The sequence below is a fragment of the Meriones unguiculatus genome, chromosome 10, assembly GCF_030254825.1.
Source record: "Meriones unguiculatus strain TT.TT164.6M chromosome 10, Bangor_MerUng_6.1, whole genome shotgun sequence".
In the NCBI taxonomy this organism is placed as follows: Eukaryota; Metazoa; Chordata; class Mammalia; order Rodentia; family Muridae; genus Meriones; species Meriones unguiculatus.
The window spans coordinates 497,072-785,429 of record NC_083358.1 but is presented as its reverse complement, the minus strand read 5'-3'; the positions used below and the strand labels follow the sequence as shown (position 1 = coordinate 785,429).

At 43.0% G+C, this 288,358-nt stretch overlaps 1 protein-coding gene across 3 annotated transcripts; it reads left to right on the top strand.

The window, feature by feature from the left end:
• Positions 1-59,545: 59,545 nt before the first annotated feature.
• Positions 59,546-202,552, top strand: Nrp1 (neuropilin 1). 3 transcript variants are annotated; one of them, XM_021647720.2, is made up of 18 exons: positions 59,548-59,738; positions 61,030-61,572; positions 65,082-65,256; positions 115,348-115,529; positions 121,950-122,177; positions 129,932-130,087; positions 132,169-132,335; positions 155,108-155,263; positions 158,708-158,852; positions 166,473-166,804; positions 174,113-174,257; positions 178,051-178,155; positions 184,579-184,638; positions 189,995-190,132; positions 194,869-195,140; positions 195,582-195,678; positions 197,776-197,826; positions 199,678-202,552. In XM_021647720.2, exons 2-18 carry the CDS (start codon positions 61,500-61,502, stop codon positions 199,965-199,967), a joined length of 2,772 nt encoding a protein of 923 aa, XP_021503395.1. In that variant the 5' UTR covers positions 59,548-59,738; positions 61,030-61,499; the 3' UTR covers positions 199,968-202,552. The 3 variants fall into 3 exon arrangements, with proteins under 3 accessions (XP_021503399.1, XP_021503395.1, XP_021503396.1); XM_021647721.2 differs by lacking the exon at positions 59,548-59,738 and adding an exon at positions 60,300-60,704; XM_021647724.2 differs by lacking the exon at positions 184,579-184,638 and having other exon boundaries at positions 59,546-59,738.
• Positions 202,553-288,358: the final 85,806 nt, after the last annotated feature.

The following is a 288,358-nucleotide window of genomic DNA, read 5'->3' as shown; positions in this document are numbered from 1 at the left end:
AAATAAGGTAGAGATTGGGAAAGACACCCAACATCAACTTCTGATGTACACACGCATTCTCACATACATGCATGCATATGCACACATACACACAAACACACACACTCAGAGGTGAATGGTACCTGGAAAATTCACAGTTAAAATTGACCTCTGACCGTCATATGCGCATGCACACAGGGCCTTCATATACATGTGATCATCCCCAAGAATGAGCCTTTCTTTTCTTTTCTTCTTTCCCCTTTTCATGGCTTCCTCTGGAGTATGAAGGACTTGTGAAGGAATGGGAACACCAGAGACACAGAGGACTCTAGGCCTTCTTGTTGGGCGCCATTGCTATCTCAAATGTGTCTAAAAGGTCCATGTGTTGATGGCTTAGGTCCCAGCTTTCGTGGGGCCTTGAGGAGGTGAAAAACACAGGGAGGAAGTAAAGTTATTGAAAGAGTGCCCTTGAAGCAGATGCCAGCACACTAGCTCCTCCTCTTCCTCGTTCTTATTGACTGCCCATGTTCCCATTATTATGCTCTGCTTTGCTACAGGTCCAAGATAATAGAGCTGAAAAACTGGGTTGAGCCCTCTAAAAGCTCACGTCACTGCAAACCTGCCCTCTTTGTGAATCTGTCTTGGGTATTTTTTTCACAGTAACGGAAACCTAATCAACACCCCTGGCTTTCAGGGAGTCCTGGAGCTGGAATATCAAACCCAGGTCTCCCATCTAAATTTCTGTTCTTGGATTTCATTTATCAAAGAGGATTCATCCAGAGCTGGGGAATGCTTATGTAGCATTCACAAAGTCCAGAAGTTGAGCCCTAACACCACAAAAACTGGGTGAGGTAGCACATGCCTATAATCCCAGAACTTGGGAGGTAGAGGCAGGAAGAACAAAAGGATTAAAGTCATCCTTAGCAACACACAATGGGAATTTGAAGATAAAGAATAGAAAAGGATGTGTCTTGATATAACTAAAAAAAAAAAAAAAAAAAAAAAAAAAAAAACCACAAACAACAACAAAAAAAAAACCTGACCATATCTGGTAAATTATGAGTAAAAACTAAGTAACCAAACTTCAGTTCAACAACATTTAAACTCAGTATCATTAAATGATTTCCTGTTAGAATCCCTGCTCACTCTCCTGATATAGCATCAAAGTAGCACAAAATACACTTACAATCCAGCAGATTAAATCTGAGATTTTAACTTAAGGGAAACAGGGATTAAGGAATAAAATAAAATTATTACACTTCTAAACCTCTAAAAATATCCATGCCTGGTTTGTTGTGTTCAAGAAAAAAAAAATCAAACTTGGTTTTTGTTCATTCAGATCTGTGTAGGCGCTGAAAATAAAATTTTAGAACGTAGACAGAAGGTCTGTGAAGCATAAATTATAGGTGTTTCTCCAACTGGCTTGTATGAAGGACTTTCTAGAGCATAAAAGTTTAATTCACTGAAACTCAGTTATTGTGAGGGAGACTGTCCTGAAGAGCAGTATCCTCTCCCTGTGGGTGGTGAGGCCCTGCTCATCACTGTCTCATCATATCCATGGCCACTAACAGGCATGGAGCCTGGAGAGTTGGCCAACTAAGTAAAGAAAAAGCAAAGGACACAATGATGCCAATGCCTCATCCTCCACGAGACACACTGGAAACTCCAGGGTTTGTGACCATTGATTAAATGTTGAATTGTTTTTCTGTTTTAATTTTAGCTACCTTATTCATAAAGTTAGTTATTGTTCAGTAGGTAAGCACCATTCAAGATAAAGTAGTAGTAAACTACCTACCCACCTCACAATCCTGAGCCTATGCTCATGTTGATAACTAGATAGTGTGCAGGAGTGTCTTACTCGCCCAGAGTCAGGACACACGGCTCCAAACAGAGGATCTGGGAAGGGAGTAATGTTAAAGAAGACTGACAAGTGCCTTGTGAGAGTTACATTAACACAGAAGAAAGCTAGACTTGAAGAAGCCAACTCTGATCTTGATCCAAGAACTTACTATGGAGGCTGATATGATGGCGCAGAAGGAAACATATTTGCCTTGAAAGCACAGGATGGGAGCTGATCCTCAGAACCCATGCTAAAAGCAAATAAAAATCTGGGCATGGTGGCTTGTGCCTATCATCTCAACACAAGGATGATGAACAAGATTTCTGGATCTTTCTGGGCACCCTTCCTAGCCTATCTGGTTAGCTCCATACATATCGCTGAGAGAACTTGTCTTAAGAAACAAAACCAACAAACAAAGGAGTGTGGGTCTGGGGAGATGGCTCAGATAGTAAAGCACTTGCCATGCAAGTGGGGGGGGCGGGGGGTAGAGTCCCTGTAAACCTGGATGTGGGAGCCCTTATCTGCAGTCCTGTCGCTACTACAGCAGGCTGGGAGACAGACAGGAAGAGGCCTGGAAGCTCCCAGCACACACAGCAGCAGTTAACAAACCCTACTTCAAACAAGGTTGATGGTGAGAACAGATACCTGAGAGTGACCTGAGAGTCTCTTCAGACCTATGACCAGGGCATGAACACTCACACATGCAGAAGCATATCACACACATATACAGGCACACACACTGAAACAAAACAAACAAAATAAGATGAGCAGCTCCTGGGGAACAGCATCCAAGACTGCCCTCTGCCCTCCCCCTACACACACACACTCTCCATCGCACACACTCTCCATCACACACACATTCTCCATCGCACACATGCACTTGCATACTATAAACACACCCTCATAAATACAGATGCGAACACTCACACACAAAGAATTGACTTTAAGTAGTGATTGGCACCAAAAGCTTCTGTCAGCCAGGTGTGATGGCCACACACCTGTATAATCCCAGCACTTTGGAAACTGAGGCAGAAGGATTACAAGCCTCCTTTACTTTCTTTCCCAGGACAAAGCTGAGTACTTATCTAGACTGAGTATTTGTACCATTTGGTTAACGAATTGACACCCCTATCTGGATATAAAAAGACCCAGCCCTCCTCAGGAAAAGAGATGGAGAGATGCATGGTTGAAACCCTGAAGTGGTCCTGCAGGACATGTACTCACCACCTCTCCCCCACATCAGGCTCCCTGTTCTGAGTCCCTTTTAGAGGGAGCAGCAAAGCTAGGGCATGGGGAGAACACCTCAGGAACTTCAGCCACCAATTTAGACCCTTGTGACTGTCATCCTGCACCTTTCACTGTGCAGAATATAGATGAGATAACAAGCACATCAGAGGTATGAGGTAAGTGAGAAAGTGACGTCATGAACTTGGACAGGAACACCATCCCTTGGTGCAGCTTTGAAAGTTCAGTATTAGTTTTTCTTCCTGTTCACCGTATAAGGTTAAGATCTAAGTAAACCTTTTAAAGATTTGGATCAAATTTTTGAAAGTAAAATTGGCATAATTGAAAGGCGGTTTAAGACACTTCTCTTCCTAATCCTTTGAACACTGAAAAGGGAATCTCAGGGAAGCACAAAAAAAAAAAAAAAAAAAAAAAAAAATGGAACCTGGGAGAGAATCTGCTAAACAAGACTCGAGACTGATAAATGGATTCCCCTGATCATCCTGTTTGAGTGCCTCAGTACTAGGCAGTCTGTTCTGAGAGCAAAGGGCTACTCTATTTCTCCATTGCCCTTGATAGCACCTTCATGGCTAAAAACTGTAATAGAAGGTACCACAGGACAGAAAAGCTGAGGGCTGGTGAGCTGGCAGAGTGCTTGCCCAGTGTTCCTGCATCCCTGGCTTTGATCCCCAGCTCCACATGAACAGGCTGTGGAGGCACATGCTTGTCACCTTGGCCCTAGGGAAGTGGAGACAAGAGGATCAGAAGTTCAAGCTTATCCTTGGCTTCGTTCCAAATCTGAGGCCAGGATTGGCTCCATGAGACTCTATCTCAAAACAAAAATAATTATTAATAATAATAATTTGAAGTAAAAAAAAACATGAGAGAAAACTTTGACATTCAGAGCAGTGAAAGGAAAAGTAAGAAGATTTCTCTCTCTCTCCTCAAAGCTGGAAATGCAGCCAGACGCAGTGGGACACACCTGTAGTCACAACACTTGGGGAGGCAGAGGCAGGCAGATCTCTGTGAATTTGAAGCCAGCCTGGTCTACAAAGCTAGGCCAGGACAGCCAAAGCTGCACAAAGAAAGCCTGTCTTGGAGGTGTGGGGAAGAAAAGAAAAAAGAAAAGCTGAAAATGCTGGTGAGCCTGCTCAGGTCTCCATTTCTCAAACTCTCCATTGTTTTTCTAACCGTTTTGTGTACTGTTATTCCTCCTTATTTAGATCCCAACTTGGTGCCATATTTTTATGCTTTTAAAAAAATTCTTTATTAATTACACTTTATTCACTTTGTATCCCTCCTGTGGTTCCCTCCCTCCTCCTGTCCCAATCCTTCCCTTCCTACCCCCTCTGCACGCATGCCCTGCCCCAAGTCCACTGATGGGGAGGGGTTCTTTTCCTTCCTTCTGATCCTAGTCTATTAGGTCTCATCAGGAGCGACTGCAGTGTCTTCTTCTGTGGCCTGGTAAGGCTGCTCCCCCCTCAGGGGGAGGTGATTAAAGAGCAGGCCAATCAGTTCATGTCAGAGACAGTCTCTGTTCCTATTACTATGAAACCCACTTGGACACTGAACAGCCATGGGCTACATCTGTGGAAGGGTCCTAGGTTATCTCCATGCATGGTCCTTAGTTGGCATATCAGTCTCAAGAAAGACAGCTGTGCTCAATTTTTTTTTGGTTCTGATGCTCTCCTTGTGGAATTCCTGTCCTCTCCAGATCTTACTGTCTCCCACTTCCTTCATAAGATTACCTGCACTCTGCCCAAAGGTTGGCCATAAGTCTCAGCATCTGCTTTGATAGTCTGCAGGGCAGAGCCTTTCAGAGGTCCTCTCTGGCAATCACCTGACTTGTTCCCTCTTTTCTCCTTCTTCTGATGTCCATCCTCTTTGTCTTTCTGGAAAGGGATTGAGCATTTTTAGCAAGAGTCCTCCCTCTTGATTAGTTTCTTTAGGTGTACAGATTTTAGTATGTTTATCCTATATTATATGTCTATATGAGTGACTATATACCGTGTGTGTCTTTCTGCTTCTGGGATAGCTCACTCAGGATGATCTTTTCCAGTTCTCACCATTTACCTGCAAATTTCATGATATTCTTGTTTTTTATTGCTGAGTAATATTCCATTGTACAGATGTACCATAATTTCTGTAAACATTCGTCCGTTGAAGGACACCTGTGTTGTTTCCAGGTTCTGGCTATTACAAATAAAGCTGCTACAAACATGGTTGAGCTAAATCTCCTTATAGTGTAGTTGAGGGTCTTTTGGGTATATGCCTAGGAGTGGTATAGCTGGATCTTGAGGAAGCACTATTCCTAGTTGTCTGAGGAAGTGCCAGATTGATTTCCAGAGTGGTTGTACAAGGTTACATTCCCACCAGCAGTGGAGGAGGGTTCCCCTTTCTCCACAACTTCTCCAGCATGTGTTATCACTTGAGTTTTTTATCTTAGCCATACTGATGGGTGTACCATGAAATCTCAGGGTCGGTTTGATTTGCTTTTCCCTGATGACTAAGGATGTTGAACATTTCTTTAACTGCTTCTCTGCCATTCGATATTCCTCTATTGAGAATTCTGTTTAGCTCTGTACTCTACTTTTTAATTGGATTACTTGATTTGTTGCTGTTCAACTTCTTTAGTTCTTTATGTATACTGGATATTAGTCCTCTGTTAGGTATAGGGTTGGTGAAGATCCTTTCCCAATCTGTAGGCAGTCATATTGTTCTGACGACAGTGTTTTTTGTTTTGCAGAAGCTTTTCAGTTTCATGAGGTCCTATTTATTGATTGTTGCTTTTAGAGCCTGTGCTGTTGGTATTCTGTTCAGGAAGTTGTCTCCTGTGCCAGTGAGTTCAAGGCTCTTCCCCACTTTTTCTTCTAAGCACTTTAGTGTGTCAGGTTTTCTATTGAGGTCTTTGATCCACTTGGACTTTTGTTTTATGCAGGGTGGTAAGTATGGATCTATTTGTATTTTTCTACATGTAGACATCCAGTTAAACCAGCACCATTTGTTGAAGATGCTGTCTTTTTTCCATTGTATGGTTTTGGCATCTTTGTAAAAAATCAGGTGTCCATAAGTGTGTGGATTTATTTCAGTGTCTTCTATTTGATTCCATTGATACACCATTCTGTTTCTATGCCAGTACCATGCAGTTTTTATAACTGTTGCTTTATAGTACAGCTTGAGATCAGGGATGGAGATACCTCCAGAAGATATTTTACTGTAGAAGATTGTTTTAGCAATTCTGGGTTTCTGGTTCCATATGAAGTTGAGAATTTTTCTTTCAAGGTCTGTAAAGAATTGTGTCTGTAATTTGATGGGAATTGCATTGAATCTGCAGATTGCTTTTGGTAAGATGGCCATTTTTACTATGTTAATCCTGCCAAGCCATGAGCATGGGAGATCTTTCCATCTTCTCATATCTTCTTCTAATTCTTTCTTCAGAGACTGGAAATTTTTTTCATACAAGTCTTTGACTTGCTTGGTTAGGGTTACACCAAGGTACTTTATGTCCTTTGTGGCTATTGTGAAGGGTGTTGTTTCCTTAATTTCTTTCTCAGCCCTTTTGTCTTTTGTATACAGGAGGGCTACTGATTTTTTTGAGTTAATTTTGCATCCAGCCACTTTGCTGAAGGTGTTAATCAGCTGTAGGAGTTCTCTGGTAGAATTTTTGGGGTCACTCACGTATACTATCATATCATCTGTTAATAGTGATACTTTGACTTCTTCCTTTCCAATTTGTATACCCTTGATCTCCTTTAATTGTCTTATTGCTCTAGCAAGGACTTCAAGAACAATGTTGAAGAGATATGGAGAGAGTAGAAAGCCTTGCCTTGTCTCTGATTTCAGTGGAACTGATTTAAGTTTCTCTCCAGTGAGTTTGATATTGGCTGTAGACTTGCTGTATATTGCCTTTACTATGTTCAGGTGTGTGCCTTGTATCCCTGATCTCTCCAAGACTTTACACATGAATGGATGTTGGATTTTGTCAAATGCTTTTTCAGTATCTAAGGAGATGATCATGTGGTCTTTCTCCTTCAGTTTGTTTATGTGGTGGATCATATTGATGGATTTCCATATATTGAACCACCCCTGCATGCCTGGGATGAAGCCTACTTGGTCATAGTGGATGATATCATTGATATGTTCTTGTATTCGGTTTGCAAGTATTTTGCTGGCTATTTTTGCATCGATGTTTCATAAGGGACATTGGCCTGAAATTCTCTTTCTTTGTTGGGTCTTTATGAGGTTTAGGTACCAAGGTGACTGTGGCTTCATAGAATGAGTTCGGTAGTGTTTTTTCTGTTTCTATTTTGTGAAGTAATTTGAAGAGTATTGGTGTTAGCTCTTCTTTGAAGGTCTGGTAGAATTCTGTGCAGAAACCATCTGGCCCTGGGCTTTTCTTACATGGGAGACTTTTGATGACAGCTTCTATTTCCTTAGGAGATATAGGACTATTTAATTGATTTACCTGGTCTTGATTCAGCTTTGGCATGTGGAATCCGTGAAGAAAATTGTCCATTTCATTTAAATTTTCAATTTTTGTGGCATATAGGCTTTTCAAGTAAGACCTAATTAATTTTTTTATTTCTTCAGTGTCTATGGTTATGTCCCCCTTTTCGTTTCTGATTTTGTTGATTTGGATGGTGTCTCTCTGCCTTTTACTTAGTTTGGCTAAGGGTTTGTCTATCTTGTTGATTTTCTCAAAGAACCAGGTCTTAGTTTCATTGATTTTTTGAATTGTTTTATTTATTTCTAATTTATTGATTCAGCCCTGAGTTTGATTATTTCTAGCCGTCTATTCCTCTTTGGTGTGTCTGCTTCTTTTTTTTTTCCTAGGGCTTTTAGGTGAGCCATTAAGTTGCTTGAATGAGATGTTTCAAATTTCTTCTTGAAGGCACTTAGTGCTATGAACTTTCCTCTTAGCACTGCTTTCATTGTGTCCCATAAGTTTGGGTATGTTGTGCCTTCATTTTCATTGAATTCTAGGAAGACTTTAATTTCTTTGTTTATTTCTTCTCTGACCCAGCTGTCATTTAGTAGCAAGTTGTTTAGTTTCCATGAGTGTGTAGACCTTTTGCTATTTTTGTCATTGAGGTCCAACTTTAGTCCATGGTGATCAGATAGGATACAAGGGATTATTTTAATCTTCTTGTATCTGTTGAGTCTTGACTTTTGACCAACTATATGGTCTATTTTGGAGAAGGTTCCCTGCTGAGAAGAAGGTAAATTCTTTTGTGTTTGGGTGAAAGGTTCTGTAGATGTCCGTAAGGTCCATTTGATTCATGACCTCTGTCAGAGTTATTGTTTGTTTAATTTGTTTTGTTGATTTGTCCTTTGTTGAGAGTGGGGTGTTGAAGTCTCCCACTATTAATATGTAGGGATCTATGTGTGGTTTAAGTTTTTTTAATATTTATTTTACAACTGTGGGTGCCCTTGCATTTGGGGTATAGATATTCAGGATTGTTATATCTTCCTGGTAGAATTTTCCCTTGATGAGTATGAAGTGTCCTTCTCTATCTCTTTTGATTAATTTTGGTTGAAAGTCTATTTTATTAGACATTAGAATGGCTACTCCTTCTTGCTTCTTGGGTCCATTTGCTTGGAAAGTCGTCTTCCAACCCTTTACCCTCAGGTAATGTCTATCTTTGTGACTTAGGTGTGTTTCTTGTATGCAACAGATTGTTGGGTCTTGTTTACGCATCCATTCTGTTAGTTTGTGTCTTTTTATTAGAGAATTGAGTCCATTGATGTTGAGAAAGATTAATGACCAGTGGCTGTTAGATCCTTTGATTTTGATGTTGGCTGTGGTAGTGTGTTTTTGTGTTTGGGTACTTTTTGTTTTGCTGTAATAAGGTTATTTATTTCCTGTGTTTTCTTGAAAGTAGTTAGTTTTCGTGGGCTGTATTTTTCCTTCTAGTATCTTCTGTAATGCTGGATTTGTGTGTAGGTATTGTTGAAATTTGTTTTTGTCATTGAATATTTTGTTTTCTCCATCTATGAGGACTGAGAATTTTGCTGGATACAGTAGCCTAGGCTGACATCTGTGTCCTCTTAGGGTCTGCATGATATCCGTCCAGGCCCTTCTGGCTTTCATAGTTTCTTTTGAAAAGTCAGGTGTGATTCTGATGGGTTTGCCATTATATGTTACTTGGCCTTTTTTCCTTGCAGCTTTTAGTATTTTTTCTTTGTTCTGTATACTTACTGTAATGATTACTATGTGGCAGGAGGATTTTCTTTTCTGGTCTAATTTAATAGGTGTTCTGTAGGCTTCTGAACTCCTATAGGCCTCTCTTTTAAGTTGGGGAAAGTTCTTCTATTATTTTGTTAAAAATATTTTCTGGGCCTTGGAAGAGGGAATCTTCTTTTTCTTCTATTTGTTTTATTCTTAGGTTTTGTCTTTTTATGTTGTCTTAGATTTCTTGAATGGTTTGTGTCAGGAATTTTTTAGATTTATTATTTTCTTTGACAGATATATAGATTTCTTCCATTGTATCTTCCACACCTGAGATTCTTTATTCCATCTCTTGTAGTCTGTTGGTTATGCTTACCTCTGTAGTTCCTGTTTTCTTTCCTAGGTTCTCCCTCTCCATGATTTCTTCCATTTGTGTTTTCTTTAATTTTTCCAATTCTATCTTCAAATCTTGAACCGTTTTATTGATTTCCTTCACCTGTCTGATTGTATTTTCCTGTTATTCCTTCAATTCCTCCACCTGTTTCTTTGAACATTCCTCTGTTTCTTTTATTTCTTTCAGTGATTTAATCATTTCCTCTCTGAAAGCCACAAACTGTTTGGCTGCATCTTCCTGTATTTCTTTACGGATGGCCATAATCTGTTTTTATTATATCTTTCCCTAATTCTTTACGCATTTTATTTGCTTCCTCCATTAACCTCTTCATAAGCATAGATGTAAAGTCATCTTCTTGAATTTCACTTATGTTTGGGTGCTAAGGGCTACTTGTCCCTGGATAACTGGGTTCTGGGGATGCCATATTGCTTTGTCTTTGGTTGGTTGTGATTTTTCGATGGTCTCTACCCATCTCTCTGTCTCAGGTGTTGTCTGTTAATTTCTGGTACCTGGTGGGTCCTGGGGTATGGAGAATCACCTTGGCAGGGTTCTGAAGGAGCTCCCCTCAGCTTTTAGGGTGTGGTCAACTGAATGGTGGAGCTTCTCAGGAATTGTCACAGTTCATTTCAGGCATATGGACCTGTGTGGTAACTGTCGTGTTCAGGAAGGCTCTCCTCTCATCAGGAGAGGTCCTGGTGATGGTTACCCTGCTGCTGGGTTTCTTGCTCTGAATTTAATGAGCTTCAGCTGTTGCTCTTAAGGTGTAATTGTTGGGCGCCGTCCTCTTGAAGAACCAGGGAGTTTAGCTAGGGATAACTGGTTGAAACTTGGAGCAGTATCTGAGGGCTGCTGTAATGGCACTCCAGCTTTTGTAGGTCCAAGGATGAAGCTGTGTTTCCCAGTGCCCTAGAGGTACTCAACAATGGCAGGTGAGCAGGGCACTCATGCCTGCAGTAGAAGGCTAGAGACTAGAGCCTGTGTGAATCCAGAAAGTCTTCTGGAGCTGGGTGTCCTGAACATTGGACCTGATGATCCCCCTGCTGTGGGGTTTCCTCCTAACAGGGACACCCAGACTATGCTTTGGGGACCACTGATCTGTCTGGGATGAGTAGAACCCACAGACACAGACGCACGTGGCTCCACCTTCCTGGTGATTGGGCCCCTAGGCATCTGCCGAAACTGGGTAATTTTCCGGAGACCTTTCGGGGTGGTGGAATTGGCTGAGTGGTCTGAGATCAGGCCTGCTTATCCCCTCCTGTGGGCTTGCACCTGACAGAGAAACTCAATCTCTGGTGCCCTGGGGCCCACAGTTCTATCAGGGGCAGCGAGTCAGGTGTGCAGGCAGGACTCTGTGCTGGTGCCTGTGTGCCAGCACCCATCTCAAGAACCCAGGTCTTTTCCAGGGATTGTCTGTATGACCTAAGGTTGGTCCCGATCATTTCCTGCACTGTGCAGTTATCTCTCGACTGGAAATCTCAGTCTCTGGTGTTGTGAGGCCCACAGTTCAGTCTGGGACAGTGATCAGAGCATGTTGGCGTGTGGCTCTGGGCTGATGACCAAGTGCCTGGTAGAACCAGGACCTCTTCCGAGATTTAGCTGGGTAAGTTGAAGCTGATTGAATCCCCTGCCGTGGGCAATCCTCTCACCTGGGAAACACAATTGCTTGTGTTTTAGGGCCAAGAGTTCTGACTGCTGGTCACTGTGCTGATCCTGCTGTGCTGCTGGTCAGAATGAGAGTCGTCCTGGTGATGCCATCTTGGATCTGCATGCTTTTAACAGAAATAAAATTTGAAATACAAAAACAAAACTAAATCCAACATATTATAAATTATAAATTAGAATATGATACAAAAAGAAATTGAGCGACTTCTTAAGATAGCAAATACACACACACACAAAAAAAATCAAGGTCCTAGCTTCTAGAAATATCATAATCAGATACAAATGGGCTCTGGGAACATAATAATGAGATAGTGCTTATTCCACACTGAACTCCAAACACAGTCTTTACTATGTGCCTACTAAAGTTCTAGCTTCAAGGAGCCAAGGTGATAAGTGCAATGGGAGCTAGGTAGACAGGAGCTGAATGAAGACAGCTGCTGACTCTGTACAGGGGATTCGTCTACATTAAATTCATGATCCTGATGTCTCATCCTCATCATAGGCCCCTTACATCCTGACTGTTTGGTCACAGGTCATATGTTTTCTCTACTTCTCCTGACTACTAAACCTAGTATTTATTAGCATAAATATATCAACTAAGCACTGAATAGAGCGGATAGAAAAAACGGCTTTAGCAGACCTCCTAGAATTCAACTTAAATTTTGTCAGATATAAGCCAGGAATGTTTTCAAATCCCACAAAGAAGAGCAAAGGGCTGGAGAGAGAGTCAGCTAGTAAAAACTTTGCCCGTGAATACAAGAATTGTAGTTAGATTCCCCAGACCCCACTCTAAAAGCCAGAAATGATGGAGCTTATAATTCTGGGGGTGGAGGCAGGAGGATCCCTGGGGCTCCCTGTCTAACAGTTCCCAGCCCAGCCCTGTGAGAGGCCTTGTCTCAGCAAATAAAGTGGACATTTAGGCAGTGGTGGTGACAAGACTTTACAGGTATAACTTCTCTGTTATTCCTGGGTGGCACAATCTCACAGCAGTCTCCCCGATCCACTGGCTCTTACAACCTTTCTTTTCTTTCTTTTGCAGTGTTCCCTGAGCCTTGGGTGTGGGAGTGTTTTATGGGTGTATTCACTGAGTATAGGCTCCACAATTCTGCAGTTTGATTGGTTGTGGTTTTCTGCAGTGGCTTTCATCTGTTGCAAAGAGAAGTTTCCTTGATGCTGGGTGAAGACAGCGCTTATATCTAAAGATTTGCAGCTGGGAATCTCAGATGAGAGAAAACATGAGATGTTTGTTTATCTCACCCAACATTATCTGCAAATTTCATGATTATATTTGCTTTCACAGCTGAATAATATTCCATATGTACTACATTTTCATTATGCATTCAGCAGTTGAAGAACATTTAGGTTGTTTCCATGTTCTAGCTATTGGGAATAGACCAGCAGTGAAAAAGGCTAAGTGTCTTCTGGAATAGGATGTCCAGTCATTTGGGCATATGCCAAGGAGTGGTATAGTTGGGTCATATGGTAGATTTCTTTTTAGATTTTTGAGAATTCTCCACACTGATCAGAGTGGCTGCACCAGTTTGTAATCCCACCAATAGCAAACCAGGGTTCCCTCTTCCCCACACCCTTTCCATCATTTGTAGATCTCTGCTAATCTGTCTGAGGAAAGATGAAAACTCAATGATTTTGCTGTTGTTGTTGTTTTGCAGTTCCTTAATTGCTAGGGATGGTAAATAGTTTTTGAGATATTTCTTAGTTATTTACTTTTCTTTTTTTGAGAATTCTCTGTTTAGGCCCTGGGACCATTTATTGAATGGGCCATTTGTGTTTGAATCTTTGTTTTTTGAGCTCTTCACGTATTCTGGATAGTACTTCTCTGTCAGATATATAGCTGGCAAAGATCCTCTCCCATTCTGTGCTCATCCTCTGTATCCAGCTGATTGTTTCTTTAGCTTGTTAGAAGTTTTTAGTTTCATAAAGTCTCACTTGTCAATTGCTGGTCATAATTCTTGGGCAAATGGAGTCCTATTCAGAAAGTACTGAAGGAAAATAGCAATATACATACTAATGCATACACAAGTACACAAGGCCTTAATCCTACACAAAGATCTACAGGCAACTAAGGGATGCTAAGAGCAGAGAAGATAGACTTCTCTAGAGAAGAGCACACCCTGTTATTCAGTACCAAACAGACAGCTCTCAGTACATACATAGAAGTAACATTACACAGACTGAGCCAGTTGCATTTGTATATTTAGGAGTGTGTGTCTGTGTGTGTGTGTGTGTGTGTGTGTGTGTGTATAACAAAAGATAATGAAAAAGGAGCTCATGAATTTGAAAGAGAGCAAGGATGAGTATATGGGAAAATTTGGAAGGAGGAAAAGGAAGGGGAAATTATGTAATTAATTTATAATCTTAATAAACAATAGAATTTTTAAGAATCAAGGTAGGTGGAGTGTAAGAAATTACAGATAAAGTTGTCCTCTGGCCTCTACACACATGCATGCATACCTGCATACACATGAACATATATATACCCACATATGAACACACACATGCATGCACATACACAAAACATAGAACAACCAAGTCTACTGACAACTGGATAGGATAAGCACATAGATCTTTCTCATATTGCAGTAGCGTCTCAGAGTGATGGAATCCATTCAAACACGGAGGCCTTAAACATGCATTTCCACAGTGTTGCCTCCTCCTCCACTGCCTCTGCAGTGCCTCCGTCCTGTTCTTACTTCATTGAGGGTTTATAAACTGCCCTCCTCCAGAGCCTACAACAAAACAATGTCACAACAGAAAGAAATCAAAATAGCTTGCCCCAAAATTTAAACCACCTGACACCAGTTCACTCAACCTCTGAGAAAAGTGAACGTGCTTGAACATGAGCCATCGTAAGGATGTCCACATTCCTTTTGAAATTGCACTTGGACTCTTTGATGATTTCCTTTTCAAGTTACTCTTCTAGAGTAGAGAACAGACACACAGTGCTCCCCCTTCTCCCCAGCTGTGCCTTTGTTTCTCTTATGACTGGTACTGGCATGGAGTCTGTGGCTCCATGGACTCTACTCAGCCTCACTGGTCTCTGTTCCAATATCATCTCTTCAAAGAGGCTGACTTTGTTCTCCTTATCTGAAACAGCAATCCCATTACTGCCTGATCTCCTATCTGATCCCCGCCATCCTTTGTTACTCTTCTTTATTATTGGTCCAAGATGATCACATATTCTCACATGCATCCAACACACAGCTCCAGCCCATACTGCCTCCTCCTGTGACACTGACAGCACGCGGGCACTTGGCAACATGATACACAGAGAAACTAAGCAGACAGTCGCTCTTTGGTGTTTGTTTTCATGGGACCCTGAGACAAAAGACCATGTAGACAGAACTCTCCCAGATAAGCTCAGCCATAAGCTAGTCTTCTGAAGCAGAGCAGGATGTAGAGGGGTATCTTAGTCACTGTTCTATTTCTTTGAAGAAACAATATGACTGTAGCAAATACTTATAAAAGAAAACATTTAACTGGACGCTTCTCTATATGCTAGAGGCCTAGGATCTTGAAGAATGAAGAAGGATCTAAAGATGGTAAACCCCGAAAATCCCTGCTGCTGATGGAGGAGTGCCAACAGATGGAGAGACCAGGAGACATCCTGACCCCATTACAGAAAGGGTGTAGCTCCTCTCCCCAGTTAGACGAAGACCGAGGTGAACAGAAAAGCAAGGCTGCAGGCGCGGTCAGGGGCAGGGCTGGCAGGATGTGCTGTTCATATCTCTTTCCCTTGTTGGCAGCTCAGGAAGCCTATGCCTCCATGAGTGGCATTCCTTGTTCAGGGATCCCAAAGAGATGCTAGGAATGAGTTTCTGAGAACATGTGAACCTTTCTCTGTAAGAAAAGAGCTGAGGAAAACTAGCTAGGAAGGTGGAGATGGGTGGATAACATCAGGAAAGTATTCTGTGACATCATCACCAGATGAGGGAAGAAGGAAAAGGGAAACAAAACAGGTGTTAAGCGAGGACCCGAAGTTTCCAGCTTAGTTACAGAAATGAAAGACAACGCAAATAAGTCATAATCGTTTCAACGACAACCCTGTTTTATTTATCAAAATTTCAAGCCAGGTGTTTCAGTAGCCAGTTATAGTGAACCATGCCTGTGTACAGGTTAGGCTTGCAGTTTGTATTTTGTTGTTTTGTCAATTTGACACAAGTTCAAATTGTGTGAAAGAAAGAACCTCAATTAAGAAAAAGCCTCCATCAGACTGGCCCGAGGACAAGCCATGGGCTGTTTTCTTTATTACTGACTGATGTGGGAGGGCCCAGCCCACTATGGGCTTTGCCATTCATGAGCAGTGATCTTGGGTTGTGCTGAAAAAAGCAAGCTGAGCAGGCCATGGAGCACAAGCCAGAAAGCAGACCCCTCTATGGCTTGTTCTTTGGTTCTTGCCTCCAGTTTCCTGCCCTGCTTGGGTTTCTGCTCTGATTTCCTTCCATGATGCACTGTTACCTCAAGGCATAAGACAAAATAAACCCTTTCCTCCCAAGGTTGTTTTTGGTCATGGTGTTTATTGCCACAGTAGTACACCACTAGGGCAGCCTATAATCGCAGAACGGGAGAGGCGGAGACAGGAGGATCTTTGCAAGCTCAAAGCCAATGCTGTAGTTATTTTTCTGTTGCTGTGAAGAGGCACTATGGCCAATGCACCTTATAAGAAAGCCTTTAATGGGGAGCTTGCTTACAGTTTCAGAGGCTTAGTCCTTAATCATCATGGTGGGGAGCAGGCAGGCAGACGTGGTGCTGGAGAATTAACAAAGAGCTAATTGGAATTTTATAGGCTTTTGAAACCTCAAACCCCATCCAGTGGACACACTTCCTTTAATGTGACATGCATCATGTCAGCTTTCCTTACCAAACAGTTCCAGTTGCAGACCAAGCATTCAAATATATGAGCCTGTGGGGCATCCTCACTCAAACTACCACAGCCAATGTCAGAGAGAGAGAGAGAAAGAGAGAGAAGGAGAAAAAAATTTTTTTTCTCCTTATGGTGGTGCACACCTGAAATTCTAGCACTTGGGAGATGGAGGCAGAAGGATCAAGAGTTCAAGGTCATTCTTGTCCACATAGCCAGTTTGAGGCCCACCTGGGCTACTTGAAACCCTGTCTCAAAAAAAAAAAAAAATCAAGTAATGAATACCTTTCACCCAAGTACTCTACTTTAGCAATTTATTCTACAACAAAAGTGACACAATGCAAATGCAGTTCATTGAAGCAAACAAGGAAAACTGTCTAAATGGCATTAAAAAACTAAAATAAATTATAATATGGACACACAGCATGAAGCCGTTCAAACAGCAAGATGATCTCTATGTATCAACATGGAAAAATATCTAAATTGGACCATCACATCTGAGAAGCTGAATAGTGATATATACAACTACATTTGGGGATAAAAATATATATATGTATATTCATTTAAGAATAACTCAAAAAGAATATACCAAATCCATTAGTGGCTATTTTGAGAATTATATATTATTTAAATTTCTTTTTCGAGAGCGTCTATTTTCACTTGAGTAGTCAAGAAAAGTATATATCTTTAATTTTTTTTTAACCAACTGTTCTAGAAGATAACTCAAGACATGTTCAGGCTTAGAGGGCTCCAAGCACCTTACAATGTATGGCACTGGAGGAGGGAGTGTTGTACAGAGCTTTATTTCTGTTGACTTTGTGAAGCTTTTGAAACAGTAGCAGGTTTCCCACTTAGGGAAATATTAAAGCAATCTTCTACCCAAAGTTTACCCTGCCTACAGGATGTGCAGGGATAAAGATGGAGCAGAGAATGGGGGAATGGCCAACCTGAGACTTACCCCATAGGAAAAAGCCAACCTCTGACACTATTAATGATACCCTGCTATATGCTTCCAGACAGAAGCCTAGAATGACTATTCTCTGAGAGGTTCCATCCAGCAGTGGAACAGATGCTGAGACCCACAGCCAGAGACTGGACAGAGCTAGGAGAGTCTTGTGGAGGAGTCGGGGGTTGGGGAAGGATAGAAGGCCCTGGAAAAGACAAGAACCCCTAAAGTATACCAACACTGTCAACTAGCCTGTGTCCATAGGGGCTTACAGAGACTGAGGCACCAACCAGAGCATGCATGGGCTGGACCTCAGCCCATGACACAGAGGTGACTGATGCTTTGTCCTCATATGGGTCCTCTAGCAACAACAGGAACGTGGGTTGTATCTGACATGGGCTTGATTGCCTGCTTTTGGCTCACTTTCCCATTGCTGGGTGGCCTTCTCAGGCCTCAATAGAAGAGGATGTACTAAGTCCTGATGCAACTCAATGGGCTGGGGTGGGTTTGTAAGAGGGGGGTCCCCTTTCTGAGGAGAAGGGGCAGGGGGAAAGGGGTATGAGGGTGGAACTGGGAGGAGAGAAAAGAGAGGGCTGTGATCAGGATGTAAAATGAATAAATGAATAAATTTGTATTAAAATAAACAAGCAAACAAATAAAAAATCCAGGTAGCTCTCTGAAAATCTTTTCTTGGCTTCATTAAGGTCTGGTAAAGACCTAGTCCAGCCTTGGGCCCTGCAAGAGTCCTGGGCCTTGTGCTTAGGGAGAGGGTACATAGATGGGAGGGCCATGGGCAGAGCTGGGGTGGGAGGTGGGCAAGGCAGGGGTGGTATGTGCAGGATCAAGGGCTGTATCGTAGAAGCAGAAGAATGAACAAAAAGAACCTGGCTGTTTCCACTGAGGACTGTTTGCACTATACCTGTGTGGGCTTTCACGACTCTGGGATTTCTTCTAATTCCCTTTTCCCATTTACTTCCTCCTCCTCTTCCTCCTCCTCCTCCTCTTCCTCCTTCTTCTTATTCTGAGTCCCCCACTCTTTTTCCCTGCTACTGAAAGAAACCTGAGAGGTAGATCATGGAAAGGGTCAATAAATCTTTCTTTTGTTTTCTGCAGTTTGCAAAGGTCCACATAAGATTTTTAGCTGTGTCTCTGTTTCAGTTCTAATCTCAGGCCCCAGGGAGCTGGGCCAATGCATTTGGATTGTTTAGTTTCTGCTGCCTGTGTAAGATCCAACCTCTGGATCACAGGTACAATATGAGAGAAACTAGCCATTGTTGATCTTTTTTTAATTAAATTTTATTTTTTTACATTAATTGCATTTTATTTGTTTTGTATCCCAGCCGTAGCCCCTTCCCTCATTCCCTCCCAATCCCACCCTCCCTCCCTCATCTCATCCCATGCCCCTCTCCAAGTCCACTGATAGGGGAGGACCTCCTTCCCTTCCATCTGACCCAAGTCTATCAGCTCTCATCAGAACTGGCTTCTTTGTCTTCCTCTGTGGCCTGGCAAGGCTGCTCCTCCCTCAAGGGAGGGTGGGGGGTGGGGGTGGTCAAAGAGCCAGCCACTGAGTTCATGTCAGAGACAGTCCCTGTTCCCCTTACTAGGGAACCCACTTGGACACTGAAATCATACTCTGCTATTAACAACTGATTTTAGTCTTTTCTTCCTCATTCTTCTTTCCTTATCAGATATCTTCCTGAAGATGTCTGAAACAAGTAACAAGGGTATATAATCAGTTTTAAATTTGTCTTGCTTTTGATGAATCATAAGAGAATCCATATGTGGTGGTTTGAAAGAAAATAGTCCCATAGGCCCATTGGCAGTGGCGCTATTAGGAGGTAAGGTGTTGGTGGAGTAGGTGTGGCCTTGCTGGAGAATGTCACTATTGAGGTGGGTTTTCTCATGTCCTCAAGCTACACCCACTCCATGTGGCACCCATTCTGCCTGTGGATCAAGATGTAGGATTCTCAGCTCCTTCCTTAGCATGCTCGGCTCCTCCACCACCACATCTGCCTGCACACTGCCAAGCTTCCCATCATGATGATAATGGACCAAACCTCTGAAACTGTAAGCCAGCCCCAGTTAAATGTTTTCCTTTATAAGAGTTGCTGTGATCAAGGTATCTTTTCACAACAATAAAACCCTAACCAAGATGCCACATTAAAGGGTACTTTGTGTTAGGCACTGACTTCATGGAGTAAACCTGAACCACCATCACCCTGTATAAACACACAGAAGCCTGGTTCCAGATGCAAAACATCCATAAGCTGTTTGCAAAGCTGATTTCTTAGCTCCATACCAGTGGGGAGACTTAGTAAATATCACTAGTATTCAGGATTGCTGTGGTTTCACCTTCACTAATTTACTTATAAAATTAAATTTAAATGGTTAGGGATGTGGCTCAGTTGACAGAACCCAGGGTTCTGTCCCCTGTACCTTATAAACCAAGTATAGTAGCTCATACCTATAGTCCAGCACTCTGGTAGAAGACGAGAGAGAACCAGGACTCCAAAAGCATTCTTGGCTACAGAGAGTTCCTAACCATCTTGGGCTACATGAGATACTGCTTCAAAAAAAAAAAAATCAAAGATACATATTTAATGAAAGAGGATGTTGTTGTATTTCACATAAAATTTTGCATCAAATGCAATCATTAGAACACAGGTGGTGATGTTCTGTTTCTAAATAGAGTTAGGAATAAGCCATCAGAAATGGCTTATTACTTTCTCTTGTTAATAAGTGAAAATAATAAGTATCATCATACAGATTTAATTTGCGCAGAGATTGCAGACGCCTCTAAGTTACTGCAGGGTATTCACTAGGAAGGAAGTAGGCACAAAATATTTCTAATTTATAATAAATTCCCATGCCATGTGCTTTTCAAAAAATATTAATGTGTGTGAGGATTTTAAATAATCCTTTCTAGGAATCTTCCTCAGCATTTTCTACTCTCAAAAAAAAAAAAAAATCAAATAAATTAGACTAGACCCAGCACTAATTGGTTGCCAAGATTCATTTTTGTAAAGATCACTTTGGCGTTGTAGATATTCATAAAAAGACTAATTGCAAAGTGCTTTAAATTATGATTATTATGATTTAATTGTTCATAACAATTTCCCCTTAGAATTATTTTTTCCAAGTCATTTATTTCACTTTACCAAATGACCTTTTAAGAAATTCTGTAATCAGCATACTTTGTCAAGCCAAAAGAGGAAATGCGAAGATGTGTAGCTACGTAGGAATAGACATGATGTTTCACCTCCTGCTCCTCCATCTTCTCCTCCTCCCCATCTCCTCCTCTTGCTCCTCCTTTTCCTCCTCTCCACCTACTCCCCTCCTCTACTTCTAGCTCCACCTTTCTCTTTCTTATTTTATTCCCCCATCATTCTTTTCCTCTTCCTTTCCCTTCTCTTCCCCTGTCATTTCCACCCCTCAAAACTCCCTGCCCTTGCCCCAAAGCCCAAAACAATTTACTAAAAACAATTCAAAGAAGAAAGAAAATGTAAATAAAAAATAAAATTAAAATGTAAATGAAAAATAAAAATAATCCATTTTAGTTCCTTCCTCATTTGGGTCTATGCATGGTTAGATTTTTCAACAAACCTACTTTATTTAGGATTTTTAAACTCTTTCACCTCCCTTCTAACCCATTGACCAGAGGTAGGGGAGAAAGAAGGTTATTAGGAAAAGGGAGTTGTTGACCTTTTTAGAAGTAGTTCCTTGGGCTGTGCTCACTCTTCATTGTCTGGGTAACAGCAGTGCAGTGCAAATGCCAACTCCAAACAGATTCAGCATGACTCAGCAGATTGGGACACGTCATCAGAAGCCTCAAGACTCAGTTGGATTGCCCCAAAAAGTTCTCTGGAACATTCCTCTCTGTAAAGGTATCAAAGCAAGAAGACCAATGCAGTCCATTCAAAAAGCATTGTCTCACTGTCCATGGCTTCTATGTATCTCTTCTCCTCAAAGTCCAGCTGTGCAAAGTCATGCCCCTAGCATGGGACAGCTCGCAGCAAAACACCACCTGCCCTCTACAAGACAGCTTCCAGCAAAACGTCACATGATACAACTGAGTCTTCAAAGAAACCAGAAACTTCTACTTGAGGTCTACATGAGAAATGGACATGTTTTAAAACGGTATTGACTTGTGGGCTGGCTCTTTGATTACCTCCACCTGAGGGGGGAGCAGCCTTACCAGGCCACAGAGGAAGACAAAGAAGCCAGTCTTGATGAGACCTGATAGACTAGGGTCAGATGGAAGGTGAGTAGGACCTCTCCCATCAGTGGACTGAGAGAGGGGCATATGAGAAGAAGAGGGAGAAAGGGTGGGATTGAAGGGGATGGGGGAGGGGCTAAAGCTGAGATACAAAGTGAATAAAGTGTGATTAACAAAAATAAAATTAAAATTAAAAATAATTAAAAACATAATTTCAAAAAATGGTGTTGACAGCAGCTGTATTGAGCACAGCGCCAACAGCCTAGTGACTTGCTTTAATTTTTTTAGGGACCCAACTTAGGTAAAGCTGGAGTCTTGACTTGGCTGCAGAAAAAAAGTTTCTGATGAGTGGGGACAAGACAGCCACTTTTAAGTAGGAGAGTTAAAAAAATGAGAGGCACTCAGGAAAAACATGAGAGAGTGGGTATAGCTCTCTCAAAGAAGAGTCACTAAGTATCTTTACAGTAGCCATATACACCGTTTTTGATGGGTTCTGACTATTGTACATGACAGCACGGTTATGAGCCTACGAGAAAAATGGAAGGAGAGTTTTAGTTGAAGGGTGACAAGGGGTTGCTCCTTTGGTTGCTTTTGTCAGGGTGTTTGGCCATAGCAACAAGAAAATAATCAAGACATACATCTTTAAGGCTTTTTAAAAAATGTTTTTTAGTATGTGTGTGTGATGCATGGGAGGGACACATTCATGCCACAGTGCATGTGTGATGGTGAGAGAAGATCTTTGGAGTTTGTTCTTTCTAAACATCTTTACATGGGTTTCAGGCTCGGGGCATCAGGTTTTACGGCAAGCCCTTTTGCCCACTGAGCAATTTTATTGGCCTTTCGCTTTACTTTTCTGTAGCCTGGCTTTGCTACTTGTGGGTTCTTCTTCCTTCCCACCTTTTTCCCCCTCCCCATTTTACCCCCTATCACTAGATAGGAGAAAAAAATAGAGGGGAGAAAAAGCTAGAGATCCTTGAATCTAATTCCTTTCCTCTTTGAGTACACCTGCTAATAAACCGCAGCCAACACTCTTGAATGACCAACAGCAACAAACTTTGCCTTTGGGGACTCTAGCATTTATGTACCCTTTGAAAAGTTCCCAAGATTCCAAATGTCACAGAATCACAGAAACTATCTACAGCTGGCAAAACCATGCTTCTGCTAGAGCAGGAGGCAAATCATAGTCAGCTGCTTCAAAGCAGCCCTACATCCCCACACCTGGGATTAGAACAACAACATAGTCTTATAATATTGCTGTCTGTTTAAAGAAACCAAAATTCCAAAATTCTCACTATACATTTTTTTAAAAAAATCTTTATTTTCTCTTAAGCACAGCATTTTGTCTTTAGGCTCCCTTATTGTCAATCTTCAGAAGTCCTAAAAGTTGTTTCTTTCGGTAAAAGACAATATAATGTCTCCTTTCCATGCACTGCTTGCTACCAAATGTGCCAATCATCAAAACATGGAATCAACATGAAAATGTGGCCTTGTCTGACTTTTCAGTCCTGGTGTTAGAGAGCTAAACCGCGCTTTAGTAGGTGTAGAAGTCGGTGAGCACACACCCTTGCTCCACGATCAGCTTTGGACACTGCCTCCTGTTTCTCTGGTAACACATTAATTACAAGAAAGGGAAAGTTTTACAGCTGCCCCAAACTAGAATTTAAAATACTGCATGAAGGGGAAGAGGTGGGGGAGCCAAGGCTTTGTTGAGGCCCAGTAGGGGAGTGTTACTTCCAGCTCTGATCCTGGGTGAAGACTTGATATTCTAAACTTCCTAAAACATTACGCATTGTGGTCTTCTTGTCTTCTCTCCTAAGGGAGAGGGAGGCCGCTCCTTACAAAATCAATATAGCTGAAGTCATGTTACAGAAGTGGGCAGAATAATCATCCTTTAATAAACATCCATAATGTTTCCTAGAAGCCCCCCTTTCAGACCTCCACTCCTAAGCTTGGCCAACTTTCTAACTTAGTGAAAAGAAACAAACAAACGTACAAAAATATTACTTTTTTTCCTTTTCTCCCTTTCTGTCATTTGGAATACCAACCCAAATCCTAAGCCTGCTTGCCCTCAGGCTGGGTGTTCTCATTCTCTGTCTGAAGTACCCTTCCCCATGATGTTACTTACAGACTGATTGCTAACTCAAAAGATGTGACTTTCCTCTTCTCCATCTCACAAGCCACTGGGATTTACATCTTACTTACTCTGCTGTTTTTCTCTCAAATTCTGATATAAGATGGTCCCAAGCTTTCTTCTAAGTCTGTTTTTAAAATATTATATATATAATATATTATCTATAAATTATATATATTATTTTATATGTAAAATATAATATATATATTATTATATCCCTAAGATCCCACAAAAAGGAATCTTGATGCCTTGATAACACAGGAAGATCCTGAGAAAAGTGTCAAAGGGGAAGAATAGGATTTACCTACAAATGATCAAAGGCAGCATTCTTTAGTGGCCAAAACTGAGTGTATTTAAACATAACTTCATATTGGGTTAGAATTGCCTATGCAACAGGCACCAAGGGAAAAGGTTTATCAGGATTGCTTTTGTTTGTCTGAGACAAGGTCTTGCTATGTAGCCCAGGATGGCTTGGAACTCTTGATCCTCCTGCTTCTGGCTCCCACATATTGAGAATGTAGGCACATGCCACCATGCCTAGCATAGAATTCTCTTTGAAGTCAAGTTTTATCCTGACAGCTGGCATTCATGTGACATAACAAATAGGTGGCTGTGTGGGCTGTGGAGACGGCTCAGTGGTTGAGAGCATTTCCTACTCTTGGCATAGGACTGGAATTCTGTTACCACCGAGGTCGGTTAACTCACGACTGCTGATGACTCCAGCTGCAGGAGATACAGCACCTTCTTTTGACTTCTGTGGTCACCAGTTCTCATACCTGAACTTACGTGGTGTGTGTTCACTTCACTTCCTCTGCTGCTGTAATAAACACCATAGCCAAGACAACTTTGGGAAGAAAGGGTTTGTTGTTTTGTTTTGTTTTTTAAACATACAGGTTACAGGCTATCATTGAGGACAGCCAAGGCTAGAGCTTAAGGCAGTGCTTAAAGCTGTAGCCTCAGGAATGCTACTTATGAGCATGGTCCCTGGATCATGTTCAGCTACCCTTCTTACACACCCCAAGCCCACCTACCTACCCATAGTACTTCCCACAGTGGGGTGGACCCTCCTACGTCAGTTAGTAATCAAGAAACTGCCCTACAGATATGCCCACAAGCCGATCTGTTGGAGGCAATTCCTCAAGTAAGGTTCACTCTTCTTAGGTGTGTCTAGTTGTCAGCTGAGGCTGTGACATTCCTTCCCTTGTCAACTTTGACATGCAAACGTACCCCTTTAAAGCGTAACTTTCTCTTTTTTATTTGTTCCCAACATCTCGTTAGTATCATAATATAAAATGCAGTCTAACTCTTTAAATTCCCCCAGTCTATAAGATGTTTAACACTTTAAAAGTCCAAAGTCTCTTTTGAAATCTAAAGCGTCTTTCTTACTAAAGAATACTTTCTTATTCCAAGATAAGACAGGCAAGAAAGGGCACAGTTACAATAAAATCAAGCCAAAACAAAAACTCAGCAGTGTAAAAAGCTCAGTGTCCAATACGTGAGGTGATATGATATGGATGAAAAAGCTTGGAGATACCCTCAGTTTCTCTCACTCTGTCATCCACAGCACACAGAGCTTGTCTTGTAGCTTAGGCCAACTTCACTATGTAGCTGTCTCTGTACTTGGCAGATGTTCCACAGTCCTTGCATTTCCGATACCCTGTAGTCTCTACCGATGGCCTCTCTTGAGACTCAGACCCTGCCACACAGTGCCAAGTCTTAGCTTCTCGCCATAACCTCTTCAATATCTCAGCTTTTATGCCACCAAACAATACCATGTGAGCTTTTACACATTACCAAGTTCAGCTGCCTGTTTCGGGTGCAGCCTTGCTCTCCTCTGGATCATATCTTCTATGCACTGACCCTAAGGAAATACTTCTCAGAAGATTTTGCCTCAATGATGCTGTCATGTTAGTCACAGCTGACTTTTCAGACACAGATAATAAGCATTCGTTTTCCCAGTGAAGAAAAAACGGTTTCAATTCCACAGATTTTTAATCAAAAAATATCAAACAGCCCCCATGGAGTCTTTCCTTCCCTCTGAAGCTTCACAAGCCAAGCTTCCACTGTCTGCATTTCTTTCAGCATTCTGATCTTCAAAGTTCCCACAGAATAGCCCGATAAGCTGGGAGCACTCAATGGCTTTTCCAGCCCAAAGCTCCAAAATCCTTTCACAATCCTACCGAAAACAACATGGCCACCTATCTAGCTGTGACAGCATGTCACTATTGAAATATAGGCTCCGGAACTGGGAGATGACTCAGCCAGTAAAGTGATTAGCTGAGTCCAATCCCAAGCACTTAGTAAGAGTTGAATGAAATGGTATGTACTTGTAATCCTAGTGGTGAGGAAGTAGAGACAGATTCTCAGGGCTCCCTGGCACCAGTGTAGCTGAAACAGTAAAATCCAGACCAGTGAAAGACCCCGTTTGAAAAAATATAGTGGTGGACTAGCAAAATGGCTCGGCAGATAAAGGCATTTGCTGCCAAGACTGATAACCTAAGTTTGATCCCTGGAACCCACAGAGTGGAAGGAGAGAACCAACTGCTACAAGTTATCTTCTGACGTCCACATCTGTGCCGTGACAAATGCATAACCAAATGCACAAATAAACAAATAAATGAGTAAACAAACAAATGTGAAAATACATTAAAAACTGTTGGAAATGTAAAGTGAGAACAATTAGGGAGGTCTCTTCCCATCAGCCTCTGGCCTCCACATACACACACATGCATGTGCACTCACACTGTCAAGTACATGTGAAAACACATATATATAGATGAAGTATAATCAGGTTGTGTGTATAAAGTGAAACACAAATGAATTTTATATGTATATCTCCATTTCAGTCTCAACTTTTTATCATAAGCATACATAACCAAAAGACAAAACAAAAACAAAACAAAGCAAAACACCTTTTTATCTGTATTATTGTCAGGATCTAAACTGTGTCCTGTGAAAGCTGTGGTCCCTGAGGTAACCATATTTGGAGAAAGGACATTTGGGAAGTCAGCTGAGGGCAATGGAGGTCACCAGAGCATGGCTGTAATCTCTAGCCAAGAAGAAAAAGAAGCACAGGGATCTCTCCTGTGAGGTCTCTGTGGCTCATGTATCCCACCACTGAGCTCATGAAGATATATGAGAGAAGAGCTGAGCAGTTATAGCCATAGAGAAACACCGAGGAGATGGCCATACCAGTTTGCTCTAGACATGTACTGGCATTGTGTCACACTGACCCTATAAATATGAAAAATAATAAAATTATTTTAAAAATTAGAAATGCAAAATGCTGTGACTGAGGAGATAGCTCAGTCGGTGAAGTGCTTCCTGTGCCAGCCAGAGACCCTGTGCCTGATGCCCAGAATCCATGTTAAAAAGCCATGTCCAGTCATGCTTGTAATCTCAGCACTGGGGAGACAGACAAGCAGATCTAGCCAGTCTAGCCCACTGGGAAACCAGTGAGAGACCCTGAGAAGGACAGCAGCTGAGGCCCTCTGAAGTTTCTCTTGGGCCTCCCAACAAACCCGCACACAAGTGTGAGCACCAGACATACACATGTGTGTACAACATGCAAGATATATTTAAAATTAAATCTCCACAGCATGAAGAGCTTAAGACTCACCCTGGTCATCACCTGTAGAGCTGAGTCAAGGTTTGACCTCTGCCTCTCTTCAGCTGCCAGTCCTTTGGACTCTGGGTTCAGGTGCAGCACTCTGGCCTCATGTGACTTACAATGATCTTACAGATAATGTCCCTTAATGGTTTTCATGGTATGAGATAAAATAATTTTATGTTTAAAAGGGTTTTAATTTTTTAGATAAATGCATTCTTACAAAATTCATTTAGTAGAATCATCTAAAATGCCTATTCTATGTATAAAAAGGTTTGGCTTTCCCTCATTTTTTATTGACATATATTGTTTGATTTATTTTAATTATGTAAAGGAAAAGAATGGTTTAGTAATAAATTTCAAAATGATACTGAATGTGATGTAGTAATGATGTATATTAAAGTATAAATTAATATTTAATTGCATGTGATGTCATTGGGTTCTGGCTGCTTGAATAGATAGTGTTTGGAATTCCTGCATTCCAAAGCTTAAGAAAGAAAGAAAGAAAGAAAGAAAGAAAGAAAGAAAGAAAGAAAGAAAGAAAATGAAGTGTTTCATCTTATAATTGTTAAGTTCTTGTGGCTGCTATTTTACAAGATTTTTTCAAATAACACATTTCATTAGATGAAAGCCAAACTAGATGTGATTAACACTGTTTCTCTCTGTCTCTGTTTTCTAGGAGCCATTTCTAGGAGCAACACAAGAACTTTCATATCTGACTTGTAAATTATTTTGGGTCAAAATAATTTATCATTTGATTCTCAATGACTTATATTTCAACATTATATTCTATGTTAAATCAATGACCTCTTGTTCAGTTCTAATACCCAGATAAAATTAAATTTAAAACATTATTAAGATTGGAGCCAGTGATGTTTTACAAAGTCACAACTGAGCTTTTTGAAGTCCACACTGACACATTTGTTCACTTGAGGGGGGCACTTGCTCACAGTCTGCATATTCTTGCTCATAGGAAGGCATGATTGCTCGCAGTGGTGCTGAGCAAAGGATTTGAATGGCTCTGTCTCTATCTCCACTTAAGACCTAGAACACTCTGTGACTTCTGGCATTCAGAGAACACAGTGAAAACTGCCCTTGATCAGAGCTAAAAGCCCTTAAACCATACAGTCCATGTAGCTCAGTGTGGGAGTCATGAAAACATCAGTAGCAGCAGAAGGTTTCTAAACATTTGACAACTTAATTCAAAATCAAATTTGTAATGAATCTGAGGCAGCTCTGGCAGCATTCAACCATATTGCAACACAGGACAGACTCCGCTGCCTCACACAGCTCCTATGCAACTGTGCTTGCTGCCACACTGTACTGTGGCAACAAACGCTACCAGAAGCAGCTCAGGTCAGACCTGAGATGCCTAAATGCTTTTGCTGTAAATAGAAAAGGTTTCTATTCTTCTAGAAACAGCCATTTAATTACAGAAAACAAAGATTTATACTATTTTCCTACAATCATTCCCAGCATGTGTAAGTACCAACCAGTATATTTTTTAATTGCTATGTCAGGATGTTTGATTTAAAAATGCTGCTTGGGGTCAGGAGTCAGCAAGATGCTTCAATGGGTAAAAGACACTTGCCTCAAGCCTGAGGAGTTACATTTAATGCCCAGAACCTGTATGAAAGTGGAAGGAGAGAACTGACTTCACCAAATTGTCCTCTGACATCTAGACACAGAACATGAAACATTCTCTCTCTCTCCCTCCTTACTTACTGCTTCCCCATAAATACACACTTTAGTAAAAATAAAAATAATTTTCAAAAATTGTTGTTTGATTTGCTGACTTGAATTTCACTTTTTAAATAATGCTCAATTAGTTTTGGCTTGGGATTAGGAGAGAATTTCCATCTATTTCTGAATGTTTCTAAACATATGCCTGCTTTTTGTTGTATGACAACTTTTTCGTGGGGAGACATAACACACATACCTACTCACCCCAGATATGAACACACAACAGACCAAAGTATGATTCCCAACAAGGTCTATCCTGGTGAGCCAATGAGTTTTATGGGTGCTACTTACAGGAATATGAGGGGTCACTTACAGGAGAAGAAAGTACTCAGACAGTTGTATTACCAAAGCCCACGCCAGCATGGGTGACAGCTCACAAAAGTTGGGAAACTTGGAGCACACTGCACAACCTGCAGGCAGCTCAGCAGGTTAGAGAGTGTCCTTTCTGTGCCTCAGGAGTTTAAACCTCTGCCAGGCAGCCAGGAAGGGTCTGTTCCGCAGCTCTATTCCTCTAGTGTCACGGGGATTCTCAGCTTTTACTTTTTTACATGGAAGCGGGGTGTGCTAGTGAATCTAGTCAGGTTCGGAAACTTCCTGAAACTATTTTGAGTCGTTTACTTTTCTGTTTAAGTAGCTTCCCTGAAGAACAGAATGTTTCGATTTCCTAGGAAACTGTTACACAACACCATTGTGTACCGCATTCTTCATGTGAAGCAATGTTCTCAGCTGACTACAGAATTAAAGTGGCAATTAACTGCAGATATGAAGATGCTCTTTGACCTTCAGCATCAATAGTCAACCAAAATTTAATTCTTTACCTAAAAGGAAGCAAGCACATCTATCTTATTAGCATGCAAGTATGCTTTCATTTTTTGTTAAATGGTGAAAGCGCATACATGCTAAGGAATGTTTTTAAGTAAATTTCTTTATGACCTATTGGAAATGCTTGATTTATTTATCTTTTTCATACTGTCCTACTTGGGGATCCATACAAATTTCCCAGGTGAAAATCGTGGGAAGTGAGAACAGCTAAAGAACCTGCCAGCAGCACAACTGAGCCCAGGTTGCTCTTGGCTGGAGGGACATTCCAGGAGCTGCCAGCTCTGGAGTGCTACAGAACTCCAGTCTGTGACTCTGGGGAGTTCCCTGCAAGTTGCATCTCTAAGAATTCTCAGTAATAGTGACAGTGACAACAGCCTCACTTGAGAATCAGTGCTCCCATCTGTGCCCATTGAAGTCCCAGCCCCATGCCTTATTATCTCTTTGACCGAAATACTCTACTCCCTGAGTTGTTTTGTGGAAATCCTACCTATCCTTCAAACAAAACTTTGCTGCCACTCTGTCTAGTGGGTCCTCCCTTTTCTCCACAGCATCCATTCTTTAAGCCCCGGGACAAAGAAACCTGAAGTCATAGCGCAAGCCATGGACCAGACTCCAAAGACAAGTCTCAGCACATAGTCTGTAATCGCTACTGCCCTCTCCTTTCAATGAGCTGATAACTTCCATTGTGAAAACTGTGTTTTATTAATCTGTAGATTGAGAGCCTAGAGCAAACATGGGCATTTAATAAGGCTACTCTTGACTTTAATTGATTCATGAAGAATACTATTTACATACTCAACAAATAGTTATTGCATGTGCAAGGATGAATGAGACCGTGTAATCCCAGCCCTCAGTACTGTGACATTCAAGATGCTTTACTGAGTGTTTATCTGCCAAGCACTGTAGTAAGTGCTTTGTGTTTATTAACTCATTTAAACCTCAAAGCAAATCTATATGATGGAGACTATAATTAGCTTAATTTTACATTGAGTAAGTCTAAATGGTCTTCTCAATTTCATGCAGCTAAAGCAGAAAAGGAACCAGTACTTGGATTCAAGGCAATCTAGCCCTATAGCCATTTTACACTAAACTCTAGCTGCAGAGATGAAGGAAGAAAGGCGGACATTGAGGAGCAATGAATCTTCATTGGCTGTGAAGGAAGAACACAGCCTGCTCCAAGATGAGATGGAAAATGGCAACTGCCATATTGGGAGGAAGGGGGACGAGCTGGACAGTTCCTCACGAAAACAATTTCTGGACTAACACCTGGAAGATGAGCTGGAGCTGAAAAATAAAATAAAATAAAAGAGGTGAAGTGGACTTAAAATCAAGGGGATACTGTACTAAGTGCCAAAGGAGTGTGAAATGTTTAAGGAACTAGAATACAAGTGTGTTAAATGGTGTAGCCAAACAGAAAACAAAACAAAACAAAACAAAACAAAAAATTGAGGCCAGGATCACAGCAAGAGTGGCTAAGGACAGTCTTGTCATTTCAAGTGCACAAAGGTGAAGAAAAGAATACTGCAATAGTTAGGCAAGAGGAGGAATCTATGTTGTGACAATGGTAGTGGGAGCAGAGGGAGTTGGATGGACTTAAGTGAGCTTGAGAAGACACACAAAGCCCAGTTAAATCATCAGGGCTGAGGCAGAAGCTTCAATGAGGACTCTGATTTCTGTCTCTCTGGAGGTTGCAACAGAATGAACTGAAGGAGGGTGAGGTTAAGCTGACCTAGGTGTGGTGAAGAGGCTCCGTGTGGCAGAGACCTTGAAAAGGAATCCATCCATTCCAGAGCCCTGCTAGGCCAACAAGCTTGATGAGTGTAAAGAGGCTGTAGCCACTGTGGCTCGTTGATAGTTGGAGATGGAGACCATGGAGGAGGGTAAGAAAGAAGGATGGGGATGCAGAAGCTGAATCTGCAGTCCGGTGGGCCAAGGCCAAGAGCAGAATTGCCTTACATGCATAAGAGCCACCCAGAAATACTAGACCAGAGAGAGAAAAGCAAATCCCTGCGTAAGCATTGCTGTGGTGGCTCATGGACTCAACTGCAGAAGAGCAAGATTACACAGGAAGAAGTAAGTGCTGGGTGCTACTGAACTAGTTCAGGTAAGACATGCTGGCAGATTGATGAGGAGGGTGGAGAGATGGAAAAGGAGTGAGTACATCTTAACAGTGGAACTTGCTGATGGATCATGTTGGCAGTTAAGATAATGAGGGAGGCAACTAGGAAAAGGGCTCTGTTAATAAAGTGTTTGTTGTGTAAACATGAGGACCAGAATCCATTCCCCAGAGCTCACATAAAATCCAGGCATGCACTTGTAATCAGCACTGGAGTGGCAGAAAGCCTCCCAACTTAGCCTAATCAACAAGCCAGTGTTGCCACTGAGAGACCCCTTCTCCAAATACAAGGCAGAAGGCACCTGAGGGGTCATACCCAAGGTTGACCTCTCACTTCCACAAACACATGTACCCACAGATGTGAGTACACACATAGAGAGAGCATAAAGAGAGGGGGTGGGGAGAGGCAATGGGGTAAAGTTAGAGTTCATCTTGAATGACAGGTATCTGGGGGTGCTTCCTGCTTACTGAAATGGAGCATTCCAGGGAGCATAGCTCAGTTAGGTGAGTATCAGTAGCTGTATTTGGTATGTTGAGCCCAAGGTGCCAAAAAGACATTCAAGCAGAGAGTGATACTGGTAGTCACGTGGAGCCATTTCCACGTGTTATGTTAGAGGTGCACTATCACACCATCAGGCAGAAAAGTATTTTAGGTTACTTATAAATTAGGGGTACTCACACACACACATACACACATGCACACACGCACAAATGCATGCACTATTTTTAAGTCCAGAATTTGCTAAGGAAAAACTTAGAAATAGTCGGATGGTAAACACTACACTGAATGAATCAATGTGAATAAAATCATGTATCAGCTGAAACATCCTGTCACCTGCCACCTGCCTCCACAGACACCCCTGCCCAAGCATGCACCTGGCTTTACCTTCATCCTAGTCTGAGCTAATAGGCCTAGGATGGACACATCTGTACTGAATGTGCACAGGCTTTTTCTTGTCGTCTTTCCTTAAAAAGTTCGATCTGGCCAGTATTTGCCCTTTGTAGAGATGATTGAAGAAAACATGTGAGGGTGCATAAATCATACATACATACTACACTGTTCTGTAGAGGAGACTAGAGCATCTAAGAACAGTGGTGCCAATCCTACATCGATACCAAGATTCTAGATCATCATGTCTGTAGATACTATATGTATAACCACAGTTTATCATGATGGTGGTTCTCTCGGTGTTAAGACCTTACCTAAGTTTAGGGGCCCAGATATAACAGTGAAATGAGGTACGTTAGGGCACCCCACCTCATAGAATATGAGCTTTCAACAAAGGATGTGAGAAGATACAACCAAAAGGTATGAAGAAGAAGGAGGAGAAAGAAGACAGAGAGGAGTGTTGTGCGTTAATAATATTTATTGTTGATTTATCTTTTAGTTAAGCAGTGGTTATTCCTAAACCAGCTGTATACCCAAATCAACACACAAAGACTAGAATTAATGTAATTAACCTAGAGCATAATGCTGAGCAATAGTTACTCCACCCTAAACCTCCAAGCCCTCATAGTTTCCTAACATTTAGATTCACCCATTATACTTGCTTTTAGTCATATCTTAGATCTGGTTCATCTCTCCTCATGGTTCCAAGTCCTGTCCTGATGATTTCTCCCTCTTACTCCTCCCACTGCTTCTTTCTCCACCCCTCCAGACCAGAATGTTCTACCCTCTTCTCACCATTGTACAGCACTAGCTGGTTGTTTAATTGACAGTTACAGAGAACAAATGGTGGCAAGTTTACCCAGACTTGAGAATAAGCATCACAATGCAATGTCTGGTTTGAAAGCAGATAGTGAAGTAGAGAAATCAGCATGTGAATGAGCAAGAGTAAATTGTATACATTTCATAAAAATATTATTCTAACACTTCCCCCTTAAGTCCAATAAAATGTTCCTTTTCTTTCAATGTAGTAATAAGTATAAAAGTTCTGAAAACTATTAAGGTAAGATTTACATGCATAATATCCAGTTCACATGCATGTGGCAACTTAGGAGAAAGTATTTGATTGTCCTATTGAGACAAATTTAGAGTTCTATACCTAAATTAACTTTTATCGTTATTGCTATTACCTATATGAAAACATTTTCTTAAATTCTAAACAACTTAAGCTTAATTGTGGAACTGTAACTATTTGGTCTTCAACCCCACCAGAGACTTGAGAAGGAATAAAATTAATTACTGGAGTTAATAGGAAGTGCATCTTGGCAGCTTCAAAAAAAAATTTTTTTTGACAGAGCCAGTTTGCTGCCTGAATAGTCACCCATAACTCTATAACGGAGCATCATCTTCAGCCTTCTGGCTCAGAATATTTGACAAACATATAGGTGAAGCAGGAACTATTTAGGACTTGCTTACCCTGTCTTGACAGAGTTCGGCAGTCGACTTGTCCTGTATTTATGCTTGCCCATTTTTGGCAGAATTTTGTCTGTTGTGAAACGAGGGCATTTTCTTTTTGCCTGGTTGGCTCATTTGCCATATTTGAGGCCATCTCCATATTGAGGTTCTTTGATGCCAATCATCTTCTTTGAAATAGGCAGGGTGCTTCCAGGAGATGACCTGCCTCATTGTCAAGGAATCTTTAAAATAATAAAGACATTTTTAAATGCCGTATTCTGTAGGTCTCTGAAGTTTTTGAAGACTTCCTTTCTTTATGTAATCAACCTGTCTACAAAATCATATCTATCTGTTAAACCTAGGAAGTATACTCCTGTGATAAATTAGACTAGTGTCTGATATGACTATGAGTTAACTAACTAACAATTAACTATTATCTAATACCCTAAACAGTTTATAATAGCTGTTTGAAAATATTGCAAGTAACCCACATTGGGAGCCATTTGTCATGGGTTAATGATATTTATTGTTGATTTATCTTTTAGTTAAGCAGTGGCTATTCCTAAACCAGCTGTATACCCAAATCACCACATGTAGATTAGGATTTATTTAATTAACCTAGAGCACAATGCTGGGCAACAGTTACTCCATCCTAAACTTCCAAGCCCTCATAGTTTCCTGTCACTTAGATTTCACCGGTTTCACTTGCTTTTAGTCATATCTTAGATCCGGTTCATCTCTCCTCACGGTTCCAAGTCCTGTCCTGCTGATTTCTTCCTCCTACTCCTCCCATCTGCTTTTTCTCCTCCCCTCCAGACCAGGAAGTCCCACCTTATTCTCACCATTGCGCCTGCATTGGCTGGCTGTTTAATTACAGAGAACAAATGGTGGCATATTTACACAAACTTGAGACAGGTGATGCTTAGAATAAGCATCACACTGCAATGTCTGGATTAAACCAGATAGTGAGGTAGAGAAATCAGCACTTGAATGAACAAGGGTAAATTGTATATATTCCATAAGAACATTATTCCAAGAGAGGAGGAAGAAAAGGAGATTGTTTAGTCACAGAGGTGAAGACAAGAAAATGGTTCCAGTATGATGGGCAGCTGAAAGGTCAGGATAAGACTGGAGAAGCAGCCATGACCTCTAGCCCCCAGGATGCTATGGGGATCTGGACAGAAGTGATGTCACTAGTGTGGTGGCAGCTAGAGCACAGGGAAATAATGAAGGAGAAAACTGGGGCAGAGGTACTGACAGCTCCCTTGTTGGCTGTACTGAGATGACCAGAAGAGACAGGGCATCAAGGTGATTGGGGCACTGGCAAACAGAGGTGGGAACCATAAGTCCAGCAGAGGGACCTTAAGGGAGACACCAGAGTAAAGTATCTGCTGACTTGGGAAAGAGTATGCATCACTACAATGCCACTAGGTTTGCAGACCTGGGGGAGGAAAGATGAACGAATTATTTCTGGTTTACATTTATATGTTTTTCAATGAAATATCCACATAAGCTAAGTAAGATGCGTAATTAATAAGGGAATTTAAAAACAATAAGATATAGAATTGCCATATAGCACACAAACCCCAGGGAATAAAGCCTTCATTTGTTTGGACAAAGGCAGGGAGTGGGTGGATAATTTATTGAAAGAATGATAGAAGTTCGCCCTGGTAGCACAGGCCTGCCATCCTATTGCTCAGGAAGTTGATGCAGGAGGATTGCGAGTTCAAATCCTGCCTGAGCAACTTAGTAACACCTTGCTTGCCTCAAACTAAAAGTAAAGTTGTATGGGGTATGGGAAGCCGACCAAGTCCTAAGTGAATGGATGTGGTTGATATGGGTAGTGTCAACAAGGACCCCAGTGCCTCAGACCCATAAGAATGTCACACAGTCTTCCCCAGATTAGTCTCAAAGGAATTACAAGGCTGTCTTCCAGTCTGTTTGTAGATACTGACAGAGTGTGTAAAATTTAGCAACCAAGTATCTTCCCCACTTTTTCTCCTGGACGTTTACAGTTTTAGCCTTTTTCCCTTCAGACTAGTCAACCTCTCCTTCTTGTCTGTACATAACAAATGTGTTGAGGTTGTGTAGATGGTGCATTCCATCAAAGCATGCACAACCCGTGTGAGTCCAGGTTTTTCATATGTATGTCTGTTGTTTCTTCTGTGTCTTCTTGTCTCCCCATTCTTGAGTTGTCCCAGTCAGGTTTCCAGGACTGAGCCATGCAAGACACAGCATAAAGGGAAAGGGGTGTGTCTGTGAAGGGGATGTGGAAAGAATAAGAGATGAGATCATCAGACTTGAAATATTCCCAGAATGTAAAACTACAGGTGTGGACTACTGTAGTCAGTGAGTTAGAGAGGTGAGATGTTGTGTTTCAGGAAAATGTGTTTAAAAGCAGAATAATTTCTACCCCAACATGTGGCATGATTGGTCACCCAAACTCTCTTTGGCCAGATGGATTCAGCAATCGGTATTTTCCAAATGTGACGTGTTATAAGATGCACTGGTGAGACTAACACATCAGTATTCGTGCAGCATCATGGTCCTCACACGAAGTGAGATGAAAGAAGGCTATCGACAGACATGCAATGAGTCAGGTCAGGTGTCTTTGTCAAACAAAAAATGACCCACGTGGATTTGGCTTCCAAATGAGTACTCAAAAAAAAAACAAAAAACAAAAAATGAGGTGAAGGAAGCATAATCCAATAACCCTCACTCACATGGTGTGTGTGTGTGTGTGTGTGTGTGTGTGTGTATGTGCATGTATATATGCCTGTGCATGTGAAGACCAGAGTTCAATGCATGTCCTCCTCATTCACTTTCCATCTTATCCTTTGAGAAAGTCTCGCACTGCACAGTTAGGCTGCGTGGGTGGCTGACAAGCCCTAGGGCTTCTCCTATGTCTGTCTTCCCAGTGCTAGGCTGCAAGCCTACAGCCTCATGCCTGGTGTTTTCACATGGGGAGTCTGAAACCAGGCCCTTACGATGGGGAGTCTGAGACCAGGCCCTTAAGATGGGGAGTCTGAAACCAGGCCCTTACGATGGGGAGTCTGAGACCAGGCCCTTAAGATGGGGAGTCTGAAACCAGGCCCTTACAGTTACGATGGGGAGTCTGAAACCAGGCCCTTATGATGGGGAGTCTGAGACCAGGCCCTTACACTTATGATGGGGAGTCTGAAACCAGGCCCTTATGATGGGTAGTCTGAAACCAGGCCCTTACACTTATGATGCAGGGACTTTATCCCTACTCTACTCCCCAACCATGTCGTTTGATTTTTTAAAACAAAATAACCATATCTTTATTTTGTTTTTCCTCCTTTAGGAGACTGTACACACACCCTCACTGGAAGAAATCCATATAGTGTTCAAACAATAGGCATCCTGTTAATGTGCTGTTTCTCTAAACATCACACATGGCTTCTCTGCCCCGCCCCCTTCAACCCTCATCCCTGGCACAAAAGCTGGTGCCTAAGTTTAGTCACAATCCATGAAAAAACTGTTACACTTTGCAAATGTGTGTGAACAAACATGGCGTTACCTCTGTGGGTGGGTAATCTTTTCCCAGTGAGTGCTAGCTCTGAGGTCTGCACCCACCCTCTGGTTTAAAGTTGTAGGAATGACCCACCCAGCAGTTATGCCTCAGTCATGTTTACAGTTGTTCTCTCCCACCCTTGCATAAGTCAGTGAATTTTTTTTTTTTATTAATGAATTCAATTTACATCCTGGTCATAGGCCTCTCCCTTCTCTTCTCCCAGTCCCACCCTCTCTCCTGCATCCCTTCTCCCCTATTCCTCAGAATATGGAAGCCTGTCTACCCAGTTCATCTATTCACAGGAGTGCTGAGTTCTTTTTCCTCCCGTGTGGCCTTGCAGGGAAGTCCCATCAGGGGGAGTGATAAAAAAGCCGGCAACATAGTCTGTTTCAGAGATACCACCCACTCCTTTTAGTAGCGGACCCATATGAAGCCTAAGATGCCCAATGGACTTATTTTCTTAGGGTCAGTGCATTGTAGTATGCCTATTCTGTATTATATGACTAAAATCTGCTTATGAGTATATATCATGTGTGTCTTTCTGGGTCTGTGTTACCACACTCCAGATTATCTTTTCCAGTTCCATACATTTGCCTACAAATTTCATGATTTCCTTGTTTCTAATGGCTGAGTAGTGTTCTGTTGTGTAAAGGTACCACAATTTATGTATCCATTCTTCAGTTGAGGGACATCTAGGTTGTTTCCAGTTTCTGACTTACGAATAAAGCTGCTATGAACATGTTTGAGCAAATGTCCTTGTCGTATGGTGGAACATCTTTCAGGTGTATGCCCAGGAGTGTAGTATAGCTGGATCTTGAGGTACAGCTATTTGCCGGGAGCCAAGGCCAGCTAGTGGAAAGTTACAGACAGATGCAACAAGGTTGTAGGTGAGAGATTTATGTTTCCAGAACCTATGAGACATCTGTTCATCAGGCTAGACATTTTGAGATATCTTAGCTGACATTCTTGTAGTATCTCTTTTAGTAAACATTCTTGCTGTGTTCTGCATCATCATTAATCACCCTGTTATGTTTTGTAAATTATATTGCTGACACATTTTCCCTTCCTGCCTTCTCCCTATAAAGTTGTGTGAAATTTTTCAAATAAATGAGAGTGAGAACAGACTATAGACTTGTTCTCATTCTTTGTGTCTCCTTGTCTCTATTTCACTTTTTGCGCCCCTCCTTAGGAACTCGTTGAACTCCCGCTGGGTGGGACAGCTATTCCCAGTTTTCTGAGAAAGTGCCACATTGATTTCCAGAGTGGTTGTACTAGTTTGCACTCCCACTAGCAATGGAGGAGTGTTCCCCTTTCTCCACATCCTCACCAGCATGTGCTGTCACTAGAGTTATTGATCGTAGCCATTCTGATGGGTAGAAGATGGAATCTCAGAATTGTTTTGATTTGCGTTTCCCTGATGACTAAGGATGTTGAGCATTTAAATGTTTCTCTGCCATTCTAGATTCCTCAGTTGAGAGTTCTCTGTTTAGTTCTGTACACCATTTTTAATTGGATTATTTGGTTTGCTGGAATTTAATTTCTTGAGTTCTTTGTATATTCTGGATATTAGCCCTTAAGTGAATTGTTATCAAATCATGGAACTAAATGTTCTAGGAGCTACACATCATACTCCATTGTGTGGCTATGTAATTGCTGTACTGCATATATTGCCCCAGAGACTGACAGAAAACGGGGGGGGGGGGGTAAAGAAAGTGTGGCCGATGCTGGTCCCTATACAAAAAGCAGAAGAATGAAATAAGACCAAGATTCTTCCAAGACCAGGGCTATAGCTGATCAAACCCTGTAAGCATAGGAGGAAGAGTCAGTAGAGTAACATTTGGTTTAGACGAAAGACAAGCAAGTTTGTTCTTAATGATTCCTTAGGCTGTCAGTCATTGCCAACAAACCAACATAAGTTTTACCAGCACTTCCAGGATCTGATAAAGTCTCCACTTCTTTTTATTCTCCTTAACTTACTAGAGTGAATGTTTCTTATCCAATAATTTTCTAGATCAAGACTTCTGAGTCTCTAAAGACCAGAGTTTACAGTGATGATCCATGAAAAAATTAAAATTTGGGGCCAGAGATGGCTCAGTGGCACAGTTGTTCTGCATATATGGGGCCCTGGGTTCCATTTCCAGCATCAGAAAAGGAGTGTGTGTGTGGGGGGGGGGGGTAAGAACACATTTCAAAAATGTCATTATTCTGAAAGTGTAAGAAAACTACGTATTTACTTACACCAAACTCATAAGCTCATTCTCACTGCAAATGAACCATTGACAAAGCTATTGACCACTGGGAGTGAGCAGAGGCAAAAAGATGCACGCAGAGAGGTCCAGCTCTCTCAGCACTAAAGCAAGAGTGATGGGAGCAAAGAGCAGAAGTGAGCAGTGCTCCTAGATTTGAGGTTCATAAAGCTCTGGCCTGCAGAATCAGATTTAATTAGTTCTGAAAGCAATGGTCTCAGGTAAAGGAGATGACTTAGTCAACACTTGCCTTGCAAGCATGAGGACCTGAGTTTGATCCTCAGAGCCTAAGCAAAAACAACAACAACAAAAGCCAAGCACAGTGGACATGCTTGCCAGCCCAGCATTGGGAAGGTAGAGACAGGAGGCTTCCTGGGGCTGCTAACTAGCTAGCCGAGTCTACTGAATGAGTACCAGGCCAGTGAGAGACACGGTCTCCACAAGTAAGATGGACAGTGCCTACGGAATGACCCTCAATGCTTATCCCTGCATTGAGATCTCACACACACATGACAGAGAGAAAGAGAGGGAGAGAGATCACAAGAATTTTGAATAAGAAAAGAATATTTTACTTCTATAGCTTTTCCATATAGCTCAAGCCACTTTAAGCTGAGTCATTAACTATGTCAATGGCTGGAGGGTAGCGTCAAGTTAATTTGAATCTTTGCCCTAGTTTTCACTGAATTCAAGACCTGAACTCTGCAGAGTGAGCCAGACAGTCAGACTCTGAACTTCATTATGCTCATATGGAATTGGGGTAATAATACTAACCCTATGAAGGCCCTGTGAGGCTCCAATGAGGAAATATAGAAACCACACTGAGCAACGCGGAGCACTGAGTAGATGTTCGTTACGGAGCCATCTTCCTCCCATCCTCCCATCCTTCCAGTGATTAAAGTGATCTGATCAGAAGGAAAAAGTCCCCTGGGTAAACTTTTCCATTATTTCTTTGTACAATTTAACAAACTTTTATACAATCCTTGGTAGGCCCTAGGAGACAAAGATGAAGACGCTAAAGCCTCGATGCTCAAGGCTCATAAAGGAAGTGAAACCACGATAGTCACCAGATCATCACAGGACTAGAACTTCAGAGCAGAGGAGGGCAGATCCTAGACTGTGGCTCTGGGAAGATATTGCAGGGTCACTGAATGGTGAGGATGTGAGCCAGCCTCAACGTACAGGTGTAAATCTCCCAAGAGAAGCGAGAAGCAGTGTAATTCCAGGAGGAATGTGAGTGTCAGATCACTAAGGAATGTCTGTACCCGACAGTGGGTGTGAGGCTCCCCCAGCAAGGAGCAGCCGATGACAGGGTTCAGGTCAAATTGCCATTCTTGACTAGATAATAGGGTGGGTGGGTGGATGGTGGAAGTAGAAGAGAGGGCAGGGCAGGAGAACCAGGAGATCTACAGATGTCTTCATGTTCCTAGCTCTTATCTAATTTTGGGGAAATTAGAATAAAATGAAGAGTTCAATGAAAAAAAAAAAAAAAGCAGAGGCAGTGGGTGTGCAGAGACCCTGGGATTTGAACTGTTATGTGGGCAATTGAAATGAAAATATGGACCTGAAGTTCAGTCAGGTATCACAATACATTTGAAGGACCAGTGTGAATGATGGTAACACCCCAGACAAGGCTGGGCTAAATCAGGAATCTGAGATGTTTAGGAAAGCCACCTCCTGTGACACTATAGGAACAAAGTACAGAGCACAGTGTGGGAAAAGAAAAGTTTTGACGGTATAGATAAGTAGACAGAGGAAGAATATTAATGAAGGCCAGGAAAGACCAGCTGCTTATTTTTTTCAATTTAACTTTATTTTTTATAATTTATTCACTTTATATCCCAATTGTAGCACCCTCCCTTGTTTCCTCTCGGCTCCACTTCCCTCCTTTACCTCCTCCCTCTTCTCCTCTTGTCCCCTCCCCTATTTCTCAAAAAAGGGAGCCCTCCTCCCCTACCATCTGATCCCAGCCTATCAAGTCTCATTACGACTGCTTGCATCTTCTTCCTCTGTGGTCTGGCAATGTCCCACCCCCACCAGAGGAAGTGATCAAAGAGTAGGCAAGAGAGTCCATGTTAGAGACAGCCCCTATTCCTCTTACTAGGGTATCCACATGAAGACTGAGATGGCTATGGGCTACATATGAGCATGGGGTCTAGGTCTTCTTCATGCATAGGTTCTTGGTTGATGGCATCAGTCTCATCAGGAACCCGATTTGTTGGCTCTGTTGGTCTTCTTATGGAGCTTCTGACATCTCTGGATTCTTGATTCTTCTATTCTTCCACTCTTTCCTACGACTCCCTGCACCCTGACCAAAGTTTGGCTGTGAGTCTTAGCATCTGCTCCAGTCCCCTGTCGGATGGAGTCTTTCAGAGGACACTTATGGTGGGCTTCCATCTTGTTTCCTCTCTTCAACCACTTCTGGGATCTATTCTATTTGCCTTTCTGAAGGAGAAGTAAGCATCCTCCCTAGGGTCCTCCTTATTGTTTAGCTTCTTCATGTTTGTGGATTGTAGTATGGTTATCCAGTGTTATATGGCTAATATGTCATGAGTATATTCCACATGTGTGTTTCTGGTTCTGGGTTACCTCACTCAGGATGATCTTTTCTAGTTTCATCCATTTGCGTGCAAATTTCATTATTTCCTTCTTCTTAATAGCTGAGTATTATTCCATTGGGTAAATGTACCACAATTTATGTATCCGTTCTTCAGTTGAGGGAAATCTAGGTTGTTTGCAGATTCCAGCTATTATGTATAAAGCAGCTATGAACATAGTTGAACAAATATTTTTGTTGAATGGTGGAGTATCTTTCGAGTATATGCCCAGGAGTGGTATAGCTGAGTCTTAAGGTCTTAAGTCTTAATTCCCAATTGTCTGAGAAAGCACCAGATTGATTTCCAAAGTGGTTGTACAAGTTTACACTCCCACCAGCAATGGAGGACTGTCCCCTTTCTCCACATCCTCATCAGCATGTGCTGTCACTAAAGTTTTTGATGGTAGCTATTCTGATGGGTGTAAAATGGAATCTGAGAGTCGTTTTGGTTTGCATTTCCCTGATGACTGGTATGTTGAGCATTTCTTTACGTGCTTCTCTGCCATTCAAGATTCCTCTGTTGAGAATTCTCTGTTTAGTTCTGTACCCCATTTTTAATTGGATTATTTAGTTTGTTGGAGTTTAATTTCATATGTTTTGGATATTAGCCCTCTGTTGAACATAGGGTTGGTAAAGATCCTTTCCCAATCTGTAGGCTGTTGTTTTGTTCTGTTGACAGAGTCCTTTGCTTTACAGAAGCTTTTCAGTTTCATGAGGTCTGATTTATATATTGTTGCTTTTATAGCCTGAATTGTTGGTGTTCTGTTCAGGAAGTTGTCTCCTGTGCCAATGAGATCAAGGCTCTTCCTCAATTTTTCTTCTAACAGATTTAGTGTGTCTGGTTTTATGTTGAGGTCTTTGATTCCCTTGGATCTTAGTTTAGTGCAGGGTGATAAATATGGATCTATTTGCATTTTTCTACATGTAGTCATCCAGTTAAACAAGCACCATTTGTTGAAGATGTTGAAGCTGTTTTTTTCCATTGTATGGTTTTGGCTTCTTTGTCAAAAATCAAGTGTCTGTAAGTGTGTGGATTTATTTCTGGGTCTGTTTCTATGCCAGTACCAGGCCGTTTTTATCAATGTTGCTCTATAGTATAGCTTGAGAACAGGGATGGAGATACCTTCTGAAAATCTTTTATCATACAGGACTGTTTTAAGTATTCTGGATTTTTTGTTTTCCCATATGAAGCTGCAAATTGTTATTTAAAGGTATGTAAAGAATTTTGTTGGTATTTTGATGGGAATTGCATTGAATCTGTAGATTGCTTTTGGTAAGATGGCCACTTTTACTATGTCGATTCTACCAATCCATGAGCTTGAGAAATCTTTCCATCTTCTGATATCTTCTTCAATTTCTTTCTTCGGAGACTTGAAAGTTTTTTTTTTTCATACAACTATTTCACTTGCTTGGTTATAGTAACACCAAGATACTTTACAAAAGACAAACGGGCTGAGAAAGACCAGCTGCTTCTTATGCAGACGGGTCAAACATATGTAGGCAAAATAAAAAAATAAATACATAAATAATCATACCCACCATATTTCTTCTATACCACCTAAAAAACAAGATATGATACTTTGAGGACTTCTTGTTGTTGGGTTTTGGTTTTGGTTTTTCTCTATTTCTTGTTCTTTATCTTTTACAGACAGAAAAACTTTCCTGGAAAGAATGCTGCTCCATTATTATGACATGATTTCAAAGGTAGTGTTCAGTCTTGTGCATGTTCTTTTTGTAACACAACCCATTCCACTTAATGGCACAGATAGAATTCCCTGACTCTTTAGAGCAAGCTACCTAGACCTCAAGGAGCCACTGCTTATGGGGTAAAATGAGAAATCCTTTTTTTGTGGTATTTTTGAGCCTTCTTATGTACACAACAGCCTTGTTGTTCATGTACAGGGACATTTTTCATCTATTCATTGTCACCAGTCGGATCTTATACACTTATGCCTCAAGTGGTTTGTTGACACTTGACACAATTCTCTCTACCCTATGTCAGAAGCGAGAATCTGCTATGCCAGTTCTCATTCATCTCATGAAAAGCTCAACTGGAAAGCTAAAGAGGTGGCTCAGTGGTTAAAAGCACTGCTTTTCCTTCCAGAGGACCAACACCCACCTGGCAGCTCAAAACCACCTCTAACTCCAGTTCCAGGGACCCAATGCTTTTTTTCATTTCTATATGCACCATGCACATACATGGTATATACAGACATACAATCAAGTCAAACACTCATACCCATAAAAAATTTAATTTTCAGAGGCTCATCTGGAGACCCTCACCTCCACAGTGCTCTTTGTCATTCTTTGGCCTTTCTAGAGATAGACTGTAGTGTCTATAAGCTTAAAGGCATGTAAGTTTGGGCTTCCAAGTTGCCCTGGGAGTATCTCTGAACTTTAGGTTTCTCATTGTAAATTGAAATAAAATTTCCAGTTCTTATGTGCTGAAATCACTTGATCTTGCTACCACTACATGTGACCAGCTAAAGAGATGACAGTCTTTAAACAGAATAGAACGGTACCACATAAATGTGTGTATGTCCACATGTCCACATCCACATGGAACTCTCCAGCAGGAAAGCTGGGTACATTCTGAAAAGGTGAGTACTTTAAAACCAGGACATCTCTGGTGATCACTAATTTAGCCTTGAGCATCGACATTATGGAGTCATGATTTCCATCGTGGGATAACTCAAGCTTTCACAAAACTGGAAGCTCAAGTTGAGGAAAAAAAAAAAAAAGCTGAGGCTTGAAAAGTACTGTCGGTAAAATAGACTCAGTGCCCCAGTGACCTGAGTTTCATCTCCAGGTCTCCAAGATTCAGCCCCGAGGCCACTGCTGCACACACATCTCTGTCGTGAGGCACAGTGTCTTCTCTAGACTGAATGTAGCAGCTGAAGCTTGTAGGTTTTTTCTTTCTAAATTCTCTTTTTTTCTTGGGGATCAGTTTTTCTTTTTGCTGCTTCCATTTCAACTGAGGGATTTTCTCCAATGTGAGACGATTAGCAATTAGCCCTTCACACTTAGCCAGAGACTAGATGGCTATTTCTCTGTCTGCGCTTCACACTGGGAAGCTTGCCTTTGAGGGTTAGTGTTTTGTTCTTGTCTTTTGGTGAAACACTCTTCCAAGCATGAATTATTTAGAACATGATGAGCCCCCTCCCCCATTTATATCACGTTTGGAGTAAGGATGACAGTAAAACCTAACAGAAAGGACTGAGTGGATTCTAATATCTTATTCCATGATCAATAGGTAAATGATTTTGTCATTAATCACACAATGATGAAGTTACATGAACAAGAGCAAGCAGAAGGAAGCAGATGAAAGGGGACATTAATGTGTCATCAAATGCGTGAATGGCTGTTTGGCAAATAACATTTAATCTAATGTGAGTTCTCCATATATCAGGCACTACTCTGAAAATTCAAACCATAACTCTCCTAGCCCTATGAGGTACATGCTATTATCTTTCCATTTTACAAGTGTGAAACTAAAAAGCAAAAAAAAAAAAAAAAAAAATTTACATTAGTGATTGTTGGAATTTGTATCCAGGCTATTTGTAAAGCAGTCATTTAACCTTTAGAGACATAGTGATCTTACATTCAGTACTTTAAAACTTAGACCTGGGAGGAATGTCTTACAATTAGAATTTCTCAGTAGCAAACAACAGGGTCAAAGAGCAAGGATGTCGAGAGTGCATATTTGCTACAGAGATGGCTTAGTCAGTGAAGTGCCTGCCTCAGAAGCAGGAAGGCCAGAGAACAATTCCCAAAACTCCAAAAAAAAAAAAAAAAAAACATGCAAAATGTGAGGTGTGGCCATATACACTTGTAGTCCCAGCACTAGAGAAATGGAAGCAAGTAGATCTTTGGGGTTCCTTGGCCACTCATCCTAGCCTATTTGGCTATTGAGAGGCCCTGCCCTCAAAAAACCCAAGATTGGTAGCACCTGAGGGATGACATCTAAAGTTGTTCTCTGCTCTTCGTACGCACACGAGCGCACACACACACACACACACACACACACACAGGTGGGGGACATATCTCTGACCGTCTAGACATTCAGCTTTCAAACATGCTCTACATTCACAACTCCCCGATGGATGCTTTGTATACATCTGTATGTCTCTCTCAGTAGCACACAAAGTTCCTGGGGGTGTGGATGATGTAGCTTTCCACGTTCTTTGGAAGCATGCACATAGTAATCACAAATATTTGTTGGCCGGTTTTGAAGTGCTTTCCACTGGCGAGCTTTTTAGAACTCTGTCCACCCGTGTGCTTCTGAAGTTGAGCATGAAGGCAACGGCTTCTGAAGCTCCGTCTAGGCCTCTGATTTGGAAGCAGACAAAAATAGACAGAAGCAAGCACCAGCAGGCATGTGGCCCAGCTGGAGGGTACTAAGCCAGAATTTCTGATTTAACAAAAAAAAAAAAAGGAAAGAAAGAAAGAAAGAAAAGAAAGAAAGAAAGAAAGAAAGAAAGAAAGAAAGAAAGAAAGAAAGAAAGAAAGAAAGAAAGAGAAAACAATGAAGACCTGAGCAATTTCCCAAATGGTTTCTTGATCACATGGCTCAGGTCTTCTAAACTCTGCCCTTGATATATAGGAGATACCAAGTTGGTACTAGGGAAAGGAGCTGGCCTCTCTTCTGGTCTTGAAGAGGGAGCAGCCATCCAGAAATCTAAGTACTTCTAGACTATAACATTCAAAGACAACACAAGAGGAGCAATCAGGAGGGCTTTATAAAAACATTGTCAATAATAGGAAAACATCTGAAAAATACAGCAAGGTTGAGAGTAAGCAATCTTAAATATTTGCTAGATTGTTGGAAATACTTTGAACAGATCATTTTGCCTTCAAACAACGGCCATTTGGTATTATAAATAGCACAATACAATTCTGAAATAAAAAACTATGGGGTCACTCAGTAATTGACTCTGCACTCAAATGCATCATTGTTCTATTTCTTAAGGCTAAAAGCAAGTGGAGAAAATATTTTTGAGTCATGAAGTGAAGAATGTAGTATAATGATAATAATCTTCCAAGACTACTTCTGACAAGTTAAAAATAGCGCATTGTACATTACCCATAGCAGAAATGTAAAAATTCAAAGCAAAGAAAAAGATATGCTCTTGTTTCAAGAGAAAAATGATGAGATGAGACGGTCTGTGAAAACATCGAACAGTCTCATAACAATGAAACACAACTGGTTTTTAAGCCGTTCCTTCACTATCATTGAAGAAGACAGGCCCTAATGTCCAAATGAGCCATGTAAAATTAAAAACCATGCTGTTCCTGGCTGTGCTCCTCTGGTCCCCAAAGCTACTCAGCCTGGCTGAAGATACCAACTTATTCTGCCCGCCTTCACACCCACGTGCACAATGAGGGTTCCTCTGCTGGGAGCTGTGCACACTGTCAACACACTGAGCAAGCTATCAGTCCTGAACCTTGTTCTCAAAGCCAGTCCTTGGCAGTCATATAAGACCAATCCAATTGCCAAAACCTGGGGATTTTTTAGCCTTCTTATGGTACCCCATTGACTTGCCTTCTTTGCTTCTCTTACAAATATCCAGAGTTGGGGCTGGGAATGTAGTACAGTTGGTAGCATGCTTTCCTAGCCGGTGCAAATCCCTATGTGGCGTTCTGTGCTGTTTAAGTTTTGTCAGCCTGTCACCTGGGAGAAGGAAACCTCAATTGAGAAAGTGCCTTTATCATATGGCCAGTGTGCAAGCCTGTGGGCCATTTCCCAGATGAGTGGTTTGATGTGGGAGGTTCAGCCCAGTACAGGCAGTGCCAGCCGTGGGCAGCCAGTCTTGAGTTGTATAGGAAAGCAAGCTGAGCTTCCGTTCTACTTCAGCTCCTGCTTCCAGGTAAGTGCTAAGAGTTCCTGCCCTGACTCCCCTCAGAGATGGTGTCTCCCTGTAAAGTGAAATAAATTGTTTCCTCCGCAAGCTGCTCTTTGGTTATATTGTTTATCACAGCGACAGAGACGCAAACTAGGATATGGTCCTAGCAAAGAACAGGCCTGGTGGGAAAGGTCTGGAATCCCAGCACTGAGGAGGTGGGGTTAGAGAATCAGAAATTCAAGGTTAGTTGCAAACCTTGAATTTCTCACCACATGGTGAGTTGGAACTCACTCTGAGATGTGTAAGGTCCTGTTTTCAAAATGATTTTAAAAAATAACCAGGAGGTGGGTCACAAGCAACCTCTCACCTCAGAGCTGTCAGTCATGAACGCTACACTGTTTCTGTAAAGAACTGCATAGAATTCTAGCCAAACAACCTACACTTGACACCTCAGTGAAGATGTTTCTAGGCTGGTGATCTCATAATATTAACTAGGCAGAAAGAAGGCCAGGCCTGCTGGTACAGGTGTAACATCCCATCTGCTCTGGGGACTAAGAGACAGGTGTTGAAAGTTGTAAGTTCAAGGCCAACCTGGTCTATTTCATGAGACCTCTGTCGCAGAATAAAAAAGTAAAAGTAAGTGTGGAGAAGCTTGCCTAACATACACAGGGCTGTGGGGTCCGTCCCCAGTAACACAAAAAATAAGAATAAATAAATACATATATCAATAAATAAATAACAAGTACAGCAAAGCAAGTAGTGGGAGCTAAAACTGCAGACTTGAAAATATTCAGGGAAAGAAGAGGAATTAAAATGCTGAGAATGTGCATTTAGTAATTATAGCTACAGAAAAAAAAATAACTTGATGACAAAAAAAAAAAAGAAAGAAAGAAAAGAAAAAGAAAAAAGAAGTCTTTCAGGTGAAAACTACCAGCCAATAATGATGTCCTGGAAATTCTATAGCATGGTATGTTATAGTCTAACCAGTCCCTCTGATGGTTCAGAAAATTGAGCAGTTGAGAGCATAGTATCTTTTGTATTTCAAACATTCTTTCTGCTTTAGGTAAAAACTGTGTCAACATCACATGGTCATACTAACCAAAGGAAAAGAAAAAAGAGCCCACAAATAAAAATTACTACAGCTGTCCCTTTTTAAATAAAATCTCTAGAAAAAGAAGAAAAGAGGGCAAAATAAGTAGACAAGGCTTCCACTGAGTGCTGGAAGTGTGTGTTGTGGGGAGGGGTGTACGATTGTGTGCAGAACAGGGCCTGCACATTCAGGGCTGTGGAAGCTGCAAGCTCTGACTTAGCACTGTGGAAGTGTTTGGGCCCCATCGGGGAAGCCCTTGGAAACTTTTCCCTCTCCCTTCAAATATGGGATGCTATCAGGGATGGGAAGGACCTGGTTGTGAAGTCGAGAAGTCTGCGATACATGCCAAACAGCAGGGCATCACTCTAGGAGATTTTCCTATTAGCCAAAGTGCTTGCCTCTTCCTTCACAGATGTGACCTTCAGTTATGGTCTCATCTCCTCGCCACCCGTTTTCAGAAGCTTATTTTCCAAAGGTTCTCCCAGGGATAATGGAATAGAGGTCTGAAGGAATAAAAAATGGATTTAAAAGGTAGAACAGTCATTATGGCCCCAGAAGAACATGGTTAGGTGTTTGGGAGCTTGTACAAAACTTTTTATTTATCTTGTTCTCTGGGGACAGCTTTTACTAATGTATGTGATTGTCAAGAAGGCAGCTGCTTAGGCTCAGAATCCCCCCGGCAAAAGGCCAGCATGTGGCTCAGGAATTTTGTCATGTTAGACATACTTGGTAATACTGAAGATGATGCCATGGCCATAGTTTGCTCACTGTGAGCTGTTCCAGTAGCTCTGTGAAGAATGGAAATTTCCGGAATCTTCTGTCAAAGCCTGCTACTCTCCGCATACAACCTCCAGACCAGATGTTAAGTCAGCAATGAAACTTAAGACAGGCGAGACAACGCCACTCTAGCAGGGAGGCTGGAGGTGGCTTGACAGGAGGACCACCACCTGGCTGTGCTCCCTCCCTGCCCCTCTGAGGAAGTACAGCAGCAGGAACATGATTTGTTGGGACTTCCAGCAGGTATCACCACAGCAGAGAAATGAACTCTGAAGAGGTGGGAGTGAAAACTAGGTACAGCTGGACTTGGTCAGTCAAACTGGATCAAAACTTCCAGAGTCCGATCCTGTGTTTTGTTCTTCTTACACACCTGAACATGGTAAAAACTCTGGGGAAAAGCTCTTTACGTAACAATTCTCAAAATGAAGCTTCAGGGAAAGCTATTTCAAAATTCCCTTGCAAAATACCCTGTTATAGCAAAGTAGCTGAGATCTTTATCATAAGAATGAGTTATGTTGACTGGGAAACAGTGCTCCAGAGCTGGGACCTAGAGATGAAGAATTGGTAAGAAGTGTAAGGATGGATGGATTCTATTGATGGAGGATGAAAAGTACATGGGCCTGCTTCCTAAGGATGAGTTCTAGGCACTGAAAGAAAACCACACGACAGAGTACATGGGCCTAAACAATTCTTAGAATTTTGGGAAATTCAGCTGGTGGCTGGCTCCTAATAGAATAGCAAAGGATCATCAGGTCGTGTGACCATTCTCACTCCCAGCATTCCAGGTAAGTAGGCACCACACTTCCTTCCATTGAAGAAAGCAGGCCTGCATTGCATAACAATTCCGGTTTCTCCAATGCTTACTCTAGGTTGTGCACATGATTGTGACATATCCCCTCCCTATGACAAGGGATTCAGAATGGCAGACACAGCAGCACTTTATCAAGAATCCAAGAGGAATGGTCTTGCCTTTACCCACATTGGTTTTGTAAGTCTTCCCCTGAGTATTTAACTTGGAGTCTGAGGAAGTGACTCAGTTAACAAAGCGCTTGCTGTTCAAACATTAGGAGCTGATTTTAATCCCCAGGAATGGAAGAAAGGAAGGAAGGAAGGAAGGAAGGAAGGAAGGAAGGAAGGAAGGAAGGAAGGAAGGAAGGAAGGGAAGGAAGCTAGGTGTAGTGACATGTGCTTGCACTCCCAACATGCATTTCTAGTGTTAGGGAGACAGAAGCAGGTGATCTATCTCTGGGGCTCACTGGCCAGCCAGCTTAGTCTACTTGGTAATCTCTAGGCCAATGAGAGACATTGTCTCATAAATAAAACAAAACAAAACAACCCCAAGGTATAAGATCCTGAGAAACAGCATGTGAAGTAGTTCTTTGGCTCACAGGCACATGTGTCCACACACACGCACACGCACACGCACGCACGCACAGTAATTCCCAAAGGGCCTTCATGAAGTAAAGGCTTTTGTTCCCCACTGAAGGGGAATACCAACCTCCTCATACCGAAGAGAGTCAGGCAGAAGGGTCTGTGTGTGCTCTGCAAGCTCTTCATTATGTTTTCTTTTGTGGTCTGAGCTGTTCCCAGCTTTACGTTGTTGTAATTTTCTACATTGAACGTTGAAAGCATGTATGTCAGAGGACATGTGTGTATCTCCATGTTTATATCGGAGCTTTGTGGTTAATACTAGGACCACGGATAGATCAGAGCATGCAGGGTAGATTCCAAGATCAGGCATAGAAAGCAACTGGTGTGCCGTTCATGCACAGTTGTGGTAGGGCATCCTTGAACTCCCAGCCTCCAGGCAGGGTGGCTGAAAACCTGCTCTTTTCAACTGCTCACAAAGCAGAAGAGACATTCAGCATGACAATTGCAAAGATTCTGAACCATCTCTCGGTTCTACACCTGAAGTGCAGGATTCAAAGCAATCAGGGAATTCCACAGTTTTAGGCTACAGCAACAGTCTAGAAATAGCTGGGAGACAAAAGCCTGGGCCTTTCTGTGAAGGACAAGTAGATTAGGTTAATTGAGGTAGAAGACCCATCCTAAATGCAGGCTGCAGCATCCCAGAGTTCGGTGCCCTAGACCAAAAAGGTGGGCTGGGGAACGTACATCTCTTTCTTGCAGACAAAATGCAACCAGCTGCCTCAGGCTCCTCCCCTTACATTATCTGCACCTTGACGGATTGTACCTCAGAGTGTGAGCCAAAATAAATCCTTCCTCCCTGTTTTGTCTTTGTCAAATATTTTGTTACAGGGGAAAAAAAAAGAGTTACTGGTTAAGTGCTCTTGACTCTGTTTTGGAGCCCCTTCCTGGTCAGGTCAGTAAGGGTGGATGAAGAAATGCTGTCTACATCCACCTCCAGTGACTGCCTCCCCCATAGGACAGATTCAAACTGCTTGATCACCCTCCCCGTCTCCACCACAGCTGACCCACACAGAGATGCCCGGGAACTCTCAGGCAGTGCATGCTTGCATGCAGCTCTCACCCACCAGCTACAAATACTCCCTGAAAAGGCACTCTGGGAACACCTTGACACCCGACAAAGTGTCTGCTCACAAGTCTGCCTCTCTTGCTTGTGCCTCATCTACTACTGGGCTTGTTGGTCCCAGAGAGCCATGTTCTTTCCAGTTCGTGACACAGGCTGCTCTCTTCTCGTGGTGTCTGTCGGTAACAAATGCTGCTGTTAGTCTGTGTGTACTGCTGAGCTGCCCCATGTCCGATCAAGGCTTCAGTCTTACTCAGGACCCTTCCTCTGCCTGTCTTGGTAGGAATAAGCTGAGTACAGGCTGGGCAAGAAGTAAATTTCCTGTGAAAGTAATACACACCCAGGGATCAGAACAGAGACACTAGGAAATTCACCAGGAGAGATGTACCTATGGGCACCCCTGACATCCTTGACCACCCACTTCCCAGAAGCACCATCAGAACCAAGAGATAAAGACACCTCAAGATCAAGTTAGAGGCAAGTGCAAAAATGTACTCAGGCTCCAGTAAGAGCCACCATGGAGTGACCCTAGCAGGGCTCTTGTGAGGGTTGGGGGGGTTGGGAAGTGCAGGGGGGGGGGGTGAGGGAGGTGTTTTGTCACAAGGTTCCACTCTCTCTGTTACTTTCCCCATCTTTCACTGAAGTTTGAACTGTGAAACTTTCCAAAAGGGTCACATTTCCTTTGTAGGATGGTTGTTAATTTTTAATTTAATTCAATTTAGTGTGTGTGTGCATACACCCACAAGCCATGGTAATATGTGGGGGTTAGAGGACACCTTCCAAGTTGGTTCTTTCCTTCTGCTGAGGACTCCAGAAATTGAACTCAGGTCACCAGGCTTGGCATCAGGTGTCTTTCCTGGCTATGCCAGCTCACCAGCCCAAGGTCACATTTCATAAAGGAACAGGCTGGCAGGTGTGTATGTGTCTGTTCTAAATAGATGGTGAAGCTGTCAAATGCTTCTTTTATTGCAAGACTCTGAACATAGCAAAGAAACACTATCATATGGGATTTTTAAAACAACAGTTCATTCCAAGCCTTTCCTTGTATGACGCTAGCATATGACAGCCTTCCCCTGGAGTTCACCAGTCACGCTCCTGTGAAGACCATCCTGCTAAACTTGCTATTTCACATGTGATTTCTAGGCAGTGTCTACATGGAAATATCCCCATTCTTCATTTATCCATCAAATGCGGTTTACAATTTCTGAGCCCAGTAGAGTATTCTGATGCCAGTATGTATAGCTGTGATCCAGAATTCTTGTGAGATCATCAAGAAGCTTCTTACCTTTAAAACCTTTTCTCCATGTAAAGTGGTTTAAGTGTGCAAGCATGCAGTGATAGATTTCTTTAAAGGCTTTCATGCAAGGGGGGACAGGGAAGAACAGACCTAGAGGCACAGCTACATTAGTTGCTGACTTATTGCTGTGGCCAAATACTTGACAAAAGCTCCATTCACAGGAAGGACTCATTTTGACTCACAGTTCTAGGGTATGGTCCACCATGGAGACGGCTGATCGAATTGCATTGGCGGCCAGGAAACAAGAGATAAATGCTGGTACTCAGCTCACTTTCTCTTCTTGTTCAGTTCAGAACTGCAACCCATGGGTGATAGCACCCAAACACGAGGTGGGCCTGTCCACCTCAGCCAACTGCAAGGTGTGTCTCTTAGGGGATGACAAATCTAGTAAAATTGGTTAACCATCATAACAATGAAAAGGAGAAGGGGTTAAAAATCGACTTCATTTGCTTTCCAGTCTCATTGGCAGCTCAAGGGAGCATGAGCTTCTGATTTTGAAATTAAAGCTATTATCCCCCCCCAACTGGTTATCTATATTATAAAATACTAAAAACAAAGAAAAACAAAACACAACATAGGAACACCAAGCATATTCAAACCAAAATCAGAGCACTTCACATTTTCTCACTTGAAAACAGCTTAAGGGAAGCAAAGAAGAGAGGTGGCTGTGGGAAAGTAATTCATAGGTGCGTAAGCATGACAGACTGAGTTCAGAACCGAAGCACCCATGCAAGAGCCTGGCACAGGGACACAGGCCTGTCTGTAGTCCTGGGGAGTAGAGACAGGATGGTCTCAGAGGAAGGGGGGTGGGTTGGGCAGCCAATCTAGGCAAATCAGTGAGGTCCAGGATCAGTGAGAGACCCTGTGTCAAAAAAGTAAAGAGAGCACAGGCTGGTAAGATGGCTCACTGAGTAAAGGTCCTTGTCATCCAAGTCTTTTGACCCAAGTTTGACTCCTGGAGCCCATGCATGAAAAGAGAGGAAAAATACCACAAAATTACCCCCAGGCCTCTACGTGCATGCTGTGGGCCTAGGAGCTCATACCCTCATCAAGCAAGTACACACACACACACACTCACACTGTTGGCTTGTGGACTTGTTATCTATCCCTCGTCTAACATATTCCCTCTTTCTTCTGATAATGGACTCCAAAGATTATTTTCTCAGTTGCTTCTCTACATCCTGTCTTCCCTGTGTCTGATGCTTACCACCAGGGTGGGCAGCCTGGAATGTTCTTCTTGGACAACTGACTGGCCCAAAATATATTCACAATTCATATATGAATATGAGATTGACTGGGCTGCCTTATAGTCTTCAGCATGTCCATGACACACGTTTTCTTGGTGCCTGCATATTTAGATTGTGTCACTTCCACTTTTGCATGTCTTTTCTTTCTGGTGTCTGCAAATCAAACTGTCTTTGGAAGAATGAAGACAAGAAAGTTCAGGGTCAGCCCTTCCCAGAGAATTTCCTTTGCTCCCTGCATGACCAGTTCTGCTGGAGTGTGTGCTGTCAGAACAGGCCTCCAAAAGCTAACCTGTTCTACTATGAGGCTGGAGTGCTCTGAAAATATGAGCGCTCCAGGAAGCCTGCTCTTTCTGCAGGACAGCCTTGTGTCGTGTGTTTGTTAGTGTGGCATTGCCGTCCTTCAAGACGGTGAGTTTTGTGGCTGGAAACCAACCTTTAGGTATTAATGCATTGCTTCTCGCAAAGGAGACAAGGAGCTGTGACAACCTAATGGCTTAACATAACAAATGGAAGGAAAAAGACTGAGGGAAGAGTGGACACTGATAGCCAGCTGGTTTGACTGAACTGTCATGGCAAGAAATTGCATGACAATTGTTAAAAATCACATGTATCTGTGAAAAATGGCTCAATGCTGCTGCTGAATGGAGATTTTACAAAACTGAAGAGTGTTCTAGCTTTTTTCACAGAGTCACCCACATAAAGCTGTGTGAGCACCTGCAAAGGCTAACATCTTAAATTCTTTAGCCATAATATTTAAGAGTGTGATGAACAAAGAAGAGAATGTGGGTACAGGGATGAGTGACATTATTATCATTGAAGAACTATGTGGCTGTGTGTTGGGGGAATAGTCTCTGGACAACATCAGACACATTTATTTATTTGTGGTAAAATAATGGCAGAAAAATTGTTTTATAGAAAAAGACATTTATTGAGAATCATTCTTGAGTCATGAAAGTTGAAATAATACCACTAATTCTGTATTACTTTCCATCATGAATTAAGCAAATTGTGAGTTTTATGAAAATCAGCCCAGTATTTGAGGAAAATTTTATTACTCAGAATGTGTTCCAAATTTGAACTTACAAAGTTATCAACAGAGCCAGAAAAATAACATCCCCCTTGGCAGCATGGTCTCCATATTGGTATTCCAGGGGCTCACTGACCAGCCAGCTCCATACCAGTGAGACCCCACTCCCACCCCTCAGATATGGTGGGAACAAACAAGTGTCCATTCCCTGACTCCCATGCCCCAAACCAAATGATACAGGTTTTTTAAAATTCTGGCTATGGCATCCTTTTCTATTCCCTACACAATGTCATCCTTCCTGCCACTGCACTGCTACCAACTGCATTTGAGTGACCCATACATTCCTCAAAGCCAAGTAACTACTTTGGATTACAAATTCATCCAACTGCCTCAAAGGACAGAAATTGAAACTAGTCAAAGTCCAACTTTCTTCCAAGACAGGCTTCTTCAGTGCCCAGGCTGGTGTGGCCACTAAGACCCCTATAGTTAGGAGGATTTAGTCCTACTGGGTCATTCCTGACAGCACCTGCTCCTTTGTTGCCATAGCAACCTTCTGTCCAGTCAGCTTCACTCTCTAACTGCACTCCTTGCTTCCCCTTCCTTCCTGCTGTGTTCCACGCAGTGAGTCAAAGCTCATCTTACTTCCACCCTATTCCACAGGCCACCCCTCTCCATGCAACTGTCAGAGTGGTGGAATGTTTACAAGTAAGTTATTCCAGGACAAGTTAAACAAGTCTTAACTGTGTTTAGATGCTTGCTTTCTCCTTCCTTTCTTCTTTCTTTTTCTTTCTTTCTTCCTTCCTTTCTTCCTTTCTTCCTTCCTTCCTTCCTTCCTTCCTTCCTTCCTTCCTTCCTTTCTTTCTTTCTTTCTTTCTTTCTTTCTTTCCTTCCTTCTTTCTTTTTTTTCTGATGTATCTCATTTAGCCCAGGCTGGCTTCAAACTCCCTTAGCTAAGGACAACCTTGAACTCCTGATCCTCTTGCCTCCACATCTGGAGTACCAGGATTGCAGGCAAGTACCATCCTGTCTGGTCTTTGTGTGACACTGGGATTAAGCCCAGTACTTACATGCTAGGAAATCACTCTATCAACTGAGCTACAGTAGCAGCCAGTTCTGAGATCTTAACTGTCTATTTTAATAATGATTATATTGATCTTTCAGCATTCTTTAAGCTTTTTATTATTTTTAAATTTTATTTATTTATTCACTTTACATTCTGATAGTAGCCACCCTTCTTCTCTTCCCCCAGTCCCCACATCCCTTTTCTCCCTCCCCTCACCTGTTCCTCAGAAAAGGGGATTCTCTATGCACATGGAGCCATGGTTAGATTTTAAGTGAATAGCCAAAGCTCTGCTTTGCTTGCTCGAGTTCAATCATAAAGACAATCCTCTTCAAAGATAGCCATTCAGCAAATTTGTTGTCTCTAATGATGTTTTTAATTTGCTTGCTAAGTGTTTCTGTCAGTTGTTTTTATTTTCCTAATTTAGAGAGGATTCAGTCAGGTAATGGGTGCACAACTTATAATCCCAGCCTGTTGGAAATTTACTTAGACACTTTCTTAATCTCAATGCCTGTGCCAAGAAGTAGTTCAGGGAAGGCAGATTAACAGCTGGTTACTGTTTCAGGCTGGCATGACTCAGAGTTTAGCACTGTCTGTCTTGTCAGAGAATACTCAGATCACAAAGACTTTGCTTTGCAACTTTATCCTGCAAGTTTTAGAAAGCACTCATTTCTCCAGCATTTAGAGAAACAAAAATTAGGGCTAGAGAGAGATGGTACCAAGGTTAGATGTATGTGCTCGTTGTTCTTCCAGAGGATCTAGGTTCAGTTCCCAGAATCCACATTGGGAAGCCAATAACCAAGTATAAGTCCAGCTCCAGGGCACCTGACACCTCTGGTCTGTGGGCACCTGTATTCACACGTACACACCCACGTGCAGACACATACCTACACACAGTTAAAAAAGCAGGGTGCTTTCACTCAGTTAGTTCTCACCGGCCCTGCTCAGACAGGCCTTATCCTCAGCAGCCCCTGGCGTGGTACTTGACCATGCACAGCTTCTGTCCAGCCCTGTTAGGGCAGCAGATAGATGAATCACCCCACAGGTGGAAGAAGGGCCTATCTCCTCGGCAGATCTGTGATATCAAGAAGAGGGATGTGTGCTCAAGACCAAAATAAATCAAGCTGGGAATGCTGCCAAATTTTTCCTCTGTTTCACACTTGCTCTCCTATAAAGCCAGTCTGTTTCTGAGTGGAGAATTGCAGATATCTGAAATGGCCCTTCTCTACTTAGTGGAATCCTACGGCACAGGAAAAGACTGTTAGCCAGAAGAGGTAACAGTATACGTACACGCCAGCTGGCAATTATTAATTAGGGCTGTAAGCCCCCACTATAGAAAACAAAGGTTCTAAGAAAGCCTCAGAGAAGCCTAGTCCTGGAAAATCAGAGACAGAGTTTAAATATGTTTTGCCTAAAGTGCATAGGGCATGCCTTACTGGTTAGAGAAAAGCTGTCAACAGTGCTTAAGGGCTGAGCCAGAAAACCAGGAGTCCTTTTCGGGTCCCCCAAGCCTTTTCACCCCTCTTGCCTCTGGGTATGGGGGAACTGTCCCTCCCAGGGTGCACCAGTTGTTGGCCTGGCTCTATCTAGCCTGGGAAAGGCACTCGAGGAGGAGGAGGAGATTACAAGCTGTTTCCCCAAAACATCGGTGGCTCAACTGTGTCCCGCCTGTGCCCCTTAGCTCACCCGACCCAGGGCAGATTGTTTAAATATGGCTTCGCATGGGCGAGCCGGGTATTTGGGGTTTTCCCTTCTCTGTCAACCCGCCAAGTCCTGCGAGGCGCCTGTCTCTTGGACTTCAGGACTAAGGGTCATCCTGAGTCTGAGGTTTGCCCAGCACAGTTGGAACTGGCAGGGATGCACCCAATGCCTGGCGCAGGGAGGCGGGGACACGCGCTCCGGGCGGCAGGGCGCCAGCACTGTCCCTCGCCACTGTAGTTCCCCACCCCTCTACCCCCCCACCCCCGGCTCTGGCCTGGGCGCGGCTGACGCCTAGACCCTGTCTGCCTGCCGAGAGCCCCGCTACTGCCCCTTCCGCTCGACACAGGCATTTGACTCCTGGCGTGTCCAACCCACCGGCGCTTCCAACGGGTCAGAAAAAACGAAGAGGAAGCTCGTGGCCAACAACGGAGGCGCTCCGGGACGGGGCTGGGTCGCTGAGCCCGGGGGTGGAGGTGCAGTGGGGCGGGGAGCACGGAAGGCGAGCCTGCGCCGGAGGCGGGGCCGGGTAACCCGGGCCGGAAAGAAGGCTGAACTCGGAGCCAGTGAGTCCAGCGCGGGAGCCCAGGCGGCAGCTCCGCGCCTGGCTCGGGCCTGAGCCCAGACACGCAGCGCGGAGTCCTAGCGTGGGCCACCAGGGTATGGGGCGTCCTTTCTCCCTGACCGACCCGAGTTTTTCAGCCAAAACCTTTGACTAGAGTCTCCTTGCCAACATTCCTAAACCTTTGCCAGCCCTTGCACCAGGTAGGCGTCGGTCTCTGTGGTGGCTGTGTGTCTGTAAATGCCACTTCCCTGAAGGCTTATGACCTTTTCACCTTCTTCACCTGCCAGTTTAAGTCCCTGGATTGTCCTTGCTATTCATACACCAAACGCCACCTGCTGCAGTTCTCGGAAAGCCCTCGAGGATGGAACCGGACGAGATGGGGGCGGGGAAGCTTTTGGCAGACACCCAGGACCCAACTCCTCTGGGGATGGCGGGGTCGGGCTGGAAGGCCAATAGGCACAATCGCCTGTAATCTAAAGCTGTCTCGAGGAGACCCTTACAAAGATCATCCTGTCACCCCCATGCGGGGTCCTTTCCAGTCTTGTCCTTCCCTCGGGGTGCACGGAAGCGGGCCCTTCGACCCCTGATTCAGATTCCTGGAGCACCTGGGCTTCTACGTGGCTGTCTGGGTCTGTTGGCGGCTGCCCCCTAGCTGAAAGGCGCGCTACCACCCATCCTCCGGATTCGTGTAACCCCAAAAGAGAGGGCATCAAATCTCGGGGAACAATGCAGCCTGCAGCGTCGGGGGCGGGGAGGGTTCTTGTCGGGCACCCCGCTTCGCGCCTTTATGCATGAGGAGGAGGCCTTGCTCTGCTGCAGCCAGGTTCCGTGCTCCAGGAAGGTCTGCCTGCGCTTTACGTGGCAGACACGGCCGCAGCCCTCTGGACTCAGCGGCACACACCAGTCAGGCGGTCTCCTTGTAGTTTACAGTCCTACCGGGGCGCCCTGGAGCGCCCGGCTGCTTCCCGCCCCAGACCTCAAGCTGGCACCCAGGAAGTGGAAGCGGGGTCTGGCTGCGCGAGCCTCGCTACCGGGTGCGCGGGAGCCTGGGGACTGGAGTTCCGTGAAGTAGCCGCTAACCCGGGCTCTCGGAACTGCTTGGCTCTGGGATCCTAGCCCACTGGAGCAGCCTGGCTCAGTCCTACCGGGCAGAGGATCGCGCCAAGGTAGAAGGTGCCCCTGGGGCTGGTACCACTCTCGCTGCCCCAAATGACACACACACGCGTCCTTGAGCTCTGGGTGCAGACGCCCGCTCCCCAGCGCCCTCTTCCCGCGGAGAGCACCGCGGGGTGGGCAGCCGACCGAGCGCGAAAGCACGCCTAGGGAAACTTGTGTCTCTGAGTCTCCAGCCAGGCAATCACTGGCGGAGCTGTGAGGGGAGGGGGTGGGAGGAAGCGAGGAAGGGATCTGGGAGGGAGGGGGAGGCGGTGCTGGTGGAGAAAGTCCTCTCTCTCCCGCTCATCTTTTCATTGCTCTCTCTCCTTCCCGCAGACAACCCGGACCTCCTCTGGGCGCCAGCTCCTCGGCTCCAACCCGTCCAGAATCAAGCGGGATTTTTTTTTCTTTCCCTCTAGAAATTGGCTTTGGTGTGTCGCCCGCCCTCTCCCCTCCTCCTCTCAACTCCTCCCCTCTCTCTCTCTCTCTTTTTTTTTCCTCCTTCTTCTTCCTGAGACATGGCCCGGGCAGTGGCTCCTGGAAGAGGAACAAGTGTGGGAAAAGGGAGAGGAAATCGGAGCTAAATGACAGGATGCAGGCGACTTGAGACACAAAAAGAGACGCGCTTTTCGCGGATTCAGGCATTGCCTAGCCGCTAGCCTTCCCCTCCAAGACGCGCTGAGGATTCTATGGTTCTTAGGCGGACTTAAGAGCGTTTTGGATTGCTAAGATTCCCGTTTGCTGGGTTTTTATCCGCGCGACCGTGTTCTTCCGTGGCTGCCTAGGGACTGGCTCGGCGAAGGAGGATGGAGAGGGGGCTGCCGTTGCTGTGCGCCGCGCTCGCCCTCGCCCTCGCCCTCGCGGGCGCTGTCCGCAGCGGTAAGTGACAGCCGAGCGCTGCCTGCCCGGTCCCCTCCGGTGGGCTTCCCGCCCCAACCACGGGACGCGCACACAGCTGCCCGGCTCAGGAAACTTGCCCTGCGCAAGGAGCAGAGAAGTCAGGGCGTCTGGGGCAGGAGGACCGCAAGCCCCAGGCCTCCTGCTCCGCCTGGTTGGTTGCTGGCTGTGGGCTTCTCCTGCCTCTGTTCCGCGGCAGAGCTGCCTACCTTCCCAGTTCAGCACACCAATTATCTTAATAATGTTTCCTCCCAGAGGCAATTAGATGAGACTCCCTTTCAAAAATCTGATGGCTGCTGAGAGTTAATGAACACTTCACCGGGAGGACTTCCTGGTTCTCCTCGAAACACCCTTGCTCGGTTTCCTCTGGTGGGCGACACCCGAGAGATAGCGGTTAGTCTTGGCGGTCACTGGAACTCTTCTCCGCCTTTGTAAGCCGTCCGCGATCCGCCTGAAGTATGAATGAAAGTCGCACTGTCAATAAAGGCTTCGGATCTATTCAGTGCAAAGCACCAGCATATCTGAGGATTTCTAACCCGGTTGCAGCTTCCACTTGGCCTTTAAAACCACTCACTGTTCAGTAAATGAAAGGCAGCCCTGGGTATAAACAGTGCCCTGGAACTTAGAGTGTGTTTAAAATGGGATCTGGTACAAACGTGTTCCACGTCCCCTGTAAGGGTGCGGAAGGCTAGGCAAGAGCTGATCCGAACAGTAAATCTTCAGCATTATTATTAACTAATGGCCAAATATTTACTTTGGTCTGGCTTAGATTCCAATCAGAGTAATTAGAAGAAAAGTGCGTCTGCTGCTTACTGTGGTATATTGTTTTAATAAGAGGAGCAGAGCAGAAGGCTCTACCAGAAGAATTTAAATCACTCCGTTATGATAGAAGTTAATCTCCTTAATGTGCTCTCCCCAGGTTTTGTGATTTCAGCCATAGATCTCCCCAAACAGGTACCAAGCAGTGTTCTCAACAGATATGCAAAATTTTTGTGAACACGGCTGGAATTCAATTTATTAATGAATCCGAATTGGCGGCATCTTTATCCAGAGAATACTCTGGCAGGGAAGCCAAACACTCAAAGAATCATGAATGTGGAGTTCAGTTTGTTAATGAACCTGAGGTGGTGCTTCCATAAAATCTTTTCTCTAACCAGAAGAATTCAGATGTTTACCCCTCAAAACAGGTACCCTTAATAACTCCTGAGGTTAGAGCAGGGGTTCTCATCCTTCCTGCTGCCGCCACCCTTTAATAGTTTTCATGTTGTAGTGACCCCAACCATAATTTTTTGTTGCTGTGGCGTAACTGTAGTTTGGCTACTGTTATGAATTATAATGTAAACGTTTTTTGGAGATAGAGGGTTTCTAAGGGGGTCGCGACCCACATGTTGAGAACCACTGGGTTAGATCCATGTCGGTCGTGATAGCCAATATAAAGAGCATTAAGATTTGTGTGGTTCTGAATAACACGCGAGTGCGTGCGCACACGCGCGCACACACACACACGCACACACACACACAACCTTTTAATTTCCTTAGCAGAAATGTGGGGAATGCTGAGAATCTGGGCTCCCCTCAGCCTAAACCTGTTTCTATGCTTGAGGTGACCAGGGCCAGCACATGCCTCAGTAGGCCTGTAGTCCTCTTAGAACTATCTCCACCTCCTCCCAGTAAGTGTCTACTAAATTAATTCATTAACCTTATTTAGGACTAATGGTCCAGCGTCACTAGGAATTGCTCTCTCCCTACCAAGTGTTAGAGAGGCTGAACAGAGTGTGGGAGTCCAGCAGTCTACATTATCTTATTACACTGTCACTTTCTCAGAAGTCACAGATTAAAGTGCTCTGGTGTGGTACCAACCCCACCTCACTGTCTTCTGAAGCGACTGTTTTATTTCACTCTCCTAACAGATGCCATGGTGGCTACACAGAGCTGAAGGGACTTAATGAGCTGGGGGCTACTCTTTAAGATTTCTGCACAAATAAAATAATGTCAGGGCCTCTGCAGAACCACACCACTGAGCTGACTGGCATCTTAGCTGAGAGTCTGAGCATTGGTTGTAACGTTGGTTCTTCTTGAGACCTAAACCGTTTAAAAGCCAATGGGAAGAGGATCTGTAAGACCAACCCCCTCCAATCTAAGAAACAACCAGAAACATCTAACAATTTGAGAAAACAATGTAATTTATATTGTCTTCTTTTTAATTTATGGGAAATGACTTCTGTAATGCATGTAGCTTTATGCATTTTTGATGTGCACTTCATCTTTCATTTCCATTTGACCTGGTTTTCCTGTAATAAAATTCCGTAGATTTATAAATTCATGCTGAGAGCAAAGAATGCCATTCTCTTTCCACAGGGAATCTATTAGATGTAATATTAAAATCTATATATACCATTACTGGATGTTTGTGATTGATAGGCTTATATATTTCAATGCTTCTTACCTGTTCTTCTTACATAGTTTATGCACCAAATTTTTATTGCCTAAAATTAAGTATCAATAACTGGTGTGGCATTTGCAAGCTGGAGCTCTCCTGCATGAAACCCATAATAAAAAGTGACAGTCGCAATCTATGCTGAATTGTAAACCAGCCCAGAGTCTGGTTTATTCAGCTGAGAGTCACTTCAGCATTTGAGTTTTTGTTGTGGTGATGGCTTGTTTTTCAGTAAAGGCTGAAAACTAGATAGCGTCTCTTTCCCAGGATGTGAAAATGGAGCTCGCCATCTGTGATACCCAGACCTCAGTGGCTGGGGCTTCCCCTAACATTTAGTAATTAGAATTAATGCCGTGTGGCTATTTATTTTTCTTTCTGCCCCATTGCTTTGATCTGGTCGCCAAGGCTGAGCAACTTGGATAAGTAAAGCGCAGTTCCTTCTGCATCACCAGCTGCACTTTGTTCTCTGTTGATGTGAGTCTCAAAAGCAGAGATAACTCAAAATCACTTAGATTTACAGGCAGATAAAACAACAACAAAAGGAGGTTGGGCTTTAGGTCAATCAAAGTCCTGGAAGGCAGCCCCACTGGTCAGTGACACTGGCCAGGCTTATCATCAAAAGCCACTTGCAAAGAGTGGCACAGCGTCTTTTGGTCACCTTCCACTTAGAGCAGCTCCTTAATGTGACTACACTTCTCGGAGGATAATTAAGTCTAGCAGGAGCTCCCAGGGGACCGTGTTAACATCAATTGAAAGGATTTAATGTTTTTAATGCTAGAGGACCTCTTTCTTTGGAAGGAACTTCGGGTGGAAGGGAGAAGCTTCTCAGACCTGAGCGAGTAGGCTCTCTGAGGAAGTCATCTCCGTGAGAATAAAGAGTGTTTCTTGGTGATGAGGTGTTCTTCGTGTCTAGGGTCGTATAGCAGACCTGTGGGAACACTTTGGAGTTTCCCTTAACTGACAAAATGTTTGCTAATTGTCGATGCATATGTAATGCTGGAAAACTCAACCGGTTTGGGGGGAAAGGTCTGCTAAAACGTTATTTTTGTTACAGATAAATGTGGCAGGACTATAAAAATTGAAAACCCGGGGTACCTTACATCTCCCGGCTACCCCCATTCTTACCACCCAAGTGAGAAGTGTGAATGGCTGATCCAAGCTCCGGAGCCCTACCAGAGAATCATGATCAACTTTAACCCACATTTCGATTTGGAGGACCGAGACTGCAAGTAAGTGAGGGAGTTTGAACAGGGCGCCACAGCACCATCTAGTGGTCATGAGTGTCCGTACGGCGGATGTAAGAACTGGTTGGGTCTCGACCTAGCTGAGCTCAAATGTTAGTGGTGTGGAAATGAAATTACAAGTGGTTGAGTTCTCCTGTATTTGAATGTGTGATAGCCTGTCCTCTTTCTGTTGACACTTTTGGTTTGAGAAAGCTTTTGTTAACAAATGTGTGGTGTGTGGTTCTTTCTGGAAAGGGTTTTGAGAAAAAGCTTGTGTTTTCTTAAATATTGTGGGTCACCAGTATACATCATCTGCAGATGGTGAAGTTGGGTGTTTTTAAAACAAATCTGTGGCTCATTTAATGATTTTAGATTTGTGTTTCTCATGGCTGAGGAACGTGGTTCAGTGGTAGGGGCTATCCTAGCACTCTGATCCAAAAGATTGTATTGAATTTGACATGGAGAAAACAAGTTGTCATAAAGTGTATACAGGGTGAATTACATGAGAGCTGTTGTTTGAGTGTTGGTGTTTGTATTTGTTTATGACTATGTAGCACTAGATGTCCTGGAACACACTATGTAGTTTGGGCTGGCTTTGAACTTAGAGATCCACCTGCCTTGATCTCCCAAGTACAGGCACTTCACATCATTCTGAGTTTAACCAAAAGTTTTAAATCTTAGGTTAATAGTGGAAATATTTATGAAAATGGTTTTTAAAATGCAAAAATGCAGTGAGAACTTAGGTACATATATGGTTCGAATTCATCTGCCTTACCTGTTTATCTCCTTCAACTTGAAGTTACTGAAGGTGGTCTATGTCTGAACATTGGTCTATGTCAAGTTTCATTATCACAATAATACTTTAACATAGACCATCTACATGATGCCCACTCTCTTTACAAGGAAATCCTGGTTGTAGATGTGGAATTTCTGCTTGTGCATTTTATGAGATGGTTCACTGAGGTCTTCATAGCTCATCACTCTCAATACCCAGAAGTACCTCTTGGTATCTGGCCCATATAATCTCATCTAAAGCACTGTAAGGGGTATAGTTTCCAGTTTGAACTTGAATATTAATCTCAATGAAGAAATAAGACAGTGCTTTGAAATTAACCATGTTGCAGATATGTGAAATGGCCAAAGCTATTCTGTTGGCATACTTTATTCTTTTTAGAGAGCATACAGATGTGAAAACATTTTCTCCTATATGAAGGATTCAACAACCTGTTGGTTTTGTGGTGTGGTGACAACCAGCTTTCCATAGTCAAGGGATCAATGTGCCTACTTTACTCAACATGTTAATGTCCATCAAATTAGGAATGCATAGACGGAAGATGCATTTGTGAATACTCAACACACATGACTGCACATTGAAATTATTCTGATTCCAGTTTAACCAAGTCCAGCATTGGACTTACTTTTAATCTTTTATAGAATTAACAGAGCATTCCAGTGCCTCCTAGAAAGTAGGGAATTATTTTAATGTTGTTGTTGTTTGGAAGTTTTGGGGGTCAAACCTAGGGATTCATGCATGCTAGGCAGGCATACTGCATCACTGAGCCACACCGGCTTGGTGATATTCTTTATGGTGATTGTTATAGTGCTAGTGGTGTAGGTAACTTGAACACTGTGCTGTTGTATTTATTTTTACATTTCTTTAAACTGGTATTGGATATATTTTTAAGAAACTCTGGCAACACATGGGTCTTTCCAAAATAAAGAATTCTTAGACGTCAATAAGCTCAATTTACTGGTTTCTGACCAGGAAATTATTACCATGTAAACGTGTAAAAGAATAAAGATATCTGAGTATGCACTAGTCATCAGAGTATTCAGTAGTCATCATGGTAACAAACGTTCAGCAGCCGGTTCTGGGGAGGAAGCAGATTAGGTCCTGGTTTGTGGTTTTGCTCATTTCTTTGTCTTGAATGTTGCACTGGGGATAGTTTCCAACTCCTCATTGCTGCCCCATCTAGACTTGTACAGGGATGAGTATTCAGCATCTAAGAGCTGGTATATGCTGAGTCCAGCACACTCTGCCATAGAAGCTTGGGAGCAAAGCCAATTGATAAACTGTTTTCTATAGACAGTGCTTTTATACACGCACATGTACACACACACACTCACACAAATATGTACACTAATATATGCATGCACCAGCTGCCTCAAGAAATTGATGGTTGAAAATGATATATGGGAAACTTTACAGTGTTATTTGTCATGATACAGGGTAGGATATGACAGGATTGGAGGACTTTTAGTTCATTTGAGAATGTTAAGTTCATTTGAAAAAAAAAAAAAAGCCAATCTGGCTGGCAAGATGGCTCAGTAGGTGAAAGCACTTGCTGCCAAGCCTTCATGATCGTATTCAATCCCTGGGAGCTACATGGCTGGAGAAGGAAACCTATTGCAAAAACTTGTCCCCAGGCCTCACCACATTCACTGTGGAACACAGGCAGGAGCACACACAAATGCACCTGTGCACACTACAGATACACACTATACACACAATTTAAAAAAAAAAAATTGTTTCCATAAGCATTATATGGTGGTGAGATTGAGAGGCTTGTTTATGGGTTTTATTTGTTCGTTTATTTGTTTGCTGCCTAATAAAGTCGAGCCCTAGAAGAAGCTGCCAGCATCTGAAAGCTGATTATTCACTCTGATGAAGGCAGGGAGATTCTGCTCATGAGAAATACCTTTGTGCCACATTCTAAAGTATGGCTCCACGGCCTTTTTTCACAATAAAAAACTTCAAAATGTTACAAGAAAAGCACCTTAAGCATGGCCCCCACTGTCTTTCCAGACCCTATGTGGCTTTTGGTCACTGTTGAAGGTGACAATTAGGGCTATTCACAGATGCAACATCTGCAGGTGCTCAAAATTCCCTGAGAAGGTGAAACACAGAGATTCTTTTAAAAATAGCTTTTATTATTTTGTCTTCCGGTTGTCTGAGGACACTTCTGAAACTCAGTTCAGAACAGCACCTATCACTCCCTGCAAGTACTGTCTGCTCTGTTTGTCCCAGCACCCTGGAGGCAAGAGAGTCAGGGCTCCCGGGTGCCCGTCAGCTCTACAGCAGGCTTGAGACAAGCTTGAGCTGCATGCAACTCTGCCTCAGAAAACAAACAACTAACTAGTGTTCATGTTCCTCGCAACTGACGTAGCTAATGCTCCTCCCTCTGTGGCCATGGTATATGGCTAATGACAGTAAAATGATGTGTCGTGCTGTTGCTGTTAGGTTACTAGTAGAATAAGTGAGTGAGCACATGTGAAATCATTGTGCTCTCAAAGCTTTCCACCAATACGTTTTCATCATGACTGTGAGATCAACAATTTGGTTATTGTTAGAACATTTGGAAATATGAAACTAAACATATGTCAAACTAAATTTATTGATCCTGTAATGGGTTGATTCTCATATAAATCCAACTATCATTTTTTTCTTGAAATTGCCACTATTTGTACAATCAACTCCCACCATGAGAAAGCAAGCAAGAAATCAATTTCTTGTAACATTCGTTGTAAAGAAACGTCTTTGAGACCCAAGAAAGCAATTCTCTTTCCTAGGGTAGAGGACTGGATACATAATTAGACCAGCTAACTAGTTCAGCAGGGGAAAATCTCTATTGAAATTTTCGTTGTTTTGTTTGTAATTATGTAAAAGCCATCATATAACTCTGACATTATAGGATATAATCATGAGATTTTTCGTGTAACTAGTGCAAAAACTGACCTAGTTTATAAGTCAACTGTGGGATTACTTTATAAAATAAGGGTTAGGTTGTCACAGTGGCTAGAATTGGGGTGGGGGTTGGGGAAAATGAATGTGTACAGTGCTTGCTGAGTTGTTTTTTTTAAACATGCAGTAGTCTGTGTTGATGCTGCCATTCAACTGGGTTTATTACACAAAAGCATTGGAACCAGGGTAATATGATCTCTTCCATTCTTTTATTGAACAAGGTGTGGTGTAAATCAATCAATGAACAGAGCAGCAAAGCATCTGTCTTCAGGACTAAGAAGGGGCTAGGGTTTCCAGCTGGATGTTCTTGTGTTGAGACAAGAGACACACTAGAATGTTCGGAGAGAAGAAAGTGTCGAGGAGATGGAAGGGATGGTAATTTACCCTTTTTGCAGTGGCAAAACCCTGCATGTTTGGGAATCATCAAAGTACCATCACAAGTAGGGCAGCTAAAAATCTCGGAAAGAAATGTCCATTGAACCCTGGGAATGTTGAACTGGTCAGAGCTCACTGCTCCAAGGCATCCTTCGGTGGTAAAGGCAGACACCTTGAGTCTCATAAAACTTTATTTCTGTATAATAAACAAGAATGCCATTGATGTAGTAGTTAGGATTTATGAAACTTCTTCAGCTTCCCAGCAATGCAAGCTATCAGCATGATAATTTATAATGGTTTATGACAAATACTGCTGAACTGAGAGGTGTGTGGCTACATTCAGATCAGATGTCTTTATCTGGGGAACAATAAAAATTTCACAGACATTGGGTTAAAAACATTAAGAAAAAGAATGTGAAGCAGCAGAAGAAAAGCCTACAAAGGCAGAGCTAGAGAAAGAGGCCAGCAGTCTTTGTGGATGAGAACACGACCCTTGCTTCATTTCAGTTTCTTAACTCAAAAGGATACATTTCTCTTTCTAGCTTCTTTTGCCATCTTCTCAGCATCTTACAACGCATATGTTTCCAAATTCTATGCAGCAAAAAGAACTTTTCTCTTCTGTAACTCCATATGAATCACAATGAAATTATAATTAAATAGAGATGATAGTCAAATCTGATGGGGGCTTGATACACTAAATCAAACCATGTTTTCTTATTGCTGCTTTTAAATTTTCCTGCATGTTTACAAACTTTGAGACACAGCTGATCCAATTTATTTTCAAAGAATACAAATTCATTTATTCAAACTTAATCTGCCCTTAGTTTCTTCAATCTGCTTATCCCTTCAAATTAAATCTCATTATTTTACAATGACCATTTAGTCATTTATTGGCTAAGTCCAATTTTTGTTTCTCTGAGTTATATTCTTCCTTCCTTCCTTCCTTCCTTCCTTCTTTCTTTCTTTCTTTCCTTCCTTCCTTCCTTCCTTTCTTTCTTTTCTTCCTTCCTTCTTTTCTTCTTTCTTTCAGCATGAATTTTTGCATTAGTTTTTATTTTTGACTGATACTTCAAAAACTATATTTCCTGAGGTATTACACACACACACACACACACACGTACGCACACAATTTATGTGTGTAGGTGTGCACATTTCTGTGTGTGTGTGTGTGTGTGTGAAAGAGAGAGAGAGATAATGTCCAAGACAAACTCCTCAATCTAGTCTTTAACTTTTTATTATCACTTATACAAAAAAAAGTTTTTATTTTATGAAAAACAGTGGGGACATTAATCCAAAACTATTTCATATATTTTTATATGAAATATAGAGGTATATATGCTTTTAATTAGAATATAATATAATTTAAAATGTGTAACTTAAGTGTGCCACTTGATAGAAATGTTGGAAGGTCCCCAAACTAGAAAGAAGTAGTTCTAGTTTCCACTAGTCTGTGGTATCTACCGTCAGACACTGCCACTGCCTTTGTCCTTGAGGGGAGCTTCTGTCCTAAACCCATGTGATTCCATGTTTGCAAGTTTCAGAGTCTAACAGAACTAAAGCACTGTTACAAGTCGTGATGTGTCTGTGCCGAGTAGATACTGTGAAGTTTGGAGTAGAAATAGAAATACACAGACACACACAGAGAGACATGGGCACACATAGAGACATTAGTTTTTATTTTTGACTGATACACTGATAACTGTGTACACACAGAAACACACACAGATGCACACAAACATGGCCCTGCATCCGCACACACACAGATACACATAGACATGCACATACACACAGACACACACAGATGATGGTGCACACACACACATACACACACACAGACATGGGCATGCACACAGACACATTCTTCCTCTTCTGAGGAGTCCTGTCCTGCTGAAAACTCAGCTCACTTTTTTCCAGTGGCTCATGTAGAAAAATCTTATCTTTGCTTAATATAATAACAGATATGTTATAACAAAGATAAAGTCTTTCATCTGACTATGCTTTCTTTTGGGTTTTGTTTGTTTGTTTTTCCAGAAAGGGTTTCTCTGTGTAATAGGCCTGGCTGTCCTAGAACTCTCATTGTAGATGGGAGATGACCTTGACCTCTTAGAGATCTGCCTGCCTCTGCCTCCTGGGTTCCAGGATTAAAGGCATGTGCCACCATGCCCAGCTTTTGACTCTGCTTTTCATGCAAAGGGAATTCATAAAATTCTTCCTTTGTCTTGCGGCTGGGAGAGGGTCATATGAACATGTATGTACATCAGTGTTGAAGCAGGAGGTGAATGTTGGGTGACTTCCTCAGTCACTCTCCACCTGTGTTTGAGAGGCAGGGTCTCTGCCCAGTGAGCTCCAGGGACCCTCCTTTCTCTCCTTCCCCAGCTTTTCGCCTGGGAGCCGGGCATTAAGCTCAGGTCTGGTGGTGTACAGTAAGCCCTGTGCACCTGCGTGATCAGCTCCTCTCCCTGGTTTAATGGAGCATCTTGCCACTTCTGGTTTTGATCTCGGTGACGACTGTTCCGCACTGTATGGGCACTGTTAAGGGGCACCAGCAAGCTTAGTTCAGGGAAACAATCCTGGGGAAAGTAGGAACGAGTCAGCTTGGGCACTGTAGCAGCCCTAGTGCCACTCAGGCAGGTAACTTTCTACTTTTTTCCTTTTAACTTTTTCCCCATTAGCCCTGATTTAATTTGAAAAGGGCCCCAGGTATCTAATAGAAGGATTTTCTGTGTTATTTTAGTATAAGTACCCACACTTGAAAGTGATGTATTTTGAGTGTGACAAGGTAGTTTGTGTTAGAGATGTGTGTGATATGAAAGGAGCAGCTATAGGGTGGAAGGATGGCTCTATGGATGTTTTCTCCACAAGCCTGATGACCCGAATTTAATTTCCAAATCCTAGGTGAAAACATTGAGCACGGAGGCATATTGTTGCAGTCCTAGCACTGGGGGCAGAGATTGGCAGATTCTCGGAGCCTACTAGCCAGCCAACCTAGCCAAACAATGGAGGCCTGTCTCAGGAGAATAAGATACAGAGTACAGAGCAAGCTGTCAGATAACATCTTCTGTTTGTACTCATGGACACACACTTGCATAAAAAACTACCACACACACACACACACACACACACCAAGAAAACAAAAACCAACTTCTAGCAGAAGCTAGAGTAGGCTACTTGATATCGTGTTACTCTGAATCAACAAGTGTGTGGTGCTCCCAGCCAGAATTCTCTTTGGGACACAAAGCCTGAGCAGGTACCAGGGCACACATGTGCCTCCAGCTTCATGTGTGTTTCAGCTCTGTCCTTCCCATCATAATCTTACATAATCACACATGTTGACACACCTCAGCAGCAACATGTAAGAATATGTGTACAAGGGGAGTAAAGGGTCAACTTCACTAATTGTAGTTGCTTGTTCATCAAGGCCAACAATTAAGCCAGAGAGAGAGACAGAGGCAGAGACAGAGAGATAGACAGAGACGGAGACAGAGAGAGAGAGAAGAGATCAGTGTTCGGATCAGGTTCTCTTAGCTGGGAGTTTGTCAGTAGCCCTGAGTGTGACAGGCAGTGCCTTAGCTGTTCCAGCTCCTCACCCGAATGGGCGTCCAGCTGGCCTATGTTCGGATGGCCCGTGTCTGGGATCTAAGTCAGATTATGCTGTTGTATGTACGAAATGATGCAGACAGTTCACGAAGATCCCAGGAAGCAGTCTGTCAGCTCACAGTGACTACCTTCTGCAGACAAATGGGGCGAACAAGCCACCAATCATCTCTTGGCTCCTGTCAACTCAATTGCTTAAAAACATTCACATCCACCATAAAACTGTTGGCCTTATAACAAACTTCTTTCCATCCAGCCTTGGTATGTATTTACTGAATCTTACTTGCTCAACATGGCTTATATCCTCCTCTTCTTTAAATCTGTATGTGTGTTCTTGTGCATATGGGATCCACTTGTTTCTGCCCATCCCCATCAGCCATGCCAGGCTTCTTTACATGGATGCTGGGGATGCAAACTCAGGTCCTCAAGCTTGTACTGTATGTACCTTTCCCTCTGAGTCAACTCCCTACTCCCCGCCTTTAAGTAACCATAGAAACTTGGCTGATTCTGACAGCTGCGCCCTGAGTCTCTATATATATGGTTGGCCATGTGTCTCCACTTCTTCCTCTCACACATTTTAAACAATACAGACCTGATGTTGGAGAAGCATAAATTAAATGTCCAGGTGCTCAGCTGTTACACCAAAAACCTGACCACTGTTGCAGCAGAAGGCCATGCCCTTTGTGGGAAAGACTTCTGAGCTATTGCCAGCCATTTTCTTCCATGAACAATCTCCTGCAAATGTTTAAGTAGAAACTCAATAATTCAGAGCAAAGATTGAGCTTTTCAATTAAGTAAAGCACTTATGGATCCTGCAGAGAGATGATTGGTGATTTCCTACTCAGACCAAAGTGGCTGTCAGTTAGGAATTAAAAAAAAATTGGTGGAGGTATCTAAAGTCTGATGCCTTTGGTTGATAGTTTCTGAACACAAGGCACATTTACTATGGCATTTGACCAAATCTGGCAGCCAGGCCAGGCATGGCCTGCATTTATACTGTTAGTGGTTAAATGGATGTTCCAGGTACCAGCTGCTCATGGACTACGTGTAGACCCAATTCCAGACCCCAAGTAAGACGGCCATGTTCCCTTCTTAACACTATACATTTACTTAATCTCAGGCAAATGTCATGAAAGTTCCTCATAGTTCCCCATTTACCGTTTTTTATGCTTTTATTTTCCAGTGTGGCTCTTGAAGAGTTTAAGCGAGAATGCTTGCCCAGGCATTTGCTTCCTATGACAGACAGAGGAGTGTTTTCTGAGAAAAAACAGACCCTGAAAAGTATTTTGTTGTTATCTGGATAGATACTTTGAGCAAGCAGCCAAATCAGGACAGAGGTGTCTCCTGTGGCTTTGGTGACAGGCTGGCCTGTCATGGGAGGGCTTCTCGTTCCATCCTCATGTGTCATTCTACAAGATCGTAAGGTTCTGTAGACCATGCAGAGATGGCCAAACCCAATGATTCACAGTCAGCACTGCAAGAGCTCCTCTGGTTCTCCCATAAACAGAAGCTGTGAACAGAACAGTTGCTCCAAGTGCAGAGCTTCCACAGAAACATGATGAAAACAAAAAGTTAGTTTTAGAAAAAAATCAATCTATAACTTTTAAAAGTATAAAGTTTCCCACTTTAAATGGAACAGATAACATTCTTGATAAAAGACAAGATAGTCACACAGAGCTCTGCTTTGGGCACTTGTTCTCACATAGTCTTGATATGGGAGGATGAGGCTTGTTCTTAGATAAGCTGGGGAAGTTGACGTTAATTTCATAAGTATGTTTATAGAAAAAGATAGAATGAGTAAAAACTTTAATTTCTAAAGAGGTTCATTCTTTGGAAAAATGGTAGCCCACAAAAATGACAAATACCAAATAACTGAACAGTCTGTGTGCGCTCTCTGGATCACTATTGCTTTGTACTTCTGGTCTGACACTCCTTTATTGAGGTGCCTCTTTCCAATTATTTGGTTAATGTTTGTATTCTCTCAGGTGGCTTTTTCCCAATGCCAACTTCCTTGTCAATGATTCTGGCTGTGCTGAGCAATATGGAGGATATGTTGGTTCAGTCCTCAAGGCATAGCTCTGTTTCCCTGCTTAGCGTTCTCACCTCATGTCTAATGCATATGCGAGTTCATTACTGAGAGCTGGGTATTCCTGATTGCCAGGGGACTGTGTTGGCAGTTCCCTGTGAGGCAAGTCTCTGGTGAGAATTGAGGCCAAGGGTTATAATTGCCCCTCTGCCATTCATTCCCATCTGTGAGACAGGAGATGGTTCATATGGGCTGGGTCCCAATTATATGTGAATGGTGTGATTATGGCATAGTTAGTAATGCTGCTTTGACAGTATAAGCCAGTGTAAGTAGGAAGATGAAACAATGAAACCAGGTTGCTTACTGTGGGGTCTGATTGAAGACACTACATGCACATGAATTTCTTCATCTTTAAATTGTGTGTTGCATGTATTTGTGGGTATGTGCACGTGGATACATGCACATCATGACATGAGTGTGAAGGCCAGAAGACAACCTGTGTGTGTTGGTTCTTTGTTACCAGTATGTGTGTTCCAAGAATTAAATTTAGGTCATCAGGTTTTCCAACAACCAGTTGAAGCTGCTGAGCCATCTTGCTAGTCCTTCAATCATTTTATTACCATATATTGCTTATCTATAATAATGGGATTCAGTATGACATTTTTGTGTGTGCATTGTCTTCCCAACTTCCTTCTAACTTCTACTTTCATGCCTTGTATCATGTATGTGAGAGTCAGTGAGCGTCACTGAGGCCTCTTTTCTTCTTGAAGTGTGTAGTCTTCCTTCCTCCCCTATCTCAGGAACACAATGCTGTGAGGTAGGCTTACGGATACAAGACAAATGTTAAATAAAGCCTAGGTATGACTCGAGCAGGAAGTACATCCGCAGGTTTTGTTCCTTAAAATAAGTCCAAACTGTAAACAATAACATCCGCATCCTTGGGGGGACAAACACTTCCAAAGTCGGGCACACACGCAGTGAGACAGCCCCATGAGCTTCGCTCCATGGTCGTGGAAAGGTGGTCAGCCTCTGAACCTCAGATGGGGGAGACGCCAGCAGGCCTGGAAGATGCTATCTTGCTCTCACACACTTGATAACAAAAGCAAATGTGCATCTTATCCTGTGTGTCCGTGAGGGCTTGGAAATATGCCTGGCCCATTCAGAGAGTGAGCCAGCCGGCACTCAAATCCCAAGGCAGGAGCCATTTTGCAAAAGGATGAGTCATTTCACCCAGTGTGACCAATAGCAGTCTCACAGATTTTATACCATACACTCACAGGGAAGGCTAACTGCATAAATGAAGATTTAAAACAAGCAACTCACCCATTCATTTTCCCCCTCGTGTCCTTTATGCCATCTCCTTCCTCCATTTCTAGCTTTGTCAGATTTCCCAGTGTTGAAGGGAGAATCTTAGGGAGGCCCTGGAATGATTGTAGACGTGGGTGACAATTTCCAGGCCTTGTCCCCAAATCACCATTATGACCAGCTTTTGAGGACATGAATTATATCTGAAAAGCTTGGAAAGGACTCTTCATTTCATCTGAAATGACACAGGTGTGGCTGAGATCCCAGCTGAAGGAATTTGCCTTCCTTTCTGTGGGAACCCCAGCAGGCCTCTATAGGTCAAAGGGATTCTGAAGGACTTTTCTGTTGTGGAAATGAAGAACTCCACCTTGGGTCCTGTATAACCCTTCAAATATGTATTCTGTCCTGTTCTGGCCTCTCTTTCCTCTCTCTCACTGCCTAGAGTTTTATGTGTGCCTGCAACAAGCCAGGGTTCTATTCAGATCACTACTGACTCAAATGCCACCCTCCATGATTTTTCAGACTACTGGTCATTACATGGTCCTAATTTTTTTATGTGTGACTGTGAGAGACTTGTTCACAGGTGTGTGCACTTTTATGAACAGTTCAGTCAACCTCCATTGTCATTCTTCCAGGGCCACCACTTTGCTTTTGGAGACAGGGTCTCTTGTTGAACTTGGACCCTACTGATTTGGCGGGGCTGGTTGGCCAGAGGGCATGGGTATGAACTGCTTCTACTTCCCAGGCACTAGAATTATGTGCAATTTCTCACATGAATGCTGAGATCTAACTCAGGTCTCCGTGCTTTCAAGGCAAGCGTTTACGGAACCATCTTCTAATCCTGTGGGCCTAATTTCTTTGTTCAACATCAATACAACCATCTCTTCCCCACCTCTCACAGCATCTGCTTTTACATGTTGTAGGACTGACCTGCCTGGACCTTTTCCTGAGCTCTGAATCCTCTTTGAAGGGCCTCTTTTATCTCAGCCACCTAGCCTAGTTAACTCCAGATCTCACTGGTTTGATGGACTCCAATTTTGCCCATTTTCTGGATGATGCTGCCTAGAAGGCATTGTTTCCATAAATGAAAAATCACACTGCCCAAACTAATATTTTTCTTTTTTGTTGTCCCTTCATCTCTGTTTTCCCAAGTTTGACTCTCTGGGACATCTTGTGATCTCTTCTTGTTCTCTAAGTGTCACCAGGTTAAATATCCCTGAGCCGCACTTCTACTATCATTCTCTTCCTTTTGCTGCTCCATTTCTGTCACCATTCACATTTTACTCCTGACTCTGTCTGTTGCTCTCCTGCCTCAGCCTCCCCAATGCACTCTCCCCATGCTTACCCTATTCAGAAACATCAGAGTTCTCTTTTGCCCCATTGCCTGCCTGCACCCTTCAGTCATTCTGTGTATTGTTCTCTCATGTCTGGGCTCACATTCAAACCACCTTTGCATAAATTTAACACAAATACTTGAGGGCCTCTGCTCCAGCTGGCAGCTGTATATGCTGGATGTGAGCTCTCTGTTAGAGAAGGTGGACTGTTACGTTCCCGGCAAAAGGCCTAAAGCCCCTGGTTCACACCAACCAGAAAAATGGAATCCCTACATCCTGGGTAAAGAAATACTGGGAGCAAAATCTAAGCTAGTCCTAGAGTGGCTGTGCTGGAGTGTTTTTGAGGCGGAGAGTGAGGTTTTCACTTCAATGCAGTTCATGTTTCACCTTTTAAGACAGAATCTTAGGTAGCTTAAGATAATCTCAAAGTAGGGGCGAAGCCTATGATAATATTGACCTCTGGTCCTCCTGCCTTCAACTCCCAAGTGCTGGTATTACAGGTGTAACTAACATTTCTGTATAACACTTCAGCCTTTCTGTAGCAGGATAGTAGGGTAACAATAGGCACAGTTCCACCTACAAGAGCCAAAGGTTCCTGCAGCTCCAGAAAGTTTCTTTCTCACTAGCTCTTTGTTATCTCTGCCTGGGATAGCTTCAGATGCTTCTGGTATTTGTTCTAAAGAGACAAACCAATGGCCACAACAACAACAAAAAGAACAAATAAGCAAACAAAAACCCAGATACATTCAGTCTCAGCGTCCTCATACCCCTGCACATATGCAGCTACATAACAGAGAGCTAGGGATTCAGGACTTGTGTTTCCATAGAGACAGAAGCTAGAACAGTCTTAGACACATGACCTATCAAACCCTCAGCTATTCTATTTTGTGTCATCTCCCTGTCAGCTATGTCTGTCATTCTCTTGAGAAGCTTGCGTAGTTAGTGGTGTGGCTGTTGTAAGTATACAGTATGACTGCTAGAACTCGCTCAACCTCTATTAGCTATATGTTGTGGGTTTCCTGTTTCTGGGTGTCTGGTTCCTGGGAAAGGAGGGAAGAACTCTGCTTTCTCAGCCCTCTTGGCTTCATGTAGGAGGGCAGTTTTCCCTAGGGTGTGTTGCCATGAGTGTGTCGAATCCCTCCTGGAGCCTGGGCCTGGCACTGAGCCAGTCTACCTCATGCTCACGGCTCTGCTTTTGTTTCCTGCTTAGTTGCTGCTCCATTTTTGCCATTTCTACCCAGTCTACCTCTTTCTTACTTGCTTTTTAAGTCTATTCTCATTAACATATATTAATTATACAAATAACTTGTTTCACTGTGACATTTTCACACACATATATTTTGATCACATTTACCCTCTATTACCCTTTCTTGTCCACCTTCCATTTTCTCTGATCCATTTCTTCTTCCCAAATAATCCCTCTTCTACTTTCACGTCTGTGTGTGTGCCCAATGAGTTTCATTGGGCTACGTACAGGAGCATGGGTGGGAGGTTATTTACAAGCAATGGAGAATTTGCTAGCACTACAGCACTGAAGAAAATTCCACTGCTTCCTGCAGCAAGCACAACCGACTTCGAATCCTCAGGGAAGAGGTAGGGCCTTACGAATCTTCCTCCTAAACTCTGCTTTTAACTGGAATATTAACCCACAAAAATTGCACACATTAAGGGGTTTCATGTAAAGTGTTGATATAACATACCTGTCTCTTCAAACATTTTCCAGTTCTTAATGGTGAAAACTGTCCAAGTCTGTACTCCCTGTCATGTGCACTAACACACTGGCACTGTCATATTTCTCTACCATCGTCAAGGTCCTCTCCGTGGACATTTGTCTCCAGGCAGTGTTCTAATCCTAACTCAGACCTGGCTTTTGAGTAGACTTTACTGATCCTAACCTGGGGGTGAGTGCACTGCTTCTGGGAGACCCTTTAGAACTGCGATGGGCCCACACGTGCTGCTGCTGGGTACACGCCGTCCGCACACTCGAAATCACACTGAGCAGTGTGCATGGCAAGCCAAATCAGAGGTGTAATTTAACATAATGTGCTGTTGATAGCTCTGGCATTAACCTAAACTCCAGTTTCATCACTACCACAAAAGTGGCTCTTACTTTATCTTTTCATTCAACAAAACATTAAAATTAGATTGTACAGAGTAGAAATTACACTGGGAAAAAATACAAAGGAATGGCAATGGGGACTTTGTTAATGAATCCCACCTCACTCTTCTAGCCTCTGAGGCCTATATAATAAGCCGTGTATCTATTTGTAAAACAGACTCAAATTAAGGGGCTTATTCAGATGCCATTGTGAAAACAATTTTCCGAGATTGTGGTCTATCAACAGGAGATAAGATGGCACTTTGTTGTCGCCCGCTGAGGCCCATTATGAATATTCTATTTCAGAGGCGAATCACACTGTAAATACAATGTTCAGATTCATTTATTCCCACAATAGCACTTTTTTGCAAAGGTGCAATTTCGTAATTTGACTTAGCATTGATAGTGCATTCCGAAGCTCTTACTAACCACCAGTTAATTCACACATCCCCGGGAAATTGTTTATTTGTACTAGGTCCATTTAAAAAAAAAAAAAAACACATAAAGATGAAATATTTTGCAGAAAGCTGAACAAGAACAAGGATTAAAACCTGGTGTTCTCCTAAGTGTGTCCTTAGCACATCTGCCTAGGCACGTCTGAGCAGTTTAAACAAACATACTTCCAAGTAAGAGGGAAGATTCCTGCTAATCGTTCTACAGCTGATAGGAAACTTGGTTGAGAAAACACAAACACAAGCCCTTGGAGACACAGGATACATATGTAAATGGGACCTGTTGATACCCTATCTCTCCTCTTTGCGGTCCTTCAGAGCCAGGTTTTCATTGAATCAAATGATGACAATGAACTGACATCAAAAGTTACCTAGCTTATTCCCATTGTTAAACAGGGGAAACATGGTATTTATAAACCCCAGGATAAGAAAAGAGCTGAGCTGCCAACCCATATTCTCTCACCTGTCACATCTTTTCCAAGACAGAGCTTGAGACTGAGACTACTTGTGTTTCTTCTCCATGTTGCCCTGGGCATGGTTTATTCGTGTCATACAAGCCCCAATGGATACTGAGCATGCATTCACTGTTTAACATTCATTAAGGTGTACATCTGAAAAAAAAAATAGGTATGGTCATCAATCCCTGATCTGAGAACTTGGAAGTTGGAGGCCATTGAGACCCTGCCCCCAACCATGCCAAATGTGCCTTTAGACACCAAGTTTCTTCCTCTGAAAAATTAATTTGTAGCCTAGTATCTCATTCACTTGCTCACTCAACAATTTACAGACTGCCCAGAAAGTACCAGTTAGTTGTATACTGAGAGAGCACATATCCCTTCTTCATAGTGTTGCTATCTAAGAAGACATGGTGAAGTGCCATGCCATCTCCAGATCCATCCCCTGTGCCATGCCACCATGCCCTTCCAGCTTAAAAAAGATGACAAGGCAAGCACTTGCCTGAGGCATGGGTTTGTGGAGGGTATGTGCAGCCTATGGCTGCGGTAATCTGCAGCTCCAAGCCTCTGCCCTGTTCTCACCTTCGTTAGGCCCTGAATGCTGTGCAGGGCCAGTGTATGCCTGTTCCTGACTGTCCTTAACTGCAGTTCCTCTCCTTCCTGCTGTAATCCTCTCCAGCCTGGGGTGTGACCCCAGACAGGTCTTATCCCTTAGTGGGGGACTGAGCAGCCAGTGGCCATGATTTCATGTGGGTTTGTTTATAGTCTTGGATTCCATTTTACTGATTGTTCAAGTGACTCAAATTATACAAAAAGGGCCAAAGAAACCTTAGGAAATCTCTTTTTTTTTCCCAACTCAAACCAAGGTCCAATGATAATTATACAATAAATATTTATAACTCAACAGTGAGTGGAACACTTCATTTTTTTTTTCCCTTTTTGTTTTCATCCTCTCCAGGGAAAGGACCCCTGCATTTCTGGGTGTGACTAGCAGTAACAGAAACATAAAGAAAGGTATACCCTGAAGGAGATGCAAGAGAGCTAGAGCAAAGGTAGAACCAGGGGTGAAATAAAGGCTAGGCGGGTGGCTACCATGTGTATTTCCTCATCTTTGCATCTAGAATAATAGCATATCTGACACATGAAGGCTGAAAACATAAGAGCAGGCCATATTTTGGACATTTTAAGATGCTTTTAAAGTTTTTAGCTTAAGGTATCTATGCTGGCTCTAGTCCTGGACACAAGTTTGGGTCATTTGGGAAGAAGAAACCTCAATTGAGAAAATGTTGCCACCAGATTACCTTGGAGGCAAGCCTGTGGGGGCATTTTCTTGATGACTGATGTGGGTAGACGCAGATCACTGTAGGGGGTGATCCTGAGGTGTATATGAAAGCAAGCTGAGTAAAGCAAGCCAGAAAGCAGTGTTTCGCCATGGTCACTGCTTCAATTCCTGCCCCCAGATTTCTGCCTTGAGTTCTTGCCCTGACTTCTGCTGGTGATAGTGTGATCTGAGAACTGAATGCTAAAATAAACCCTTTCCTCCCCACATGCTTTTAGTCATAGTGTTTTATCACAGCCATTTAAACTCCAAATCAATATCCAGTTGGACACACTGGCCATAGAGATTCAGGATCATGTCATGGCTGAAGTTACAGAGATGAACAACATCTTAATATGGTGAGAAGGGGGAGGGAAAGATAAAGCTACTGAGGGAAAGCTGCTTACATGGGCTGATGTTCAAAGTACATGGGAAGTAGTTAAAGAGAGGTTTCAAAAGGGTGGCATGGACTAGGGAGACAGCTTAGTGGATAAAGTGCCTGCTGCACAAGCCGGAGGACTGGAGTTCAAATCCAGGCAGGTGATATGAGCCTATTGTTCCAGCACTGGGAAGTGGAGAGGGGCAGGGAGATCTTAGGGGCTCACTGGGTAGCCAATCTAATAAGTTATGAGCTCTAAGCTCAGCAAGAGATCCTGCCCAACACATAAATAAAGTGGAGACACGTTGAGTGTGGAAGACAGTCAGTGGTGGCCTTGACCTACACACACACACACACACACACACACACACACACACACACACATTGGGGGATCATTCACAGAATCAGATTCTAGAAAGAAGTACAACCAACTGAGGGTATGGGAGATGTGGGACTAGGATTCTTTTGGACTCCCCAGCCCCCAGTACTGAGATTAAACCAAGACTTCACACATGCTCAGCAAGCATGAGATACTGAGCTCTTTAACGCTGCTTTATTTTGTGACTGGGTGTCACTCTAGAATTCTGTCTGGCCTTGAGCTTTCTAATCCTCTTTTTTTTTTAATTTTTATTTTTTATTTTATTTTTTTTACTATTCACAGTAGCTGAAATTACAGGCTTTTGCCACTAGGTTCAACTTTGCTGGGATTTTTAAGCCAGCTGTTTCATTTAACCCAAAGCATTAGGCACTGAATGCATGGGAAGAAACATAGACTATGGTGATGATCCCTGCCTTTTGCCTTTGGTTTTAAAAGAAACATAGACCTTTCAATGGCTTTCAAAGCAAGGTAATCAAGCTTGATACCAGTGCACATGTTTCACCGTCTACCTTAGGAAAAAAAGAAATAAGAATCAGCGAGCCAGCCTCTTGTCAAGCTTTATGAAGTCCTGTTGAGGGAGAACGAATGTGTTTCATCCCACATGATGCCTTTCTCCGGTCAATGGTGACAGCACATGTGAAATATCTGCTCAGAAAGGAGTGGCTGGTGAGCGTGCTTGCTGTGAACTTGAAGAAACAGTGGTTCGTGTGCTATGAATTTGCCTTTGGCAAGAGGCACAATACAGAAGGCAATAGGGGAACTTGGTTTGGAGTAAAAATTTGGGGAATTAAATGAGAAGGCATTAATAAAAAATGGAACTATTATTTAACCCCTGTAACAACTTTTAGATTAATTTCTTTAGGTAAAATCTAACTTTTTATATTCTGTACGTCTTATAGAATCATTCCTTGTTTTTTTAATTCAGAGTGTAGGTTGAGGAGATGGGTTAGTGGGTGAAGCATTTTTGCCTTGCAAGCATGAGGACCCGAGTTCAGTCCTCAGAAACCAAGTAAAATACCAGTGTGCACGGCACTGTCCACCTAGTACGTCAGGACTGGGAGGGGGGCTCTGGGCCCGCTGGCCACACAACCTCACCATGTACTCAGTGAGCGCCAGGCCAACGAGAAACCCTATCTCAAAGGAGTCGCACGACATTCCTGAGGCTAACACTAGAAGTTGTCCTCCAGACATACATACATATGTACACGTGTGTACATGTTCACCTGGACACTCACGAACAAAGAGGTAAAATAAATAAATAAATCTCAGTGATTTTTAAATTTTCTTTTTTATTAATTAATTCAATTAATATTTCAGTCATAGGCTCCTCCCTCATCTCCTCCCAGACCCACCCTCCTCAGAATAGGGGATTCCCCCCTTACCCAGACACCCCAGCTCATCTGTTCACCTGTTTTCCTCCCCTGTAGCCTGATAGGGAAGTCCCATCAGAGGGAAGTGATCAAAAAGCAGGCAACATAGTCCACGTCAGAGATTGGGATCATTTAAAAAAAATAAATAAATGAAGCTGAGCTCAGTGGCACATACCTGTAATTCTAGCACTTGGGAAGGCAGAGGCAGGTGGATCCTTGTGAATTCAAGGATAGCCTCGTTTACAAAGGACAGCCCAGGAGAGCCAAGGGTACACAGAGAAACCCTGTCCCAAAAACAAAACAAACAAACAAACAAAAACAAAAATCAAAAAGAAACTTTTAAATGAAAAAACTTCTATGTGTTCTGACCAGCCCTGTCTCCTTTCATACAGTAAGCCTTACTTGGAGATGAGAACACACACCCAAGGATGGAAACGTGTTGAATATTTTTTCTTAAAGTAAATATTTGAGAATAAATCAGCCATAGCCCAGTGGCTAAAGATAACAGCTCTTTTATTTTGTTTTGTTTTTTTAGTGCACTTTGCATTAGAGATATGTTCATGTTTTAAAATGTTAAAAATTTGGTATAACTCCCTATAGACAGTTTTTCCTGTACTGTTTTCCCTTAAAATTAAATGTTAAACATTGAATTAAGCTCTAAATATTAAATTACATTATCTCTTCAAAATGATGGGTATTTTTTATTTAAAGTTCTTGAGATATTTGGAGTGCTTTCAATTATTCAGAAAGTATAAATAACCGTAATGACGGTGGAATGAATATCTGAATGAGACGTCTTTGTATGTTTTAGAATTGCATTAGAAGTGATTTCTAGAAGTATGGTTGCTGAACCAAAGAATAAGGGCACTATTAAGACTCTGAAAAGCACTTGTTTGAAAGGGTAATTCATGAAGGTTTTACATTGAAACTCATCCACATTTTCAAAGACATCGACAGGTTTTTATGGCATCAGCTGATAATTTAAATCAGAAATTAGCACACTTTCTGAAATGAGGCAGACTCCGATGTTGCGGCTTTGCTGACAAAATAGATTCTCAGTTCAACTCCTTTAATGAGAATCAGCATGGCTCTGTTGCAATAAAACTATTTTACAAAGGACAAGCTATCTCCAGAGTATGGTCTGCAGGGTTCTGTTTGCTTTGCTGACTCCTAGCTTAACTGAAACGTGTGCTGTTTTGTGAGAACATTTGCATTAGTAGTGTAGAAAATCAGGTCTTGCCTTGTGGGGTTTCATGTAAGAAGAAAACCCTGTGGAACCCTGAGCTCAGGTTTAGTGCGGGGCAGGAAGGACGCTTTTGTTGGGAGTGATTTAGAAACTAAGAAAGAAACTGTGACTTGGTCTGATGGTTCAGTGAATGGAAACCTTCATAGAACCTGGCTCTGTTCCTCTGGCATGCAGCTGCTCCTCTGCCTTGTCTTAGTGCACTTTCTGGATAAATTCAGCTCAACACGAACAAAATTAGCCTCATCCATGTGTGCAAGTGTCTATTACTCTGTGATGGTTCAGCTGAAGCCCTACTCACCTCCTAACTCCAGGCTTTCTGCTCCTTCCCAGGATGACAGAGCTGGAAGCCCAGGGGCAAGAATTCCGAGAAAGAGCTTTTCTCATGAAAACTCCCTCTGGAACTATGTTTCCCAGAAATGAGTAGACAATCACTTTCCTTAGGTGACCCTTTAGACAGCTCAGACCCCTCTTGGACTACGTCTAAAAAAATGTGTAAAATACAAGCCTAGCATGGTGGTGTACTCAGGAGGCAGAGGCGGGAGGATCACTGCAAGTAGGAGGCTGTCTTTGTATATGTGATGAGTTTCAGACTAGCCAAAGCCACAAGACAGTTTTTAAAATGTCTGGGGAAATGACTCAATGGGGAAAGTGCTTTTGTGCAAGCATGATCCACAGAACCCAAGTCAGATGCGGTGGTGTGCACCTGTAAGTTCATGGCTGGGAAGCAGCTACAGGAAACTCTGGGGCTCACCACCCAGTTTAGCTACATACATACATACATACATACACATCACACACACCACATACATGTGCACACATGTATGCACACATGTGCACATATATACTACACACATGGATGTAGGTACACACACACACAGAAACCAAATTAAGCATAATTTCTTAAACAACAATAAGGTTGTCAATACCTGACTATTGTCCCTGAAGGAAATGTATAAACTGGCCACAGACATAAAATACACTTTCCATATTATTTCAGTGGGTTAGTGGCTGCCTGCCACCTCCCTTGTTCTCTTGTTGGTTCGGAAGCAGCATTGATTTCAGAACCCCTGTGTGGAAGTAGAGGCCAAAGAAAACTGCTTCCATTGACTGTTGGCTCTTAGAGAGGTACAGAGGTGCCCTGCCCCCACCCACCCTTCTGACCTCAGAATGCAAAGGCAGCTGCCTCAGTAAACACTGCATTGAGGCCAGCATGATTTTATTCATGCTGGAGAAACAATGTGTGCTGGATGTGGGCAGCTCCCTGCCAATAATAGAACTCTGTTGGCAAGCTATCCCAAGCAAGCCACAAAGACTTGGGAAAGAATGGATTTAACCTTTGTAAATTAATATAAACAACTATTTCCCATGTGTGTGAGAGAGAGGGTGAAATTAAATTTCTATTAGAAACACTTGGTGAAAATACTTCAGATTGTGTTTCTGTCCTCAAAGCCTCAAGCGCTACACACATCTTTAATATGCAGGGTTTATAAATGCTCACACACTGTTCGCCAGCTGACTGAGAAGATAACCCACATCTGCACCCTGACCTCTTTATTTGTAGATTAAGAAACTTCAGTTTGGACAGCCAATGGCCTGCCAAGGGCATGGCTTGCATGGGGAGAATGTGTTTTTCCCAAGCCTGGAATGTTATCCTTCCTCCCTTCCTGCCTCCTTGTCAGTCATGCCACTATTCATGGCTCTTGTTTGTCTGGTATAGTAAATGTCCAGTCTGTTGCCCTGGGTGCACTGCCCCCTTTACCGCTAGAACTCTGTAGGCATTATAACTTACTCTATGTTGTCCTCAAGGATAGGGTGGCAGTGAAGGACAAGTCTTGTAATTTTTGTATTAGATTTCCCTCAGACGTCCAGATTCTATCATGCCAGACTTTATGAAAGGGGCAGGGTTTAGGTCTTGGTATAGCAGGCTGCCTTTGAACTTACTGTCTCCAATGATAGGCTTGAACTTCTTTTCCTCCTGCGTCCACCTCTGAGTGCTAAGATTAAAGATGTGCACCACTGTTTCTGGTTTATATGATATTGGGATGGAAGCCAGAGCTTCTTGCATGTCAGACAAGCACTCTACCAACCAAGTCACATCCTGAGCCTGAGAAAGAAAAGTTTAAATGGTAGATTATTTGTGTTTGTCCAAATATAGTTCTGCTAATTGGATAGCTATAATGTACCTAAATCCTGAATACAGTTATCAGCAGATCATTGGAACTCTGGGTGAGCACTCTCTCCCTGGACAGAGTGGGCCACTCTGTCCACCTGTTTGAGGCCCTAGGACACACCATCATGGCACACACTGTTCTAGAGCAACGGTGTCCAACCTGTGGGTTGCAGTCCTTTTGGGGGTTGAAAGACCCTTTCACAGGGGATGCACATCAGATATTTATATTACAACTGATAACAGTAGCAAAATTACAGTTATGTGGTAGCAAAAAAAAAACTATTTATGGTCGGGGTTTTTATGTGGAACTGTATTAAAGGGTCTCAGCATTAGAAAGGTTGACAACCACTGTTCTACAGTAAATCACTCTGAAGTTACAAAAAGCTGTTTTACTTGCTTGCTTGAAATTGTCTGGTTTTCTTGATACTTTTGTGGTTTGTTTTCTATTGCTTCGACTGGAAGCATATGGTTTTCTTCTATGTTTCAGCCCTGGTGGGGGAATGGACAACCTGAAAAGAGCACTGAGCATCTTTCTAGAAACTTTTGAGTACCAGCCAAGTACCCTGGAAGAGGAGAGCCACGCATAGCTGTAGAGACTCTTATCCAGAAGGAGCTGGAATGTGAATAAATAGGGTCAACAACTAAGGTCCAGTCATGTGGCCTCTGGCTGACAGGACGTTGTTTCCGTTTCATTGACCAGACTATGTCGTGAAAGACCCAGCTTATCTCAGAGCCTGAACAGGGCAATGCCGTTGGGATGCCTCCAGGGACAGGCAGTGTACACTCAAGTTCCAGGGTGTTGAAGAGCATAAACAGTGAGGAACTGATGAGAATAAAGGAGTGAATAAACGAATTCGGCCTTTTAGCAGAGATGATTCACAGTCTCCTAAGAGCAGGAAGAGATGTTAAGAGAGCTCACAAAGGCAAACTGTGTAGGAGTCTCTCCCAATCCTATTAATTTCCTCCCTCACTCTCTACTTTTTCCTTCTTCTTTATTTAACCCTTCCCCCTAGAAGTGGCATGGTCCTTCTGGAGCAAGGGTTCCAGTCAAATAAAGTAAATCAGAGAAAGATGACGGAATGGAAACCAAAAATAGAAAGAATTTTAATGAGAACATGTCTTGGGTCAACTCCTAAACTAATTACTATAATGTGTTTCAGTTGCTCTCAGCCGTTTGGGCCTTTGTTTATGTATGAACCAAATTGTATTTAGTTGTTCCCCCAGAACAGCCATGTACCACAGAGGAAGTGCTCCCCCCTCCTGTGACCTGCCTGCATCCCTCCATCATATCTCAGAGGAAAAGAAGTCTCAAGATGTAGGAAAAACAAAGGCTGCTCTTTTTAATTTCTCATCTCCATAACAGTAGTGCCTAGTGCCATCCAGGAAGCCCTTTTTGTGTGTCACCAAGGCAGGCACTGAAGCTGTACACTGCTTGGTTTGTTGTCCTCAACAGTGTCACAGCCAACAAGAAAGGCAGGACTTGTAAACTTGTTTTGCAGCCCGAGATGGTAGCTGCTGCACAGAAAGTGCAAGGACACGTCTTCTAAGCTCATACCCAGTGTGGCGTGAGCCAAGCTCACTGGTCCATTCCTGTCCTTCCAGAGGACAATGGCCCTCTAATATAGAGCCACTGGACTAAAGAAGCCCTCGCATCCTGGTGAATCTGAGGGTCATCACTTACTTCCCTGTTGTCATTGAGTCCCAACACTGCTCAAAAGCAGACTGTCCCTGATTTGTCACCAGAGAGTATGGAGGCAGAGAATGGCATTCACCCCTGGATTTCAGTTCGCATTCATGATTTAAAAAAATGGAGCTTAGCTACGTCATGAGATGGGCAGTGGAAGAGGACAGTCTCCAAGTACTGATTTAAGTAAAAATTATGGACTGTGATTTAGCTCAGTGGTAAAAACACTTGCCTAGCATATGTGAGGCCCTGCCTCCATCTCCAGTATGTGCACACGTACAAACACAATCGAAGTGTCAAAGTGCCTCTTTATCTTGTTGAAGATTTTGTAAAGGATTATTTTCTGAATAGAATTCTTTATAAGAAAGGGCTTTTTAAATTTTGTTTTGCCCATAACTCCATTTTGATTTAGTCTTCCTTCCAGTTTAGAAAAGGTGTAAAAGGCTTTGGAGGACTTCCTCCATTCACTCTCTTGACAAGTTAACCATCAAAAAGAAGTGTAAAATAGGGAGTAGGGATTAGCTCAGTTAGTAGAGTACCCACCTAGAGTGTAGAAAGCCCTGGGTTCCATTCTCAGGCCCACATAAGCGAGGTGTGGTGGTACACACCTGAAATCTCTCAGCTACATAGCAAACTCAAGGCCAGCCTGAGCTACTGGAGGCTGTCTTTAAAAGTTAAAAAAAAAAAAAAAGTAGTTTTGCCTGGATGAGATAGATTCTAATGAAGCCACAGAGGAAAAGTTAGATGCCTTAAACAAAGATGTCATCCAACTTTGAAAACATGAGCTGTTATTATAACAGCCACACAACCCTGAAAACACACACAATCAGTCCTTTTTATGAACCAATGTCTCTGGCTTATCATTGGCTGTGACCCTTTCCTAGAAATAGACTGCTTCCTAACTGTGAGCACAAAGATGCCATTTATTGCCAAACCTGTCTGTGGTCCTCAGGTTGCTAGTGCACCCCTTGCATCTCTGGGGTCCCCTCTCTGACTGAACTGAAGTCTGGTCCATTTGCCTCCTGCATCTGTAGCCGTGAACCAGGTTGGCTCTTCAGTCTAAGCCACCACTGGGAGACATGTATTTCTCTAGGATTTCTCTTCAATCCAACATCACACCAACTCCTCCTACAGGCTATCTTTGGCAATGCCAGGCCCCTCTGCTGTGCATCCCTGTGACCGTGCCCTCTTGTGAACCTGAACTGGAAGGCTTTCATGGCAGGCAATGGGAAGTTCTTATCACACAGCCATCTGAGGACCAAGGAGGAACCTTGGTCTCAGAGGAAACCTTTCCTGTTTACAGACTCAGGGGGGCTTTGAAAACTTGGCCCAAGGCAGGTCAGGAGCCTCAGCTCTTATGCCAAGAGTCCAAACAGGAAGAGCCCAGGAAGGAGCCTGTCCTATCACAGGAACCAAGAGGGCAGGAAGGAGCAGGTTAGAAGGACTTGATTAAAAGTCTAATCGGAAGGCTTGTGCTGGGTGGAGAGGGGAGAACAACATTAAAATGAACAGTTTTTGAATGGTTTGCTGTCAGAAGTCACTAGGCCACCTCTTCATCAGCAGATTTCCTGTGTCACCACATTGCCACTTAGAGAAATCTAGATATTCTCTCTGTATGGAAACTTTCTGCTGTGTCTATTTTGGAGGAGAAAAAAATGCAAACTATTCCTTTTTCTTCTCTCTCTCTCTCTCTCTCTGTGTATGTATGTATGTATGCACGTACATATGTTTCTTTCTTCCTTTTTCCTTACGGAAAACAAAGCCTGAAGAAACCTTGGTTTGTAGATTTTATTCTTGAGTGCTAGAGATTACACCCAGGGCATCATGAATGCTACGTACATGCCCACCATTGAGCAAACCCCCACCCCATCCCTCCATACTGACATGACCCATGACTGAACTGTACCTACCAGCTGTGTCCACAGTGCAGTGCGAGCATTGGCTGTGTTTCAATGTGGAAAGTGACTACTCTGCCATCACAGTATCAGGTCAACTAGAGAAGACACTGCCTTCACCAGCTAGCTCAGTGTGGAAGAACTCATGCTAGGGTAGACATCCCCATCTGTCTCCCAGACCCCAGACCCTGATTAGAGGGTGACACTCTGTGACCTCCATCCCCAGCAGGTGATAACTATAGGTTGTTTATAGGTTGCCCACATATGGCATTTGGGCATTTAGTCTCTGTGTCCTCTCATTCTACACAGCCTCCCAAATTTCAGCCTGAGAGGGAATCTGAACTGTACTGTTTAGGAAGAGCATGAAAACAAAAGGCTTTCAGACCATGCAAGCTCATATTTCCTAGACACACAGCCCGGAGAACACTGTCCCCGCACAGGTGAGAACTGGTGTGGACTCTTTTCTGTGTGAATAATGCCACATTCCTGTGCCTTTCTGTGAAAATTACCTCCTGCTTTGACCTGCTCACAGGGAAGAGAGACTGGGGCAGTCATGTTGTGAAAAGGAGACCACTCAACCCAGGAGGCTAGTCTGTTCACACACTCAAAAGGAGGTGGCTGCATCCTCGTGTTAGATATGTGTCTGCCAGTTTTCCCATACTATAGTAAATACCTGAGATAATCAGTATATAAAAAGGAAGGTTTATTTTGACTCACAATAGTCACTTGGCATTATTGCTTTAGGCCGGAGGTAAAAATATATAGAAATAAATTGTTTACCTCCTGGCTAGAGATTAAAAGAGGGGCCTGCCGTCCCCATAGCCCCTTGCAGAGTACACTGCAAAGGCCTAGAGATCTCCTGGTAGGCCCAAATGCTTAAGGATTTCAGCATTTGGTGTCTCTCCAAAGCACCATGCTGGGGACCAAGCCTTCACTACAGGCACCTGTAAGGAACAGCCCTGAATCAAACTGTGAAGAGAAGCTTCTCTTTAATAGACATATTGAGCATTTAATAATTCTGAGTATGAATGGGGACAAACCGATGGGCCACTGATACTTCAAAGAGTCTATAGCTACTAGGATGTATTTGTGATCCTCACAAAGACATCTCTGAGACTCAATTGCCCATAGAAAGTTTATAAAAATTGGGGCTAGGAATGTAGCTCAGTCGGTAAAAGGCTTTCTGTATAAGCATGAGACCTGATTTGATCCAGAACCCATATAAAAAAGCCAGGCACGGTAGTGCACATTTGTAATCTCACCACTCAGGAAGCAGAAGTAGGAGGATTTCAGGTTAGTCATCCAGTCTACCATACTCAATGAATTCCAGCCCAGTTGGAGATTCTGCCTCAAAAAGCAAGGTAGGTGGTTCCTGAGAAATGACACCACAATCACATGCAAATGAAAATGTGTCATACACAGAGATGAAGAAGGGAGTTAGAGAGATTGAGATAAAACTGTCTTTATCTTGGTCATTGTGGACGAAAACCTTGGATTGGCTCTTGGGCAAGGATTAGAGTCATTTCTGGTGAACAGACTGGGCTGAGGACCCTGCAGCTGCAGCAGTCTGTCCTCACAGGAATTATGTTGTATCTATTCTTTTCAGGACTGATGGAATCTGGCCTGAGAGGACTAGGACACCTTCAGGGCAGGTGGTCACTGCTATGAGGAGAGGGTGGCACAAGTTTCACTGGAGTATGGTGTTTTCAGAGCCTGAATTATCAGTCACTCATGCTGAGACTGTGGGCAGTGGAACACCACAAAGCCTCTTTGCTTTCAAAGTGGTGCTAAAAATAGAACCTTGCTTGTGAGGTGACTAGAATATAAAATAAGATTATTCGGGGGATGAAGATATCTCAGATATCTCAGTGGTTAAGAGCACTGTCTGCTCTTCAAGAGAACCCATTTTCAATTCCTAGCACCCACATGGCAGGTCAGTTCTGTGACTCCAGTCTTAGGGGATCTGATACTCTCTTCTGGCCTGATGCATACACATGGAACACAAACAGACATGCAGCAAAACATCCATACACATAAAAATTAAAATAACTCATAAATAAAAATTTCAAACGAGAGATTCCTGGCACAAGTAACTGTTAACAGAGTAACAGGTGTCAGTAGGAGTGGTGTAGCTGTGGGGGAGGGTAGTCATTTTGCTTAGTGTGAAGAACACAGACTTAGATCCTGGCTACATCTATATGGCGTCTATAGTGTGCCTGGTAGCCTGCCAATAAACGTAAGCCTTAATCCTCAAAAGTTTATTGCAGGACATGACCATCCTCAGTTTTTAAGGACAGAGACTAAAAACTAAATCTACTCAAAGATATGTCTAAGAACACAGAACTCTACATAGAAAACAAGAGATCAAAGGCAAGACCTTCACATGCCAAAACCTCTCTGTGGTCAGTATGATGCCCAGCCAGCAGAACTCATCCCACTGACAAAATGGGATACTGGGAGCTCAGGATTTATATACTGTTAAGACATCAAATGGACCCTTCATCTTCAAGCTGAAAACCAATGAGTAGGCTATGAAGAATGGGTCTGAGGCATGTGGAAGGCTGGGAGATGTCTGCATACAGCCAGTCCTTCATATCCCCGAGGCCACTGCAGCCTGGGTGATAAGCCCCAGTGAAGCAGGAAGCATAAGCCAATTGTGCAGGAAGATCCACTTGTCCAGGGGAGAAATAAGCTTAATATGAGTTCCGTATGCTTCTCCTGGGATGAGGATGTTGCTGCCTTAGAAGCGACCTTTCACCATCTGGGAAAGTGTTCTGAGGATCTCAAGATCTTCAAATAATACGGATGAGTGTTGTTGGTGTTTAAATGGGCAAGAGGGCAGGAGAGCTGGCAAATAGTTTCACTGAAAATAGTTGATTCATATGATCCACAGAAAACATTGTTCTTGTTGCCTCTGAGAGCAGAACTGCAAGAAACTTTTTTTTTTTTTTTTAGAAAAAAAGAGAGTCTGATTTACTAGGGATATGAGGACATAGCCCAGCTGATTGCAGTTCCCCAGTAATCGCCAAGGGGGCAAGTACCTAGGGCTATGAGACCATATCCCAGATGACTGCCATACCCCAGGAACCACAAAGATCAGAGCACCTAGGGCCATGGAGTCATATCTGGTACAAGATCCCAGCAAATCACTACAGTGTGGGCAGCGAATTTTGACCTTCAGCCTCCAAGGTTTGCAGAAAGAGTCAGTTTCCTGGAATACCTGAAAGGAAGTAAAATTCACAAATTCCCAAGCCACGCTCTAGAATCCTTCTCCCCGTCTGCATCTGTATCGGTTACTTTCTGCTGCTGTGCTAGAAGCACCAGAGCCAAGACAAAATAAAGAAGAGTCTGTTTGGCCTTATTACTCCAGAGACAAAGTCTAAATAGGAGCTGTGAGGGTTGGCAACATGGAGCTAGAATAGGGAGCCGAGAGATTACGTCTTCAACCTCGAACACCAAGCAGAGAGAGCAAACTGAAAGTGAGGAATGGTCATGAACTCTAAAAGCCCAGCCTCAGTGACATGCTCCCTCCAGCAAGGCCTCCACCTCACCAAATGCCACCACCAACTGGAGACCAAGTGTTCAAATACTGGAGCCAATAGGAGACAGTTTTCATAAGAAGTTCACAGCTTATGGGTTGTCGGAACCTCCGTGGAGAAACTGCTTCCTGGGTTCAAGTGAGGCATTTACCCTCATTGTGCTGCTGTAAGGCCACAGCCTTACTAGACTTGTCATAAATTACATGGTACCAGGAAGAAAAATCAAGGCTAATACTGCTTAGTTATTGCACAGCCATGTTGTCCTCTGGTTTCTGCTTTAAAATCAATGTGTAGAGTATGTGAAGTACTGAGTGAAAAGATTGTTTTTCTTTGTTTAAATTTCATGTTAATCTTATTGGGGTATGGCCCCTTCTGGGAACTCTTTAACTGTGGCCAGATGCCCCTCAGTGCAAAGCCCTGTAGGGTATGTGGGTGTCAACAACCTGTCCCTTCTCATCCCTGAAAGCCCACTGTGCCATACCCTAACACTTCTGGCCCAGGAGGGGTCCTTCCAAGTGTCTTGTGTGAATACAGAAATCCTGTCAGGGGAACAGACACCATGCCATCTTATATACCAAAGTGCAGTTATTCTGACAGTTCTGGATGGTTCCAGGCTGCACTGGGTGGGAGGAGCGGATTACAGTTAAAGGGGGCCTTTTCATAACACAAAAGGACGGAGACTGAGATGCCTGAGCAATTAAGTTTGCTGCTGGGTCAGAAGGTCAGGAGGCCTTCTAGCTTCCAGCATCACGTAGATCTTCCTGCCTGATGCTGGTCTCCTCCTCAGTGGGATGGCTAAGGACGTAGTAGGAACAAAAGAAATGGCCTCTCAGACTTGTGGCATGTTCTATCCCCTGTAAAGAAAAGCATTACCAAGGATATTTAGTACTAAAATTCAGACTTATGGCAATCTGCATTAACTGCCTACCTGGGCTAACCAACTAAAAATACAAAACCCGTACTGACAACTTAAAAGTCTCAAAGTAACCCAGCCTAACCACCACTCCCATATTAACCCAGCCTAACCACTGATCTCATATTAATCCACCCTACATGCCAGTCCTACCTTCTCCGATCATGCCACTGAATGACTGCATGCTGTAGAAACTCTGCTCTTGGGAATTTTACTTGCTATCAGTCCTGGAGTTTAGCATAGTGAACAACCTTCTGGTCATTATCTTTGAATAGGTAGGGGATTCTCGTTTGGTTTTGTGTTTAATTCATTTTAGATACTGATAGGACAACTATTTTAATATTGAATCCTCCAAATAGAGCAGTTTTTTGGGGGGGAAGCCATCAATTAAAAGTTCTTTCTCCCTTAATTTTTATTTAAAATTACATTAATCCCAATACCTTGAGCTTGGTGCCAGAGGACAAAGATGGCTCACTGGAGTTCGGTTTTCTGTCACTTCAGTGACCCAGATTGTAGTTCCCTCTTCCCTCTGCTCATCTCTGAACCACAGGGAAGCCATCTTCACATATGCCATGCTTTCCTATGGCCTTTACTTGGCAGTCATTGCCTCATAAACACAAAGACATGGCAACATTCCTTCAGAACAGATCCATAATGTGTTTACAGTGATGGTTTTAAGAAGTCGTTATCAAGATGAAAACCTAAGTATTTCCAATTCCATTACAACTGTGGGACACTTGAAGAATGCCTGGCTTAGATCCCCGGCCCAACACTAACACACTGCAGATGGTAGGGGCAAATCCCAGGCTCTCTGTGGAAAGGACAGAACAAACAAGAGTTCACATGACTGTTTCCGTGGCTTGTTAATGGAGAGGGCCTTGGAGCAGCTTGGTCAGGCTGAAAGTGGGAAACCAAATGCCCAGGGAGGAGAGAGGAGAATCAGTCTGTCTCCCACACGTGGGTGGAGCTGGGTACAGCACGCATCGGATCTACTGAGCCATCTCCCCAGCCTCAGTTTTTGCCATGTGAAAAACTCTCACAGTCCTGTCTTTTTCCTTCTGAGGATGCGCAGTGCATTGCTGCTTCAGATGGTCACCCTTCTGCCCCTACAACAGCTTCTGTCTCTTAGCTGGCTATAGTTTAGCACCCACTTTCTCCATCTTCCATCATCCCTCACTTTCAGTATTCAAACATCCACTGTTCTGTTCTCAACTTGTATGGCAGGGGATCCGTCCCGAGGCCTCATGAACACGAGGCAAGCACAGGACCACTGAGCAGCACCTTGTCCTGAGATCAGCTTCTTCAGATTATATGTGAGGATTACAGATGCAGCAGAGCCTTATACTAATGATATGTGTAGGGAGTGCACATGTATGAATGTGCCCATGGAGGCCAAAGGTCAGCCTTGGTTATTATTCCTCCTTACACTTAGAGTTTTGAAGCTAGGTTTCTTCATTAGCTTGAGCTCACCAAGTAGACTAGCCAATGAGTGCAGGGGTCCTCCTCTTTCTCCTTCTCCAATGCTGAGATTACAAGCATTATAATGTCTGATAGTTTATCTGAGTTTGGGCCTTTAAACTAAGGTTCTCATGCTTGTGTGATAAGGACTTTGCTGCCTGAGCTATGCCCAGTCCCTATGTGCTCTTTGATTAGATGGTTAGCACTCTTCCTTCAGAAATAACAAACGTTTTCTGTTTTTCTCCCCTCTGCTGAAAGTTGAAGGCAAATCTTTTAATAGAAGCCCAGGATCCATAACCCAAGCCCAGTACTGAGTGTATTATACTGCTAGCCATGTGACTTTAATGGTCTCGTAGCAACTGAGGCTTTTTAAATTTTATTTCATTTATTTTTATAGTGTGTATAAGAGAGAGAGAGGAGTGAATGTTTTGAGTGTGAGCATGTGTGTGTCATGGTGAGCACGCAAGGATCAGAAGCCAAGTTTCAAGAGTCAGTGCTGTCTGGTCTGCTGTGGTATGGCGAGGAGACCCAGCCCAGGCGCTCCTACATATTGCGCAAGCATTTTGAGACTTGAACTTAGGTTGTCAGATTTGTACAGCAGCCATCTCAGTGGCCTAATCAGCTGTTTGCTTATACTAACATCCAGGCCTTGGAGAAGATGCCTGGAGAAGTCCCCTCTGTGATTCCCATCCACGGTTCTTTTTACAAGGTTGGAATTAATGGTACGTGACTGGATTCATGATTAGCAAGTCCCTCTCCCACTGTAAAATGCGAATGGTACAAATGGGTTGGTCGTAAAATCCCAAGCAACCCTGTCCATCTGTGTTTTCCTCTGTCCCAGGAGCTAAGACATGAACTGATTGGTAGTGTTCAAGTTTGCAGGACCAAAAACATTCCAGAGAAGAAAAGGCCTGGAAAGAAATCCCTCCTGAATTCTTGTGTGAAAGTTAATATGTCAGAAACATTTCTTACCATATCTGAAGGAAATGGAAAATGTATTCTGGTATAAAAATAGACTATATTGTTATAATATGTGGTGTGTTTGTATATTAAATAAAAAAGAGAGATTGGATTGTCTTCTAAAAATCTTCTAATGTTGGGGCTTCTGGAATACAAAATTCTTAGGAAGGTTGGAGAAATCCTTTGATAGATTTTAAAGCAGGGAAGACAGGGGTCACTCTAGCTCCTTTATCCAACTGAAGCAGTAACAGTGAGGTCATGATTCCCACTAAAACACTATTCCCCTCTCTTTCCTGCCTCCCCCTCCACCCTTACCCTCAGGGTTAAAGTCAGCACATGGTATCATGTACAGAGAGCTTGTTTTGCTCCCTCCCTTGACTTGGGATTAAACACGATTCACACACTTGTAATGTTTGAGAGTGCATATTGCTTTGAGTGATGATTTCAAAAGTCCTTTGGTCTACTATTCAAAATATGCTAGAAAGAGAAAAGACTGTTAGGATTGAGGCACTCATGGTGGTATGTCCTAGGATGCCCAAAGCTCTGGTTGTATCCCAGCACCCTATTAATCTGGTGAAATGTCACAATCTGCAATCAGATCTCTCAGGGCCTAGAGACAAGAGGATTAGGAGGTTCAAAGTCAGCTAGTGTATATAGTAAGTTATTTCAAGGTCATCAGGGGTTGCATGAGACCTTGTCTGAAAATAGAGAAGTGGAGAGAGAGACAGACACAGAGAGAGAGAGACTCATACACACTAATGAAGTAGAATTCTGTTCTTTAAGGACAACTGGGAAGGAAGCATATTAGCATAATGGCATGGTTGCCTAACACATGGTCTGTGTTATCAATGTGAAACTCTTGTGCCTTGAAACTTCTGTAGCTCAGTCTCCATATCTGCAAATATAGATACCAAAGCAGATCATTTTCAAGTTCATGTCCAGGTTTAGGACTCCTCTAACTTCCCCCGTGGCTCCTCTGCTTCTGGGAAACTCATTGATATCTCTGTTAAGCAAGTGTTATGAACAAGTGTTCCTCCTCTTTGAGTCGGTGATTCTTGGTGATTATCAAGTGAGCTATTTTTTTTTATTTTATTGTTTTTATTTTTCACAATTTATTCATTATATATGCTGATTGAAGCTCACTCCCCCAACTCTTATTGGTCCCACCCTGACTCCATCTTCTGCTCAACCCCTTTCTCTAGTCCATTCAAAAGTGGAGTTCCACTCTTCTGTCATCCACCCATACCCTCTCCACCCATCACTTTAAAAACAGGGAAATGCATGTACCCATTTTCCATGTCCCTGATAGTTTGGTGATTGAGTTTCCACAGCACACTTCTATCTGGCATGCAGCTATGGTTGTTGCTGTTCATAGTTGTCTGGAAAAGTCCTGTGTCCACACCACAGTGGCTTGCTTCAGTCTTGCCTTGAAGACAATAGGATAAATATGTGATTTTTTTTGAGTCACTGCTACCACAAACATAAAAAACCTTAACCCTCTGGTTTCTTCCAGAGGTTCTAAGTACATGTATGCCATGGTGGTGCACAGCACAGTGATTGTGCAGCCAAAAAAATAATGTTAGGGACAGATTGTGGTAGTTAACTGTATGCATAGCACAGAGATCCTGCGGGTTAAATTAATTGTTCATACCAGATTGTGTTACTTAAACTTAGGATCCTAATTTGTGCCGACAGATGTGTCAGATTGGCCTATGGATGTAGTCGAGGCTTACTTCCCAGATAAGAGTTAAAAACTTGAACTTTGTAGTTCTATAGATTGGTATGTGTCTAAAACCCAGGCACCTTTTAAAAACCCAAATAAAGGTTACTTCACACGGACACCTACGGTGAGACTCTTTATAGGAGTGCTCAGTCATTTTCCCCTTCCTAAAGTGCTATTGGCAGAGTAAGGCTTGGTATTTAATCTATAACTCACTATGTCCTGCACCTCACAGTGGAGAAAGGCATAAAGGGCCAGAAGAAAGAGATCAAGAAAGCATTAAAAATGTCAGGCCACAAGACCATGTTTAAATTATTAGGTGAGATGCTGTCTTGCATTTAACAAAGGCCCAGCACACCTCAAGGCCAACTTCCTCTCCACTTGAATGTTTTGACGGGTTATTGCAGTCTGCCCTGAAATTGAATTTCAGTTTGTTTCAATAGCATTTTCCAGTAAATAGGAGTGACTCTGGTATCTCGTTTGTGAATCTTGATGTAATAATCAGAGGTAATTGAAGCATGCACCAGCCTCAGAGACTTATGACATGTTTTTAAACAAGTATTGACTGATCTGAAACTAATTTAACAAAAGCTGAAAATTGGACTCCTCTGAGAAGCCAGGCACAGAATCCAGCCAGGGTCTATTGCAGCTGCATGGAGTTTGGCTTTAGAAATGGTGTGTTCATGTTTCTTTACCTTTCCTGTAGAGTTAGGTGTCAGTTAGTGACAGGCAGGGTTCTGACCCTAGCTAGAGTTAATCATCTGACAACTGGAATTAATCACTTGTCAGTCTATGGCTTTGATTAACTGGGGTCAGTTGTCCTCTTGCATCTTGGTGGCCCATGTACATAGGAAACCTCTCAAAATGAGCTCCAAATGCAACATTTTTTACAGCCAAGAGTATAGGTTTGGAATCTTTATATCTTATGAATAAACTTTCCATCGACAGATAAGCTTGCTCTCTTTTGTATTTATTCTCTGGAATGCATCAATAGATGTGCATATAGGTACTACCAGATAGCATTGTAATCCAGGGCTTCCAAAATAACTGCCTGAATTATACTCTATTTAATGGACATTGTGTACTTATTGATAAAAACTGTAATTTACATCTCTATGTTTTGCAAGAAGCAAAGATTAAAAGAGCAGGTGTGTGGTTCTTACAGGGGGCTGATAAACATTTGTAGAGAAGAATTTGAAATTCAAATGATGGAATAACATGTTGGTTTCTGTGCAGACTGACCTCAGATCTGAATGGTGGTGGGTTTCTATTGTTCACACGCCAAAGAAAAGATAATGGGAGGTGTGTACATTGTGCACTTGAGAAGACGCAGGATGGAGATCAAGCAAAGGAAACTATTTGATGCTTGTTGCCTAATTGGAGGAAGTAGAGGAAAGTGATAATGTAAGGAGAAAGCATGAAGAGGAAAATAATTAACAGCTTCATTAGGCAAAACTCACCATTTGTGCGTGTTTCTAACACACACTAACGGCAGATGCACTGAGACTCCGTGAAGACCAGATTTCTCTAAAAACAATGAACCACCGTTCTTGCAACAGGCAATTAGGCATCCATGTCACCCTTGTCATTAGTGCAGCAAGGGATTCACAGGGAAGTGGGATCTAAACCGCTTATTTTCCAAGTAGAAATCTTGCAGACATGGGCCTCATTAGAGCATCATTTCACCTGTGGAAAGTGAACCAGGTAGAGTTGGCATGATCACCTGGGGATTTGCAGACGTAATGCCCATTGTCACTAATAGACACCCAGTTCCCAAATCCCAGAACGTCTAGCTGAGACTATGCCCCTAAGTGTTTGGTGTGCTCTTCTGACGAGATGTTGTTGTCATGAAGGCTGTTTTAATAAGGTTCCGTGTAATTGGAACAAGAACGGCACACACAGTGTTCCTTGGCGTTTTCCCAAAAGTGATTTATGTGATTGGAGGGGGAAAGATGCTGAAGGCGTAAGGGGCTTGAGGACTTCTCCACCATAGCTGCTTATGAAACAATCCAGAAGAATCAGCTTACATGTCATAAAGTACAGTGTAAGATAGTTTGGCTGTCAGGGTTCTGTGATGTTTGCTCTGGCTGTTTTTGTAGATTCTTTTTCTCACTATGCATTTCCAAGAAAACAGTATTATAGTTTCTGAGTATTTGATTTACAGAGAAATTCAAGGTAAATAAACATAGATTCCCATCTATAGGTGCCAGGCTTTCTTCTGTCTGCACTGCTGGGACTGAACATGGGTTTCACCTGCTGGGCAAGCACTCTGCCAACGAGCTACAGTCTGGCCCTCTTTTTACTCTTTACTTGGAAACAGGGTCTCCTTGATTTTCCAGGATGGGCCTTGAATTCACTCTGTATCCCAGGCAGGGCTTGAACTTGTGATTCTCCTGCCTCAGCCTCCTCAGTAGCTGGACTTATAGGCCTGAACACCAGACCTAAAAAAGAATGTTTCCATCCAGGAAATAAATAAGATATGACAGTACCTGAAAATGGATTCTAGCAAGTAACATGGAAATTTGACAGCTTTTGTGTGCCGCTAAAAGGCAGGGTATATTTTGAGGAATGTGTCTTAGACCATTTTGTCCTTGAGCGAACATTGTTGGGTGTACTCACACAAGCAAGGATGACCACAGATTCACCAGGAAATACAATTTCATGGGATTACTGTTGCACAAACAGATTGTTGTGGAACAAAATGTCTTTCTGCTTTGTGTGACTACAATCACTCGGTTTGTACACATCCCATGAAACTAAAAATCTAATGTGTTCAAATGGAAGAGTACTTAGAGGTGACTGTGAATAAGAGAAGCTTCCAGAAGACCCTTGAATTGTTCTTCAGAAAGGGGGGATTTAAATCAGCAGAGATAAGCAGAAAGAGACGCCAAAGAATAAAAACAAAAACCCTGTACTGTTGTCCTTAGATGGATATCAAGGTACTTCCACTATTCCCTAGAAATGCTAAGTCAGCCCTAAGGATGGCAACTGAGTAGGGAGGGACTAAAAGATTGTGATGTGCCACAGATGAAGGATGGCTTCTTATTTTTGTGCTTTAAAATGAAAACCCTGAAGTTGATTCCGGGACTCTGTTTAGCATTCAAATCGCCATTGTAGTTTTCTTTGTCAGTCTCCCGTATATCTACTGGGATCCATATTTCATCCTCAAAGTTCATGGACCCATATCTATTTCTAGATTCTTAGGTATTTTGCTAGTTTGTTTTTTGAAACCTGAGTTGGAACAAATAGGAATGTGTTGTGTTATTTGAAGCCCAGGAATTCCTGGCCTTGAACTGTGGACTCACTGAGACAGCTCTAAATCTGGGAATGAGCAGAGCACACCCATGTGATGGTGGCCAACATGTTGTTGAAAATGTCTCAGGTCACCTTCTACCACACAGCCTCCTTGTCCCGCCTTCTCTGTTCAGTTGCCTCACTTCCTAGTCAAAGGCAGGGTCCAGACCTAAGCACAGGCTTCAGCATGTCAGAGCGCACCTATGCCAGTCACTCCATTCACACAGCTGTGTGAGGCTCTGGGCAGGGAACTCATGAGCTAGTTATTCACTGCTAACAAAGTGAATAACTGCCTGTGAAGCTTGTGGTTTAACCACAGTGACCAGCTGTTCCCTGAGTGCTGTGGATACAGCTGCCCTAAGAATACTCTCCTGTGTAACAGGATACGACCTGCTCACTCCCTTCCAGCTAACAAAATAATGACTGGCATAAAAGCACACTCAGCTTTTTAGGAATGAATGCTACATAAATAGAACCTACTGGTACATTATCCACTGAAAACACACACACACAAACATGCACCTTCATGCATATACACATGCTCGGGCATACAGACACACATGAACAGACACACAGTGTGCAGACAGATACACACAAGCTCACATACACGTGGAGAGACAGACGCGTGCATGCACACACATTCACTTAATCATGCACATGAAGAAACCCTTACTTTTTAATTGCAAAGTATAATGGAACTAAAAATCAAAGCTTCTGCTAATAGCCTTCTTCGATTTGTCCAGAAAATTTCCATTGAAGAGATCAATAGAACTGCTGTGCATACATTTGCACAGCTTGTGTTTAACATATCTGTCACCTATTAAGGGAAAAGTATTTTTGAAGACATTGGATTTTAAAGGAGAAAAATTAGAAAAATATTAAGTTGAGGTTATTATTTTTAATGACTACCAAATCCTGTACTACTTCTGCTTTGGAAGTCTTTGAACTGTTAACCTGTGTTTCTAAGTGTACATTCGTCAGCATATAATTAGGGTGAATTCCTTCGGAAGTAATTGATATGAAGACCATATGACTCCTAAATTTACAAAAGGCTATTTAAAGGTTAAGATTTTATGAAGGTTATGAGTGTGTCTAATTAGTGAAAATGGGTATTTTGCCTATATCTGAGGGGAGAATTATTACAATCTGGGTCATTAAGAAAAGTATATTGAATCAATGACATTTTCACAGCACAGTAATAATCTACTGTATTACACATAGAAAGAAATATTAAAGGAGCCATCGGGTTTGCCTTGATACTTTAGAGTTGCATAAAAGGAAATTCAGCATGCACATTAAACAGTTATGAACACAGGAACCCTCTCCATCGAGAATTCAGGGTTTTTGGCATGCCTGGCTTGTAAAAGAAAAGAAAAAGAAATGGAACAAGTGAAATTCTTTGGCTTCATCGGGCCAGCCCTGAAATTAGACATGGAAACTGTTTGAGTAAAGTTGTCAGGCAGCATTAGTCTGTGGCTATCAGGCTTGTGGGCCACCTTCTTGCATTTCAGGCCACTTTCTGGGTTCTTCATCCAAAGCATGATGGAAAAGCCTTCATTCCTGCTACAAGATTCTCTGAATTACCAGGAATAGTCAGTGAAAAAGATATAAGCTGTATAGTGTGGGACACAAGGAGAAGACATGGAAGAATCTAGAATGTGGAGTGATTCTGAACTGCTCAGCTGAGGAGCTATTCCTTTATTTGGTGTCATTTCTTCATGTTTAAGAGCTAGCCAATAAATCCAGCAAGTAAATGTTTCTCTTTATACACACACACACTACAAAACACTACACAAAACAAACAAACAAAAAACAGACAACAGTGACCACAGTTGGTGGTGTAGTCTTAGGACTGTCAGTGGCTGGTCTGTGAAATTCTAAAGACATGTCTACTGAAGGAGTAGACAACACAGAATAAGGAAGATATAGAATGGTTATCAGGGGAGAGGGACCCATCTACACACAGGGAGTGTCCTCTTCCTGTAAGAAAGCTAAACAATTTCCCAATCTTGGACAGTCCTCTCGCAGGAGAGGGGGGCCCTCGGCATGGCAGACTCTTCACTCAGTTCCGGAAATATGCTAAGCCTTCCTGAGAAAGGAAGGAAAGGTCTTCCTCTGTAACCGTAGTGTGGGCTTCAATTATGTTCTTGTAAAACACAGTCCTCACAACCATCACCCCGATTCTAACCCTGACAGTTTACTTCCCTTTATTTGCTGGTCCTTGGTACATTCACTGCAATCCTAAGCAAGTCCTAAAACCCAAGGCAATCTGACCCTGCTCCCAGAGACAAATTAGAGAAAAGCAGCTCATGTACTCGCTTGGTTGAACCTTATAGACCAGGTTTAGTCAGTTTGGGAGATTGACACCATGCTTGTTTAGCCAGAAGTAGTTGCTAAAACTCCTAACATTTAAGGCAGAATAGAAGGAATTGTGATGCCAAACTATCTGCCTTGTCACATTTATGTCATTTACAAAGTTGATTTCTTTCCTAAATTGTGTGTGCCTGTGTGTACATGCTCAAGCACGGTTAGGTGTTTATGTGTATCTGTTGTGTGTGCAGGTATGCACTTATGCACATGTGGAGGCCAGAGGAAAACTTCAGGCATCATTCCTCAGACACCATACAGTGTTTTTTTCATTTGTTTGTTTGTTGTTTTCTGAAACAAAGTTCCATGTAGTCAAGGCTCACTTCAAACCTAGTAAGTTACTGAAGAAAACCTTGAACTTCTGGTCTCTGGGTTATTATACCTGGTGCTGGGGATAGAACCTGAAACTTCACATGTGCTAGGCAAGCACTCCAGTACAGCCTCAGCCTTCTCCTTTCTACATAGGAATACTCGCCCTAAAGTTGTGCTCACAAAGTGCAATCAACTTCAGCCTCTGTAAATTCAGCTCCACCCAGCAGAGTCACCATAAGAGACTTCTAATCTGTGGGTAGCCTCCCGCTCCCATCCTCTTTTTTCTTTTGCTCTCTACATTTTCGGAAAAGATGGCTGGTTGTTTGAGGGATTTTACTACAAAAAGAATAATCCCACCTACTCGGTACTAAAAGGGTTGCAGGGTAATTATTAGAGGAGAAAAAAAAAAAAAACGTAAAGATGCAAGTATTTGCCAACTATAGTTCCTGCAGCTCTGATTAGCAAATTCTCTTGATCCCTAGTGAATAATTACTAATTAATCAGGAGGATTTTTTTAAGCTCTTAAAATTAGTGTGTTGGGTCTTGAAGTCTAAAAAGGAATTATGGCTTTATTTCTTCTTTCTAAAGAATTAAAGAGAAAATTGAGGATTAGGATTTTTCTGATACTGTAAGCCAGAGGCACTTCCTTCCAGGCCTGGAAGCTGCTCCCAAGGCTCTCACCCATCCCTGTGCAAGGAGCTTTTTGTGCTAATAGCAGGAATCCAACCACAGATCATTAAGTCAGTCTGGCGTATCAATGAAGTCACGTAGTGGAGTTTGTTTCTGGTGGTCAGAGTCTGAGCTAGGTGTTTCTGAGTTCTTGTTCTCATACATGAAGAACTGAAAATAGGAGATAACACAGATTTTCTAGAAACTCAAGATATAATTTTATTTGGAACAAAATAATAGTACAGATTAAAGGCAGATATAGTGCCAAGACTGACAGCAGACCACATGAAGAAAGATACTCAAGGATCCAATTATTGTCCAAGGCTTCCTTTTACAGGATCTTCGGAAAAGGGATAGTTGCTAAGGGTATAGTCTCGGAAGTTCCCTATTTTAGTTGATGAGATTATAGAATCATTCCCTTACTGTGAGGTCCCTACCCACAATGTATATGATTTTAATCATATGTATGCATACTTATGCATAGGCATGAGACGGCAAGTGGTGGATTCTTCCTAAAATATGACTAGAGAACACAGTTTTGCCTTATTTTGTATGCACCCAAAACTTGTTCAGACTGAATCAGCCTGTCTGTTCATCATATTCAGATAACTATGGACTGGACTTGCATAGAAAATGTCTAAACTTGATTGTCACTGGGGCAGGACATGTATACCGTTGTTTAAAGAGTGTGGCCTGGTGCAGGCTGGAGTAAGATTCTAAGGCTGATGGGTACGTTGTTGGAGGAGAGATTGTGTAATACCTGCAAGTGAAGGAGCTGGACTGGCAAGTGCATTATTATAAGAGGCAGAGTGTGCATAATTTAAAACCACATGGCAGTGCCAGGGGATAGCCTACCCCCTATTCTTGCCTGCTTCAAATTTAGTGATTAAAATAAAAGCTTGATATGGTATGCATGCGCTCTATCCTCTAGTTTCGTGACCAACTATGGCTTTGATTGATTGGTTTCTGACAGTGGTACTGAGGCAGACCTACTGCCAGTGTGAACAGTTTTCTAGATGCCATGATATGATCACACTCTGTGAGTCAGTCGTGTTGAATGCAACATAGTGCCTGGACAGTAGCAAAGCCCCTTTTCAGAGTTGCTGAAACCACAGCATGCTGTGAACTGAGAGTAAACATGGGAGAAAATAAATATCTACCCTGATGAACCTTATGTGGTGGTTTGCACCAGTTATCCCAGCATGCAGATGATGGAGGAAAGACGATCACAATTTTAGCTAGGTGGCAAGTTTGAGACTATCCTGGACTAAATGAGACCCTATCTCAAAAAAACAAAACAAACAACAACAAAAAAGCCAAAAACCAACCAAACAAACAAACAAAAAAGCAAACAGCCAAACAACAACAAAGCAGAAACACAACTATAACACCCTCCATCCCATTTGCTTTTCTGTGTGTTTACTGCCCCCTTATATACTCACTCTATATTTCTACCTCACTTGGAAAGGAAACATTAAGCATCTACAAAGGCCATTGGATATATTTAGTGTTCCTAACTCTCCAAGTTAATTCCCATCCTGTCCAATTTATAGATGAGTATCTGAGAATAAATCTAAAAGGTCCATCAGTACCTGCTCAAAACACCCTGAATATGAATAATACCCAGTGTCAGAGCCAGGAAAACCCAGACCCAGTTAATGTCAGGCAACTGTTCCCAACTGGTGTTTTGTGGGGATATCAGAGTTAGTTGCTGTGTTAGTTATGATTCTTTCTTTGAAACAAATACCTGACACCATGAACTTATACGGACAAAGGGTAGGGCTGGAGAGATGGCTCTGCTTATAAAGTGCTTGCTGCACAAGCAAAATGACCAAGGTTCCATCCTCAGAACCCAGGTGAAAACACTGAGCTCAGCAGCTCACACAGATCCCTGGGCTGCGGAGTGGAGACAGGAGGATCGTGGAGTCACTGGCCAGCTAGCTTAGGCTACTTGATGAGGACAATCAGGGAGATAGCATCTGAGAAGTGACACCTGAGTGATACCCTCCGGCCTCCAACATACTTGCTACATATATGAACCTTCCCATCAGTGGCATCTGCACACATGGGCAGGGGGTATTTTGGCTCACAGTCTGGAAAGCTTCAGAGCTGGTTCTGTTTCTTTGAGGCAGCTATCTTGGCAGGAGTGTGTGGTGGAATTAAACCACTCACAATCTGGAAATGAAAAGTAAAAAAGAAAGGGCTGAGGTCTTTTATCCCTTCAGAGGACATGTCTTGTCACCTAGTGGCATAAAAACCTCTCACGAGGACCCATTCTCTAGAGGTTCCACACCCCCAGATATTACAGAGATGAGAACTAGGGCTTTGGCTCATGGATTTGGGGTACACTTGGATATATATGGTAGCAGTTGTCCCTTGAAGAAAAGGCTATTTTGCGTCAAGATTGTAGAGATGAGGCCTGAGCCTCAGAGCAAGAAGCTGACTTTAGCTCTCATTGCCCCAGCCTGGCTCCTCTACACTTCGTTAAAATGTTAGCTTTAATACATAATACATAAAAAGTTAGCTTTAATACATAATACATATCTGTATGTAATACATACTGAAATATATTTAACTAATATACATATATGTGTGTATACATATGTATTTCGACTGGAAGCTGAGCAATAGAGGACAGCATTCTATGTGTTTAAAAGAATATTAGAAACCTGAGAGGGTAGACCTGTGACTCTGTTGGCAGGGTACTTGCCCAGCATGCACAAGCCCAGCACTGCATAAACTAGACATGGCCGTGCACACATAAAATCCCAGCACTCCTGAGGGTCAGAAAGTCAAACTCAGGCTTGGCTAAGTAGAGGCTTTAAGCCAGCCTGAGCACCATGAGCCCAGCCTCAAAAAGTAAACATAGCACTTGCAAGATGGCTCAGCAGGTAAAAGCCTTTGTTACAAATATCTGGGGATCAAAGTCAGTCATACACACACACACACACACACACACAGAGAGAGAGAGAGAGAGAGAGAGAGAGAGAGAGAGAGAGAGAGAGAGAGAACACAAACACTTTAAATAAGCGCATTTAAAAAGAAACAAATATTAAATAAACAGAAGGTCAATGCTCTCGAGCTCCTCCCAACCCTTCCCTTTTGTGTAACTTGGCCAGTTATACAAACCGCTCATGAGGAGCCTGTGAAAGTCAGTCTCTGTCTCTCTCTGTATGCCTTTCTCTGTATTTCTCTGTATCTCTGTTTATCTCTGTCTCCTTCTCTCTGTCTGTAATGTTGTCTGTGTCTCTGTCTGTCTCTGTTTGCCTGTCTCTCTGTTTCTCTCTCTCTCTTTATCCTGTCTGCTTCTCTCTGCCTCTCTCTCTCTCTCTCTCTCTCTCTCTCTCTCTCTCTCTCTTTCTTCCTCTTCTGGAGAACAGTAGAAAGTTGGCAGGAAGTAAAAGCATCCAATGAAGTGGGAGGTGGGTAAGTTATAAATGCTAATGTCTTCCAGGTGGCCGTTTTCCTTGGGAACTGAATTTATTGTAATTAAAATCATGTGAATTTTCTAGAACACCAAACTTTGCAAGTCTAATGCTAAAAGATGCTGTTCCCTCTGCAGTGCACTTGCTCCAAGAGAGGCGTGCCTCACCGGCCCTCCAAAATGCAGACATTTGGAATCTGAGTTAATCCAAGAAGTGTTTTCTCATGTAAAGTTTTCTTTTCAATCTAACTTGCCAATACATCTTAATTATGACATGAAATTCCACAATAACAGAAACTTAAAGTCCAAGTATTTCCTATTAAAAATATAAATTTGGTCATTATTCTATGCCACATGTCTTGAATTCTTTGGGGTTTTTGAGGCAGGACCTTGCTGTGTAATCCTCAATAGTTTCTAACTCACTATGTAGAGCAAAATGGCATTGAGCTCTCAGCTATTCCTGCCTGCAAGCCTCTCCTCCACCCTCGCGGAATCTAACCGCTTGAAACCATAAATGTTATCTTTTATAAGTTACTTTGGTCATAGTGTTTTGTCACAGTGGTAGAAAAGTAACTAAGATAGAACCTGTAAACCCAGCACTGCGGATAGAAACAGGAGGATCTCTGGAGCTTTCTGGCCGCCAGTCTAGATAAATCAGCAAGTTTTGGGTTCAGTGAGAGAGCTTGCCTCAAAAAATAAAGCAGAAAGAACTATAGGAGAACACCTGATACCAACTTCTGGCCTCTACTCACACATGTACAGGCACGTACACTCCCACTCACATATACATACCATATACATGCAATTGTTGAACATGTTAATAACTATCCAATAATATTAATGCATATAAATATTTGACAGTATTCTAGGTTATTTCCTTAAAATGGATTTCTAAAAAGATTTTTTTTAAGTTTTTAGTACAAAAGAGGCTGTGACCATCACAAAATTGTTCAAACATTTTATCTAGGATGTTGGAGGCAAGCCAGAGCTTCTGGAGAATGGCTCTCACGTGAAATTGCTCCAAGCCAACATGCAGACAAACATGCCTACCTTCCTCACCAGGTGTTTTCAATGCTCTTTCTAATTCTCTGGGAGAGTTGTTCTTTTCCGAAGTATGTTTCAGGTCATTCTTAGATGGCAATTCAGCAGTCCTTTACAGGCAGCTGGGGGAGGGTAGATAGTAAGTCTAAAACCTTATTCAAAAGACCCCAACACTACACAGAAACTTACTGCTGCATTTGGGAAGTCTGTTTCTCTATATTCCCTCACAATTTTTGGAGGGAGTGATGTTGGAGATCAGATTTCCCCACTGTGACTGTACTTAGACCTGTGTCAGAGATGAGGGGTATGTTCCTGTTGGAAGACCAGAAAGACAACCACCCTGAGGTTTCCCTTCCTACCATCTCCAGGTCATGTGAAAGTCAGGTTGAGGGAGATGGGGTCAGGGCGCAGTTGTTCTATCAGAAAGCATCCACAGAGGATTGGTTTTCCTTCAGTGGCCCCATAGCATTGTGGCTCATCTGTGGTCTCCTGAGAAAACCCAGCTTAAGTGTGGCTTGTTCCTCATCTGTTCACTGCTCCACACCTCTGAAGAGTCTGGATTTCCTCTACAGTAAACCCACTGCATTTCTCATTCCCCAGGCACTTTTTTGTCCTACTTGGCCATTTTCCTAAAACCAAAATGCAGACCTTTCAAAAGGAAAGGGAAATAATCCCTTGGCTAGTGTCTATTTGTCTGTCTGTCTATCTGTATATTTATTTTGAGACAGGGTTTTTCTGTATAGTCCTGGCTGTCCTGGAACTAGTTTTGTAGACCAGGTTGACCTTGAATTTACAGAGATCCACAAGCCTCTTCCTCCCAAATGCTGGGATTAAAGGTGTGCACCACTATATCGTGCAGGCCTTGGCCTTTCTTACAGAAATTCTTAGAAGGAAATCTTTATTCTTGTATCACTCTATGGATGACTAGGATTAGAGATATTTCACCAGATATGGTTAGGTAGAGAGATTAATGCATGCAAAGGCCTGTGGCTTGTGACGGGCTTAGATTCTAAGACCAAGAACAGCCAAGGAAAGATCTGTCAGCTGTCACCGCTGATCTCAGAAGGCTATATGTTGCTCCAGAAAGTACGTATCTGCTCAGCCACCTTAATCACACAGGGAAGAGTTGAAGGTAGAGGACTCCAACAGAGTAAAGCTTGATTACCTTCTGAATAACTAAAAACATCCACTGTAAGTTTACATTCCCTAGACTGACCACAGTGGCTCATACTGTAAATCTAACATTTAAAAATTGGGAGCAGAATTAAGAGCCATACAGTGAATTCAAGGCTAGCGATTCAGGATCTTGAGATTCTGTCTTAAAATTAAGAAAAATGTTTCCTTTTTTTCCTTTTCTTTTTTTTTTTCAAGAAGCAAGAAGCCACATCACATTAATACTATGAATAGAAACAGAAAGGACCCCACTTCCTGAATGCCCACATGGAAGGGTGACCCCTTCTTTAGTCACCTGGAATGTCTATTTTCAGAGCAGGAGGAGTTGACTTGGACAGCTTTCTTTGTGGCTTCATAAATTAGATTCGTCAGGTGTAAGTTTTCAGGTCTCCCCTACCTGCGGGAGCCAAACAGGTGCTCCTGTCTCTCATTCTGCAGGGCCCAGTGTCTTGGCTGAGGGCCCTGACATTCCAAGCAAGTGTTTGCCTCACTGGCAGCAGCAGTAGTGGTAGCGGCACCAGCAGCAATGCACAGCCTTTTGGGGGCCAGGGAGGGTGGCGGTGAGAGGGATCCTGGGCACAGGGCCAGTGAGGGCTGGGTGAGTTGCCCTGGTATTCCAGGCAAGGAAGCTGGCCCACCAGCTGCGTTCTGTGCATAGTGTCTGACAGGGGGATGGTGGGGAGTGGGGCTTGTGTCAGCTCCAGAGGGAGATGTAGCAAGCTGCTTCCCTTTGCATTTCTGGTGTTGCTACTCCTACAGCTTGGGCAGGATCCTGAGTACGTGTAAGAAGCCTATTCCCTAGATTGCTTGGATCTGATTGGATAGTACTTTGAAGGGAGTGCTAAAATGCTAGCAGCTTTTCAGAATCCAAATGTGACTATAGTATCCCTGAATAACTCAGTTTCCTAAAATTGGCACTGGCTATGGCTTATCTCTTGCTAGGAAAGGATTCTAATTCACACCCCTCACACTTTTAAAAATAGCTTTTATAGTTGCCAAGGGGAGGGCCTGGTATTTACTATCAGAGAATGTATGAATTAAAATACTAGTTTTCTCCTCTCTTGCAATTCCCATAGTTAGCTGGGCACTCTGATACCTGGGAGAAAGCCCTCCCCACAGAAATGCCCTTCCTTCCTCACAGTCCCTGACCTACCTCTCTTATTTGTGCCTGGAAGGCAGCGTGCACCAGGAGTTAGTCACTTAGTATTCATACCGTGTCGAGATCGGAGTGAAAGCTTATATTGCAAAGCTGGGTGTGCAATGCCCAGACCAAACACAACAAGCAGTTCAAATCACAGTTAGATTATAAGAAAGTGCAGGGCAGAGCTTGCGGGCCTTTCTTATCAGAGGAGCAGTACATGAAAGGAATCACTCCTTAAAGGCTGGGCGGAGAGACTGTGGTGGGCCCAGACTTATTCTTCTGGGACTGCTAGTACCTCTCAAAGTTGGTTAGGATTTTAAATATATTTTCCTCCTCCTTCTATCTATCCCTCACCTCCCCCTCGTCTTTTATCTTTTAAATATAAAGCATCTCCACCAGGATGAGAAAAGGAACAATTCCTCAGTGTATTTCCACATTTCACAAAGGGACAGTGATATTAGAGGTGTTAGCTGGCCCGTGATTACTCCTGAAAAAACAGACTCAACAAGGGAAGCGGTGTTTGGACAATAATTCACATATGTTATTCTTAGCTCCATCAATGCCAGTTTTATTTTCTTCCTGATATACACAAAGCTGGCAGACAATTTTAACTGATGAGGTAATGTCATCTTTAATTTAAAGAGCCTTGAGCTGTCCACTTTAACCAGTGATATCATCCTGGTGATTGTCTCCTGGGATTTTCCATAGACATAAGTCATGGGTCCTGGCAGTTTGAAGAGGGTTTGCTAGTGACTACGTGGTCATCATGAAGATTTTCTTCACTTGATTTCTTTTAAATTGCCAAATACAGTTTATGTGACTGCCATATTTTAGCCATGCCTGAAATGAATATATCTCAGGATTTTAAAAGCAAACTAAGGTTTGAAATAAATGGGTTGCAACAGTTTCATGTGAGTTCTAGGAGAAAAATGAAGACAAATCAGATTTGTGTGACTCCCAGGTGGCCTGGTAATTAAACAGAATGGAAGGGCTGGGAAGATGGCTCCCTGGGTACAAGTGCTCGCTGTTCAAGCATACAGTCCTGAGTTTAAATCCTCAGCAACCAACAAAGCCAGGCGTGGCAGTCTGCCTCTGCGACCACTGGCACTGGCAGGGGAGGGTAAGGGCTCTGGAGCTCAATCTCAGCCCAGCCAGTCCAACCTAATCAGTGAACTCCAGGCTCAGTCTGAGAGCCTGTTTCAAAAAACAAGCTGGAGAGCTCTTAAAGAAAGATATCCAGTGTTGACCTCTGACCTACACGCACACACACACGTGCATGCACGCACACACACACACATGCATGCACACACACACATGCATGCATGCACACACTTTTTTTTTTTTTTTAAGGAGAAAGGGAAGACAAAGAAAGACTAAGAAATAAAACACCAAACCATTGGAAATCTCCTTGTTCTTCTCAGGGACACCTGTGTGTTTCCTTCCTTTTTAAAAGATCCTTGAGCTCCAAACACACATTAACTCAGTGTTATCTTTTCACTATTGGTTCTGTCAGCATGATTATCAAGCTTGAGTTTTCCTTGATGACTTCAAAATTGTGTTGTTTCTTTTCCCAACAATATCCCTTTAAAAATTCTGACTAGTGAGTATAAACAAAGTTACTTTCCAATTTTGTATAACTCCCTTTTTCAGAATTTAAATCCTGCTTTGTGACACTGGTGTAGGCTGGGAGGTATTCTGTCTGAACCACTGAATATGGCTAAAGAGAGAGTCCTTTCTCAGAAGCCTGGAGCTGAGCAGAATGGCGTTAAATAGTGAAGAATCTGTTTATTATTCTGTGGCCATATGTTTAGAAGGTCGCTCACAGAAATCAAAGTACTGTTCATGGGGCACTCTAGCCAAGGAGACATTCTGAATTCATAAGAGAACCTCGCGGTTTGAAAAGAATGTCCTGCACTATGCACAGGACACCCCCACCACAGACAAAGCAACACGACTTAATAATAGAGAACTGTGCTTCAGAGATTTGCTTTTTCTTGTTAATTGGTTACTTTAACTGACATTGTCTGCAAGTATAATGGACAGCATTATATTCAGTAGTTCTGTGTTGTTGATAATGTGCACAGGCAATGCAGTCCATTTTAATTATTGCACCCCCCCCCCCCCCGCACCCTGCGCTGAGCAGTGGTAATGCAGATGGTGCATTTTCCCCCTTGCCAGACCATACCAGATGTTAAGTTTCTCAAAATTTGAAATTGAAAGGACTTTCCTCTCCACCTCACAACACCGCCTTTCTTGTTTGCAAGGTATGACTATGTGGAGGTGATCGACGGAGAAAATGAAAACGGCCGCCTGTGGGGGAAGTTCTGTGGGAAGATTGCGCCTTCTCCTGTAGTGTCTTCGGGACCCTTTCTCTTCATCAAATTTGTCTCTGACTACGAAACGCATGGGGCAGGGTTTTCCATCCGTTATGAAATCTTCAAGAGAGGTAAGTAATTTACATAAGAAGAATCATGTGAAGAGAAAGCCGAAGGTCATGACTCCAACCTTTCATAAAGAATTTAATTTTTCCCTTATAGAAATATTGAAAAATATTTTGAATAAAGTAAATATATCCATAGTATGGTATGGCAGAAGTATGTTTGAAAGGGATATAAAGTACTCAAAAAGCATAAATAAAAGTGTCATCCTGACATGTATTGACTATTTAAAGGAAATGCACCACACTGAATTCTCTAAAACGCATTGATTCTTATCTTTTCAGAAATAAGCTAAAATTCTACTGGAGATTAATGTTTTCTTGCTCCTTCTCCACCTCCCTCTGCCTCCTTCAAGATCCCTAACCCATCTGGTTTCTAACTTGCTATATAGCCAAGAATAACCCTGAACTCCTGACAGTCCTGCTTCCACCTTCCAGGTCATTCTAGGTCTGAGGATCACAAGTGTGTTGCCCCAAATATAGCTTATACCATGCTAGAGATGTAACCCTGGGCTTCATGCAGGCCAGTCAAGCCCCTACCACCTGAGACAAAACATGAAGTTAGGTGTGTGTGTGAGTGTGTGTGTGTGTGTGTGTGTGTGTGTGTGTGTGTGTAAGTCAAGGACAGTCAGTCTCTTTTACGTTACATGTATGGTTAGCACTTTATTTTTATATTTCTGATAGTTTCTTAGGCTTCCAGTTTTAAGGGATTATGACCATGATCTAATAAAAGAGAAAGCTTTCCATCTCATAACCACTTTCAAAGATTACCCCACAGAGACACACATAAAAAATGACTAGCTGACTTCCCACTGTGCCATACCACCTAAAAGTTTTTCACCTTCCAGTGGGACCACACAGCAAACATTCCAGATCCAATCTTTAACAGGTAGACACATAAATGCTGTGAGGTATCTGGAGACCACTGCCGAATCATCTTGCATTAGATTTTGTTTCTGATATTTACATTTTTAAGTTGGCTGGTATTTCTTGACAGTCCAGAGACAGTGGCTCAAGTCCGGAACATTGTTCTGAAATACATGCAAAAGCACCTGCTTAAGTAGGAAAAAGAAATCTAGTCACAACAGTGTCAAATACCTGGGGTGTTTCAGTTAGGCAGTGGAATTAGAGCCCACACCCTACAGCAGGTAGGAGAGCCGCTGAGAGTTTGGAACCATCAGTGTGACTTCACATTTCAAAGATGTCTGCCCCTGTCTTGTGTAAAAAGAACTTTGCATAATATTATGCAAGCACAGGGCTGGCAGACAGTAAAGTACTAGCCTTGTACCCCTAACACCCATGTAAAAATCAAGGCATGGTGGTACATGCCCGTAATCCTAGCACAGGGAAGCTGCAAAGACTAGGATCTCCAGCATGTGTTTCCCAGCTGTCCTAGCCTACTTGATGAGCTAGTGAGAGGCTTTGCCTCAAAATTAAACAAAAAAGCAATAATACCCAAGAATGCGGCCTACAAACCAATGATTACATGGATACAGGTTTTCTTGCATTGTATGAAATTGTTATCCGAAGGGTCTTACCTATCAGTACATACACATACATGTAGTCACCTGTGCTTGCTTTCTTACATATGCTATTATCAAAAGCAGCAGATGTCAGAAAAGGAGCAAGAAATTTCATTTTCATACTGAAATGAAAGTTTCTTTCACTTTTAGTATTTTTGAAATATCTGAAGGTAGTTGAGAGAGATGAGGGCGAGGAGCACAGGTTGTTGACTTGTGGAGAATTTTTCATCCTCCTTCATCAGAGCCCACACCCCACAAAACTACTCATCAACTCTCTGTGTACTCCCTGTATCTAGCATGCTCCCTGCTCTCTTCAATTTAATACAACAGACTCAGAAAAGCACAGCCTCCTTCCAGGTCCACTGCCATGAGCCACCACGGAGACTTGAATGGTGGTTTTGCCAATGTACTCCATTTGAGGCCACTCCATGGGTCACCCATCCCCTGTTATTAAAACTTAACCAGTGGCTCTTGTGTGCTGGCTTAAGTTCAATTCTGCTGGACGCTGGACAGGGCCTGATCAGTTCTTGCCCCTGTCTACCTTTAACTGTCACCTACTGCGATGAACATCCTGCTGAGGACTATATTCTGATCAGAGTGTGACGTTTGCTACTGCCACTTTCCAGTTGTGTGGGTGCATGGAGCATCAGCTTCCTCATTAGGGGGACCCAATACAGGCTGGCTCCAATCCCTCTTCTGTTAACCTGAGTGTCCATGTGCATACCCAAGCTGTCCTCTGTGTGTAAACACTCTACAGCATACAGAGTATCTACACGTGTAAGCATACTATATACACATATAGTACATTTGCCAGTCTTTCTCTTAATATCTTCAAACTTCCTCATGAAGCATTTGCTTCATTTTCTAACACTGTTGCTTCTGTTTGAAACTATTCACAAAATACATGCATAAATATACATTTTTCTTTAGAAGTCATTTAAATGATACAGAACTCATAGCTTTCTGATCTTCTGAAAACTCTTCAGGGCTCAACAACTTCAAAAGTTTCAAAAAAATTAACCCACATGGATTACACTGATCATAGTTTAATGCAATCAGGAAATTAATTTTTTAGATGCTGGCTTTGAGGTTTTCAGGCAGTGGATTATGAGTATGAGAATTTGCCGTTCCAAATTCCAAGAGCTGAGAATGAGGCCTGTCCTGCTTGGCAGGCTTAACACCCTTCACCTTTCCTCTGGTCACCTTGGACCACCCTGATTCTGACCCCACCCCCAGAGCCCTGATTTTTCTTTATATCTGCTCTCCCAGATGTTAGAACTTTGAGCCACTAGCCCAATACATAGAAACTTCTCTGGGACACCCACCTCTCCAGTCTGCCACTCTATCACTGTCCTGCCTGTTAGCCTGGGCCACCAGCCCCACTGCTGAAAAAGCTGGAGCAGTTTCTACAGACCTCAGTGTCAGGGACTGAGTGTCGGTGCTTAGTACAGACTATGTAATTAAGAGTCTACATATTTAACAAGGATCAGGGAGGGATGTTACTCAGTTGGTTGAGTACCTGCCTGTTATGAAGAAACCCCTGGGTCCCATCCCAATAGGAAATAAAATAGGCATAGTACATAATTCTATTGCTTGATGGGTGAAAGCAGAAGTAGAAGAATTTCACCATCATCGTCAGCTACAAGGAGTTTGAGGCTAATTTCCTGGGAGTAGGGGACCCTATCTAACAGCAGCTCCGAGAAAGTATTTTAGTTATTGTAATCGTCCATCCTCTTTGTCATTAACATCCAGATGTGCTTTTTTGTGGCCACACAATATACTTGTCACCTTCCAAGTCATAGCCAAACCATGGTACACCTCTGCCTCTTTTCCAGCTTCCAGGCTGGCTTCACCCCTGTTCAACTCTGGGAGCTCCCAAGCCCACTCCTGCCCCTGTCTCCTTTGGAAAGTCACTTTTTAGCCCACTTGAAAGATGAATGCAAGAATACAAGAAGCTCAAGCTCACGGTTGCTACAAAGATGGTTCCAAGCTAGTCTGCATCCTCTGAGATGCTGTCAACAAAACAAAACAAAGCAAAACAAACAAAACAAAACAAAAGGTTCTATTTGGGGCACAGTAGAGAATATGATAAATTATCAAGTTTTATCTTGAATCCAAAGCTCAGGGTCCATGTGAAAACAAGAAAGGCTCAGGATGTCTGAGGCTCCCTGGGGTTACAGTGGCCAAGGAAGGAAAGGATCCCACATCTTCTGGCACTCAGCCCAGTTTTCTCCTATCATCTCTTGGGATTTCTCTGCTATATCAAGCCAAACCCACCCTGGAGTCCCTTCCAGGGTGTGGCCACTCACCATAGAAATGTTGAAATGTACAGTTTTGAAAGTGAAGTCAATGCTGGTCAAACTTTTTTTTTTCCTAATTGAACATTGAACATTTTTTCCCTCATTAAACATTCCCTCATCTGGACATGCTAATGTTTCTCAGGAGAAGATAGTAATACCTGCATTAGAGTTCTCTGCGCACTTTTCTTGAGAAGATCTAATGAAGGTGTTTCTTCCCCAGAGAGGAGATTGAGACATGAAGACACATTGAATCTCAAAAGTAAAATTCTTTGATTGCCAATATCATGCATCATATATTATATAGCATATACAACACATGGATTTACCGTATATTAACTATACAACTATAAATTAATATAACAATATGTAATATGTTGGTATGTAATTATGGTATATGATATACAAGGTACATATATATTTCATATGTAACTTGTGAATTAGAAACTCATCTTCATCTGAGAAGTTCCCAGAATATTGAGAATGCAATAATAATAATAAAAAAAAAACCTTTACCTTGAACTAACCTGGAAAAATGCAACAGACTTCTGAGGTTTTACCCATAGTCAAACATCTGGCGGCATAAAGGACTAGCTTGAGGCCACGTAAGAAGCTTTGGGAGGCAGTCTTTTTTTTTTTTAAGATTAATTTATTATTATACAATGTTCTGTCTGTATGTACACCTGCACACCAGAATAGGGCACCAGATTTTATTATAGATGGTTGTGAGCCACCACATGGTTGCTGGGACTTGAACTCAGGTCCTCTGGAATGGCAGACAATGCTCTTAACCTCTGAGCCATCTCTCCAGCCTCCTGGAACAAGCCAGATCACCTTGGAAGGCCAGGTGTATTGTGTCCAGGTAACAAGCTCTATTCTACACTCCAGAACAATGAATAGCTAACTCAGAGGTTAGCCAACTAATTTTGCTTTCAAGAGCTTCCAGAACCTCAGAGGGAAACTGGGCTTTCTGACCTGAGCCGCAAAGACTGGGTTTGATGTCTAAGAAGTTCCTTCAAGTTTTGGGGCACTTCAGAAGGTTACTCCATTTGGAACCATGTCGGACTGCCCAGAAGGCTCAGTTAGTAAAGAAAAAGGATCTGAGTTTTATCCCCAAAAGCCAGGTAAAGTGCTACGTGTGATGGAACATGCTTGGGGAGGCAGACGCAGATCACTGTCCAGCCAGTCTAACAAATCCGTGAGCCCAGGTGAGCTCCAGGTGAGCTCCAGGTAAAAGTGAGAGGTGCACTGAGGCAGGACAGCAGAGGTGTCCTCTGGCTACTGTGTGCATACTCATGTGAACTTTCACGCACACAGACGTGTACACGTGCACTCAAAAATGCGAACATCAGCCTTGATATGTCCCGTTATTTCAGCAACTCTTGGAATTTGAGTCGTAGCCAGTGGCCTTTGAGTCATAACTGGACACTGATGCAGGAAAGAGAAGCCGACTTGAACATTCTCGGGTTCATTGCTGAAATTTAAAAGATCCTATTTTTGAGGCTGCAGAGAGTTAAGAGCATGTTTTGCTTTTGCAGGGACTCAGATTTGGTTGCCAGAATTCACATGGTAACTCACAGCCATCCTTAACTCCGGTTCCAGGGCTTTCAACCTTTGTGGACAAAAGCACTCCTATGATGCACATGCAGGAAAACACTCATACACACAAAAATAAAATACATAACTCTTCAAAAGGGAGGGGTGTCCTGTTTTCTCTGCTTTACTACAGTCCCCCTGTTTTGTGCGAGCTGCAATAGACTTGAAACTTTGCCCATTCATGTGGCTGCAAGTTCAGCCTGGAGTGCACACACACCTCCTCTTGTTTTGCAATCACAAATCACCACAGTTTGCAAAGTCTTGATAACCCTAAACAGCTATTAAAATCACACATTGTAAATATGTGCCTTCTGTACAGATGCCTGTGAATGAGCAGATTTGGGATGGTAGACTGCACCGCAGCTGACACTTGGGGGAAGGTTATAGTATCAGTGTTGCTATCAGGTGACTCCTAGCATCAGGCTGTAATCACAGTTTATGGTGCCCTTGCTAACTGCCACACGTTGACACGCACCTGTGTCAACACGGCTCAGAGCGAGTCAGTCACCCGGGGTCTGTGTACGAATTACCTTTCACATTCAGTTTGTCAAAGAGACAGAGGTCACATCTGGCAGAGTGACCAACTCACTTCCAGGAAATCTGAAACCCAAACTCTCTTGGCTAAATTCTCTCCCTCGCTTTCATAAATGTTCTATTTCACCAATAAAAATGGCTGTCAGCCTTGAGATTTAAAGACCTGGGCTTGAAGGAGCTGTAATTATTTCTCTAGGGCTCTGTCTAGATTTCTGCAGCTTACTTGCTCATTGTTCCCACATGATTTTATATTTGTCCTCTTTTTATTTGTTTGGCCTGCAACAGCAGATGCTTTTCAATCACTCCACACAAATGGGACACTATGGTGAGCACAGTAAACCTGCACGTGACTTGCCATGTACGTTGCTGTTAGGGAATGTCTGAGAAGGTGGGCTTTTCCTAGTAATCCTCTCCTCCTCGCCAGACTTCTTGTACAGTTGAGAAAGTGTCATTGTGTCCCGTTTTTCTCTTGCTCACAGGGCCCGAATGCTCTCAGAACTATACAGCACCCACAGGAGTGATAAAGTCCCCAGGGTTTCCTGAGAAGTACCCCAACAGCTTGGAGTGCACCTATATCATCTTTGCACCAAAGATGTCTGAGATTATCCTGGAGTTTGAAAGTTTTGACCTGGAGCAAGACTCAAATCCTCCAGGAGGAATGTTCTGTCGATACGACCGGCTGGAGATCTGGGATGGATTCCCTGAAGGTAACATCTGAGAACAGTTGGAAAAATTCCTCAGAAAGGAGGAATCTTTTATAAATGCCACAATGCACATATCATTTCTTAAAAATAGCCAAAAATGACAAGGGAAAAGATAATGAAACTGTGAAGGGGAGGAATGAAATTTCTGTGATTAGCCTTCCCAACCCTGTGTCCCAACTCCTTCACTGTGCACACAGGCAGTGGAGAATATGAAAGATTACTCAAGGTCCTGAGTGATTTCTGGAATAGCCTAGGGATCAACACTCAGTTTTCCTGACTACGTTATTTTTGTTCATTAAAACATCACTTACATCAAGTCATTCATCTTATACAGAAGAGAGGAGTGTAGAGTAGAATGAAGGGATGACAATATTGGAAAGAGGAAGTGTACTTTAAATTCTGAGTGGGGTGGTCAAGCCAGACCACAGTAAGACAAGACCATTTGAGTTTGACTTTGAAGGGGGTAGGGAAATAGCCATGTGGACAGCTATGAAACTTACAGGAGAACTAGAATGCAAAAATTGGCATGAAAATTCCAAAGAAAGAAAAGAGAATAAAGAACTTGTTGCAGCCATGTTGCTGATTGTGCTTAACCCAATTTCCTGTTAAGATATCCCTTGAGGGCTAAAAAGGGCTTAATGGCTGGTGGTCGAAGATATATAAGTACCATTGAAACGGTAGGATGGCATTTTAAAGTTGAATACATTGTAAATGAAGATCAGGTAAAATATGAAGGGAACTGCTTACAGTACTTTAAAAAGACATTCAAATTCCAGTCATTTTATCAGTAAACAGCAGAGAAAAAAATTAGTGTTGGAGAAGCTTTATGCTGCCCTTAATAAATGAGTGAGTTAACACTGGCTTGATTTTTTTTTTTTTTTTTTTTTTTTTACATTAAGAAGAAGGTTATAATGATCTTACAGGAATTTCTTCCTTAGATAATGGGATTTTCCCAAACACAGCACTGATTGATTTCCAGGCACTCAATCTGATAATTAGGAAAATAGCATTATAATAATGTGATAACAATAGTTGGAATGAGTAATAATGGGTATATTTGTTCACAACCCAAATTTACAGCCTTCTTTTCTAGAACTTTAATTTAAAATGACATCTGAGGAGAAGGTCCCATCAACCAACTTATTTAGAATACTTTTAGAAAGAGGCACATTGTTATTAGTGTCAGTGGTTTCTTAAAGTGGTAATTTTCTGGTTCTAGAAAAATCACTGTGTTGAAACTAAGAACAATATAAGAGTTGCCAGCTTTATGCACCCATGGTTTAAACTATGACAGAGTTGACTCATTTCCAGAGAACACTGGCTTTGGAATACGAAGATGTCATTATTTTGTTTTGTTTTTGAGGAAGGGTCTCATGTAGTGCAGGCTGGTCTCAGACTTACTATGTAGCAGAAAGTGACTTTGAACTCCTGATTGTCCCAACTCTACCTTCCCAGTACTAGGCTTCCAGGCATGTATTGCCACACCTGGTTTATGCCATGCTGGGGATTGAAACCAGAGCTTCATGCAGCCTAGAGAAGCACTAAATCAACTAAGCTACATTCCCAACACAAAAACTTTGTATATTTGTTCGTAGTTACCTGGCCTCATCCAGTCAACACCAGCCAAGTTATACCTTTCTCTTTTGTAGGGAAAATGGGAACTAACCCTTCTGGGTTTTGGTCAGTAGCACTAGAGACATTCTCATCACCGTAGTTCAACACTCATAACTCCTAATAGATTTTAAGTCTCTGATATCTTTTCCAGAAACAACATCTAAAAGGTGCAGAAGGCTTTTAGCCATCACATGACTTTATGTTCCATCTAATCATAAACATTGAATTAAATGACTAAGTAATTGAAAGCCATTCATTGATTCAAATTGACTTTGAAGAACAGCAGTCCACTCTGAAACTCTGAATTTGAGGCATGAAGATTGTGAGTCTTCATCTCTTACTCTCTGAAAGCTTGGTAGATTCACAAGTTCTGAAGGGATTGCTGCAGAGAACCAAGCCTGTCTCTGCAAAGGGATTCTACATGTTTGTGTGGACTGGACTATGGAGCCAGGGAATGATAAACTCACACCACTGGTGTGCCAGCTCTCTGCTTGAGCTGGGAAGGAAAACCAGAACTCGGTATCACTGACATTGCAGAAATGATTAGCAGAGTTTCTTAGGAGCTAGTGGGAACTGGTTTTTTTTTTTTATTTTTATTTTTACTTACTCTACTTACAGAGTAGTCTAGTAAGACCACAAGGATAGGACTAAATGTGCCAATGTACAAATGCTAGGGATTCTCTATCAATATGCTTATTAATTTATAAGAAGTGTCCTATTTAATGTTTATGAAATGATTCCTTTCTGATGTATTAAGGATATCTCACTTTAAAAGTACCTCTTTAGCCAGGCATAGTCTTATATGCCTATAATCCCAGAACTTGGAAGGCTTAAGTAAGATTACTGAGTTCAAGGTTAACTTAGGCAACACAATAAGTACCAGAAAGTCTCAAAAAAAAAAAAAAGAAGAAGAAGAAGAAGAAGAAGAAGAAGAAGAAGAAGAAGAAGAAGAAGAAGAAGAAAGGAAGGAAGAAAGAAAATAAAAGAAGAAAGAAAGTAAGAAAGAAAGATAATCTTTACTTTGGTTGTTACTTTTCTTCATATGAAAAGGCAGAAGAGCATGTATTCTTCATTTTGAGGTAGGGCTATGATTATTGGAAAGAACAATGGAATGAAGTGCTGCCACCTAAGCAGGAAAGACATTTTGTCACCTTCACATCCAACCTAATAGGACTAGTCCCCTGCTGTTCAAAGCTTGTATATTGCCCTTACTAAAGTCCTTAGTGATTTATCTTTTGCATTATAATCCTGGGTTTGCTGACCATTTTCATCTATCTCTGGCCTTTGGGTCCACAATTACAAAAAGGAGAAACCAGTAGCCCTGTTCAAATAAAACACAAATGAGCACATACGTTGCGCATGAGAGTGCCTTGTCCTCCTGGCTCAGATCAATATTGCATTAGCTTGCGAAGCTGAGGTCCCCCTGTTGTTCACGAAAATTCAATACCTCTTTGTATTATTGTTGCCAAAGCCTTACACTCTTGAATCTTGAGGGCTCCTAAGGAGACGTACAGGGATCTGTCTGGAGGCAATGTTCTAAAAGACAGAAGGCAGATTTACCCAGCATGCCTCCAACATTATAAACCAGTGAGTCATAGAGACTCTCTAAATTATGAGTCTGCGTTAGACAAGTTCTCTTCTGTTTCCTCTGTCAAAGAGACTCCCCCTGCCACTCTCCCCAAAGGAATGGGGTGATAGGAAAGGGGGAGGATGGCTGTCAGTGTTTCCCTTGCCAGCGTTGATGGGGAAGGTCAGGGGCTGTGGTGATCAAGGAACAACCCCAAGGATTAGGACTGTAAAAGTTTGCCCACAAACTAAAGAAAAAGATTATGAAACCGCTCTAATGGAATTTAAATGAGAGGGAACTATGAGGAGAGGATGAATGGACACTAAGCCTCCCATTTATAACTGCAGACCAAAATGGGATTCTTATCCAGGCAAAGGAAGAACTGAGTTCTTGGCTCCAGCAAGATGCTTTTGTGCATACATTATGGACAACCTGGAGCTCCTTGGCCAAGAAAAGAGGCGTTGAATTAGTGACAGGGCCTCACACACTGGATGAAGAAAGCCTGGCAAAGAGCTAGCACTTGCAGAAGAAATCCAGGCCAAGATTAAGCTGAAAAGAAGTAGGAACTTCTGAGGCAAGTCTAACAAGACTCTCTTTGCAACATTCAGAGCTATTGACCAGGGTGACGCTCTTTAAAGGATCATTATCAGCCTCTCTCCTGGGATGCCCTTGTGTTTTCCTCATGGTAAACCACATTACACACCAAGTTCTCTGTTTCTAGAGTGAGAATGACGGCAGATAGAATAGTCTTTGAACTCAGTCTGGTTGATCACTTTGAATATATCAAGTGATCAGATATTCAGAGTAATGTATAGTGGGCTGTGGGATGAGAATTAGTGGGTAGAGCACTTACTTAGCTGACACAAAGCCCTGGATTCATGTATACAGAAAGAGCATTGTGTCAAAGCTTGGCATTGAGCTTAGTTGGAAGATTGGTTTGCCACACTGAATGAAGCCCTGGGATTGATCCCCACTGCATATACCAGGCATGGTGGAACACTCCTATAATTATAATCTTGAAAACAGAAGGATCATAAGGTCACTCATTGTCAGCTACATAGTGTGTTAGAGACCATTCTAGGATATACATTTAACCTTTCACCAAAAGTGGTAAAAGAGAGGGAACAGGATGGGAGCCTACCACGGATGTCCTCTAAAAGACTCCACCCATCAGGGGATTGAAGCAGATACAGAGACTCACAGCCAAACTTTGGACAGAGTGCAGGGAGTCTTATGGAACAAGGCAGATAGAGAAGGACATGGAGGGGACAGGAGCTCCACAAGGAGACCAAGAAAGCTAAAAAAGCTGGGCCCATTGGGAGCAGCAGAGACTGATGCATCAACAAAAGACCATACATGGAGAGGACCTAGACCCCCTGCTCAGATGTAGCCCAGAGACAGCTCAGTCTCCATGTAGGTACCCTAGTAAGGGGAGAAGAGACAGTCTCTGACATGAACACAGTTGCTTGTTCCTTGATCACTTCTCCCTGGTGGGGGCAACATAGCCAGGCAACAGAGGAAGAGGATTCAGGCAGACCTGATGGGACCAGATAGGCTAGGAGAGGAGGACTTCCCCTATCAGTGGACTAGGGGAAAGGGATAAGAGAGGAAGAGGGAGAGAGGGTGGGACCAGGAGGAGATGAGGGAAGGGCCTACAATCGGGATACAAAGTGAATAAATTGTAAAATAATAATAATAATGCTAAATGGAAAAAGACAAAAAATGAACTCAAATACGTGTGCCTGTTTTTGTTTGGTTAAGGGGATTGGTTAAACTGAAAACCTGTTAGTCAAGGGTCTACAAAATACAAAGTTTTCAGATTTGCTTCCCACTAGAAAGTCAGTGGTTCTTAGGGGTTTGTTGTTGGGTTCACTTTTTCAGTGACACTTGAATCATTTTACCCTGAAAACTTTCTTCGAAACAAGTTACATTCATGGTTCTTGGAGACCCATATCCCTTTTGAAGACCTGTCCCTCCACCCCAGGGAAAAGGGAAAGTCTACCTACTGGGATCTGTAAGCAGAGCAGTGATTCTTGGCTGAAGTGCACAGAAGAATGGTTTTCTGGGAGGGAAGATGGTCTACACCAGACTGTCCTTCACAATTCAGGCCATCTGGTATGTTTTTACCATATGTGAGATAAAAATACTACAGTGAAATGACTACTTTTTGTTTTGCTGATCTGAACAGATCAATGGAGGGGTCCCTCAACTCCTAGGGGCTTCTGCACTAAGTGACTCATTGCCAAGGTTGGGCTAAAGCGTTTCAGCAAAGGCACAGCTACACCAACCACGCCAAATTAGAATTTGACTTTAACACAAATTAGTCAGTGGTCAGGGCCATTCATGGCCCAGGGCAGACATAACTCCTGCTGGTTACAAATGATTGCTGTGGGCCATTTCTTGGCCACTAAACATAGTGTAGTGCAATCCCCATTCTTTTATTGTTTTTATTTATTTTTTATTAATTATAGTTCATTCACTTTGTATCCTCCTTCATTCCCTCCCAATCCCATCCTTCATCCCTCTTCCCCACCCATGCCCCTCTTCCAGTCCACTGGTAGGGGAGGTTCTCCTCCCCTTCCACCTGACCCTAGCCTATAGGTCTTCTCAGGACTGGTTACATTGTCTTCCTCTGTGGCCTGGTAAGGCTGCACTCCCCTGAGGGGAAGGTGATCAAAGAGCAGGCCAATCAGTTCATGTCAGAGATAGTCCCTGTTCCTGTTACTATGGAACCCACTTGGACACTGAACTGCCATGGGCTACATCTGTGCAGGGGTTCTAGGTTATCTCCATGAATGGTCCTTGGTTAGAGTATCAGTCTCAGAAAAGACCCCTGTGTCCAGATTTTTTGGTTCTGTTGCTGTCCTTGTGCTCTCCTGTCACTTGAGTTTTTGTTCTTGGCCATTCTGATGGGTGTAAAGTGAAATCTCAGGGTTGTTTTGATTTGCATTTCCTTGATAGCTAAAGATGTTGAACATTTCTTTAAGTGTTTCTCTGCTATTCGATATTCCTCTATTGAGAATTCTCTGGTTAGCTCTGTACCCTATTTTTTAATTGGATTATTTGATTTGTTGCTGTTTAACTTCTTGAGTTCTTTATATATTCTGGATATTAGCCTTCTGTCAGATACAAGGTTGTTAAAGCCTTTCCCAATCTGTAGGTTGTCATTTTGTTCTGACAACAGTGTCCTTTGCTTTATAGAAGCTTTTCAGTTTCATGAGGTCCTATTTACTGATTGTTGATTTTAGAGCCTGTGCTGATAGTGTTCTGTTTAGGAAGTTGTCTCCTGTGCCTATAAGTTCTAGGCTCTTCCCCACTTTTTATTCTAACAAGATTAGTGTGACTGGTTTTATATGAAGATCTTTGATCCACTTGGACTTTAAGTTTTGTGCAGGGTGATAAATATGTATCTATTTGTATTTTCTACATGTAGAAATCCAGTTAGACGAGCACCATTTGTTGAAAATGCTATATTTTTTTTCCATTGAATGGTTTTGGCATCTTTGTTAAAAATCAGGTGTCCGTAAGTGTGGGTTCCATTCCTTTTGATTGTAACATTATCATATGTAAAATATCAATGTTTGTAGTCTCTAAGTCTTGAATGGTTAGAATTGTCTGTCAGTTGTTGGGCACAGTTCTTAAGAGAGTTTTGTCAAAGCCTTTTATCTACATGTGTGATGTGAGTGGTTTAGAATCCAGAGCTACATAATGATAGGAAATCAGTGTTGTTTGGCCCTGGATGACTCTTGGGGCGTTCCGTTTCCTCATGCTCTCCTCTGGGGAAAGGACAAGTGAGGAGCCTGGACCTTGCCCAACAGGAGTCTTTCTCTGCTGAACTGTGGAAACAACTTGGACTGAAGAGGAGTACCACGGTGCCACCAGATGGCTTGAGTTATGGTCTTTGCAACTGAAGAAAGCTCTGTGTGTGCATTGCACATGTTAGCACATGTGTGGGGCCAGAGGACAACCAGGGTATGATTCCTCAGGGTTACCCCTCACTTTGCTTTTGTTTCATTTTGGTTTTACATGTGTATGTATATGTGGTGTGCACATGAGTGTGTTCTCATGTATCTGAGTGCACATGTGCGTACAGGTACATGTGATTCCAGATATTGACATTGGGCATCTTCCTCAATTATCTCTATTATTCTCCACTGTATTTTCTGAGGCCTGCTTTCTCATGGAATACAGAGCTCGCTCACCAACTTGTCTTTGGGATCTCTGCCTCTACCTGCTGAGCTGTGGGGTTACAGCTGGGCTGCCACACCTACTTTGTATGTAAATGCTGGGTATTTGAACCCTGGTCCTTGTGGCACTGAACCATCTCTCCAGCCTATTTCATTCCTGGGAACAGCGCTGGCTGGGAAATATGATTGTACTGTGAGTGCCCCTGTGAGCACCTTTCCAAATCCTCTCCGCAGATTCATCCGATGTGTTCCCTCTCCACCGATTAACGAGAGGGCGCTCCTGTTAGGCTGCAGCAGTCTTGGCACTCTGCTGAGAGTTGTCTTTTAAATGATTATTTTGTATCTGATGGAGAAGAAAGCTGACATTCTCTGTACCTCTACTTTTCCAGTTGGCCCTCACATTGGGCGTTACTGTGGGCAGAAAACACCTGGCCGGATCCGAGCCTCTTCGGGCATTCTTTCCATGGTCTTTTACACCGACAGTGCAATCGCAAAAGAAGGGTTCTCAGCCAACTACAGTGTGCTGCAGAGTGGCATCTCAGAAGGTCAGTACTTGCTTGTCTCAAGAGCCTGTAGTAAGCACCGCCTGTTATTTCTCATACACGTGCGGCCACATGAAACAGTAAAGGAGTGTTCTGGAACTGGGGTGCCCAGTGCTTGTTTTTCTCTCTAAAAAGGTACAGGTGTGTGTGTGTGTGTGTGTGTGTGTGTGTGTGTGTGTGTATCAGTTGGAAAAAATCATTTGCTGTATTTCCTCCATAAACTTAGTCGTGAGCCTCTGCACTCACGAAATGACTGAACACTGCATGGAAACAATGAGGGGTGACCTGAGGCTTCCCTGGCACCTCAAAGGCACAAGTGTCAGGAACCACAAAGGACAATTTCTGGCAGAACCAGCCAGAGGTTGGTACACAGAGCAGTCACACACAGAGACAGTGTGACTGTGAACCCTGGGGGCTCATTACCATTTTATTATAAAGTAAAAGTAGGATGTTTAAAAGCAGGGTGTTTCACATTTCAAATCAATTACTTTAGTGTGTGAGAGAGAGAGACAGACAGATAGACGGATGGAGAACACCTTACAGGTAACAATTTTCCCCTCCACCATGTGGGTTCTGAGAGCAGGCCTCAGATTGTCAAGCAGGGGCAAAGGCTGCATCTGCTGAGCCATCTCACGAGCTTTTTTAGAATCTCATGTGTGCCAGGCTGGCCTGAAACTCACTGTGCAGCCAAGGATGACCTTTAACTCCTAACCCTGCCACCTCTACTTCCCAAGCTGGGATTACAGGTGTGTACACTACACCTGATTTATATAGTGCTAGGGATTGAACCCAGGGCTTGCTCCAAGCTAGACAAGCAGCAGCCCCCTGAGCCAGAGACCCAGCCTGGAAAGAATATGTCAAATTTTGTTACGTACCTCTCCAACAAAAAGGGTAATGTATTTTTTAAAGATCTTACTAAAATAATAGGGGCAGACAAAATGTCAGTGGGTGGTAGAATTCTTGCCTGCAATTTAGAAGTCCCTGCATTCAATTTCCATATTGCAATCCCTCCTCCCAACAGAAAAATAAAATGAAAAGAAGAAATACTTGCCTAAAGTTTGTGTGGCTGAGGGTTCTTGGGAAGGAGTCCCAGGTGGGGCCTTGGTTTTCAGGGATCTGAGATTGGTGCTAACATCTTCCCCAAACTGTGTTGGGAAATGAAAAGTCCAATGAAATTCAAACTCTCTTTGCATTTAACTTATTTGGCTAATTAATATATAACTTTGGTATCATAAAACCTTATCTGTTGGGATACAAATTTTAGAAAATGTGAAATTTCCATTAAATATATTGGTCAGTTTTTCATTGCTACAACAGATAGGAGATTATCAAGTTAAGAAAAAAAAGCGTTCTTTTTTCCCTTTTTTATTTTTAATATATTTAGACATGGTCTCATGTATCCCTGGCTGGCTTCCTACTCACTATGTAGATGAGGATAACCAGGAGCTTCTGGTCTTCCTGCCTCTAAACCCAGGGTGATGGCACTACAGGTGGTAAGCCCCAGCTTACCAGATAACAAAGTGCTGGCATGAAACCTATGTGGCTCCAGTCATGCTGCACATGAATGGAGTTATCAACCATGCTATATCCTCTACCTCAAATAACGTTTTATCAACCTTAGCCCACATGAGAAAGTTACTAGTAACTGTGCTGACACTCATAATCTTGTTTTTAAATATCCCTGTTTAGGAAAATCTAATTATAGGTTCTGTGTTCCAGTAATCCCATGTTGCATATTTTTTTCAGACTTTGTTGATGAACTCTGTGTGTGTGTGTGTGTGTGTGTGTGTAGGCCTGGTGTTTACATCAAGCTGTGTGTCGTCCTCGGTCACTGTACACCTTAAGGTTTTGAGACAGAGTCTCTCAGTGACTCTAGGGCTGTGGTTAGACTGGCCAGCAAGCCCCAGGGATCTGGATCCCAGTGCCGAGGTCACAGGCCCAGCTGCCTTTTACTTGGATGCTGAAGATCAAGTGCAGATTCTAACACTTCCAGACCCATCTCCCCAAGCCATGAGTGAACGAACGCTTTAGTTTGCCACATTAAATTTAAGATGTGCCTTCACCCTTACATATTTTTTCTGCAGATTTCAAGTGTATGGAGGCTCTGGGCATGGAATCTGGAGAGATCCACTCTGACCAGATCACTGCCTCCTCACAGTATGGAACCAGCTGGTCTGTAGAGCGCTCCCGCCTGAACTACCCTGAGAACGGATGGACCCCAGGGGAGGACTCCAACCGCGAGTGGATCCAGGTAGGTGGCACAGGCTGGACACAGCTGGGTTGGAGACACGTGAGGCACCTGGAGAGGCTGTCAAATAGAAATGTGTGCTATGTCACACACCCACATATGGGTAGGAGAAGGAGCCCTGAACACAGTCCAACCCATGCAGAATGATCATACTCACACAAAGAGGAGCAGGGCTGGCTCAGACAGCCCCCAGGAAACTCAATTCCTGTTTGCTAATCTTCCCAGAGTTTGATTTATATTTCCCCAAAGCTACAAATTCACTTCTGTGGTGGTTTGAATAGGTATGACCCCCATAGACTCATGTCTTTGAATGCTTGGCCATAGGGATTGGCACTATTAGGAGGCGTGGCCTTGTTGAAGGAAGTGTGTCACTGTGGGGATGGGCTTTGAGGTCTTCTATGCTCAAGCTATACTCAGTGTGGCATACAGTCTCCTCCTTGCAGCCTGAGGATCAAGATGTATAACTCTCAGCTCCTTCTCTAGCACCATGTCTGCCTGGACACTGCCATGTTTCCCACCATGATGATACTAGACTAAACCTCTAAATCTGTAAACCAGCCCCTATTAAGTGTTTTTCTTTATAAGAGTTGTCTTGATCATGGTGTCTCTTCAGAGAAATGAAACACATTTCTATTTCATCAATGAAATAATAGTAATTCTGTCTAGAAGGTGTGTTTGAGATTTTCGTCTACAAGTATTGAGTTTTCTGTTTGATTGGAGTAAAACATGCAGAATACACATGTTCTGTGTAGCTAGTCTTGTATTCATGGACAAGTATGGAACCCACATATGTGCATCTTCATTAGTGATTCTGTTGATACTGCTTTTACTAGGCTCTGAAACCCTTCCTCACTGCAACCACACACAGACACTAGTCCTCATCCCCCAAGCCTTCTACTCTCACTGTTTTCCAGGGGTCATCCCTTGTAACCATTCTGAGTACCCATCCTTGCATGACCTGGACTTTTGGATGTCTCCACCTATATTATTTATATGTCTTCTTGTTACAGCAAAATATCTCACAAAAGCAACTTAAGGGAGAAAAGGGTTATTTTGGCTGGCAGTTCCAGGTAATATAGTCCATCATGGCAGGGATGATGTGGAAGCCTGAGCAGGAGGCAGCTAGTCATATTGTATCAGGAAGCAGAGAAAGATGAATGCTGGTACTCAACTCACTTTCTCCTTTTTATGCAGTTCAGGACATCAGACAATACTGTCCAGTTTTAGGGTGTGTCTTTTCACCTCAATTAACAAATTCTAGAAAATCCCTGAAGGACAGGTCCAAAGATCTGTTCCCTTTGTGATTCTAAACCTCATCACACTCACAGTCATGGTTAGTCATTTCTCCAGCGCCCAAGGCTGCACTTGGGTTCACAGGGTCTATGCCACCGTTTAATGAAACATGTGTGTGAGTACCCTGCTTACATGCCAATGGTTTATTCTCTCCCTTCATGTCCATCGATATTTCATTCATTTGAGCACAAATATAGGGCTCTGCTTTACTTTGCAAGGGTCACTATTAGGTTAACATACACTTAAAATGAAAGAGCCTATTGCGGGAGACTGAACTCACGCTAACCTCTGGATGATAACATGTGGAGAGAGTAGGAAAGGGTGAGGCCTTACTTGGGGTTGCTGAAGCTGCTCTAGACAAATCCAGAGGTGAAGTTAATTTGCTCATGGTATCTTGTCTTTCCATGTCTCCAAACCCACCAGCAGCTCCTTGCGAATGACAGACACAGCTCTGGGGTAGCTTGCTTTTTTTTTCCCAGTGCTAAGCATGTCAGCATGGTAACACACTTCTGTTCTGGGAACGAGACCTTAATCAATAATGGGTAAGCTGTGGTCCTGCGGGGTTCTGAAACTGCCCTAGCAGCAATTCCTCTGCACAGACCAGTTCTTCTTTGGCAGAAACATAGAGACAAAATGGGCATTCCCAAAGCACTTGTCAACGGATAGGGTGTTATATCATCTTTGCTGGGTGTAATCTGAGGTAGCTGCGTTAAGAACGTCATTCAACTCTTTCTCTCATGGGATAGTTTAGTCAGGAGAAGCATGGTAAATAAGCCACACCCCCAGGTTTATTTCTATTTACATTCCTCTACTACTGGACTGGCTCAGGGATCAGACCCTCACAAACCAAGCTGAGCAAGGGGTGGCTGTTACCAGAAATGTTTCTGTCAACAAGGCAGAAGACACCAGGGACAGCTACCCAAGCTTTTGAAATTCCTGTGCAAGCAGTTCACGTCTCATTTCCAATGCCCCATCACCCGGCCACATTCAGCCTGTCTCTGTGTAGGGAAAAGGGAAAACTGTATTGGGTGAATGTACTAATGAAAGTGGGATCTCTTGTGAGTCACTTCCCATTGTTGTTTTCTTCTGAAGTGTCCTGGCTACTTAACAACTTTTGGACACCTTTCTTTTCTTTCCTTTTTGAGGTAGGGTCTCACATAGACCAAGATGACCTTGAACTATATACCCGAGGATGACCTTGAACTTCTAATCCTCCTGCCTCCCCCTCCTGAGTGTTGGACATAAATAAAAACACCTGGTTTTGGAGATAAAAGTCAAGGCTTCTAAATGTTAGGCAAACACCCTTTCAATTAACCACCTTACCAGTTCTAACAGGACACAGATTTGATCTAATCCCCTAATCCTGGGAAGAAGTCTAAAACTCCTCCATTTCAAAAACAGGGACATTGAGGCTGAGGAAAATCAGCAAGGAATCAAGGTCATAGGTGGGACCCTGGACTTGGAAACAAAATATATTGGGCTCCCAGACCCACTGCTTTTTGTTTGTTTGTTTGTGTTTTTTGAGACAGGGTTTCACTGTGGAATAGACCTGTCTGTCCTGGACTCCCTCTGTAGACTAGGCTGGCCTCGAACTCACAGAGATCCACCTGCCTCTGCCTTCAGAGTGCTGGGATTAAAGATGTGTGCTACCACGCCCGGCTTCCCACCTTCTTCTTAATATTACCAAGTGTAGTGGTTCATTCTGTCTTCATACATCTGGGTCACTCTCAGGAGCACCGACTCTGTCCTCCTCTCCTTCCCCCTCGGCAGAGGTGCTCATGGTGGCCATGTGTAGGGACTTTGCCCCTCAGTGGCTATGAAAGGTTACTGTCATGAAAGCTTAGCTTCTTGTTCACATTGAGATAAAACGGTCCTTTTTGCTTGGCACTCAGAGCTCATTTACACACTTATGTCTGTGTTCCCAGGAGGAGCAGTTATCATCCACCCATCACCTAATTAGGAATAATTTCACATGCTTCCAGCCTTTCCAAAGCCTCTTGGAAGTGGATGGCTGGTTGTTTTCATCGGGTAGATGTTTTATAAATTAGCCAGCAAGTGCAGCACAGTTCAGATGAAGGGTGAGGCAGGCCCTGCTAGTCACGCGTCGTAGCGCACACAGCAGTGCACACGTGCCCTTCTATTTTTATGCACGTGGGTATGCAGATGACATTTGTCTTGATTTTCAGCTTTAGCCCATTTTGCATGAAGTATGCCCCACAAAACACGTTGCTGTAGCAACAACTAGAACAAATACTTGCATGTGTTAAATTAATAAAGCAACATTGGAAACTGGCTTTCCTTAAAGACAGGAACAGCCTTCAGCTCCCATTGTTTTCTCTAGGAAATTACGAAATAACATTTGAAAAAAAAAAACAATACATTGTTAGCCATGGATATGAACGTCCACACTGGCGCTTCCTGTGAGATCCGTTGTCTGCCAGGAAGCTTCTAAATAAGACAAGAAGCCGCCTGGTAAGAAGGAACATGAAGGGAAGTCCCAACTGGAAGGTTCTCGAATGGCTACATCCTGCTCACGAAGCTACTTCACAAAAAGCTCTTGTCAGTGGTGACAGTTGAGCCACTGTAAAATTTGATCCTTCCCCCCACCAGAATATTCTATTCTGTAGTCTGTCTTCCAGGCTAGTTATCTTATTATTAACATAATCTTTCTCTTTCATTGTTTCTAATTAAGCAGCCATAGACTCAATATACCTGTGGTGCAATCAAAATTCTTCTTTGTGTACACATCATTAAAGCCTAACCTTCGACTCATGGAAATGAGGTCCTTTCCCTATGAAACAGTGATGTGGCCTTCGGTCACTGAGCACCATCAGCCTATGGCACTAGGAATCTCAGAGAAACACAGGCTGTGTTTTTCTTTTCTTCTACACAAAGTACACATTATGTTGTATTTGTTCAAGAGACATGGTCTCATAGGTCCTAACGGTAGCCATTCACACACAAAGCAGAATTTAATTTGTTAATTATTCCAATGTTTTATTAATGATGGTGTTCACCACACTGTAAACAGATTTATCCTTCCAGCTTTAATTAAAGCTCTTGGGAGCATTTTCCTCAAAACAACTGTGACTTTCCCTGATTAAAATGCCAGGAGACAAGAATAAAGAAAAGCTGCAGCAAGAGACACAAGGCTGGGTGGGAGATGAACTCTGCTGATCCCAGATAAATAAAAATGGCACCAGGGAATAATCGATTACCACACCCCTGCCGTGACTTCAGAAATAGAATTATTTGATAAACCAACTCAAGCTGAAACTTCATTCTTCTCCAAATGGGAGGGCATTGCCTTTTGCGAAAAAAGAAATTTTGTAGCTGGTTATTTATGGCTCTGAGTACTCCAGAGGAACAGAAGGCAGTTGGCTTCTTAGCCACATTCTGTTTGTGTGTGAATAATGCACACCAACGATGACCTCTTAGAAAGCAGTAGTCACTTCTAACTTGCTGAGAATGGAACCTGAGGATAACTTGAAGCATGGGACTGGGGCTGGGCAGAGATCTGGGTAAGCATGAGGTCCTGGTTCCACCCTGAAGCTATGTTAAAAAGTATCTGTAATGTACGTTGACTGTAATCCCAGCCCTGGCAAGGAGGACACAAGAGGATCCCTGGACTTGCTGCCCATTTGGAGAGCTCCAGGCAAGTAAGAGATCCTGTCTCAAAAAACAATGTAGACAGACCTTATTCATCCCTGGCCTCTGCATGAACACACACACATACACACAAACAATAAACATGCAGGCATTGAATTGTCTTTAAGAGCAAAGACAAAAACCAGTTGGACTTCTTTCAAGGACCAAATGAAATAGAGGTTTTCTCTGGCAATCAACATTAATATATATTTTAATCATCGTTTAGATAGAAAAAAAGTGCTTGTTTATTCAGTTCAAAATGTTTGTTTTGAAGCCCTTGCTTGTAACCTTTAGCGTATCCCCAAATTGAAAGTTAGAAACTAAAGTGATTTACTGTAAAGCTATAGACTACTGCTTACGTTAACAAACTTTAGTCAGTGTTTTCTTTCCCTTCTACTTTCTGGATTGATCCTTTGTTCTCAGGTGTTGACTATGGAACAGGTCCCTCATTTGGAATCATTTTTGAGTTTTCACAAAATTGCCAGCATCTTTTAGGTTTACAATCTGTAATGCTTTCCTCACGATCACTTCCATCTGCCAAATTGACTAATCCAGAATGTGTATACAGCAGGGTTATTCTGACTATAAACACTCTGTGTTTATAAACCAGACACTCTAGGGGGTGCGTTAACTCATTCAGATCATTAGCAAATTGCTGAAATTACAATAAAATGATACTTTATAAACCTGTAACTAGAGAACTGACAGAAATAGCTCACTGGTTTCCCCAAATGTGGAATGATGGTTGCAAAATATACTGTTAGCCAATTTAGGGGAAATACAGGTGTTCAGCTCAATGCGAATTCCTGTGTGTGTGTGTGTGTTGCAACTAATATTAGTACTCTAAGTGTTCATCTGGAAGGTATATAAAATTGACTTTAAAATATTTTCCACAGGTGAGTCTTGGCAAGTCCCTTCACTCTGAAATTGCACTGACTTCTGCTTCCCACATAGACCAGTGTTTTGCACAGGTCTGATACCTGGCTGTGTTCACTCCAGAACCCAGGAATTCATTGTTGTGAAAGCTCCTGTCCTCTGAGCTACAGTTATTAAAGTTGTCTCAGAGACTTTGGCCTTTAAAATTACAGGTCATTTGAAGGCCATAAATAGAGATCCATTATATTCATAGTTTTAGTGGTTTAGGGAGCAGATTTGACTGGGAGTAAACAGAAACCCATGTGACCTAATTGTTTCAATATTTTGATTTTGCTAATGGGTATTTCATGTCAACACTTCCTAGAACGCATGAACAATGTTTGTGAATAATGTTGAAAGGCCCACAGTTGTCCTGAAAGGATGTGTGTGATGCTTTGCTCACAGCTTTGCCTTCTCATTACTGTAATGACAGTCTTTTGTTTTGTTTTGTTTTGAACGCACATTCACAGTTAGAGTTTCTCCTTCCTAGCATACCCCAACTTAAAGTGTAGGACTGAAAGTAGGGGTTAACATAATTTTCTTTTGTTTTTCCAGACCCCAAAGCCCAGACATTTACAAGACCATGCAGCAAATCAGAATGCTGACATGCTTGCTCCCACTCAGCTCTTAATAAGCTATCCAGGGCGTGTAGCCCTCTGATGGCAGTGTCCTGACGCACTCCAAGTCCCACTTGGCCCCTGTTTAGTTACTGGTTGGTAGACAGTGCTTATTGACAAGAACCATCACTACAGAAGCCACAACTTTGACACAGGAGTGGACAATATGTGGAGAAGTTTCTTAGTGTGGGGAGACCTCAGGCTGTGTGGGACAGGTAGGTCGTGGACACAGGGACTACTCTGTGACTCATAGGCCGATGAGCGGTGCCCCTGGGATATGCCCAAGTGTACCTGTGTGCTCTCCCACACAATAGTTCCGACTACCAAAAGACATTTGTATAGATGTTTACTTTTTTTCATGCCCACCGCAAAACAACCATCAAGAGGGTGCTCACAGTATCCTAGACTCAGGGATTGAATCATAAGGAGGGTCAGACTTCTGAATGGCAAGTGATCTGCTACTGCTGTGTGTGCGTGTGTGTGTGTGTGTGTGTGTGTGTGGTTAAACTACTGCTCTTTGAACTGGAGCCTGGCTCTTTTGTTTTCCAAAAATACAGATGTATTTGTTTACCCTACTCAGGAAAATCACATCACTATTTCCCTTGTTGTTTATCTTAGGTTTCTCTATTTTTAATTTTTAAAAGTTAACTGTCTTAAACTAAAATAAATGCAGATGTTATTTTAGACTACTACACAATCATACTCAAAATGCAGAGATAAGGATGAGACTAGGGAACGGAAATACAGGATAAAATTGTCAGTCATCAGCGACAAGATCTGGGAAAATGAAATTAGCTCTTCTGCATGGTAGGAAGTGATGCACACAGACATATTCTAGATCTCCTGAAGCATGTCAATCAAAAGTTTATTATTGTTGTCTTTTAACTTTCAACATATTCCAGAGTGGAGAACAGAGATTATAAAGCCTATTATTTATTTATTTATCTTTACATGTGAAAATAATACTACATTTTTCACATCTATAACCTAAATGACAGCCCATTACGTGCTCCTAGTTAGTTTCCAGCCAGCACCAAATCTACAGTCCAAGCAAAAGGGAAGGCTATGGTTTCACATCTGTTTTGGGTGAAAAGACTGTTCTTGTCTGCAGTACTGAAAATTTAAAGAACTTCTGTTATTATACAATTGGGAATCCTCTGGGAGTAAAATGTTAATGAAACCCATAATGTGCACAGATTTTATGATAGTAGTTTTAGGAAATTCCTTTTGTGAGGCTTGTTGATTTCTGTCCCAGTGGTAATAATTGTACCTTTTACAGCATGTGTTAATGTCCACATTTAGGAGCAATGGCTACATTTATGCTGCATGTACTGTAACACACCCAGTCTTAAGCTTTAAATAACTTTCATATTGTAGCTTGAAAACCCCAGAGCAAAAAACAAATATGTTCTTCAGACCTGGGAAGAACCCTAGGGTGAACCTTCTAGCATATCCACAGACACCCTCCCCACCGATGAGAGAGAGGTCTGCACCCTGGTACCCAGGCTTGGCTATGATGGAGATGCAAGGCCTCATAGCTCTTGGTTAATGTGCCACTCAAAAGCTCCACTTCAACGTGAGGATTTTGATCGACATCAAAAGAGAAGTTTGGGTTGCTGACCTGAAACAAGATTGATGATTGTGTGAATTATTTATATACAATTATGTGGCACACTCAACCCCTATGTACAATCACACACAAAACAGATATGTGTACAGAATGCATGCACATACATACATACATACAAACACACATGTACACACAAAGGCATGTGCTTGTATATACGCACACACAAACATATACATGTGTGCATGGGTTATTTCCTTTTGTCACCCTTCCCTTCCCTCAGCCATCTACTCATTCAACTATAGGTTCCAATAGAGAGAAAAGTAGATTAAATTTTAAAGTGCTTTGTATATCCCAATAGCAATAAAATGCATTATGCTTTTGTATTTCCAGCAGTTGATGAGAGTAGGCATTTGAGACTAATTGCACACATTATGACTAAGAATAATCACGTGTGCACTTGTGCATGTGACTTGTGCTTTTATTTTCTTACCAGTTCTCTTTGCCTCAAGGGGTTAAAAATGCACTTACAACATTCTTCTAATTGTTTTGTGTCAGGAGAGCAAAACCTTCATTCCAGCAAAGTTTTATTTTTCTTATGATTCTAATGCTTTAAACTTCTAACTACATTTTATGGATCTAGCAAAGAGAATAAATAAGCCCTTTCATTCTTTTAGCAAGCTCAGGAGGGCTATCGATACTATTCTTCAGAGGGCTAGGTGATTGGATAAGACAGCTTCTCGGGGCCTTTCATTCAATAGAATCTCCATGATTCTATTAAAAATAAATGTACTCAATTGGCTAATGCTCTGAGATGGCCTGAGATGAAAATATAAATATGTGGAGCATAGCTGGAACTCATTTTAACACTCTTGATAATGGTGTGAGGCAGCACACAGCTAATTTTTTTTCCATTAAGAAAGTTTTTTCCCCCTTAGATCTAGTAATTGTTAGGACTGCTTCCACCATGCAGCTCATCTGAGGGGCTCATCGAAACTCTGCCTGTGGTGGGCTGTTTCTCTTGGTTCCTCTGAGTTAGTTTGCAGGGCAATGCAGCCGTGGGTGACAAGATGAAGCACATACATTTGCCTTTGAAGGAACTGTCTGTGAGGCTGGGCGTACCTACCACTACAGCCTTCTTACACCTTAAAGTTTCATCAGTCCCTAGTATCTGTCTTTCCTTAAACAAAAATCATGTTTGTTTCTGAGCATCTATAAGCTAAAAGACTCCCCAGGAAGATGAAAGGGAAAGCCGCACCCATGCACCAGCTTCCTGAAGAAAGACCTCTAGACTTGAAGTATTTACCTATTGTGGAAGCTGGTAAATCCCACCTTGGAGCAGAGAAAGACCAGACCCAGCAAGGCATGTGGGCACCTAGCTACAGGAGCAAGGACCTAGGCAGGCTCTTTAGTTTGAGAGGCTCTAGGAATTAAACACCAAATGTCTACTGGGAAGTACTTAGGATAATGAAAAGACTTAGGAAATCATAAGAAAATAACCTTTTAAGCTCCTGATTTTAACAAAATAAGTATACAAATGAGCCAAATTTGGTGGTTATTTAAATATTTTCCAGAGAAACCATTCTAATGAAAAATCCATAATGAAACTCTTTGTGTTAGATCAGTTGCTTTGCCCATTCCTGTGACACAGCCTGATGTGAGCAGTTTAAGGGAAGAGGCTTCATTTTGGCTTACAGTTTGGGGTACAGTTCATCATGATGGGGAGGGGGTGACAGGGGAAGCGTGAGGCACTTGATTAGAACACTGTGTCCACAGTCAGGAAGCAGAGATGGGTGCTGGTGCTCAGCTGCCTTTCTCCACTACTCATTTGATGGAACGGCGCCACCCACAGTTAGGGTGGGGCCCTGCTCCATCAGTCCTCCACATCCACAGAGCTTTGTCTCCTAGGTGATTCTGTATCCTGTCAAGCTGACAATATTAACCATCACATATGTTAACTTAATTTTTTAAAATACATTTTTAAAATCCAGACTCGTCATTGATACTCTTGATCAGTGTTTCATAGTGCAAATATTATATTATTCTATAGTTTAACTTGTTTTCAATGATTGCATGCATTTAAAATGGTGTCATTATTTATTTGGAAGACATCCATACCACAATGAAATAATGTATTTGGCAGTTATCTAACATGAAAAATATCTGTACACTTGTACACATCGTAAATATGCATACACATATATGCATATGACATAGAAGAGGAGGAAAGCAGCCAATACTTTTTTGTGTGTGTTTAGCAAATTTTCTCTAAGATCAACTGCGTGTTAAGTAGACAAATCTCATTTAGTGCAATAACCATGGCGATCATTTTTCAAGGTTTCTGCCTGGATGTCTTGCGTCTAGCAGGAAATAGGAGCACTAATGCGGGCTTCCACCTGGAAATACAGCTGCACTTCTCAACCTTCGCAATGTAGTAAACTAGCTCTGTCACAGGGAGACACTTCTGCTTTCTAGAATAGTGCACATTTAAAAACACTGTTTTCTACTTCACATCCTATGAAATGTCTAGATTTAGGATATTTGTGTTTCTCATTTTAAATTCATCTCAATTAAGGTCTTTTATCAAACATAATTCATACAGATTAAGAAACATTCCATTTCTTTTTAATTTCTGAAATTTTGATTAAAACCATGTGAAGTGATGTGCTGTAGCTCCTTAACTTTGCATCTCAGAGTATGACTGCCATGTAATTGAATTCTCCCTGATCAGAAAAACTGCAAGGTCATGTGGGAAAAGGGAAGCTCTTCGAAGCATTCCAAAGCATTTTAGCTCTGCGTCTCTGCCAAAAAGTGTCTCCTTCACTCCTCTTCTGTGTTTATGCCCACTGCAGCCTGGCCACCTGCATCAGACAGGTGACCTCTTACCATCGCCAAGCATATAGTTGACGTGTCCAACCGTAACTCAGCCAGTAAGCTGCTTTCCACACAAGAATGAGGAATTTATTTCCGAGGAACACAGAAAAAGTCAGAGTAATAGTGTACCTAGGCTCTCCATCATGGGGAAGAGGAGAACGAAGGTCCCTGGGGCTTTTTTACCTGCCAGCTCAGCCAATCACATAAGCTCCAGTTTCAGGGAAAGACAGTGTCTCAAACCTAAGGTGCAAGTGTGTATGCATACACACATGCGCACACAAACACACTTACACATACCTCACACACACACAACAGAGTGGCTCCGGTGCCAGCCACTGTTTCTGGCATGTTAGAGATTCCCAGATAAGGTAGGAGAGGGGCAAACAGCACAATACTCCCATGTGACATCTGTGGTTGCGTCCTGTGCTTTTGTAAGATGTCAGCCAGGCCGTTTTTCACTTCTCAAGCCTTTGACCGGAGCTCAAAGGCTTGAAATTAGCAATCTGGGATTTTCTGAAAACATGGAGATAATTTGCAGTGTGTGAGCTGATTGCATTTGGACTGTGGAGGAGGCATGTGTTCCTCGGGGTCCTGTGTCGCCATCTTTGTCCCTTTCCTCTGGGTGAAACAGACAATTGCAGCTCTCTGGAACACACCTTCTTCCTTGTTTCCATAATCTATCCAGGGAGGTTCCAGTGGATATTCTTCTCTTGCCACAGCTTGGGTTTTGGTCAGCTCAGCCATTATGAGTTCTAATCACAAGTCTTAGTCATTCTTTGAAAATGTGCTTTTGAAAGCTGTAACCATCCCTCTATAAATGACTCTCATGAAAAGAATCAGTATACCACTAGATTGGTAGCTTTCTAACAGGGAAATGCAGCCAGAGCCTCATTTATCTGCCCTCCAAATGATCGTGCGGAGGGTGGTGACCTAGGCCGGTAATGCCAGGGCTGTGGAAGCCTCAAGTGTAAAGACAGGCAGAGCTACACAGCCAAACAAATAAACAAAAACAGGGTGGAGGTCTTTCCCCCAGACTTCACAGAATTTGTGACAATTGGCACCAAGCAATTGTCTTCTCTTCTGTCTTGTCTCTTGGCCATATTCATTCTAACCTCAGGTTCAGCAATCCTGTCAGCTCCTGGAAAGATGTTTTATGCCAAGCGGAGGAGTTTTCTCAACACCTGAGGTCACAACCACTCCATGTGAAACTCTCGTTACCAGGAGAGGCCCACCTACAGCACTGAGAAATACATGGAAACCCATGTGAAAGGAAGCTGTCAGGGTTTATAGGGCAAGTGACTGATGGAGGCCATTAGTCCCATCTGCAATCCTTTAGTTTCCAGAAATCCTTCCCATCCCCCATTTGTGTTTTGAAACCAAGATTTTAGGCAAAGGAGAAATTAAAGGCATGATTGACTATGGAGCAGGCAGGCGCTGACTATAAATGCTTGTCTCTACTCAGTCACTTAGGAATCACCCCAACGTAGCAAAAAGACGTGGGCAGAATAGAACCACCACCTTGTGGGGGGGAGGGGGTACATGTGTGTACAGATAGGCGTGCACTGTGTTGCACACATGTAGAGGCAGAAGACAACCTGGGTGTCGCTCTTTGGGAGCTATTCCAGCCGAGAACTCGCCAGATAGGTTAGACTGGCTGACTAGTGAACCACAGAGATCCTTTCCTTGTGCTGAGATTCTAACTCTATGCCATTGCACCAGCTTTTCCCGGGGCTTTGGCAGCCAAACGTCAGTCCTTATGCTGTACAGGAAGCATGTCACTGACCGAGCCTCACCACCGCCTCCGAGAAGCATTTTAAGCAGAAAGATACCTTCCCTGTGGTTAATATTTTCTTGATATTTTTTAGTTTGAAATCTTTTTAAACTGCCAAGAAACTATGAAGGCGTGGCGTGGCGTGGCGTGGCATTGTTGGTGTGGTTGGTGTGGCGTGGCGTGGCGTGGCGTGGTGTGGCATGGCGTGGCGTGGCATGGCGTGGCGTGACGTGGCATTGTTGGTGTGGTTGGTGTGGCGTGGCGTGGCGTGGCATGGCATTGTTGGTGTGGTTGGTGTGGTGTGGCGTGGCGTGGCGTGGTGTGGTATGTGTGTCTATCTGTCTGTCCTTCGGTGTACCTTGGATCCAGCTTAGCACTGCTTCTGCCTGGAGTCTGCCTGCTTTTCCTAACCCTACAATATAATACCTTACAGATTGAAAATTAACTTTATGACTTGCAGTGGTGCAGACATTTTGATGTTGCTTTTGCCATAGTACAAGAAAGATATGAGGGAGTCCCAGGCCCCCGACTGCTCACACATAAACATATAGTGTGTTAGGCTTGTCGTTGCCCCTTAACAAGAAGGTGAGACAGGCAGGACAGAGGCTTTGAGACTTAGCAAATGAGATTTTTCATCACTGCTGCCCTTGTAGGCAACTTCCAGGGGGAAAAAAAAAGCCACTAAGATCATGAGAGGCCATTTAAGAAATGAATAACAAGGACCACTTCATACCAGGCGGACCCAACCAGTAAGACTCAATGACACTCCAGTTCTATGTAACAGCCTTTCAAAAGGGCTGAAAAGCTTTTGGTGAGTTATGATATTTAGAGTGCAAATTATGAGGATGAGAGTAACCGCAGCCCTCCTTACAGAGACGGCTAGTGGCCCAGACACATTCTTGTTGACTTTAACGTCGTGCAGTGGTCTTTTGTTTGGAAGAAAGGGGTTTCAGATTTTGACAACCATGCTGGACTTAAAATAGCATTGAATTTAAACACAAGTAGCATTGATGCCATCTGCTAAGGATATAAGGAATAGCAAATTAAAACTGCAGAAGACTGTCCCTCCTAGAAGAAATTGTAATTACATACACACACACACACACACACACACACACACACACAATCACAAAATGACGAAGGAAAAATATTCTCACATTCTAATGGCCCTGGTATAGGGCTGTGCATTATGTGGTCTTCATAATAGCCAGAAAAAGTGACTAAAGATTTTCTGTTGAGGAGAGGAAGAAACTAAAGCTTGTATTGGAGTTGGCTGATTGAATTGTTTGGCGAGGTGGTTCGTCTGTGTCAAAGCTACACAGCCACTTCCTGGGTCTCTGCCTTTGGCCACCACATGCCAAGCATAACCCTCACTTTTCATAAGCTCAGAATCTGCCGAGAAATTCAGTGCAGCCTGTACTGAGATTTATTGTTTTCTTGGCTTTTTCCCTCCCTTGCTGCAGGACAAGAATCTCGTAGCCTTCCCTTCCTTTTAACCCTCACAACAAACACTTAGACACAGCCAACACTTGCATTTAATGAATAATTGCCAGCCGCTGCCTGCCCTGCAGGAAAGGATGCCCCATACAGGTTCAAGCTTACACTCACTGACCTGGCCTTAATGTCTGAGCAGCAGAGGGAACCTGAGGAGAGCTGCACACCCTTGGTGTACTGTTCCTCGGAGCACTTTCTTTCTACTGTAGGCATAAAGCTTCGTGCAGAATGGAGCAGTGCTGCTGGCTCAAGAGCAGGGTCTTGGACGGGAGTGCTTCTCTTCTTGGGAATGTGTGTGTCCCAGAGGCAGAGACAGCAACTCCGCAGTGCAGTACACGCAGCTGACCTTGGAGTTAAATCACAGCCCAGGCCCCTATGTCTATAGCTATCAGGTGCTTCATGATCCAGACTCCAGCATCACAGGGGCCCACAAAGGAGAGTGGGGTGTGCATGATGTGTTAGTGACGTGTATATGTGTATTATATGTGTGTGTGTGGTATATGTTTGTATTTATGTGGTGTTTCTCTGTGTGTATGTGGTATGTGTATAGTATGATACAGTGTGGTGTGATTGTGTGTGGTGTGTGTCTGGTGTGTTTCTTGGTGTGTAGCGTGGTATATGTCTGGTATGTCTTTGTGTGTGATGGATGTGTATGATATATGACTGGTGTTACTATGTGATATGTCTTTGTAGATGGCAGAGTGTATATGTGGTAAGTGTTTGTCTGTGTTTATGTATGTGTGGTGTTTATGTGCATATATGTGATGTGTGTGTGTGAGGAGATGTGGTTTGTCTCTCTGTAGGGTATGTAACTTGGGGGAGATGTGGACGGTGTATATGTCTCTGGTGTGAACATGTATGTGATCTTTCTCTCTCTGTGGTGTGGCAGATGTGAGTACTGTGCCATATATGTATAGACATACCTATGTGTGGTATGTCTATGTGTCTGTGGGGTATGTGCCTCATTGTGTGGTGTGCGTGTCTGTGTATTTAATGCCTATGTGTATGGTATATGTGATATGTGTGTCTGTGTGTATGGTGTATTCTATGTGGTGTGTGTGTGTGTGTCTCAATATGTGGTATATGTGTCTAGTGTATATGTGTCTCTATGTCTCTGTGTCTGTGAATGCACATGTCTATGTGTATGGTATACATCTCTATGTGCTGTGGTGTGTGTGTGTGTGTGTGTGTGTGTGTGTGTGTGTGTGTTGTGTATGGGGGCCTGGTGAGGAAAGTCACCCTTGCTCTTTGAGTAAATTCTGCCAAGAGATACAAGACAAAAGAGCAATGTTAATCCCTGGGAGGCAACTGGGTAAGATTTTGCTGTTCCTTTTGCCTCATCTCCTCAGCCCTGCCCTCTTCCTCAGCCAGTCTCACCCACCCTGTGAGGCCCAGTTTGAATGCATCACTTGACATTTTCAATAAAGCCCTTTCTGTCCTCTTCCACAAGCACATTTCCCTTCTCTGAACTCTGTAATGCCCTGTTGCTCTCAGTGTCAGTTTTGACTTCAGTGTGGCACCCACTGTCATGTGTGGCACACCGTATTTCTAAACATACCTCTGCCATTCAAAAGCCACACCTGAGTGCTTGAATTTATTGGGAGAAAAGACCTTACCTGCACACATGCATCTTTCCATCCTTTGTTGTTGTTACCCTTGGCGTCCGAGTGTCTCTGAAGCTGTGGAGCTGGTAGCCACACACGTGCAGCTGAGCTCTGGCTGTCTTCTTGACTAACTGTCAGAGTCTGAACAAGGCTTGCACTTGCTGCATGTCTCTGTTTCTGGACAATTTTAAGGGACAATAGAAGATTTCACTATTCACAAAGAACCAAGTGGAACTGCCAGCCAAAGACTACCTCAGAATTAAAAGTTTCTTTTTAAATTAGTTGCTGCTGGATTGCAGATTAACATGAGAATGGAAGAGTATCCATAAATCAGATGCAGCTGCAACCAGAAGTTGTTTTTTTCCCCTAATTTGACTATGGTCGGAAGGATTCATGCAAGCAACTAAGATGACGAGAAAACACTGGTTCTTTCTGTCTTGACATTAAAAAAAAAAAACAAAAACAAAAACAAACAAACAAAAAAAACTATAACCATCAGCTTATTTTGTTCACCAGATAATAATATTCTAAGTGGACTCTTCCAGTAGCCCTGTGTGCAGCTTAAACTATTCAACAAGGCAGCCATAGATGGTCTCATATTTCCTATAACTGCATGAAATATTTAATTTCTTAGGAAGAGATGTTGGATCATATTTTTGCTGCCTCAGAACTTGGGGAGCAGGGTGGGGTGAGCAGCATGAGCCACACAGGGTGACTCTGGACAAGGGAATATGTTGCTTTGCTTCTCAGTTTGTCCATAAAACTTGCCTTGTTTGATAGGAGGTTCAAAGTTTAGTCCTCAAATGAAATACCCTAAACACAGGGGCTGAAATACAGATTTTCTATTAAAAAGAACAATTTTAGTTATCAGCATTTTTCTGTGTAATACAATAATTATGACAAAATAATGTAGGTAGAGAATTATGTTATTAACTATCAGAGGCTTATGCTATTAACCTTAGGTGGTTGTGTTCTGATTAACATCTATAAGAAGCCAGAGACCCTGAGTTTCAGGCAGACAATGATCAGATGCTATGAGTTAGCCCTACTCAGCCTAGAATAGCTGAGGTCCACATGCTTGGCGAGGTCAGAAAACATGTGTTTTATCTAAGGAAATGAGACAATTGCTTAAAAATATTTTCTTTAGCTTTAGTATCAACTGATGAATTAAACAGCCTTGAGTCATCAGAGATGTTCTGAAGAAAATCTGCCATGTCTTCCCCTCACAAGCAGACTTTCCGGTTTTTAATCAGTTCTTTGTCCTTTATTTTCTCAGGCTGTTGTGCTGGCCTGCCAGGGGAGCATTAAAGGCTGATAAATGCTCCCTTGCCAATGCTCACTCACGGGGCAGTATTTTATTGAGCAAGACAGATTTTCATTTTGGAAATGAGGTTTTCCACATTACATTACCAATGGCCAGTTGTGCACAATCATGGCAAGCGGCGGCATGCGTTTCATGGTTCGGAGGCTTCAAGCTGCATGATTTACTATGCAATGTTGAGAAATGCTGCTTTCTCCTTCAGTGAGTCTCAGTAAAATGTGGGCTTTTCCTTGCTTCTCTTTATCTGGGGAATGTGTTTCCTGTCATTGTGAAGACAATGCCTTTTGGCTGTAAAGTGTTTGCTCTTGGAGATACCTGAAAAGAAAGAACAAGTGAGGGATCAGGGAACCCAGTGCCTTCAGAGATCCCCAGCAGTAGGACCAACCATGCTCCGTATCTCATGACTAAAGGGAAAAGCTAGAAATTTCCTTGTTTCTGCCTGACACCTCTTTGTGTGAAAACAAGATATGGATAGACAACTTAACATCTTAGAATTTTATATTAGTGTTGGAAACTGAGTGTCTTATTGAGTCACTTATGTTCACTGAGCTGTGCAAACTGGCTCAGGAAGCAGCCACTAGAATTCCAAAGGAGTTTGATGGACTTCTGAAGATAGCATACATACCACTGGATACTTTCCAGATGTTGATATGTGTCCACCCCCAGTGGGAAATGCTCAGCGAACTGAGAGAATGCATTTGATGTTCAGTTACACGTGTCTAACCCCGCTCCACATCCATCCCACCACTCTTCATCACCGTAAACTCAGACATGAATACACATCCATCTTCCAGTCAAACATATGGCAGCTAGGAAGTAGGGGCACTCTCTAAAACTCAGAAGACACTGAGTACAGTGAAGCTTCTTGGGTTTAGGGAGCACATTACATGATTATAGTGCCTGTCAGCTTGGGTATTTTTGGGCAAAGAGAGTAATATTCAGGAAAGAAATCCTTGAGAACACAGAGAGGTGCCTTGAGCAGTGTTGGCTTCTCTAGCATCCCTATTTGCCTTAACTGTACCATTTTCATGTCCTGGAATACAAGGTTGGTGAAAGCAAAGCATAGTCCAGAACTGGATGATGATGGATCTGGAGATTCTAGATTGTCTTCACAGCTGCTGGTCACTGCCTTCCAGTTATGAAAATCTAGTGTTCATTTGATTCCACTTACTTCAGACCAACAGTGTTTGCTGCTGTGTGAGGAGTGTGGTTGGCTGTTTGGTGCCTGCTATTTCATCTTTACATTTCTTCATAGTCATTTCTGCTCTTCCTGGCCCCCACTTCCTGTCTACCTGCAGAATCTTACTGTGGAATTTTTACTACACATATTGAACATCATAGTCAGCTGTGAAATGTCTCCTCTCCCACTCCTTTTCTAGTCCTTTCACAATATTGTTTGTATCTTTCCTTGCTTCTTTCATACTATGTGTGCCAGCCCTTCCTAAGGTCACCTGTTTGAAGATGCCACACTTTGCTATTCATCCTAGTTTACTGACTCACTACATCACAAGCAGTACCATGTCTCCTAGTTGAGTCAAGTTTATTACATGAAGTTTAACACCTGAAGGCTCAAAAGTGGTAGATGATATCAATCCACCAGTACAGGGTGATACTCTTAAAAATGGTGATGCAGTTAGGTGTGGGGGAACATGCCTGTCATCCTGGCACTCAGAAGGCTGGAGCCTGAGAGCTCCAGTATTGGGGATCTAGATCAGCCTAAATGACACAGAACCTGTCCAGAGACAGACAGAGAGAAAGAGAGAGAGATTCTTGGTAAGGAGATATATCCATAAAACAAAAGGAAATGACAAGTTATCAATTGTAGAGTTAGAATGACTTATTTTTATAACTCCAGAACATACATATATTCACATGCGTTTTCAAAGGAAAAAGACTCTCCAAGAGTGAAGTCTGTCGTCCCAGCAGTGAGGTATTATAGAGATTTTGTTCCTTCTTGAATATACATTTTATAAAAATTTCACTAGGAATCTATTAGCTATACAGAAAGACAAATACTTTTCCAGAGAACTCACAAATGACCAAAAGGAACAAGAAGGAGAATACAGCATGATGAATTCAGTAAGTTGTATGATGAACTTACCAGAATAGAAGTGCCAGGCTAAAAAGAGGAAATTGTCAATCTTATTTAGAAGAAGAGGGGGAGAGTGGAGGAGAAGAAAGAAAAAGAGGAATAGAAGAGAGGAAGGGAGGGAGGGAATAACAAATATTTTAATAAGATTATAAGTGTTTTACCGTAATTAAATAATACACATGAAGGTAGACTGAGGCCATTGTCCTAATTAGCCAGTGAAAAAGACTTATAAGAGCAGAGGTTATTGCTGTGCCCATTTAGGTTTGTGTCTGAGGCCTGCAAACTAACAAAAGATCCATTAAGAGAAAGCAAGATGGATTCTATTCATATTTTTATGTCAGTGGGACTTCATAGAAAAGTAAAAGTTCAAAGAAACAGCTACACATCCAGGCACTAATACACCATTTTAACAAATGGCAATTACTATAAAGAAATGAGTTGTCAAAAGGAAGGGAGTTTGGGCTTCCGGGGTCCATAAATTGTGAGAAAGTGACTAGAGCACACTTTTGAGGAATGAGTCTCCGGTTTCAGCAGTGCGGTGCGCTCATGTGCTCACCCCAGTATTAGCACCTCACGAGGGAGACTTTCACGCCCTTGGCACAGAGAATACAAGCCCTGCTCTCAGGATGGCAGAGACTTTTTCTTGTACCGTGTTGTTGATTTTCAATTGCCTTATCTCAAAACGGCATCTATGCTAAGTGGCACATTTTGGGGTGCCCTGTGCTGAAACTGATAAAAGCATTCAAGGCATTAAGCCTTGACATGGACACCATGATGCAAACAAAGTGCTAATGGAGCCAACTGTCTCCATCTCCTCCCAGATTTTCCATGTTTTTGAGTGTGTGTGGGGGTGGGGGGGAGATTCCTTCCTTTTCCCACAGAATTCCCCTAGGCACTTGGAGAGAAAGAGCTCGTGGGCAGTATCTGCCCAGCTGAGTCCACAGCTCTCAGGAAGTTGTGATTATCAGGGATCTAGGTAGCATCCTTTCTTGGTCACAATGGTCTAGGCCTAGATTCTGTGACATTGTCATTCAGCTGTAGTAAAACCCAGGGGCAGTAATGTTAGGACAAAAAATGAAACAGAATTTCAAATATCCCAGTGAGGCAAGTAAGAGGAGCCAGAGGCTTTAAAGTCCAGCAGGAAACTTTATGCAATTACAGTGGAAGTTGCTAGTATGTTTCATTTCTGTTGAGAAAGAAAATGCCATTTCCTTCTCAGGGATGATGAGTGCTGGTATTCTAGGGACATTTTCCTACTGAGGGATTGCTTGTCTTTGTGCTCCTCCCCTGAAAGTCAGCTGGTACCTGGGAATCTTTGGGGTGACCGCCGAGTAACTAGTGCTTCCTCAGGCCTGGAGCTATGTCTGAGTGGCAGAGGGCATGCGCAGAACCCTGGGTTTCTTGTCCGTAGGACAGGTATGGCGGGACACACCTGTAATCCCAGCACTGGGGAGGTGGAAGCAGAAGAACCGAAAGTTCAAGACCAGTCTTGGCTCACGAGTTCAGAGGAAGCCGGGCTACAGGAGATGCTATGTCTGTCTATCTGTCTGTCTGTCTGTCAGTACATCCAGAGAATAGAGTTCTAAAGTGACTGCAAATCAACTCATTCCCAAACTGAAAATCCTCTTGTAAGTGTGACAGGAACAGTGCTGCGATGCACTGTCTTGGATGTCCAAGCAGACGTGCCTGACTCTTGAATAACCCAGTGAATGGTCAGCAACACCATCAGTGTCCTGAGAGCAGCTTGAGACCACTGAAGCTTTCCCCTGTGTGGAGAGCCCATTAACTACCAGGTGTGAGTGTTCTGAAGGCACACTGAGTGTTCTGTAGGAGTCTTATGTTTTTTGTTGTTGTTTTTGTTTTTGTTTTTTTTTTAAGTTTTTGAGTTACTAGAGTTTTGGTGTTTTTTTTTTTTCTTTTCATCTGAAACTCAGTTTAATTCACCATCTTTTATTTTACTTGCTAGATATTGCAAGCATCAGCAGTCTCACTTTTGGAAACCTGTGTTTATAGGGGATAAGAAAAATGGAATAAGAAAAATTCACTAGAAACTCCCTGCTTCCCTTCTGAAAAGAATTACCAATGTCAGCTATGAAGATAGGCACTGGATTTGTTTTAAATATGTTGAGTAAATTTGTTAAATTAAAAGTTGAAATGGCCACCATTGTTAATCTACAGTATTGAATTCTATTAAAATTTTGTTCTGGGATGGGATAGAGCTCTGCTGGTAGAATGTTTGCTTACCACATGCAAAGCCCTGGATTCCATCGGTAGCAAATACAGGGTGTGGTGCTGAAAGCCTACGAGCCCAGAACTAGGTAGGTGGAGGCAGGAGGCAGGAGAATCAGAAGTTCAAGGTCATCTTTGCCTAAACAGCAAGTTGCAGTCAAGCTGGGAAGCAGAAGCCGGTGGATCTCAATGAATTTGAATTCTAAGACATCATGCTCTACAAAACAAGTTCCAGGCCAACGGTGGATATATAAGACCCTTCTTATAAACCAGAGAGAGAGACAGACAGACAAACAAAGAGAGAAACTATGTTGTTGTTGTTATCGTTATGTATTTTTCTCTTAAATCTGATGAAAGCTTACAGAGCATCAATTTTACATTTTAGACCAAGGAAATGCAGTCCTATTGTTGGACCCTTCCCAGGGCAAGCACTGTTGTCAGACTATGGAACTTCACCCTCCCTTCAGAGAATTGCTTTTCCTGCACCCCTGTTTTTAACCCCTTCCAGGGACATCAGTGAAAAGCTGTTCCTGACAGCCTGGAGGTGCAGCCGTTAAAGGCAGGCCCACTAAAGCAACATTCTGTAGAAGCTGAGTGTTCACAGGCACTGCAGGGTTAATTGAAATAGTGTTTTCTGAAAATTGGGCTGTCAAGTCTCAGGATTCAGAAGCTGAGGGTGGGTGAGGATTTGCTTTGTCTTTGTTGGTTTTTTGCCTTTTAGAAGAACATGGTGTCTGTTAGTTCCTAGCATGTTGTTGAAATATCTGGTCAATGCAAACCACATGTGCCAGTTAATTCCTCTCTGGGTTCTGTGAAAAATAATATGTTTGTGTATCCTTTTTTTAAAGATCTTTTTTTCTTAAGTTATTTTTTTTTCTGTGAAATCCAGGACATACAACAAATAGAAGGAAACAGCTTTCCAGGAAATGTCTTAACACATTAATGAAAGGATAGTGAGCACACTCAACATATAGATAATCATGAGCTTTATTTTTAAATTACATGTAATTATTAATGATGACAATGAAAAAAGTTTAAAGGGGATGTTGATAACATTGAAAATATCTATGAGGAATATGAAAAAAATGGATTACAAAAAGTCAGAAGCAAGAAAGGTGTCTTCCTAAGCTGGGAGCATAGCTCAGTTGGTACAGTGCTTGCCATGCAAACTTGAAAGCCTGAATTCAGTCCCCAAAAATCCATGTGAAAAAGCTGTGATAGCACTGACTCCATGATTACAGGGACAGACACAGGAGAATATCACTTGAGCAGAGCCTGCAGGAAAAGCTGCTTAGGTCACAGCTTGTTAGTTGGGGAAACTGACTGAACCCATATGTCATTTTCTTGCAGGTGGACTTGGGCCTCCTGCGATTCGTCACTGCCGTAGGGACACAGGGTGCCATTTCCAAAGAAACCAAGAAGAAATATTACGTCAAGACTTACAGAGTAGATATCAGCTCCAACGGAGAGGACTGGATCACCCTGAAAGAGGGAAATAAAGCCATTGTGAGTTTGGCTCCTGCCCCTTCCCCTCCCCTACTAAAGTTTTTCACATACGTGATGATCAATTTTTATTTGTTTGTAGGGGGATTTTTTTTTTGTCAGGCGTGGTTTTTTTTTTTAATTGATTTAAAATGAAAAGTGCAATTAGAGGTTTAAATCTGACTGAAGGGTCTCATGTTCCCAGATCCAAAGGATAGAAGGAAGTTAAATAGATGTTACTAAAAAGGAAAGAATCAGCCAAATTAAAGGACAAACTCAAAAATCACGTTCATCCCCAGGGACAGACTGAGGCAGATAGAATGCCCACCTCAAGAATTCCTGGTGGTTGTTTGGCTTCATTTATTTGGGTTTTCCCTTTTGTTTCTTCCTTCTTTAATAGATCTTTTTCTTTTTTTTTCCTCTCCATAATGGGCTAGCACCCTTTCATCTACCCTCGGTGCTCACAAACTCATTTACAAGTGCACTTGGCTGTCGCTTGTAAGAAGAGAGCTGTGGGTGGTTTTCTGTGTTCTTTCAGATCACACAGATAGCGTGCTGCCCGCTCACTTGAGGCTTCACCCAGTGAAGTAGTGGAGTCCAGCTTTAGTGCATTCACCCAGCCCTCTGTCATTTAGGTACTGAGATGTTTTCCTCGGCCGGCCTGCTTATTTGAAGTTATACTTGCTCTGATTTATTAATCAAAAGATTTTTGAGAATTCGTATTTGATGTTAACCCATAATCAAAAACTTGAGAGGCTGGAGAGCTACTCAGCCAGTAAAACTTACCACACAAGCATGAGGACCTGAGTTCTATCTCTAGAACCCATGTTTTAAATATATATAAACACATGTACCTACAAACTGAGCCGGTGAGATGGCTCAGTGAGGAAAGGTGCTCACCATCAAGCTTGACTACCCAAATTCCATTCCCAGGACCCAAATGGTGGAAACAGGGAACCACCTTTCCCAAGTTCCACATGTGTACCATGGCATGCACCTATTCAAAAATAAATACATAGATAGATAGATAGATAGATAGATAGATAGATAGATAGATAGATAGATAGATAGATGTTAAAAACAAAAACAAAGCAGGGAATGCTGTGTTATGCCAGCTCTGGGCTGTGGAAATAGGAGGATCCCTGAGGCTCATTGGCAGGCCACTGAGAGACACTGTCAAAACACTATCTAAGAAATTACACTGTGGCTGCCCCCTGTCCTAACACACACACACACACACACACACACACACACACACACACACACTGCAAGGAGGAGGTCAGTTAAGTTCACATGGTCTCAGCTCACTTGAACACTCAACTGAAGAAAGCCTCTCATGGTGGGCAAGCAAGATGGAGGCAAGTGTAGGGAAACGTCTGCTCTGTGGAAAAAGAGTTCCGTGAAAGATTCTGTGGAGAGAGAGTACAGGGCTAAGAAAGGTGGCAGGTATGAAACCCCATCTGCACCTGGGACACAGGCAGTACTGCCCCAGGGTTTCATGATTTTCTGTTTTGGTGCAACATCAGCCCTGAACACACAGGCCTTCCAGGATGAGAGAATGAGGGGGGATGCAGCAGGGCTGAGATTTGGCCTATGGGGTCTTCACGGAATCTAAGTGAAGCCAGAGCACATGCAGTTAGCAGCCCTCCCCATTTCGTCCAGCTGTAGACCTCACCATCCTTCCTTATTTCGTCAGCTGGACAATGACAAGGTCAGCCTTCAATCCTAGCCTGCCCTGAAAATCCTTATCCTATGGACAGAATATGAATTTGCATGCAGGAAATACATTAGCAGAATGGGTGCACACCCACCCCTGGTCTGTGCAAGGACTCCTCAGCCAACTCTCTAGGGGAACTAACTGGTCCTAGAAGAACAAAATTATTTAAGTGCTACTACTTCTGGAAGCTTTTCGTTGTTTTGTCACATGAAAATGTGGCCATTCGGATTGTTTCCTAGAAGGAGAAGCTGAAGCAAAGTACAGGGGGCATTTTTGGTTTTGCTGCAGAGAGGATCATAGGGTCATGCAAGCTCAATGAAGTGAAAGCACCAGTCTGATGACATTGGTGTATTCTTTCTCTGAAGGGAAGAGCAAAGCTCAGGGAACTTCATGGCACATCCTGTAAGATGGGGAGAGTCTCCGTGTCCTGCAAGGAAGGCTCTGCTTATAACACTTGAGAGATGGTGGGTTGTCACAGTGCTTGACACACCACACCACAGAGAACAGTTCCACAGAAAACTACTGGTTTTATTACTTTATGTGAAGGGGGTGGATTTTTGAAACAGGGTCCCTCTATGTAGCCCTTGCTTATTCTGGAGATCTCTGTGTAGACCAGACTAGCCTTGAACTCACGGAGATCCACCTGCCTCTGCCTGCTGAATGCTGGGATTAAAGGCATGTGCCACCACTGCCTGGTTTAAATACTGCTGCTTTTCAAGGCCATCCTCATCCATAGTTGACCTGCAAATGTAGAAAACAGCCTTCCCTCTTATCTGAGGGAAGGCTGGTGCCAGAACGTTTCGTGATGGCTTACAGAGATCCTGTAAACAACACCCTGCATTCCACATGGTCCCAAAGGACATTTTCAGGCACCTGATTTATATTGGGCCTTGCCTTGGTAGTCACATGCCTCTTTGTTCTTAGAATCAAAGGATCCATTTGTACCTAGAAGCAGAAGATTAAGAATTTTCAGATAAAAGTCATGTATTATTTAGTTTTGCCTCTGACCACTGTAGCACAATTTTACCAATAACTCCTAACTATTAAAACCACTGATGCCTGAGTAAGAACATTTGCCAAGGGGCTGAGTGAGCACAGAAGCTGGGGATGTGGCTCAGTGGCTGCAGTGCTTGCCTCATGTGCACAAAGCCCCAGTGCCACACAAGTGCCACACAATCCACGCACATGGTGCGTACCTGAAATCCCAGCACTTGAGAGGTAGAAGCAGAAAGATGAGGAGTTTAAGGTCGCATTCAGCCACGCAGTGCATTCAAGGCTGTCCAAAGAGATAAGCAACAGTGTCTACAAAAAGAAGAAGTGGGCGGGAGAAAGGAGGGCACTTGGCTTAGGTTTGTATCTGAGAACATGAGCTAGAATTTCAAAAAGCCTACCTAAGCCAAGAGCATTCCTTTTGGGAGCTGTTGTGGAATGTGTGCGGCTGTGGCTCTTCAGGTAAAGTTAAGAACTTTTCCCATTTGAGGATGACAGCGTGTGTCCATTAATAAATGCCCTCCATGTGACAATGCTTTTAGAAGCTGTAGCCGCTCAAGAAAAATACATGATTGAGGTGGTATTCTACGTTGGACAGGGTTCTCTTTGATTACAGTTATTTGGGAAAATAACATGACAGGTTGCTAATGGCACACCAACCTTGGTAGAAAATGCTAGAACGGTAAACAATTTCTTCAAGCATTTGTGGGCAGTTTCTGGGATTTGTTTCTCATAGTTTTAACATCCTCTTTCCCATCTAGATCTTTCAGGGAAACACCAACCCTACAGATGTTGTCCTTGGCATTTTCCCAAAACCACTGATAACTCGATTTGTCCGAATCAAACCTGTATCCTGGGAAACTGGTATATCTATGAGATTTGAAGTTTATGGCTGCAAGATAACAGGTTAGTGTCAATATGGAAGTTGCCCCTTGAATTAATGCAAACTTTGTCGTTCAAGGAGAATTTGTTCATTCGTTCAAATATGAAGGCAATCTGCTCATAGTCATTTGGTAGATAAGGTCTGTATTGGTTACTCTTCTCATTGGTGTGACAAAATGCCTAACAAGAGGAAACAAGAGAAGAAGGGTTTATTTTGGCTTGCAGTTGAATTGTACACAGTCCACCACGGCGGAGAGGTATGGCCGCAGGAGTGGGAGGCAGCTGCTTACCCGGTATCCAAGCTAGGAAGCAGAGAAGAAACAAAAAGCTGGGTGAACTGCAAAACCTCAAGGTCTGCCCCCACTGACTCACTTTGTCCAGTGAGGTGCTATGGCCTAAAAATTTCACAACCTTCCCCACAAGTTCCAGCTGCTAGAGATGAAGTGTTCGAACACATGTGCCTCCGGGGGAGACGTCACGTTCAAGCCACAGTGGCCTGTACACTGGATGTGGACATGTCTGAACTCAAGTTCCACCTTAACACATCAGCCATTTGTAGGGTGGTTTACTTGGAGTTTCCCAGGCCTGCCTTCCCCCCCCCCCGCCGCACCCCCCAGTTCTAAATCCCTACAGGCTCCACCTCACGCAGGTGGGGTTGAATGGCAGAGATTCTGTCAGTGCCCCTCCCTATTTCCACTGAATGCCGTCTCTGAGAAGGCACTGGCCTCTGCTCCGTGGGTGGGCAGCGTGCTGACCATCACTATCAAGTCCTAATAAATAGCTGCTTCGTAGAAAGCCCCACACTGGCTTTTTTTTTTTTTTTTTTTTTTCCAGTTTTCAAAGCCAGGGTTTGCTTTATCAGCAACACTTAAGGAGCTTGACTTCTGACAACTTTGACTCCTTAAGCACCCCGACCTGTCATGGATTTTTCCTGTTTCTGTTGGCTCTGTATATGTGTTTTCCCTGGGGTTTGGACCTGGGCCTCACACATGGTAGGCAAGCACACTACCACAGTAGGAACTGCATTACCAGTTCCTGGCTGCAGTTTTTAAAACTTTTTATTTACTCTTTGTGAGTTTCACATCACATACCCTAGTCCCACTCATATTCCTACCCCCTCGTATCCACCCTCTGCCCTTGCAACCTTTGGCTGGACGTTTTAAAAGTGGAAGTGAACTTGTGAAAATTTCTGGTTTGTTCTTCAAACAGGACATGAGAAGTGTCTGTTAAATGGAAACAAGAGGCTATTCCTATTTGAGGGATGAAAATTATGGGATAGACTTAGCTCTTATTAAATGTCTAGGAGAGGGTCAGCCAGGCGGCTGGAAGTCAGGGAACGCTTGGCTGTAAGTTGCTAGGCCCGAGGCCTCCAAGGCTTCTGTAACAGTCCTTATTTACTTCGAGGTTACCCTGGGCTCTAATGTAACAGCAGCCGCGCTCCAACACTTTCCATGTAAGTCGGTGGTTCACAGCTTCATTTAAAAGCAGCAACAGCACACGTGTAATACTCATGTCTTATAAATTTAAAACCGTGGGAGTTGGAGAAAAAGGCCAGTGGTTAAGGGCACCCACTGCTCTTCCAGAGGACCCAGATTCCATTCCCAGCACCCACATGGCAGCTCACAACTGTCTGTAACTCCAGTTCCAAGGGCCCAGGCCGTCTTCCGGCCTCTGTGGGCCCTGCATGCCTGTGGTGCAGTACATATGCAAAGCCAAGATGCAGCCACATGAAATAAAAATAAATCTTTTTTAAAAGACTGAAACAGAGACCATGATTGATTCACTAAGAAGGTAACTAAAAAGTAAACAACCTCCAGTCTTCAGCGAACCACTGTGTTCTGTGTTCAGATTTAGAGCATTTATTGCCTCAATTAATTTTATGCTTTGTCTGCTGAGTTTGAGTGCTCCTAAAGGGGGGAGAAGACGGACCTTTAAAGGGAAAGCATCCTCCCGGACTTTCCATCAGAATGGAGGTGCTGTGTTGAGAAGAGTTCATGAAAAGATCCATGGAAAAGGTCATTTTGAAGAGTAAAACCCAGATCTGATGTCAGTCCCAAGTTTTGTTTCCACTGTTGACACAGATTTAATTAGCATGTGATATTCAAGACTTAGAAAGTACAAGGCCTCAGAGGCAGGAATTGGATGGAAGGGCATTTGGAAGGGGGACAGGCACTGAAAAGTGATGCAACCTTGTTTTTAATTTTTGATAAGTTAAATAGCAGAAAGTTCTAAGGGACCTTAAAACATTCCTAATTTAGACATCTACCCATAAATCTATAGAAACATGAGGTCTTGGTGGGACTTTCTGGTCCATTTTTTCAACCTTATCTCATGTCACTACACTAGAATTTTATTTAGAAGCAAGCTCATAAAGACTCCAAATTAGTCTGAACTCTGACTGTCCAGTCTCTTAAGATTTATGTTATGTCCTTTTGGTTAAATACAATGTTTATTTGAACTCAAATTATCCTTTTTTTATTTTCATAAGGACATCCCAAGAGGTAATTCTGGGAATTTGGACAAAAAAAAGAAAGTAATTTATTGGATTTAAAAAAATAATGAATTGACATGTTTACTTAAACAATATCTAAAGTAGTTTGTTCTATTACTTTTAAACACAGCCTATTTTGTTATTTTAAGTACACAGTTGGGTTTTGTTTTCTCTCTAGTGAAAGGACTGTCATTTCCCAGAAATTAACCTTGAAAGTGTTTTTGAGAGGGCAGAATGTGACCATGAATGGTCACACAGCCAGAAGGATCATGCCTGGCTCAGGACTGTCTACTTAGTGAATGCATGACTGCAGGCAAGACCTTTTGCATCTCAGAAGCAGATGTCCTGGACTGTATGATAACCTAATGAGCTGAATGAGCTGTGATAAGGATTAAACGAAGGGATATTTATAATGTACTTGGCTTACAGTAAAGTGCTCATTAGATGCTCCCCTACAGTAAAGCAAACACTGCAACTGCAACCACTAAACTGAATGCAGGCAAGGTCCCAGGTAGAGCCTACAATGAGACAATCACTCATGAGCATGTCTGTTTTTTGTTTTTTTTTTTGTTTGTTTTTTTTTTCAAGGCCCTGGTATTCTGTGAGTGCAGGCTGCTGAAAGAGCAGGTCAGCAGTGTCCTATTGGACTGGACAATGCAGGAGAGCAGATTTGGTCACCATGCTTTCCCTTTGCCCCATAGGCCTGGAGCATCCTAAGTGTTCAATGGTTATTTCTTAATGAAGGAGTTCCACTCCTCATGCCTTCTGACAAACAAGCAATCTTGAATTTTCACCCTCTCTTTATGAGTAGGCAAATCCTAATTCAATCTGTTTGTTTAAAGAAACTAGAATGGGGGGGGGGGCTCTTAGGACCTAATGCATCACTTACTTGACGTCCAATCCCTAGAGTCCCAGGTTTGAATTTAGGCTTCACATTCATAAATTCCTTAGAAATACAGATGTCATGGAGATCTAGAGACTATAATGGCATGTTTCCCAGAAAGAGACACAGTAGGGTGAAATATCCTGCTCTACAAGTGATTGAGGAAGGAATGTTTTCCTTGCTTCTCTAAAGAGGGCTGCATCATTTTGGCAAAGGCAGGGGCTGAGGTCACACCGGGGACTTCTGCAGGGTTATAAGATGTCAGCCTGTGCTCTGCTCAGTGGTGTTCTCTTCTCCCACAGGCATATGCTCCTGTCAGTCATAGATGAGGGTGGCCTTTCCAGACACCACAACACCCTTAGGCAACTTCCCAAGCCAAGGCTAGTTGATACCCTTTGGGAACTACTTTCTCATTCTTTGGAAACTGATTAACTGGATTGCTCGGTTTTTCTTTTAAGGTCAAGCACAGACAGAGATTTTATGGTAAAGTAATATCACTAATAACAGCCACTCAAACCCCTTCCCATAAAATCATCCACTTATCTTTTTCATCCAAGATCAACTTTAAGGTAAAAAAATAAACAAAAAGCCAGAAAACAAACAAACAAAAACAATGTTGCAAGCAAAATACAAAATCTCCAGTTAAGCTTGATATGCTAAAAAATGATAATTGTTAGCATACATATTTCCCTTTGCAGTGCTTTGGATACACTAAGAATTAGTCATTGTCTCTCTGAAATGCCAATCTAGTTGGACATTCTATTTCTTGTTCTGTTGTTTATTTGCTTATTCAACTTAACAACTTAGGCAAAAGTGCATCTAACCTGCCAAGGAGACCCTGCTGTAAGTTAGCATCTCATTCAAACCTTGAATTAATTGTTCCTATAATTATATTGTTAACATAATTTTAAAAAGTGAATTATGGGATAAGTTGAGGAAATAGTTCAGTCAGTAAAGCATTTGCCTTACAAGCACGAGGACCTGAGTTCAAACCCCAGAACCCACATAAGACTACTATGCAAAGGCTTGTAATACAGAACTGGGATGGTGGACACAGGAGGCCCTCTAGGGCTATCCCCAACTGGCTATCCTCAGGCCAGTGAGAGTACTTCTTTCTCAAAAAGAAGGAAAGCACAGGATGAGGCCCTTTGTTTCTCAAGACACATGCCCACGTATGCACAGTGTGAGTCTCATGGTCGTCAGTCAAAGGCAAACCAAGGATCCGTTTGCTGTGGAGTGGTGGGGACTGGCTCAACACTCTGACTTCTGGCTGAGTGTGGGCTGGCTTTCAACCAGGTCTGGGGAGAGAAACAGCCCAGAAGCTCTGTGTAAGAGAAAGGGCATTCATCTGGTGGAGTCTCTGCTCGACCTGCAATGTCCAAGTTAACTGTGTTCTTCTCAAATGGTAACATCTGGTTCCCTTATCAGCTGAGCATCACCTGTATAAAGAAGCTAGTTGGAAGTCAGGCAGGAGTGACCATTGTAGCCAAGAAATGGGACTTCTATTTTTAACATGAGACTTTCATGGCCCTTCAGCAAAAATGGGTTTTGTAATTTTTTTTAAATTTCCATTGAGTTTATTCTTGGTTTCCAAGATTCCCACCCAGAGCAAATAGACAGCCCAAGTTACAGGAAAGCATCCTGAGAAACCACAGCTGCTTCTGACTGTTGTAATATGTTGATTCATTCAGCAAATATTTGTTGAGGATGGCAATGTATAAAAACAGGCTCAGCAAGTCTCAGAAAACAAAAAGATGACTTGTTCCATACCCTCAATAAAATTAAGATCTGATTTGGCACATGATTTGGTTGTTAGTATGTTTGTCCAGCACATAGGAATCCCTGAACTCTGAGAGATTCCTCAGAGCAGAGACCAAGGTAGTGCACACTTGAAATCTCAGTACTTAGGAATTCAAGGTCATTCTCAATTATGTAGTGAACTGAGGGCCAGCCTGGGACATGAGACCTTGTCCAAACAAAAAAAAAAAAAAAAAAAAAAAAAAAAAAAGGTAAAAAGGAAGGAAGGAAAGAAGGGAGAGAAGCAAAAAGCAGTTGTCTATAAGAATGAATAAGATTGCCGATACACAAAAAAATACAGATTAAGTATCATAAGGCATACCAGAAAAAAAAGCATGTCTAATTACAGGCTGGAAATATTGACTAAGTTAAATTTGAAGATAAATCAATATTTCTGCAGATTAAATGGTGGAAAGAACAAGATGATAGGAGGGTCTAGAGGAGAGAATGAATGGGAGAAAGTCCCACTTCCATCCAGGGAGGAAATGTTTCATCTCTCCAGCATCAGTGAACGTGCGAGAAACTGGGATGTGTGATGGCCAAGGTCCTACTTGCAAGCCCTGCGTGTGTGGATGAAGAAATAGCATCAGAACTGTACAGCACATGAGGAGAGGTGCTGACTGATCGATGCTTAAGGTCAACAGGAGCTTCACTTTGACACTTAGGATGGCTATAGTCTTGTATTGCAATTTACCACATTGTGCAGAATGGAGATGTTTCAAAGATAATTAGGCTGTCACTCCTGTATGTCCCTAATTAAACTGTGTGATTTTACAAGGAGGATAACTGTTGTCAGCCAATAAATTTATTAAGCAGCCAATCAATCAATCAGTCAATCAATCAATCAATGATGGATACTCTCCTGTTGCTACAGAAGATATGAAGAGCTCTATTATGTACTTCATTGCTCTTGGGGATTTTACAATCTATCTGTGATTTCAAGACCCATCCACAGCACAGCTCTGCCCCAGCTGGGAGCCACTTCCTGCCTGGGCCATCACATTCCCAGGAGGGGAGTCATCCCCTGCAGGCTGAAATTTCCATGACTCTGAGCTGCATCTTGACATTTTCACAGGCTGTGACTCTGAAATCAGGAGAGTGGAAGTTAAACATCTTGACCAAAGGCAGTGATAGGAAATCTGTGTATGGGGTGTGAGGAAAATATTCTCAGTAACTGGATATATTAGATAGTTGATATGAAACCAAAATGAGATTTGTCTGTGATGCCTGCATCTGGGTGTTTGAATTTGTGGGGCGGGGGATGCATGTGCAGAGGTGTTAAGAACTCCTGGGACAACCTCTGTGGTCATTCCACAAATGCAGCCCACATTTGTTTGTTCATTTGTTTTGAGACAGTCTAGGCTGGCTGCCAGTCAGCTCTGCCTCCCCGGTACTAGATTGCCAGTGTCAGCTACCAAATTGGTTTTTGTTTTTGTTTTTTAACATGGGTTCTGGAGATCCAGATGAGCTAACTCCCCACCACCTAAAATGTGATTTTTAAACCTAGATAGGAACAGTTGCATTTTTCATTGAAATAATAGAGAGTTTGGACAGAGATAAATTTTAGTCTCAGAGTTCAAGAGGCACTTGTGGAATGACACCAGTGTGTGGGGCCTCCACACACGTGCAGGTTGGTTTTAATCTCAAAACCCAAAAGGCAGATTCGGACAAACCTCTCTAAGTTCAGTTAGTGGTGTCTTTCCCACCATGCACCAAGCCCTGGGCTCAATGCGTAAGACTATACACATTTAACATAGTGGCACATACTTGTAATCCTGGCACTCAGGTGATGAAGGTAGGAGAACCAGAAGTTCAAAGTCATTCTTATCCTCATCTACTTAGCAAGTTCAAGGCTACATTTGACTCTACCTTTAAAACAAATTGAAAGAAAAAAAGAAAAGAAAGAAAGAAAGAAGAAAGAAAGAAAGAAAGAAAGAAAGAAAGAAAGAAAGAAAGAAAGAAAGAAAGAAAGAAAGAAGAAAGAGGTCTTGAGGACAGTTGATGGTAAAGGTTAGTTGGCCCCATCCTTGGACACTCCATCCTCTACCTTCTCCATACTGAGCCAGGTTCTTCTTTTGTCACTCCTCACCAACTTCACTTTGCTTCAGCAATTTCTTGTTTGGGGGTACATTTCTTTAAGTATCTCTAACCCATCATGAACTGTGAATTCCTTGTAGGACTTCTTGAAATGGAAGCAACTTCTAGGAACAAAAGAGACTGGAACCTTAGCTTGAGGACTAAAAAGTATCAGGGAAGGGGTGTCAGTGATGCTCTGGATGAAGATTTCCTTTATGGGCATGTGAGTCTAAGGAGAGGACATGAGTAGAGAAGAGGCCCATAGGTGAGAAGGCTCTGTTATGTAAATGGACAGAGACTGGGGATTTCATATAAATGGGTACAAGCTGATGTTTTCTTTCTAAGCATGATGTCTCTAGAAAACAACCTTACCTCATCTGTTTCTCTCCACCTCTAGATTACCCTTGTTCTGGAATGCTGGGCATGGTGTCTGGACTTATTTCAGACTCCCAGATTACAGCATCCAACCAAGGAGACAGGAACTGGATGCCAGAAAACATCCGCCTGGTGACCAGTCGCACTGGGTGGGCACTGCCACCCTCACCCCACCCCTACACCAATGAATGGCTCCAAGTGGACCTGGGGGATGAGAAGATAGTAAGGGGTGTCATCATTCAGGGTGGGAAGCACCGAGAAAACAAGGTGTTCATGAGGAAGTTCAAGATCGCCTACAGCAACAACGGCTCTGACTGGAAAACCATCATGGATGACAGCAAGCGCAAGGCTAAGGTGAGGCCCTGGGATAGGGAGTAGCCACTGTCTGGGGGCACTACCAGCCCACTAGCTCACCAGGAAGTCATTCCTTTAGCCCATGGTAGAAGTCAAATCTTCATGTCCTAGGATTTTTGTTGTGGTTTGAGTGTGTGTGTATGTGCATGTGTATGTGTGTGTGAGAAAGATGTGGATAGGCATGCATGCATGTACTTGTTCATGCACGCACATCTGTGCATGCATGTGTGAAGCACCATACATGAATATGGAGGTTAGAGGTCAACCTTGGATATGGTTTCTCCGCACCGTGTTTTCTGAGACAAATCAGTAAGTCCTAGTGATCCTCCTATCTCCACCTCCGAAGCCTGTGATTACAAGTGTGACCACTATATTCAACTTTTTACATGGGTTCAGGGGATCAAACTCAGGTGGTTATGCTTGCATGGAAGCCCTTTACCAACTGAAGTGTCTCTCAAGCCCCTTCTCATGTCCTAACAGGAGTCAGGGACTTCCCAGCGAAGCACAGATGGAGTTAGGTTGGCTTGTCAGTAAGCTCCTGGGGTCTACTTGTCTCTACCACTCCAGCACAGGGTTACAAATCCAAGATGCCAAATCTGGCTTTTACTTGGATGCTACAGGAGTTTGTCTCAGGTCCTCATCATTGCAGAATAAATATTGGATATTTTCCCCAAAGCATTTGTTTGTTTGTTTGTTGGTGGTACTGAAGAAAGTGTATGGAAAAAATGTGCTCTTCCACTGAGCTACGTATCCCCACACTGTGTAAATTTTTCATTTCATTGTTGAGATAGACGTGTCTGTAATCTCAGTACTCAAGAGGCAGAAACGGGGATCTCTGTGAGCTAAACAAACAAACAAAACAAGCCTGGGTACATAGTAAGTTCTCGGCCAGTGTAGGCTACAGAATAAGACTTTGTCTGAAACACCAAGAATAAGAAACAAATGCATCTTCAATTGTGAAACAATATGCATGGAATTTACTATCTGAACCTTTGTACACAAACGCTGTGACAGTGACATGTAAATCCTTATCTGTCCCAGTCATCTGCAGAACTTTCGTCTTGTGAAGCTGATACTGTGAGCCCATTCAGTAATCGGTCTCCACTTCCCTCCTTCAGTCCCTCACGTATAACCGTTCTCCTTCCTGCCCTTGCAGACCTGACTAGTGAGGAGCTTCCTTTAGGCCAGTCACAGAGTATTTTTGCTTTGTGGATGGTTTATTTCACTTAATGTAATATTGAAGTAGCATGGGTCCCAATTTTCTTTCTTTTGAGAACACAATATGTTCTGACACATGAATAACCACATTAATTTATACACTCACCACTGATGGAAACTGGGATTCTTTCCATCTTTTAGGTATTGTAAATAATGCTTAGGTATGTTCTCATGCATTTGGAAGCTCTTTGTTATTTAATTTATTCACTTTATATTCAGATTGTAGCCCCCTCCCTCATCTCCTCCCTGTCCCACCTTCCCTTTTTTCTCCCTATCTCCCTCCACTAGTCCACAGGAAAGGGGAACCCCCCTCTCCTACTATTTGACCCAGCCTATCAAGTCTCATCAGGACTGCCTGCATCCTCTTCCTCTGTGGACTGGCAAGGCTGTCTCACCAGATGGAAGTGAGCAAAGAGCTGGCAACAGAGTCCATGTCAGAGACAGCCCCAGCTTCCCTTACTAGGGAACCCGCATGGAGACTGAGCTGCCTATTGGCTACATCTGAGCAGCGGGTCTAGGTCCTTTCCATGCTCAGTCCTTCGTGTATCAGTCTCTGCAGGACCCCCTGGGATGAGAAAGAAATTAGGGAAACAACATTCTTCACAAGAGACAGAAAAAACATAAAGTGTCTTGGTGTAACTCTAACCAAGCAAGTGAAAGACCTGTATGAAAAAAAACTTCAAGTCTCTGAAGAAAAAAATTGGAGAAGATATCAGAAGATGGAAAACTCTCCCATGCTCTTGGATCAGTAGGATTAACATAATAAAAATGGCCATCTGGCCAAAAGCAATTTACAGATTCAATGCAGTTCCCATTTGTAACATCTTAAAACTCAATCACTTCTTACTAATCTAATGAAAAAAGAGAATCTCTTCTTTCGTTCTTCCTTCCTTCCTTCCTTCCTTCCTTCCTTCCTTCCTTCCTTCCTTCCTTCCTTCCCCTTCCCTCCCTCCCTCTGTTCTTTCTTTCTTTCTTTCTTTCTTTCTTTCTTTCTTTCTTTCTTTCTTTCTTTCTTTCTTTCCTTCTTTCTTTCTTTCCCAGCATTTACAAAATGCAGTGTAAGTTTTAAGCCCAAAAGATAAGGCTTTTTTTTCCCCAGTAAAACAGCTCAGTGTTGGCTACGTTTATTTGTACTTCCTGAGCACACCACACCAAGTTGGAAATGGTCCCAGGAATGTGCTTGGGTGGCCCCAAGTGGATTTTGGATAAAAATGAGGACCTACCCCCAGGTTTTCACATACTTCTGTGACACTTCTCACACCATCGCATTTGGCCCTTGTTCTGGGCCTTTCCTACCCACCCAAAGCTGTTCTCTCAGGGTGAAGACTGCAGCACATTGGCTGGGCTTGCAGACAGAACCTAGTCCTGGCTAAGCTGCCGGCATCCTCCCTCCAGATACGTGGCTTTGAGGATGATAACATCCTATTTTCCAACGGCTGCAGGTCAGCGATGGAGCTACTGGCCACTGACTAAACCAGTGAGGTTTCCTTATGCTGAGGAAAGCATAAGACAGTCTCTCATCCCTCCCTGAAGTAACTTGTGGTTTCTCTAGAATTTCAGCATTAAGTGTGGCTACATTCTGTCCTTCTCATTAGGCTCCAGCTGTGGTTGGGCCCTGATTCACTGGGTAGGTGATGGTCTTGACCTTCTACTTCTGCTGGGATCACAGGCTTGTCCTGTTATGCTTGGTGTCTGTAGTGTTGCGGAATGAAGTCCTGGTTCCTGCACATGTTAAGCAGAACTCAACCACTTGGTTGACCTACAGCCCCAGCTTATAAGCTTCCTTCTTTCTCGTGTCCTTTTACTTTCCTCTTTTTGTGTGTGTGTGTACATGTTTATAGTGTAACTGCACGTGGTTATGCCATGCACAAGTATGTGGAAGCTGGAGGGCACTTTATCATCATTCCTCAGACACTGTCCACCTTGTGTTTTGACACAGGGAGGGTCACTTTCAGACCTGGGACTCACTGGGCAGGCTTGGCCTGCTTTCCAGTGAGTCCAGGCACACTTACCTCTGCCTCCCCAGAGCTGGCATTACAGGTGTGTGATGCTATCCCCAGTGTTTTTTACTTGGGTTCAGGGAATCAAACTCAGTTCTTACTGACTGTACTATCTCCACAGTCCACTTGTCCTTTTTGTGTCCACCACTGCTGGACTTGGTAAAACTAAAAGGGAAATACACCAGAAGCTGACTTCAAGGAGTGGAATGGCTGACACTTGATCCCTGAACATGAGCAGTCAGCAAAGCCACTTCCCTGCCACTGCTGATGCAGGGTATGTTGTGACACGGTCTTCACACTAGGTTCCAAAAGAGCAAACAAGTCGCCATATGTGTCTGATAGGAGGCAACGTATGCTTTCTGTCATCTAACTGCCATGGCAATGGAGCCTAAGGCTGTCAGCCTGCTGCAGTATAGAGTTTCGAAAGGAGCTAACACATGTGTTTCAACTTTAACAGAGTCTTCTGCTGGAGACTGGTTGATACATGGGGTTTTAGTCCTGAAATATTTATCACTATCATCTTCCTATGATACCTGAAGCCATGGAGACTATTAAATCGATTAGACTAAGCCTAATCTATGATTCTTAGCTTGCCCTTCCACTGAAATAATATTAAAGTAGAGATGGAAGTTGGTAAAGTCTTCCCTTTCAGACAGCCTACATTTTCAAGTTATAGAAAGATGTATGAAACATTTTCTACTTAGAGGTGCAAATGCCAGCTACCTGCTGAGGGTGCCAGCCATCATTCATGTAAAAGTGAAGTGAGGGCATTTGTAGGATAAACAATGCTTTTGTGAGTTAATCTCTTCTGTGCCCTGCCCTCACTTCCACCCGCAAATGTGTAATCTTCTATCAGAGACATTATGGTCATAGCCTAGCTGGCCTGGCAGCCTAACAGGCTAGTTTTGGTCATCACAAATAACAGTGAAAAACAGACAAAGGATATTTATTCAATATGGCCTTATTGAGAAGATGAACAAAAGGGTATCAGTGGCCCCAAGCTTACAAATACAGGGCAAGAGGCGGGCATAGCTAAGCACTGCCGATCAAATGTGGTCTCCCCATCACTGCCGCCCTTGTCCCAGATCTGTTGCAAAATAGTCTGACAAGTTCTCAGAACTGTGTGAAATCTCTCTGGGAGACAAGCTCTCACCCTGGCTAGCACCAGCCTTTAGCCTTTTCCTTCGCCCAGAATTTACTAGGGTAATTCGAATTCTTCCCGGCCCGTTGTTTTTCAATAGTCCAAAGCCAAAGTGAGGGCATGATTATTTCTCTTTTAACTTCCGTCTTGACAGAATGGTTGCATGTGGCAGGGTCTAGATTATCTAGACTTCTCAGGACTAGAAGGAGCCAAAGACCTCATATTATAAAGCATGGTGGTTTGTAGAAACCAGTGCCAATTGGCTAAGCAAGCCTCGGATATCTGAGTTCACCCCAGTCCATGTAGCTTTGACTGCTGGTGTTTTCCCTGCTCACCACTGACAGCTTTTATAATGTATTCACATTGTCTTCATTCTTTGTCCAAGCTGAAAAGAAGAAAGGGTTCCAGGATTCCAAAGGTACCTGTGCTTCCTCTTCTCATCTTCTCAGCCACCTCAGCATAGGCAGGACTTGTCTGTATAGTAATGGTGTTTTCATTAAAATTAGCGTCTCACTGACAACAACTTAATTGGGTCTAACAATACTGCATGTCAGATTCTCAGTTACTCACAGTACTTGCAGATCTATCAAGAGTCAGGACCTTGAAAGCAAATGTATTTTCTTAAAAAAGGAAATTAATTAATTAAGCTCTAGTGTTAGCATGTTAGATTTCTACTGTGTATCTGAGCTATAAAAGGCTAATTAGTCTACTTTAAGACTTCAGAGCCCTTAGTTGTCTGTTTGTCTCTTCCTACATGCTTCCTCTAGTCATGGCATTTTCTCCACAGAATATTCACATCTTCTGCTGTGGTAGGATGCTAAGCCTGTCCGATATGGCTGGGATGGCCACTCCATCTGGTTGCCAGTTTGCATCAAATTAAAGTCATTTTCAGTGAACACAAATGTGATTCCTGGGTACAGACATATCCTGGAACTTGGTGTTCTTGCTGACTAGTGAAGAGGCTAGAATCTGGATGCAGCAGACATCTCAGCTGCACAGGAGCCCAAGGCAGGAGAATCATGTCAGCTCAGGGACAGTAGTCAGCCCTGGGTACCATAGGAAGACCTTCTCTCCTCAAAAGCAAAATAAATGAGGAGAAGGTGGCACTTGATTTCTGAGAGCAGGAGAATCTTATTGTCGTGACTGAGAGTGCTAGTAAGCCAGTTTTGGTTTGGATGCTGGCTCTGCCGTGGGCAAATTCCTTAACAACTCTGTGACTTGGTTTCCTCATCTATGAAGATGTGTGAGGGCGATAGAGATGGTTCAGGAGGTAAAGTGCTCACCTTAAAAGCATAAGGACCTGAATTTGATCAACCTACATGAAAAAGTCAGTTGTGGTGGTGTCTACTTGTAGTCCTAGCAGCTGGGGAGGCAGAAGTAAGTGGATCCCTAAAGCTCTGCCCAGACAGAGATGCTGTTAGGTTGCTAATCAGTGTACCTTAATTGACTTGATTCAAAAACAAAACAAAAAAAAAGTGGTTGATGCCTGAGGGGATAATACCTGAAGTTGTCCCCTGGCCTCAATAAACACACACACAGACAGACAGACACACATACATGCAGACACACACACACAGATAGAGACAGTGAGAGACAGAGACAGAGGTACCAATGCACATTGTAGTTCAGCCAACCACCAGAATGGCCCTGGTAACGAGGGCTGCTTTGACTGCTAGAGAAAGAAGACCTTTGAGCTGTAAAAGCCTTCAGCTGAGGGGTACTCCTTAAGCAAACAGATTTTCCCCCATTGGTTTAATCCAAGGTCTTGAAAAATAGCATTTGGACTCCATTAAATTAGCTCTGAACTGAGTGAGGCTGTAGATTAGGGGTAGAGCACTTCTCTAGAGCTCAGTAGGCCTTGTTTTTAACCCAAGCATCACAGAAGAAAATTAATTCTTTCTTCTTTGGGAATTTAATTCATTCTCTTCAAGAGGACCAAGTTTGAGCAAAACTAGGAGCTGGTCATTTAAGAGCCATAACCAGGGTGCTGACTGAATTTCAGTATCTATTACAAACTCAAGAGGCAGTAAGTTCGCTTTCTGTGGTGTCTCCCTCCACTTATCTCAAATAAATAATACAGAGACACATCTGCAAGGCAGATGGGTGTATTTCATACTCAGTTACTAACAGAGTTTCTACTGTCCTATAAAAAGAAGAAACCAAGAGTGCCCTTGTGTGTGTGGATCTGTATATGTGTCCATATGGGTCATGGGCAGATATGTTCATTCATATGTGTGTATGTATGTGCGTGTGAATATGTTTGTGTCTGTCTATTTACATGTGTGTGTCTGTATGTGTATGTGCCTGTGTATCTGTGAGTTTCTGTGGGGAAGGTTCTATGGGCATGTATATTCATTCATGTGTATGTGTATGTATGTGTTGTGGGCAGACATGCATGTCTGTATGTCTGTGTGTGTCTGTATGTGTGTATTTGTGTATCTGCATTTGTATATCTGTATGTGTGTCTGTCTATCTGCAGGTGTGTGTCTATGTGTGTGTGTGTGTGTGTGTGTGTGTATGAGTCATGCAGGTATATTCATGCATGTGTGTGTATCTGTCTGTCTATCTTTGGGAGAGATGTGCAAGGATGATCATAAATGTGGAGGCCAGAGGACAACCTCAGGTGCCATTCCTCAGGCATTTTCCTCCTTGTGTTTTGAGACAGATCCTCACTGACCTGGGGATAGCCAATTAGACTCGGCTGCCTGGTTGAGTTCCAGGGATCTCCCTGCCTCTGACTCTCTGCCTCTCTGCCTCCCTGCCTCCCTGCCTCTCCAGTGGTGGGATCACAAGTGCACATCATCATGCCCAACTTTCTTTTACATGGATTCTGGGGTTGAATCCAGGCCCTTGGAAGACAAGGATCTGACCCTATACACTACCTACCCAACCCTTAATACTTTTTCTCTTACTAAGCACAGCTTGTTTGTTTGTTTGTTTGTTTCACAGTCTTTCGAAGGCAACAACAACTATGACACACCTGAGCTCCGGACGTTTTCGCCTCTGTCCACACGGTTCATCAGGATCTACCCTGAGAGAGCCACACACAGCGGGCTTGGGCTGAGGATGGAGCTACTAGGCTGTGAAGTGGAAGGTAACTACAGTTCCCAGAGTCCCTTCTTTCTCTCTTTCTATTTGTTTTCTCCTGCATTTGTGCCTATGACTGTGCTGTGGTTAAACTGCCACCTTTCCCCTGAGTGAGCTGCATCTCCATGCCCGTCAAGCAGCGAGGCCTGGCAGCTGCCCATGCCACAGAGCACCCAACTTTTGCCTTTGTAGTCTGCGCTGCTTTTCTTCTTTGGAGTCTATGAGTTTGTCTCTCTTGAGTAAGTGTGAGCATGTGTGTGTGTGTTAGGGATATAGCTCAGCTGATTAGTAAAATGCTTGCCACACAAAGATTGGACCTGAGTTCAGTCCTCAGCATCCACATAAAACAAAACAAAACAAAACAAAAATCTGGGCATGGTGGTGCATATTTGTAGTCCCAGCACTGGAGAGACAGAGACAGGCAGAGCTCTTTCAGGCCAGTGAGAGCCACCTTCTCAAAAATCAAAGTGGAAAACATCTGAGGGACAACTGCCAAAGCTGACCCTGGCTTTCACATGTGTGTACACATGCACACCCACACACAAGAGTATTCACATACAAAAATACTGAGGTGAAACATACAGAACACAAAATCCACTTCACTTATTTATTTTTGAGATGCGGGTCTTACTATAGCCCAGACTGTCCTCAGATTTGTGATACTCCTGCCTCAGCTTCCCAACTAGCTGAGATTATGAGGTGTGCTAGCATTTTAAAGTAAATGCCTCAGTGTCTTTGAGTACTCCCACAGTTTTCTTACTTCCACCATCTCTCTCACGTTCTGAAATATTTCCATTGCAGCATAGTAAAGCCCTTTAACCACTATGCTGCCTCTCCTTCTGTCCACATTCCAAAAATCTCCAGCCAACTCCTTTAGCTTTCAGAGATGTGCGTAAAGATGGCCCAGAAGGAAAGTTGCTTCTGCTGTTCAAGACTGACAAGGGTTCAATCCCTGGAACCCTCTATGGAAGGAATTGACCCATGAAAATTGACCTCTGATTCCATATGTGCACTGGGGCACACATTCTCATTTGGACCCACCTACCTACATACATCACACACACACAATAAAGCAAAAATGATTAAAAATAAATATGTCTAGTGGTCTGTCCCATACAAATTTCTGTCTCTGGGGCTGACCAATGTCCTACTCAAACAGCAACAGCATTTGACAGAGGGACAGCAAGATACCTTGGACAAAGTCCTTAGGCTGTTGGGAAGAAACAAAGTTTGACCTGCGGTAAAGTGATACATATGATAATATGGCAGGGTCTGCTGAAGGATGTATCCTCATTTCTCAGTCTGTCATATGAAGGTCACAAAAGCATAAATCAGACCCAAAATCTTACCTGGGATGGAGGTGCTGATTGATTTGAGCTGGTTATTTACCACTCATTGCTTGATGCCCTGGAATTCCCATCTGCCTTAGATCTGGGCATAAATGAGTAATTTTACACCAGCTTTTCCACCTCCAGGTCCTTCTCTGGGTTACCTAGAAGAATGGCTGTTGTTGGTGCCCAGATGTTAATCAACTGAGCACATGCTCAAAGTTGTTGCAAAGAAAGCTTTTTAATATCACCTTCCTCAGGTTTCAAAATTACGTGTCTGTTGAGCTACCCAAACATAATTACATTCCTGAGCACATTAAATGCCGTAGAACTTTCCATATGCACTATAGGGTTTGGGGCTATCAATCACGGCACTGCTGAGTAGTTCATGGCTACTTTTCGATGTATATTTAAAATCAGGCCTTGTCTCCTACCCTCCCCTTGGTTTTGACTTCCAAATCTGTCGTCTGAATCTTCCAACAGTATCAATGCAGACCACATGCCAGAGATCAAGCAAATGACAAAGAAGCAGTTAACAGTCTTGGTCAAGTAAAATGTACTCATTCAGTGCACTGAGAAGTGTAGTCCTCTGGGAAGGGGGGGGGGGCAGTGCCCTGAGGCAGGTGCTTCACCCTGACCCTGGAAGAAACTGTGATTTAGGGGGTAGAATGAATGCAGGCTTGAAAACACTGAGCCTTGTGGCAGTTTGCCAGTTTCAATTCTGGAGTACATAAGATAGGGAATCTACAAGCACTCCCCTGAACCAGGTTTAAAAAAATCTAGGAAGAGTAATTCCAGCACTTTTTAATGCACATGGTAAGAGGGAAACTTTCCACTCCTTAGACCCATTCTTGGGTTTTAGCAAATGAGCATCAGGGTCAAGCTTCTTGGTGGTGAGGTCCAATCCAACCTTGAAGGACTCTTTATTTTGAGCCCAAGCTTCTTTTTAACAACAGTTAGTGATCTCCAGACTTTCAGGTAGGGAAACCAAGGCATAAAATGAGTCATTTCTTACTCTTTGTAATGGAACCTAGGCACAACTTTGGACCACTTCCAGTATGAAGGTTCTCCTTGTGAGAACTATTCCAGTGAGGAGAAGTCGGCAGAGCAAGCAGAGCTTAAAGGTCTTAAAAGTAGCAGCTTATCAAGGATGAGGGACAATAGCTACACAGATGGCCAGAGCATTCTGCTGGCCCAGTGATAGCAATGAGTAAAGCCAGGCGTGTGTGCAAAGCAGGGAGGAGTGTGCATGGATGTGTGTTCAGATGACTGTGTGCATGTGTACGTGCGTGTGTGCTTCTGGGGTATGTGGGGGTGTAAAAATCACTGTTTATTATGAAAAAAATAAGGGCTGGGTTGATGGCACAGATGATAAAGTCCTTGCCTTTCAAGAATAAGGCCCCCAGTTCAACTTCCAGAATCATATAGAAGAAAGTTGGGAATGGTGGTGTGTATTTGTGATCCTAGCTCAGCTCTGCCCCTATATTTATCTTAACTCTGTTCAGTCCTTAAGCACAGTGACAGTGATGAATTCTTCCAGGTAAAGCAGGTGTGACTAGTAACTCCTCCTGGCCAGGGCTGGAGAGGAGCCCCCACACTCCCACCCTACTCCAGAATCTCATGGTTCTCCTACTTCAAGGGCCTTGACCCTTATCTCTTGTCCTGTAATGTGAAATACAATTCCCCAAACTGTAAAATATTAAACAGATTGAAAAAATGAGTAACAGGCTAAAAAAAAAAAAAAAAAGACTGAACCAAATTTAAAGGACTTCAAAAGCAGTCTTTGATTAATGTTGGCTACTTTTCAACTACAAAATCAAAGATACAGGAGGCCCGGCCAGCAGTGGAATGTAATCCCACTGAATACTAGACCATAGAGACAGTCCAGCTCACACACCTGCCTGGGACAGAGGGCCCCCACTGCTTAGAGAGAAACACAACAATGTCTGAGCAAAGAACAGTGCCATGCTGAGTGTAAGCTGATGCTTTTTGTGCAGAAAAAGAAAAAGAAAAAAAAAAAAAAAAGAAAGAAAACCCAATGATATAAACTCAGCAAACTAGTCAGTACTAAGACTATGGTAGAATTCATGGGTGTGACTTCTCAGTACGTTAGAAATAAAAGGAAACATGGTCTAATCTATCAAGGGGGCTCTTGACTCCAAGGTCGTGAACAAATATCCGGGAGAACTCAAGAGGTTTGCAGGAAAGAAGTGTTTATATAGATAACTATGTGTTGACTGCTTCTGCAGCCACATCTACTCAGCAGGTAGGGATCAAACACCCCAGCCCAGCAGCGCCTCATGTATTAGGTAAACTTCAGGAGTAGTTAGCTTTCTGAGAGAGATGGATCATGTCCCTGCCCTCCTTACTGCAGCTCTGAGTCTGCTGCACAAGCTTTAGCAGCTCCAACAGCCAAAGCCTCAAGAGTGTGTTTTCAGAAGTGTGAGAAGTAATACTTGGCTCTTGTTTCAGCACCTACAGCTGAGCCAACCACACCCAATGGGAACCCGGTGGACGAGTGTGATGATGACCAGGCCAACTGCCACAGTGGCACAGGCGACGACCTCCAGCTCACAGGTGCAGAGCCCACCCTCCGCCCATCACCGTGCCTTGTCAGTCTGCGTCTTGGTCCTCTGTGTGTGCTTGCCACTCATCAGTTGGTGGCAGGTGCTGGCAGGGCCACTGCAGGATAGAACTTGGCCACAGCACACATGGCTTCATTTCCTCATGCCACTCACGTAAAGACTTCACTACTTCAGTTGCAGCTACTGTCAGAGCTGAGTGTGCTACGGTCATCCTCACACAGCCCCTTCCATGCAACGCGCACACCACCCATACCCAAACACACACTGTCAAGTATTCGCTTCTCTTCCCTAATGAGGACAAAGTTGTTTGTTTAAGTGGAGACTTACTTCATCCACAAATTGATTAAATTATACTTCTAATTTCAATGCAACTTTTAAGTTAGGGTTTTGTAAATTGCTTTATATTGAAATTTACTAAGGCAGAAGTACCTGTGGTGTCACATCAGTCCTGGCTGACAGATTCCTCAAATGGGGCTGCACCCAGCACCTCGGGGTTTATCTGGCTCACTGCCACACCATCCAAAACCACAAAAGCTAGGAAGAAACCTTTCTTTACAGTTAAGATGGCAGAGGAAATTAAGCAAACAGGGAAATAGGATTGCCCATGTGAAAATTGACCAGGGCACTAAAGTTCACACCCTGTTTTGAAAAAAAAAATAAAAAAGTATCACAGGACCATTGGGGCAGAAAAATCTGGTATTTGTTTTATTTTATACATACATGTGCTTGTGTGTGCATGCACATGTATGTGATTGTGAAAGTCAGAGATCCACACTGAATGTCTTCCTCAATTCATTCCTTCTTATTTTTTTGGAGACAGAGTCTCTCACTAAAGCTCAAGATTCCCTGGTTTGGCTAGACAGGCTGACCAAGCTCTAGGGAGCTCCCCCACACTATGGTTGAAGAATGTACTTCAGCTCCTGTCTTTGTGTTTTGAAACACTGCTTTGCTTTTTATTGCACACCATATAAAAAAAATGCATTAGATTTAAACAGACAAGGTAATTCAGAAGCTGCAGAGACCCAAACTCTTCCCTGACCCTTTTGACAGTCCATGCTGTTCCTAGACAGATGTGGTTTAACACGTGGATGAGGCCTGGAGATGTGCTTGCCTGGGGGTCTTCAGAGTTGTATTGGGCCTTTATGCACAACCCTGCCTGGAAAGTGTTGCTGACAGTAAGGACTGTCAGGAGGCACCAGGTCAGGAGAATACCTGAGGTGCTATGATGAAGGTAGTCTACGATGCAGGCAGCTGGTAGGTGTTTGGTGTCCTGTGGTAGCTGCCATTCTTCCTGGCATTGAGAAGGCAGGAAGCCAGTAGATGTCCAGTCTACTCTGGTACCTGCCATTGGTTTGGGGAGAAGTCATGCTAGACCTGGTATCCATATCAGAACACAGTTGTTCTTGTGCATAGTGGCCATGGAATGACAAGTAAGAATGGGTTCAGCTTTGCCATGGCCATCTTCTCAGAAACAGAGGATGGGAACCCCTCTGGACCAAAGAGAAAAGCTGGCACTAACATAGGAAGGTGTCTGGCCCTCAGTGAGCAGCATACCCAGCTGCTGGAGACCAGAACACCAGAGCAGGCTTAGCTCTTGTCCTTCACACAGACACAGGCTGCTGTTACAAAACAGAGATGCCTGTCGGCCTGACTTGCAGTAGGTGCCCAGGTCCTCTAGCAGGTGACCAGAAGGTTGGAACTGTCACTCCAGCTTCCTTTTCTTTCTGCTTATGAGCCTCTGCCTCTTCACTTCAGCTTTTTCTTTGGGGGTTCACGCACCTTACTTTTTATGTGGGTACTGGGGATCAAAGTCCTTAGGCTTGTGAGCAAATACTTTGCTGAACTCTCTTCCCAGCTCCTTGACCCTGAGCCCCCATAATGAATTGTCATGAGAAAAATTGAAGGTGTTATCATGTAATTTCCTAATACTGCAAGGCTGATGGCTAAACACATTAGAGCTGAAATTTAGGGAATACCCCTTGATTCATTTCCAATTACTTCAAAATCTCTCCTCTGGAATAGGGAAAGAGCTCCAGGCTAAAGGGTAAAATTCAAGGTTAAAAGGAAAAAAAAAATTAGTCCAGAAATGTAGCACAGCTAACCAGAATTTTTATACTTAAATCACATCCCCTTGAAACTTTTACCCTTCAAATTTCCAAGACAATCACTTACCACATTGCTGTGGGTTGTCAATGCAAATTTTATACTAAGTAGCCACAAGAACTTACTCCAAATAATGCGGAGGCATTTTTACATCAGATGACAAGTTATGTGGCCGATATACAAAACAGAGTTCCATCCCCAAGCCAGGCCCTGTACCGTTTTCCCAGAGTTTCCTGTAAGCCAGCCACCCCAAGCCTCAGGGTCTGTCATGAAAAGGAAGCATTTCAGTATCATTGCACACCCTTTTCAATTGCGCTCTGTGGAGAGCTCTTATCCTCATGAGCCCTGGAGTGGTCAGTTAATATTGATTAGAAACAAAGGCTCAGATTTACTCCTCATATCCGAACAAACGGCCTTCTCATTTTTACATTAGCTCATGACTGAGCCAACTGAAACTGGAGCCTTTGAATGAATAGGGCGAGCCTGTTAGCCTGGAGCAAAGCGCGTATGAGGCAAGCTGCGCACCCCAGAAAATGTGTCATTCAGAGTGGAAACACTGACAGCCCTTGAGAGGACAAGGTTTTGTTTCACCTACAATGCTGAAATGCTTTCTTCAGCAGAGGAAAAAAAAAGCCTTAATATTTTTAAAGTTACCATGGCAAGAAAGAAAATAGTTATTTTCTTAGGCTAGTATGTCTCACCAATTCTAAAAATCTCTGCCCATAGCAAGAACCTCAAGGGCTGGTCTTGCCCAGCCCACAGCCCACCGAGAACACATAATTTTATTCATGCTTATGCTTCATTTTCATTAGTTATATTTTTTCTACATATAAAAACCTGCCTCCTGAACTCACATGTAATGCAAGTAGCACTCTACCTGTAAAACACGCACATCCATCTTGAGCTCATCTAACCCGAGAACCTCTAAGCCTAGAACAGGGCTTCTCAACCTGTGGGCACGGCCCCTTTGGCAAATCTTTTTCTCCAAAATTATTTGTATTATGATTCATAACAGTTATGAAGTAACATGAAAATAACTTTATGGTTGGGGTCACCACAGCACGAGGAACTGTATTTAAAGGTCGAAGCATCAGGAGGGTTAAGAACCACTGCTCTCCAGTCACCCTTTTGGCTAATTGTGACAGGTTTTATGGCCAGATCTATTAGCTTTGGGTGTCTAGTGCAATAAAACCAAGCAGGAGCTTTTTCATGTGAACCTTGAGAGCAGGATGTATGGAAAGGAGGTTGATCCTCTCTTGAGCAGTTCGGTCCCATCAGAACATTCAGAGTCCGTTTAGATTATCCTGTGGTAAGATGTCAAATACAGGGGAGCAAACTCTCCAGGCAAGCACTACCACTCACAAGTGATGCTGACGTTCAGGCGAACTGTCCTGTGGTAGAAACTGGAAACCTTGTGTCTCTATGCTTTCTAGCCACAATTAAGATTCACTCCCAAACTTGCTCAACTGCAAACCCTTTTGAAAGGCAGTGGGAGGTGAAATTTCACCTTGAGTCCTCTGGACCCAACAGTGGAATTTAGCTTCCAGTTTGTAACAAAACTGATGATGCATTTCAGATATGAAAGTGAGTGTTCACCTTGACTCTTTACCCTCTCAAACTGCTGGAGACAGTATGCTAATGTATTCTGGCCCCCCTCCAATCCTGCCATCAGAAACTGACCTTCTGTCTAGTGCCTACCTTACTGAGGGCATGCACATGCAACCCTCCTATAGCATTTTCACTCAGTGAGTGAGACATGTTAGTGCAAAGAGGTAGCTCAGAAACCTCTAGATGTTCCAAAAGCAAAATATTGCATCTCTCTAATGCGTAAAAGCACATTTGATGTTAGTTCCAGCCTGTGAGCAGTAGGAAAGGACAGGCCTGTGTTTCACAAATCCGAATGAAGTGAGGCTGCTGGGCAGAGCACAACGGCGCCTTAGACTAATGTTTAAAATGCTCTGTGATAAGGCTCAGTACATCCATGCCCCCACCCAGTGTTTATACTCAGGGATAAAGATCAGTTCCTTGAGTCTGGGGAAATGGTTTAACAGACAATGTGCTTCCTACACAATCATGAAGAACTGAGCTCAGATCCTAGAATCCATTTAAAAGGTCAGACTTGGCAGTGTGAATCAGTAATCCCAGTGCTAGAGGCAGAGAGAGGATCCCCTGTACTCACTGGCTAGTCAATTTAGCCAGATAATGAGCTCTAGGCTCAGAAAGAAGCTCAATCTCAGAAGCAAAATGAAGAGAACTTTCTGGAGAAAGCTCAATGGTTAAGAACTTGTATAAAATCTGGGCTTGGGTCTCAGCACCCATGTCAGGCAACTTACAACTACCTGTCACTGCAGCTCTAGGGGATCCAGTACCCGCTGGCTTCCATAAGTAGAAGCGCAGGTTTGTGCACGCATGCACACACAGGCTTTTAAAATACGCATAATTTCAAATAAAATGGAAGCCAATTGAAAAAGACACTTGATGTTGACCTCCACAGCATATCTATGTGTGCATGTGCTGTGCATCTACTGTGCGTGTGCACAGCAGCACAAAAGATCCGTTCTCCACAACCAGAGTCTGTGTGGCAAATACACTGGGGGAGAATGGCTTCCTCAAGTCCCTGAGTAAAGAGCAGCACACCACTGTTTCCCAGACACAGAGTCAAAGACTCATCTGAGAAGCTCTGGAAAATACCTTCGTTCAAGGCCTTTTCTCCCAGAGATTCTGTTCCCACTGAGGTCCCAGAGGAGATAAGTAGAGAGGAAGCTGCAGTGAGTCACCGCGGTTATTCTTGTGGTGGAGCAAATTAGGGAGCACATGGGGCATGGTGGCTTGGTAGAGTTCTCACTGCACAGGAATGAAGCATGTACTTGTAACCCCAGCACTGGGAGGCAGGAAGGTCCTAGGGCCTGATGGCCCGCCAGCATAGCCCAACCAGGAAGCCCCAGGTTTCAGTGACAGACCCTGTCTCAAAAACCCAAGGTAGAAATGGCATCTGAGATTAACCTCCTGTACATACATGTATATATACATGTGTATCTTCATATGCAAGCAACACACACATGTACACACACAGTGAGACAACACTAGTTAGGACAGCTTACAGTAATGAGTGCTGTGGAAGAGAATCCACCCAAAGGAGAAGTTAAAGTCTGCAAGAGGCTATAGCCCATTCCCTGACTGAGATTGCCAAGGAAGTCAGGCCGAATCACAGCTGACAGTATTCACATAATTATTGTTCAAGTTCCGTCAGAGTATGCAAAGGTGTTTATCCTCTTTGCCTTCACATACCTTCCACCACTTCTCCAAACCATATATTTGTTCTTGGAAAAAATAAACAGCTATGCCAGAAGAAAGAATATGAAAAAGGAGAACCACAACCTCCTGTGATTTTAAAATACCTGTGGGGACTGACTTCATGACTTCCCTGAAGGCACACTTTTCAAACCCTGGAAACTATTTAAAGCTTCAAGGTGTAGGTCAAGTTTAATACTTAAGCCAATAAGGACAGTTAGCCTTAAGTCAGTGAAAAAAGGGTAGAGGCCCTGGCATTTCAATGTTGAAACTGAATGCTGCATGTAGCCTTAGAACAAAGTCCCTGACCCGCCATGCCTTCTGGATGAGGAAATGTGCCTGGATATATGGCACACTTGAAAACTGCTACCAGAGTTTTCACCACCACCACCACCACCACCAAAAAAGGGCGATGCCTTTGCTGATTAGCCCAATTTAGCTATTCTGTGTGTGTGTGAGAGAGAAATTGTACACTATAGATAGAGACAATATTTATTGATTGATTTAAAACATTTAAACAAATGTATGAGGTTTTTGAAGTAGTGCTGTCGGTTGGTAAGGGGCTTCCTCACAAGCCTGAAGTCAGCTCCTAGAACCCCCACCGACAGCTGAGCGTGCGGCAGCTTGTAGTGCAGTGTTAGGTGGTGCTGTGACCCTGGGACTCACCAGCCAGCCCGTCTACCCTACTATGTGACCCTGCTCTAAGGGAGGAAAGTAACACTCCTGAGCGTGACACCTCAGACTGTCCTCTGGCATCCACATGCCCCTGCACATGTGTGTGAATCTGCATACACATGTAAATGTGTACAAAATGTGCATAAAATTAAAATAAGACAATTTTATAGTAATGTTTTTTGAATTAGATATTGTGGTAGACCAAGTATCAGTCAAATATGATTGATATTGGCAGGAACTAAAGTAAGAATGTTTTGTGGGGAACGTGTCAGTCTGTGAACTTGTAACATTATTGCACACTACCTGTTTTCTTATTTTGGTATATGCTACTGCTCTTATTTTTCAGGAGGCACCACTGTCCTGGCCACAGAGAAGCCAACCATTATAGACAGCACCATTCAATCAGGTATCAAAACCTAAGGTGTCTAGATTCCATGCATCCCTTCTAATCCCACTCTCTAAACAGCATTGCTGAACTTTCTGGCTTCAGTGGCTCTAAAGACCCAGGAGAGCAGGAAAGCTGTAAAAGCCACATGCTTTTGGTCCCCAGTAAGCCCCAGCAAACAAGGTTCCTTTTCTCATCAGTCAGTGCTGAATGACAAGTCCCAGCTACCCCCCAGGGAACTGAGAGACATACTTTGTTTAATTGCAGCACAGCTCTGATGTGGCCTGTGTTTGCAAACTAGAAGAAGGAAATCTCACAAGCCACAGCCTAACTATTTATTTTCATCACCATTCTGCAAAATCAAGAGGCGCAAAGTTTGTCTGTTGCGCCTGCCACGGAGTTGGCAGTTTTACAACAGTGCTTACAGTGGGTGTGCCACGAGACTGGCTCAGGAAACCAAGGTTTACACTGTGCCTGGGCAGGGAAGCACCCTGGGAGCAGCCCCTTCTCCTCCAGCTCAGAGGAAAACCCAAGGACTCTGCGCACCAACAGTGCGGGTTATCAAAGGCTGCCCGCTTTTGTTTTCTGTTACTATTCTGTGGCATTCTTCCCCACAGGCTCACATGAAGGGAAGCAGTTGTATAAGCAACCAGAGGGTTTGTTGTTTTTTTTTTTTTTAAGACTTTAATCATTAGAGGAAGGTGAGAGGGTCAGCTTTCCAGATTCTTCCATTTCCTTTATTGAAGTTCATCCAGGCTTGGCCTCTGCAGTCATTTATTAACGGACCGTGTGGTGTGTATCAATGTTTCCTCCATACTGTGACTGCCTCAGAGAGGACTAGAAAGGACTGCCCTAATTAGCATGCTTCCTTAAAGGCCACTGTTACCATTGACCTGATTAAACTGCAAGGCAAACTTCTGTGGAACTTCCCCCTAGTTTTCTGGAGCTCAGCTGACAAAATGCTTGCTTCCACATAGCCTAAAACCCCTCAGACATTAGGCAGAGGAACAGTCACCTAAATCCCCCAAATGTTCATACCTTCCTAGATTATAATTTGAGTTTAGGGGCTGTAGCCTGGCATGTTGCTAGGCTCTGAGCCCAGGCCCTAGCAGCCCTAATAAGCTAAGTTTGGTCACCCATCCTCAACAGGTCATTCAAACAAACAAGTAATAGCAACAAGCAGAGAAAGACAATTTATCCAATGCAGACACATTGGGAAGAGGTCCAGTGACCCTGAACTCCATCTTAGAGATTCTGGCATGCCATTTATGTTTAAATAGAAGGCAAGAGGTATGCCATCAGCCCTGTGTGAAGTCTTCCCAGAGATCAAGTTCTCCCTCTGGCTGGCCCAGGCCTTTCCTCTCCCAGCATGAGATTTGTGGGAAAATTCCAACATTGCTTTAGTAGTGTGATGACAAAGGGAAGCACCCATGTGTCTCTTAGCAAATATTTCACTCTCACCAGGCTATTACAAGGAGTAAAGCCCTGGTCTGCATGTCCTTAGTGGGGCTTCTCGGGAATGGGACTGTGTGACTATGGCTGTCTTTGTCCCTCTAGAACCAGGAAGAGGACAAAGCAAGTGAGGTTCTGCTGATACCACATGCATTTTAGCAGCCCTTCTAGTTTCTCCTCTTGCCAGAAGTGATTAGGACCACTCTGAAGCAGTGAGCTCCTTTGCTTCATTCATCTAACTTCTCGCCTATTAAAAGAGCATGGGTATCTTTGAAAGGAATGAAACTGAAGGTCATGGTGGCCAAACCAGGCGTGGTTTTGGCAACACAGTTGCTTTCACAGGAGCTCTAGGTCTTATAAACAGGGGCCTGTCAGCCCTCTCTCAGGGTCTTCTGAAGTCAGAGGGCAGGTGTACAGAGCATGAGTCAGTGGGACCTGTTGTTATCACTACCTAGACAAGACTGGTTCAGACGGCCCAGCTGAGCATAGAGGCAGACAATGTGCATATGGCCTCTTGTTTATTCCATTATCTGAGTTATGAATCTGGTCTCTGCCTCCTCACTGGAGGGTCATGAACTGTGTGACCTTTGAAGATATCCATTCACTATAACCTTCTTGTTAGGTCATTGCATGGACCTCACAGGGACTTCCAGACAGAGGCCCAGCTCAAGCTTAGGATGGCCACACCTAAACCTTGATGCACTCAGGCTTCCCACACTTCACAGGTGACAGCAGACAGGCCCTAAGTCTTCATTGAAATTCTATTTCCTGAGCAGTTAAAACTAAACAGAATCTATGTTTTGAGGGCTGAGGGGACATCTCAATGAGTAAAAGCCAGCTTGAGGAGCACGTAGAAATCAGGGCATATGGAGCATTTGTGGAGGTGGAGACAAGCAGATCACAGTGGCTCTGCAGGCCTAGCCTACTGGGCAAGTTCCCCGGACCCAGTGAAAGCCTATCATAAAAAAACAATATGGATGGTGCTTGAAGAATGACATCTGAGATTGGCCTCTGACACACATGCATGCATTAGCAGATAGATCTATGCACACAAACACAGAGAGGAAAGGGTGGGGAGAGTTCATTTTTGAGGATTCTTAACAATATAATAAGCTCAGCAGGAATTCAATATTCATATTGCCTAGGTTGTCATCAGAGGCATAAAAGGCTGTTGATGCTTGGGCAGAAAGTGCCAAGACCCCTGTGTAATGCAGTTCTCTTTGCAGAGGACTTTCACCCTTGAGGGTCTTTTTACATCACCACAGCAGCTCGCAGTAGGTTGGTGACTTATGATTGTGTGGGTTTCCGTGCCTTGCTTGCTTGAACTTTAGGACCAGCTGATGTCTAAGCTGTGATCATACTGGACAGGAGCCTTGACTTGAAAATTAAGTCCTTGCTTACATCCTGTGCTTAATGACTCAACTGCAGGCAAGCTCGGTTCAGCAGCACAGCTGCCATTTGCTCACAGAGGCCATAAATTGCTTTAAGCTCAGAATATTGTTTCCTGCTATTTTTAAGAAGGGATTTAGTCCAATTATTACTATTGAATTTAATGAGAACTGCTCACAACTCCAGGATCTGGGTAATAATTTAAAAGCTTAGCTGTCAGTGTCCTTATATCTTTGTATCTTTCTTCCACTTGACTTTATTCTCTTCCTCTCTCCCTCTTTTATTATTCTTTCCTGATCCCTTTGCAGTGTTCTTTCACCCTCTACAAATGTCTGCTGCTACTTTGAATGTTCTGTCGCCTTTGTATCTGGGCTTGAATTGTCAGCACTGAGCTACACATTCTGCAAACCAGATTCCTGCCCCTCTAAAATGCATTCATTAAAAAAAAATGAATTAGATGGGCATAAGCTATTAAAACAGGAGAAGAAGACAAGAGGGTTCAATACAATGTAAAGGTGGATCCCTAGTTAAATTCTAGGACTGGCCAGGCCACTAGGAGAAGAAAGTGGCCTGCTACCCACCAGGAGAAGGGCAATATGAGGAGATCTTTCTTCTTGTCCTAGTCACTGCTAAAACACCAAGTTCATAAGCTTTATGATGCCATCAAAATGTTAGCTAACATAGTGTATGCATGGTGTGATATTTCTTTGGACCATAGAGCAAAGTTTATGCGTTAGCCATGTGTTGCGAAGGCTTTCCACCCTCTTGAACATCTTACAAAGCAGACTGAAGGAAAAAAAGTCCAAACCTCACACTTTCACATCAGCATTTCCTACCATGAAATTGCACAATAGTACATTCAGGGCAAGGATGTTGACATGTCATCTGCAAAAGTCAGTTTTGCTACCCAAGGGCAGTAACTTCAGGAGAGATTTTGTTTTTTTTTTTTTGAGCCTTATAAAGTCCCAGTTTATGCTTTAGTATCTTGCACATGAAAAGCCCCTCCCCTTTGACATTCAAGCTATCCTTTTGCACTAGCTGAGCATGCGCACAATGAACACTTCACGTGATCAACTTCTGTTTCGGAACAGCTCTGTCCACCCTTTGGGTGGTCACATTACCTCTTTATTATAAGGACTTACATCTCACTTCCTTCTGATTATTCAGATGGTGAGTTCCTTACAAAATCCGACACTTACACATGAAAACCAAAACCTGCAAAGCAAATCGTCCTTATCTATTTAATAAATCTTCCTATTAAAACCCCTCCCTCTATTGTTAATGGGGGGGGCACTGGAGAGAACTGAAAGAGCAATAGAAGAACTTTGTGTTAAACACTTGGGGAAATTAAAGAAATGCTCAAAAGGAGACGTGCTCTCCGCCTGACCCTAAGACATCCCATAATAGCAGGCTTTCCTTTATTTTACGCAGCAACTCTTTTTAGACTCCACTTAAGTTGGGCAGGCCGCCCTGCTGCGGCTCTGTCTGACTCAATACTGCCATCTTGTGGACGCCTAGTCTCAGGCTTGTTCTGCGTGGAGACAGGAAGGCACAATGAATGATCTCATCTTTGGAATAGTTTTTAGCCTCTGCTGACTCCTGCTCCTGCCAAACAACACTCTACTATCACTGTTTTTTTTTTTGTTTTTGTTTTTGTTTTTTTCAGTACTTACAAACTCGAGGGCCTTTCATAGAACCGGTGGAATATATGAAAGGCTTCGGGGTTAAAGAGCACTAAGGTCAGACGCCTTCCTACAAACCCATTTATGCTTTCAGCTTCCAAAGACAGCATTTGGAAAATTTTTAAAGTATTTCTGAAGGGTCGATGTTTAAATGAGTTGGGGCTTTATATGACCTCAAATTGAGGTTTTAAGTGGAGTGAACAATTCATATGCAAATTTAGAAATTCACTAAAGAAAGGATTTATTCTGAAATTAATTGACCTTGTGGAAAGAAAAAAAAATAATCAAAACAGAAGAAAAAAAAATAATCAAAGCAAAACGCTTCAGTCATTCCTCCCTGACACAAGGCTTGGTTCATCAGCTGGTGTGATGAGCAGGGATTTCAGGGCCAGGCTTCCTGCCAAGGCACATCCCAGCTTTGGAGCCTTACAACCAATCTCTAATAAGAATCCTTTCATTGATGGATATCAATGTTTATGGTTCGTCCTCAGTAAGATTACCTTTCATGTTGGCTGTTGTGCAAAACAAGGAAAATGCCACTGATGCCCAATACACGTGTAAAACTTGGGAAGTAGCCTTCCTGGAAGCCTTACATAAACCCAATTTGATGGGCAACCCTAACCGTTTTAAAGATGAACAAAAAAGTGATAATACTAACTGTGACTTCGCAAACATTGTGAGTTGTTCATGCATCTGTTAGTTTCTTGGTAATCATGGGGTTTGCGGGTTTCCTATAGCTTTGGAACAAATATGGAATTATCTTTTGAAAAATGTTTCCCAGGAGAATATTAATGGCCTTCCTGATGCTGATGGTTAATCCTCCCTTTGTGTCTATCTGTCCTTCCCCACTGAAGAGTTCCCAACATACGGCTTTAACTGCGAGTTTGGCTGGGGTTCTCACAAGACATTCTGCCACTGGGAACATGACAGCCACGCACAGCTCAAGTGGAGTGTGCTGACCAGCAAGACAGGGCCCATTCAGGACCACACAGGTAAGAGTGCTGCCGAGGCTCCATGCTAGGCACACCTTTGGTTACCAGGGAAAGTTCCTGATGACTGTAGCTTTATAGGGGTGATAAGCAATGCTAGAAGCATTCACTGGTGGGTTTGTTTTCTGGAATTCTCAAGGATTCTTTCCTCAGTGGAGAAAGGCTTGGGGCAAGAATAGTAATCCTGACTGAGTCTGACTACTGGTTAGCCTCCCTCAAAAACAAAGTGAGAAAGGATGGGAGAACCATGCTTACTTTTACCAACGTCAACCTTAGGCATATTCAGTGAACTCAAATTCATTCTAGTTTTCCCAGACTTTTACTAAGGACAACTTTAACCATTTTCAATAGTAGGGAACAAAACAGCTTAAAACCAGGCATGACACATGCCTTGCAATCCTAGTACTCAGAGGGGCAAACCGGAGGATCTGAAGTTCAGGACCATCTTGGCTACATACGGAGTTCCAGGCCAGCGTGGGCCATGCGAGATCGTGTCTCAGGAAAGACATACTAGTGCCCAGTGTCTCTTTGTACGCAAGCTTGCCTCCTCAGTGACCGCAGCCTCCCACTCTGCCGCAGAGCATGGCCCGGTGCAGCACGTATGCCAGTGTTTACTCTCTGTTGCCCTGAAGTAAAGGGAGAACAATGTAGGATGAGACTGTTCAGGAGACACCTCTCAGCCTAGCCCAATCCTCTAAGTTCCATACTCCCCTTCCCAACCCATAGTTCCCTCCTACGAAGAATCGCTGGGAAAGGAATGAGTACAGACAGCTGATTCACTGTGTTCCCCACACACCCCACCTCACACCATACTCCTGAATTGTATTCAGTAGCACCCCTTCAAAAGACTCCTAAGTTAAGTATTTAGGGTGCTGAAGTAGCCCTAAATTTTCACATGCCAGCTCTGGGGGTGGCTGGTTTATGGACTTCCAGATGGGTACAAGGTACCCCACCTCTTTCCCATACTGCCACTCACTTTTCTGTGATGAAGAGGCCTCTTTCTGCCACAGCTACCTCCTTTCCTAATGAGAGTGACAAGGAAATTGGATAAAATTGGACTCCTTCAATTCCGAGACACTTTCCATTGAATCTTAAGACAAGCGGTTTTAGAAAACTTAAAATACTTTGACTGTGAATGGCACTGTACACATAAATGGCATCAGATTAACTAAATGCAATTAGCTGAGATGAAGGCAGTAATGGTGGAAAAATGGATGCAAAGTGAAGCGAAATGGCTCAGTAGGACCTGACATTCAAAGGGGGTGAAAAGCTATGTTAGCCAGAAACAAAAGCTAAAAGGCTCAAAGAAGTAGAGCGCTAATTGAGAAAACGAAGACACAGTTCCCGACCCAGAATCTGATAAAATGTCTGAAAGGGAAACAGCAGTGCTTTGTGCACTGGAGAATCAGAAGAATACATTTCCTGGATTCTCAGTAGATAGAGAAGGGTGATTCCTTCAGACTACGTGGCTCTTTTGTTCTCCCGGCCACTGAGACTGACTGGCAGTTGGCTCTTCCTTAACTAGAAAGAGCCTCCCATTGCATGAGAGAAATGTGATCATCTGGGAGAGGTAGGCATGCCTTGCATGGAAAAGGTAGGAACGTGTGTACAAGGAGCAATCTAAATGAAAGTAGCCCCCACCTGCTAACTCTCATGAACTTGGGTTTTCACTGGATATTGACTTTTTTTTTTTTTTTGAGACAAGACTCACTCATGCCAGAGCTGGCCTTAAGTTCTCACTTTTAGCTGATGACAACCTTGAGTTTCTACTCCTCCTGCCTCTATCTTGGAGGGCTAGGGTTATAGGCATCTGCCACCACACCCAGATTTATGTGGTGCTGGAGAATGAGCCCAAGGCTTCATGCATGCTAGGCAAGCACTGTACAAACTGAGCTATAACCCCAGCCCTGCACTTTCTAATAAGACTTGGAAGATAGGCACAGTGCTGCTCACTAGATTCCTAGCCCTTAGCATGAAGACACAAGTTAAAGGCCAGCCCAGGCTGCATAGTGAAACCGCTTCTTAAAAGTAATGCTAATGATATTTGAAACTTTACAAATTAAATGTTGAAGCATTTTAAAAGTATTACTGCTTAAGTAAAATTCCTAATTTTGAATGTACAGGAATACTATAGAAATGGATCTGTGGACCTCTTTATAAACAATTCCAGCTTCTTTGTTCACTGAACAAATGTTGTTTGAGCAGGCTGTTTACTCGGCAGCTGCTGTGCTCAGCACTGGAAATATAGGTACAATTAGCTCCCATATGTGTCTCACCTTAAATGGCATGATGTTTGCATAAAACCTACCTACATTTACCTTAAGATAAAAAGATTTACATTTTAATTACAATACCTAATATAATAAAAATGCTATGTGACTCGTCCTTATTGTGTGTTTTTTAGGAGAAAAATTGGTGCTTTTTCAGTATGGACATAATTTGCAGTACTTTTTATCTGAAGTTTGTTGAATTCAAAAGTTTAGAACTCACCAGCACAGATGGTGCATTGCACTGTACCCCTTTGTCCAAAGGACTTGAACATGAACTTTTTTTAACTCATAATGTCTGTGGATGCTGAGGGAGGCTAAGGAGGAGGGCCTGGTGTCTAGTAGCAGGTGGAAGCCATCACAGTGTGGCTATAGGGGTGCTCAGTGGCAGGTGTGCAGTGAGTGTAAAAGAGAACCCCGTCGGGTTCAGGGAGATGGTTCTACAGGAGAGTGTCTGTCATGAAGACAGGAGGATCTGAACTGAGAGCTCCAGCGCCTATATAAAAGGCAGGCATGGCCTGTGTACCTATAATCCCACTGCTGGGGAGACTAGAGGGTCTTTGGGGCTGATGGTTAGCCAGTCTAACCAAATCAGGGACTCAGGGCTCACAGAGAGACTAGTCTTAAAATGAAATGGAAAAGTGATTGAGGAATGCCCACCATACATTACTGCCCCCACACATACACACATGCACCATGCATACACATAGACTCGCATGTAATTATAACTCAGGAGATCAAAGGAAATTTCTCTGAGAGATAGTACCAGAGTGTAGTTGGGATAAAAGCTTCATGTGCAGCAGTTAGACTGGTGGCAGAGTATGGACCACACAATCTGTTTCCTCCCTTCAACATTCTGACTTTGGTCTTTTTCCCAAAGGATCAATCAGGAGGCAGGCACAGGACAGGTGTAGGTTTTCCCTGTGCATTTCAGTGGACCAACCTGCCACGCACTGAGGCAATGATATTGTCACAAAGACAGACACCAGGTCTTGACAGGGGAATAATAGAAACCCAGGAGTACCAGAGTCAGCAGGCACTGAGGGTACATGCCCCTCAAGGGCAGAAGGAGATGCCCTGTAGTGGCTCACACACATCTGGAGCAGTGACCTGTGTCCACCCTTCCTTATGGCTCCATTCACTGACTTAATAAGAGCATCTGTGAGAGCTGAGGTTGATTACCTAGTAAGGGAAGAGAGCTGCCTACTGAGACAATTAGATACTACTGGAACCAAGCCTGAGGACATGCCCTCACATGCACAGTGAAAAGGTCCCTCACAGGTTTGCGAGTCTGTGGGGCCATGACGGAAACACCCTGCTGCCCCCCGAGACCTGGCCGTCACATCAAATTTCCAGTTACATCAGGCGAGGTGTGCGAGTTTGTGATTCCTATTCGTAGAGCAAAAGGTGGCCCACAAGTTGTGTGTTTAGACCAGGTGGAAGCAAGAACAAATGTTCCCACTGGGGGTGATTAAAGCAGAGCCAACAGCAAGTCCTCATGGCGCCACAACATCTCCATTGCCAAAACAGCATGTTCAAATGAGCCTTAGAAATACAGACTTGCTTCTCTTTGGACCAGAAGCCCAGCAAACAGAAGCAGACTCTCAGGTGAGAATCAAATTCTTGGGCACAGTTGAGCAATCCATAGACCATTAACATAAACAGAATGGAAAAAAAGAACAATTTCTAAAGATGTTTAGAGATTAGTGAGATGGCTCAGACGGGGGGGAAAAGTCCTTGCTTTGTAAACACAAGGATTCAATCCCTGGAATCCGTGTTTGAAAAGGGTGTGATGGCATAGACTTGTTTCCCTAGCACTGGGGACAGGTGTTTCCCCTAAGCTTGCTGGCCAGCAAGCCCATACTGTTTGTGGAGTTGTAAGCTGTTGAGACTGTCTCAACAAACAAAGAGTAGCATCTGAAAAATAATACCCAAGGCTTTCCTCTAGCTTCTACATGCATAGTATGAGCTCCTGAATACATGCATGCACACAAACACATGCATACACACACACAGTCACACACACAAGAATATTTAACTGTATCATTTGGAAAAGTGCAATATCAACAAGCCACATTTAGCCAGCAGATTTTCTTCCCAGTGATTGACACCTTAGCTAATGCCCAGGGTATCTGAGCATACATGGATGTGCTGAAACACTTTCCTCAAAGTCTGGAGACAGACTTTGTTTATAGTCTAGCTTTGACAGTATAAAGACATATAAAATTTGTATGCTGGTTCCTCATGATACCATGATCCAGGTAAATAGTACCCAAAGTCCATTCAAAGCCTCTTAGAGCAGGAACACCAGTGCCTACGGGGTTCGCAATAATTGCATCTATTATTTCCACAGGCTGCTTGGTTTTTCGGTCCCACCCAGGAAAATGTTTGTATGGGTAGTACTTGACAGGAGAGAAAGAGAAGTACAATCAATTTTTCTGGTTTCTCTGACACAGAGTTTTGCCTCAACAGGAGATGGCAACTTCATCTATTCCCAAGCTGATGAAAATCAGAAGGGCAAAGTAGCCCGCCTGGTGAGCCCCGTGGTCTATTCCCAGAGCTCTGCCCACTGCATGACCTTCTGGTATCACATGTCTGGCTCCCATGTCGGCACACTGCGGGTCAAACTGCGCTACCAGAAGCCAGAGGAGTATGATCAGCTGGTCTGGATGGTGGTTGGGCACCAAGGAGACCACTGGAAAGAAGGGCGTGTCTTGCTGCACAAATCTCTGAAACTGTATCAGGTAAGAGCCCTTCCGCAAGGGGGGGCTGTGGCTGCGGGACATGGGGTCATGTGTGAGACTCCTTACCGCCCTGAACTGTCGCCTCTCATTGTCTCTTAGACGGCAGCAGGGAAAGGGAAAAATCCTTCAGCATAACTCATTTCCAAGATGTCACAGATACCATCCCTCTCACTTAAATATTTTTCTTCCTTTTTAAAGTTTGTCTTATGAAAAATGAATGCGAGCAGAGGTTTGAATCATCTCTGCCATGATAGGAAAAATTGAGTCACTCTGCTGTGTCTATATGCAATCTCATGTGTTTAACTTTTGTGCAAGCTCATGAATTTAACTTGCATGCAGTCTCATGAACTTATGGCAAAGCTTCAATTGAGAGAGTGTTTGTAAATATTGATGTTGAAGACAGAACTTTAAAATATTGTGAAAACCATTTCATTTTTTCAGGTTATTTTTGAAGGTGAAATTGGGAAAGGAAACCTTGGTGGAATCGCTGTGGATGACATCAGTATTAACAACCACATTTCTCAGGAGGACTGTACAAGTAAGGATGAGTTTAGGCTGGAAATGAATAAAGCCTTTTTCCCCTGCAGGATTCTTAACAAGTGATGGACTTTGCCTTGTCATTTAGACCAGAATTCACATGTAAGTAGGGCATAGAAGTGGGCCAGTTCATCTTCACTTACTTCGTCATTTAACCTAGTCACCTAGAAAGTCTGATTGATGCCTCCAGAATCTAAAGACTGTAGCTTAGCTGTCATATCTGGCATATGGAAACATTTTGATGGTGAGTAGAACACACAGACATCTGGACCATTCTGAAATCTGAGTGTGGAAACAAAACAGTGGGTCTTCGGACATGTTTATCACAGAGAACTGAATTAGTGTTACATTGTCAATCAGTCACAGACACTAACATTCATCACTGTAGTGTAAATAAGTAGATGCTTCTGACTCTGCTGCTAGCTAATGTGACTTGGCGAGTCAGGGATCTGCCTAACAGGGTTGTCATGATGGCCTTGTACAATCCACACATGAAAGTCAGACATAGAAAGCCAATTCATCCCAGTTCTTGATCCATAATTACAAATATCATCACTAATGACAATGTAATAGCACAGTAATTAGTCTTAGGCTCCATTTGCTACACTGAAACTTTTGTTATACATCATTACATAATAGGCTGTTAATTATAACGGAATGGAATAAGCCTGCTGGGCAAATTGAAGACAAAGGAGGCCTGTTGGCTGGAATGGGTTTTTGGTCATTTCCACAACTTACAAATCTTTTATTATATAACACATTGAATATATGTAATCCTTAAAGGGGAAATAATTTGATACTGTCAATTGAAGAAACTGAAAAAAGGACAACAGTGACTAATAGTCTGCTTTTTCATTCTACGTTAGGAAACCTCTTCAATGCCATCCTACCCAGCAGTTTCACAAATGATACAGTTTAATAGTTCGGCTGACATTGTTTTTTTTTTTTTTTTTTTTTTTTTTTTTTTTTTTTTTTTCAAATTACTCATTACTATGGCGATCTGGTGATTCGAATGTATATTTCCAATAGTTAACCCCGTATGTGTAATACTGTGTTCCTCTCCCAAGTTGAGACTAAGAAGGGGATGTTTCAGGGATAGAAAAGCAAATTCCGTGAATGAAAACAAAAAGATAAACTCAGTTCAGGCCATTAAGTTCTACCTGGCTGTGATCTATATACAGAGCAATGTGCCAAGTTGTACATTGAATTAAATGGACGCTGGCTTGTGAGCTTTTTCCTTTAATGGCTTTGGCCTACTTAGATGAACCAATAAAGAGTGGTCTAAAAGGGCTGGTGATACAAGCTGAAGACATGAGCTGGATCCCTAGGACCCAGGCACAGGAGCAGACAGACATACAGAACCTCAGCACTGGGGAGGCAGTCACAGGTAGATCCCTGGAGCTCATGGGCTGACCAATCTACCTGAACCAGTGAGCTCCAGGTCCAATACAAGATCCTGTCTCAAAAACTTAGATGAAAAGAAATTGAGAAATGATACTTGATTTCAACCTCTGGCCTTCACATGCATATGTACATAATTATATAATTATTCACTAAATATATCTTATTGAACAATCTAGTCATAGAATCTATTAGTACCAACTACAGATGAACCATTCATATGTACAAATTTACTAAAGTACTTATTATGTATAACACAAGATTTTAAATTCAGGGATACAGGACTCAGGGCTGTACCCAGCCCTAAGGCTCCACTTTGTCCATAAAATTTTATTTTACTTATTTCTGATAAAGCACCAGAAGAACTTCCCTGGCTCAAAGAGCCATTGCGCTCTTTCAAAAGTTAGTTTAGCACACACCAACAGTAGGAAGCAGTATCAGCATCCTACACCCTCACAGTGATGGATCCATTCCCACTTGTGTTTCTCATTTTCATCATTCTTTCACATTCCGCATGCCAAAACCTGTCCCTCTGCCCTTTAATAGCATTTCTGAGTCATGTAAAGGAACACTTTGTGATCTAAACTATGGAAGCCTAGCAGAAAGGTTGGATGGTTTCCATTGCAGTTTGTGCTTATCATATCTGATTTATTTTATTGGTAATTTAAACATCTCTTCATTTTCTTTGCCTTATCAGAACCAACAGACCTGGATAAAAAGAACACAGAAATTAAAATTGATGAAACAGGTAAATTCATCTCACTCATCAACCTCTTTTACTTTCTTGTGGTTTTGCTGCTTGTATAGAAATGTCTCTGGAATCTTAATACACTAGTATGTCCAGGCAGCTCGGATAAAATGGGACCCTGTGCTTAGGGGAGTGGGTGTGGATTGGATCTCTGTCTGCCCCTAGCTGGTAGGGAAGTTGGGGGTGACACTGTGAGGCTGCACTCCCAGGAGTGAGTATGCCCCATTCCTCCCTGCCTGAAACAAAAATCACAAAATGGAAAATTGTGGAGACTATTCATGTAGTCACCTGAAGCCAACAAATTCTTGTGCCTGTTCACCTCCCAGGCAGAATCTTGAGGAGGGCAGCTTCTTGAGGAGCCTGCCTTCTCTGAGGATCTTGTCCTGTTTTCTTATCCTGGCCTGACATCTGGGGTAACTTACTAAGGACTTACTAAGGAACTTCACACTCCAAGCAGCAAAGGCATGTCGTCCTGAACCCTCAGAGCAATTGCACAAGGCAAGCTTACTCCCATTTGACAGACAGCAGGACTGAAACAGAAGTAGCATAGCTAATTAGGGGTGGCCTTGGGTGTTTGATTAGCTCTAAAATGTGTGGTTTGGGTTAGCACTTCTCGGTGCTCAGGTAGAAGACCTGGCCAGCATTGCTCACAGCTGGCATGAGCAGTGACGATTGCCATCCATCGCCATTAAATATGGCCTACTATATGTACAGCCAGTCACAAACGGAGAAATAATAAACACAGCTCTGTGCTGTTGCAAGTATTAAAACATTTTCAAGTCCACACAGCTGTAAACTTTATTAGAAGTTGTTTCAAAACAATCTTTCATCAAGGGAGAGAGTATTAATATGCCCCCAAGGCTTGTTTTTCCCTGCTTAGGGACTCCCATCTCATATTTTTAGTTTTTGCTGATTGGAATCTCAGTTGATCAGGGCACCATTAAGTAAACACCACACAAGCTGCCCATTAGCATTTCAGTCCTGCTCCTAGCACCAGGTAATTAGGCTCAAAGCCCCCATGCTAATAACTTCTCATGTTCCACTCTAAAGCAAACACATCCCTAGGGACTCCTTTGCAGAGCAGCGTGACGGTCTCCAGCAGCATGACCAGGGTGGTGAAGACACTGATTATTAAACATCTTCTCTTTGGCACAAACACTGTTTCTCAGTCCATGCCACAGTCCTTTCTGCATGACAGGAGTAGGCATTAACTTATTCAGAAAAAAGGTCTCTCTTTCAGTATTACTAGCATCATCTTTGGTTTAAGAGGTGTTCATGGTTTTCTGTGTATAAACCCATAGGGACACCAGGAACAGCACCCCATAGTGGCACCATTATTAGGCCTGCCTGGGAGGTCAGGCAGATGTCAGGAGAATGTTTAAATACACCCACTAAACACATTAGATAACATGTGACGGAGATTTGGCAAAACTTCATGCCTGCACATCTGAGGCTGAAGCTCAGCTGGTAGAGTGCTTGCCTAGCGTGCACTAAGCTTTGAGTTTAATCCACAGCAACATAGGTAATAGGCATAGTGGTGCATGCCTACAATCCTAACACCAAGGAAGTGGGGATCAGAAATGCAAGGTCATCCTCGGCTACATGCTGAGTTCAAGGCCAGCCTGGGCTTAGAGGCCTTGTCTCAAATATAAACACATCTGTCAGTCTAGACTGATTTAGTCTAGGTTGTAACCTCAGTGTCCATCTCTACAGTCCAGCACAGCCCCCCCTTCCTCCATCCCCATGCACAGAGGTGAACAATGCCTCCCAAATCCTTCCCTTTTTCCTGATTTTCTGTCTACTCACTTGTAGCCTTTCAGTGTTCATGAGTCAATCTGTCTCCTTCCTTAGGGAGCACCCCAGGATATGGAGAGGAAGGGGACGGTGACAAGAACATCTCCAGAAAGCCAGGCAACGTACTTAAGACCCTGGACCCCATCCTGATCACCATCATAGCCATGAGCGCCCTGGGGGTACTCCTGGGCGCAGTCTGTGGAGTTGTGCTGTATTGTGCCTGCTGGCACAGTGGGATGTCTGAAAGAAACCTGTCTGCCCTGGAGAACTATAACTTTGAACTTGTGGATGGAGTAAAATTGAAAAAAGATAAACTGAACCCACAGAGTAATTACTCAGAGGCATGAAGCACGGCGCTGGAGGGAGCACTGGAGGACAGCGGAGGTGCGGGACTCTTGCTCTGCTTTCACTGTAAGCTGGGAAGGGCGTCCATGACGCCACGCCAGGCTTTTCTCAGGAGCTTCAATGAGCGTCACCTACAGACACAAGCAGGTGACTGAGGTGACAACAGGAATCGTGTACAGCCCACTTTCTTCTCTCGGTTTCATTTGGGTAATCAGAAGCCAGTTGAGACTAAGTGTGACTGACTTCATGGTTCATCCTCTCCCCCCCCCCCTTTAGTCCTCTCTCTCTCTTCTTACCCTGTGGTGGATTCTTCTCGGAAACTGCAAAATCCAAGATGCTGGCACCAGGCATTGTTCAGTGGGCCCTTTTGATGGACATGTGACCTGTAGCCCAGTGCCCAGGGCATATTAGCGTAACTACATTTCGTGGGATGGCAACACCCACCTTTGCATCGCTACCTGCGGCGAGCACAGAAAAAAAGAAGAAAAAAGGAAAAAAAAAAAGACTCACAGACTGTTTTGTTTGCAAAGTACTGTGGCCTCAGTACCCATATAGCGTGTCCGCTCTGTTCACCAAGCAATATCAACAGATTTTCTTGATGTTTCCAGTGCTGTACTGAATCTCGTGTTTGTGACCTCTGCTCAGAATACCACACCGTGCAGCCACCAAACTACTGGCCCCGGTGTCCCGCTGATGACCACCACAGAAGTCCTCGGCACTGGCTAGTCTTCGTCCTCTCAAGTGCCTTTTTGTTTGTACTGGTTCCTTGTGTCCCGTGGATGACCTACTCTGTTTCTGGTGAAAACCCTCTCTTCAATCAGACCTGGTGGCCCACTGACTAAGAAGAAAGTATATTTTAGTGTGCGACGCCGACCCTGGGAAGGCAAGGGCTCTGAAGACCTGGCAATGTGGCGTGATCATTCTGCTTTTTTCTGAAGTTCAATGTCATATCTCTTGACCCTTTGTATAAAGCTGCAATGTTCTCTCTCATTGTTCTTTCCTATGGAATGTATTTTCAGATGTAAACTCTTGGCTCTTTCCTTTCTCTGTTCTTTGTTTTTTTGTTTTTGTTTTTATTTTTGTTTTTTCCTCTCTCTCTTAGAATGAAAGCATTTGCCACTGTCCAGAATGAACCTTGCAGCTTTAACCTGCTGGCAATGGCGAACAGTTTTACTAGACTTTATGTTTTAAGATAATTAAGTAAGAGGAATTCCTAATTTTGTCCTCCAAAGTCTAACTTTGGGTTTCTTGTTAACTGGTTAAAGTGACAGTATCTTTTTTCCTTAAGCCATGTGCCCATCCATTCTGATTAGATTGATATTTGATATGAATGTTTGTGTCTAACGGAAGTCATAAGTTGAAAGAGAAAAGAATGCCAACTGGCTTTCAGATAAGAGCCACAGGAAGCACTGAATAAAATCTCTGAGTCTAAAAGGACCTGAAATTTTTACATCCAAATAATGAGCCCTGAGAACCTTCTTGCTTGTTATTGGATCAGAGGGGGAGAGTGAAAAGAACAGCTCATTTAAGAAATAAACAATAAATCTGATGCCTGAGGCAAAACTATGTTAAGACCAGGCAGAAGGGGCACATAAAATCAAAACAAATGTTTAGAACAACCCATTCAGCAGAACCTCTGAAAAAAAAAAATAATGAATGCTTCTAGAAACTTCCAAGGCTCATAAAGAAAAAAAACAAAACAAACAAACAAACAAAAAAAGCCTGTCTTAGGGCTGGCAAGACATAAGCCTCAACAGCACGAAGAGGTAAATAACTTAACACAGAGCAGCTTCCGACTGATGAATTTCTGTCTTGCTGAGCTGTGCACGAGAACCCCAAGCTCTCTCCTTTCCTTGTGTGGGTGTAGGTCTAACTCAGTTATGTTTCTTAGAGATCACCTTTGCTTCCTGAACAAATGGCTCGTTCACCCTGGTTTAATGGGATTGAGAATGTCTTTTTTCCAGGAAAGTATTGATCACTAGAGAAAGAGAGAGAGAGAGAGAGAATGTTTTTATTCCCAGGAGCATCTATTCACTTGTTATAATCATACTGGGAGGAAAGCATTAAGTAAGACTTTGTTTCTAAGGCAACAGACTTTACCATTGTCCTCAGCCAAGGAAAAATGATACTGCAACTTTAAATTTTAAAGTACCTTGCACTGATAAATATATTTAAAAGTTATATGTTTATAAAGTTATTAATTTGTAAAGGCAGTGTTACAAAATGTTCAGTTTATATTGTTTTAGATTCTTTCGTAATTTTTAAAGGTGTAAAATAACATATTTTTTCTTTATTGAAATCTATAAGACTTTCTGTAGTAAGATGTCTCATTTTATGGTATCTTATTGCTTCATGTTTTGTACCCTCATAAAATTTTGTGCAAATTTTTTTTACAGAAATTTTTATTTTCTATGATGATATGTATGACACTTGTAAATTGTTTCAAAATGAACAGCGAAGCCTTAACTTGAAATGACATTTGTATTCTCTGAGTAGCATAAAAACCACCTAGAATGAACTGTAACTTAAGCTCCAGACTACACATTCCAAAGAAGCAGTGAATTAAACATTTTCATAAAAATCTTAACCCTGGTGGCTGTTGTTCCATTAGCTGTGTTCTTGTTAAAGATACTGGGGTCAGACCACTTTCTGGGACTTTCCAGGATTTAAATTATCTTTTCAAACTAATCTGACAGTGGATAGAGAGCAAGGAGACACTTTCCGAGATGGGAAGCTGAAACCAGCACTTCAGAGCTGAGCGAGGCAGAACTGGTCTCTAAGTGGACATTTTCCCACCCAAATTATATCGGTTTTTATATCCACATGGTGAAGTTGGTTTTATGATATTAACAGATTATTATTGGTGAGTTTTGCCCCTGTAAGAAATAGGTAAGGAATGTATACTAAATTTAGGAAAAGGGGAAAACTGAGCATGGTGTTGGGGAAATGAAATGCCTATTCCTTTGGGAAACAAAACAATAGAAAAAATAATGACATGACAGCCTCCCTGAGCACAAAAAGGACAAAAACTGTTGCGCCAAAACATGTTAACTAGATCCTTTAGAAAGCCTGTCACAATGGTGCTAGCAGAACCCCTTCCCAACTCCACAAGGGTTACTTGTCTGCCCACCTCAAGGGCAGAAAACCTCAGCCCAGAGAGTACTGGACTATGGGGCTGCACCCCATGCTCCAGCCAGGAAGTCATGTTTTCTCTACTGCTTGCTTTCCTGGGTACTAAAACCATCTCCCAGGACTTACCCAAGAATACAAAATGCTCCCTTCTGTGTGTGTTTTTAGGTCTTTACCTAGAAAGAAAATAAAATCAGGTAGTCCCTTCACTGAAATTAAATTCTACTGACATTCAAGGACATTTCCAGAAAACATGATGCATGCAAGCAAGCTGTTTATCAGAATTAATCTAGATAGGTTTTATTTATTTCAGTTTGGTTTTGTTGTTTGCTTTTTTGTTTTGTTTTTGAGGTAGGGGCTCATGTAGCCCAGGCTAGCCTCACTATGCAGCCTTGAATTTCTGATCCTCCTACCTCTGCCTCTGAGGTGATGAGAGGTATATGCCAAGGTTATACAGTGTTAAAGATGGAACACAGAACTTCATGAATGCTAGGTAAGCACTCTATCAGCTGAGTCACAGCCCCAGCCCCTAAACATTGTTCTAGAGCAATGCAAGGACCACGGGGCTTACTGTCTCTGTTTCTTTTGAGGCTTTAAACGTGGAAGCTTCTCATTCCTTTCTTCTCCCTGGATGGTAGTTTAGCTAAGCATTGCTTTTTGTTTAATAAATCACTGTATGATACTCCTCAACTTTTTGAGTTAAAACATCATGAGGATTGACACACTTAATTTAAACATGAAAATTATTTACTGTCCTGTTTCCTGTGTGTCTTGATAACTTACTGCCACTGAGGCTGAATGTACTATCCGTGCAAATCAAAGACTTTGCCTAATGTTTCCATTTGGTAATTCTTCTGCTCCTTGGTCATAATTATAAGGCTTTGTGGTTCTGCCAAGAATTAGGTTTTTTTTCTCTCCTAAACTATATGTGCTTAGGAATCTTAAGCAACTCAGAAGCTGAGAAACCTGAGGGAAAGAGCCCTTAAAAGAAGTCAAAATTGGCATTGAGGCATGTGTGCCCAGGAGGCTTCTCACCACACAAAAACAATGAACATATAAAAACAATAAACAGCCCATGAGGGATCTGCTCTTTCAGGGAAGGAGTGAAGGAACGTCCTATAATGCATAGGTTTCTTTTTGAGAAAACTAGCCTTTCTTTCTTTCTTTCTTTCTTTCTTTCTTTCTTTCTTTCTTTCTTTCTTCCTTCCTTCCTTCCTTCCTTCCTTCCTTCCTTCCTTTCTTCCTTCCTTCCTTCCTTCCTTTCCTTCCTTCCTTCCCTCCTTCCTTCTTTTCTTCCTTTCCCTCCCTCCTTCCTTCCTTCCTTCCTTCCTTCCTTCCTTCCTTCCTTTCCTTCCTTTCTCTCTCTCTCTCCCTCTCTCTCTCTCTCTCTCTCTCTCTCTCTCTCTCTCTCTCTCTTTCAGGAAGGTCCCTGACTGATTTGAACTAGCTGTGTAACCAAGAATGACAGTGAACTTCTAATCTTCTGCCTCGACCTTCCCAACGCCCCAAGCCCCAGCCTTAGCAGTGTCCATTTCTACAACAACATTATAATAGCAAGTTTTAACAGTTTCCTTACTTCCTCTTATAAATGAGAACCCCAAGGTTCAGAGAGTGCATTTGCTCTTACTTCCCCCCATGACTCTTACCACTCCCTTTCAGGGCACTGTCTGCTAGGGCCTTCATAAATGGCCCTGCTATTAACAGCCTGTGTGCAAAATAAGAGCTGTCACTTGGATTTTATGTTTGATGGCAGGTGATAATTGTACATATATTGGAGACATGATATAATATTTGAATGCACATGTACATTGCGTGATGATCCAGTCAGATTAATAAGATGTTTGAGGTTTGATGACCTGTGCCCATCTATATTAATCTGTCACCACATTGAGCCATTTTCTTGGTATTTCATCTTCTGATCACTTCTACACCTTCAAAAATAAGGAAAGGCATCCCTGAAAGGTTTGTAAACATTCTAAACTGAACATAAAGCAGTCTGGGAGTTTAGCAAGTTCAAAACCTCACTCAAAGATAAAGATGTTGGCTCACATCTGTGATCCTAGCACTTGAGAGGGGAGTCCAAATCTCTCCTCAGAAATTTAGCAAGTTCAAGGCCCGGCTGGGCTACTTGAGACCCTGAGTAAATGAATGACTACAAGGTCAATAAAATCTCACTCAGGTGAGTTTTGTGGCCATTTTACCTCCATAATTTGTGAGGAGCCTAAATGGGGCTATTTCAAGAGAAAGAGCCACTGGTGTGGTATGGTGCTGGCTTAAAGATTTTGAAGTACTACAGAACTGTAGCAAATCCTGGAACTCTTCAGAGTGATGAGAGGAAACTGAGTTCACAACAACCAATTTCTCCAGTTAACTTATAGATCATACATGGCAACTGAGTTCTAAAGATGCTAATGTACTAAATGGTAAAATGAAACTGGTCTCTGCTTAATGTTTTCTTTGTGATTTCTAATTTTGTTGTTTAGGGTTTTTCTTGCAAGTAGATGGGTTATATCAGGTAATATAATTTCATGGTTAGATAGGGGCACCCAAAAGTTGTTGGGTTTTTTGTTTGTTTTGTTTTCATAGAAAGAGGGTCGCTAGCCAGGCCTGGTGGTGCCCACTTATAATTCCAGTAAGAGAGAGGTGGAGGTAGGAGGATCATTCTTGGCTACAAACAAGTTCAAGGTCAACCTGGGATACAAGGGACCAGGTTTCAAAATAAGGTCTCATCTCCACATGGTAATGAAATGGTACCTGGAAGATGTATAAAATGGCCAGTACCTCATTTCCTCTAGGTTGGGAACAAATACTCACTGTGTTCTGGCAGCTTCAACAAGAAAATGAATCCCCAGGATAGACAGAAGCTTCCCAACTACTTATGCCTCTTCCAGTGACTTGGCATCTCTGCTTCTCATTTGAACCAGATCCAACTACGCTCCTTTTCTTGGGGCCTTGTCACCACATCAGAGGTATAAGCCACAGGGCTGCTAGTCATGGTGTGATCTTGCTGGGAAGCCACCATCCCCAGTGAAAGCCATCAGTGCTCCAAATCTGCCAACACTGGAAGTTTCTCATTGTTGGCTAAATTATGTCCTAATGTCATAGGCACGATTTATTTGAAGCAGACGCAATCACTCTCTTCAGATCTCTTGGAATTCTGCCATGACTCAAGCCCTCCGGCTAAACGGAACCTTCTTTTAGGGTCTTAAAATAGCTTTGCTTTATTTGACTCGGTTTTAGCTATATTTAAACCACCTAAGAGCAGGGGAAGTTCAGTTGATGCTTTGCTTCTCTAGCACACATGAAGCCCCCAATTCAATCCTGGGAACTGAAAAATAAAGATGTATTTTATACCCCTATGACCCCAGCACATAAAATGTTAACATTGAAGGATCAAAGGTTCAAGGTCAGCTCATCTACATGGTAAACTCAAACCTCAGTCTGGAATAAATGAGAAACCCTATCTCAAAACCTTGTGTCAGTGGCCCACAGAATCTACTAAGTGGTTCTCATAAAACAGTGGTCACAGAGACTGAAACATCAGTCACAGGCCCTGTACAGGTCTGAGCTAGCTCCTTTGCGTATATATTACGGTCGTGTAGCTGGATTTTTTTTTTTTTTTTTTTTTTTTTTTTTTGTGGAACTCCTTGAGGGGGGCAGTCTCTGACTCTTTTGCCTGCTCTTGAAATCCTTTTCCTCCTCCTGCTTGGTTGTTTCATCCAACCTTGATATGAGGGTTTGTGCCCAGTCTTATTGTATCTTGCTAAGCTATTTTCAGTTGATATCACTGTTCTTTCTTTGAACAACAACAACAAAAAAGAGTGGATCTGGGGGAATATGGGGTGGGGATGGAGGGAGGAGAAGTTGCAATTAGGATGTAATGTATGAGAGAAGAGTAAAAAGATACAAACAGAAAAACGAAAAACTTTGCGTGGGGAGGTTTGATCTCCAGAATGTCAGTGTTCAGAGGTGGGGCCTTTGAGACGTGATTGGATCAGGAAGGCTATGACCCCAAGAACTGATATATCTGGTTTTGGAGTTAGAGCTTAATGGGTTAGTGGGAAGTAGGACCTAACTGGTGGAAGTATGTCACTGAGGCTGTATCCTTGAAGGGTATATTTTGTCCCTGGGTCCCTCTGTCTCTCTCTGTCTCTCTCACTATCTGTCTCTCTTTGTCTCTCTGTCTGTCTGTCTGTTTCTGTCTTTCTTTCTTTTTCTGATTCCTGGTCACTACAAGGTGATCAGCTTAGTTCTGCCATGTGCTAACTGCCTTGATGTTCTGTCTAGCTACAGTCCACAGTAATGGCACCAAATAATTATAAACTGAATACCATGAGTCAAAACAAATATTTTTCCTTTTAAGTTGATTATCTCAAGTACATTGCCAGAGCAACAGAAAGCTAATTGACATAGCTGTGACGGCTAAAATTATTAGAATGCCAATATGACACACAAGTTATAAAGTTATACACCTATCATCCTGTGACAGGCCATAACAAGCATGACCTAGACACTGTATGACATTACTGCTGTACCATGTTTATAATGTGTATATGAAACACAAATAAATTCAGTCTTATATTTAATCTCATCTTCAAGATATCTGCTAGTCAGGTTTTGTTTTGTTTTTTTTTTTTTACTAACAAATACCTGATATGATTATCTTAAAAGGAGGAAAGTTTTAATATGGCCCTTGGCTTCGGAGATTTCAAACAATGGCGAGTTTGCCCCATCGCTTGTGGCCTGAGGAAGCATGGAACATCACAGCAGGAGTGTCTGGCAGTAGATCTCTGTCCACCAGAAGTTAGCTAGCGAAATCAGGGTCCCCATATCCTCTTCAAGAAAAAGCCCTTGGGAACTTTAAGATAGCAGAGTTGGTAACTTGCTTGCTGTGAAAAACTGAGGACCTGAGTTCAAATCCCAGAACACATGGAAAAAAGCTGTGTATAGTTGTGTATACTTGTAAGTCCAGCATTAGGAAGGTAGAGACAGGAAGGTCCCTGGTACTTGATGACCAGAGAGTCTAATCTGCAAGTTCCAGGCCAATGAGAAACTGTCTCAAAAAAACCAAAGTAGATGCTGCCTGTACAGTAGCTTGGGCTGGCCTCTGGGCTCCACATTCATACAAACATGCATGTATGTGAGGAAAGGGACACATACGGGGGTGAGGAGTCCCCACTGACCATATCATGCCCAGAGTTACAGGCACCAGACTATAGAGGGGTAGAAGCTCCTGGGACAACTGTAGGGATGAAGAAAGAGGGTTCCATGAGGCACTCTCAGTTGGGGAAGCCAATCTGAAGTACAGTTTGAGCTTAATTTCTCCTACCCCATGAATGAGCCTTAGAGGGGAAAATTGGTGAGGCCACACTTTCACATTTCTTCCCAGAATAATGGAATTCTCAAATGTCCCCTAAAAATGTGACTACCCACAGTACCGAAAACATTTCTCAACATGCCTCCCCAACACACATGCACTTATACACTTCAGAAGGCAGCTGCATCATTTTGTACTAGGCACATGCAAGGTAATATTTGCAACATAGGGTTATGAAGATCACAGCTCTTTATGAGAGACTGTGTGTCAAAAAACAAAGTGGATGATGCCTGAAAACATCAGCTGAAGTTGGCCTCTGTCATAACTTCCTACTTCCTGACTGGTGTGGCTATGCAATTTGAGATGAGCATAGCGTAATGCTGAGAAAGCTGAACAGGTCCTTAGATAAGAACAAAGGACCTCAACACTGCAAAGCAAACAGTGGCTTGGAGCTACCACAGGAATTAGACAGGAAAAAGGTAAAATTCTGTGCCATTTAAATCACTGCTATTGTGTCTCTGGGCCCAACTCAAAATCATATCTGAAACCTAAATGACTACCAAATGAAAGGCATTCTACAAGATATTGGGAGAGAGAACTGTGTCCAGGCAATCTAACAAATCATCTCTGCTGCACTTCTGCCTTTCCCACCTCCTCACAATTTTAGTGAGATGAGTGGGAAGAGAGTGACAAATAAGCCACTCTATATTCAGGTAGGAGGTGTCAGAAAACAGAAACATAAGAAAACACCATGGTCCAGAAAAAGGCATACGGCTGGAGAGGAGAGATAGTCAGCTGGAGAATGGCTTGGTGGTTGACTACTTCCTGCTAGTGGTGGTTTGAATAAGAATGGCCCTATGGAATCATATATTTAAAAAGAAGCAGGAGGTACCTTGTTGGAGGAAGTGTGTCATGGGGAGGAAGGATTCTTGAAGATTCAAAGCTTCCCACACCAGGCCTAGTGTCTCTTTCGGTGTATAGATCAGGATGTAAGCCTCAGCTACTTCTCCTGAACCACATCTGCCTGTGTAAGGGCCATGCTCCCCACCATGATAATGGACTAAACATTTGAAACCTCTGAAACTCTTAGCCAGTCCTGATTAAATGTTTTTCTCTGCAGAGTTGCCATGGTCATGGTGTTTCTTCACAGCAGTAGAATACTGACTAAGGCACTCCCTCTTCTGGAGGACCCTGGTTGACTCACAGCCACCAGTAACTCCAGTTCCAGGGACCCAATTTCCTTTTCTGAACTCCTCCAACACCAAGCACATAGATGGTGCACATGCAAAAACCACTCATGCATAAAAATAAATAAATAACTCCTTTAAAGAAAGGAACACATAAATCAAGACACACATGATAAACAAAAACTTAAAATTAGACAACAAAATAACAGGATATGGCAAAAATAGTCTTGCAGACTTAAGATAAATTGAAGGAACAGACTAGCATTATTACGGTTTAACAAAGAACTTAAGAACAAGCAAACTAGTGTTAAAAATAGAGTTGTCGATGAAAGGGGAATGGTATGAGGTGATTATGGTAAGGGCAGAAAAGGAGGACTGGGCTGTAGCTCTGTTGGGAGAGCATTGGGTGAAATCCCCAGAACTTCATAAACTGAGTGATGAGAGAAACACTTATAATCCCAGCACTTGGGAAATAAGAGCAGCATGGTCAAGAGTTTAAAGTCATCTTCAGCTCTTGGTGCTCACCCCCTAGCTCTTTCATTCCTGTCTCCAGACTTACTCTTGTTCCTACTGCAGCCTACCTACAGGAGCCCTTCCTCCTACCCTACTTCCATTCTCTGGGAACTCTACATCTTGGTATGGATCCTGGGTATCTATAGCTATTTCTAACCCTATCCTTTTACAGCCTTCCCTTCTTCCCATTTCCATTTCCATTCCTTTGTGTTAGCCCTAATTTACCTCATGGAGCTTCCAGATTAAGCACAGCTACACTTCAGAACTCTCCTCAGTGAATGCTGCTCCTATCACAAAATCATCTCTAGGAAATCAAAATCCACACCCAACCTCCTTGCAGAGTGCTTTGTACCCGGGTTCACAACATTTTCTACCAGGGACTCCACAGGTGACTAGGGTAGGCGGTTTCTATTGCCCTTCCTGTACCTCATTTTGTTCTTTTCTAAAGTACTCTTAATTCTGTATCCCCCTGTCTGTAGGAGCCCCTTCTCTCATCCCAACCCCATTCCATGGGAACTCTGATTCTTGGTGTGGACTCTAGTGCCCCTAGCTCTTACTCACTGCCCTCTCAGCCTTTTCTCTTATCCTATCTCTATTCTTTTCTGTCACACACTGACCTGCAAAAGGACTTCTCTACCAGGGACCCCACAGCCATCACACTTGCCTAAGATCCAGCGTGGGCAACAAATACCAAAAGTGGAACACCCACCCCACAAATACAAGACCAGATAACTATGACCCCGAGATTGTGAATTGTGAAAACCTGTCTTCTGTTTGGTGTGGTTTAGGCCTAACATACACCTTTAATCCAAGAACATTTTGTTTATTTATTGTAAACAGGTGATTATGGTGTAGCTCACATAACCATATCAAGAAATACCTCAAACATCATACCTAGATTCCACCTCAAAAAAAATACAAACATGAACAGCCAAGACAATATAACTCTTCAAGAAGCCAGTAACCCTATTGCAACAGGGTATGAGAAATGTAATTTAGTTGAAGTAAGACAACAACATCAAAATAGCAATTATAAATATATGCACGCACCTTAAAGAAGTTATGAATAAATCTGTTAGTGAAAACACACAGTTGAATGAAATAATAAAAATATTTCAAAATATGAAAGTAAAAATAGAATCACTAAACAAAGCCTAAATAAAAATAAAACTAGAAATTTAAAAAATATAGGATGTCAAACAAAAACCTGAAAGGTAAGCCTCACCAACAGATTATAAGATGTGGAAAAGAGAATTTCAGATCCTAAATACAATGTAGAAGAAATAGATAGTTCAGTCAAAAAAAATGTTAAATCTAAAAAGATCCAGGAAATCTTGGAAACTAAGAAAAGACCAAACTTACAAATAATACGTGTAGAAGAAGGAGAAGAAACCCAAGTCAAAGGCAAGGAAAATATTTTTAACAATACCATAAAAATTTTTTTTCACAACCTAAAGGGGTTGCTACCAGGTACAAGAGGCATACAAAATGCCAAATAGACAGGACTAGAAAAGAAATTCCCGACAGCATATAATAACCAAAACATTAAATGTGCCGAACAAAAAAAAAAATGCATATTAAAACCTGCAAGGAAAACGATCAAGCCACCTAAAAAGACAAGCCTCTTAAACCTGACCTTTCAATGGAAATAATGGAAAGAAGAAAGGCCTGGGCTAATATTCTACAAATTCTGAGAGACCACAGATGTCAGTCTAGACTATGATACCCAGTAAAACCATGAAGCACAATCTATGGAGAAAGCAAAACATTTCACAATGAAGCCGAATTTAAGCAATTCCTTCTTACCAATTCATCTCCACAGAAGGCACTAGAAGACAAATTTTGTCTGAAGAGATTAACTCCACCCAAGAAGACACAAGAGGATAAATAATCTCAGAATATTAAGTCAGCAGGGGGTTGAGGATAAGGACACACCCTAACAACAAAATAGCAGTAATCAACAAAAACACTTGCTGCATCCAAGAAAAACTTATCATCAAGGATAGCTATTACCTCAGGGTTAAAGGGTAGAAAAGGGTATTTCAAGAAAATAGAAACAAGAAACAAACAAGCATAGCTATTTTAATATCTGACAAAGAATTCAAACCAAAATTAATCAGAAGAATAGGAAAAGATACCACACACTCATTAAAGGAAAAAATCTACCAAGAGGATATTGCAATTCTCAACATTTATAAATCAAACATAAGGGCATGTTGCAAGATATTTGACCTCATTGTGAACCCCGAGATTGTGAATTGTAAATACCTGTCTTTTGTTTGGTGTGATTTAGCCCTAACACACACCTTCAATCCAAGAACTTTCTGTTTGTTTATTGTAAAAAGGTGATTATGATGTGGCTCAGCCCAATCACACACCTTTAATCCAAGAGCATTCTGTACACAGGATTTAATAAAGTTAACCCTAGGTCAAGAGGGGATCGAAAAACCAACTGACAGGGATTAAGTAGAAAGAAGGGGCATAGAGTTGACAAACAAGCAAACAAACAAAACATATTTCATTAGATACAGAAAAGGCCTATGACAAAACCCTTTTATGATAAAAGTCCTAGGGATACAAAGGACAAACTTCAACATTATAAGGCAGTTTGCAGTGAACTCACAGCCAACATCAGCCTAAATGAAGAGAAACTCAAAACAGTTCCACTAAAATCAGGAACAAGTCAAGGGTGTCTACTGTCTCCATAGCTATTCAATATAGCACCTGAAGTTAACTATACCAACAAGACAACTGAAGAAGCTCAAGGGGATACAAATAGGAGAAGAAGAAGTCAGATGAATAGATAGAAAAAATGTGGTACATTTACATGGTGGATTATTATTCAGCCACTAAAAACTATGAAACTATGTAATTCACAGGGAATTGGATAGAACTAGAAAAAAACCCGAGTTAACCCAGACTCAGGAAGACAAAGATGGTGCGTATTCACTTATATGTGGATATTAGCTGTTAAGTCAATGACAGCCAAACTATAATCTATTGAACCAAATAGGACTGGAGGGAAAGGTAGATGTTAGGAGACGGAAACAGAATAGTTATGAATGGATGTGGAAGCTTGCACCCTTATAGTCTAGTGTTCATGGTACTAGAAGGGACTCTGCATGCTACCAAAGGAGAAACACAAACACCAACCTAGCTAGAAAGCCTTTGATCTACGAGAGTGATCTCCCTGTGAGCTATGCTGCTGTGGCACACAGCCTGTGGCACACAGCCTGTGGGATAACCAGCCTATGCCTGATTTAAGTTAAGGCCTATTCCATTAGGTGAAACCCATATCCTAACTCTAACCCTGAGAACCTGAGACTAGCTAGGTCAGGGACCTAGGAAAAAAATTAAAACTACTATTCTGCTAAAGGAACATACCAATAAGATGGGTCCTAATGACATCATGCCACCTCATCTGTGCCTTGTTCGACCATCATCAGAGAAGATGGGAACAAATACAGAGACCCACAGCCAGTGTGTAGAGAGTAAAAGACCTTAGAACACTCAGCCCTAAAAGGGTTGTCTCCACCAACTCTTCCCCCTCAGGACTCAGGAAACCTTGTAGGAGAGGAGCTGGAAAGACTGGGAGAGCCAGAGGGGATGGAGGACACCAAGGAATCAAGGCTTTTTATGCAGAGCAAGGCTGGCACACTGAAGAAAGCACAGGGACCGAGGTTGCACGCACAGGGCCTGCGAGGATCTGCAATGCATGGGGTCTCGGAGCTAAAAGGAGACATGCATGCCCCCACCCCTAACCCAAAAGCTATCTCAATTGATAACTAGTTGCAAGTGAGAATTTAGTTTTTTCTAAGGAAGTTTTGTTGCGTAAGCAAACCATTCTTAAAGGTAAGCTGCATGCTTAGCAGTAGATGGCCAACAAAAAATGAACTCAATGCCATCTTTGGAGGCTCCTTGTCTCATAATGTTATGTCAGGGCTAGTTTTTCCATCTTTATTTTATGGATCTATTTTTCTCCTACAGGCCCTCTGGTTGTATATGATGCCTTCCAATTCAATGTTTTTATGGGATTCCTGAGTGTGCGAATGGGTGGGTCTCTGTCTATATCTGTTTCTTGTGCCTTTTCTTGGGCTCTTTTCCTTCTGTTTGTTTGTTTGTCCTATTTCACTGTTTTTTGTTTTGTTTTGTTTTAAATTATATTTTATTATCCATTAGAAGCCCGTTTGTTTTCTAATGAGAGACAGAAAGGGGGTGATCCATATAGGAGGGAAGATGGGAAGAAAATGGAAGGAGTAGAGGGATAAGAAACTGTAATACATTTTATGTTAAAAAATATTTTTATAATAAAAGGAAAAAAATTAACAAAAAAATGGATTTATGGCCTATTCCATGAGATAGATCCCATACTTGACATTGCTAAAGTGGCCAAAAACGTGAGACTAGATTGGTTTTGACCTAAGGGAAAAGCTACTGCTATATCATTGAGCTCTTGAACTCTAGATAACTGAGTTGCATGTAAGAAATTTAGTTAACGTTCTGTCATGGTGGAGAGAGGAGCTCAGGAAGCCCTACCCTTCCCAGAGGATCTGTAAGTACTTAATGGTTGTTAGAGGAGGGGGAGAGTTTTTGTTTAGTGGTATAGACCCTGGTAAGTTATCCTTGCTCCTCTAAATAACTTTCACCCACTTTCTTTTAAGGAACCCTTGTGTGAAATGCATTTGGTCAGAAAAAATAAAAAATAAAGACTTGAAAACAGGAGGGGGAAATTCAGAAGAGAAAAGTACTCAGGAGTGGGGGGAAGAAGAGAAAGGTAATAGGGAGTAAATATGATTAAGATACATTATATATGCACATAAAATGTCACCATGAAACCAATTACTATATACAATTAATACATACTAATAAAAACCATGAAAAAAGATCATTTAAAGGTTCAGTATCTCTTTTGTTTTACATCACTTTTTTTTCTTATTGTCCTTAAGTGAAATTAAACTTAATGGTTTTCATTAAAATTGTATCTATAATCCTGATTATATAAAATAAATTAGCCATCTATCCGTCGGCTAATCAACATGTATTACATCTTTATCACTATAATAGCAGGGATATTGATGAGCCTTTTTAGTTTATTTTCCTGTGCTTTAAGACATTTACAGTAAAAGAAAAACGAAACTGTTCTCTGGCTGATGGGAAAGCAAATGTCCCAAGACAATTGATCCAGCAGTTTTGTCTATTTTACTCTCGATTTTCCCTTTCCCCTCATTTTCAGCAGCCAGCCAGTTTTGTAATTCCTTGCCTCCAGCATTCTCTAGATGACAGGAGCTGAAGTTAACTCCATAAAAGCATAAATCCATTGAAAAATCAATGTTAAGTATCTCATAGTGAGTGAGAAGAGGAGATAGGCTTGTAGGGCAAAGAATGATGAAATTAAAGATTTCATCAATCAGACCCCATTCTGAACAGCCCCCAAAGCAGGAACTTAAAATGGGAAGATCTATTGGCCAGGATTTCTTATGCCCAAAGGGTAAAAAAATGAGAGAATTTGAAAACAAAATTCCAATGAATATTTATTTTTTTCTAAGTAAGTTGAGTTTCCTTTCTTAAAACATTCAAAAAGGCATTATTGTAAGTTTAACTTCTGTGTATCTGATTTTCCTTGGAAACAGTTGTTTCACCAGAAAGTTTACTCATTAGTTGATCAGAGCATTGGCAGCTGTGGTGCACCTCATCATCCGGCTCTTATGCATGGCCACAGCTGTATGCTGTGGCTTCCAGGGAACAGGGCCTTGGACCAGTAAGGTACTCAAGAGAGAGAGAGAGAGAGAGAGAGAGAGAGAGAGAGAGAGAGAGAGAGAGCAAGCCAAGAAGATGTCAAAGGAAACAAATGGAGCTACCTGGAGAAAGTACCTAAAAAAGCAAGACTTCCCAAAGGAGAAGTCACCTACACTCATTTCTGAAGTAGTTCCCAGTAGAAAGAGGAAATTTTAGAGTGAGTTCTGAGATGGCCAAGGCCATCACAGAGAAACTCTATTTTAAAAAACCAAATAAATAAATAGAAAGAAAAAAGAAAAGGAAAGGAAAGAGATTTTTCAGATTAGTTAATCTGGAATAGCCTAACACTATGTAAAAACTCATAGAGCTTAGACAAGAACAATGAGAGCAGGAGAAAATCCAGATAGTCCACAATCATATGAAATAGTGTCTAGATGTTTATTTTTAGCAAAACAAAGGCATTGGCCTGTATTCACAGCAAGAAGGCAGCAACCTCTTACAATATCCCTAACCCTCACAGCTCACCAGCTTCAGATTTAGAAACAGAAGCAGCTTAACCTGCGTGTGTCCCTAGGGCAGGCTCTGCATTTGACCTTGGATGACAGAGAAACCCAAAACCCTGTCCCCCTCAGGACACGTGAAAGTTTGTGGCTAGTGACCCTGAAGGCTCACTCCAAGGTGAAAGACAGCATTCCTCAATCTTACTCCCTGGCCTCACCTCCATTGTCAAATTTGGGGCTTTAAGGGTCAGCTTTAAAAGCCATTGTTTGTTCCTTCACCTGTCACTGGTACCCTTCAAAGCCTTGCCAGTTTATAACTCCCACTGCTAAGTTCCTACACATGACTCTTCCTTCCTGGTACCTGAGAAGGGAGTGTCTTAAAAGGAAATGTTGCCGTATTATGAATCCAGTTTTCTTGCCATGCTCTGAGTTCCCATAGAAGTCAAAAAAGAAGCCATTCATGGAGCTATCCCAGCACAGAGTCATGGCCAGATGTAATGTGCCGCTCATTTTGGGAGCCGTTACCCAGTCCTAAGGGAATGGAAGACAGGACGTGTGTTTATCACAGAGTCTCAGATCAACGACGCAAATAGGGAAGGCTCTTGTGGAATCACCTGTAATTAGCTCTGAATGCCCAGCCACATCATTAGGTCCTTGCTCTGAAGCCTGATATCAAGTCCAGCAGAAGCACCTATCAGCAGCTCTTTTCAGGTCTCCAAACCATTCAGAAAACTGGGAAGACACCAAAGTGCAAAAGCTACAGCCTCAGTGAAGTGTTGTTTACATTGAAGGCTATAGCTCTAAAGAAGTTCAAATCATTCCCTATCACTCAACAAGTAAGTGAGAGTTGATGAAAGAAGACAATGTGGCCTCTTACATGGTAACTTTCAACCATGGGCAGCTTGCTCCCTCATCAACCATACTCTCTGAAGGAGCCGCACTGTGTAAATCTCATTTCCACATCTATTCCCTCCCAAGGATGCTTCCAAAATAAGCTTCTTTACTACACTTCGGAGTAATTCTTCACCTACTTTAAAAACCAACACAGACTATTTTTTAAAATTAAAAAAAAAATGTGATTCAGTGCAGTATAGAAAAAAGAAATGCATTTAGATAGCTCAGCATAGACTGTGTTTTATCTGTGTTTTGGACACAGATATTCAAGCCTTTGCAGACCTCAGTAGGGGAGACAAACACCTGGCCTCAGGAGACCTGTGGTTTATCTGATTCTACCTTTCTCTCTCTACTTCCCTGTCTCCTTCCCTCCCTTCCTTTTTTTAATCCCACATATATGTATTAATCACCTCTTAGCACAAGGTTTTATGCCATATAGAAAGGTACATAGGGCTGGGGAAGTGAGTCAGTTGTAAGTGTTTGCCATGCAAGTACAAAGATCTGTGTTATATTCCTAGAATCCCCAGCACAGGGCCTGGCTTGATGGTATGTGCTTGTAACCCCAGTACTGCAGAGAGGTAGAGAGGAGATTATCCCTGAGGCTCACTTCATTCCAGAGAGGAGGGATGAGGAAGAGAGGGAGGAGATCCTGTCTCAAAAAATAAAAATGTAGTATTGGAGAAATGTCTCAGAAGTTAAAAGTTTCTTCTACTCTTCCAGAGAACCCAAGATCAATTCCTAGTTATCATGTCATGTGTTTCATAACTGCCTATAAGTCCAGTTCCAGTTAATAACATGTCACCTTTAGCCTCTGAAAGAACCTGCACTCACATGTGTTTATACACACTGAGAAAGACACATAGATACACATAAACACACACACACATATACAAACACACGTCTTAGAGTTTCTATTGCTGTGAAGAGACAACATGACCATGGCAACTCTTTTTGTTTGTTTTTTTTTTATTATTTTATTTTATTAGTTACACTTTATTCATTTTGTATCCTCCCCATAAGCCCCTCCCTCCTCCCCTCCCAATCCCACCCTCCCTCCCCTTTCTGCATGCATGCCATTCCCCAAGTCCACTGATAGGGGATGTTCTCCTCTCCTTTCTGATCTTAGTCTATCAGTTCACATCAAAAGTAGTTGCATTGTCATCTTCTGTGGCCTGGTAAGGCTGCTCCCCCCTCAGGGGGAGGTGATCAAAGAGCAGGCCAATCAGATTATGACAGAGGCAGTCCCTCTTCCCATTACTATATAACCCACTTGGACACTGAACTGCCATGGGCTACATCTGTGCTGAGGTTCTAGGTTATCTCCATGAATAGTCCTTGGTTGGAGTATGAGTCTCTGGGAAGTTCCCTGTGTTCAAATTTCCTTGTTCTGTTGCTCTCCTTGTGGAGACCCTGTCCTCTCCAGCTCTTACTATTTCCCACTTCTTACATAAAATTCCATTCACTCTGCCCAACAGTTGACCATCAGACTCAGCAGAGGCTTTCAGAGGCCCTCTGTGGTAGGTTCCTAGTTTGTTTTCTTCTTCTGGCTTTCAGAAGCCCTCTGTAGAAGGTTCCTAGGTTGTTTCCTGTTTTCTTCTTCTTCTGATGCCCATCCTCTTTGCCTTTCAGGATGGGAATTGACCGTTTTAGTTAGGGTCCTCTCTCTTGCTTAGTTTCTTTAGATGCACAGATTTTAGTGGGTTTGTCCTATGTTGTATGTCTATATGAGTGAGTATATACCGTGTGTGACTTTTTGCTTTTGGAACAGCTCACTCAGGATGATCCTTTCCAGGTCCCACCATTTACCTGCAAATTTCATGATTTCCTTATTTTTCATTACTGAGTAATACTCCATTGTATAGATGTACCACAGTTTCATCATCCATTCTTCAGTTGAGGGGCATCTGGGCTGTTTCCAGCTTCTGGCTATTACAAATAAAGCTGCTACAAACATGGTTGAGCAAATGTCCTTTTTGTGTACTTGAGCCTCTTTTGGATATATGCCCCATGGCAACTCTTATAAAGGAGAGCATTTAATTGGGTCTGACTTATGGTTCAGAGGTTTAGTCCACTGTCTAAATGGCAAGAAGCATGGTGGCATGCAAACAGTGTGGAGAGTAGATAGGAAGTGAAGTAGGGCTATAAAACCTCCAGGTGTGCCTCCAGTGACTCACTTCCTCCAGCAAGACTCCACCTCTTAACGGGTCTACAACCTTCCAAACAGCACCATCATCATCTGGTGACCAAGTGTTCAAACACATGAGCCAATGGGGGATTCAAAAATAATGCATACTTCATTAGTTTCCTTTATTTATTTACTGGTTGTAGAATTTATATTAGAATCTAGAGGACTTTTCTACCCCAGTTAGTTCCCAAATAATCAGGACAGAGACCTTTTAAAATTATAAAAGCTTTAAGGCACAATAACTGGGCAAACATCAACCCTCTAAGTTATTTTGCTATTTCTAAGTTACTCACCCCAAATAACTTCCTATAATTGTTCCTGCCTGGGAAGCTTCTGTTCAGTCAGGCCATCCTTCATAGTCATGTGCTCATGGTCCAAAATGCCCCATGGTGACTTCCTTCTCTCTGGCTTCCTCTCTTCCTGCTACATCTTCTGCTTTCTCTCTCTCCTCCCACCTCATGCTCCCTCTATGACCCCAATCCCTGGGACCTAAGCTCTGCCTATTTCTCTTCTGCCCAGTTACAGACTTCTAGCTATTTTATTAAACAATCAGTTTTAAATTAAGTAGAGCAAAGTTTACACAACAAAGACCATTGTATGTGAGGATGTACTTGTCTGGACTGCAACCAGATCTCCAGGGCCAGTGTTTAGCATTAGAATACAGACCACCAGACCAAACACCAACATTTACTCATCCATTTATTTTGGGGTTCAGGGCTTTATGGTATCTGGCAAGCACCCTGCTATGCGATCCTGCTCCCAGCCTATATGTACATAACTTGATCCCTGGCATTGTCATCGTCACTACTTGAAAACTATAAGCTGAGATGTAAGGAGGAAACCTGAGCCAGTCTAGAGAGCATGTGATGGAGATAGAATTCAGAGATAAGTATACAACTGCAGGGTCACAGACTATACCTCCCTTAACTTGCTAGCCCAGTGATTCTTACACTCTCCACTTCAGACCTGAAAGTTCTAAACCAAAAATTCCTCCAGGTTTTTGGTGCTCTGCCACTCATCCTTCTTTATCTTGCCCTAACCAAATGTCATTGCTTGCTTAAGGCAAGGAAGCTCTCAGTCAGGACTATGGCTCATGACCATAGCCTAACTTGCTTCTCAAGTTTTTGTCGTTTATGAATTGTGTTTACCTAATGCCATCTATCCCTCTGCAGAATGAGTTCTTCCCAAATTGCTTGTGATAGCAATCAGCTACCAAGATACCAGAAAAGAGGTGGGGAGGCAGCTGGGAGATAGCTCATCAGTAAATGTTTGCCACACAACCATAAGGACCTGGTCTGGATCCCCATCACCCCCCCCCCACACACACACACACACACACGGGGTGGGGAGATGGAGACAGAGAGGGAGAGGGAGAGGAAGAGAGCGAGCAGAGGGGTGCGGGGACAGGATACAGTCTTCCCTAGAATTACAGTCAGAACGCCTTCTACTTCAGTCTAGTCATGAGAAGTCCAACTCAGCATCTGAGTGGCATCAATACAGAGGACTTGTAGGCTCCGAAGCTTGGGCAGGACCCTGGACTCTGCACCTTCTCCATCCCTTCCAACAACCTCTATGCAAGTCAGCCTGGCATTGCTGCTCCTCAGCCTCTCCTTAATCACCGCGACTGTTTTGTATGCTCTTAGCCTGAACTTCCCACATGTAGCATCTCTTCTCTTCCCCCTGACCGAGGCAGTGTGTCACCATGGAGCTGTTTCTGCCTCTCTGATCACCTTCATGCTCTCTGTAAAGCGTCCTCTGCACAGTAGTCTTCTGGTTAAATATTGATAGCAGTCTCCTCCCTTCGTGTTTACTCTGTTGTTCCACTATTGGCACATATGTGGTGATTATTTGTTTTTGCCTCTCCAGTCTGTTTAATCAGGGTGAGCTAATGCCCCATGTTTAAGCTTCCATCCAATCAGTGCTGGAATGCACTCCGTTGTCTGTTTGAAAGAACTCTGTGGTGCTTACTCAGCACTGCCAGTAGGGGTCACAAGGGCATTTCCCCTGGGGTTAGAAGGCAGAGAGTGACAAGAGAAAGCCCTGCAGGTGTCAAGATGAAGGTCCCTCAACAGGACTCTCTCAAAGTCACCTGTGAAAGAAATGGCATGGGTCCAGAGTGTGTGTGAGGGGGTTATCCTGAAATGTTTGTGTCTGTCTGCAGAGTTGCCTGAAGCGTTCTGAGAAGAGCAGTCATCCCTACAGGGAAGTGTCCAGAATCAGTAGACAATTCTCTCTCTCTCTCTCTCTCTCTCTCTCTCTCTCTCTCTCTCTCTCTCTCTCTCTCTTTCTTCTTGAGTAAATTACAGAGTATCATGCTGGGTTTTGGCTTCCTCCAATATCATCTGGCAATTTGACTTTCCTCTGAAACTCCTCTGTTGTCATTGTTACTGTGTTATGCTTTTGACAAACTCCTGGCTTATTCTCTCCCTTCCTGTTTCCTCCTCCTTGGTTCCTAGAATTTCCTGCTCTTTCTTGGATATGCAGCTGAACTGTTTGTTCAGTGTGAGCCTTTTTTGTCACTGCAGGTGACAGCTACCACCTGTGTCTGTTGGTGTGGGACAGCTATCACCTGTGAGAGCTCCCTTCTATGTCTGCAGGAAAGGGAGAGGTACCACCTGTGTCTGCAGGTGAGCAAGGGCTATCATCTGTGTCAGCAGAAGGCTTTGCACAGACTGCTCAGAGACACACCATGTGAACTTTTGAACTGTTTGTTTTCTAAATTAATCAACCTATAGCTAACAAAAGAAGGCCTTGTCTAGTTTTGGGGAGGAACGTATTAACTAGTACTAGCTATTATACAAAGCACTAGGCACTCTCAAAAGTACTGGGCAACAGCAAGGTGGCTCAGATTTTAAATACACCAGAAAGCTGCTTTAGGCATAGGGCTGGAAGAAAAATCAAGCACAAACTGTTAGTAGGAGTCCAAAATGCTACAACTGGTCCATGGGACCTGGAACAACCTAGGCTACCAACCAAGGGAAGCAGAGAGTGATAGAGAATTCCTGGCCTCGTTCTAATGTCCTCACACCAATCTCCAGCAATATCTCCATGCCTTCAGCATAGATTGAGGCAAGCTGTTTAGGTAAACTAGAAAATACAGCTTAGCAGAAAGGTTTAGGTCAGATTCTGTCTAAGAACAAAGAAGCAAGCAGCTATCTTCTGTTCTTTCACCTCCAGCACCTCAAATAAACTACATGCATTTGTTGAGCAAAATAGTGGCAATGTGAGATACGATTTCTCTATATCATTGGCCAAAGGAGCTTAGTTTTCAGGGAAAAACAAGACCAATCTTCCCAGGCTACCGTATGGCATTCACTTTCATCTTCTATCAATTGAAATCCCTCCCACACCAGCTACATGTTTGCATCTTTGTTTCTTTGGTTTCTGCATTCCCAGAGTTCCCAGAGGATGACAAGAAGCCACTGTAATCTCCTTTGAAATTTGCATTAAGTTCAGATGTCTATCTCCAGGTTCCCTGATCTGGAGGCTCAGCAGACTAAGAAAGAGGTTTCTCTGCTATCAAACATGTTTCAAGTCTTTCATTATCAATTCACCAGTCCAACACATAATGAGGTCTTGTAGCCGAAGATAGGGAATTCATTTCTCAGTCAAAAGGCTGAAGCTGAAGCTGCCAGACCGTGGGCCATTATCTATAATTACTTCATAGGTATTCTACAGTGATAATTTGCTTTGGAAACTAGCAAAGTCAGGTTGCTGAGAGCTTTGTAGATTAAGTCCAGGCCAAGGCAAGTGAGCTAGGGCTGATATCTAAGAGGAGGCATTTTTCTTCTCTGCTAATACCAGACAGCCTATGCCCCAGGCAAAGCCTGGAAGCCAGTGACAGTCACTCTCGGCATTTGTTGGTCACTGAAGCTCTAAGCTCTATGCCATTAGCCAGTGACTGTTTGAAGCCTGTCAGTGGAAGTTTCTGTTGTAGTCACATCTCACAGGGCTTGCTTCTAAATCAGCGAGGCACTCGGTTCCAACACAGATTCAAAGAGAGGCAATTATGCACTATGAGAAAAAGAAAATTCTGGAACTCAAGAAGCAAAAGATGTTTGTTAAAAGTGGATGAGTTGGGGAAAGAATGCAGGAGGCCAACTTGTCCTGACCTCTGAAAGTTGACTGTGGGCTCTACTGAGAGGTGACTATGTGAAGTCATGCTCCTTTTTTTGTTTTTATTTTTTTTTTCAATGCAGTTTATTCAGGAACCTTGAACAATCATCTGACCCTGGGGAAAGCCAGCCCACAGCTTAAATAGCCTCTGGGTAGCCAACCCCAGCATGCCATGTGGGCAATGCAGATAGGTCCACATACATGGAAGCAAGCCAGATCCTTGGCCTTAGCCAAATGTGGAGTTGTTTGTGACAGAGAGCACTCACCATCGGGAAGGTGGAAGGCGGAAACCAGCTCCATCTTTAAGGTGCGGCATTACACAGCTCTCTACAGTTCCCCCTTTTTGTTTTAGACGCATCAGGCAAGAGTAGAGGTCTGATCTCTGATATTAGAAATAAATTGGGACTTTGTACCAATGTTCATTTAGGTGTCATCCACCCAAAGAGCATCAGACTCGTCCGATACCTTTTTCTCAGAGGCAGGACCTGGGGCATCAACCCGCATGCAATCAGACATGATCTTCTCTGGGTCGAAAGTGGCTGACCCTGAGTGCAGTGCTTAGCCTCGCATCCTGAGCGTAACATTTTAGCTTTTTATGGTAGCCAACCATGCTTGGGGAGACTGTCCTGCTTCAATGGCTGTAAAGGCCTGAATGGTCATGGCTGCATTACACTGTTGTGAGACTCTAATCTTGCATATATAACACAGGCAAACCAAGGAGACCAACACCAGAAGGCCTGCTAACGCTCCCATGCCTGCCCATTCCTTCAGATGATTCATGGCTGCAGCAATCCATGATGATAATCCTGTGGCTAGTCCTGTGTCCACTCTGGTAGAATTTACTGTGACAATGGCCACTCTCAGCTGCTCCATCGTAGTATCGAATTCTCCAGTTCAATTACCTAAAATATAGCTAGACAATTGTTTAGACAGATTTGCAGCACAGGAAAAATTCTCATGTTGTATGCTAGTGAGTCAAAGTCCAGCATACTTTCATTGACAGCCAAGTTGAGTGATTTGCCATAGGGTATCAATTTGCTCCTGCACGAGATCAATCCTCTGATTGAACACCATCAAGCCTCCTTTTAGTTGAGCATTAATTTCTTTTTGTACATCTAAGGCATGAGCTACATTGGCTAAAAGATTATTCGGGGTCTGAGCAGTCTGCATAGTATGACTCATGGCTAATGCCGCTGTGGTAGCTCCAACAGCCGCCAATGAGATGGTAGTAACAATGGCGGCTGTAGTTCCAAGATCCCTTTTCTGTCCGAGGAGAGTCATAGCGTGAGGGGCATCAACGGGCACAGGCACCCAGCGAGGCATGCGAGGAACCAGGGCAAACCTAAATTTACTAGCATTTCGGCATTGGGCAAAAAAGCAAGTATCATTACCACAATTACTTGGCTCTATCTGGCTAATAATGAATAAAAATGGGGGATATAAACAAACAGGTGTGGGCTTATAGGAAATATTATGGGAAGCCTTAACCCCCTCGTTGGAACATCCTGCATCAGTTCTAGAACTAGCAGTGGTGGTGTCCGAGGTCTGAGTAGGTTCAGGAGACCATTGCCCCCAGGGGCGAGACGTGCTCCATGTAAATTGACTAACTCCATGTTTTCCTCCACTTTTGAAAGACATTTAAGGTTCTTAAATTATTTTTTTCCCTTTTTTTAAAAAAGTTTTCATCAATTACACTTCATTCACTCTGCATCCCCCCCATAAACCCCTTCCCTCCTCCCCTCCCAATCCCACCCTCCCTCCTCCCTCTGCATGCATGCCACTCCCCAAGTCCACTGATAGGGGAGGTTCTCCTCTCCTTTCTGATCTTAGTCCATCAGTTCACATCAAAAGTGGCTGCATTGTCCTCTACTATGGCCTGGTAAGGTTGCTCCCCCCCAGGGGGAGGTGACTAAGGAGCAGGCCAATCAGTTCATGTCAGAGGCAGTCCCTCTTCACATTACTATGGAACCCAATTGGACTCTGAACTGCCCTGGGCTACATCTGTGCAGAGGTTCTGGGGTATCTCTATGAATAGTCCTTGGTTGGAGTATGAGTCTCTGGGAAGTTCCCTGTGCTCAAATTTTCTTGTTCTGTTGCTCTCCTTGTGGAGACCCTGTCCTCTCCAGCTCTTACTATTTCCCAGTTCTTACATAAAATTCCATTCACTCTGCCCAACAGTTGCCCATCAGGCTCAGCATCTGTTTTGATAGTCTGTAGGGCAGAGGCTTTCAGAGGCCCTCTGTGGTAGGCCCCCAGGTTGTTTCCTGTTTTCTTTTCCTTCCGATGTCCATCCTCTTCACCTTTCAGGATGGGGATTGACCATTTTAGGTAGGGTCCTCTCTCTTGCTTAGTTTCTTTAGATGCACAGGTTTTAGTGGGTTTGTCCTATGTTGTATGTCTATATGAGTGAGTATATACCATGTGTGTCTTTTTGCTTCTGGGACAACTCACTCAGGATGATCCTTTCCAGATCCCACCATTTACCTGCAAATTTCATGATTTCCCTATTTTTCATTGCTGAGTAATATTCCATTGTGTAGATGTACCACAATTTCTGCATCCATTCTTCAGTTGAGGGGCATCTGGGTTGTTTCCAGCTTCTGGCTATTACAAATAAAGCTGCTACAAACATGGTTGAGCAAATTTCCTTTTTGTATGCTTCAGCCTCTTTTGGATATATGCCTAGGAGTGGTATGGCTGGATCTTGGGGAAGCACTATTCCTAGTTGTCTGAGAAAACGCCAGATTGATTTCCAGAGTGGTTGTACAAGTTTACATTCCCACCAGCAGTGGAGAAGGGTTCCCCTTTCTCCACAACCTCTCCAGCATGTGTTGTCACTTGAGTTTTTATTTTGGCCATTCTCATGGGTGTAAGATAAAATCTCAGGGTTGTTTTGATTTGCATTTCCCTAATGGCTAGTGAGGTTGAGCATTTCTTTAAGTGCTTCTCTGCCATTCAGTATTCCTCTCCAGAGAATTCTCTGTTTAGCTCTGTTCCCCATTTTTTAAGTGGATTACTTGGTTTGCTGCTTTTCAGCTTCTTTAGTTCTTTATATATACTGGATATGAGTCCTCTGTCAGATAAAGGGTTGGTGAAGATTCTTTCCCAATCTTTGTGTTGATGACGGTGTCCTTTGCTTTACAGAAGCTTTTCAGTTTCATGAGGTCCCATTTATTGATTGTTGCTCTTAGAGCCTGTGCTGTTGGTGTTCTGTTCAGGAAGTTTTCCCCTGTACCAATGAGTTATAGGGTATTCCCCACTTTTTTTTCAAGCCGATTTAATGTGTCTGGTTTTATGTTGAGGTCTTTGATCCACTTGGACTTCAGTTTTGTGCAGGGTGATAAGTATGGATCTGTTTTCATTTTTCTACATGTAGACATCCAGTTAGACCAGCACCATTTGTTGAAGATGCTATCTTTTTTCCATTGTATGGTTTTGGCATCTTTGTCAAAGATCAGGTGTCCATAAGTGTGTGGGTTTATTTCTGGGTCCTCTATTCGGTTCCATTGATCCACCATTCTGTTTCTATGCCAGTACCATGCAGTTTTTAAAACTGTTGCTCTATAGTACAACTTAAGATGTACTATAAGATGGAGATACCTCCAGAAGATCTTTTATTGTAGAGGATTGTTTTAGCAATTCTGGGTTTCTTGTTATTCCATATGAAGTTGAGAATTTTTCTTTCCAGGTCTGTAAAGAATTGTGTTGGTAATTTGATGGGAATTGCATTGAATCTGTAGATTGCTTTTGGTAAGATGGCCATTTTTACTATGTTAATCCTGCCAAGCCATGAGCATGGGAGATCTTTCCATCTTCTCATATCTTCTTCTAGTTCTTTCTTCAGAGATTTGAAATTTTTTTCATACAAGTCTTTGACTTCCTTGGTTAGGGTTACTCCAAGGTACCTTATGTCATTTGTGGCTATTGTGAAGGGTGTTGTTTCCCTAATTTCTTTCTCAGCCCTTTTGTCTTTTGTATACAGGAGGCCTACTGATTTTTTTCTTTTTGAGTTAATTTTGTATCTGGCCACTTTGCTGAAGGCGTTTATCAGCTGTAGGAGTTCCCTGGTAGAGTTTTTGGGGTCACTCACGTATACTATCATATCATCTGCAAATAGTGATAATTCCTTTCCAATTTGTATCCCCTTGATCTCCTTCAACTGTCTTATTGCTCTAGCAAGGACTTCCAGCACTATGTTGAAGAGATATGGAGAGAGTGGGCAGCCTTGTCTTGTCCCTGATTTCAGTGGGATTGCTTTCAGTTTCTCTCTGTTCAGTTTGATGTTGGCTATAGGTTTGCTGTATATTGCCTTTACTATGTTTAGATATGTGCCTTGTATCCCTGATCTCTCCAATACTTTAAACATGAATGGATGTTGGATTTTGTCAAAGGCTTTTTCAGCATCTAGGGAGATTATCATGTGGTTTTTTTCTTTCAGTTTGTTAATATGGTGGATCACATTGATGGTTTTCCGTATATTGAACCACCCCTGCATACCTGGGATGAAGCCTACTTGGTCATGGTGGATGATATCTTTGATGTGTTCTTGTATTCGGTTTGCGAGTATTTTGTTGAGTATTTTTGCATCAATGTTCATAAGGGAGATTGGCCTGAAGTTCTCTTTTTTGGTTGGGTCTTTGTGAGGTTTAGGTACCAAGGTGACTGTGGCTTCATAGAATGAGTTTGGTAATGTTGCTTCTGTTTCTATTTTGTGGAATAATTTGAAGAGAATTGGAGTTAGCTCTTTTTTGAATGTCTGGTAGAATTCTGCGCTGAAACCATCAGGTCCTGGGCTTTTTTTGGATGGGAGACTTTCAATGACTGCTTCTATTTCCTTGGGGGATATAGGACTATTTAATTGATTTACCTGGTCCTCATTTAGCTTTGGTAAGTGGAATCGATCAAGAAAATTGTCCATTTCATTTAAATTTTCAAATTTTGTTGTGTATAGACTTTTGAAGTAAGTCCTAATGATTGCTTGGATTTCCTCAGTGTCTGTAGTTATATCCCCCTTTTCATTTCTGATTTTGTTGATTTGGATGGTTTCTCTCTGCCTTTTAGTTAGCTTGGCTAAGGGTTTGTCTATCTTGTTGATTTTCTCAAAGAACCAGCTCTTGGTTTCATTGATTCTTTGAATTGTTTTATTTGTTTCTAATTGATTGATTTCAGCCCTGAGTTTGATTATTTCCAGCCATCTACTCCTTCTTGGTGTGTCTGCTTCTTCTTTTTCTAGGGTTTTTAAGTGAGCCATTAAGTTGCTTGAATGTGCTGTCTCAAATTTCTTCTTGAAGGCACTTAGTGCTATGAACTTTCCTCTTAGCACTGCTTTCATTGTGTCCCACAAGTTTGGGTATGTTGTGTCTTCATTTTCATTGAGTTCTAGGAAGATTTTAATTTCTTTCTTTATTTCTTCCCTGACCCAGCTGTCTTTTAGAAGCAAGTTGTTCAGTTTCCATGTATGTGTAGGTTTTTTGCTATTTCTGTTGTTACTGAGGTCCAGCTTTATTCCATGGTGATCAGACAGGATACAAGGGATTATTTCAATCTTCTTGTATTTGTTGAGGCTTCCTTTGTGACCAACTATGTGGTCAATTTTGGAGAAGGTTCCATGAGGTGCTGAGAAGAAGGTAAATTCTTTTGTGTTTGGGTGTAAGGTTCTGTAAATGTCTGTTAGGTCCATTTGATTCATGACCTCTGTTAGAGATATTGTTTCTTTGTTTAATTTCTGTTTTGTTGACCTGTCCTTTGTTGAGAGTGGGGTATTGAAGTCTCCCACTATTAGTGTGTGGGGATCTATATGTGGTTTAAGTTTTATCAATGTTTCTTTCACAAATGTGGGTGCCCTTGTATTTGGGGCATAGATGTTCAGGATTGTGATGTCTTCTTGGTGGAATTTTCCCTTGATGAGTATGAAGTGTCCTTCCCCATCTCTTTTGATTAATTTTGGTTGAAAGACTATTTTATCAGATATTAGAGTGGCTACTCCTGCTTGTTTCTTGCGTCCATTTGGTTGAAAAGCCGTCTTCCATCCCTTTACCCTCAGGTAATGTCTATCTTTGTGACTTAGGTGTGTTTCTTGTATACAACAGATTGCTGGGTTTTGTTTACGCATCCATTCTGTTAGTCTGTGTCTTTTTATTGGAGAATTAAGTCCATTGATATTGAGAGAGATTAATGACCAGTGGCTGTTAGATCCTTTGTATTTGATGTTGGCTGTGGTCATACGGTTGTGTGCTTGGTTGCTTTTTGTTTTACTGTAGTGGGGTTATTTATTTCCTGTGTTTTCTTGAATGTAGCTAGCTTTCTTGGGTTGTATTTTCCCCTCCAGTGTTCTGTAATGCTGGATTTGTTTGTAGGTATTGTTGAAATTTGTTTTTGTCATTGAATATCTTGTTTTCTCTGTCTATGATGACTGAGAGTTTTGCGGGGTATAATAGCCTGGGCTGACATGTGTTCTCTTAGGGTCTGCATGATATCTGTCCAGGCCCTTCTGGCTTTCATAGTCTCTGTTGAAAAGTCAGGTGTGATTCTAATGGGTTTGCCATTATATGTTACTTGGTCTTTTTCTCTTGCAGCTTTTAGTATTTTTTCTTTGTTCTGTATACTTACTGTTTTGATTATTATGTGGCAGGAGGATTTTCTTTTCTGGTCTAATTTATTGGGTGTTCTATAGGCCTCTTGTATTCTTATTGGCCTCTCCTTTAAGTTGGGGAAATTTTCTTCAATGATTTTGTTGAAAATATTTTCTGGGCCTTGATGCAGGGAATCTTCTTTTTCCTCTATTCCTATTATTCTTAGGTTTTGTCTTTTTATGTTGTCTTGAATTTCTTGGACGGTCTGTGTCAGGAATTTTTTAGATTTAACATTTTCTTTGACAGATACATCTATTTCTTTCATTGTATCTTCCACACCTGAGATTCTTTCTTCCATTTCTTGTAGCCTATTGGTTATGCTAAGCTCTGTAGTTCCTGCTTTCTTCCCTAAGTTCTTTCTCTCGACAATTCCTTCCATTTGTGTTTTTTTTAATTTTTCCAATTCTATCTTCAGGTCTTGAGCTATTTTGTTGGTTTCCTTCCCCCTGTCTGACTGTATTTTCATGTTTTTCTGTCAATTCCTTCAGCTGTTTGTTTGAACAATCCACTGTTTCTTTTATTTCATTCAGTGATTTAAGCATTTCCTCTCTAAGGGCCACATACTTTTTGGCTGCAGCTTCTTCTATTTCTTTTCGTATTTTATTTGTTTCCTCTGTTATCATCTTCTTGAGCATAGATGTTAGGTTGTCTCCTTGAATTTCATTTATGCTGGGTTGTCTAGGGCTATTTGCCCCTGGATAACTGGGTTCTGGAGATGCCATAATGCTCTGGCTTTTGTTGGTTGAACTTTTACGCTGTCCTCTTCCCATTGGGCTATCTTAGTTGTTTGAATTTAGTTTCTGGTTGTTCCTGGACTGTTGTAGTGGAGAGAATCCCTTTGGCAGGAAGATGGTTTTTCCTCAAGGAAGCCTTCCCAGCTTTTTGGGTATAGTCCCTGGATGTCTGGTGTTTTTCAGGAGTTGCTACAGCTCACCTCAGGCATAGAGACCTGGGTGGTAACTGTGGTCCTGATTAGTCAAGAGGGCTCTCCTATTACTGGGAGAAGTCCTGGAGACAGCTGCCCTCCTTCTGGGTTTCTTGCTGTAAATTTATTGATCTGCTGCTGTAACCTGTGTGTCCCGTGGTTTGGTCGGTTTTGTTAGGGATAACTGTTTGCCCCTTGGAGCAGTATCTGGGGGTTGATCTCAGGGTTCCCGGTCTTTTGTAGGTCTGAGATTGGGGCTCTGTGCCCCAGAACCCAAGAGGTAATCTGTGGCGGGTGAGTACTGCTCTGGTGTCTTGGGGCACTCAGTTCTGTTTGTAAGGTGTAGTTGGTACTAAGCAGGCCTCTGGGCTGGCAGAGCGTGCGCTCACCTGCTAGTCTGCCGGAGCTGAGTTTCCAATCACTCTGTGCTCCCTGTTTGGGCCCAGATCTGTGATGGCTGGGCGTACTCGCCTGTTTGCGATCTGCAGTCTGCTAGACTTTCCCTAGGTGACCCCAGGAGCACGGTTTCTTCCTTCTCTGTGGGGTCCTCTCTGGACAGGGGTTCCCAGTCCCTGTTGTACTGGGGCGTGCAGCTTGTCTGTACCGCTGAACTGAGCGCGCAGCTCTCCACACGGCAGGAGCTCGGCTGTGATGGCGGCAGAGACCTTCTGGGGAAAGACTGGGTGACCCACGATCAGACCCGCAACCTTGCTTCCCCGTGGGGTCCCCCCGCGACTGGGACTCCCAGTCTCAGATACCCTAGTGCCCACGGATCAGCCTGGGAAAGTGATTGGGACACCCCCTCTTGCGGCTCCAGCCCGGAGACCCAAAGCCCACGTTACCCGGGATTTCTTCCGGGTTCTGGCTGGGTAGCTGTGAGTGGACCCGACCGATTCCCACGCCGGGGGAGCCTCCCCTCACCTGGGAAACACATTTGATGTAGTTTCAGGGCCCCGAGTTCAGACTCCTGGTCTCTGCACGAGAGTGCTGTCCTGCTTCTCAGACGCGATGTTCTCTCGGCACCGCCATCTTGGCTCCACATTGTCCGAAGTCATGCTCTTAAGCCAACCAAGATGGGAGTTTTTACTACACAGACATTAAGATACCCAGAAATCAGTTTTTTTTTTGTTTTGTTTTGTTTTTACTGTTACTTCTTTCAGAGCTGAGTTGTAAAAAATGTATCAGTGTAGCCACCAAAAGGGGAAGAGCCTTTCTTTACCATCTTTGACCCAAAACATTATATTTTCAATTTGTTTACATAAAGGATATTGGAAGCCACAGGCATCACAGGGTATCTCAGTAAGAGTCAGGAGAACAGTGAGGACTTGGAAGTGAGCAGAAGGATGTTTAAGAGAGAGCAAAGAGCTGGGGGGAGTGTTCAGGCTATAAAGGGCTCGCCTTGAGTCAGATCCAAGAACCTGTGTAAAAAGCTGATTGTGGTGGCACTTACCTGTGATACTAGATCAGAAAGGTGGAGAGGTAGAGATGAGATGGTCACTGGAGATTTCTAGTTAACCTGATAAGTAAACTCCACACTCAGAGTTTGTGTTTTACACACACACACACACACACACACACACACACACACACCAGAGACAGAGACAGAGAGAGAGAGAGAACCAAGGAAGGGGAACTGTCTATGTTCGACACTGGCACAGAGCAGAGGCAACTTGGAAACTGGTCCAGAGCAATCATTACACAAGTGGAAGAAGAGTAAATTGGGCTTGGGCTGCCGGGAGTCACTGGAAAAGAAGTTGCCATTAGGAAAGACAGCAATAGTCACTCAAAAGGACAGAGGTAACCCATCATTTTGAAACTATGTGTGACATTGGAAGGCAGAGTGTTTATAGGCCTTGGCCATATCCCATCTGAAGCCCTTTCAATTTCCAGGAACATCACAGTCACAGTCACAGCAGGTAGGTCTAAGGAGGGACTTGGAGTCCTATTTCCTTGGAGACTGCAAAGTGAAGCCAACAGTGAAAAGCCTTGCACAAATCCCTCATGGCTTGTTTTGGAAGCTGAAACCTCTTCCTCACATCAAAGTGACCCAGGAGGCTCAAGGCCTCAGGCAAGCATGGGACATCCTTTCCTACCCATGTAAATCAAAGAGCCCTAGTGTTTCATAGTGTTGGGTCTGAGGAAGCATATTCTATGAGAGTTTCACTGATGTCAGTGAACAAAGGCTGTTTTTCTAGAATCACACCTGCCAAATCACTGCTTACCACATCCCTTACCATATGGAACATGGTACACGCCTACCCCGGCTAACCGGGAACTCATCACATCGCCCAGGCTGGCCTCAAACTCAGATTTGCCTGCCTCTGCCCCTGAGTACTGGAATTAAAAGTGTGAGCTACCACACCCAGTTTAAGCTGTGCGTATTTTTATTTTATGTGTATGGGGTTTTTTCCTGCACATTTGTCTGTATATCATGTGAATGCAGTGTCCTACATGTTGAATTCTCTAGAACTGGAATTACAAGAGTTGTTAGCCATGATGTGAGTCCTGGAACTAAACACGGGTCTTCTTTAAGACCAGCAAGTGCTGTCAACTACTGAGCTATCTCTCTAGACCTCATTTTATTTCTTTTTTTAAAATTTTATTTTATTTCATTAATTACACTTTATTCACTTTGTATCCCCCCATAAGTCCCTCCCTCCTCCCCTCATGGTCCCACCCTCCCTCCCCTTTCTTCACTCATGCCCCTTCCCAAGTCCACTGATAGGGGAGGTCCTCCTCTCCTTCCTTCTGATCTTAGTCTATTAGATCTCATCAGGAGTGGCTGCATTGTCATCTTCTGTGGCCTGGTAAGACTGTTCCCCCATCAGGGGGAGGTGATCAAGGAGCAGGCCAATCAGATTATGTCAGAGGCAGTCCCTCTTCCCATTACTATGGAACCCATTTGGACACTGAACTGCCCTGGGCTACATCTGTGCAGGGGTTCTAGGTTATCTCCATGCATGGTACTTGGTTGGAGTATGAGTCTTTGGGAAGTTCCCTGTGTTCAAATTTCCTTGTTCTGTTGCTCTCCTTGTGGAGACCCTGTCCTCTCCAGCTCTTACTATTTCCCACTTCTTACATAAAATTCCATTCACTCTGCCCAACAGTTGACCATCAGGCTCAGCATCTGCTTTGATAGTCTGTAGGGCAGAGGCTTTCAGAGGCCCTCTGTGGTAGGTTCCTAGTTTGTTTCCTGTTTTCTTCTTCTGGCTTTCAGAAGCCCTCTGTAGAAGGTTCCTAGGTTGTTTCCTATTTTCTTCTTCTTCTGATGCCCATCCTCTTTGCCTTTCAGGATGGGGATTGAGCGTTTTAGTCAGGGTCCTCTCTCTTGCTCAGTTTCTTTAGATGTACAGATTTTAGTAGGTTTATCCTATGTTATATGTCTCTATGAGTGAGTATATACCGTGTGTGTCTTTCTGCTTCTGGGACAGCTCACTCAGGATGATCCTTTCCAGGTCCCACCATTTACCTGCAAATATCATGATTTCCTTATTTTTCATTGCATAGTAATACTCCATTGTAGAGATGTACCACAATTTCTGCATCCATTCTTCAGTTGAGGGGCATCTGGGCTGTTTCCAGCTTCTGGCTAGCACTTCCTCAAGATCCAGCCATACCACTCCTAGGCATATATTCAAAAGAGGCTCAAGTACACAATAAGGACATTTGCTCAACCATGTTTGTAGCAGCTTTATTTGTAACAGCTCATTTTATTTCTTAACAAGCTGTCTCTATTTCTTTTTTTTAATTAATTGGTTCTTTGTGACTTTCATACCATTCACCCCAATCCTACTTATCCTCCATTTCTACCTGCCCTTGCAACCTTCCCTCTCCCAAACACACACCCCAACAGAAGAAAAAAAAATCTTATTGTGGAAGCTGTAGTGTGTCACAGTGTGTCCCACAGTGTCCCCTTTGTCCACACTTCTTTGTCTGCAAATGTTCTTTGCAATGACTTGGCTTGTATGAGGTCTCTGGCTTCTCTGCTGTTCTGTCAATCCAGAACCACATTAGGACTCCTGTCAGATATCCTGTTGTTGCCCTGTGTCATGGAGATCCTGCAGTGTTGACTCTGTTGGACCGGCCCCGTCACACACTCCAGCAATAGGGTAGATGTTAGGATGGGCCAACTCAAATACCTTTATCTGGGCCTGAGAGGTGTCTGAGCTTGTCAGCCTGCCAGCTCTCACACGCTCATGCTTTCCCAGCCAGCTTAGCAGCAACCCCTGTACCAGAGCCAGCTCTACCCTGCTGCCTAGGTGAGGTTCATGTGCACACACATGTGTGCACATGCTTACACTCATGCACACACACACACACATTAAAAATCACAAACTAGGGACTGGAGAGATGACTCAGTGGTTAAGAGCATTGACTACTCTTCCAGAGGACTCAGGGTCAATTCCCACCACCCACATGGCAGCTCACAGCTGTCTATAACTCCAGTTTCAGGGCTTTTAACATCCTCACACAGATGTACATGAAGGCAAAACACTAATGAACAAAAAATAAAAAATAAAGTATATATATATATATATATATTTTTTAAATAGCAAACTAAATCTTGCTGTTGTCGTTTTTCAAGACAGGATTTCTCTGTGTAGCTTTGTCTGTTTGGGCTCACTTTGTAGAGCAGGCCAGCCTCGAACTCATAGAGATCAGCCTGCCTCTTCTTCCCAGAGTGCTAGGAATAGCAAAATCGTAAAGAAAGAAGGAAAGATCTTTTCCAGCATAGCAGGGCTAGAAAGAAAAAGCAAGGTTTCTACAGTTGCAAGCCCTACGTCTTTGCAGAAGTAAATGTAAAACTTAGCCTTGGAGGCAGGCCTGCCCCTAAGGAAATACACAGCCACCTGCTCCACAGCTTCAGAGGTTCCCTTTAAAACAATTGAAACTCTATGGCTGAAGAGATGGCTCAGGCCTTCAGAGTATGTGCTGTTCTCTCAGGGAACCTGACTTTCCCACACCCACACACCAGCTTACAACCATCCCTGACAGCAGTCCCAGGGGCTCTGGTACTGTCTTCTGGTCTCTGAAGGCACTGTGTGCACAAAGTACACATAGCTGCAGGCAAAACACCCATACACATAAAATACATAGTCTTATTCAGAAATGTGAGATTCCTTTGTCCACCTGACAAGTTTCTCTGGAAACTGGTATGGGAAAAGGAACATACAGTTTCCACAAATTCCTTCTGAGGTGCTATGCATGCCAAGGTGTCAAAATAGTGAGTTCTATGGAGTAATTGGCTTGTTTTGTAATTGCTTTGAGCTTTCATTGCTCCTATTATTTTCTGCACAGTCCTAGAATCAAACAAACCCACAAGAATGCATTGAGCTCAGCGTTCCTTCACTTGACCCTGCCACTAACAATTACTGGTGCCAGGCTGAGCAGTAACTGAAGAAGACTCAGGATGCCCCCACTTCCAGGAATTCATCTGTTGGCCTGTTGCTCTAAACTTGGGTGTTTTGTGCTGTTTTGGGGACTCTGAAGGTGAACTATGTTACTCAGAGATTCAGTATTCACCAAAAGTAGTCTCTGAGCCATCCCGATCCTTCCGCAAAGTGCAGGATTGTGGGTGTGAGCCACCACACCCAGCTGAGAGATTTTAACTATATTTAAACCAGAAAAACAACAACAAAAATCAACCCGAGTCATCTGTTTCCTGAACAACAGTGGGAATTGCTAATGTTTACGAGCTGAACTGTTTACAGCAGTTCATTTGCTGGGTGTGGTCTGTTGGCAGCAGGAAGCAAAACATACCTGACTGCAGCGCCCTGTCTTGTCCCCTTCTCACAGGCAGTCTCCACCACCCAGACCTTCTGCTGATGGCTCAGAGCGGAAAGAGGGTCTGTGCACAACCGTTCTGCCACTGCTTCATCTCCTTCTCCAGTCAATGACACTTCTCCAAGCCACAGTAGAGGGGGAAATAACCCTTAGCGTCTGACCCATCTGACCCCATGTCCTATTGAGAGTGATTCTCAACATTCCTAATGCTGAAACCCTTTAATACAGTTTCCACCACGTTCCTTTAGCAAGCGGGAACTCACCTGCATAGGAAGGACAATGGAATCACGCCACAGAAGTCCCTCAGAGAGCAAACTGACCGATAAAAGACAGGACAGGGTAGCTGACATCCCAGGCTCCTCTCTCTGACATCCCAGGCTCCTCTCTCTTTTTTAGATTTATTTCCAAGGTTAAGGGCAAAATGGAGCCATTTGCAAACACGCAGGTGCTCAAAAATTCCCATTTCCTCAAAGCTCCTAGAAAATATGATCTCATCAAATGAGAGAGGAAATTAACAAAAAGGAAGTTATCCAATCTAGAATGCAGGGGCTCCTGGTAGAGACATAGCAAAAAAAAAAAAAAAAAAAAAGCTAATCCCCCAGTATGAGACTTTGCCAGTATGAGACTTCACTGAGTTCTGTACCAAAGAACAGATGATTAGAAACACATTTAGAATGAAGTTTGGCTGCAAGGTTCTTTTCTCTTTCTGACTGGCCAACAGAACAGAGCCTTTGAGAACCAGTAGGCCCATATTGAAGGCATTCTAACTTACAGTCTTACAGCTGAGAAATCTGTTATTTTTTTTCTCTTCATAGTTTGTGTGTGACCTAACTTAGGTGACCTGTTAGGGCCATTTTATCTCACAAGGAACAATGATATACTCCTGTGGAGACCATTTTTCAGTCTTCTGTGTGTTGTTCTGAGCATGTTATGGGCCCTTTCAATTTAGGACTGTGCCCTTTGGCTTGACTTTTTTTTCTTGTATTGATCCTATGATAATTCTAACACCACCTTCTATTTCTTTCACTTTCTGCTTCTGGAATACCCACAAGTCAAATCTTGCATTTTTCTCACCCATTGCTAGATCACTCATTCTTTATTTCTTACTCCCCACTTTTCCCTTTATGCCTTGTGCATTAGTTTGTTTATTTGGCATTTTTGAGACAGAGCCTCCTCACCTGTGTAGCCTAGGCTGGCCTTGTACTCACTATCATTCTGCTTCAGCCTTCAGCCACCCAAGACTCATGCAGACATACCCACCATGCCCAGATTTTTTTTTTTTAAACAGCAACTCAGCTCTTTTTTTTAAATTTTTTTTTTATTTCTTTATTTTACATATGAGTGCTCTATTTTGCATATACATCTGCATGACAGAAGAGGGCACCGAATCTCATTATAGATGGTTGTAAGCCACCATGTGGTTGCTGGGAATTGAACTCAGGACCTCCGGAAGAGCAGACAGTGCTCTTAACCTCTGAGCCATCTCTCCAGCCCCCCAGATTTTTAAATACTTTTAATGACCTATTCTTTCATGTTCTTTCCTGACTTTGCTAACAAAATATTGGAAGAGAGCTGGCAAGAGAACCATTAGTTCACAGACATCTTTCTGAAATTTGGTATTGGTGATGAGCCGGGTGTGGTGGTGCATGCCTGTAAGCCCAGCGCTTGGGAGGCAGAGGCAGGCAGATCACTGTGAGTTCAAGGACAGCCTGGTCTACAAAGTGAGTCCAGGACAGTCAGGGCTACACAGAGAAACTCTGTCTTGAAAAAAAATAGTGATGTTATTCAAGAAACTCCTTCCAAGCAGCCTAAAAGCCTCACAAGACATTCTCCCTGCACTCAAACATGTTCAATTCACCTTGCATGTCTACTTATTCTATAGATTAAAATATAAATTAGTCATAACTAAAGTACAAACACACTCACACCCACCTGCCTACACTCACACACTCACCTACACACACTCACCTCACACACATACCCACACATATACACTCACACCATCTATCTATATACACAAACTACATACACCACACACATACATATACACACTCATCCCCACACACATCCCCCTCAGTCTATTTGAAGACACTCCAAACACTTTTTGAGTAATGATGTAGCAATTTATGCCTTAAGCTACCCACAGTGAGGACTCCCAAAGGAACCATAGAGCTTTGTACAGAACCCCTGGCTCTGAACACTTTTCAAGCCTCTTCTGTGGGGTGGGAGGGGTGAAGGGAGTGAGGTATGAGTTTATATGTATGTATATGTGTAGACATGCATGTGGAAGCCAAAAGTTAAAGTGGGCTGTATTTCTCTCTTTCAATACCCTAGTTTTGAGAGAGGGTCTGCACCGAGCCTAGAACTCACCAATTTGTGATGTTATCCTATCCCAACTACCCCACTACTAGGAGTATAAACAAGCCCCCCCAGATCTGGCTTTTCACATGTTCTTATGCTAACAAACCGGGCACTTCACTAACAGAGCCATCTCCCAAAGTCACTTCTTATATCTTTCAATTCTGTGGCTATATCATATGTACACAAATGAGACACACTATAATCAGTGGCTTCCCACTTCTTAAAATATATATATTATCCCCAGATGACCAATGAAAACTTCTGCCCTGCTAGTCAGCCAGCCAGCCAGGCCCCAGGCTTTTGTGTTCTTTGTTCTCTCTGTTAAGTGCTTCCTATGAAGTTGTCCCACATTTGATGCGTCTTTGTTCAAATACCACTCATTCCCTGCCAATTTAGAAAAACATGCCTTAGTGCCACTGCTACAGCTGAAAGAAGGATAAAAAAAGGGTTTAGAATTTTGTTTTTCAAGGGTGGGTGGGGAAATGCTTTTCCACAGGCACCCTGTGATTTTCTCCATTTCTGATCCTGATGTCTCTTTCATGGTTTGTCTCTTTTCTGGAGAAAGACGCTTCTTGTATGGCAAAATGCCACTTGTAACAAAAGCAGTGAGTGTCCCTCAGAAATCCTCCTGGGGCAGCTTCATGATCTGCTGGAGTGTCTGGCTGACACACGGTGCAGCTCGGCTGCCAGAACCCTAAATGGAAGCCGATTACAATTAAATGCAAATTAGCAGCAGGAGCACAGACATAATCCCTTCAGATACCTTCCTATTCCAAGGCACACGTGCCGCTCTAAGCTGTTAGAACCACACTGCCCCTTGTGAGCATGCTGCAAGGAGCATCCTATCACTTCACCTCATCCTTGACTGACACCTCGCGGGAAGCCTGTGCTTAACCAGTTAGGCAGTTTAATCAGGTTAATGGACAAAGCTGCTGCGTACTCTGGGAGTGACTCCTTGTCACTTACCTGGCTTCTCTGTACAGCAGTATGCTCATGGACTGCAGGTGGAACTGAGAGCTAGCTGCACAGTTGCTTTCCCCGTTGGCTTCCTACTTCCTGATGTCTCTAGCCCTCGGTACAATACCTGAATATGGAAGATGTTTGCTCAGTTTGATCTTACTTTCATCTCTTCAGTGTCTTCCTATAAAATCAGAAGTCTGTGTCTGAGGGGCCTGGAAGAAATGCTGACAGATTAGTCAGGGAGGGTAGCACCCAGGCTGAACTTCCACCTTGCTGCTCTCCTACAGTTGAAATGAGACAAAGCAGGATTATGAAGTTGCCATGCCACAAGTCCCCTCACTTGCTCCCACAGCATGGTACTGCTTCCCCGGCCAATAGCTTACAAAATGTCTGTGAAGATGTCTTCATTTGGCCTGTGAGAATTACTATATTCTCATTTAGTAGATAAAAATGCTCCTTATCATATGTGGCAGAATTCATGGGATTTCTTACCACCACTGTCACAGTGTGATGACTGCTTCGCTTGGGCTATATTTTCTGATTTTCTGCATCAAGGTGGCATCTCTGGAACTAGTTCCCAACAATGACACAGACTAATGGGGGCTGGGTCCTTTCCCTGTTAATCTAGGTAGGTCCATCAGGCTTACCATACCAAATCATGAAAGAGGACACAGCTTCTAGCTAGTCTTCTGGGGGCATTGCTCTGGGAACACAGGTCCATGCTGTGATACATCCTGGGACACACAGTCATGCCAGGTGTGGATTTTGCTGCTACAGCCACCAGGTATGCAGACACTAGCATCTGATAAGGGGGGCAGAGCATCCCAAAAACTCAGCATCCAGCCTAAACACTGGCATGGGAGATACCATGTGCAGCAGAAGCAGACTGTTCCCACTGAGCCTTCCTTGAACAGAAAATTCTTGAAGGCTGGAGAGACGGCTCAGTGGTTAAGAGCACTGCCTCCTCTTCCAGCACCCACATGGCAGCTCACAACTGTCTGTAACCCCAGTTCCAGGGGATTTGACAACTGCACACAGGCATGAATGCAGACAAAACACCAATGCACATTAAATAAAAATAAAGAAAAAAATCTCGAAAGGAAAGAACATTCTTGATAAAACAATGTTGATATTATGGTAGGCCTACATTTGAGGTAATGTATTTTACTTTTTGAGACAAAGTCTCATGTATCTTGGAGAGACCTTTAACTCAATACACAGTCTAGTATGACTTTAAACTCCTGACTCTCTTGCCTCCAACTCTTAAGCTCTGGGACTGTAGACATATACCACTACATTCAGCTTTATAAGGCTCTGGGGATGGAAACCAGGTATTTGTGCAAGCAAGCATTCTATCAACTGAGCTTCATTCCAGTTCCTTGGAGTGACTTTCTAATCATCGACAATGAATCAGAACATTCATGTGAGTGAAAATGTGTTTGTTCCAGCCTCATGTATTCAAAGTCTGGAAATCCCTTCTCCACGAACTGTCCTGCCCCTGTCCCCGTGAAAATCACAAAACAGAAGTAAACAAAAATCAAGATGACTGTGCTGTGGCACACCACCCACCACTCAAACTATTTCAGGGCTGGAAACACAGTTCTACCATGTGAAGCCCATGTGATAAGCATCTACACTTTCTATAGCACCTAAGATGAGCCTGGCTAATTCAAGTGACTTTTCTGATTTGATCCAAATCTTCTCAGTGTTCTGTTCTATCATCTCCCAGATGTCTAAGCAACACCAGCTTTGGGTTTCTGCTATGCTGTCCTCACACACAGTGGGAGGGAACCCTGTCCACCCAGAAGGCAGATCTTCACACACTGCTTCTCCTGGGTAAGGGGAGGATCAGAGTTCACCTGTGTTTGTCACTTCTCCCTAGCACACCAGTGACAGGGCAGCATTACCAATGACAAAGGCAAATGAAGGACACCAGTATTAGTTAGCAGACCTGGTCTCCCTGTATAAAGTCCTGGCAGGAATGAAGCTATGTTAAACAGACATTGTGCTACCTCCCCTCAGCTGCCAGATTGTTGAAACAATGCACTCCCTGAAATTGAAATTTCCTCAGGAACCTCATGCTAGAAAGGTATAAGGCTGAAGCCTGGTGCCAGACAGACAGGAATTTGTCTCCAGTTTCCACACAGTTATGGCAACTTGTCAGACCATCTTGCACATGAGACAAGGATGGATCAGTGATGGACAGAACCACACTGACCAGAACTGCTTAGCTATACATACCTCTTGCTCTGAATTTAAAACTAAACCTCATGTCAGGCCGTGAAAGGTGGGCTTAGAGGACCACTAGACCTCATTTCTCTTTTTGAAGAGACCATATTGGAAAAACCTCCTTTTCTTCTGTTTTATTAGTGATTTTTGTCATTAACTGTTTTACTGAAGGCTAGTGGGTGAACTGGAAGGGTTGCCAGGCTCTTAACTTATCAACACCTGTGCCACCAGCAGCCAAGAACAGTAAAGCTAGGTCTGCTTTGCAGACCACATTTATAGACCCTTTGCAGCAGACCGCATCCAAGGAATAGCCATAAGCAGTTTGGAGGGACCAGATCCATCCCCAATTAGCATGGACTCCAGTGACAGAGTAGAGAAAACAGAGTGTTGGTCAGTGCTCCTTTCCTGGGGTTGGCACAGAAAAAGGTGTCCTGATTTTACCAGTGCCAAAGAGCCATATGCCATTCTGAACTGCTACAAATATGATTCAAGCTGCAAGATTGCGTTGGTTACTCTTCTTGATGCCATGACCAAATACCTGACAAACACAACTTAGAAAAGAAAAGGACTAATTTTGACCCAGAATGCATAACTTGCACCAAGAAACTGCCCTCAGCCACAGCACCTTCAGCTGGCTGGTACCCTCGTTGCTAGCACTCTGGACTACTTAAAGACCTCTGCTTAATTACAAAACAGATTCAGAGATTCATAGCCAAACAGTATGTGAAGCTTATAGAAGTCAATAGGGAATCTGTGGTAGAGCTGGGGAAAAGACTGAAGGAGCCAGAGGGATCAAGGATATCACAGGCAGACTTACAGAGCAAACTAACCTGGGCCTATGGGGCCTCACAGAGACTAAACCACCAACCAAAAAGCATGCATGGGCTGGACGTAGGCCCCGACACATATGTAGCTGATGTGTAGCTTGTCCTTCATATGGGTCTCCTAACATTTGGAGTGGGGGCTGTCTCCGATTCTGCTGCCTGCCTCTGTATCCCTTTCTCAAAGCTGGGCTGCCTTGTCTGGCCTCAGTGGGAGGGTGTGCTTAGTCCTGGTGGGACTTGATGTGCCAGGGTAGGTCAGTACCCATAGGGACCCCCTTCTCTGAGGGAAGAAGGGGAAAGGGGATTAAAGGGTAGGGAATAGGAGGGTGGAACGGGGTGGAGAGGAAGGGGCTACGATCAGGCTGTAAAGTGAATAAATAAGTTAATTAATAAAAAAATACAAATACAGAGCACAGAATTTTTTTATTTTTTTAAAGCTTAACGGCAGCTTCCTGGGAAAAACTGGAATCCAATCCAAGATGCAAGCTCTTTACCACCAAAGAGAAACCCACAATACAAACACCTGCATTGGTATTTACTTCATTTTTAAATTTCAGTAAGAACTTGCCTGCTCAGCAGCCCCACTTCCAGTAGTCTTCCCACTCACAATTTCCTGCTCCATGGCCACCAAGGAGGGTCTGCAGGATTTTGCAGGCTTTACTCTGCAGAGCTAGCCCTGGAACAGGATCACAAGCGGTTTTTCCTCCACTGGCCTGTGGGGAAATTTGGGGTTGTTTTTATGCCAGACACCCTGGCATAGAACTCAGCTTTCCCCAGCTCTTAGACTGCACAAGACCTCTTTCTACGGGGAACTCAAGAATGTTAGAGACTCCTTAGGCTTCTTAGACTTGCCAGCAAGTCTAATCCCTTATCTCTTCATGAGCCTTTAGCTCATGCTGTTTATATTTCCTTTGCATCAAGCTCTAGCATCATGGCCCTGGCCTCCTCTCTTCAATGGGGCCCTTTGGACTTAAGCCTTCTGGGGAGGTCTTGTAGGATTATGTTTCCAAATTTGTTTTCCAGAGCTTGGGCTCCTTGGGAGCAGCCAGGCCTAGGTTCTATCAGAAGATGCCTCTGCCTCCTCCTCTTCCTCTGCCTCTTCCTCCCCCTCCTCATTTATCACCATCACCTTCTCTTACTCATCTTCCCTTTCCATTGCCCTCACATTCTCTTCTTCTATTGCAGCTTCCTCCCTGCTGGCCCTGACTTCACAGGACTGACCTTAGAGACTTGGAGGAGGGCTTTTTGTGACTGCACTCTGCTGAGGACACTTAGAGGTGCCAAAAGCCACTTTCTCCTTTTCGCCCTCATCTTCACCAGTCCGCAACAGCTTTGGGATCTTAAGTGCTTCCTCAATGTAGGAAGCCTCTTTGTGCCTGCCCTGTCCTTGAAGCTCCCTGATAAGGGGGAAATGTCATAAAGAGAGACATTTATGCCCTTCTTTCATCTGACAGACTGTGGAGACAATGGACCCCACAAAACTGCTATTTCCCCAGGAGCAACCTCTCTCTCAAGCATGTGACATAGTTGGGGAAAAAACATGCAGCTGAACACTACATTCAACAAATGTATCCCCGTAAAATTTGTTATTTAATTAAGTAATCAGTTAAGAAAACCTAACCTTTACTACCACGTCAAACATTCAGGGTTTCTTACATTTCTCTCTAAAAGAAACAACCATGGGTATGTGCATATACCTATCAAATCTCCCTCCCCAAAACTCATGTGGTTGATAAGCTTCTTTAACAAGAAATATTCTTTTCATAGCACTGGTAAAATCAAAAGAAAGGAAAATCCTCTGAAAGGAAGAATACAAATGCCTGGAAAGCACCAGTGTATTCCATGTTTATGGTGTGTGTGTTAACATGGGAATTTCAGGCTTGGTCTGGGAATAGCACCTTTGTCCAACCTCCAGAAAAAAGGTGTTTGCTCTCCTCCATCTCCAGAAACCCTGTTAAAAGGCCAAGCACAGTAGCATGCACCTGTAATCCCAGAACTAGGAAGGCAGAGACAGGAAAATCCTGGGATACCCTAGCCCAATAAGGGGAGGCTTCAGGTTTGGTGAAAGAAACCTTTCCAGCCTCCACAGAGAGGTTATCTTGCCTTAAAAAACAGGCGAGCAATGCAGGAAAACATTGGGCATCAACTTCAGTCTCCACATATATATACATGTGAACCTTTACAGAGACACACACACATGCACACACACACTCATGCAGGGGTGGATGAGCTTTCACTAGCTGAAAGTTTAACCAGCATTTCCCTGCCTTTCTGCTAATATCTTGTGTTGTCAAACTAAAAATAAGACTAAGAGATGAATTCATATTTCTAGATTCTGACGTGCTGCTTAGTGGAAGGGTCTGGGCAGGTTTTTGAGTAAGCAGCACACTGTATTGTCAGCCTGCCTGTCCTCCAGTTTCCATAGAGACAAGATGCTCTGCCCACACACCCTTCAGCTGTCATTTTGCATCAGTGCCTTACTTCATGCTACTGGGCTTTCTCTGAAACCCCATCCTTGCTTCTACATGACCCCTCTTGTGCATCAGGTTTTCTTCAGACCCTTTGTCAACGTGGCCCATGCATGCATTTATACTGTCTCTGCAGCTAGGCACATCCACCAAAATAGCTTTGACTCTTTTCAGTCTCTCTTAATAGGAATGGTAGTGTGTGCCAAGGAAGGCTAGACTTGAATTTATTGCTAATAGCTGAATCAATTAGCAGCAAGACCTCCCGTGCCCTTCCTTGCTGCCATGCCCCAGCAGCAATGACTGAAGCTATAGCATGAACTTCTCCACAATGGCTGTGCCAAGTTCTGAGCCAGGACTCTCAAAGGCCTGCCTGGTTGCCCCCACCTCCCATTCAGATGTTCATTCCAAAGAGCTCTGGCTGAAATGCAATCCTCCCTTCCCTCCCTTCCTGCTACCCTGCCATTTCCCTGAAAGGTGGAGTAAGAAACATTCATATTCTCTGTGTGTGCATCTCTCTCTCTCTTTGAAAGTATGTGTATGTGTGTGCATACACCAGTATGTGTGTTCATGGTTTGTACTTCCTCAGGAGCCATCCTCTTTGTTTTTTGAGACAGGATCTCTCATTGGCCTGGATCTGCCCTGTTTGGGCTTTTCTGGCAGGCCTTAGGGATCCACTTGTTGTCTGTATTTGCTGCTTTGTGGGTTCCTTTTTTTCTTCCACCCTTCTCCACCCATTTACTTCTTACCTTTAAACTCCAAACACTGGCTAAAAGAGAGAAAAGGATAGAGGGGATAGGGGACATCATTGATAACTACTTCCTGCTAATTAGGGGTGTCAAGTTCTTTGGGAGCAAGTTTGATTTTCTCCATTAGGGTATCTAATTTCTTCTTTGCCCACAACTACTTAACAAAGTACAACCAATAACAGCTAACATCATCCAGCCAACAACCAGTCACACCTATTGGAGCACTAGCATTTATATATCCTCTGAAAAGTTCCCAGAATTCCAAATGTTACACACTCAGAAACTATCTGCAGCTGGCAAAACTATGCCCCTGCCATAGCATGAGGCAAATCATAGTCAGCTGCTGCAAAGTAGCCCCAAATCTCCACACCTGGAATTAAAATGAAAACATATTCTTATAATTACAAATTATAAACTTCTCACTATAGCCACCCGTTTTCAACTTCCCTGCACTGAGTTTTAAGTAAATGGTACCACACTGGGCATTTTTACTGGAGATGAAACCTGAGTCTTGCTTGTGCAGCAAGCACTTTACAGATTGGGCTGGCTCTCCAGCTCAGGAAACATCATCCTTATTTCAAAGTTCCAGTGATAATGCTTCATTCCGCTTTTAATGGGAGGTAAGGAAGTTGTCTATTTGTGAATAAATGGCTTGCTGGTCTGTGCTGAGCCCAGCCATCTCTGATACAAGCTACCTCTAAAGTCAGGCACTCTTTCTGAGACTTCCCTAGCTGGTGTTCTCTGACTTTAGCCTCACCAAGTAGAGCCCAGTTGGATGGATGTCAGGTGCCAGTCTTTAAACTCTGAAAAACCCCCAAAGGACAGTGCAATGTATGAGGCTCATTGAGTCTGGTAGATATGAGCTGGCAGGAGTGTTAGAAGTAAAAGGGACAGCCACTTCAGTCTCTCCAAGCAGGGGGCTCCCGGCAGAATCTAGAGATGACTGTTACCTCCTGTTTGTTAGTGTTCGGTGACTGGAAACTATTACTTGGTGTTGAGCTGGCACCTCTAGGTCTTGAAATGACTAAGTTCTCAAGTGTAGACTGACTCATGGCTCCTGCCAGCCTCCAGGTCCCAGGTTAGGCTTTTGATATACATCCCAAGGGTCAAACCTCCTTCAAATGGGATTCTAAACTTCATAGCTCCTCTGCCTCCCTCAGGAGGAAGTCGACCAAACTGAGGGTAGAAAGCAATGTCCACCAAAAAAACCTGAGCTTTTGCCTTTAATTTATACTCAGGGTACATTGAACAAGCCTGTCCAACAGAGAGTTTATTCCTTTTCTTATTTGGTCACTGGTGTCTTCCTTTGAAATCTGCAAGAACCCACTCTCTATTATCAACATGGCATCCTGAAATCTGCAAGAACCCACTCTCTATTATCAACATGGCATCCTATCTCTTCTTTGTGTATCTTCAGGGAGGGAGGACAGTCAGTAATATCACTGTGGTCTGTTTTGATTTAATTAGCTCAAGGCTCTCTGCCTGCCTTTGTCCCCATAAATTCATGTCCATGTACAGAAATATTCAAAGTGCAATTACCCTCTCAAGAACTTGAACTTGTAGAGGTAGAGATAAGTTAATCAGTAGAGCATTTAACATACAAACACAAGGACCTGAGTCTGATTCCTCAAAGCACACACTAAAAAGGCAGGCATGATGGCACGCAGTTGACATTCCAGTGCTGTGGAAGTAGAGTCAGAAATATTCCCTATCACTCACTGGCTACCCTAACCCTGCCTCAGAAACTTAAGCGAGGTTTGGAAGATGGCACAACGGCTAAATGCTTGCTTTGTAAGCACAAGGATGAGAGTTTAGATCCCCAGAACCTATGTATATATCAGGTGAGTGCGAAGGCCCACCTGTAATGCCATCCTTGGAAGAGGATTCCCCAAGCAAACTACTCTATTGGCATGCTGTAGGTTTGGTTTAAAAGTCCAGCCTTAACCAATAAGGTATGAATAATGAGTGACTGAAAATTACTTCCTTGTTATCACCTTTGGGCCTTCACATCTACACACACACACACACACACACACAGAGACACACACAGACAGACAGAGAGAGAGAGAACTTGAGCTTAATCTTCATCAATTTCTAGTCCAAAGAAGCAAATTATTGACTAGACACAGGCCACAGATTAGCAAATCGCATTTAGCATCATGTAAACACAGCAAAAGAAACTGCACAGAAACCACACACTTGGTTCCAAACTGAGAGGAGCAGCTACTGGGGAGATATCTCTCTGTCTTCTGCTACACGTGAGCCATGAAAACCAGGCAGGGCCATGCAAACCAACACAGATGAGTGAAGGACAGCTCTGATTCAACATCGCTAGTCAGAAGGAGCAATGTCTAAAGAGAACAAAAGGAACTGAGAGCATATGCTGCAGAGGTGAAGAAACAGTGTACCACAGTGTTCAAAAATGAGTGACAAGGGCTCACATGCCTTAAAGGAAACAGTTTGGTAGGGCAGCCATGCAATCAGGAGTGTAATCCCTGTAGGTGGGCCAAGGAAAGAAGATGAGGATGGGAGCCTGCTTTTACTAGAGGTGAAAGACAGATGGCTTGAAATCCAGGCAGAGGTAGTACTGAAAAGGACAACCTAAGGGTGGGAGGCTTGGTCTCCACTCAGCTGGAAGAACCTCAAAGCTGGTAACTGTGGCTAGCACACAGTAAAGACAATGGCCAGCACAAGGGGAAAGGGTGAGGCTGTTCTGTGCATGCTCATTTAAAGCTTCCTGATTCCTTGGTTCCCCACCAAACTGAGCTGCATGTGTTCAGATCATGGTCACTGTCTATGCTCCGTCTGGCTCTCCTCATTGCCACAACACCCATGGGGTCACAGCAGGATAAACTTTAGATAACTTCAGTTTGAGAATAGGAAAACCAGTCAGCTTTGCTCTAAGAACCATTTGGTGCTGAGCACCTCAGTCAAAGCAGTGCAATGTTCACCTTGCTGGCAGTAACCCAAGTGCAATATCCATAACCCACACTAGAAAGGCCAGGTGTGGTGGTGCAGTCTAGCTGTCCCAGCAATGGGGATGAGGGAGGGGAGAGTGTGGAGAGAGGCAGAAACAGATCTCTGGGGCCTGCTGACCAGCCTAGCTTAATTGGTGAAATCCAGGCCAGCATAAGACCCTGCCTCAAAAAACCAAGGCTCGCCTTTTAAACAGTCACTCTCCACCTGGTGATACTATTTTGAAGGCTGTAGAGAAATGGCAGAATTATGTCACTAAGGTTTTCTCTGGTCCCTAGTTCCAGGCTGTTCTCTCTGCTTCCCGATTCACTTTACGTCCTCTGTCAAATGGTCCTTCTATCAGCATAGATTCATTCTATCCCACTATGATAGCCAGAAATCTCTGTGTCCTTCAGCCAAACAAACCTTGAATCCCCTCTCTTAAATTGCTTCTGTCTGTGATTTTGATGACAATGACACAAATGTTACCAACCAATTGCACTTGGGAGGATGAGCAGGACTTCATTCTAAACTCCATGTGGGTCCCTTGTCCCTGTGAACTAAAAGACCAGTCAAGGGCTGGGGCCGGGGCTTAGTTAGTAAACTGCCTCACGTGCACAGAGCCTGTCTTTGATTCCCAGAACCACATAATCAGGTGTGGTATGCATGGCTGGAATCCTAGCACTCAGAGGTAGAGGCAGAAGTGTCAGGAGCTCAAGAGTTCACAAAGAATGAAAGGTGAAGGGAGTGGAGTAAAAAATGGGGGAAAAAGATAATGAAAAAAGTCATTAGGCAAACCACACAAAGCATCCACTTTCAAGGGGAACATGACTGGACTAATGCACACCTGCTTTATCTGAGGTCCCAGTCCTTGTAATTCTTAGTGTATCCTGTAGGTCATGTAGAGGCTTGGGGCTGTGAGTTTCTCACATCACCCCTGATGGAGCAGCATTTATTCCAGTAGAAACACATTCCATGGTCTGAAGCCTTGTGGATGCTATGAGTTGTCCATTTCTGAAATCTGTCTCATTTCCAGGGATTCCAGACTTAAAGACACTAAAAGGAAATCAATAGCATGAGGTCAAACTTGTGACAGCAAATACTTCTGACAGGATCTGCATCTCAAATTCTCTTTAGAAATAAGAATCTCTGGCCCAAGCAGCTTGTGGAGACTCCATGTCCATCTCTTGCATCGTGTGCGGAGATTAATCACAAGAACTATGCCATCATCCCGTCCCTGCTCTGAAAAACTCACATAGCCTCAGGACACTCCTCATGGAGTCAGCCTTCAGCCTATAGCTATGTTCACTGGGGCTGCAATGTGTCAGTCTCTCTGAAGTACATGAGCTCTCAGAGCTGATGGATTATGGTGCTATCAAGTGATGAGGGTGTAATGATTCCTAGAAACAGAGGTCATGAACCTAGAACATCTTTTTAAAGTGTATTAGAGGAGGGCTAGGAGACGGCTCAGTCAGTAAACTCTTTGCTGTGTAAGCATAATGACCTGAGTTCTGATCCCAGTACCACAAACAAAATAAAACAAAACAAAATAACCAAGCACTACACCACACTAATCCCAGGCCCAAGTTGCTGGAGACAGATGGATTGCCAGAGCTCACTGGCCAGATACTTTAGCTAAACTGGTAAGTCTCAGTCCAGTGAGAGACCATGTTCTAAAACTAAAGTGGTGAATGACTAAGGCAGACATCTGATGTCAATTTCTGGCCACAACAAATGGAACACACACACACACACACACACATGCACATACACAGCATATTCCAAGATCTATGTAGAGAATGAGGGAAGAAATGTTGATAAATAACTGCAACCATTCTAGTTTATCTCTTTCACAGAGTTGTAGACTTAAGCACAATACCCTCAAATAGTTTTTTGCTTAGAAAGGAAAATTCTCATTTTAGTTTAAAAAAAAAAGTGCCCTGAAAATCCAAAAATCTCTCAAACCTCTGCAGACAGGGCTTCATGGATCCCAACAGTTGAGCTTCCATTTGGCCCAGCTCAGGTGTGATGGTACGTGATGAACCGGCAGAGATGTCCTCTAGGAGGATGACATACCCTATGTGACAGGACGTAAGGTGCCAGATGTGTGAATACAGTACCACTTTTCTGCTATGTCCACAGGGCCAAACATGGGCAGGAAAAACAGAAATATGGAGCCATCCCCACCCCACAGTTTTGTTTTCTGCAGTTTCAGTGACCCAGTCAACAGCAGTATAAAAGCATCAACAGAAATGGTCTAGACAATATGGTTGTTTATTTTACATTTATTTATTTATGTAAGGGTAGGGGGAATTTGCCATGATGCCTGTGTAGAGCTGTTTCTCTTCTTCTACTGTAAGAGTTCCAAGGATCAAACTCAGGCCATCAGACTTAGCACCAAACACCTTTACCCACTGAGCCATCTTGCTAGCCTACAATCATTTGTTTTAAAAATACATACTATTCTCAGGGGCATGATGAAAACTTACATGGTCCTGTTCTTTCTTGTCTGTGATGAGAATCGTCTCTCTTCCCAATGCCTCCACACTGTGTGGCTATTCTTAGTCATGAAGTCACCTGTCAAGCCACTGCAATTCTGATGTCCTACAACATTACTTTTACTTAATAATGGACCTTAGTGAAAGAGCAAAGATGCTTGCATTTGGACACGCTAAAGACAGACTGAAGAATCCTTCCTTTCACAGTGACATGACTATAAATAGAAAATCAGCTTGCACAGGGTCTACTATGTTTGATATGTCAGCTGGGATCTATAACACATTCCTTGATAATGGGTGGGCAGTATATCTTGTTATAGATGACATATATTACCAGAGTTTGATGATGAAGGTCCCTAGAATTCCTGGGAGCCACGCTTTCTGAGTTGGCAAGATACCTAGAGAGGTTCCAGGCCCAGGTCATCATTTCAACTAGATTATCTCTTATTGCCTCTTTTTAAACTTTAGTCCAACTTATTGTTTCAATCCATTAACAAATGAGTGCCAATGCAGGAAAGGAACTTTTCAAAGGTAAAAACAAAAAGAAGTAGAAAGCCAGATATTCCACCTGCCTTGGGTGGGTGTAAGGGTAGGTGGGGAGGAGACTTGTGGAAGAAGCAAGTGGGGAGTTGTTTCACTTGGTAAAGTGTCTGGCCAGCTCACCTCTTGCCCTGAATATAAGTTTTGAGTTGACTCTCTAACAATACTCTGATCTCAAAGAGAAATATGGCCACATTCTCCATCCCTGAAATAATCAGGAAGGAGAGATAGGAACATCAGTTTTGGAAGTAGGTCAAGCAGGGGAAACGGTTTGGAAAATCACCTTGTGTTTGCCTTCAGAGTCTGAGAAACATGAAAAGAATTCCCAAAGCAAGAAGGTACACATATGTCCCTGTCATTCCTTACCAACAGCCCATCTACTCAGCCATGTGGAATGATCCCAAGTGTGACAGTCTCTGACTGAGGGCAAGGAAGTGCCAGGCACTCCACCTAAGTCCTCCTCCCTGAGCTCAGAAGACATGTAAGACTGCATATTGTTACTCATGTGATTCCAGAAACTCTGTAGGTGTTACCTCAGTTCTCCTGGGACTTTAAGAACAATTCTTCAGTTTAGCTGCTTTCCAGGAAGGCATAAAGGGAGACCATTTGCAGCCTTTCCAGTACCTTGACCTATGGAGTTCACACTGAACACCCCCTCCAGACTGGAACCTTCCATTTCTGTGCTACACAGTCTTAGCTGCTCTCTTCTTTGTCTCCATGCTCTAATCGCTGGGCAGTTTGCCTATTAATCTCAGATGGGATGAAGTCTCTGCCACTTCCATTTGAAAAAGCAACAGCCTTGCCTTTTCCATTTGATTCAACAGCATGAAATATTTATGACTGCTGAGGCACTTCTGAGCCCCTTTCCCATCGATTCTCAGTTGCACTAAGTGTACACTTTGAGAAAAGCATTTCTCATCCATCAGGGACAGGCCAGAGATGACAACACCAAGAATCCCAGCTATTTCCTGTCCTCGGGGAAAGCAGCAAAGCCCTGATATACAGGTGAGGGTCTCTGAATCCCAGCAGTCACAGAAGGGTCTTGCTGCTTGGAATTCTAGAGTTTAGATTTGCTTGTGATAATTTGTTTGTTTGTTTTTTGAGACATCGTCTTAAGTAGCACAGGCTGCCTTCAAACTCATTATGTAGTTGAGGATGTCCTTGAACTCCCAATCTTCCTACCTTTACCTCCTGAGGGCTTGTATTATTAGCTTATACCATCATACTGTTTATATGGAAGTGGTGATTGAATCCAGGGCTTCAGGCATATGGGACAAGCACTCTACCAATTAAGCTATATATCGTAGGGTTTCCTTGGGGGCTTCAGGAGCTACATTAGAGTGATTAAGGATGAAGCTGGTGTGGGAGATCCAGAACAGTGTGGCTTCTACAGTGCTGACTTCCCCACACAATGGTCTTAGAAGGACTAGGCCTTCCAGATTGTTGCTCACAAGGCTTACCAGTCTCACTAAGGTGGATTTTCGTTTTTTTCTATAAACCACTTCTACCAACCACTTGTTGGTTTCTCCTCAGTACTCCCAAACTCAGCATTGCGATCCCTCCAGAATCATAGGTATAGAAGCAGAAAATAGCACTGGGGACAGTGTGAGGCGTGCAGACATCACACAATCATGGGGAAGATTCAGCACTCACAGGGTATTGGACCTTTTGACATTGAGATACAACACTAGCATCTACAAAAATCAAGTTCAAGAACTACACAACTGAGTTACAGAGAAAACCAAATCACCCAAAATATCATGTTTGTAGTAAATTCACAATTTTTTGTTGGTTTTCATTCATAGTTACTCTGGGCCACACATGGACTGCAGATCTTAGATTGAACATGTCTAATGCCTTCCAGGCTGTGTTAGAGACAATGCTAATAGTCACTACCCCAGGGCACTAGGTAGATTGCATATAATACATAGAACATCTAAACAGGACACAGAACTTAGTAAGAGTCTTAGTTAGGATCATCATCATCATCATCATGATAAAACACCAGAACCAAAAGCAACTTGGTGAGCAAAGGGTTTATTTGGCTTATACTTCCACATCACTGTTCATTACTGAAGGAAGTCAGGACAGGAACTCAAACAGGCAGGAACCTGGAGGCAGGAGTCGAGGCCTTGGAGAAGTGCTCCCTATGGCTTGCTCCCTATGGCTTTCTCAGCCTGCTTTCTTATAGAGCTCAGAATTAGTAGCCCAGAGACAGCACCACCCACAGTGGGCTGGGCCCTTCCCAGACTTTCCTTTTTTTTAAATATTTTATTATTATTATCATCACCATCATTATTATTAATTACAATTTATTCTATTTGTATCCCTGCTATGGCCCATTCCCTCATCTCCTCCCAATCCCACCTTCCCTTCCTCTTCTCCCCCTATGCCACTCCCCTAGTTCACTGATAGAGAAGGACCTCCTTCTCTTCTATCTGATTTAGCCTATCAGGTCTCATCAGGGCTGGCTGCATCATCTTCCTCTGTGGCCTGGCATGGCTGCACCCCCTAGGGGGAGGTGATCAAAGAACCTGCCACTGAGTTCATGCCAAAAACAGCCCCTGCTCCCCTTACTAAGGAACCCACTTGGAGACGAGTCTATGGACTACATCTGAGCAGGGGTTTTAGGTCTTCCCCATGCGTGGTCCTTGGTTGGGGTATTAGTCTCTTCAGGGACCCCAAGGCCCGCTAAATAAGAAAATGCCTGAGATCCCTGCCTACAGCTGGATCTCATGGAAGCATTTTCTCAGTTGAATCTCCTTTCCTCTGATGACTCTAGTTTTATGTCAACTTAACATAAAACTAGTCAGCACTGTAAATACCTAGTAAATAAATTATTATTGTTGGTGATATACTGTTGGTCATTATTAAAACTGTCACCCATCTAGTGGTGATGTTATAAGATACAACATTGCAAGAAGGCTAGGTAGCTCACTTAGTTGACCTGAGTTTGAACCCAAGAACCATAGTTAAAAACAAAACAAGAAATGGTAGTATGTACTCATGATCCCAGATCTGAGAAGGCCAACTCTGGAAGACCTCTGAGGTTTGCTGGACACTCAGCCTAGTCTAGTCAGCAAGTCCTGGCCAGTGAAAGACCCTGTCTCATAAAAGCAATGCCTAACACCTAAGGAACAACATCCAAAATGGGCCCCTGTACACACAGAGACCCACAGACACACACATACACAGACACAGGCTATTGCAAGATCAGTGCAGTAGGTGACACTTGGTCCTTACAACAAAATACTAAGTCAGAATTATCATGAGTCAGTACATTGATCCAGAACGCATTTGGAGTTGACTGAAACTTCTAGAAACAGTGCTACAAAACTGTCAACACAGAATCTCGTGGGTTTCCTAAGACTAAAGGAAGGGGTGTTTGGACAAGTGGCCCTTTGGAAAGACTCCAGAGCCAGCTGTGGAATGTTACCTCTTCTGACTATGAGCAAGGAAAGAAAAAAAAAAAGAAAGAAAGAAAAAGCTGCTACTGGTCTGGAAAGTGGCTAAGTTCACACAGTCCCTCACTATACCAAGGGAGGCAAACTGGGGTACAGCAGGAAAAACACAAGACTAACTCTGAGCCAGATGTGGTCAACCTGGCAAGGAGGCCTAGTTCAGCTCTGAAGTTATTTTAGGTGGCAATAACAGAAGATTGCTTTGAGGTTGTCCAATTATTTTTCCCTCCCTGCACACATACTTCCTCCAAATACAGACTATGGATAAGATTAAATAAATGTTCAAGTCCCCAGGGCTCGCCTGGCCTGGTCTCCCGAAAGTGCATAAGCAAGCAGGTCTGCCCAATGTCTGCTGAGCTAACAGGCCGCACTTTACTCTGGGTGTACCCAGAGAGGCCTGAGCTGTATATCTTCTTTGCCCGTGTGGAAAGGGCTGAGCAAGCACTACTGCTCAATACAGCTGTGCTTACCCAGTCAGCGCCAGAGTGGCACTACATGTACCTGCATGCAGATGGCACTTTGTCCATCTACTTACATTTAGGAAGCTGCCAAGATTAGGAATCCCGGTACTCATGACCCGAAAGCAAAAGCCAAAGGGTAGAAATGAAAACCAACTGAAACAAACAAACAAACAAACAAAAAACAAAAAAACACACTTGTGGTTAAGAGCACTGGTTGTTCTTCCAAAGGCCCTGTACCTTGTTCCCAGCAACCACACGGTAGCTCACAACCATGTGTAATGAGATTCCGTGCCCTCTTCTGGTGTGCAGACACACATGCAGGCAGAATAATGTATAAATAATAAAAAATAAATAAATTGAAGAAAGAAAGAAAGAAAATAATCAAAGAAAGAAAGCAAGCCCACTCGTTGCTGGATGGCTCAGTGGACTCAGAAGGCTTCCAGAGGAGGGGAGACTACCTGACGGGTCTACAGGGACCCTCCCCACAGATACTACCTTTGCTCTGGGCTGCCTTTCCCATGCTACGATAGGTTTCTGGTAGCAAGCAGAGACATGCTGGATCCTTCCAAGTTTCCCAGGGTGGAGCCTGGTATCAGAACCTCTAACTATAGGATAAGCTTTACACCATGACCTGCTGGATCTGTGAATTACACTGTATTTGGGTGTTTGGGTTTTGTTGTTGTTTTGGTATTTGTGGGGAGGAGGTGTACATCATACAGAGGCCAGAGGTCAACCTCGGGTGTAACTTTTCAGACGCCATCAACCTTGTTGTTTTGTTTTGTGACAGGATCTCTGACTGGCCTGGACCTTGGTGAATGGGCTAGACTAGCTGGCCAGCAAACACCAGGGATCTGCCTATCTCTATGATCTTTGTTCTGGGATTACAAGTGTGTGCCGCCAGGCCTAACTTTTTAAGTGGGTTTTGAGGACTGAACCCAGGTCCCAATGTTTGCAAGACAAGCACTTTACCAACTGAGCCATCACCTCAGCTCTCACAAAAAGCATCTTTTCATATATCTCTTGGCCATTTGTATCTATATAGAGAAACAAGAGCCTTGTGAGCTGACAGGAATGTGAAGAATAAATTCTAGAACTGCGATTCAGGATAAGTCCAGTGAGAAGCAATGTGCTGTGACTTCAAAATATGTCAAAAGATTGAAGGTCATGCCACCACCAAGGTGTGGGGACACAAAGGAACACAGCAAACTCCTGGAGGTGTTGAATGTGTCACCTTGATTGTGACAATGGCATTGCTGATGCCTGCAGTCATCTGATCTCACTAACTTGTCTGCATTAGATATATGCAGTTTCGTATATCTACTATATTTCTGTGAGGCTGTTAGAAATAAGAGAAGCCAAAAGTAATCTTGTGCTGTTTAAAAATTTAAAAACAAGGTGAGGGCTGGGAAGGTAGATCAGTTGGTTAAATGGGTTTTTGTTGTTGTTGTTGTTGATGATGATGATTGTTTTTTAATTTTTCAAGCAAGAAGATCCAAATCTCAATACCTAGCACCTCTGTAAAAGCCAGGTGTGGAGGTACATGCTTATAAACCCAATTTGGGGAGTGAGGGTGACATAAGGATACCTGGGTAGTGATGGCCAGCCATTCTAGCTGACTTGGTGAGTTTCTGGCCAGTGACACACCCTGTCTCAAAAACAGGGGAGGAATGGCACCTGCGGACCTCTGTCCTTCATTGCATACTCGCACATACACGCACAAATACATATTCACAGAAAGAAACATGCATACCAAAAAGAAAGAAAGGAAGGAAGGAAAAGAAGAAAGAGAAAGAGGAAAACAAAGGCTGTATGGCTTTTACATTTTGTCTTGAAGTCATTAGCGCAAAGCTGGGAATACAAGGAGATATGAACACTTCAGAGATGCCCAACATTACCCCATACATATGACTCATGGGTGAAGAAATCAGCTCAGGATCCCAGCCCTGCTATGTAGCTTGAGGCTGTTAAGCCTGCTTGCTGAGTCATTCCAACTGGGAGCAATCTGAAGCTAAGAGAAGACATTCTTGCCATGCCATCTGAGTTCCAGAGCTTAGAATCCAAGTGCAGAAGACAGCAGAGATACAGTACAAGGTTTAGGAATAATCAACAATAGTAGACGACCGTCACATCCTTTAAGACCCAAGACAGAACACCCTGCACTATGCAGTGCTATGTCTCACACAGCTTGGGTCCTGGAATGCTGGCTAGTGGTAGCAAGGGAATGAAAAAAGGACAGACACACAGACATGTGCACAGGGAAGCTGGGCTCAGGTGGGGCTCTCTAACTGCTACAGCACCGCTGCAGCCTGGAACCTATGCATTTTTATTAGGCACAGCACAGCAGCAGGGGTTGCTAGCTCCAGAAGAAGGTCTCTGTACTTGAGCCGTCTCCGTCTATAAACACCCCTGAGAAGAAAGCTGCCATTGCTAGTCTTTGAGGACCCTGATCAGTTGTTCATCAACACTCAACCCAAGGAAAATGTTGCCACCCCGCTTAAGCCTGTCCACATGGGTAATGAGTTTGACAGTTTACTATGCATTAGTTGATCTTAGAGTCATTAGTTGATCTTGACAGGCCACGCCCATGTTAAAATACACATTCACTCAGGGCTTCCTCTGTTTCCTACTTCCCAGCCCTTCTCCTGAATGGCAGTTTCCACCTTGAGGAAGCTGATTTCCAAAGAACTTAAATCCAGAGGCTGAGGATAGCTCAGTGGGTAAGCACAGTTTGCATAGCACAAGAAGCTGCGGTCAGAGCTGGTTGTGGCACATATACCTATAACCCCAGACCTGGGGTGGTGGAGGCAGAAGATTATCAGGGCTTGCTGGCCAACCAACCCGACCTAGTTAGCAAGCTCTAGGTTCAGTGGCACATCCTGTCTCAAAGGTACAATGGAAAAAAAAAAAAAAAAAAAAGACAGAAAGCAAAAAAGAAATATATGCAACATCAACCCTGTCCTCACACTCATGCACACACTCACACATCTTCTTCAATTGCAATCAATTGCAATCGTAACATTTTTGTTTACATAAGGGCAAAAGCTGATGGCTGCCTCCCACACTCTCTTTGCCACAGGCCTTCAGATTCTGAACCATACTGAGTGAGGAGCTTCTAGGGTTCTTCTTTGGGCCAAACACTCTGAATTTTTGAGTATTCTTCTTCCTCTTCCTATTATTTTCTGTTTGTCACTCACTAAAAGCAGATGCCCATGGCTTCTAGTGTGGCATAAAGCTTGGGGATGAAATGAGAGCCTTCCGTTAACATGCCAGTCACTTTGGTATTTGAGATGCTCTCCATACTGTGTAGCTGTGGGTTCCACAGCACACAGTGATGTGGTGAGATGGTGTCTGCCCAAGCTAAGCTCCCTCCTCAGGATCACACTTCTGAAGCTGAGGGAGGACTACAAATGAAAGCCCTCCTCTTACCCTGAGCATACATACAGGGCAGAAAGAAAGCTAGAAAGAGTAAGCTCACCCACCAGTCTTGAATAGTGAATTATTTTCCCTTCAATGTTCCTTGATTATAATTTCACCATTTCAATAAACAAAATCAGATCGCTTTTAGAAAAGAAATACAGGGTCTTTATAAAGTGTAGAAATATTTTGAAGTATATAATTTTAAACATAAATAACTGCGACTGTAGGCACAACAGGAAACTATACCAAGAATTTTCTACTCACTGCTGTCATTGACTTTATTTCCTTTTAGTTTAAAAAAAAGGTATAAAACTTGCTGTGGTCAGAATCGAACATGAGAATGTGTCAAGCAGCTCTGTAATGGTGTTAAACAATATGCTTAGACAGAACTCAAATGTGTCCTACTGAACAAATAATGTAAGAATCAGATCCAAAATATGCTTCAGGTTTTTGTAGACACTGTGGTGGTGTCTTCAGGAAAGTCACCTGTTCTAGCCTTGCCTTGCCTGAGAGCAAGAATCATAGCCTATGCTGAATAAAACAGAAATGGATGGGCCACGGTGGTGTATACCTTTAATGCCAGAACTCAGGAAACAGGCAGGAGAATCTTTGTGAGTTTGAAGACGGCCTGGTCTACAGAGCAAGTTTCAGGACAGCCAAAGCTACACAGAAAAACCCTGTCTTAACAAATCAAAGCCAAGCAACTAAACAAACAAACAAAAAAAAAAAAACAAAAACAAAGCAGAATGGGGCTCACTGAAATGACATTGCTGTAAAGTGCTTCCCGTACAAGCCTTAAGATCTGAGTTCAGATCCCCAGTGCCTATATAAAAAGCCAGGACAGGAGGATCGCTAGAGCTTACACACAGCATCTATGGGTACACAAGTACATGGTGGCCAGAAGATGCTGAATTCAGTGAGCCACTGATTCAGTTAGAGACAAGCACTTGTACCCACATATGCATACACACCCCCATGGATATGTACACAAGAAAGGAGAAGAAAGAAGGACAGAAGGAGGAGGAACAGAGTGGAGGTGAGGTATCTTCAATGGAGACAAGGGTCCCAAAATCCCCAAGTTTGACCATAAGTCCCAGCAGCTGAGAATTAAACATGATTATTTGTGTCATCAGCTCAAGAGCTTGAAGAGTTTCATGAACCAGGACTCTGTCCCACAGAGATACAGGATTCCAGCTCAAGCTCTGGCAATTCTCAAATAAGACTCCATGCCATCACACACCAACACAAGCCTTTGCTTTTTCCTGGGTCTTGGTGTGCAAGGTGAGAGAAGGGACAGCACTCTCTCTACAACACTTTGGATTTGACATTTGATGATGGCTTGAAATAAAACATAGCTACATCCAAAGGAATGGAATTTTAAGGTGCTATCCGTATGCCTTCATGTGCGTAGACGAGCTTGAGTGTGTGTGTGTGTGTGTTTATGTGTGTGTACATGTTCATGCATACACACAGCATCTAGGGGTACACATGTACATGGAGGCCAGAGGATATCAGGTGTCTTCCTCAGTCTCTCTTCACCTTACTGTTTGAAGATAGGGCAGTCACTGAGCCTGGAGCTCAACAATGTGGCTAGTCAGTCCCAAGGATCATTCTGCCTTACCTTCCATAGCACTGAAATTACAGTTTCAAACCATTGTGCCTGGCTTTTTACATGCATGCTGAAGCTTGAACTCAGATCATTATGCTTGTATGACAACACTTTACCTGCTGAGCCATCTCCCGAACCCTCAAGGGGCCATTTTGGATTATAGAAACTTTCACAATAACAGAGACATTTAGGCAATGGTTGTTCTGCAGTCTTTGGAACCCTGAGAGTGACTTGAAATGTATCAGAGACAAGATCTGCATGGTCCATCAATAGCTACATCAATCTATGTTCAAATTGGCAAAAGCAGCCAAACAACTGGTACCACCAAAGATGGTGACCGCCAGACACCAGCAACCCAGCCACAGTGAAGAGGATGTGGGTACAAGCCTTTCAGAGTTAAATAAGTTGCCTAAGACCAAGCTAGCACCATCAAAATACCGCATGCCCTCCACCCCTTCCGATTGCCCCAAGCCTGGCAAAGGGCTTAGTCAGAGCGAAAGTAGCACTTGTGTCTGTGGGGCCAACAGCCTTTACTAGGTGGGTAAGTGAGGTGCCAGACAGAGAGGAACTTTTCGCAGCCCTAAACCAGATACTTCTGCCATCCAACAAGATACATGTCTAAACAGAACCTATGTGCATTGCCAGATCATATTGACACTGTGATAAGCATCAAAAAGCCTGACCACCAACCCAAGCAATCTTAATTTGTCATTCTGAAATACATACAGGCACATACTTGGACTTTCTTTGGTCTAATGATGTTTCAGAAATAAATTGGCAAGGTGTCGCTATGAAACTCTGCCAGTTAGTTTCATTCATCAGTTTGTTGATGTCATTGTAAAAGAAATAGTCTTCACTTGAGAGATGACAGTTCATCCGTCTCAGAAATGGCTTGCGTTTCCTCAGCTGCCAGAGCATCATATAATAGCATGTGTCACCAGGCTGGACTTCTGCAGATAGGTGACCATAGACACTGTGTGCTTAGCCAAAACAGTGATTTATTGTCTTCAGAATGTGGGAAGAGCACTAAGATCCCGTGGAATCAGAGATCAGTGAGTGCAGAGTGCTGGAGAGATTGACAGCTTAGCTCTCAATAATCACTTTTCCAAGAGCTGGTCATGGGAGGGGATGGCAGAGGATGAATCTTTGCTGTTGAAAGAATATATTGAATATATTCATTCTCTAGCCAGATTCATGTGTCTGTCTCTCCTCTCTCCCTACTTCTTTCTTTGGCCTAAAGAATAGACCTAATGAACTAGTTTGGCTATCACCCACCATCTTGTGCTGTGCTAAGCAGCAGTCATGGGTGGTAGGGATAGAAGGTAGCCTAATCCTGTGATCCCAGCCAACTCCCAGGCCAGATTACCGTCTTTAACAAATGAAGAGTAAATGTAGAACTGGGAAGCTAGCTCAGTGGATAAACTGCTTTCCCCACAAGTGCCAGGACCCATGTTCAGATATCATGTGAAAACACTGGGACAGAGTAGAACATGGTAAAATGAGAGGTCTGCAGAGGACAGGCAGATCCCTGGAAGTTCAGGGACCAACCACTTTGACCTACATAGACAAGTCCCAGGCTGGTCTCAAAGAAAAGGAACATCTGAGGCTAAAACTTCTGACTTCATGCATGCACCCACACCCACATATCCACGTAGGCACACACACACAAGAGAAAGAGAGAAAGACAGGGACAGAGAGAGAGAGGTGTCATACGCTGTTGATTCATATTCCAGGCTGAGAAGGCACCAGAAGGTTCCTTAGCATAGGATGTGGGATTCTGAGTCTGCTCTCTGCTCTCTAACTCTGCTTCTGGACTTAAAATCCTAAAGCTATCTAGCTAACCTCCCTAGATCTGAGTTTTCTAGAAAAACAAAACAAAAAACCCAAGGCTAATGGACCTGGCATCCTGTAGAAAAGTGATAGGGCGGATTGTTCTCTTCAAATGATTAGAAAGCCTTTTGCAAATATCAAAGTAGTAATAGAAACAAACTCAGCCTAGGAGCAGGAAGTGTTGACGGCTGGCTACTTTAACTGCTCCTGTTCCTTATTTAAAGGCTGTTGTTGAGTACAAGGTGAAAGTGTTTTTTTTTTTTTTTTCGGTTTGGTCCAATTGACCTGTGTATTTCTGGAGATGTGCAACACTGCCCTCTGTTGGTACCAGGCATACTAACCAGCCACTAAAGCTAAGAGATCTTCCTCACCTTGTATCTTATATCACAGCTGAGGCCCAGGGAGCTAGTGAGCAGGGGCCTGTGACCTGACCGCTTAGCAGGGGTTTTTTTGCTTCACAGAGTGTAGTATGTGTCCATTAGAAAGCTGCTGAGTGGAGATCTTATTCCCTGGGATTTTAAACAGCCACATTTCCTGGCATTTGACATAAACGGGACATTTAGCAAATGGGGTGCCAGATGGAGCACCTGGCTCTGCTTTCTGGAAGACACTGGAGAGTCAGAACCTCTGTATTATGCATTTGGTAGGCTTGTTCACCACAGGGCCAACCACGGCTCAACGGACATGGTGCATGCTGCAGGCCTTGGGGGCTGCAGGTGGCCCCTCTGCTCTCAGTCCCTCAAGGATACCTCCCAAGTGCCAGAGAGTTCCTTATTCATTTTAACCCTTAGCAGCCCACTCCTCTCAGCTTTACTTTTCACAAGCCTCATAAGAAATACAGAGTCACTGAATAGCACTTCCATAGTGATTCATGGGAGCTCTGGAGTGAGTTAGGGCTGACCTGGAGGCCACTATTTTTGAGACAGAGAAACTAAAACCTAGAACATCCAGGGAGTTGCCCTCAGTTACATGATAGTTGCATAAGAAAGCCATGAAACCTCAGGTTCTCTCAAATGTCTGAGACTGCTTTCCCACAGTTACATGATCTCATCACATTAATGTAGGAAAACCACAAAATCTACAGTTCTCTTGAAAGTAAGCATGTTTTCCACACACATGGCACAACCCATCGTTCTGGTGCTTTGCTGTTGGTACGTGGTTCGCGCTTTGTGTTGCTAAGTTGCCAGACTACAGACATGATGACGCTCTAAACAGAATATTTGGATTTTTCTCCATCATGTCACCAAAGTCTTTTGAGGTAGAAGTGTTGTTTCCTTATTGAGGAAGTCGCTGACACTCTGTAGACCAAACAAGATGAAGTTTGGCTGCGGCCCACATTCAGATCACCCTCATATACATTCATAAGGCAGTATTTTCTAAAGCTGCCTTTAGAAAGGGAACACAGCAAATCATGGCATTTGCCAGTGTAACTTGGCATAGATACTGTCCCTCTTCTATAGCAGAGAAGATAAACCACACATTCTAGAACCAAACGTTTGCTCAGCACTGAGGCACTTTTAGAAAGAACTTCAGCTTTCAACTCCAGCTATTGGCCATGTGGCCTGCTATTATCCTCCTGAACTCTGCATGCTGTTGTTTTCACAGGTCATGTTCTCGTGTCCCTACTTTAACTCAGGAAATGAAACTGTGTTTCCTCTCCTCTCCTCCCTGCACACTTGACTTAATGATAAGCACACAGACACGCTCTACCAGTCAACACCCAGCTTGTTTACCACCTCCTCTGGGAGATGCCATGAGTAGCTGTATTGGGCTTCAGAAAAAGATGCCTCATGACCTCCCCTACCAGCGGACTTGGGGAGGGGCATGCATGAAGAAGGGGGAGGGAGGGTGGGACCAGAAGGGGAGGAGGAAGAGGCTTATGGGAGGATACAAAGTGAATAAAATGTAAATAATAATGATAAAGAAAGAAAAAAAAGTTGCCTCATGATTGTACACGGGGAAGACCTGAGCACCTGGCACATCTATCTTACTCAGTTTGTGTGGTAGCACCTACTTCTTCCTGAGATGGTGAGCCAGCCTCTGCCTCTGCACAGGAATCTGGGCATAAGGTCCCTGCTCCAGAAAAGCTATGCACCTCTTTCTTCAAAACAAAAACTTTTGTCCCATAAAACTCATTCAACAAAGTTGTAAAGAATATTTTCTTTGTAAATAAAACACACAGTGATGACCACAGAGCTAACTCCTTTCCCAACTACACTTTTAAGCTCTCTTGGCTTCCCATGCTGAACTAAGTGTCTGAGAACAATCTCAACAAAGCTCAACTTTGGAAATTTTGAAAAGTGTCAGTTCTAAGCCTTAACTGATCACAAAAAGCCATTTTCTCTATAATGTTTCCACTAAGAACCTTTAAAAGGTTGTCTGCTCTGTCTCTGAAGTGCTCTGAGTGAAAAAGGAAGGGCCTTACTTCTCCAAGCGTTGTATCTAGGAAGTATCAGACAGGTTCACAAAAGGTCAGTGAGAGGTAAGACTCTAGAATGGGCCACTGATGGGGGTGTTGTGGATATAAACACGCTTTTGTTTGGGTTCCAAGGGAGGGATGTCGGGCTGATTCAGCTGGTCCACAGCAGCAGACTATTTGTTTTGTGCAGGCTCTGGGTGGAACTTTGCCAGACAGTTTAAATCTGAGGACTTGAGAGAGAATGCATGCCAGATCCCAGAAAGTGTGGAGTTAAGAGAAAGGACACGGCTGCTCCTGTTTCCTGCTTGCTGTTGTGAGACAAGAAGTTGGAGATCTCCTGAAAATGAGGATTAGACTGGCTCCAGGGAACCCAATGTCCCTAACCAGCAGGAAGCAGCTAAGAGAACTGTGCCCCTTCTCCCAACTAACCCTTTCTCTCTCCTAGCTGGTGTTGGGGTGTTGAAAGGGATTGAAGTGGAGTAGGGAGAAAAAAATATAAGAAATGTAAATAAAAGTTTTTAAAAAGTATGCCAACATGGGGGAGGTGTGACCCAATGAAAGGGGGAAGAGAGAAGAAAGAGAAGGAAGAGGAAGGGAGAAAGAAAGAGAAAAAATGGAAGAGGAGGAAAAGGCAGGGAGGGAGAGAACAAAGAAGGGTGAGAAGGGATGATAGGAGAAAGATTGCCATGAAATAACAGCATCTTAGATAAATACTGAGGGATTCAATTGTCTTTGTCTCCTGAGAAGAGTCCCGACAAGCGAAGCTTGGCCCCCATGCAACCATATGTGCACTTATAGATGATCTGGTGGTGGTGGAATGTGACATTATGTTAGAATGCAAGGACAGAACATGATGATCATACAGCACATTAAGTGATTCCCTAGCAAACAGGTCATTTAGGTCTGTGAAAACTAGCCACAGGCTGTGATGAAATGCAACAGTGACAGACAAGTTATTACCCAGCCCCAGACTTCTGAACTGGTACTTTGGCAGGCTAGTCTGGGACATGAGAAGAATTCTGTTGGTCATTCCATCAGTTATTAGAGAGGGAGAGAAATCGCTGACACAGATGGCTGACTCTACGGCAAAGATGTTACAGAGTTTCTGTTGGGCATACTGCCACACAGTGCCTGACTCATGTTTTTCTTCCATAATCATTAGTAAAGAATGAATTTTTGAGAGGGGCTGATGCAATAGTCTTGGTAAGCCAGGGCTCTGCTGCCCAGCATCTGTGACCACCCAGGCGTGCTGATAGAATATGCTTCCTTCCTAAGCACAGTCATACTGTGTTGCAACGTGAAAGTGTTGGCTACCGTCTGTAGCCACAGCATGGAAGTGGAATGAGTAGCTTTGTTGGCATGGAGGAAGGGAAGGTTGAATTGGAAGGTTTTGTGATTCTTATACGGATCAATGAAATCTTTCTCCAAATAGTCAATAAAAATGGCTTTTGATTTTCCAGAATAAAGCACATAGTACTTCAACATGCAGTGTATAGAAAGTGCATGCAAGGGTGTGGGCACAGGTATGAATGCATGAGTGAAGCCAGAGGTCAGCCTCAGCCGTCATTTTTCAGAAATATTTCACCTTATTCCTTGAGATGGGTTCTCTCTCCACGTAGGCTAAGCTCACTAGCCTGGGACCACTAGAGATTTTCCTCGTTCTACCTCCCCAGCTTTACCACACTCAGTTCGTTGCTGTTGTTTTGTTTTTAAACATCAGTTCTGGGGTCAAACTCAGATCTTTTACCAACCAATCCATCTTCCTGCCCTTCTGAACACTTTTAATACCAAGCTTCAGGATATAACTGAGTGGTAGAGCAGTCATCCAGCACATGCAAACAAGTTCCTAGCTTCCATCCCTAGAACTTCAAACAAAATGAAAGCATGGGCTCCCACACAGGGAGCAGAAGCCTGGACAGTGCAGCTGGGTTATGCTGGCCATAGGGCCACATGAATGCCAGGGGAATATTCTACCACGTGAGCAACAGCCACAGCACAAGCTCTTAAATTCCTTTCATTTCCACATATTTATACATGGCAACGATGAGTCTCACACTGCCTGCAACCTCAGACCTCATTTTGTAAAAACTAATTATATAAAAACCTTAGTTTTCTATTCCAGGGTGCCCTGTTCTGAAACCTAATGTTTATTTTTGAAAACAACAGGTACCTAACAGCCGCCTGTGCTGTGGAGCCAAGTGTCTAAGAAGTGGGGGAACTGCCGCCTGAGAGCAGCTGACCTCACTGCATCTTTACTTTATGTATGGTCCTTCTCCATTTCTTTTCTTTCTGAAATTTCAAGCTGCTTATCAGAGTAAGTTACCAATGTGGGCCCCTTCTTTCTGCCAAAGAAGTTTACATTGCACGCTGGATTTTCTTTATTTAAGATGCTTTAAAAAACCTAGAATGTTCTCACTGATTTCTTCCTAGAGTGGGGATGTCCATCCCGTAGCCTTCACTGACAGGATGCTCAAAGGGTCTATCCAACACCACATAAGTTTATATTTCACAGAAGAGGAGTAAATGCTGAGAATTTCTGAGTCCATGAAGAACCAAACACCCAAGAGAGCAGAGAATACCCAGTATGTTCAGGAAACTGGGTAAAGGATACAGCCTTGGACAGAATAGCCAGGCACACAGCAGATAATCACTGAGATTAGCTGGTGATTGATGAATTAGGAAAGACAATAGATAGGGTGGGGAAAAAGGGGGGTACATCGATAAATTACCTGAAATCAAAATACAACACGGACTAGAAAATAGATGTTCCAGACTGTTTTTATTAAATTTTCCAGAGATGCATGAAACCAAGAAATATTTCCCAGTGTTATTTTGGGGAACAAGTTCAAAATGTCCCATGACCCTGAGTTAACTGAGCTACTTCTGGGCCTGGGCTGGGAGTCTAGAAGCTGCAGCACAGGCGACCCAGGCCATCTGAGCCCTGCCCTCACAGGGGAGAGCAGGCAGGATGGCAGGCTCAGACTCAACATGACGAGCTCAAGAATGAACACGTCTGTGTTGATTTGGGATAGGAGTCTGTGCAAGACTTTGACATTCAGGGAGTGCTGAGGAAATAGAGTTAACCCTCCTGAGAATGTACCAAGAGGAAGCAGGCACAACTGCAGCCCCTCTGCGGCCCTGCACTGGGCGCCAGGAACCAGTTCCTGACAGAGAGACTGGGAAATACTGGGATGAGGCGCATTGGAGGCTGGGGCAACCTCCACTCTTGGCAGGTTTGGAGATGAAGGAGATTCCCATCTGCTGGAACCAAAGTCATGGGGTGAGTGCTAGGCCACTTTCACAGACCTGGTTCAGTGAGTGTTTTCACACCCCTGTGGTTAGAGGAAAGCTCTCCACCCACTCCTTTAGACATTTCCTTCCCTGTCAGAATAGAATAATGTTTTTCTTGTCTTTTCTGAGAGTATATGTATCCTGAAGAATTTGCTACTTTCTATTTGTTTTTCATAAAAATGTCCACTATGTCTTGTTTTGTTTTCTTTTCTCTTTTTTAAACAAAATTCCTGCAGGGCAGATGGAAGGTTTGAACAAATGCCATTGCTGCAGCAGCTCAGCTTGAATCCTCTCAGTTTTCATGAAGGGAGACACAAGAAGGCAGCCCAGAGTTTGCACAATGATTGGAATGCTGGTCTACAGAGTTCTTAAAGAGAAAAAAAAAGAGCTAAGGTGGTGAGTTCCAGTTTGTTTGTTTTGTTTTTACTTTTCAAGACAGGGTTTTCTGTGTGGCCTTGGATGTCCTGGACTCGTTTTGTAGAACAGGCTGGCCGTAAACTCACAGAGATCTGTCTGCCCCTGCCTCCCCGAATACTAGGATTACAGGCATGCACCATTGCACCTGGCTAGATTCTACTTTTCTATGGCAGCCACTTTGGGGACTTGGTCAACCCTGACCCATATAACTCTGAGCTCAGGTAAGACTGCTCCTGGAATAATCTAGGTGCTTCTAAGAAAACCCACAGAGTTCTCCTAAACCTTCAGAATAGAACTGCACAGACAGAGTGGAATCTCATCAAAGCAGGTGATTTCACACATGCTCTAAGGGAGAGCATAGGACTTCTGTTCTTGACAAGACCATCTTGGGAGGAGGACCAAGAAAGAATAAACTTAAATTCCTCTGTAGACGTCACTTTCCAGAAAATAGCCACTTGCTTTTTCTAAGCCTTAGATTGCTCATCTATGAAATGAGCATCAAGTCTCTCCCTTACACTGTGAAGGTTAGTCGAGGTGATGTTTGTGGGGCAAGTGATACAAAATACACATCTGGTGCTACTGGTGTCCTTCACCCTTTTGGTAAGGTTACGTCTGAATTTCAAACTTAAATGAAAATCTCTGGGAACAAACTGGTAAAAAGATTCCCAAAAGTACAGAGACAGATCCTACCCATTTAAGCCAGCAGCTGTCACTTTCCATCTATCTTCTGTACTCCCTCTCTTCTGAGCATTCTGTACACTCCCAGATGCAGAAGTTGCTGTAAGACACATAAAAGTCACTCAATTGTTCTTTCTTCCCTTCCAGAAGAATGAAGGATGTCAAGGCCCAGATGCTAGCATTTTCCCCCATCAGACACTCTCCCATCCTCTATAATGAAATGACCTTCTAACCCTGTCCAACTGGAAGACTGTTGTGGCCTTCCTGGGCCAGGGTCACCTAGGATGAGTTACATTCATAGCTTTTCCTTCCTCTGAGTTGTTCTGGAAATTTGGAAATTATGATTCATGTGGTCGTGTCCCTACCCCCACCTTCGCAGCCTGATTCAGACAGCTCCATCTGGAGCTGCTTCCCACATCCACACTTTGTCAGTGCTGTGGTACTGCCCTAGCGCCAACTCAATTCGTCTCATGCCAGTGGGTCGGCCTAGAGCTTAGGTCTGTGTGTAGTACTTCCCACTGGTCTGGAAGAGTGTCTGCTGCATAGGCACAGGGATCTGAGTTCCAGCCTTCCCGCCGGTCTGGGGAGATAGCTCAGTTGGAAGAGTGTTTGCTGCACAGGCACAGGGATCTGAGTTCCAGCCTTCCCGCTGGTCTGGGGAGATGGCTCAGTCGGAAGAGTGTCTGCTGCACAGGCACAGGGATCTGAGTTCCAGCCACAGCATCCACATAGAAAATAGCAACACAACAAAAAGACAAGGTAGTACCCTGGGATCCCACTGGGGCTGAGGCTGAGGAAGAGTGGATGGAGTTCACTGACCAGCAGCCTAGTCTGAAAGACTCAGTGACTTTTAAGAAGCAATACCCATGCTTGACCTCTGGCATCCACATGCACACACACATGGACGCTCTAACACACACACCATCATGAACACATCATGAACATGCACAACACATTCCCTATTGACTAAGCTTATCACTCTTCACCAACCATTTTTCAGGAAGAACCCGGATGTGGATGTCACTGACATGACAATAACCTGGAACTCAGTCCTCCTTGCTTGCCATGAAACAAGAGCCTCCATTCCAAATTAGGAAAACTGAGGACTTGAAGGCCACACAGGTACTGATTGGCAGAACCTAGAACAACAGCCCTAAACACCAACTAACCACAGGAGACTGTGTGTGTTTTGAGGAACTAAATAAAATGTGCATTTTTCACTTTTTCATTGCTGTGATGAAATACCTGATTAAAAACAATTTAAGAAAGTTTAATGTGTCTCACAGTTTAAGGGGGCACAGTCCATCATGGAGGGAAGGCATGGCAGCAGGATCCTAAAGCATCTGGTCACACTACATCCACAGTCAGGAAGCAGAGACAGAGGAATGCTAGTGCTCAGTTCCTTTTCTTTTAGCCCATGGCATGGATCGTCCCACTAAATTAGCTTAATCTAGAAACTCCCTCACAGGCATGCCCCAAAGTTTATCTCATGGCAATTCTTGATTCTGCCAAGATGACAGTCAGTCTTAACCATCTGGCTGTGACTGCTTCTTATCTGTGGAGTGAAGGTAAGGTTCCATCACCTTTGAGTTGTACTACCATTTCTTTTACACAGGCACAAAATTTAGGCAAATTCTAAATTTCTCAGGAAGGACTTTTTTTTTTCTGTTCAACATATCTGTTTCCAGAGCCTGATGGGTCTCCTTAGCGGGTGAATGAATGAATCTTATGATGAGATCATGCTGAGATATCCTTCTCCTTCCCACCTCCAGGGTGCTTGTGCCTCAATTTCCCCTCACTGCCTCAACTTCTCCTTACTGCAGCTGTTTACAGAGAAGAACACTCTTGTCACTTTCCTTCCTCTACCCATGCTGGGAAAGAGATATGTTTCAGTTCTTGGCTTGCTCCATCTCTAGCTCATTAAACAAGATTTAAAATATGTTACCTCACACTTTTATTCATTTGGGCCTTTAAAGCTCCTCCCCACATGTATCTTATCGCTACCTCTCCAGCTACAAGTCCCTAACTGTGAATGTCACACAGCTTGTTCAAGCACTGGCTTCCCTTTTATCCTTTAATTGAAATTTACCTTCAAAACATCCAAGTCTCCTCCTGGAAGTCTTCAAGTTTTCTCACCAGCCTTTGCCATAATTCAGTCCCTCTCACATTGACTCTTTATCCCTTCAGGAAGCCATCTGAGGCTCATTAATGAAGCCCCTCTCTCTATTCAGTTATTTGTTTCTTAGAAAGATATATTTTAGAAGCTAACATTGACCCTAAAACACACAGCCTAATTTGTGACAAAACCCAGCTAATCTGTAGGATGGAGTTATTGACAAACAACAACCACAACTCTCATCTTAAAGTAAATAAGAAATAATTTATTCTGGAGCCAGTTTGAGTGACCATGGCCCAGGGGCATAAGTTTAGGTTACCCAAAATTCCATTTTCCAACATGCAAGAAGCTTCATGAAGTTTTACTTTTAAGAACAAAATCAAAGGCAAAATCAAGGCAAGTTTAAAATACATTGGTGGGTACATCAGAGAGACTGCTACAGCAAAGCAGGGGGATTTTCTATGAGCTCGACCTACTGTCTGATGTCATTCTCAGCTTTGGGGTTGGTAAGAGCTAGTGGCAAATCTAGTTGATAGATTTGGAAATGTTTTCAACTGTTAGTCATCGGGTATTAGTTATGACTCAGAGGTGGGCAAGGCATGGCTATGGGGTGAGGTATTAAAACTAGCCCAAGATAAAGTAATTAGCCTCTGGAACTGCAACATTCCAACTTTCCACATGGCTGCAATTTTAAGTCTTCACAGACACAGCTTCTTTCCAGGAATTCTCCTTCACAAAATAAAACAGAATTCACCTCAGATTTTTGTGAAAGGAACCCAAAGTCACATAAACTGTTTATGTTTTAACAAATAACCTCATGTTTTATTTCAATGGCACTTATGCTTTCTCTGTAATTAAAAATAGAAATGTTGGTGGTTGCACAACTCTTAACGGAAGAGTGTCCAGGCACAAAGCAACAATTGACTTTTGAGCTCCCTACTAAAGAAAGCTAGCCATAAGCACAGCACTCTGTGACCAGAAGAAAGCACACATGACTGCACCAGAGTCATGGCCACATGACATGGCCACTTTAGAGGCCATCAGGAACTCTTCCAGGCCTAGGCAGTGCTGTGCTAGTGTGTCAATGACCAGGAGGGTCTTGATTGTCCAGTTATCCTCTTGAGCTTCCCAGCTGCCCATGTCTGTTGCTGTGAATTGGGGGCTTGCTTACAGCTTCATTAGGTGAGTCTATTATCATCAGGACAAGAAATGTTGTGACAAGCTGGTAGGCATGATTCTGGAGAAGTAGCTGAGAACACAGTCAAGTCCATACCTCCTCCTCAAACAGTTCTGCTAACTGGAGACTTAAACATTCAAACATAGGAGCCACTGTGCACCATGCTTATTCAAACCAGCATACTACGCTCACCCTCAAAAGGGGGGCAGGGAATTTCATGTCCAGGAAGCAGCTGTAGTACTCAGAGGTAAACAAACAGAGGAAGGGCAAGAGGCTGAGCCTGTCTATCAGTTCTAAGAAACTCCTGCACATGGGAAGTAAGTGTGCAGAGCAACCACCTGCCTGAACCTGAGATACATCCCCACATCTGACTTCACTGAGAGTCTCACCGTCTGGCATGAAGTAACCCACTGACCATTATTTTTAAGCTATCAGAAGCAGTTTCCCTTTAATAACTATTTTCTTATGGGATATGGAGTGGTAAAAGATGTGGAAATCACACACAGACATACATACATATTCTGAGCAGAGACAGGAGAGATCTGGAACAGGAAAGCGTGGATCGGTCATCAGCTCTGGACAGTGAGGCTTCCCTATCTCAACACATCACTGTGTCTGTTGTGACCTCCCCAACCCAGAGCCTCCTCATGTCATGAAGTTCACATACATCACTGTTCTCCTGAAATATGTCACCAGCTGATTCGACTTTCTTTGTTTGTCTCTCCTTTTGCAGCTGAGAGGGGTTCAAAGCTGACCTCCAATTTGGTGTAGCCAAGGATGATCTTGGGCTTCTGTGAAGCTCTGCAACTCCTCAGTGCTGGGATTACACGTGTGCACCACCATACCTGGGTTACACAGTGCTGGGTACTGAACCTAGGGCTTTGAATGGAAGGCAAGTACTCTACCAGTGGAAGCACATTCCCTGACCTATATAAAACTGTTTATACCAAATAGATCAATATTTACGAGGTACACTCGTAAATATTAAATTGTAATAAAACCAAACCAAAAATATTAAGAACATAGGTGTTAATAAGGCTCAAATGAGAAGATACATGTGGAGGTTTTTGTAGACTCATAACACACAAGGTTAAGGATTAAAATCTGATTCTAGTCAGTCCTGGTGCCAGGCAGCATCTAAGGCAGTGGTTCTCAGCCTTCCCAATGCTACAATTCTTTAATACAGTTCCTCTTGTTGTGGTGACATCCAACCATAAAATTATTTTCATTGCTATGTCATAACTGTAGTTTTGCTACTGTTATGAGTTATAATGTAAATATCTGATAAGCAGGATATCTGATATGTAACCTCCGTGAAAGGGTCATTGACACACACCCCCACAGGGCCATGACCCACAGGTTGAGAACCACTGATCTAAGGGCTTCTCACTTGCATCATCTCACTGGCTGCCCTAGGAGGGCACAATCCTAGCTTCTCACACGGGATGGGTACACCTGAGTCTAAAGTCAGATAATGGCCCAACCAATCAATCATAGGTGTGACTCTAAGACCCCACATACCACAATTGTGAGCATTAGACCACAGCATCTTCTCCCTGATTTATATGAAAAGAAGTCCAAATTCATTGCTACCAGGGAGGCCAGTTTCCCTACCATGTTGGCAAGTTCTGTGGAATTCAGCTTGACTAGAGCTGTAAATGAAATGCTTTGCAGCTCAGGAAGTGGGTACGCAAGCCCATCACTTCATATATTCATCCACCAAGAGATGAAGAAATAGCATCCTGCAAATTGATTGGTAAACCTACCATAGCATTTGTGTGTGTATGTGCTATGTTCACATGTTTTTGTGTGCAGGAGCTCATGACATTTATGCATGCACAAACAGAAGCCAGAGGGCAAACTCAATTGTCATTCCTCAGTACTAGTCACTTTTTTTGTTGTTGTTGTTGTTTTGTTTTGTTTTGAGGCAAGGTCTCATACAGGTCTGGAGCTCAACTATAGGCTATGCTGGATAGGATCCTCTTGCTGCTGTGTCCTGAACTGCTCCAGGGATGAACCTAACTGGGACATGTAGGAATGAAGAATAAACAAACACACCAACATTCAGAAAAGCTGGGATCCAGTGGACCGGCCTCTCTGATGGATAAATCACAGTATCCTGGAAGTTCCATGTGTTTATTATATACAAATGAGCAGGGAGCTGAGTTATTGCATATAGTTGAACCAGGAGGTAGAGTTATTGCACACAGATACACAAGGAGGCATGGCTTATGTCTTGTTTTGCTCTTTTGTTGCTTCAGTAAACACCATGACCAAACGCAGCATGGGCTGGAAAGAGTTTTTTCATCCAGCTTACAGCGCATGCAGGAACAGGAGGCAGGAACTGAAACAGACACCATGGAGGGAGAAATTTTCTTACTGACTTGCTCAGACTGCTTATATATCCACCAGCCAGTGTGCTGGACCCTTCCACAGTAAATGTTAATCAAGAAAATTCTACAGGCTTGCCCACAGGCCACTCTGATGAAGGCATTTTCTCAGTTAAGCTTCCGTTTACCCAGATCACCCTATCTTGTGTCAAGTTGACAAAAAAATTAAATAGCATACCAACTGAACCATCACCCTGGTTCCTCACTGGCTTTTCTTTAGTTGCATTCTAGAAATCAGATTCAGTTCCTCTGCAAGCACTTAACCCATTGATCCATGTCCTCAGCACCATAGTTGCATTTGGACTGTAATGAGTGTGCCCAGATGAAAGAACAGCTAGGGAGTAAGAGTTTCCTCCCCACTATCAGCCTTTGTTTATGGTCAGTTTATCCTGACTGGGCTGTTTTATTCATTGACTCTCCCTATTCATTTTAATTCCCATTCTACTTCACTGCTGCTTTTTTTGTGCAAACTTTTCAACTCTCTTACTTCTGACACTACCATTCATTGATGGTTTAATTATATATGCCTAATGTCTTAAGCTAGCTAATGAAGTGGTCTGGTGAAAATAAAACCAGGAACTGAAAATGAGTAGTAACTCAGGATGATCTGCCAACCTGAGTTTTCCTCATTAAGCCACACAAAAGATATCCCAATCAGATCATTTAATACACTGCTTTAACATTGTTCCTAATCATCTACTTAATAAGGAATAATGCTTATTAAATTACCCCTTAATGAGTTCCAAAGTGGGTGAGCAAATAATAAGAGGTAAATGAGAAACTTGAGAAAAAGAAGCAATGAAGCAGACAATGCATTCTGGTCTGCTTTATAGATTATGCTATGTGTTATACATAATCATATATCATATTTAGCACATAGTACCAAAGATTACTCTGTTCACATGGCATATGTAGTATCCATAAGACATATAGAATTATGGATTATGTTATATAATAACATGTTATGTGCGTGATGTGTATAGGACTCAGGCATTTCTTCTTTTTTCATTTTTATAGGAGTAGTTATGAGTATGTGTATAGTACTTACGTGTGTGTGGGTGCACGTGTGTGCATGTGGAGTCCTACAAGGTTGATGTCAGGAATCATTCTCAATTTCTCTTCTGTTTTGTCCAGTGAGTCAGGTTCTCTGAATCAAAAACTTGCCAATGTGACCAGTCTTGCTAACCAGATTGCTCTATCCTGTCTCTGCTTTCTGAAGCTGGAATTACAGGTGGGCAGTCACACCTACCCAGCATTTACATGGGCTCTAATGGTCGAAACTGGTCCTCATGCCTTCATGGCAAGAGCTTTGGTCACTGAACCATTTCTCCAGTAGCCACAGTTTAAGTCTGAACTATAACACCCCAGCATGAAGATCCCATTGGTTTCTACTGCTTGGTTAATCATGCACCCAGGAGTATGTAATTCACAGGGCACTCTGTTGTTGTGACTAACCCTCTCCAGCACCATTAGGGAAATGAACTGTGTGAACATTTCAATACAAGTCTTTACTTTGAACTGGATGTCATTATTTGAAAATCTATTTAACTTTGCAGAGAAAAGCATATAAGAATTACATCTTATCCTTTCAGCCCAGCTTGTTTAGTGTTGTTTGTTTTAGTGGAGTGGATATATGAGTTTTTGAGGCCAGGGGAAGGCATCAGGGGTCATTCTTTATCACTGTCTGTCTTATTTCCTTGATACATGGTCCTTCACTGAAAGCAAAGCCACCATTTCTTGTAGGCTTGCTAGCCAGCAAGCTCACAGATCTGTCTATCTTCCCTGCCCTTCACACTGGTATTATTGGCACACATGGCTATACTTGACTCTATGTAGGTGTCAAGGATTTAAATTCAGGTCTTCATGTTTGCACAGTAAATGCTCATAACCACTGGATCATCTCCCCAGTTTCCTGCTTGCTATTTTCTTGAAAATGGGTTTCACATATACATTGATTATTATGGAATCCAAGCCCCCACTGACACAATGGAAAATACTAAAACATGGGTTTATAGAACAAGCCCATTTCTAGATGTACTTTAAAGATGCTGAATTTGAGGCTTCATTTAGATTTAGGTTTCTTTATATAGGGTATGGAAGTTTTGTAGGTGTTGCTATGGTTCCTAGAGTCCCCAGTGGTCCATGTACCAGCCCCTGACATCAATGGGAAGTGGTGAAATCCTTAGGACATGGATCCCAATAGAAGAAAGTAAGTCATTAGGGACATATTTTCCAAGGGGGTTATCAAAACACAGGCTGGTTTTCTCCACTTCCAAGACACCATGAAAGGACCAGCCTGCAAGTGCTCCTGCCATGGTGATTTGCCTTACAGCAACAGGCCAAAGAACTTCAGACTGGCTCTGAAGCCATGAGCCTAAGTAAACTCTTTCCTGTTTAAGTCAAATTTTCAGGCATTCTGTCACAATGAATCCAGTACTTAAGATCCTTCATATGTTTGGGGTCCTGAGGCACAGTGAAGATGCTTGGATTGACCATAGGGTTTTATTGCTGTGGAGAGACAACATGATCATGGCAACTCTTATAAAACAAAACATTTAATAAGGACTAGCTTACAGTTTCAGAGGTTTAGTCTATTATCATCATGGCGAGAAGCATGGTGGTGTACAGGCAGACATGATGCTGGAGAGGGAGCTGAGCGCTCTATATTTTGATCCTCAGGAAGCAAAAGGAGACTGTATACCATGCTGGGCATAGCTTGAGCATAGGAGACCTCCAATCCCACTCCCCTCCAGTGACACATTTCCTCCTCCATCACGGCTGTACATAGCCATTCAAACACATGAATCTATGAGGGCCATACCTCTTCAAACCACCACTCCTACCATCAGTGTAGATGGAAGGGCTGGTTTCCCCTTCACTATGTTCACTACAGGTAACCTGGGGTTGGCCATTTGGGTTCTAAGCCAAGGCCAATGAGCAGAGTGGCACAGAGAAGCTCTGACTTGGGCATTATATGGCCTCTCATTCTGGGGGTCAGCAGGGCACTAGCAGTCTACTTTGTTCTACTGGGCAAAGCCAAATAAGTTACATGCTTAAAAGCTCTGTCAACATGATTTCAAGCATATACTGAAGTTTGAAATCTTAGAGAATTTATAAATACCCCACAGCTTATTTTTTTCAAGCTACCCAGTTTCTCCAGTTCCTACCCATTTCCTTCCTTCTTGTCTCCATGGAGGCCTCAAGGGTGTCTAGCATCAGCCTATCAGATCTCTTTGCTTAAGTTCAATAGAGTCCATTTCTCTTATTTAAAACCAATGTTCTGGGGCTGAGTACATCCCAGTTGGTACAGTGCTTATCTAGCATGTACAAGACACTCTGTTTAATCCCTAGTATTCTATAAATTCATGTGATGGTATATACATGTAATCCCAGCATTTTGGAAGCAGAACCAGGAAGTTCAAGAGTTTATGATCATCCTCAGATCAAGTTTAAGGATAGCTGGGCTACATGAGACCCTGTCTCCAAAAATGTAAATACGAGGTCCAGGAAGATGACTTAGTCAGTGAAGTACTTACTGTCTAAGCACAAGAACCCTGAATATCCATGTAAGAAGCTGGGCATGTTGGTGGGTGCTTGTAATCGCAGAACTATGGAGGTGGGTAGGAAAAGGGAAGCTACGTGGAGCTTGCTGGCCAGCTAGAATAGCCTAATAGATGAGCTCCAGGCCAACAAGTGACCCTGTCTTGGAAGAAAGAAAGGAATGACACAGGCAAGGAGAGAGAGGAAGAAAGAGGGTGAAGACTTCCTCAATAACAACACCCCACATTGCTCTCTGGCCTCAAGGCGTTGTACACCAACATGAACATGCACACAAAAATGATAAATCAACGAATAAGCCAAAGGCCTGAGAGCTCACCACAGATATGTCCTTGAGTTTGTGTTTGCCTCATGCCTAATGTTTGTGCCTAGAGTTCTCTGCAGAGTGAGTGATAACTCAAACACATTGGGACATAGGGGTAATATCTGAACTAATAAAAAGACTGAATTATGTAGCCTTTTTAAAATGCAGTTTTAATATTTTTAAATGACTGTTTAAATCAGCTCATTCTAATTCCTGCAGGGAAATTATGTGAAAAACACATTAAAAATGAGCTCTGTTTAGCAAATAAATTACTTGCTAACAAAGATCTGCCAGCATGGTTTCAAGCATATACTGGAAGTTTGGTATCTTAGAAAATTTATAAATACCCCACAGCCTATTTTCTTTGTGATACCAATTGAGTTTCCAGAATCTCAGAGGCAAGAATTTGCCTTCAAGGAAATCAATTGGAGGTAAGTCGATACAGTATCCCTTTTAAAGCAGTATTTGAGGTTCAGACTTGTATGCATTTGCTGCCAACAAGCACTGCAGAGTTTGAGGGGTTGTATTACAGAAGACAGGTCCTTCCAGGTGGTCTGCTTGGACATTGAAATGTCCCTCAGTGACTACAAATTAAGGGTTTGCAAACCAGTCTGTGTTGCTAGTAGGAGGTCTGTGGAACCTTTCAGAGGCAGGGCCCAGGGGAAGACTTCAAGTCACAGAGTGCATACCTTAAAGGGGATGTGGAGACTCTTCACCTTCTCTTCTTTTCTCAGTTGTCATGACTGCCAAGATGGACTGAGCCTCCAGAAAGGCCCAGAGCAAAAGGGGCGAGTGAGCATGGACAAGATCCTCTTAAACTGTTAGCTAAAATAGCCCTTTTTCTTCTTGTAAGAAATTTATTTCAGGTATTATGTCATGGTGCGGAAAGCTGACTAAAACACTAGGTAAGTGATATATTCTTCTTGTAAGAAATTTATTTCAGGTATTACGTCATGGTGCGGAAAGCTGACTAAAACACTAGGTAAGTGATATATTACCAAAATAGTAAAAAATGAGCCTGACTAGTAATATTCAAATGATAGTAATTGACTAGTAATTCCTTAAAATCGTAAAGAATTAGGCTCGAGAATCATATTTTGAAAGAAAAATGCTGGGTAATATCTCAGCCTAGGGGCCATGAGAAGACAGCTGAAGACCCCCATACACACAAGGAAAGGCAGGAAAACCACGAGGGAAAGAAACCTACAGTAAGCGATGAAACATGAACTCCATGAGTTTTGTAACTTCAGCTCTGTTCAGTTGGAGTCAGAATTCTCCCCATCCTGAAGGCATGGAACTCCGGGTATCATCATTGTCTGTTTTACTAGAAAAAGTTCCTGTGAACAAGTATTGCCTGTTTTGTGTTTCAAGAGAGGCTCGTGATAACTTATTTTACAGCTTAGGTGTGTGCATTGTAACTCAGCTATGCCACTGCTTCAGACCACACTTAAACGCAGACACTGGCTGGAAAGAGGGCGGGATTTGACTGGTTGGACTGTAACATATCTCTCTCTCTCTCTCTCTCTCTCTCTCTCTCTCTGCAGGTGCTGGGTGGGGTGCTGCAGCTGGCCTGTCTGTGTGTTGATGAGGTCGCTGTTGTTGAGGCTCACAGTTTCCCTCCATGCGCCAGTCCTTTCTTGTTACTAGTCATTTCTTCCTGAAAATTGCCAAGGTCTGTCAATATTTCCCTGGCTCTTAAAAAGCCCATTTTGCTTATTTATTTGTTTTTATCTCCACTTGCCTATCTGTTTTGTAAGGAATGAAGGGAGCTTTAATATTAGTGCTTTTCAAGCACAAAATTGCAGCAAGAACCCAGAGGCTACAAGAATAACAAGCCAAAGGGTCAGATTCTCCTTGAGACCAACCCCATGGACTTATTGGAGAGAGCATCACACCCATTTTGAATAGCTGGTTAGGATGGTGGTGGCACTAGTTGGCATCAACATGAGGGTGAGGAGGCCATAGGCAGAGCGATGAGCATAGCCAGAGAGTTAGTGTTGAATACCTTGGCTGTGACCTCTGTCTGAGATGAGATACTCAAGAGTGCCTTACAAAATGTTAAAGGTTGTATTAACACCTTGGTAAATATGATAATCTATCAGAATTGACAACTTGCTAGAATTCAGAATCATAGGACACATACCTCTGATGTGTTTGTAAGGGAGTTCTCAGAGAGCTTTAATTGGATAGGGAAGGTTCACCCTGAACGTGATTGGCCCTGTCCCATGAGCTAGGTCCTTGGACTGCATGAAAATGAGAAAGAGGACTAAGAACAGAATTCATCTCCCTGCTTCCTGACTGGATGAGGTATAACCGGCTGCCTCAGACTCCTACTGCCATGTTTTTCTCAGTGACCAGTATCCTCAGGCTCCTTCTGCCATGCTGTCTTCACTGTGATGGACTGTGAGTCAAAATAAATTCTCCCTTCCTTCAGTTGCTTAATCAGGCATTTTTGTCACAGAACAAGAAAACTAATTAACATAGTTACTGTCTTACTGTTACTTTTTTTACATAGTTACTTTCTGTTATTGAGATAAGACACCATGACCAAAACTACAGGGAAAAAAGGGTTATTTGGGACTTACAGTTCAGAGTCAGAGTCCATAGTGACAGGCAGGCAGACATGACCCTGAAGCAGTAGAGCTCACATCTTGATACACAAGCACGAGGCAAAGAAAGAACTAGCCAGGAATAGTGTGACTTTTGAAGCCTCAATGCTTAATCTAATAGCATACTTCCTCCAACAGATGCCGTACCTCTTAAACCTACCCAAAAGGTGTTACCAACTAGGGAATCAAGTATTTGGATACCTGAGAATATGGGACATTTCATCTAAATCCCCACAATATCCTGGCTATCTGGTGTGGGGCTGTGGAAGCCATGAAGCAAGAGAAGGGGGCGTGTGGCACAAGAGTGAAGTCTAGGCATGTCCAAACCCCAGAAATCTCATGTTGAGACCAGCAGAAGTAGCATCATTCCCTCCCTGTTCATGTTGCTAGGCACACACAGCCTTTCTGCCTCCACCTCTGCCACCCTTGAGGCGGTCACACAGCCTGGTAGCCAGGTTGTAAGTTAAACTTCCCCTCTGCTATAGGTCATGTCCAGAAAGCACCTGAAATTTCTCCTCATGCAAATAAGGCATGCCCAGCACCTTGGCCCCAGCCAATAATGTACCCTCACCAATAATGGGTAGAGGACCTGAAATCCTCTACCCATTTCCTGGAGGTTAAAATAGCCTTTGTTTGCCCCAATTAAATGAGCCACCCAAAGAACCTGCCTCCTGAGAAGTGTGTTTCTCACTGTGCTCACCCACTGCCTGAGGTCTCCATCCTCCCCGGCCAGTCCTGCCTTGCTTCCCTCTCAGACCACCAGTCTGATAGTAAGAAATCATGCTGTTAAGGGAGGGGGAGTGAAGTAGGAACAACAGCTGGCTTTTCGGTTTAATGCAGGAGAGGTATCATCATAGTCATTAGCTCTAGGTTGGGGATGGTTTGGTATGGGGGACAGGGTAAAATGGAGAATGACAAAGACAGCCATAAGAATGGAGGAGAGAAAGGCCTGTGGAGGGCACATGGCCTGGACAGAGGCTACCAAGTCAGGACTGTCCTTTCAGGAGCTCTTGTTGTCTCATTGGGAGTGGCATCTCCTTTGCCTCCTCAGCCCTTGACCTGTCAACAAGAGATGGACCATCTTCTTGGTCATTTCTGGTTGGGACCCAAATAGGCCTGGGCAGTTCCTGTGGAAAGACACAAAACCTGGTCCAGATGGCCATTCTGAACTCAATGTTAAGGTGCAGGACTCCCTCTTTCCAGCAGGGCCTCCTGCTCTTTGCCTGACTTCATCTGGAGAATGTCTCTAGAAAGATGCCCCTAGCCACATTTGATATATGGCCTTTGACACAGCTCCCCACTAGCTCTCTCCTCCCTGTGCTGTTAGGATAATTAGGTACTGTGTTTCCGTTCATATGATAGGAGCATGCTGTTTAATGCAAATCAAGCATCCTTGAAGTGCCTAGTTCCAACCAATTATGTACACCTATCTTGGAACCCCCCATCCACTCCCCAAGGGGTACAGAGCCCTTTGTTCTCTGGAACTAAAGTTGAACTTCCTCTCTAACGTGGTTCCCGGGTGTGTGATCCTTGTACAATGCTCACCAGCCATTCCAGGCACATCCTTGTCTCGTGGCTCTCCTGACTTCGTGGTCTGCTGGGAGACAGCCCTCAGGCAGGAGGAGAACCATAATTCATGTTTTACCTTCCTTTTTTATGCTTTAAGAGGATGGAAGACATTTTTTATTTTTACAAATTAGTTTGAATTGAATTGTCAAATTTTAAGAGAGGACTTGACATCCCATTTTTATGTAATTGAATAGGTTTGTTAACAGCAGAATTTAATTTCCACAGTTTCACTTGAAATGTATCTTTGCCATCTCAATTCTGAGTGAGAATATTTTCCTCAAGGGAAGTCATAAGACTCTAATCAATGACTTCTTCATTGGAGATATTAAGAACTACTAGAAGGTTTATATTTTTACATCGTTGTCAATGTATACAGTCAGATTTCTTTTTGGTAACCCACATCTTACAAAATGCAGATTTATGGAACTACCAGCATTAATTTCCTGTTCCTTAAAACCAAATGCATGAGGCATATAAAACTTATGAAAATCTTGGGTAGTATTAACTATAGACAATTATGCTTAAAAAGTTATATTTAGACATTGAGTTTTGTTACCCATATAAATAGAATTTTTTTATTTCCATAGTACAATTTTTTATAGGTGTGTCAGATCCTTGGTGGTGATAAGGACAAGGCAGCCAAGAAAATTCATTAACCATCATAAGAATATTTACATCTCCCCAATTTACTTCTATGTTAACTGGAGGATTAGAAATATAGATAGCCCCAATATGTATGACGATTCCTGTTGCCTAGGTAGTTACCATAGATAGCATAGCAAGAAACAAAGTTGTAGCATTCATGTTATAGATGTTATCTGTAACATCTCCTGGTCTCCTGCATAAACATGAACATAACCTCCTCAAGCCCCCATTTTAACACCTTTTCTGGTTTTTATTTTGATGTTAAAACACCCTTGTAGTACACAGGCTAACTCAATTTAGCAGGGTTTTTTTTCTACAATCTAATGCCTTTTAGCAGCTGTTGTCCCTGCTTCATTAGTATTCAAAAATTTTGAAGTTAGTAAAGCATTATGCAGTCTATCCCTGGGAGGCCTCAGTTTGGCCCTGGAACTAACAGTGATTCTCCTGTCTGCTGCTCAGCTTGATTAAGCACTAGGAACACAGGTGTGTGCTACTATACCCAGCTTCAGAAAGTTCTAGAAATCTGAACTCATGTCATCATACTTTCTCTGAAAGTACATTTACCCACTGAGCCTTCTTCTCAATCCAAGAATTAATTTTCAGAATTAATAGCTAGGCATAGTGGCTCACGCCTATAATCCCAGCACCCAGGTGGCAGAGGCCGAAAGATCTCAGAGTTCAGGCCAGCCTGGTCCACAGAGTGAATTCCTGGAGAGCCAGGGCTACACAGAGAATTTTTGTCTCAAAGCAAAACAAACAGAAAAACAAAAGATGATCAAATGATCAACTGACATATTAAAAGAGTACATGTGAGGGGGTTGGGGAGATGGCTAAGAGCACTGGCTACTCTTGCAGGAAACCTGAGTTTAGTTCCCAGGATCCACATGGTAGCTAAAAACCACCTGTAATTCTAGGTATCTGATATCCTCTTTCTGATTTCTGAGGGCACTAGGAGTGAACCTGTGCACATATATACAGGCAGGCATAACATTCATATACATAAAATAAATCTAAAATAATAATAATAATAATTTAAAAAACGTTGTATATGAAACCATAGAACCAACCATGCTGACATACATCTGCAATCCCATCACTCAGGAGGCTAAGGCAGTAGGCTGAGTTTAAGGCCAGCCTGCTCTATACAGTAAGACCTGTCTAAAAAACAGCAAATGTGGATGCCTCTATATATGTATCTGTGTTCTGTGTGTACCTAGATGTCTATATATGACTATACATGTCTGTGTCTTTGTGTGTTACCATGTTTCAATCTGTGGATACCCATGTGTGGTGCCTATGTGTATATGTTTGTGTATTCTGTATATCTCTGTTCATCCATGAATTTGTGTGTCTGTATGTATATGTGTCTGTATGCCTATGTATATGTGTAATTGCATGTCAGTCTTATGTGTCTATGTCTATGGGAGTGTCTCTGTATGTATGTGTATATGTATGTATGCATGTATGTATGTATATGTGTTTGTGAACCTATGTATGTCTGTGTGTCTATGTGTCTCTCTGTTTATACATTCTATATAGTATAAAAACACAAAGCATTTTGAAAGTTAAGCCTTTGTATAAAGAAGGGAAATCTCATGCCTATTGTTATATAAAATCATTTAACTGATTTTGCTCAGGTGTTTTTTTTTTTCTCAGTAAACACCATGTTTCCAAATAAACAAACTATCTCACAGTTGTTGGAGAAGTTCTGGGCTAGATGTCCAAAGAAAGCAGATCATCTAAAAGTCAATTCTAAAGAGCCAACTTCCTTAAAAATATGATCCAAGAAGTCAGCAGCAAACAAGAAAACCTTTAAAGCATAAACATTATCCATAAACATGTTCTAAAAGCAGCTTTTAAATTGAATTTACTAACCTGAAAGTCCAAACATGTGGGTGATAAGAAGGAATAAGAGCCGATGTGAGATTCATCCTGTGGCTATAGAGATAAGTCTCAGAATAAGGTGGCTCTCCCTCTAAGAAGGCTTAATCATGGGAAAGAACTGAGGCTGGCAGCTGGCATCCCTCAGTCTAATCTGCCCTCACCAGGTCACACATGGAGCACCCTACCCCATTCTTTACCATCACCCCAGAAAAACTCCATCTGAGTCCTCCTCCTCAGCATGCAGCTTTGATTTGTTGACTAACTGACACAGAATCAGAGTCTAGACCCAAGACTCAATAGAGAACACCCCATTGATCCCTTCCCCCACTGCAGAGGCAATTCTTCCTACACAAACTTAACCTCCAGATCATGACCTAGTCCTATGCAGTCAAGAATGATCTTTTACATTTCATTCTCCTGCCTTTACCTCCTGAGTACCGGGATAACAGGGATCCACCACAGCCCATTAACACAGGCTTCCTGTGATGGAAACCAAGGCCTCATGAATAGTGTGTTACATTCTCAGCTCACTACCCTTTCTCAGCACCCAGCTGCCTTCTCAGGCCAAGGACCCATGTTGTTGATTATTCTCTCTTCTGAGTCTGAAAAGCTGCATGTGTGGGCATGAGTGTGGAGAAGGTTGTTGTCACGGCTTTCTTCACTTTTATTTACTTAAGCATGTTCTCATTGAACCTGAAGCTCACTGATTTGACTAGTCTAACTAGCCAGGCATATGTCTTTTATCTCCCACAAGCACTGGCATTACAGGCAAGATGAATAGCCATACAGCTTCTGTTAGGGTCCAAAATACACTAAAAGAATGACTCCAAACTCAAATAGCATGCAGGCAACAAAGAACATTTATTCTGCAGAAGTCCGGCATGCTGGGGTCACCACCATTACAACTTGGTGGCAGCCCAGAGGGGAACTGAAGGCCTCTTTTAAAGCCAGAAAGGGGAATTCCTTTGTAATGTAGCCTCAACTGGGACTGGCTGGTGCCTGTGGAGGCTACGTGACTCTGGTCAGTACTCAGGTGCTTTTCAAACTAGTAGTTAAGCAAACTTATCTTCCCCATGCCAGATGACTTGGCTGTTTCTAATTGGTTGCCCTTTTTCTGTGTTTTTTGTTGTTTGTTTGTTTGTTTGTTTGTTTGTTTTTCTGCAACTCTTAGGCCTGTTCTGTCTAGCAGGAAAATGAAGCCCATCATGAAGTTCGTCAGGCTTATTTAGCCAGGCTTTCTCACTTCTATATGGGATACAAGCTCTGATCTCCATGCTTAAAGGGCAAATTAGTTCACCAGCTCCCTCTGTGACCTCTGATCTCTCATTTTCTTCTCCACTCCATTTCAGTCCAGTTTGAAGGGTCATCTTTCTCTTGACATTTTAATTACACTCACCTCTGAGCCTGCTTTTCTTCTCTCCCTACTTATGTCCTCCATAATCCCAATTACTCTCTAGTCGTATGCTAATCATATCTCTTTCAAGCACTTTTAAAAAAATCCTTCAAACATGAACTTTCTGTGCTGTAAAAACCCTATGGATGACTAATTAGAGGTAAAAAAAAAAATGATGGTGGCTCCAGGCATGAAAGAATAGATGCTATTATGTGACTTTTCCTGGGGAGACATAAACAAATATTCAGCCCAGATAGGGCACCAATGTCAGATCAAAGAAGTCATTGCATCAAGAGTCTAGCTTGATATGCCAGTGAGCTTATTGGGTTGTTTACAAGCAGCTGCATCCCTGAAAGGCCCACCCCAGCATGACTCATGAAAGGTACATCCCTGGAGCTCTCTGCATGACTTGCAAGCAGCCCCTCTGATGGTCTCCTCTTCCCAGCAACTGTTTACTGCCTCTATAACCTTGGGGCTCAGCTTTGTCACTCTCTGACTCTCCAGAGCTTCCCAAGTTTCATGAGCTTCCAGTTTTATGAGCCTTCCTGCTTCCCTCCAGGGCAGAAATAGCTACACAACAGATGTTCAATCTAGCCCCCACTCTTGCTCTTGAAGTTGCTGTTTTCCTGGGAGATGCTACTAAATGAACCAAACAGAAAGAACTAC

What these genes read in the sequence shown, in the direction of transcription:
- Nrp1 (XM_021647720.2), top strand. Translation starts at nt 61,500, where the DNA reads ATGGAGAGGGGGCTGCCGTTGCTGTGCGCCGCGCTCGCCCTCGCCCTC. An exon ending in TTGGAGGACCGAGACTGCAA is followed by an intron (nt 65,257 to 115,347) that starts GTAAGTGAGGGA and finishes CTTGTTTGCAAG; the next exon opens with GTATGACTATGTGGAGGTGA. An exon ending in CTGGGATGGATTCCCTGAAG is followed by an intron (nt 122,178 to 129,931) that starts GTAACATCTGAG and finishes CTACTTTTCCAG; the next exon opens with TTGGCCCTCACATTGGGCGT.